Source organism: Mytilus californianus, unplaced genomic scaffold (genome assembly GCF_021869535.1).
Source record: "Mytilus californianus isolate M0D057914Y unplaced genomic scaffold, xbMytCali1.0.p SCAF_1, whole genome shotgun sequence".
NCBI lineage: Eukaryota > Metazoa > Mollusca > Bivalvia > Mytilida > Mytilidae > Mytilus > Mytilus californianus.
This window is the reverse complement of record NW_026262581.1, coordinates 39,123,863-39,393,282: the sequence shown is the minus strand read 5'-3', so window position 1 is coordinate 39,393,282 and position 269,420 is coordinate 39,123,863. Positions and strand designations below refer to the sequence as shown.

Below are 269,420 nucleotides of genomic sequence, written 5' to 3'. Positions count from 1 at the left end.
GATTGATATCGGAACGACGATTTATATTCGCGTTTTTTCGACCTAAATGTTGAGAAAATAAACTGCTAGTGAAAATAAGTTAGTAACAGTGTATCTTTGCAGGACTGTCATTCTGTCGAAAAGATTTTTTTCATGAATTCTTAAACAAATTGAATATCTGATGGTCGTTGATATAAGAATAAGAAGATGTGGTATGTTTGCCAATGAGACGACTCTCCACCACATACCACATGAAGTAGAACGTAGAAGTTTATCTATAGTTCAGCGTGTGACCTTTAACAATTAGCAAAATCCATACCGCATAGAAAGCTATAAAAGGCCACGAAATGACAAATGTAAAACAATTCAATCGAGAAAACTTATGGCCTGATTTACAAAACAATAAATGAAAAAAAAAATTATATACAACAACAAATAACAACGACTGAATTACATGCTCCTGACATGGTACAGGCACATACAGAATGTGACGGGTTTAACACGTGTGCAGGCGCCAAACCCCATCTAACCTAGAAAGTAGTGTAACAGTATAACATCAAAACCAACTAAAACAATCAGTCGAAAAGGGCTTAACTCATCAGATCGATACAAAGCACAAAAAATACAAAAAAAACAAAAGACGCAAAGTATGAATATGAGAGTACTCGCAGTTACTGACATCTATTTCTAAGCCAAAAATAACTAATATTCTGATGTAAAGACGTCATTAACAGTCAGAGAAACTTGTGCAATGCCAAAATATAGATATCTACAGATTGTAGGACCGTGAATGCACATATGTGTATAACAATAATATTTAGTTTTGTTTTAATTTACTAATGGCAAAATCAATAGGTATACCGATAAAAACAATATTCAAATTGACATGTATTACGATCGGTTTCATCGAGTGAAAAGCACGAAAGAAAGCACAGACCAAGTGAACGTTATCTATAAAAGTAACCAACAATTCTTTAAAAGCCAAAATAACTTAAAAGTGCCTTGACTGAATTTTGATTGAAATTACAAATATCTGCATGTATATTTCAATCGAATTCAACACAACTTATAGTGCTTAAATTTCTAAGCAATTAATGAGAAATTCAATATGACATGAGTTATTAATTGTGAAAAACATATAAAAAAGAGTATTTTTGTTTCAGCATTACATAAATGTGAACCAAATAATGGCTGCAGTGATACATGTAACAGAATCAATGGAACAGATACTTGTGCATGTCCTTCGGGATATGAATTAGATTATTCTGAGATAATCTGTCGAGGTATTTTTTTATTTTTTTTATTTCTATGTCATTGCCCGACAAGGACATTGCTCATTTTGCCTTTGATCTGTCAGTCCAAAGAGTAAATAGAAAACCACTTTTCACCTTTACTTTGACAACAAATTAAAGCTTTGTCCCATTGATTGATCATATCACTGACAGATATTGACCTAACTCAATGATATTGTATGGCACTAGAACCGCCTCGATGGTCTAGTGGTAGCTTGCCGTGGGTTCGATCCCTAATCATATCAAATCAAAGACCTGGAAATTGGCATTTGCTGCTTTACCGCTGAGCACACAGCATTAAGAAGTAAGAGTAAAGACATGTTAACCCGGAGCCAAAATAGAATGTCTTCCTGCGATGTCGTCATCATCATCATCGAACCCTGCACTAAAAGAACAGACCATGTTAAAAATAAACAGGCTATTAAATATCAATTGAGTATGGCTTCCATTGCGTTTGCATTTTTAGCAGTATCCCATAATCAACACTACACAGGTATACTAAATGTTAAACTTATGTTAGGATAATAATTTTAATTTTATTTCAGATATTGATGAATGCAGTAACAGCAGTTTAAACAACTGCAATGCACAAAACAATGTCAACTGTGAGAATCTAAATGGTTCCTATGTCTGTAACTGTATTAACTCATCTTACACATCTATAGAACAGTACAAATGTGTTGGTTAGTATTTAGAATATGGTAATAATTTTAGAAGTCGAGTATAAATTATGTCGATGAAACAACAACCCCGCCACATAATGGAAACTTATTTAAATGCGAATTGAAAAAAGCCCCTGCCGTTTGCTTCATAAGCATCAAGGAAAAGGAGAAGAACAGTTTTCAACTATTTTTGAATGAGTTATGCCCCATAAACATATAAATTCTATCTAAAATTGCAATGTCATTGATGTCAAGCCTATATTTCTTGTAATTATGTCGAAAACTAGCGCTAATCATTCTTTTATAGGTACTATGTCCCTTTGGGATGTGAATTCAAGGTGATATTGCAATTTAAGCGCTCTCAAGCACTTTTATCAGAATTTTATGAAGATTTTAATCATCAGTATCGAACAAATTTTTTTACAGGAGTAAATAGAAATTATTTTGAAAATTACATGGTATCTATGATATGGTAATGGTACGCGATCGCACACCTACATCTAGTAGAAATGTATCAAAACGTTTAGAAGAACAAAAACAAAGTATATTTGAGTTATTACCCTTGGACAGATAATATATGTGCACCACAACGGGACATTTGAATGATGTTCTTTTATTGTTATAAATGTATACTTTTGGTACAGCACGCGTGAAACGACTAGAACAAATGTATTTGCTGTTTTGATAAATTGGTATCTCGTAACATTTGAATGTACATATGTCTGCTGCACAAAAATACACCAATTAGATATGTAAAGAACTTAGTAAAACTATTAATTATCACTAAGTAGATATTTGTTTGATGATATTATCTTCGTTCGTTTTGTGATCTTTTTAGCTTCATCGAGTTATTGACGAAGGTAGAATTGTTAATGTTGTTGTTTGATAATTGCAGCTGGTATTTCCATATTTATTTAAAAACATTTAGGGGTTGTGCACCAGAAATCTAACTTTTAATTAAATAAGATTAACATCCCTCTTTTATTTTGTTATAACAGTTCAAATTATATAATTTTATCCATATTGAATTCATGCAGTGTTTTAAAACTTAAACCTAATGTAAAACAAACAATTTTGAGATCAGTAAAATTCTTCAAGTAGATGTTACGAAATAGATTTATCTAAAACATTTTGATGATCTATACATGTACATACATTATGTGTATTCATCATTGATTATTGTTCCCGACTAACATGTTTGTTAGGAGACTTATGAATTTCTTTTAAGATTCTCAATATCCTCTAATATTTAAGAAAGAAATTGTGATGAAACTCCAAATAATTACATCATAAAATAATTGTTGAGGTTCACGTTCTTGTCTATGTTTTCGATAAGACTGATTTTCGGGTTTTCTATAGCAAAGCAAAATGTCACACTGTTAACACTGAAATAGGAAGAATCGTGACAAAAGTACACTTTAAGTTGCACCAAATGCACATATGCTTTAAAGTTTTCGATATCAGAATATTTTTTTTGTGGTTTTCACATTGTAATACAGGGAGATAGTCGTTAATTAGATAGTTTGTCAACATACAAATGTTAAAGGGGCATTAGCTACGAGATATAAAAAAATCTAAAATATGATTTTTTTTTGTTCAATCTTTAATGAAAGTGAAAAGTGAAATAATAATTTGCTTTTAGCAGCCAGTTTGGTTCAATCTTGTCAAAATAAGCAAAGAAACATCGCTGATGAATTATTCACTTGCAAATGAATAATTCGACCACATTGAATCCGTATTCATGTGACCTTCAATTTAATCCCTTAGCTACAGTTGGGTTACGCATGAATTAAGCGTGTTCAGTTATAAAAAAGAAAAGAATGTCAACATTGAAAGTGAAACAAGGGCAAACCATTTGATTAACTGATTCGATCCACAAAAACTCATTCTAATACAGGTAAACACGATGATTAGAATATATTTGTAACCTTTAATATGAAATCAAACAGACCTAGAAAAATCCAATTGCACGAGTTCGCTGTCTATTTATATCAATATCTATGTTTAAATCGGGTTATATCACCGTCGACAGTCTTCGGAGGTCACCTCGATAGTTAATTAGATGGCGTCTAGACTAAAATACACACGAAATTCTGATACATATTATCGAGCCCATGCATTGTAAATTGTTTATTTTAGACTTTTTATAACTTGGAAATACGTTTTAGTATGTTATAATTCAAATATGTGAATTTGAGTAAAATCGGTGATCATGAATTTGACAGCTAATGCCCCTTTAACAATATTATAACACTCATTTATGACTTTCCAAGTTACAATCAAATCAAACATTTTTTTCACTTTTTGTTTTATTTTACCCGAATCAGGGATGTGTATTGTAAAAAAGTGTCAACAAAAATATGTTTATGGGGAGATTATGGGTAGAATGTCAGTATTGTTTACAATTTCATTATATATTCGTTACAAACAGTGAGTTTCATACGACCTAGATGAAAACATGTGCAAATCATGAAGTAATGATATTTTGTCAGTGCGCACATTTAGGATAGTGACGATTTGGTAAACTTCATTTTACATTTCATACAGAAATGTTGGGATAAAAGGCAGCGTTACAAACTTAATGACCATAGTTGACTGTTGCATCATTTGGGTCCAGACCCTAGAAACTTAAAAATAGGAGAATAATCGTTTTTAATTAAACAATTCTTAAATAATGCAGGTGGGTAAAGATGCGCAATTCATTTCAGGTAGGCGGTAATTGTAGCCTCTTCCTCAATTCTTCTGCCCATATCGTAAACTTGGATATGTATGATGACTCGGTTCGAAACTGAGACATTTTCACGTATGTGGTTAAATTTTCGGGGTAAAAATTCCTTTTTTTCACACAATAAGTTCTTTGAAAATTTAGTACTTTACATACATTTAATATCTCTATAGTTTTTACATCTTTATTCTATGGTTATCTGCTCTCCAAATCATCCCAAATGGATCGCGCATTAACTTGTCCAATATTACTACATAGAGATTTTTTCAACGCACTTCTTTTGAGTTCCTCCCTTTGAGGCGCATTAGGGATATTGACCCATATTGAAATCCTTAGTTCGGATTTTTCCAAATATTCTTGTGTAATCGTCTTCAGTATGACGTTCTGAAGAAATCTGTGTGATTTTGTCCATTTGTGAAAGAAAATAAGGTTGTTTCAGCACTGTAACGCATTGACCCTTATATCGCTATATTTAATAATCTTGAATTCAATGTGTAAGTATAATTAATTTCTTCCAATATACCTTCATAGGTCACAATATAGATGAAACATCCGAGAATAATCTTCAATAACAATATACAGACCATGTTGAAGCATTTAATAAATTTTCTAATGTCTTAAAGTGCATTTTAATTTAGAAGTAATGCAAAAAGGTAGATTTCTTCTCAAATCCTAAAAAATACTTAAAAATTGTTACCACTTGAAATCTGGTATTTTCAACCTTAGAAACCACTCTTAAATGCTGTTAACCACATTTTCATTATATAATTAAAAGCGCAATGAAGTTCAAATTTTAAAACATGTCCTTTCACATAGTTTAAAAAAAATGTTAAATGTATTTCAGTGAAAACCCTTTATTAGTGAGAAATACACATTTGGTTTTTAAGTAAACATTATGACATCACACGTATTATAATGTCATTTAATAACGACTGATTAAAATATTGCTAAGCACTGTTTGCAGTGTCACATAACGATTAGCTGCCTCAGGGTTTAACTCAATATGTGGAGCCGAAAAGATCAGTAACGAAACATTTTTATATATTATCACGACTATAGCAACAGTTTTCATTTAGGCATATTTTCAACATCTTGACTGTAGTTTCAATTGCATAAATACCATAAATATAAAACTAAGAGCTTGCTTAATAACATAAAATGCTTACCAGTAATTCCGAACTTTTTAAAACCTCTAATTTGCAGTCTTAGGGTAAACTGGAATGGTACGTCGGAAACTGAAATAAGACAAAAACAATTATCAGATTGTGTTATCATTTCATTTAAATAGAAACTGTATAATTGAGAGAGAAAAATTCAATATCTTGAAAGTATTTTAACCAAAAAAAAGGATATGCGTCCACCTTCATTTGAACCTTTTTTTATGAGGAGCAATCAGTAGTAGCTTCATAGCTGAATAATTGTAGCTCTGTGTTTCTAAAAGGTTGAACATTTTGTCTGTTTATTTGATTGTTTTAGTGACCGACTGCTAATTAATGGTCAAATTGTCTATTTATCGATGTATCAAATACTCGTATCAAGTGTGTTATTTCCCATGCATTATCAGCTATTCCTGTCGATTTTAATGATAATGGCATAAATATGTCTTTTGTGTGTCATGTTGACTTACAATTTAACAATATAAAATGTTTCCATAAGAAGTAAGTCCCTTCTTTAAGTCAATGACATGTGTGTCTCATGTAAACAAAGATTTTGATTGTGCCTTAAAGAAGTGCTCCAGTCCCGTGCCAGTAATACATTCAAAAAGCAAAAAATGTTGCTGATCTTTATAAATGATGTTATTCTAGAACCTACTGTGATAACTAGGTATTTATAAAAGACAACTAACCTTCATTTTCGTAATTTGCTCTGGTGTACAAGATGCAATCATTCATATGCAATCAGTCTGACAACTTCTAAAATAAAGTTCACAAATTGGGTAAAGATGCACAATTCATTTCAGGTAGGCGGTAATGGTAGCATATTTCACAATTCTTCTGCCCAAATCGTAAACTTGAATGTCTGATGGCGCGTTTCGAAGCTGAGACATTTTCACATGTGTGGCTAAATGTTCGGGGTACGAAGTGAAATTTAGCACACCCTGAAAAGTCTTTCGTAATGCGGCTTCTGGATGTAAAAATACATTTTTTTCACACAATAAATTCTTTGAAAATTTAGGTCTCTGCATACATTTAATAACTCCGTAGCTTTTACACCTTTATTCTATGGTCATCTGCTCTCCAAATCAGCACAAATGGTTAAGCTCAGTCACTTGTTAAAAATTGAAACATGACCAATATCACTGCACAGAGATGTTTTGTTAACGCACTACTTTTAGGTTCCTCACTTTCAGGGGCATAAGGGATATTTACCCAGGTCCTTATAATAATCTTTTATGGTAATATTCTATACAAAGCACACAAATGTCGTCTTTCACCTCAAAAGCTAACCAATCCTTTAAACAGACTTATCCAGAAGGGATATTGTTACGATACTGTTGTCAGGTCATTAAAGATGGCATTTTTTTTAGAATTAATATTGATTCTCTCATAGGGTCTTTGCATCGGAAATAAACACATTTATTCTAAAACCAGTTGTTGGCATGATACGGGTTATGTTCTTCTCTTATATTTTATGATGGTATGATTCCAAACCACTAACGGGAGGGATTGTGCTTGATTTTCATATGATGAAGACATAATCTTTCAATCAGTTGAATTGAGGTCTGGAGCTGCATGTCAGTAACTGCTAGTAGTCCTTTGGTAATTTATGTTATCATTGTCATTTTGCTTAGTTTCTTCTGTTACCTATTCTAACATCGGACTCGGACTTCTTTTAAAGTGAGTTTTACTGTGCGTATTACTGTGTGTTTGTTTATTCTACATTGGCTAGATGGGGAGGGTTGAGATCTCACAAAACATGTTTTACCTTGCAGCATTTTTGCGCCTGTCCCAAGTCAGGAACCTCTGGCCATTGTTAGTCTTGTATGTTTTTTTTTAATTTCGATTCATTTATATGTTTCGGAGTTTAGTGTGACGTCTATTTTCTATGAACTAGTACACATTTTTGTTTAGGGGCTAGCTGAAGCCCGTCTTCGGGTGCGATATTTTGGTGGCCTTGGGCTGTTTTGTGCTCTATGGTCGGGTTGTTGTCTCTTTGACACATTCCCCGTTTCAATTCTCAATTCCACTACTGAATTACTTTTAAGGTGATTCCAGATACATTTATTATTGTCCATACGAAACGAAACAGCTGTGAACGACAATTAACCTGTTTTTAGATTACAGTCTTTAATATTGTTTGAATTTTTCATATTTCAGCCTGTTACACTCTGAAACATGTATTAACAAAAATACCGAACTCCAAGGTAACTTCTAAAAGGGGGGAAGCCGTAAAACCTATCAAACTCAAAGATAATTTTATTTATGTATACTAAAAATGAAAATAACACTTTATGAATTTTGCGATTTTCTGGTTTCAAAGAAACGTTCGAACTCAAACAATTGAAAGGCAGGGATGTATGAATACGTAGAATGGTTATTAGGTATCTAAAAAGAATAGACAAATTCAGTAATTTCTTAATGTATCAACGGGAAATTGACGCACTGACTGCTGAGCTTGGGGAATTGGAAGTGAAATTTGGAGAAAATACTGTATTCTCATGTACATTTATTAGGATATGACAGGGTTAATGCAAAATCTTAAGGATGTCTTTTTTAGATATTGTCTGAAATTTCTTGATTATGTTCTCTCCTTTGCAAAATGATATGCCTTAAGAAAAAAATATAATAATCTCAAAACCTCAGAGGAAAATTCAGTAGTATTATTGTTTTGACTAGCAGTCCAACATTTGATATCGGTTATAGTTTTTGGATGGAATTTATTCAAAGATTTCAGAAATTTAATAGTTAATTCACCTGTAGTGGCGGAGTAAAGTTTTCCCTTTCTCAGTATCTCAGTTCCTTACTGTGATTTTTGTTGGATTCGTGTAGCCCATTCGTCTGTTTTCATTTTTATATTGCTAGTTGTATTTTGTGTTTTGGACATGGCGTTGTCTTTCCTTCTTTGGCCATGATTTTAGTTTTTTTACTTCCTGTTATTACTCTTTTGTAAAAAATGTGGCTCAATCGTGTCTTCTGTAATAGTTATGCCTCGTTGTTATATCAAAATAGGCATTTCCAAGTTTTCTAATGACCAGATATAAATACACCTTCCCGAGTTTTTATGAAATAAAATGGTCCAAAGATATACGTTAAGTTAAACTTATACTTTTACAGTATTAGAAAAAAAAGAATGATGTACCATTGTGTTATGTAAAATTGGACCATAATTACAGTAGAGATTGACCAAATATATTCAAAAAGTTAATTAATTTCTCAATTAAAACATCGTTGAGTTCAATTTAGAACACTCATTTTACATATAAGTTTCCCTTGTACGTTTAGGGTACAAGTTTTATAATTTTACCCTGCAAGGTTTGCCACCTACTGTATCCAAAATCCTTCAGATAGCTGTTTGAAGGATCGCTTAATCACATTAAATAAGTTTTGATTTTATTTCAGATATTGATGAATGTCTGTTGGCTATAGGTACTTGTCCGGCCAAGTCCAGATGCATAAATCAAGATCCAGGATACAACTGCCTATGTTTGTCTGGGTATATTTTGTCTCAGTCTATATGTGATGGTGAGTAATTGTTTTATTCAAATTCGATCATCTGAAATAATTTCATTTGTTATTATGTCACTGTTTAGTTTAAATTTCTGTTAACAAATTCTATCATTTGCAAACAGTGTCTTTACATTTTCTTTTTTTTACACAAACGTAGTTTCTGTGGTCATTTATGCAACGAATGCATTTTCATTTTGGTATTGGACAACCACTAAATACCTCTTCGAAATGTAAAACGGGCGTGATCAGAAGTCATACGAGCAAAAAACGGCTATTTTACGTTGGGTGGTGGTTACTGTACATGGAAGCGCTTCGGCATAATTATTCCATGGTTCATAGCTTAAGGTTGCTATACACAGTTAGGAAAAAAAACTTACAATTGACACTCATAATTTTAAACAGCTTCTTTACCTTGCTTTCTAACAAATAAGGCTTATTTTTTGTGTCATGTATGTGCATATGTATGGATCTTCCATAGATTTGATTTTATTAGTCATTATGGTGAAATATAATCCCATTTTGGTGTAAAAGAGGGACGAAAGATACCAGAGCGACAGTCAAACTCATAGATCGAAAACAAACTGACAACGCCATGGCCAAAAATAAAAAGACAAACAGACAAATAATAGTACAGATGACACAACATAGAAAACCAAAGACTAAGCAACACGAACCCCACCAAAAACTGGGGGTGATCTCGGGTGCTCCGGAAGGGTAAGCAGATCCTGCTCCACATGTGGCACCCGTCGTGTTGCTTATGTTATTACAAATCCGGTAAATAGTCTAATTCGGTAAGTCACATTCGTGAAAAGGGAGGGTATTGTAGTTACGACATAAGGAACATATCCGATATCATCTGTGAAACGGTTATTCCATAACGGTCAACCAACTCGTGATGGCGTCCGTAAAATTTACGAAGGGATGACTTCAACTTCACCATTTGGAACTCTTGGTTTAAAAGCCTCCTTGTGAGCAGCAATCCTCTATATGGAAATCATGATAGGAAACACAAGCCCGGGAATATCGTATCAGTTGGGAGATATATACTCCGTATGCAGGCGCTTATGGAATGTTGCTACATAGAAATGGAAAGTTCACAATTGGGAAGCTGAAATCATCTCTTTTGTCGTAAAGTTTTGTTTTCAATCGCAACAATCTGCTATTATTCTACACAAAACTTCTATTTGGACTCATGATAGATAAAGGTCAATGGTTTCAGAAAAAGTATTGTTCAAATGGATTGAAATTCTAATTTGGACCAAATTTTGGGACTTTACTGAATATGTCACAAAAGTCCCAACATTTGGTCCAAATTAGAACTTCAATCCATTTGAATAATACTTTTTCTGAAACCATTGACCTTTATCTATCATGAGTCCAAATAGAAGTCATATGCATTTTCCTCATTTTTCCATAAAATTAATTGGAAAATTCGATTGTTAAATATGTGTTGGAAAACACTACAATAATTTCTGGACCTATGGCCCATGCGGATGTGAAAATACGGACGGTTAAAAAGAAAATGGCCAATAAAACATACAAAAGAGAATTTTGATGTTCATATAAACACACTTTGAAGGCTAAATCATTCTTTCAGCTGTCTAAAACTCAATTTTATCGCACAATAACTTTCATATTTGAAAAGTTAACCGGGGTCAAAATGCGAAACCAATCTCCTAACTGTGAATTGCTATCTAAAACAGTCTATTACAAAAACGTACAGTCGTTTACGAAAATTTGATTGGAAATTCATCCAAAATCAAGTTCATAAACGGTATTTTTTTAAAATTTAAATATATTAACTGAGGTATGGATTTTGATCAACTTATCTTGTATATTCAATGACTCTAATATTTGATACTATATACCTCCCTATTTTGATAACACAGAACCACATATTATTTCGTATACGTACAAAAGGCCCAGTTACATTAGAAGTCAGTGTAGAAAATTATACTCCTTTAACTTGAGGCTGTGAATCATCTACTTTTAGATATGATCCCTATGGCCATGTTTTTACGGGAGACTTTAAGATCGTTCAAAACCGAGAGGTTAAAAACGTATTGAAACAAAGGGCCAGCATATCGTCCTCCATCTGAAGTAGATTGGAAACAGTGTTGTGAGGTCATAAAAGACGCTCTTTCGTCGTATTTTAAAAAATGGTGTAAACGGGGAAAATCAGATAAACAATCTCGTGATTCTTATTTGATTAATAGATAGTCGAATATTAAATTTTGAAAATAATATAGAAATGAATAAAAGGGTTCACAATACGCCTATTTCTAGAATAAGAAACAAACTTCAGGTACTCGCAAAGCGGTTTGTGTTAATACCGGCCAACAATGTGGTGATGGTATGACGTAAATACTACATGAAATAAGATCATAGATTTTTCTAAATTTAGGTCCGTGCGCTCCATAGAGAGTTATATAGTAAACAATCATATCATAACCACATATCAGCCTATAGCCAAGGCCTCTTATGTACATCTGAAGGTTTCTACTATGTATTGGTTACCTAAACCACACAAAAACACGACCTCTAGTAAGTGTTCTACAATTAGCCTTTCAGTGCTTTTAACTACTTCCTAATTTCTGCGGTGATGTTGTTTGCCGAGCCCGTAAATTATGATACGATTCGCTAATCTTTCGGTGCGTTTAACTAGTTTCTAATGTCTACGTTGGTGTTGTTTGCCGAGCCCGTAAATTAAGATACGATCCGGGTAAACTTATCGATCCTTTAAATAGACTTCTTCTAAAAGGTTACCAATTCACGCTGCAACTTGATCATTAAATATTGTTTTTTATCGGTATAAACATTGATTTTGTTTTGAGTGAATTGAAACCAAACTTTGTATTATTGTGATACACATATTTACATTCACGGTTCTACAATCTGTGGATAACTATAATTTGGCATTGGACAAAGTCGTGTATTTCTCTGACTATTAATGACTATTAATGACGTCTTTACACTAAATCCATTTCAGTAACTGCGAGTACTCTCAGATTTGTACTTTGTGTTAAGTTAACCCCTTTCCAACTGCTTTGTATAGTAAGTTCTTGTGTCGTACTGTCACTCTGCTACATGCTGTATGTGCATGTCCCAAGTCAGGAGCCTGTTATTCAGAGTATGTCGTTTATTTCTGTATACCATATTTGTTTTTCGTTTATTATTTTGTACAATAATCAGGCCGTTTGTTTTTCTCGTTTGAATTGTTTACACTTGTCATTTATAGCTTACTATGCGGTATCGGATTCGCTCATTATTCTATGTCATTTTGGCCTCTGGTAGAGGTCCTATTGATAATCATGTCACATCTTCTTCTTTTATTACATTTTTTTCCCTCAAATTGATTCTTTACTGCACATATTGCTGTTAACATTTAAACTTGGTGTACAGCATTCCTTCACGTATCCCTGTTAAATTTACCACTGAATATCCAGGGAGAAAATTCAGTAAAAATAACTAAAAATAACATTAGTATAAATATCTGAATGGATGAATTACTGTTACAAACAGTCTTTACTACTACAAAATTAGTATATTATTTATATTTATAATAATATCTATTTTGCAATATCTATAACTACACAAGTTTGTCAGTATTTTTACGGAAATTATTCGTTACTCCGGAATTATTTTTTTTTTATGATATTTCTAATGCATCAGAAACGAAATGCGGTCAGTGACCTCGCACGTTTGTTTCTCTCCTCGTGTTTGGATATATTGTTTTGTAATGTTTTGAAAATTTGGAATAATGATTCGAAAAGGTAAGTTGCTGTACTGATATATTTTTTTCTTTTACAACTTAATTATTTAATAAATTTGTAATTGATTTGACCCAAATAAATATCGTGTCGTGACCTTTACCTATCAAATGTTTTTAAACAATATATAACGTACATGTGTTACAGTACCAATATATTAAAGGAAAAAAACACACACGTGCCTACACATACTAATACATATGAAAACACACAGAAACATACATAGGTACTTATCTTACCTCCTATACATTTCTAGGAATATGATTTGTTAAAAGCAACCGCGTGGAGACCGTGTATATTTCATATGGGGTTAGTAGGCGTGGTTAATTTCAATACACGGTTAGTAGTGGTGTTACGTCCCTTTGTAAAAACAACACGGTGTTGAGGAAAAATATGAAAGGTTTCAACAGACGAAGAAAATAATGAACGATTGAAATGAATTCATAAAACACATTAAAAGCTTACAAGTTGTTATTGTTGGCATTTGTTTTTGTATAGACCAATGAAAGTAGGTTCTTAACATTGAAGACTTGATCAGTTTGATAGGCCACTAGTCTAACTACCACATGTTAAGATAGTCGGTAAGATAAATTCGTTACACAGTGTGCTAGTGACCTAATACGATATATATGGGGTCAGTAAATTCCATATGGGGATTCGAGCTTCGCTCTCACCCCATATGGAATTTACTGACCCCATTTATATCGTATTAGGTCACTAGCACACTATGTAACTAATAATACACTTCTGCAATTACAGCATCACATGCATTCAGCTACGTATAAAAAAATACTTTCTGTAGCTTTACCAATAGTACCAGCTCAATTTTATAAAATTACACCAATTTCTGCTCAGAGTATAGAGCACTTTTGTTAGTAAACTATATGATACATACATGTCATACTGTTTTCGTTTTGTGCTCATTTCTTTACATCATTGGTGAAATATTAAAGCATAATTTTTGTGAACAAATTTATTCACAAAACCTACACACACACACGTACACCCAAAGTACATACCATAACACATATAGATACGTATTTACATTGTACATTTATAATTAAAGTATCACATGAATTAACACTTTGACAGCATCTGTTTTTTTTAATAGCTTAATTCTATAAAATGACATCAATTTTTTCTCAAAATATTCAACACCTTTGTTAATAAGCAGCGTATCTCTATATTTGCCATACTATATAATTCTATTATATTTTTTACTTCATATTTGAACATTCTTAATGTGTCTACCATTTTAGCCTTTTTATTAGAAACATAATGTGCTTTATAAACTGAAAAGAACATTAAGCTAAGCAGATGATTAAGTGCATAGTATGCATCATCATGAATTTTGTATCCTATTAAATGAGAATGGAGAGTTATTACATGTCCGTCAATGCAGACTTTTTTAAGTAAATCTTTCATTGATTGTCAAAATGTTTTATGATATGAACACGTAATGAAAAAAATGATTATAGTTATTTAGTTCATTGCAGTATGAACAAAAATTGTTTTGTGAAATTTCCACTGGAAAAGCAGCTCCTCATTTTGCAAAATATAATGCATTAATTTCCACCTGAACATTTTTATTTTATTATCTTTAAGATACATAAAAGAGAATTTAATAGAGTCTTTGAATTCATTTTTTAGTCTTCCTATACTTAAGACTCTTTCCCATTTCAAAAATCCAGTTGGTATTTCTGTTTTTACAGGACTTAGTACTATTTTGTATATGTCTTTAATATTGATAGTTAGTCATTATTATCTCTAAGTTTAATTTCAGTTTGGTTAATATGGTCTTTTGTTTTGAATGATTCCTCTGATTTTAATTTGTCTACCCATTGTTTTGGTATGGATTTTTTTAGTTTTGAGAATTCAGAAACCCAATTGCTTTTATTTCTTAATTTTGAAGTAATTATTTCTTCTGATATATTTCCCCTGTTATCAATTATGTCATTTATATATAATATGTCACCATCAATCCAATTATCAAAGAACAAACATTTTCCTTGAAATTTTAGGAATCTATTGCCCCATATTACCTGTTTTCTGATTTCTAAATTATTATCGATTTGATCATGATGATTTTTTTCACAATTATTCACAGTTATCCATGTTTTTATCATCTCTTGATAGAAAAATGGTGTATCGTTCCATATTTTTTTATCTAGCAATTTTGTGTTATTCAGATTCATCTTGAAAATAAGTAGGTTTTTTCCAAATTTATTAAGGTACAATTTTGATAATACAGACCAGTTTGCATTTCCTGATTGTAGTATTTTTATAATCCATTTCAAATGTATTGATTTTATATAAACTCCATATCAATCATTTTTAACCCCCCTCAGAGAAGTTTACCTTTTTATTTTATCTTTTCCTCCATTCAAAATAAATTTATATAAGATTTTATTTTTGTTTGTAGATTATCTTAAGTTATGATACTGTTAGTAGCAGTGTAGGTTATATTTGGTAGCAGAAGAGCTTTGGCTCCATCATACGGTGTTTATATATCCCAACTCGTTCGTTATACTCGTGTGTGTAGTGATGTCATAGATGTTAACGAACGTTATCAATGTATCACAGGTAAATTATTAAGTCAGGGATTTCGTTACCATAAATTACTTAAAACATTTACTAAATTCTTTCATCGATACAAAGATTTGATTAGTAAATTTGGCTGTACCTGTAGAAAACTTTTACGGTAATATTCAAAGGCACTTGTCTCAGAATTTTTTCCCCTATATACCTTAATATAACACAAGAATATAACTTATATATCTAATCGGGTGTTGGTAGACGAAATAATTACGGTTGACATACTTGGGTAGGCGTGCTATGAATGATTCCGACAACAAAGGTAGGCGCGTTATACATCATTGTGTAGATGAATCAATTTAGATTTACGGCATAACAAGTTTTAGTGGGGTTGACAACCGAGAAATCGAAATATAACGGAATTTCGCGACCGGGTGACATTTTTCAAAAATGCGAGTTAAGTACCTTGTGTTATATAATGGTATATAGGAAAAAATATTTCTGAGACAAGTGCCTGTGGTAATATTGTCCTAAAAGCGCTGAAATCATTGTGATCCGTGTAAAGTTATCGAACCTTTGAACAAACTTATTAGTAAATGTTATCTTATTAATGTTGTAATAAGATCTTTGAATATTGTTTTTATTGGCACTAACATCGATTTTGTCATCAACAAATTAAAACACAACTAAATTTGTATTCTTTTCGAATTGTTTTTGGGATGTATATATACACATCCTCGTTTATTTTCTATTTAGAAATTGTTTTATCTATACATAACATCATACATATTTATTATAAGGTTAAATCCTAACTATGCTACTGCCTGTCGTTACTTTTGGCATTGCACAAGTCATGTCTTCTTTGACTGTCCATGGCGTTAAAACACAAAATATCTGCCTGGGATATGTTTTAATTGATTTTAGTCTCTGATGCATGATTTTTTATTATTAATTGTTTTTGGCTTTTAACTAGCTTTCAGTAACTGCGAGTACTCTCAAATCGTACTTTCGTGTTAATTTGACCTGTTGACACAATTTGTATGCATTTCTGTTATTCAATGTTTACTTATTTTGTGTTATATCTCGTTTTACTATTTATAATATGTACCACCTTTGATAAGTTTTTAGTATGACGAAAAAATTTTCACTTCTGTACTCGTACTATGAATAACAAATTTATTTTGTAAAAAATGATTCTGTACTAACAACAAAATTATTATATTTAAATATGCCTGTGTACCTTACTTTATTTAACGCCATTTTGTCCTAGGATAAGTTTTCTTTTTGACATTGAAACATCTTTTTTATTTATATTGTGTCATAGATCAAACTTATTCGTTCAGTGTATATTTACTTGTTTTTGTGTATTTTCTTTTTGATCGAGTTAAGCCATTTCAATTGATATTTTATTGTGTGTCTTTTTATGTTGTAATGTTATACCACTATTTCAGGTTAGGGTGAAGGTTGGCGCCTGTTAAAACGTTTAAACCCGATGCATTTTTATGCACCTGTCTTAAGTCAGGAGCATGTTGTTCAGTGGTTGTCGTTTGTTGGTGTGGTTCATAAGTGTTTCTCGTTTCTCGTTTTTTATATAGATTAGACCGTTGGTTTTCCTGTTTGAATTGTTTTACACTAGTCTTTTTGCGGCCCTTTATAGCTTGCTTGTTCGGTGTGAGCCAAGGCTCCGTGTTGAAGGCAGTACTTTGACCTATAATTGTTTACTTTTTACACATGATGATATGGATGGATAGTTGTCTTATTGGCACTCATACCACATCTTCTTATTTATATTAACTTTCGATTTGACAATCTTTCTACAAGTTTTGTTATTTTATCCAACACCTTTTCAATGTTTGACGTTCTTTTCTATCATACCCAAAATAGATACCAAGGCTTTTAATTGGTTTGTTAGTCCAATTTATATTTTCATATTTATCTTTTGAACTTTTTAATCTCCCTAAGCATACCCCTTCTGTTTTGTTTCTATTAAGTTTAAGTCATGAAAAGCTTCCAAATCCTTCAATTATACTAAGAGCCAAATTTATTTCTTTCCGTGACTGAAGAAACAGTGTTGTATCATCAGCTAATTGGCAAATTTTTAAATTACAATATTTTCCATCTAATTTTATCTTTATTCCTTTAAAATCTTTATTACTTCTTAGTCTTATTGCCATTAATTCTACTGTTATAAAAAAAAAGGAGAGCTTAAATCGTACACCCTTGTCGTATTCCACGATATATTTTGAAAGAACCTGAGACCCACCCATTATTTAAAATACATCCCTTAATGTCGTTCTTATTATATTTACTGCAGGTTATGTTGCTCGTGTTGTGTGGATGCAGTAGAATGTGCCCCCGTACTTATGGTGTATTCCCTTTTATTTTACAGTAAGGGTTTTGTGCTTGTGAGAGAGCTGTCTACATCTTCTGTTATATTAATGTTCTATTTCTTTATATTTATTTCTGTGTTTTAATTTATGGTTTTACTCAGAATTTTTATATCATTCTGTATTTGCCCTGTGTTTGTTATATGTCTGTTTTGTTTTACTAATGTCATTTTGTCTGGCTGTAAACCATATTTTTTATAAGAATTCTTCGACTGCTTTATCTATTGTTAATATATTCCGTAATTGTAATTCTTATTCAATTTTATGACTTTCGGCCTCGTTTAAGGTTCACATAACCCTTTAGATAATCATGATTTTATGAAAAAGAAAGAAAACTAAATATACCACGACTTCAAGGATATACACCTGCCTCATATAAGTTCAATCGCCATCAATCGAAATTCTCCTTATAAATTTAGCACTTTTTACAATTGTGTCTAGGGTGGCAATGCCGCTGGAGCCACATTATTAAACAAAAATGAACGTGGATATCCTCTAATATTCCCGTGCAATGCCGGAAAATGACTAACATGTTCTAGATAATCCTCTGATAATACTGGTAGGTCATCAGTGAACTGGAAATCTTGTTTGCTTTCCTTTTCCTGTGACAATACATGAAAAACTTAAAGCCTCATTTATTTGGTTACTTGAACAAAGCCGAAGTGTGGTAAACAATATGTAGGACAAACAGGACGGGAAATTTTAGACGAACACAGGAACATCTATATCACTTTGGAAAATCTAATAAATTAAAAAATATAATTTACCAACATTTAGGAAAACACAATGTAATTTATAAAATTCCAACCACTCGAAATGATCCAGAAACAACAAGGGCAATCGAATACACAATTTGAAGATTCCCATAAAATTATCGTATTGTCTTGGATTAAACGTCTGCAGACAACATATTCTCTCAGTCTAAATGACAATAACAGAGACAAGGAAACATATCTAAAACTTCTTCTGTTTATATTATGATATTTTGAATAAAAGACCACGTAATAATAGGTCGCATTGCAAACGTATTTATCGAAATCAATGAATTAAACATCGTATAAATAAGACGCTTGACGATCTCTTCTCTATGTTTAAAACAATGGTAGGCATCAATCATTATGTAAACTTGGTCAAATACCAATTTGTAAATTACATGTTATTTTCAAAGAGTGTTACACAACTCGTTTTCAACCAACTTTATGTATGTACGCGTTTAATTACAGCATTTTGTCACCATAGGCTATCCCCGCGATAACCCTTGAGGTCATCAACGGCATTTTCTGAAAATTAAATATATTAACAGAGGCATTGATAATATCAACTTATCAAGTATATTTAATGACTCTGCCATTCAAAACTTTATACCTCCCTATTTTTATAACACAGAACCACATATTATTTCGTTTATATACAAACAAAAAACAGTAGAAGTTTAATTTTTAATGATACGTCAGTTTAGAAAATAAAACTCCTTTAACATGAGACTGTGAATCGTCGAAATATAGATATGATCCCTATGGCTATGATGTTGCAGGATACCTCAATATTGTTCAAACCGAGAGGTTAAAAACTTATTGAAAAAGGACCAAACGATCGTCCTCCATCTAAAATAATTGGAAACAATGTTGTCAGGTTATAAAAGACGTACTTCATCGTATTGTAAAATTTGATGTTATCGGGAATAATTTGATAAAAAAACTTTTAATTCTTATTGAAACAAATCTATGAATGTTGTGAAAATAAGTTAGGAATAGATAAAAGGGTATATAATACGCCTATTTCTAGAATAAGGAAAAAGTAAAATTACAAAAAATACCGAACTCCAAGGAAAGTTCAAAACGGAAAGTCCCTTATCAAATGGCAAAACCAAAAGCTCGAACACATCAAACGAATGGAAAACAACAGCCATATTCCTGACTCGGTACATGCATTTCCTTATGTCGAAAATGGTGGATTAAAACTGTTTCTATAGCTAGCTTAATCTCTCACTTGTATGATAGTCGCATTGAGCTCCATATATTTATAAAAATGTTTGAGCAAAACAAACAGACATACTTCAAGTACTCGCAAAGCGGTTTGTGTTCGTACCGCCGACAAGGCAACTAACAGTGTGGTGGGGTATGACGTTAATACTACATGGAAATACTTTGGAATAGAATTGTAAATTCGTCTCCATTCAGGTCCGTGCACTTCACAGAGAGTCATATGATAAACAATCATATCATAACCAAATCTCAGCCTAATGACACTGATGTACATGTGAAGGTTCCTACTACATGTATGTATCGGTTACCTTAACTACAAAAAAAAAAAACCGTAAGATATTGTTTCCATCTCGGCCTCTAATAAGTGTTCTACAACTACTCTTTCGGTGCTTTTGCAAGTTCCTTAACTACTGTCAAAGAATTTATGATTAAAGGGGCATTAGATGTCAAATTCATGTTCCTCAATTTGACTCAAATTCTCATATTTGATTAATAACATATTAAAACGTATATCCAAATTACAAAAAGTTTAAAATAAACAATTAACAGTGCATGAACTCGATACTATTTCGTGTGTATTTTTGTCTAGACGTCATCTAATTAACCATCGAGATGACCTCCGAGCACTGCCGACGGTCATTTAACCCGATATCAATATAAATATAAATAAAGATAGACAGTGACAGTGACCACGTGTAATTGGACTTTTCTAGGTGTGTTTGATTTCATATTGTAGGTTAAAAGTATGTTTATCAATTTTACCTGTATGAATGATTTTGTTGTAGATCGAATCGGTCAATCAAATTGTTCATCCTTGTTTCACTTTCAATGTTGACATTCTTTTCCTTTTAATAGCTGAATACATGCGTAACCCATCTCCAGCGAAGGAGTTAAATTTGAGGTCACATGAATAAGGATTCAATGAGGTCGAATTATTCATTGCAAGTGAATAATTCACCAGCAAGGTTTCTTAATTTATTTTGACAAAAAATGAACCAAACTGGCTGCTAGAAGCGAATTGTTATTTCACTATTTTACTTTCATTAATGATTGAACAAAAAAAATCATATCTGATTTTTTAATATAATTTTATCTCGTAGCTAATGCCCCTTTAACATTTGTAATAAAACATATTAAAATCGTGGAGTTAACTATTTCTGGAGTGACGATTCATTGGATTTTTTAGATAAATTACGTGCTTTTGATGGTACTTTTCATTCGGCTGTCAGTTTTAACTTTTCAACTATTTACACTGCACTTCCACACAATTTCAACTTTTTACACTGCACTTCCACAAAATCTTATCACACAAACGTTTTCCTATTTAATAAAATGGTCGTTTGAAAAATCTGATTGCAAAGTAAAACCAGAAAGGTAAATATGCTAGATATTACATACTGAATATGTGATGAGATGATTGAAGTTGTACATTTTCTCCTGGACAACATTTATGTACATTTCGACAATAACGTTTATCGATAGGTTGTAGGTGTTCAAATCAATCCCTATTAATTAATCCACCAATTGCGCAACTTTTATAGCAGACTTGTTCTTGTAATGTTATGAATCACAGATTATGGCCAAACTCATTAAAGACCTGTCTAAATTGCATTTAATAGATAAATTCCACAATAACCTAGCGTTATCTTGATCAAGAATTTTCTAAATATACTGCCGAAATTTACCCAAAGGAGCTTACTTTAAATAAATCAAATATAAACGGTAAAAAGTGTCCTTTCCTAGATTCAGCTATTTCAGTTTTACACGGGAAACTATTCACTAAAATTTACGACAAAAGGGACGATTTTTTGTTCCCTATTGTTAATTTTCCTTTTTTGGACAATGATTTTCCTTTGGCACAATTTTACGGTGTTTATATATTACAACTTGTTCTCTATGCCGGTGGCTGGAATTCAATGAACTTAATCTATGTATTACTGGTAAATTATTAAGTCAAGGATATCATTACAACAAATTACTTAAACTTGTACTTAATTCTTCCATAGATACAAAGCTCTGGCTTAGAGTTTGGCTGTACCTTTAGACGACTTATTACAAACGGGATAGCACATCCTAATTTTTTCGGTAATGTTAGTTACCGAGCCCGTAAATTAAGATGCAATCTGGGTAAACTTATTGATCCTTTAAATAAACTTATTCTATAAAATTGTTAAAAGGTTACCAATTCAAAACTATATTTAGATCTTTAATATTGTTTTTATTGGTATAAATATTGACTTTGTTATCAGTAAATTAAAACCACACTCAATATTATTGTTAATACACATAAGTGCATTCACGGTTCTACAATCTGTCGATACCTGTATGTTGGCATTGGACAAGGTCATGTACTTCTCTGACGTTTAATGACGTCTTTTCACTAAATCCAAAGGATGATGGATGTGCACTGATTAATGTTCTAGTCTTAAACGCATGCTGTTTCATTAGTTGTTATTGGCTTTGAACTACCGTTCAGTAACTACGAGTACTATCAGATCAGTCTTTTGTGTTTTTGTCAGGGTGCCTATATGCTTTGTATCGATCTGATGAGTTACGCCCTTTTCAACAGATTTTAACCGGATTTCCAAAGGAAAATATCGGATATTAATTTGGTGATATACGGTGGGTGGGTTGGCAGGCGGCTGCCAAACAGTGTCCGTGCTATTACGTAATTTGTTTTGAAATTTAGATTTGTTGTTTCCTGTGACCAAATGAAGGTCAAGTTCGATTTTAGCGATTTAAGCTTTTATCGGTGTTGAGTTATAAACCTTTAAATAGAGAAAAGTGATTTTATACTCAATCCTGTTTGGGATCAAATAAACAAGTTTTTAATCAACCAATCATTTCAAGTGGCACGATGGTACTTTGATTACAAATTATTACCCACAAACATAGATTGACACAACTCAATCAAAATGTTACTGTTATTTTGAATTATGTTTAATAAACTTAATAGTCATACCACATTTTCTTATTTTTATAATTACGATTTATAATTTTAAAAACGAATAAAACAATGAAACTTTACCACTTTGCTTTATTAAGAAATGTTCACAATCGGGTCGATCGGTGAATAAACTTGAAAGATGTCGAGAAATTCTATGGTTTAAACAAAAAATGTTCGGACTACAATAATATTCTGAAATATTTTGCAGTTTACCCGACAATTTGTTATAGCTATATAAAAAATACCGAAACTTTGAAATGGAAGAATTAGAATGTATTATTAAAGTTCACTGAATATGAATCCATGCAGTATGTTTTCAGATCTTACAAATCGCGACAAACAAAATAACGGACCGTCGTGAAATATGCACGTATCATGACGTCATAACATTTTCAATTTTGTCTAAAGTATTGGGTACTGGACTGGTATTCTGCAGGTTTGATACTATTCCTATGATAATGATATTAAAGAAATTATCTTTTGATGTTATTGCTGAAAAAAAAATCATTTGTCTTCAATCAAAACAGAAAATTTTATGTCTAAGGATTTGATTTGTGCATGTTATAGCCAGAAACAAAACGCCATAGCATATTTTCAGCTATAATTTACACCTTTCAAATTTTTAGCTTTAAAAGACCTTTAACTGAAAATTGTTAAAAGTTAGCTAATTAATTACTGACCCTCATACATTAAACTGCATATTACGGACAAAATATGACTTGCTAATACAAAACTAGGACTTCTTGATTCTAACTTTATATCAAGCTTACTGCAAATTGCTCAGTACTGTTGATTTTTATATTTCAAGGTCCAAAAAGGCCTGTCTGTACCATTTTGTGTGTTCGGTCCAAATTACACACACTTTATTCAGTCAAAATTATAATTAATGAAGGATATATATACTTTTAATGAAAAAATGTAATAAATCTGTATAATATAACATTGTCTGTCATGTGAAAAGCTTTTGGCCAAAATAAATGAAGTTAGAACTAAGAATTGACTCAAACTAAGAAAACAAATGTTTTTCTGTGATATATTTACATAATAGCTTGTAAAATGACATGCATCAATATGATAAATAAAAAAAAAATATTCATTATTCTCAAATATTGCGTCTATATCTACCCAATGAAACTCCTTTTGAAGATTTCTGTGGTTAATTGCTTCAGATAAACTTACCCTTGGCAGAAAAGAAGAAATATGTATTTAGTAAAAATTAAAATAAATGCAGGATATTTCGCAAGTTAAACGGAATAAGTGAAACAGTGTTATATACCCCATAAACATGATGAGCTCAATCAAATGTTATCATAATTGAAGGACAGATTCCGTATACCATATATATATAAAAATAAGAAGATGTGTAATGATTGCCAATGAGACAACTCTCCACAAGAGACCAAATGACTGAGAAATTAACAACTATATGTCACTGTACGGCCTTCAACAATGAGTAAACCCCATACCGCATAGTCAGCTATAAAAGGCCCCGAAATGACAAATGTAAAACAAATTCAAACGAGAAAACTAACGGCCTGATTTATGTACAAAATAATGAACGAAAAACAAATATGATATACAGCATCAAACGACAACCACTGAATTACAGGCTCCTGACTTGGGATAGACACATACAAAATGTGGCGGGGTTAAACTAGATTAAATGAACCAACCCTCCCCCTTACCTGGGACAGTGATGTAACAGTACAACATAAGAACAAACTAAAAAAAAATCAGTTGAAAAGGGCTTAACTGATCAGATAGATACAAAGCAGACATACATCTAACAAAAACACAGAGTGGACGTGGCAGGGTACTTATACATCCCCACAACAAAAAGACACTAAGTACAGATCTGAGAGTATTCGCAGTTACTGACAGCTAGTTAAAAGCGAATAACAACTTATAAAAAATCATGCATCTAAGCATAAAATATCAATCAGTACACATCCAACATCCAATGGATTTCGTTTAAAGACGTTATTATAACGGTCAGAAAAAACATGACCTTGTGCAATGCCAAGAAACAGGTATCGACAGATTGTAGAATCATGAATGTGCATATGTATAGAAAAATAATATTTAGTTTGATTTAAATTTACGGATAACAAAATCAATAGTAATACCAATAAAAACAATATTCAAAGATTTAATTATAGTGCTGAATTGGTAACCTTTTAGAATAAGTTTATTTTAAGTAATCGATAAGTTTACGCGGATCGTATCTAAATTTCCGGGCTCGGTAAACAACATCTCCGTAAAAATTAGGATGTGCTATCCTGTTTGAAATAAGTTTTCTAAAGGTACATCAAAACTTCCAAACCAAATCTTTATATCTATGGAAGAATTTAGTAAAGATTTTAAGTAATATGTGGTAACGAAATCCCTGACTTAATAATTTACCAGTAATACATAAATTACGTTCATTGAAATCCAAAACGTCACAACAGACACGGGCATAGCGAACGAGTTGTGATATATAAACACCGTAAGATGGTGCCAAAGGAACATCACCTTCCAAAAAAGGAAAATTAACAATAGGGAACGAAAAATCGTCCCTTTTGTCGTAAATTTTAGTGTAGAGTATCCCGTGTAAAACTGAAATATCTCAATCTAGGAAAGGACAGTTATTACCGTTTATACCTGATGTATCTAAAGTAAGTTCTATGACTGTCAACTTTCAATTTCTTTCTCTCGTAAATGTAGCATCCTTCGTGGTTTCTATGTGAATTCTTAAAGGTTAATAACCTTAATAACCGGCATTCAAGAAAATAATAATGTGTTGAGTATTAAAAGGGTGTCTACATTATCGTAATTTCCTTTTTTAAGATCGTAAATGTAGATTTTTACAATTGATATTACAAAGTTCAATTTTAGGGCAAAATAAGTCTTCGTTGTCTTAAAAGAGGGACGAAAGATACCAGAGGGACAGTCAAACTCATAGATCGAAAACAAACTGACAACGTCATGGCCAAAAATAAAAAGACAATCAGACAAATAATAGTACAGATGACACAACATAGAAAACTAAAGACTAAGCAACACGAACCCCACCAAAAACTGGGGGTGATCTCAGGTGCTCCGGAAGGGTAAGCAGATCCTGCTCCACATGTGGCACCCGTCGAGTTGCTTATGTTATTACAAATCTGGTAAATAGTCTAATTCGGTAAGTCACATTCGTGAAAAGGGAAGGGTATTGTAGTTACGACATACAGAACATATCCGATATCATCTGTGAAACGGTTATTCCATAACGGTCAACCAACTCGTGATGGCGTCCGTAAAATTTACGAAGGGATGACTTCAACTTCACCATTTGGAACTCTTGGTTTAATAGCTTCCTTGTGAGCAGCAATCCTCTATCAAGGAAATCATGATAGGAAACACAAGCCCGGGAATATCGTATCAATTGGGAGATATATACTCCGTATGCAGGCGCTGCTGGGATGTTGCTACATAGAAATGGAAAACTCACAATTGGGAAGCTGAAATCATCTCTTTTGTCGTAAAGTTTTGTTTTCAACCGACCCTCATTGTCAATTTCTAGATGTAAGTCAAGATATGAGGCAGACTTAACTGTATCTGTAGTATCCTTTATCTCTAGTTCGATGGGATAGATTCGTTCAACATAGTCACCAAATTTTGTATTATTAAGTGAGAGAACATCAGCTATATAGCGGAACGTAGAGTTAAAGGATATTGCTAACTTCTTATCTCTCTTCCTAAGAAGCTCCTGTATAAAGTCAGCCTCATAATAATAAAGAAACAAGTCGGCAAGAAGAGGGGCACAATTGGTTCCCATTGGAATTCCGACAGTCTGTTGAAAAACACGTCCTCCAAACGTAACAAATATGTTGTCAAACAAGAAATCAAGCATCTTGATAATGTCAGTTTAAGAGAATTTTTTGTTTGAATCAGAGTGATTCTTTACAAAGTAGGATTTATCCCTCCCCAAGACAAGATACTTGTATCTACGTTCGCCATTCTTTTTAATGAAACAAAGTAATACCAACTCTTTCAATTTCTCTTTTAGTTTGGAATGGGGAATACTTGTGTAAAGTGTAGAAAAGTCAAATGTTTTAATACTATTGCAAGATGAGAGAGTCTTAGATTGTATGTACTCTAAAAGATCTTTGGAATTTTTTAGTATCCACATCTGATTCACACCACCTCTAGAATAGGCAGTTTCACAATAACTTTGGAGCCCGGCTTTGATTGCTGATAAAATAGATGTTAATATTTTAGAAAGAGGTTTCGTGGAGCACTTGGAAGACCCAGCAATATACCGTTGTTTGTAAGGACACTTATGTAGTTTAGGTATCCAATACAGTGATGGAAGATCCAGTTCTTCGTCTTTGGTTGAAATTCCAAAGGAACATAGAATAGACCTATGATTATCTAGGATTTCCTCTTTGGTAAGTGTCGTGAGGGTATATGTTGAGTTTCCAAGTGAATTGTCAATACCTAATTCATTTATCAAGCAGTTTATGTAATGATATTTACACACAAAAACGATGTTGTTTGGGGCTTTATCTGCGGGGACAACAACATATTTGTCATGGAGGTAGGACAAGTGTTTTGCAACACTAATATACACGAAGAATCAATATAATGAATAGTTTTTGTTATTATTTTTCAATGCAGATGTCAATGAATGTTTGCTGGGTACTGACAGCTGTCATCCTTCTTTGGCACAATGTACTAACACAGAAGGAGGTTATACTTGTTCTTGTTTAGTTGGTTACCAAGGAGATGGCATTATTTGCAGTGGTATGTATAATGTTGTTTTACGGAACTGAAAGTGATTTCTGTATTTAGAATTTTTAATCTCTTTGATTGGGTCAAACATAAATAGATTTTACGCTAAAATTGACATATTGAACAAAAATCATCTACATGTGGTCGATAAAATTTTTAAATAAACACTAATCATAGATACCACGCTTACAAATTGAGACTCCAGACGTGCGTCACGTCTTCATCAGATTCATTAGTGGCGCTAGAATCAAAACAGTCTGAAGGCTTAATCACATAACGAAGTAGTCACTGTTACGACAGTTCCGTGTTTTTAATGACTTAAAGATATTTAATAACTACAAGTGCTAGATCTACTGCTAGATCTACTGAAAATCAAATAAAATTGATTAAGGTGCATGGATGAATCAATTATTGATAGAAATACAAGTATGGAGGTTTATGTGAATAAAGCAACATACGAACAATAAAAACAAAAAAGGCCTATAGAGGTCATAAGTTAAGTGGAATGTAGTTTGCCGATGCTCAATTCTCGTAAATCGATTAGGAAGAAGTAAATCAAGGCAAAAAAAATACCAGAGGGAATCACACGAACACCAATCAGCACGAGACCGGGTGCGTCGCCAGGACAAGGGTCTTCTGCTATGCATGCATCATCCGCCATGCAAATGCACACTCAGTAAAAATGTCCAAATCGAGAATAGGACACAATCGGAAAATCACAGATCAGATGACCATACTGGAATCTTAAGATCTAAAACCACGAAAATATGTCTAGACACCTACACATCGTATCGATCAACTAATTCATAATGGTAAGAATTATGTTGTGTCGATATCAGTCGTTCCTCCTCATACATCTGTTGGATCAGCGTTTGTGTAAGAAGCACTATACGATACGGTCTTATTTAAACAAGTTTCTATACATTATGTCAAGATTTCCATCGTCCCGAGTCTAAACATTCATGTATAAATTCATTAGAGATTAAAAAAAAATTGAAAAAGTTTTAAAGCAGATAATATCAAAGAAACATTGAAGTCTCGCTTCACACTACTAATTAGCAAATTGATGATCATCCCAAACATATCAGACGCACTCATTGAAGAACACCATTATAATTATGACTTTTATCAATGGAAAAAGACAGAAGATACCAGAGGGACAATCAATAACCATGATCAAAAATGAAATCACGACGAAAAGACAAAAACGTCTACAACACACTACAAAGAAGACGAAACACTGAACAACAGGAACCTCTCAAATAACCATGAGGTAATTTTAGGTGTTTTGGAAGGTTATGGAGATTCTGCTACACTAGAGGCACGTGTTTTCATGGCCTGTAACATTTCAAGGATTATTCGAATATCGAGAGGTCAAGCTGGTGAGAAATAGGACAGAATTGTAACTACGACAATTGGAATATACCCGTAGTAATCGGTTATCAAGATACTCCATAACCGAACGGTCAAGCAAAAACATGATGGCGTCCGCAAATAAAGGCAACAGTAGTATGCCGCTCTTCAGTAGTCATAAATCGATAAAGCGAAAACAAATCCGGATTACAAACTAAAACCGAGGGAAACACATCAACTATAAAAGGAAAACAACGGAACAACAGAAACACTGAACTGCAACAAAAACAAACGCCAACATACATAGAAACGGACTATACTTTAAATAAATCTAACATAAACAGCAGTAGTTGTCCTTTTCTAGATTTAAACATTTCAATTTCTAAAGGGAAACTCCATACTAAAATTTACGACAAAAGAGACGACTTTTCATTCCGTATTGTTAATTTTCCTTTTTTAGACGGCGATGTTCCTTTGGCTCCATCATACGGTGTCTATATATCCCAACTCGTTCGTTATGCCCGTGTGTGTAGTGATGTCAAAGATTTTAACGAACGTAATCAATGCATCACTGGTAAATTATTAAGTCAGGGATTTCGTTACCATAAATTACTTAAAACATTTACTAAATTCTTTCATAGATACAAAGATTTGATTAGTAAATTTGGCTGTACCTGTAGAAAACTTATGAAAAACGATATTTCACATCCTAAATTTTACGGTAATATTGTACTAAAAGCGCGGAAATCACTATGTGGTCCTTGTAAACTCATCGAACCTTTTAACAAACTCATTAGTAAAGGTTATCTTATCAATGTTATAATTAGATCTTTGAATATTGTTTACATTGACACAAATATCGATTTTGTCACCAACAAATCAAAACAGAACTAAATTTGTATTCTTTTCAAATGTTTTTTTTGGGATGAATAAATACACATGCACGTTCATTTTCTGTATATATATATTACTTTATCTATATATAACATTATACATATTTATTAAAAGGTTAAATCCTAACTATCCTAGTTCCTGTCGATACTCTTATTTTGGCATTGCACAAGTTATGTCTTCTTTGACTGTCCATGACGTTAAAACACTAAATCGCTGGGGTGTGTTTTAGTTGTTTTTAGTCTCTGATGCATGATTTTTTATTATTAATTGTTTTTGGCTTTTAACTAGCTTTCAGTAACTGCGAGTACTCTCAAATTCATGTTAATTTGACCTGTTGATACAATTTGTAATGCATTTTTGTTATTTAAAGTTTACTTATTTTGTGTTATATCTCGTCTCACTATTTTTAATAGATACCACCTTTAATAAGTATTTAGTATGACGATAAATTTTCATTTCTGTTCTCGTACTATGAACAACAAATTTATTTATTTTGTAAAAAATATTTCCGTACTCCATGTACTCCTTACAACAAAATTATTTTTTATTTACCTGTATACGTTATTTTATTTAACGACATTTTGTCCAAGGTTATAGTTTTTCTGATATTGTTTTACATCTCACCCCCCTTTTTTATATTTTGTATTTACATTGTGTCATAGATCAAATTTATTCGTTCAGTGTATGTTTACTTGTTTTTGTTAATATGTCTTTTGATTGAGTTAAGCCATTTCAATTGATATTTTATAGTGTGTCTTTCTATGTTGTGATGTTACACTATTATTTCAGGTTAAGGTGAAGGTTGGCGCCTGTTAAAACGTTTAAACCCGCTGCATTTGTTTGCACCTGTCCTAAGTCAGGAACCTGTTGTTCAGTGGTTGTCGTTTGTTGATGTGGTTCATAAGTGTTTCTCGTTTCTCATCTTTTATATAGATTAGACCGTTGGTTTTCCCGTTTGAATTGTTTTACACTAGTAAATTTTGGGGCCCTTTATAGCTTGCTGTTCGGTGTGAGCCAATGCTCCGTGTTGAAGGCCGTACTTTGACCTATAATGGTTTACTTTTACAAATTGTGACTTGGATTGAGAATTGTCTTATTGGCACTCAAACCACATCTTCTTATATCTATTTGATAACAACTGCCATATTCCTGACTTGGTACAGGACATTTTAAGAAAACATGGTGGGTTGAACCTGGTTTTATGGCTAGCCAAACATCCCGCTTATATGGCAATGTTAAAAACACCACTAAAATGACAACACTACGCGAGAGGGATACAGTACAAACAAACGCAAGAACACTCAGCACAGAGAATTACATAAACAAACAATATAATAGTACATTACAACATGTAAACCGCAGAATAACAACGGACACCTCCCATAAATTCACGACAGCACAGGACACCACAAAACGTAAAACGGTTCTGAAGGATGACTTTTATCTTTCTAATTAAGAATCTGGTTCAATATATTTCTTGTAAGTAGCAACCCTATATTCAGGTAAATCATGATAGGAAACAAAAGATTTAGAATATCGTATCATCTGAGAGATGTTTAATGCATATGCAAGCGCTGCTTGAAAGTTGCTACATAGAAATGGAAAGTCCTCACAAGCTGATGATCTTTTTTGTCATAACGAATAGTTTAGTTCTCATCCGACCTGCATTGTCAATTACTATATGTCAGTCAAGATATGAAAAAAACTCATCAAAGATACCAGGCTTATAGTTTCGTACGCCAGACGCTCGTTTCGTCTTCACGAGACTCATCAGTGAGGCTGGAATCAAAAAAGCGCAAAAGGCTCAATCAAGTACGAAGTTGACTTAAGTACACTCACCTTTACTTGTGGTATCCGTTATTTCAAGTTCTTTCGGATTGATGCATTCAATTTAGTTACGAAACATAGTTAGATGACATCATAAATTGCTTTAAAAATGAAATAAAAACTTTATTTTTGTGCGACTGAAGCGGTTTTTTTTTCGGATTTCCCGTCACCAGAAACGCTCAAACTAAAACATGAAAGCGCAGTAAAAGAATACTGCTAGCATCTTCCATTCTTCTCGAGAAGCTGCTGTTTGAAATCTACCTCTTCTGAATAATAGAACAGGTCGACAAGAAAAGGAAAAAAGTTGGTTCCCTTGCAAATGCCGGTTGCCTGTTGAAAAAAACACGTCCCTCAATTATAACAAATATATCTAAATATATTTTAAGTCAAGCTTCTTGATGATGTCATTTCAGGGAACATATCTAAATAGAGAATTTTGTTACAAGATAGGAATTATCCTTTCCTAACCCGATATATTTGTACCTGCGTTGGTCATAATTTAGGAAACAAAGTTAGACTCAATCTGTTTAATGGTTTAGAATGTATTTTGTACATAAATTAGGCCGTTATTTTTCTCGTTTGAATTCTTTTACATTTGTCATTTCGGGGCCTTTCATAGATGACTATGCGGTATGGGCTCATTGTTGAAGGCCGTACGATAACCTATAGCTGTTAATTTCTGTGTCATTTGGTCTCTTGTGGAGAGTTGTCTCATTGGCAATCAAACGACATCTTCTTATTTTTATAGAATGAGTTTATTAACCCAAAATTAAAATTAAAATGACAATAATAACCTTGTTACCTTTCTGAATAATATTAAGGGAAAACTGTATGTGAAATACAACTTTTTATGTAATCCTTGTTGGTGCAATCATTTATTCCACTATTAATCTTTATTCTTCTTTTAAAATTTTATGATATTATGACCAATTAATGGTGTATATCCCTGCTGCGAAATTTTTTAAGTAAATATGCTACGTTCAATGAATTATGAAACGGCATTACAAACTAGCACTTTTCACTTCTGATTAAAAATTTACACAAGTAAAACCCTTTACACAGTATCTCCCCATTTCAAACCAAAAGAACAAATGTAAAGAATTGATCTTGCTTTGTTTCATAAAAAAAACAATAACTAACGTAGATACAAATATTTTGTTTTAGGGCGGAATAAATTGCACTTTGGAATAAACCTGTCTGATTCAAAGTATTCTCTGAAAGTAACATTATCAAGATGGTTGATTTCGATTTTTCAACAAACAATCGGCATTTCCATGGGAACCATATGTGCTCCTCTTCTTGCCGGCTTCCAATATTCAAGCTGCATACTGGAGTTTCTTATGAAGAATAAAAAAAAAGCTAGAATTATCCTTTAACTTCACGTTCCGCTATACAGATGATGTATCCTGACCGAATAGTCAAACGTTTGGGACTTTTGTGAAGACGCATGTGCCGTCGAAATTTAAATAAAGGATACAACATATACAGTTATGCTTTCTCATTTCTTGATATGCATTTACACATTGACAATGAGGGTCGATCTAGAAAAAATACTTTACGCCAAAAGAGATGATTTTAGCTTCCTAATTGTGGACTTTCCATTTCAATGTAGCACAATTCCAACAGCGCCTGCATATTGAATATATATCTCTCAGTTGATACGATATTCCAGATGCATTTCCTATCATGATGTCCTTGATTGATAGTTGCTGCTTACAAGGAAGTTATTAAACCAAGAGCTCCAAGTGTTTTTAAAGTTGAAGTCATCCTTTCGGAAAATTTACGGACACCATCACCAGTTGGTTGACCGTTATGGAATATTTGTTTCGCAGTTGACGACGATAATGTTCCGTTTGTCGTAAAAACAACTCTGTTCTTTTTTTTTCGCGAATGTGACCTACCGAATAAGACTTATCAGCGTGTTTGTGCTTACTTGAACTACATGACGGGTGCCACATGTTAAGCAGGATCTGGTCACCCATCCACAGCACCTGCGATCACCTCGGTTTTTGGTGGGGTTTGTGTTTCCCAGTTTTCTAGTTTTCTATGTTGTGTTTTGTTGACTGTTGATTTTGTTTTGTCGTTTTTTTTGTTTTTTTTTTGCCATGGCATAGTCAGGTCGTTTTTGACTTATGGGTTTGATTATCACTTTTGTATCTTCCGCCTCTTTTTACACAAGGTACATTTTGGAAAGACAAATTACTGATTTGTCATAAACTTTGGTTAGACAATTACCATGAAAAATTATTATATCAAAGTTTGATAAAAGACAAAAGTTATAATTAACATTTGATTTCGTAATTCTAACTTAAGTTTGTAAAATTTATTTGTAAATTTTAAGAATTTTTAGGGTTTCTGTTAACATAGAATATGTCGTCTAAACATCTGCAGGTTTTGTTAAATACATATTAGTGCTATTTCGATTGGTTCCTGTGACGTTTTGGCAAATTAATGCATGACAGTAACGAAATAAATCTGCAATAGAAGAGCACAGTTATCCCAAATCACGATACCAAACCTATGCTCCTATCGGGGTACCAATCTCATGACGGTATACTGTATCGTCAAAAAACTCAAATATTATCAAGCAGAGAACTACGGGTCTAATCATATTTTTACATGTACTATGAGCGATATTTTGTATGGTTTATTACTAAAAAAAGGAACTATAAGTACTGAAACAAAAAAAAATTATACCCAGATTTTTTCAGTGACTATGTTATCGAAAGGTTAAGTTTCCATGCGATAAGATTAAGTGGGAATGTGTTGTTTGCAAAGTATTGAACGCATAAATGTCAACAAAGACACATGGCCTTTAAATGATCCTGGTTTATGCAAGACAACTTAAATAAAGTTTGAAAAGATCAAAATATTTTATAACATAAATATAAGAAGATGTGTAATGATTGCCAATGAGACAGCTCTCCGCCAGATACCAAATGACGTAGAAGTTAACGACTATAAGGTACTGTTCGGCTAAGCAATGATCAAAACCCATACCGCAAAGTAAGATATCAAAGGGCCCGAAATGACAAATGTAAAACCATTCAAACGAGAAAACTAACGGTTTGATTTATGTACGAAACAATAAACGGAAAACAAATATGATATACAGCAACAAACAACAACCACGGAATTACAGGCTCCGGGCTTTGGGCGGGCACATACAGAAGTCGGCGGTATCAAACATGTTTGCTTTCGCCAAATCCTCCCTAACCTGGGACAGTGATTTAACAGTAAAACATAAGAACAAACTATCAAAATCAGTTAAAAAAGAGAGGCGAAAGGTACCAAAGGGACATTCAAACTCATAAGTCTAAAATAAACTGACAACACCATGGCTAAAAAAGAAAAAGACCAACAGACAAACAACAGTACACAAAACTCAACATAGAAAACTAAAGACTGAGCAACACGAACCCCACCAAAAACTGTGGGTGATCTCAGGTGTTCCGGAAGGTTAAGCAGATCCTGCTCCACATGTAGCACCCATCGTGTTGCTCATGTTAGTACAAACCCGGTGATAAGTCAAATTCGGTAGGTCACATTCGGGGAAAAAAGGGCTTAACTCATTAGATCGATACAAAGCACAACAAGAACCATAACAAAAACACTAAAGACAAACAGTACAGAAAAGTGAGTACTTGTAGTTATTTAAAGCTAGTTCAAAGGCACTAACAACTAATAAAACAATTATATATTTAAGACTATGACGCTATTAATATGATTTTTCTCTCTCAATATTTGATGATTTATTTAACGGGTGTTAGATCACTATTTATAAGAACCGAAATATATGCAGTTGAATACTTTTGAAAATTACGTCTTTTAATCTAAATCGTATTATTTCGACATCTGTTTACTAATTAAATGGATAAAATTTACAATTTAGGGAATTTAAAGTCTGTCGACTCAATCTTGTTTACATTGAAATAAAATTAGCAGCTGTTATTTGTAGAATGTAATTTGAATTAACTGAATTGACGAAATGTTCTTTTTCCTTTTGGAGAGATTTTAAGGGATATTAATACCGGTATGTTTGAGAATATCATTTTAAAATATGCGAAACTAAAGATTGGCATATTCATAAGATTTGTGCATACATCATGAAATACTGGTAGTGACTGTGACAATTTCTATCCAGTGACCTATTTGTACCAAAACCTTTGTAACTTAAAACTCGTTAATACCTGGAATACGCCATCAAATAGAATGCACATCAGTAAACATACTATTATAAATAAATGAGTGTATGATGGAATTTGTCAACATTCTTGTTTATATAAATACTTTTTTTTTAGATATTGATGAATGCTCATTAGGAACTAACAATTGTGATAAACAAATTGGACGTGGTGCATGTAATAATACAGTTGGATCATATACATGTGGATGTTATGCAGGCTTTTCTATGGCATCCAATGAACGCACTTGTAAAGGTAAACAAACCTGACATTTTTACGGTTCGACTATAAAATGAGAACAGTCGTGATAATTTTTATCAAGTCTGCGGCGAAAATTACTGATACGAGACATAGCGGTCCTATATTAAATCCTGTTAGTTTAAACATTTTGTTTGCTCGGATATGCAAAAAGGATGAGACAAAAATTAATCACACATATAAAGTCTTCTCCCATGAACAATTTATAACAATAGAAAATTTACAAAACATGCATGCAAACAATACAATACATTATATATATATGGGATATGTAAAAAAAAGATGTGTGATGATGTGAATGGTTGTACACAATATACATATATATGCACTTAAGTGTGCTATATTATACAATTAGAAACCTCTTTGACTCTTTAATACATGCATATACATTTTTTTAAATTCTTTCATTTTCATCATTAGTTGATGACGAATCACCGGAGGGTAAGATGATCTAATTTAGTGGAGTTCTCTGGTAACCAGTTTAGCTTATTAGATAGTTTGATTCTTATATAAGCATAATTAGGACATTCAAAATAGAAGTGAATCTTTACGCTTAGCACCATAGCGATCAGACTTGATCTGAAATGATATCGACTCTGTTAAGATCATAATTCAAAAAAGTAGCTAAGTTGAGTCAAAATGATGTTGAGTTTACGATTTCCAAATTCATAATGTTAATGTACTTAGGCTTTTGAATTCAGTTTAATATTTTTGAATTCGGTTTTATATTTACCTAAAGAGTCAATGTTGCGTGTAACCACATTAAGATTATTCCACAGTCGTTTGAAGGATTCTTGGGTCAATGAAAGTCTACGAAAAGGGTATATTATATCATTCCCATTGCGTAAGGGGTAAACATCTGTACTTTGGATTGTTGGTGGAATTAAATTGCAAAGATATGCTGGTGCATTATTATGATGAATATTATAGAATAATTGTAACTTCCTCCTTTCTCTTCGTTCAGTTAGAGTTTCCCAACCAATCTCATCAATAATAATCTACTACTAGTAAAAATAGGAAGACCTGTATATAATTCTGGCTGCCTCAAGTTGCAGCTGCTCTAATTTGTTACAATAACCGACACCAATATTATCCCAAATTTCACAGTCATATTCGAGTAACGGTCTTATAAAAGTCAAGTACAGCTTTTCTAAGTTATTTCTTCTTAATCTGTACTTTAATTTTCTAAGTACATTCAAATGTTTCGATATATTTTTTATGATACCTCCCACATGGGTGTTCTATTTAGCATCTCTACTAAATGTAACACCCAAATGTTTATAAAAATCTATAACTTTAATATTCTTGCCATTGAATATGAAACTCATTTCCGGAGATCCAATGTATGAAAACAAAATCATTTCTGTTTTTTTTTTCTGGGTTAAAGGACATCAGCCATTTCTTAGAACAATCGCTTAGCTCACTCAAGACGTGACGGATCACTGATTTTATTTGTGAAGTGTCACGACTAGAATAGCTGAGAGATGTGTCATCTGCAAATAATCTACATAAAGAGATAAAAAAATTTCAGCATTATCATTACTATAGATAATGAATAAGAGATATCCCTTAACAGAACCCTGTGGGACACCAGCTGAAATACTGCAAAGCTCTGACAAAGATTGTTTAATAACAACTCGCGGTTGTCTGTTGATAAGATAACTTTTAAACCAATTCAATAACTTCCCGTCCACACCGTATGACTTCATTTTATGTATCAATCCTTGATGCCAAACTTTATCAAAAGTTTCAGAAAAGTCACAGAAAACGAAACAGCTAATTTCTTTATGTTCTAGTGAATTTAAAATACAGTTGTAAATTTCTTAAAGCTGGCCATGGTGAACAGTTACACATTTTGGAAGAAACCCAGACTGGTATTCATATATTAACTTATTTCTTTGTAGGTGATTGAAGACATGTTTATAAACAACTCTCTCCAATATATTTATAAATATATATATATATATATAAACAAGTCTAAATTGAAAACAACGTTTCAAACCTATGATTGCGTTGGATAAAAACCGCAATTTTTATACGTGTGCATGCAAAACTAATTTTTTGTTAGAGGGGTCTAAATACAGCACATACAACATTTTCCAAAAGACCAAAAAGTGAAAAAGTATATTTTAACAAAACGCATTTGACTAACAGGTCGAACAACAAATGTTCTTAAACCCTGCTGACAGCCATTGGCGATTGCCAAATAAACGGATCACCGATGTAATAAATGGATCTTAATTATAAATTTAATACTAAACAGAAAAAATAAACTTGCGGAAAAGATGGTATACCGCAACAAAAGGTGCAAAGGTTTTTGTACACCATATCCGGATTTCGACAATTAATGTCTCTTCAGTGATGTTAGGAATCGAAACGGTATATGGAAAGCCATACAAGTTACCTCAATTAAGGATAGACTTTTGAATTTTGAGGAGTCAAAATAGGATGGACGGATCATATAAACCCGAAGGCAAATATAATACAAGCCCAAACGAAAAAATATAAACAAGTCTAAATATATATATATATATATATATATATACAAGTCTAAATTGAAAACAACGTTCAAACCTATGATTGCGTTGGATAAAAACCGCAATTTTTATACGTGTGCATGCAAAACAAATTTCTTGGTAGAGGGGTCTAAATACAGCACAAACAACATTTTTCCAAAAGACTGAAAAAGTGAAAAAGTATATTTTAACAAAACGCATTTGACTAGCAGGTCGAACAACTGATGTTCTTAAACCCTGCTGACTGCCATTGGCGATTGACAAATAAACGGATCACCAGATGTAAAAAATGGATCTTATTATTAATTTATTACCAAACAGAAAACAATAAACTTGCGGAAAAGATGGTATATCGCAAACATGAGGTGCAAAAATTTGTACACCATATCCGGATTTCGACAATTAATGTCTCTTCAGTGATGTTAGGAATCGAAACGGTATTTGGAAGGCCATATAATTTACCTCAATTTAGGATAGACTCTTGAATTTTGAAAGAGTCGAAATATATATATATATAAGTACGTCTGAACCAGTGACAACTCTACAACAGATTTATCCATCGGATCACCAGCAGTGATGGTGATACATGGCTGTGTACATTCTGTATATACAACTCGTCTAAACATCAGCCCAACAATGTTAGATCTGTAAATTTACTTTTGCAAATTTTTTGTTCTTCCCTCGCCGGGATTCGGACTCATGCTACTGAGATATCTTGACACCAAATCGCCTGTGCTGTATCCGACGCGCTAGACCACACGACCACCTAGGCTTCACAAAAATAAAGCTTTCAGTGGCCGGGTGTTACCTTTCGTCGTCAGTTTTTCATCTAGCGTCGTAATACAAAACATGATATATAAGGCATGAAGATGGAATTGTTACAGATCAGCTGAAATATCTATTATAAAGGATCCTACAAATTAATGCAAGATACAGTCACAGAAATAATTATATTTATAAGTACGTCTGAACCAGTGACAACTCTACAACAGATTTATCCATCGGATCACCAGCAGTGATGGTGATACATGGCTGTGTACATTCTGTATATACAACTCGTCTAAACATCAGCCCAACAATGTTAGATCTGTAAATTTACTTTCGCAAATTTTTTGTTCTTCCCTCGCCGGGATTCGAACTCATGCTACTGAGATATCGTGACACCAAATCGCCTGCACTGTATCCGACGCGCTAGACCACACGACCTCCTAGGCTTCACAAAAATAAAGCTTTCGGTGGCCGGGTGTTACCTTTCCTCGTCAGTTTTTAATCTAGCGTCGTAATACAGTACATGATATATAAGGCATGAAGATGGAATTGTTACAGATCAGCTGAAATATCTATTGTAAAGGATCCTACAAATTAATGCAAGATACAGTCACAGAAATAATTATATTTATAAGTACGTCTGAACCAGTGACAACTCTACAACAGATTTATCCATCGGAACACCAGAGTGATGGGGATACATGGCTGTGTACATTCTGTATATACAACTCGTCTAAACATCAGCCCAACAATGTTAGATCTGTAAATTTACTTTCGCAAATTTTTTGTTCTTCCCTCGCCAGGATTCGAACTCATGCTACTGAGATATCGTGACACCGAATCGCCTGCACTGTATCCGACGCGCTAGACCACACGACCACCTAGGCTTCACAAAAATAAAGCTTTCGGTGGCCGGGTGTTACCTTTCTTCGTCCGTTTTTAATCCAGCGTCGTAATACAGTACATGATATATAAGGCATGAAGATGGAATTGTTACAGATCAGCTGAAATATCTATTGTAAAGAATTATTTCTGTGACTGTATCTTGCATTAATTTGTAGGATCCTTTACAATAGATATTTCAGCTGATCTGTAACAATTCAATCTTCATGCCTTATATATCATGTACTGTATTACGACGCTAGATCAAATACGTACGTGTGCATGCAAAACAAATTTCTTGTTAGAGGGGTCTAAATACAGCACAAACAACATTTTCCAAAAGACCAAAAAGTGAAAAAGTATATTTTAACAAAACGCATTTGACTAACAGGTCGAACAACAAATGTTCTTAAATCCTGCTGACTGCCATTGGCGATTGCCAAATAAACGGATCACAAGATGTAATAAATGGATCTTAACTATAAATTTAATACCAAACAGAAAACAATAAACTCGCGGCAAAGATGGTATACCGCAAACAAGAAATTTGTTTTACATGCACACGTATAAAAATTGCGGTTTTTATACAACGCAATCATATGTTTGAACGTTCTTTTCAATTTAGACTTGTTTATATTTTTTCGTTTGGGCTTGTATTATATTTTCCTTCGGGTTAATATGATCCGTTCATCCTATTTCGACTCTTTAAAATTCAAGAGTCTATCCTAAATTGAGGTAAATTATATGGCCTTCCAATACCGTTTCGATCCCTAACATCACTGCAGAGACATTAATTGTCGAAATCCGGATATGGTGTACAAATTTTTGCACCTCATGTTAGCGGTATACCATCTTCTCCGCAAGTTTATTGTTTTCTGTTTGGTAGTAAATTAATAATTAAAGATCCATGTTACATCTCGTGATCAATTTATTTGGCAATCGTCAATGGCAGTCAGCAGGGTTTAAGAACATCAGTTGTTCGACCTGTTAGTCAAATGCGATTTGTTAAAATATACTTTTCACTTTTTTGGTCTTTTGGAAAATGTTGTTTGTGCGGTATTTAGACCCCTCTACCAAGAAATTTGTTTTACATGTACACGTATAAAAATTGCGGTTTTTATCCAACGCAATCATAGGTTTGAACGTTGTTCAATTAAGACTTGTTGATATTTTTTCGTTTGGGCTTGTATTATATTTTCCTTCGGGTTTATATGATCCGTTCATCCTTTTTCGACTCTTTAAACTTCAAGAGTCTATCCTAAATTGAGGTAAATTATATGGCCTTCCAAATACCGTTTCGATCCCTAACATCACTGAAGAGACATTAATTGTCGAAATCCGGATATGGTGTACAAATTTTTGCACCTCATGTTTGCGATATACCATCTTCTCCGCAAGTTAATTGTTTTCTGTTTGGTATTGAATTAATGATTAAGATCCATAATACATCTCGTGATCAATTTATTTGGCAATCGTCAATGGCAGTCATGCAGCAGGGTTCAAGAACATCAGTTGTTCGACCTGTGTGTCAAATGCAATTTGTTAAAATATACTTTTCACTTTTTTGGTCTTTTGGAAAATGTTGTTTGTGCTGTATTTAGACCCCTCTACCAAGAAATTAGTTTTACACATATGGCAAAAATAGGGGTAATATGCTAATTTGCATAGCGGCCATTTTGTCTTATCATGACGGCAGCCATTACAATAGGATTATATAAGCCCTTTTAATAAAAATGTCAATATGCAAATACCTATGTCGAATGAACAATTTCTTCGCATATAGGTGAATTGTACATGTTTTTAGGCTTCTGTCTGTGTACAAATGGACATTGTCTACTCTGAAATCTTTCGGCCTTTTTAGTTTAAAAATCGGAAGCGTAACCATTGTGTAATTGCTATATAAGATCAAATAAAATGACGGAAAATCGTAAAATAGCAAGATTCAAAACAGAAATACATATGCAGAAAGATATTGTTCATGATTTGTTCGCATATAGTGAAACACCTTTTAGGTTGAATTTTAAAGTTAAATAACTTTTAACTTACCTGCTTTCTTAAGTTTTCGGCCAAATTCTTTTAAAAACATGATGATTTCAACTTTCCCATTACGTAAAAAGTCATATTTTAAGCATTTTCCGTTATAATTACACAGCATTTTTTGTAAATATCCACCAAAGGAAGTTTTTAAAGATACATTAGTGTTAGATACATGACGGAAAAGGACTGGATTATCTGCAAATCTAAAATAAATTATATTTTCAATCTTAAGCTAAGGGAAGTAATTTGATCAAAAGGGACAAAGTCACGTGGTGCAAATAATTTGAATAAAGTACCTTTGATTTTGCCATATGATGCACACGTATGAAAATTGCGGTTTTTATCCAACGCAATCATAGGTTTGAACGTTGTTTTCAATTTAGACTTGTTTATATTTTTTTCGTTTGGGCTTGTATTATATTTTCCTTCGGCTTTATATGATCCGTTCATCTAATTCGACTCTTTAAAATTCAAGAGTCTATCCTAAATTGAGGTAAATAATATGGCCTTCCAAATACCGTTTCGATCCCTAACATCACTGAAGAGACATTAATTGTCGAAATACGGATATGGTGTACAAATTTTTGCATCCCATGTTTGCGGTATACCATCTTCTCCGCAAGTTTATTGTTTTCTGTTTGGTATTAAATTAATAATTAAGATCGATATTACATCTCGTGATCAATTTATTTGGCAATCGTCAATGGCAGTCAGCAGGTTTTAAGAACATCAGTTGTTCGACCTGTGTGTCAAATGCAATTTGTTAAAATATACTTTTCACTTTTTTGGTCTTTTGGAAAATGTTGTTTGTGCTGTATTGAGACCCCTCTACCAAGACATTAGTTTTACATGCACACGTATAAAAATTGCGGTTTTTATCCAACGCAATCATAGGTTTGAACGTTGTTTTCAATTTAGACTTGTTTATATTTTTTCGTTTGGGCTTGTATTATATTTTCCTTCGGCTTTATATGATCCGTTCATCCTATTTCGACTCTTTAAAATTCAAGAGTCTATCCTAAATTGAGGTAAATTATATGGCCTTCCAAATACCGTTTCGATCCCTAACATCACTGAGGAGACATTAATTGTCGAAATCCGGATATGGTGTACAAATTTTTGCACCTCATGTTTGCGATATACCATCTTCTCCGCAAGTTTATTGTTTTCTGTTTGGTATTAAATTAATGATTAAGATCCATGTTACATCTCGTGATCAATATATTTGGCAATCGTCAATGGCAGTCAGCAGGGTTTAAGAACATCAGTTGTTCGACCTGTTAGTCAAATGCGATTTGTTAAAATATACTTTTCACTTTTTTGGTCTTTTGAAAAATGTTGTTTGTGCTGTATTTAGACCCCTCTACCAAGAAATTTGTTTTACATCTACACGTATAAAAATTGCGGTTTTTATCCAACGCAATCATAGGTTTGAACGTTGTTTTCAATTTAGACTTGTTTATATTTTTTCTTTTGGGCTTGTATTATATTTTTCTTCGGGTTTATATGATCCGTTCATCCTATTTCGACTCTTTAAAATTCAAGAGTCTATCCTAAATTGAGGTAAATTATATGGCCTTCCAAATACCGTTTCGATCCCTAACATCACTGAAAAGACATTAATTGTCGAAATCCGGATATGGTGTACAAATTTTTGCACCCCATGTTTGCGGTATACCATCTTCTCCGCAAGTTTTTTGTTTTCTTTTTGGTATTAAATTAATGATTAAGATCCATGTTACATCTCGTGATCAATTTATTTGGCAATCGTCAATGGCAGTCAGCAGGGTTTAAGAACATCAGTTGTTCGACCTGTTATTCAAATGCGATTTGTTAAAATATACTTTTCACTTTTTTGGTCTTTTGGAAAATGTTGTTTGTGCGGTATTTAGACCCCTCTACCAAGAAATTAGTTTTACATGCACACGTATAAAAATTGCGGTTTTTATCCAACGCAATCATAGGTTTGAACGTTGTTTTCAATTAAGACTTGTTTATATTTTTTCGTTTGGGCTTGTATTATATTTTCCTTCGGCTTTATATGATCCGTTCATCCTATTTCGACTCTTTAAAATTCAAGAGTCTATCCTAAATTGAGGTAAATTATATGGCCTTCCAAATACCGTTTCGATCCCTAACATCACTGAAGAGACATTAATTGTCGAAATCCGGATATGGTGTACAAATTTTTGCACCCCATGTTTGCGGTATACCATCTTCTCCGCAAGTTTATTGTTTTCTGTTTGGTATTAAATTAATAATTAAGATCCATGTTACATCTCGTGATAAATTTATTTGGCAATCGTCAAAGGCAGTCAGCAGGGTTTAAGAACATCAGTTGTTCGACCTGTTAGTCAAATGCGATTTGTTAAAATATACTTTTCACTTTTTTGGTCGTTTGGAAAATGTTGTTTGTGCTGTATTTAGACCCCTCTACCAAGAAATTAGTTTTACATGCACACGTATAAAAATTGCGGTTTTTATCCAACGCAATCATAGGTTTGAACGTTGTTTTCAATTAAGACTTGTTTATATTTTTTCGTTTGGGCTTGTATTATATTTTCCTTCGGGTTAATATGTTCCGTTTATCCTATTTCGACTCTTTAAAATTCAAGAGTCTATCCTAAATTGAGGTAAATTATATGGCCTTCCAAATACCGTTTCGATCCCTAACATCACTGAAGAGACATTAATTGTCGAAATCCGGATATGGTGTACAACTTTTTGCACCCCATGTTTGCGGTATACCATCTTCTCCGCAAGTTTATTGTTTTCTGTTTGGTATTAAATTAATAATTAAGATCCATATTACATCTCGTGATCAATTTATTTGGCAATCGTCAATGGCAGTCAGCAGGGTTTAAGAACATCAGTTGTTCGACCTGTTAGTCAAATGCGATTTTTTAAAATATAATTTTCACTTTTTTGATCTTTTGGAAAATGTTGTTTGTGCTGTATTTAGACCCCTCTACCAAGAAATTAGTTTTACATGCACACGTATAAAAATTACGGTTTTTATCCAACGCAATCATAGGTTTGAACGTTGTTTTCAATTTAGACTTGTTTATATTTTTTCGTTTGGGCTTGTATTATATTTTCCTTCGGGTTTATATGATCCGTTTATCCTATTTCGACTCTTTAAAATTCAAGAGCCTATCCTAAATTGAGGTAAATTATATGGCCTTCCAAATACCGTTTCGATCCCTAACATCACTGAAAAGACATTAATTGTCGAAATCCGGATAGGGTGTACAACTTTTTGCACCCCATGTTTGCGGTATACCATCTTCTCCGCAAGTTTATTGTTTTCTGTTTGGTATTGAATTAATAATTAAGATCCATGTTACATCTCGTGATCAATTTATTTGGCAATCGTCAATGGCAGTCAGCAGGGTTTAAGAACATCAGTTGTTCGACCTGTTAGTCTAATGCGATTTGTTAAAATATACTTTTCACTTTTTTGGTCTTTTGGAAAATGTTGTTTGTGTTGTATTTAGACCCCTCTACCAAGAAATTTGTTTTACATGCACACGTATAAAAATTGCGGTTTTTATCCAACGCAATCATAGGTTTGAACGTTGTTTTCAATTTAGACTTGTTTATATTTTTTCGTTTGGGCTTGTATTATATTTTCCTTTGGGTTTATATGATCCGTTTATCCTATTTCGACTCTTTAAAATTCAGGAGTCTATCCTAAATTGAGGTAAATTATATGGCCTTCCAAATACCGTTTCGATCCCTAACATCACTGAAGAGACATTAATTGTCGAAATCCGGATATGGTGTACAACTTTTTGCACCTCATGTTTGCGATATACCATCTTCTCCGCAAGTTTATTGTTTTCTGTTTGGTATTGAATTAATAATTAAGATCCATGTTACATCTCGTGATCAATTTATTTGGCAATCGTCAATGGCAGTCAGCAGGGTTTAAGAACATCAGTTGTTCGACCTGTTAATCTAATGCGATTTGTTAAAATATACTTTTCATTTTTTTGGTCTTTTGGAAAATGTTGTTTGTGTTGTATTTAGACCCCTCTACCAAGAAATTTGTTTTACATGCACACGTATAAAAATTGCGGTTTTTATCCAACGCAAACATAGGTTTGAACGTTGTTTTCAATTTAGACTTGTTTATATTTTTTCGTTTGGGCTTGTTTTATATTTTCCTTTGGGTTTATATGATCCGTTTTTCCTATTTCGACTCTTTAAAATTCAAGAGTCTATCCTAAATTGAGGTAAACTATATGGCCTTCCAAATACCGTTTCGATCCCTAACATCACTGAAGAGACATTAATTGTCGAAATCCGGATATGGTGTACAACTTTTTGCACCCCATGTTTGCGGTATACCATCTTCTCCGCAATTTTATTGTTTTCTGTTTGGTATTGAATTAATAATTAAGATCCATGATTCATCTCGTGATCAATTTATTTGGCAATCGTCAATGGCAGTCAGCAGGGTTTAAGAACATCAGTTGTTCGACATGTTAGTCAAATGCGATTTGTTAAAATATACTTTTCACTTTTTTGGTCTTTTGGAAAATGTTGTTTGTGCTGTATTTAGACCCCTCTACCAAGAAATTTGTTTTACATGCACACGTATAAAAATTGCGGTTTGTATATATATATATATATATATACAACCAAGTCTAAATTGAAAACAACGTTCAAACCTATGATTGCGTTGGATAAAAATCAAAAAGACCAAAAAAGTGAAATAGTATATTTTAACAAAACGCATTTGACTAGCAGGTCGAACAACGGATGTTCTTAAACCCTGCTGACTGCCATGGCGATTGCCAAATAAACGGATCACAGATGTAACACAATGGATCTTAATTATATTAATTTAATACCAAACAGAAAACAATAAACTTGCAGAAAAGATGGTATACCGCAAACATGAGGTGCAAAAATTTGTACACCATATCCGGATTTCGACAATTAATGTCTCTTCAGTGATGTTAGGAATCGAAACGGTATTTGGAAAGCCATATAATCTACCTCAATTTGGGATTGACTCTTGAACTTTGAAGTGTTGAAATTGGATGAACGGATCATATAAACCCGAAGGCAAATATAATACAAGCCCAAACGAAAAAATATAAACAAGTCTAAATTGAAAACAACGTTCAAACCTATGATTGCGTTGGATAAAAACCGCAATTTTTATACGTGTGCATGCAAAACAAATTTCTTTGTAGAGGGGTCTAAATACAGCACAAACAACATTTTCCAAAAGACTGAAAAAGTGAAAAAGTATATTTTAACAAAACGCATTTGACTAGCAGGTCGAACAACGGATGTTCTTAAACCCTGCTGACTGCCATGGCGATTGCCAAATAAACGGATCACAGATGTAACACAATGGATCTTAATTATATTAATTTAATACCAAACAGAAAACAATAAACTTGCAGAAAAGATGGTATACCGCAAACATGAGGTGCAAAAATTTGTACACCATATCCGGATTTCGACAATTAATGTCTCTTCAGTGATGTTAGGAATCGAAACGGTATTTGGAAAGCCATATAATTTACCTCAATTTGGGATTGACTCTTGAATTTTGAAGAGTCGAAATAGGATGAACGGATCATATAAACCCGAAGGCAAATATAATACCAGCCCAAACGAAAAAATATAAACAAGTCTAAATTGAAAACAACGTTCAAACCTATGATTGCGTTGGATAAAAACCGCAATTTTTATACGTGTGCATGCAAAACAAATTTCTTTGTAGAGGGGTCTAAATACAGCACAAACAACATTTTCCAAAAGACCAAAAAAGTGAAAAAGTATATTTTAACAAAACGCATTTGACTAGCAGGTCGAACAACGGATGTTCTTAAACCCTGCTGACTGCCATGGCGATTGCCAAATAAACGGATCACAGATGTAACACAATGGATCTTAATTATATTAATTTAATACCAAACAGAAAACAATAAACTTGCAGAAAAGATGGTATACCGCAAACATTGGTACACCATATCCGGATTTCGACAATTAATGTCTCTTCAGTGATGTTAAGAATCGAAACGGTATTTGGAAAGCCATATAATTTACCTCAATTTGGGATTGACTCTTGAATTTTGAAGAGTCGAAATAGGATGAACGGATCATATAAACCCGAAGGCAAATATAATACAAGCCCAAACGAAAAAATATAAACAAGTCTAAATTGAAAACAACGTTCAAACCTATGATTGCGTTGGATAAAAACCGCAATTTTTGTACGTGTGCATGCAAAACAAATTTCTTTGTAGAGGGGTCTAAATACAGCACAAACAACATTTTCCAAAGACCAAAAAAGTGAAAAAGTATATTTTAACAAAACGCATTTGACTAGCAGGTCGAACAACGGATGTTCTTAAACCCTGCTGACTGCCATGCCGATTGCCAAATAAACGGATCACAGATGTAACACAATGGATCTTAATTATATTAATTTAATACCAAACAGAAAACAATAAACTTGCAGAAAAGATGGTATACCGCAAACATGAGGTGCAAAAATTTGTACACCATATCCGGATTTCGACAATTAATGTCTCTTCAGTGATGTTAGGAATCGAAACGGTATTTGGAAAGCCATATAATCTACCTCAATTTGGGATTGACTCTTGAACTTTGAAGTGTTGAAATTGGATGAACGGATCATATAAACCCGAAGGCAAATATAATACAAGCCCAAACGAAAAAATATAAACAAGTCTAAATTGAAAACAACGTTCAAACCTATAATTGCGTTGGATAAAAACCGCAATTTTTATACGTGTGCATGCAAAACAAATTTCTTTGTAGAGGGGTCTAAATACAGCACAAACAACATTTTCCAAAAGACCAAAAAAGTGAAAAAGTATATTTTAACAAAACGCATTTGACTAGCAGGTCGAACAACGGATGTTCTTAAACCCTGCTGACTGCCATGCCGATTGCCAAATAAACGGATCACAGATGTAACAAAATGGATCTTAATTATATTAATTTAATACCAAACAGAAAACAATAAACTTGCAGAAAAGATGGTATACCGTAAACATGAGGTGCAAAAATTTGTACACCATATCCGGATATATATATATATATATATACATGTATATAAACAAGTCTAAATTGAAAACAACGTTCAAACCTAAGATTGCGTTGGATAAAAACCACAATTTTTATACTAGCAGGTCGATCAACGGATGTTCGTAAACCCTGCTGACTGCCATTGGCGATTTCCAAATAAAATGATCACCAGATGTAACAAAATCGATCTTAAATATTAATTTAATATCAAACAGAAAACAATAAACTTGCGGAAAAGATGGTATACAGCAAACAAAAGGTGCAAAAATTAGTACACCATATCCCGATTTCGACAATTAATGTTTCTTCAGTGATGTTAGGAATCGAAACGGTGTTTGGAAGGCCATATAATTTACCTTAATTTAGGATAGACTCTTAAATTTTGAAGATATATATATATATATAACTCGTTTAATAACAGCCCAATAATGTTAGATCTGTAAATTTGCGGAAGCAAATTTTTTGTTCTTCTCTGGCCGGGTTTCGAATTCATGCTACTGAGATATCGTGGCACCAAATATGTATACAGAATTATGTATACAGAATGTATTTTCAGCCTTGTATCACCATCACTGGTGATCCGATGGGTAAAATCTGTTGTAGAGTCTTCACTGTATCAGACGTACTTATATATATACATAATTACTCTAAATAACAGCACAACAATGTTAAATCTGCAAATTTACTTCTTCCCTCGCCGGGATTCGAACTCATGCTATTGGGATATCGTGACAACTCCGCCTGCACTGTGTCAAGCGCTCTAGAACACTCGGCCACCTAGACTGAACTAAAAATTCAGCTTTCAGTGGCCTAGTGTTACCTTTCCTCGTCAGTAGAATCTAGAGTTATAACACAGTACATGATATATTAGGCATGAAGATGGAATTGATTGCAGATTAGCTAAATTATCTGTCGTAAAGGATCGTAAGATGCAGTCTCAGAAATAAATATATACATCCTGTTCGTTGGCAGCGTTGTTTTCGGCGTCGCTGTCGTTAAACTTTTGGCATCAATAATTTGTCTAACCTTAATGGAATATTAAGAATCTTTGAGAACAGCTTTTTTATGATCAAAAGTTTATTTTACTAATAACTTAGTTTTTTGCATTTAATGTTTACATACAGGTTTGGGTTAAAAATTTTAAGAACTCTCCTTTCTCAAGCTTAAAAAAATTGATGAAATTTTGACAGAATCTTACTTATAATTGAAAAACAAAATATTCAAAATATTTATATTTATCATCTCCGTACCTTACTGTTAGCAGGATTAGTTTTTGCAGTTGACATTTACATACAGTCTGTGTTACCACTTTTTTCAGCTATAACTTTGTTAAACCTTGATTTTAACTATACTCAAATTGGCTATCACTAATGATTTAAAAACAACAACAACAATTAAGTTAGCATGTTACGAAACTTCGACAGAATATTCTTATGATCAAGAAATAACATCTGAAAAAAATGTTTATCTTTAATTTTATGAATTGGACTGATAAATTTGACTTAGCTTTTGCAGACAACGTTTCAGTTAAACATTGACAGCTTCAATCATGACAATAGCAGGAGAGACACAGACTTTTGTGGAAACCTTAACGAATTGTTTTGTTTTGTGCCGACACAACCCCACCCCTCCTGAAGATTCTATCAGAGTCATTTCTCCTGGGAGGTTTAATTTTTTGCTGATTACCAGTTCCTGCATCTGGTACACAACTCCCATTTGAAGTCTTAAATTTAGGGCAACGCATGACTGGTTTTTCTGATCATCAATGTTATATTTGTATGTTTGTTTTTAAATATAATTTACACACAATATTTAGGATTAGATGAAGTCAATAAAAATCATTTAAGATACCAGGCTTATAATTTCGTACGCCAGACGCCGCCCGTTCCATATACAAAAGACTCATCAGTGACTTACGAATAAATAAAGGTTAAAAGGTCAAATAAAGTACGAAGTTATATTCAATTTATGTCTCTTGGTCGACAGTTTTTTTTTACCTGATGAAGACGGTAATGCCACTGAATATATATATACATATGTCAAATGCGTTTTGTTAAAATATACTTTTTCACTTTTTAGGTCTTTTGGAAAATGTTGTTTGTGCTGTATTTAGACCCCTCTACAAAGAAATTTGTTTTGCATGCACACGTATAAAAATTGCGGTTTTTATCCAACGCAATCATTGGTTTGAACGTTGTTTTCAATTAGGACTTGCATATACAAAGGTCGACACTCTTAAAAGATATCTTACAATAACCAAAAAATGTAATTAAATTATTCAATTCAAGTTATTGAATTTGTCAAAACTATTGATCATGGGTAGTAATTATAAGTAATGACTAATAAAAACTAGTTATTCTTTTCTTGGTGATTCATAGAAATTTTAAGTACTCTATTTCAGTCATTTTGATAAAATCAATATTCATAATTTCTAGTAATTCATTAATAATTTTACAAGTAATATTTAAAGTTATCCGGTGCAGAGATTGACACGATGACTGACAAAAGTAATCGATTAATACGATTACTTTGATTTTTGTATATAATCGATTTAAATCGATTTCTTTATCAAAAGTAATGACATTACTTTCCAATTACTGTCAATTACATTATACAAATATTTGTTTAAATATCAAAGAAAGTTCAGCACAATTATGTTGCTCAATGTATTTGTTGTGAAAATTTAGAACTTTACAAAAACATCCATTTAAACTTTGTTTCCATATGTAATGTTGACAGTTGTTTTCTAGATGGAAGCTTTTACCGAAGATCCGAAATATTTAAAAATTTGGGATGCAGCAAGTAGTGATAAAATTCTTACAATGATTTGCCCCATTGCATTTATCATATCTTTTATTTAAGGTTATTTGCTCCATATTTTGTTCATTTTTTCTGTCATGCTAACTTAATTGTTGTTGTTTTTAAATCATTAGTGATAGCCAATTTGAGTATAGTTAATTACAGTGTTTTTGGTGTCTCCTGTAAAATTTAAAAAACAGGTAGTTTTATTATGTAAATCTCAAAACTATAATATCATGCTTGAATTTATCTTTTTGTTTATTGAAAATTATGCTTAAATGCAGTTTGAAAAAATTAGCCTTTTACTTCAATGCAGTACAGAAATTACCTTCAGACTATTCTCATATAATTAAACTATTTTTCTTCTTTTATTTAGATAAAAGGTTTTAAGGTATTAGCAAGTATTGAAATTCATTTGTTACAAACGCTGGAAATACAGTTAAACTTTATCACCTTGCACATAAGGTACATTGAGACGATAACAGATCTTAATAATTATCTGTAGTATAAACTGAAGAATACATGCAGCTTTTTATTTTCATTCAAACTATGTTCTATTTCATCAAAATAATTTACAAAAGTATCCAAAAGTTTTCAAGATGTAATCGATGATTACATCATATTTTGTAACTCACCTAGCCCACAGGGCCAAGTGAGCTTTTCTCATCACTTCGCGTCCGTCGTTGGTCGTCCGTCGTCGTCGTTGAACGTTAACTTTTACAAACATCTTCTCCTCTGAAACTACAGGGCCAAATTTAACCAAACTTTGCCGCAATCATCATTGGGGTATCTAGTTACAAAATGTGTCAGTTGACCCCGCCTGCCAACAAAGATGGCTAACATGGCTAAAAATAGAACATAGGGATAAAATGCAAGTTTTGTGTATTGTTTTGAAACCCGTTATGAATAGAAAAAATCGGACAGGGGCAGACATGTTCAAAATGTTGAGCCCTACCTTTTGTCTATTACGTCAAAACTGTCAGACGACTTCTTATAGGAATTATTGACTTAAATGACAAATGTAACCATTTTTTTCATTTTTGTCTATTAAGATATATAAATAAAGAGAAAGTTTAAACAGCAAATATGATCAGCAAGACAAGATCTACAAATAAGACAAACATTGCTGAAATCGTCAGTCGACTCCTCATAAAAGTTATTGTCCTTTAATGACGATGTTTAATCCTTTTTTGTGATTTTGTCTTATATAATAAAAACTACGTATATAGATAGAATCTTTAAATAACAAAAATGATCAAATTAGTCAAATGGTCAAAATCGCTAGTGTATTCATCATTGGACTTCTTGCTCTTTTATGAAGATTTTTACCAAATTCTTGTGTTTTTTGCGTATTATCTTCAAATCCGTAGAAAATAGTGTAAAGATTGTTGTCAGTCTTAATTACAACTATATAGTCTTTAGATATTCAATCTCTGCAAAAAACCTTTGCCAGTATTTTCTTACTTAATAATAACTAAAATATCTTCAGGTATGTTTTTAACGGTTTTCTGTAAATGTGTTTGTATGTCAAAGTATTTACCTAAAGGTGTCCGTAACGCTGAGTTCAAATTCAAATCATAATCATGTTTACAATGGGAAACCCCTTTTTTATATGCCAAATCACACAATTACGTTGCTTGCAAGAAAATATGTCGCCAAAGTTCAAGGTTAATCATGTAAATCACTGTCAATACGTACATAAATATTGGATTATATAGAACGCAAGCACGATTTCATCCGTCTTGACACCAATATTGTAATATAAAGCATGTAAATAGCAGTAACTTAAGAAATTTAGTATTAATAACAAGCTAGAAAACAAAGATGTTATTCGAATGCCACTAGTTGGCGGAATTTCGTAACGCAAAATCGGCAACTGTCAAATTTGTCGGGAACGACGTTACGTTCACACAAAGATATTTAACATTCACAACACTGCCCTCTGTCAAAATAGAATTTCGTCTCGAGTTTTAAATAATTAATGCGAAATATTACATCATTACATTCAATAAAACAATTTCTTAACAAGCACCTGCTGTCTAATAGAATATTAAAATAAAGAAAATTTATTTTTGTCAATTTTGACTGCTATACTTGACACGAATAATCTTATTTATCACGTATATCAAAAATTACACTTAAATTGTATAAATCGAATATGACAAAGATACGAATAAATATTGTCAAAATTGTAGTTTCATGTCAATAAAATGTTTAAAATTTAATGTCTTAATTATTGATTCAGATTTTTGGTTCTTCTCTTTCGGTCATTTTCTTCTGTGTCCTCTTCAGGTCTTTTCTTCCTTTTCCTTCAATCCATCATGGTGTCCTATGTTCTGTGTTTTTCATGTTCAAGATCTTTCTTCGTATCTCTTCAAATTTCCATGATGTCCTCTTCCGGTGCTTTCTTTTTTTTTTCTCCAATCTTTCATAATGTCGCTTGTTCTATGATGTGTATTTTCAAGTACTTTCTTCAATTTTTGTTCTACTTCTGTTTTAGGTGCTACAATTTCATACCTATTTATCAACAAGTTTCTTACGTACCAATCTTCCAGTATTTCAGGCATCTTATGAATATTGGTCTTATTCATCTGACTACCGTACTTTACTTCATCACTGATCTGTTTTTTTCTGAACCGTTGATCCATGACGCAGGACTTTTGAGTTTTCCCTTATTGCCATGATCAAGCGAAATATCTAACTCTGTTTTACCATTTTCCCCCTCTCCAACAATGACTATTCCTGCATTGGCTGGTATGGGCTCCTTGAAATATAGTTCTTCGCTCATCACTGTCACCCCAGCTCCATTGTCACTAACTGCCTTGGTTTCAACCTCCCTATTGTCCAAAGGAACAGTAATGGTAGCTGCCCTAACCCGATCAATGATAATATTTTCCTCTATTTCATGACTCGGTTTGGCACTACCACTTACTTCACATGGTGCACTCTTCTGTATTTCCTCTGATTCCTCAAACAATAAATTTATGCTCAGGTCCTGATTAAATATATCAAATTCATCATCATCATTCATGTAGTTCATTGTCAATAAACTAGTATCCTTATTTCCACTAGTGTTGCCAATAATCAATTTATTTATTTTTACAGGGGCTGTTACTTGGCCAGCAGTCTCAACCCTTATTAGTTTAAAGGATTATGTTGTGTACTTTCTTTAGCATCATTTATCCGTGGTAAACCCTCTGTTTTCTGTGCTACTTTGCATTTGTCTTGGTTTTCGACAGTCTTTTATATAGTGACCTTCTTCATTGCAGTTGAAACAGGTAGTTGTTCTTGTTTTGGTTCTGTTATCTGTATACGGCTTTTTGACTGTGGTTAATATGGTATTTGGTCATCTCTTTTTGAATAATTTTCTCCAAAGAATCTGAAATGCCTCTTTCAAACTGTGTCAATCTTTCCTACGTGACAAATCACTTCCCTCCTACTTTCCTGACCTCTATGTCCCTGGATCCATAATCATCAGTGTCACTGTAATCTGTTGTACCAAGCTGGCGGATGTTTCTGTCTCTTGAACTTCTCTTATAGGTCTCATATAAGGTAACTTGGTGAATTACCTCTGTGATACTGTTAATCCTTTTTGTAAGTAGTTCAATTGCTATACTCTGATCCGGCAGGCCTCTTAACAGATACTCCACACTCTGTTTGTTGTGTCAATTGAAGGGAAAGACTTCTTGACCAACATCTCGACCCTTGACGCATATTCTTGTCTCGTCTCTCTGTTATTCTTCCTCAAAGTACAGAGCTCTTGTCTGTAGTTTTCAGGATACTCATGGTCTCCGAATCTGTTTGACATGGCTGCACAAAGTACTGAAAATGTTCTCTTTGTCTCTGGTGTAAGGAATGAGGCATAGACCATTGCTTTATCTTTGAGAGCTGTAACCAATTCTATGGCTTTGGTTGATAAACTACAATTGTTCATTTCTGCAATCAGCTCAATTACATCACATATGGATATACACTTGGCTCGAACTGATCTGTTGACTTGGTAATTGTGTTGAACAGATTTTGATGAGAGTTAGTTTGACTTGAACTGGTGCTAGGTAAATGTATACTGTTTTGTTGGACTGTTCTCTTTAAATCCAAACTTTCGTTTTTAAGGGTATCTAATTGTCTTCTTAATTGTGTGAGCTCATCACAATCACAATTTGTTGATCTTGAAATTAAAGCGCTATCACTTCTACTTTGGTTTGGAACAAGAAATGGATTAGAGTTATTCTCAATTCCTTGACTTATAGCAGGTAAGTTTACAGAATGATCCATGGTACGAGGATTTTGATCAGTCAAATGAGTTATATCCCTTTCTCCTTCAACAATTGAAGTAGGAAATATATTTAGATACTTATTTATTGTCTCCCCTTGATTACAGTCAGGGACAAACTTTGCATTAAAATAATCATGAGAGTTTCTAGGGTCCCCTGAAAAATGGGCCTCAAAATTCCCAGATGATATAGCATGGTTGGGAATTGTTTAACTACTTGGTTGGTTTAATCCAGATCCCCTTCCCCTTCCCAAAGACATTGATCCCGTAGACATACTAGGTTGTCTGTTTCTCAAATTATACATCTTACTTTTGACTGCTTAATGAAATCAAGAGTTTCAATTTACTAATCAACTTGGATTAAAGTTTATCCTTGTTAATCTTTTACTTTTTTAGAATTATTCAACTTCGGTTACTTTTTATCCTTGTTGAAATTGATAAAGAATTTCCTATGCCTTACTTTGTGAAATAGACTATATGATAAATTACAAATTTGAAATAGACTATAGACGTTTACCTTTGACCTTATTGAAAAATTACTACAACTTAGATTTATATTTATCCTTGTTGTAAAAAACTAAGCTTGTGAAATGGACTATTTAGTGGTGGTATGCCGTAAATACTACACGGACGTTCTTAAGAATGAAATTTTAAATTCATCTACATTCAAGTCCATGCGCCCCACAGAGAGTCATATAGTTAACAAACATAGCATAACCACATCACAGCTTAAGGCTTCTTCTGAACATTTGAAGGTCCATACTATATATTGGTTACGTTACCTAAACTACACAAAAAACCAGTAAAATATCGTTTCATCTCGGCCTTTAGTAAGTGTTCTACAACTAATAGTTCAGTGCTTTTAACAAGTTCCTTACTATCAAAGAGCTTATCATATACTATTGTAATAAAATATATGAAAATAGTGGAATTAACTATTTTTAGAGTGTAAAAAATTCTTTGGATGTTTTAGATAAATTACGTGCTTTTAATGGTCCTTTTGATTCTGTTGACAGTTTTGACTTTTCTACTCTTTACACTACACTTCCACACAATCTTATCAAACAAAAATTTGACTATTTAATTAAAAGGTCGTTTGGTAAATCTGAAAGCAAATATATTGCTGCAACTCATTTAAAGCTTTCTTCTCTAATGAGAAAGGAAAATATGCTAGATATACTTACTGGAGGTGTGATGAGATGATTGAAGCTGTTAATTTTCTCCTTGATAATATTTATGTACGTTTCGGCACCAAAGTTTATCGACAGGTTGTAGGTATTCCTATGGACACTTATTGCGCCCCTTTAATAGCAGACTTGTTTTTGTACTGTTATGCATCACAGTTTATGACCAAACTAAATAAAGACCCGTCTAAATTGCATTAAATTGATAAATTCAACAACACTTACCGTTATCTTGATGATATTTTTTCGTTAAATAATCAAGAATTTTCTCAATATACTGCCGAAATTTACCCAAAGGAACTTACTTTAAATAAATCAAATTTAAACGGTAACAACTGTCCTTTCCTAGATTTAGATATTTCGGTTTTACACGGGAAACTCCACACTAAAATTTACGACAAAAGGGACGATTTTTCGTTCCCTATTGTTAATTTTCCCTTTTTGGATGGTGATGTTCCTTTGGCACCATCTTACGGTGTTTATATTTCACAACTCGTTCGCTATGCTCGTGTCTGTTGTGACGTTTTTGATTTTAACGAACGTAATCTATGTATTACTGGTAAATTATTAAGCCAGGGATTTCGTTACCACAAATTACTTAAAACCTTTACTAAATTCTTCCACAGATATAAAGATTTGGTTTTGAAATTTGGTTGTACCTGTAGAAAACGTATTTCAAAAGGGGATTGCACATCCTCATTTTTACAGCAATATTGTTTACCGTGCCCGGAAATTTAGAAACGATCCTGGTAAACTTATCGAACCTTTAAATAAACTTATTCTAAAAGGTTACCAATTCAACACTGTAATTAGATCATTAAATATTGTTTTTATTGGTACTAATATTGATTTTGTTATCAGTAAATTAAAAGCAAACTAAATATTATTGTTATATACATATACACATTCATGGATCTACAATCTGTCGATACCTGTATCTTGGCATTGCACAAGGTCATGTTTTTTCTCTGACTGTTTATGACGTCTTCACACTAAATCCATTGGATGTTGTATGTGTACGGATTGATAATTTAGTCTTAGATGCATGATTTTTTTTATTAGTTGTTAGTGGCTTTGAACTAGCTGTCAGTAACTGCGAGTACTCTCAGATCTGTACTTAGTGTCTTTTTGTTGTTTGGATGTACAAGTACCCGGCCACGTCCACTTGTATTTGTAGTATTTGTATTTTTATCCATCTGATGAGTTAAGCCTCTTTCAACTGATTTTTATAGTTCGTTCTTTTGTTGTACTGTTACACCACTGTCTCAGGTTAGGGGGAGGGTTGGGATCCCGCTAACATGTTTAACCCCGCCACATTCTGTATGTATGTGCCTGTCCCAAATCAGGAGCCTGTAATTCAGTGGTTGTCGTTTGTTCATGTGTTACATATTATTTTTCGTTCATTTTTTGGTACATAAATTAGGCCGTTAGTTTTCTCGTTTGAATTGTTTTACATTGTCATTTGGGGCCTTTTATAGCTGACTGTGCGGTATGAGCTTTGCTCATTGTTGAAGGCCGTATTGTGACCTATAGTTGTTAATTTCTGTGTCATTTGGTCTCTTGTGGAGAGTTGTCTCGTTGGCAATCATACCACATCTTCTTTTTTATATTTAATTTAAAACTTAGAAATAGACTATAATTTTTCAACTTTGACCCTATTGAAAAATTATTATAACTACAACTTAGATTTATATTTATCCTTGTTGTAAAAAATAAGATTGTGAAATAGACTATTTGATTTACAACTTCGAAATAGACTATAATTTTTAACTTTGACCCTATTGAAAACTTGGATTCAGATTTATCCTTGTTGAAAATAGACTCCTAAATTTAAAACTCAACTTGGAACAAATTTTATCCTTGTTGAATATGGTATTCAATATTAATATAGCTCAACTTGGATTTTATTTTATCCTTGATGAAAATTTGACTTAAATATTTCTATTTTAACTTTCAACTTAGATTAGAATTAATCTTTGTTGATGGATACCCCTATACTATTTTATTTCAACTTGGATTTATATTTATCCTTGTTAATATATATTCAAATTTAATATATATTTTCTTTTCAACTTGGATTAAAATTTATCCTTGTTGACATATATTTGGATTTAATAAATATGTTTCTTCAACTTAGATTAGAATTTATCCTTGTTGAATTTAGAATTACTTAAGTATATACTATTAGCTTAATTAATCTCACCAAGTGTACTTTTCTTTTCTTTCACCTTTTGTCAAAGAGTCCTTTTTTACTATGTTTAGTTTAGTTTTTTTTTTTTTATATGTGTGTAAACAAATATGGACAGTACCAATTTTAAAATATTTTTACTTATTACTTGCGGGCCTAATAAAATATTCACGTAGATTCTTAAAATTTTCTTTAAAAAGAAAACTAAGTCCGCTGCCACCAGTGTAAAGATTGTTCTCAATCTTAATTACAACTATATACTAGTAGTCTTTAGATATTCAATCTCTGTAAATTACCTTTGCCAGTATTTTCTGACTAAATAATAACTAAACCATCTTCACGAAATTGAAATTATATTATCATTAAATCACTGCAATAAATAGAAGTACAATAAATATGTTTTTAACGGTTTTCTGTAAATGTGTTTGTATGTCAAATTATTTTCCTAAAGGTATCCGTAAAGCTGAGTTCAAATTCTAATCATAATAATGTTTACAATGGGAAATCCCCTTTTAATATGCCAAATCACACAATAACGTTGCGTGCAAGAAAATATGTCGCTAAAGGTCAAGGTTAATAATGTAAATCACTGTCAATACGTACATAAATATTGGATTATATAGAACGCAAGCACGGTTTCATTCGTCTTGACACCGATATTGCATTATAAAGCATGTAAATAGCAGTAACTAAAGAAATGTAGTATTAATAACAAGTTAGAAAACAGAGATGTTATTCGAATGCCACAAGTTGGCGGAATTTCGTAACGCAAAATCGGCAACTGTCAAATTTGCCGCGAACGACGTTACATTAACACAAAGATATTTAACATACACAACAGATGGATAGAAACTTTATATAGCAAATATTATCAGCTAGACAAGATCTACAAATAGAATAATTTTTGCAGAAATCGTTAGTAGACTCTTTACAGGAGTAATTGCCCTTGAATGACATTTTTGTTTGTATTTTGGCAAAAACTAAAGAAGTCAGACAGAAACTGAAAAAATATTAGCAATATAAGATCAACAAAAAAGAGATTTTTGTCATGAATTCCATTCTGGTTTACATTTTAAGAGAGTGTCCGTTTTTGAAGATGCACATAGATCTAGTTGACCTCGTTAGAGCCTTTAGTTTGTTTGCGTCTTTTCAGATTTATTTGTGTGTTTGTTTCAATTGTGTTGTATGTATGTAATGTATGTTAACTACAGGTTTGGCTGCTGGATCCCAATTGGTGTGTCAAATTTACAAATTATGTCTCTCTGGGTTGCTCAACCAATTTTGTTAATATAACGGAACTATAAACATCTGAAATACAAGTGGGAGGTTTAGCTAGATATAAAACTAGATTTAATCCACCATTTTCTTCGGGAAATGCCTGTACCAACTCAGGAATATGACAGTTGTTTTCCATGTTCCGTTGGTTGATATAATCTTGCGTTTGATGTCGACAAGTTTCAAGTTTTATGGACTTTTTTAATTTGCCTTGGAGTACGTTATCTTTGTTAATATTTTTTTCAAAGTGATATCCCAAGAACATGCATATTATTCAAAGCTTGTGCAATTTACTTCAACGTACATGTTATTAATAAAAAAAGTCATTGTCTTAAAAATTTCTCTTGACTGTTGTTTTATTCCCTGTGAACTAGCATTAAAAACCGACTCAGAGTGTTGGTCTTATATAAACCAGGATTCAGATTCATATCACATAGACATGTTCTCCTCCTGATATGCATGTAATAATTGACACTGGACATAACACCAATCCATCCATCTATCTATTCATGAATCAGAGACCAACAATTAATTCTTGCTGATACAAAAACTCTAAAAGAACTTCTGGATAATTTTAAATCTCGATCTTTCTATGAAATTAATTCTATCTAAACTTTAGATTTTTCTACCCAGTATACCAGCATTCTAAATGTGAAATTGAAAAATTGTCTAAAAGAAATAATCCACAATGCTTTTCAATATAAAAATGGTAGCATACGCTATACATTTATTGCTTAGGGATACCATACGGCATATTTTGTTAATAGTGAACAAAAAGGTAAAACACGCTACACAGAGGAACAAGTGATCAGTATGCTGGAGTTTCTTATTGACAACATATTTGTTGAATTTGGAGGTAGACTTTTTCAACAAATTGTCGGCATTCCTATGGGAACGAACTGTGTGCCTCTCCTTGCCGACCTCTTCTTATTTTCATATGAATCGCAGTTCCTTCAGACACTTGTCAAAAACAAGAAGATCAAAGAAGCCAGACTATTTAATTTCACATTCAGATATATTGATGATGTTCTTTCCATTAACAATCCAAACTTTTCTGATTGGGTTCCATTAATGTATTCGCCAGAATTAGAAACAGAGAAACAACAGACATCGCTTCCTCCGCCTCATTTTTAGAGTTATACCTCGAATTTGACATAAGCGCTCATTTCAGTACCAGAATCTATGACAAACGCGAAGATTTTTTATTTTGAAATTATAAATTTCCCCCACCTTAGCATCAATATACCAACTTCACCTGTATATGGGATATATATTTTCCAACTCATTCGGTATTCAAGAGCTTGAAGCTTCTACTAGGACTTTATTACATGTCACCAGCGTCTGGGCAGAAAGTTAATGAATCAGGATTATGTCAAAGAACGTCTCGTCCTTTTTCTTAAAAAGTTCATCGGAAGATACCAAGACCTTGTTGATAAATATTCCGTATCAACTTCACAAATAATACATGATGGTTTTGAAGTATAGATTCTAGGTACTGATGTTGTTTATCATTTTAATAACGTGTTATAGTGTTCTTCATATTTGTCTTTGTATATTTTAAACCTTTACTGTTTAGTCCATTTTTGGTAATATACTTTTGGCGTGGCTCGGTATTTATACATCCCGCCATTGTGTTATTGTGCTTTGGTCATTTTTGTATTCTTGTCTTTCATTTTTGGTTATGTACTTTATCTATAGAGTGTCTATATGCCATTTTGTTTCTCTTTGTTGAAATAGGTATTTGTTTTTATAGTGACTAGGTTTATAACACAATGTTGAGTGCTGTACCCCAATTGTTGACATTTTTACCTATTATGTCTGTTTGTTTTGCTCACACATTGTCAATATAATGGAATTCTCTACGACTGTCGTACAAGTGAGAGGTTTAGCTAGCTATAAAACCAGATTTAATCCACCATTTTCTGCATAAAGAAATGCCTGTACCAAGTCAGGAATATGACAGTTGTTTTCCATTTGATAAAGGACTTTCAGTTTTGAATTTTCCCTGGAGTTCGATATATTTGTTATTTTACTTTTTACACTGAAAACAAATTTTGATTATTCATTTTCACTAAATTTTTAGTTAAATCATGGTGCTCCATAAATAAGAAAAGACTGAATATACATGTAAATTTAAGTGAGCTACTTAACATCTTCATTAGATTAATCCATGTTGAGGTTAAGAAATACAAGGTATTGCCATTTTTTTTTATTTGCTATATATTTCCCATAAATTACCAGATGTTAAACTTTGCAATTTTTGGGGTAATTATGCGTGATGGGTACCTGGTTTTTCCAGCTGACTCTATTACATAGTACAACCATCTCAAGATTTACTTCAATGTCACTGTTTGCTAGATCTATTATTTGCAGAACTATATTCTTGCATGCAGCAGGGGCATCATCTTTGTGTAGGTTTATTTTATTATTTCCTGTTTAATCATATCATATTTACATGTTATTGTCTCGAATATTTATGTTTTGTTTTCCATTTTGCGTAAAGCATCTTCAATAAATCATTCTAATGCAATTTTAATGTAACAATGTTGTTCAATGGCTAAGAGTTCTCATCAAATCCACAGTATGACTATGATCAAATGTTGCAGGGCATTAATTCACCATATATCATGTATTAAAAATCTTAGATGTTTTCTTCTTTAGATATCGATGAATGTCTCCGTAGTCACAATTGTCAGGATGGATGTGAAAACTTACCTGGTACCTATAAATGTACTTGTCAGAATGGTTACCATTTAGCCTCAGATCAGAAGTCTTGTAAAGGTAAAATTTATCAATAGTATCTTATCTTTTGTTGCTTTTTAACATTAGTTCCACAGGTTCGTGCAATATGCAGCAAAATATTCTCTGCTACACATCAAAGATACACTGCATATTATTCTGAAATAGTGTCCAAAACACCTCATATCCAGAAATCAACGCCACTTTGCTTATTTGAATATTATACTAAAGAAATCGGATACGGGTCACGGAAATTATATTGAAATGATAGGGAATTTGGAAAAAATGTCTGTTTTAACTTTGATTTAAGTGATAGACGGGTTTGCCGGGGCAGAAAATAAATATACACAACAATATACACCGTTTAAACGAAATATAATGACTGGCGTTGCAAAAATCAAGGTTCCTGAGCTATTTTAAAAATCGAAGCGAGAGGCTTTTAACATTGCAGTATAAAATACAGGCTAAAATGGCTTAAACGTCAAATTTGCAAACTTCGTGTTGAAAATTGGCTAACAAGGTCATTAGAAATACAGGTTGCCAGGGTGAAACTTGAAACTTGAATGTCCAAAGAATAAGCAAGTCCAAACCTTGTATGTGTAGTGATTGAACTCTAGGTTCCCACGTTAAGTTAAAATGCCAAGAAGAATAAACTCACGAAAACACGAAAAATTCACTAAATTCGCGTTCATTGTTTTGATTTTGACCGCCTGACAACTTTACGGAAATATCAGAGTGATTATAAACAAGGACTCTGTGACAGGCAACTTATAATATCCGTGTTTTAAAGATTTTAATGATATCAAGCCAGTCCAGTTCAAACTATTATCACGTGGTACAATTCTCATTTACATATTATGAATATTAATTAGCAAAAGTACTACTAATTTCTGGCTATGTTTCTCTGAAGGCCAGATGTCACGAGAGAATGACATAGATGTTACGTTTCTAGTGTTATGGTAATTGCATTGTCATTAACACCTAATGGTTCTTATTCTAAAGCTTGTTACGTCGACCCAATTGTTTTCAAGAGAAATCAGTATCAAATATTGTGTTTAACATTCCTTCACACAGTATCTTGTTTTGCACCTTTATACATATTTTAATCGCAAAAGTTATGGTAACCATTTTTGTATATGAGAAAAGTTTATCAATTTGAACGCAAAATTATTTCATACCACATGATTATCTGGGCTTTGGTTATGGGTTATACATAAACCACGCAGATTGTCCTACATAGGACTTATGAATGGAACGAAATTGACGATATTACTTCACACTATGTTGTTTACCTTCAAATTAAAGTTTCATCAAACTGATTTTAGAAAAAAAAACATGGCCTTCTAGTACGTTCTGTTTTAAGTTAAATCTTGAAAGATTCAATGTGATGTAATAAAGAAACTTCTAAAAGATTCTGCAACTATTTACATTATTACAATTACATTCATTATTAAAATCTGTAAACAAAATCAGTGAAGCGTGACCACACTATGTATTGATGTACATAAAATTTGTCGAACACGATAATTAAATTATTAACATATCAATATTGCAATAACAGTACAAATTTCATTTTAATATAAATTAATATAAAAACTACCTTTCAAACAGTTGATTTTCATGGTTTCTAATGAATGTAATCTCAGAAAAGGTAAACTGATTAAATCTGAGGGTATCATGAGCTCAGTAGTCAGTGCTTCGGTATTGGAATGATTTATTACATATTCTTTATAAATTATCCGGTGATAAGTTTCAGAATTATTATACAGAAAGTAAGTTTTAAACTCCCTCATGTAAAGTTGATGGTTGATTTGCCTAATCTTTTTTCTGTGTCTTTTGGTCATGTGGCTTCTCATTATTAAAATATTTAAATATTCTTTGCTTTACATTTTTTTAACATGAGTGTTCCTTTTTAATGCTTATCTAGTTTTTTTTTTGTTTTTTTTTTTTACTTCTATCACTGGACCGATACCGCTGCTGGTTAAATGCTAGGTCCAAAATTGTTCATCAGCCCAGTAACAAGTGCTTCGGTAGTTAGATGATGTCTTTCCTAAACTCATTTCGAAATTATTTAGAAAGTTCCACCTTTCTTAAGCAAAGTTGACCTCATGTGGATGCATTCTTTATTTTAAATGTGTAGTGAACAAACAGTGAACTAACAGTGTTATAATTTTTATAAATAGATGTTGAGGCGGATTGAGGCGACGAGGATTTTAAAATAGGATTTAAAGTTGATGTTGGTCTGACAAAACGGGATAACTCAAACCTTAATAGGTTAAACTTTGTTTTACGACTATTTGCTGCAGGTAACTTATTGAAATATGTAGACAAAGTTAAAAAAAAAGTGCAAGCCTATATAAAATTAAAATAACTATAAAGGAAGAAAATTAACCGATTGTATAGTCATTTGTATTGTTGAAGCAGAAAATATTATTTACTCCATTTTGCTATTCCTTTTCGAATTATTAGGAATGCCTACATATGCATGAAGCTCCTCGAGTTTTCAAGTATGTATAATCTTAGGCTTTCAATTTTTTGGCGTTAAGCGTTCCTGATGACAGCTGTTTTCCTAATGATCAGCTACGTTTGTGTAGCTTTATTGATATATATAGCTAAGTACGTTACTGCTGTTCAATTTGGGTACTTAGTATATAATTATGAACTTAGTAATGTATGCATTATAATTTCATATATTTTAATGTTTGTTTTTTTTTGTATTTTTTACATGTTAAATAAGTATTACGGTTGACAAATGTTGTCTTAAAAATTAAGTTCCAAAGAGTGTTTTTAGTGCGTTTGTATTGAATTTCCTCATACAAGATTTTTTTTGTTTTAGATTTATGGGACAAACGTCCCTTCTATAGAATTCGTCCCAGGTTACTGTGGATTCATTTATTTTCGTCGGTACCAATAATCGTGGCTTCAGGAACAATCGTACTTTCGTAGAAACTTGATTTCGTGGTTTTGCCGAAGTCTGCATACAAGCCTATAGAAAATTTGTACTACCTTGAACATTTGAATTCGTTGTTCACCTTTATCCACGAAATCCACGAAAATTGGTATCCCACGAGTAATAATGAATCCACAGTATTGGGTTGTTTATCTTTTTTTTTACTGCAGTTCCAAAGGCTGCTTTATCTATTTTCATATTGTGATAAATAACAGGAATTTAAGGGGTTAGACTTGGGTATGTAAGACAACTCTTACAAATGTATTTGGAGTCATTATGCGTTTTAACCTAGCAGTAATTGGCACAGTGACTAAGCTCTTTTTATGTTGTTTAGAATGCAGCAACATGTAAGAAAAATTAAGGGATTACATTTTGTTTAAATGATTCAAAAATCAAAAGCTGAATAGGTTTAAATGAAAGTTCATACAGGAAAGGATTCCAAAAAATACTAAGAACTGAGGAGTTTGGGAATTACTGATGACTTCATTTAGATAAATATTGCAACATTATAGGTACTTTGCTAATTTGCATAGCGGTCATATTGCTTTATCATGACGACAGCCATTACAATAGAATTATACATTCCCCTAAAATAAAAATGTCAATTCCTAAGTCGAATCAGCAATTTGTCCGCATATAGGTGAAATGTCAATGTTTTTTGCCTTCTGTTTGTGTACAATTGAACATTGTCTACTTTGAAAACTTTCTGCCTTTTCAGTTTAAAAATAGGAAGTGTAACCGTAGTATAATTGCTATATAAATAACGAAAAATCGAAAAAAGCAAGATTCAAAATAGAAATAAGGATACAAGAAGAGATTGTTCATTATTTGTCTGCATATTGGGACACACCTTGTATGTTGAATTTTCAGGTTAAATAACTTTTATCTTACCTGCCTTCTTAAGTTTTCGGCCAAATTGTTTTAAAAACATGATGATTTCATCCTTCCCATTTCGTAAATAGTCAAATTTTAAGAATTTTCTTTAGAATTACACAACATATTTGTAAATATCCGCCAAAGGAAGTTTTCAAAGACACGTTAGGTTTAGATCCAAGACGGAAAAAGACTGAATTATCCGCAAATTTGAAATAATTTATATTTTCAATCTACAACTAAGGGAAGTAATTTAATCAAAAGGGCCAAAGTCACGTGGTACAAATCAAATGAATAAAGTACCTAGGATTTTGCCATATGCTAAGTAACAGGCTGTACTTAACTGTACGTCTTTGTTTTTCAAAGACACACGAAGATGTGATCTGAACATCCATTCTGTTACAAGCTAATGCTAACATATAACCTAGATTAGCACAAAGATAGTAGATAGTGACAGACTGTGTTTTATTGGATACATTGCATTTAGTATCAGTTGACTAATTACAGGGCAATTGTGTAGTCTTGGGGAAGGAAACCAACGTTACGTATTATAACTTTGATATGTCATTTCGTCTCAAGGGAATTCGTCCCGTACTGAATATTACTGATTTTCTGTATAATCTTTTCCTTAGACTACAGTTACAATATGGACAACACAATTTTCTCTCAAGCAAACAAAAATAAAACATGGACTTTAAAAGATTTCATAGAAAAAAAAAATACGAATTTTGTCAAAAAAAACTTCATTTTTTTATATTTGTAAGACAACTTGTTTGAAGATTTTTTTAAATTTCAAACGGTCAAATTCCATATAAGTTTATGATTTTTAAGATTCATAAACAATAATTGTTTATAGCAATTTTTTGCAGGATTAAATATAACATTTTTGCTGGCAAAGTTTGAAAAATTAAATGTGTTATCATAGGTTTATATCAGCAATGTCTTGGGTGAGTTCGTAAATCAGCGCTGATCTTTTGTCCAGGAGAAAAGTCTCTCTAATATGTTATTAATATTGAACATTGCATTGAAAGGACTCTCACATTGACATTTCTTGTTGAATTGTTATGAAGTTTATATCAAAGGCTTATATCAGTAAGGTCTTGGAAGAGTGCCGACCAACTATTTTACATGATTTCTTCCCCTTTTGTTAGTGATCTCATGCTATATGTTTTGTTTGTCATTGAACTTGGACAGATAAAAAATGCAAATATACATCGGGTGCAAGGAAACTTCAAAATGATAAAAGACTTTTAACCCCCCAAAAAAACTTATAAAACCCAATATAATTTATGTTTCACCAAGTGTTATGAGTGTAACACAGGCTTTGTGTTTTTCTTCATGCATGCAAGTGTTCTCTGTAGTAACTTTTTATTTATTCAATAACTCAAAAGGAATTATTTGTTTTAAGTAATAAGACCATTGAATAAATTCACATAAAGAATTGTGACTAACTGATAGATGTACAATTGTATGTTTTAGTGGATATTGCTTGTAATCCTAGCACCAATTGTCAATACCAGTGTGCTAAAATAGATGGAATAGATACTTGTACCTGTCAGGCAGGATACCAGTTGATGAATGACAATATTAACTGTTCAGGTATGTATTTAGTTTATTCAATTTCTATGAATATATAATGTTTTGTGCTGATGATTTGGCACTGCCTTGTGCTGTTTGGTCCTGATTCTGTGGTGGTTGATTTGTTTACCTCGCTAGGTATATTACAACGATTTTTTATTGCAGAAAATAGTGCAGATTTTCAAAACAATTTTTTCTTATTCTGAGAAAATTCGTCCTGGTTCTGTGCACCTATGTCCTTGTTCTGAGCTGTCATTTTGTAGTAAAAAGTGGCAAATATTTAAGGTCAACGGTGCAGAACATTTATGTAGTTGACAGAAAAGACACCAAGCATATATTTGGATGGGTGAAATATTTCAGATGTTTGTTTAAATAACGGCCTGATTAATGTACAATACAATAAACAAAAAAAATATGATTGACAGCAACAAACGACAACGTACGAAAAACTGCAAAAATCAGCTGAAAAGGGCTATGCCGTGTTATCGTTAATAATAGAAAGCATCCTAAGCTTCTGATTATTACAGAATAAAAAAAACTTACATTCATGTATTTTGGTCTCTGCGTGTTACACATCTTCTTTTAAGCTTTTCTCGTCACTTGTCGTCCGTTGTCGTCCGTCGTCCGTAATTTTTACAAAAATCTTCTCCTCTGAAACTACTGGGTCAAATTTAACCAAACTCAAGGCCACAATCATCATTGGAGTATCTGGTTGAGTTGAAAAAAATATGTCCGATGACCCTGCCTGCCAATTAGACAGGGCAGAAATGTTCAGAATGTTGAGATCTACCTACTGTCTATTTACATCAAAACTTTCAGACGTCTTCTTATCACAGATATTGCCCTTAAATGATCCTTAAATGACGAATTTTACTCTCATATTTTAAAATTTTGCCTATTATCCGTAAACTGCAATAGATAGAGTAAACCTAAGTAACAAAAATGATAAGCTAGACAAGAACAGTCAACATGACCTAAATCGTTAGTTGACTCCTTCTTGGACGTCTTGCCCTTTAATGAAGATTTTTACAATTTTTATGCGTCTTTGCTTATGATTTTGAAAACTATTATAGATAAAGACACTTTATAAACAAAAATAACCAGTAAGACAAGATCAACAAATTAGTCAAATGTAGAAATCGTTAGTAGACTCTTTAAAGGAGTAACTGTCCTTAAATAACGATTGTTATAGGAGACAATTCCCCTTAAATGACCATTTTTTTTACTCTTTTTGTGTTTTGTGCAAAACTAAAGAAAAAAAGTACATAAAAAATCCCCAATTCCAAGGTAAATTCAAAAAGGGCAAGTCCATAAAAATTGAATAAAATCAAACATTATCAACCACCCGAATGAGTGAAAAACAATTGTCATATTCATGACTTGGTACAGGCATTTTCCGAAGAAAATGGTGAGTCAAACATGGTTTAAAATAAAGAAGATAGAGAGAAACTATAGAAACAGAAAAAAATCATCAATAAAATATCAACAAAAAAAGAGATTCTTGTCATGAAGTCTATTCTAGGCTACAATGTTGGAGAGTGTCAATTGTTGAAGATGCACATAGACCAAAGTGAGCGGCACAGGCTAGCCTCTAGTTGTATCAATCATTCAATCTTTTTGTCTAATCTTGATCTTATATATGACTCGAAAATTTAAAATGTAAAATGTTTTGCTTGAAAAATGGTGAGCTAAATAATGACTATACATGGGAAAGTGAAGTTAAATGGGGTGGAGGTGGAGTATAAAATTTAAAAATAAATATCATCCTATGCAAAAAATGCATATTCGGATACACAAATTACAAGCAATGGTTTAACACAAAGTTTGAGGTAATAAATTAGGTGCAGCCTAGCATCCTGGATATCGTTTCTATGACACTTTTGTAAGGTAGTCTTAGGTTCTTTAAATGTCTACTTATTCATCCAAATGAACTTCTATACTGATTCTGTGCAAAAGAAAAACGTGTCCTTCGCAGCTAAAATCGGAATTTTTCCATACTGTTTTTGTTAATAAATGAACGACAACAATATCGTTTAGAGGGAAATAGATGATGCGGGTTGTGGTGAAAGTTGTTAAGTTTGGAAAGGTCTTAAAATTCTACATTTTTGATAGAAAATTATTTTATACAGTTGATTTTGAACAAGTTTGATTACGTCAGATTATGATTTAACCCTGAAAAAGTTTTCCAAGAGGAAAGAGGAACAGTTTTCTGATACTCAAATTACAATCAATACATTTAAACAAACATTGAAGCAAAAGAAATAGTTCAGGCTTTAGTATCTTTGATCTCGGTTTTCCGGCAAGAAGACTTATTTTGTGGTGGACTCTAGTTAGGTCTTTCCACTTACTACCGCAAGACGTTAGTCACAAGTAAATTCAGTAAAGTCGGTATAACTTTATTTATGGTGAGCACTAATAATGAAGAATTTTTCGCCTAATGGACATTCCAGCACATAGTTATAAAATTGGTGCAATATTTGTCAAATGGGATTTCTACATTAACTCGTTTCTCTCGAGTCTTGTAGTTGACAAGTTTGCGTTGATCGTGATTATCGCATCTTCACTGTGTAGCATCACCACCGGATATAGGTACCTCCGAAGCGGTAGAAAAAACAAATTTGAAGTCAGGTATGGTCAAATTCATCTTATTTTCATTATATTCTATGTTTTGCTGACAAGTAAAGTTTTGTGATAGTGATTCCTAATAATGTAGCTACTATATAGGATTATGATCCTTAATTGGCTCTCTCTCTCTTCAAATCGTCAGAATCGGATAGGGTGATACCTGTTCAACGAAGCATGTGACGAGTTCAAACTTGATAAAAACACATTTATCTTTCAACTATTCATTTGATGTTTTCGTAGAACAAGGGTAAATCACATTTAAGCTTGAACAACACTGTATTTCGAAATAAACTATTTTTACACCGAGAAATTCATGCAAATAAAGCAAATAAACTGTACGGCGAATAGCTGCGAATTGTTGTTTACTGTACGGGGATTAGAATATGTACTTTTTGCTATCATTGTTTCTTTGCTTCGGGGGTACCTATACCATTTGGTGGTGCTACACAGTGATCTCGATAGCGTAATCTTCTTGAAGTATATGGTATAACAATGGATTCTTTATATATAAGCATATCTATGCAGTCTCTGTTTTAAATACTTAACCTACGTCATTTTTGAAATTTTAGAAATATACAAGCGTTGTTCGGTTTTAAATTGTATAACTGTAAAGATTGTTTCTGTTAAATCAGAATAAATTGATATGATTCATTTCACTTCATCATAATCATATTGATGAAGCATATCTGTTATCCGAAATATTTATAGATACTTATATTAAATATTTCCTTTTTTTTTAATATTGGTGTTGTTTTGTACACTTTTTAGGCTATATTCAATTTATTTATTGTGTACAGGTATCGTTACTTGTAACGATCTAGTGCCCTCGTAAGAAAGATCGCTATTAATATCTAGACGTTATTTAAGGAATGACTGTAATATTTTTTCTGTCTATGAAGAAATAACATAAAAATGTGGTTATTTCGAAAATTTTTTACAATGATTCCTTATAATTTAATTTTAAATTCCTTTTTTAAGGAGTAAATCATGAAAAAACGTCGATGACGTCACGATCACATGACAAAATCATGTCTATGAGCTGATAGACAAAAAACTTTCAGCCAATCAAAAGACGTATATGTATATATATAGTCAACAAGCAATGACATTCACAAGGAAAGTGGCATGTTTGCTCTAAACACATGACCTGCATCTATCTGTGTAACTCATCGCGTCATTTTTGTGAACTAGGAAGCCACATTTCAGATATTTTTTTTTTATTTAGGTATCCTGAGTTTGATTTCAGTGTATGTGATGATGTTCACTTAGCTTGTTAGATCTGCAGCTTTATTTATCAGTATTTTCCATTTTAGCTCTCTCTTGATGATGCAATATATTTCATTAAAACTATAAATTATTCGCTGTAATTTCCGAACAAGTTAAATTTGTGACTTGTAAATTTACAGGAAACATAATTTTTTGTTAGGTTTTTATTATTCCCTCCCCCCTTTTTGTTGATATAGCCCATCACCTGGTTTCCCTCTCGAAATCAGAGAACAATTTACAGAACAACAAACATCACGTTTTATTGCATGTCTATTATTCCACTTAGTGTTTACGTGCTCAATGATTCTATGTTGATTGTTTATTAAGGTCACATTCGGTAAATTTCGGCACATAACAAGAAAGTTAATTAGCAGGGTAAGTTTTCACTGAATGAAATATTTTTGTCGATAATATGATTTGAATTCGTAATAAATGTAAAAACAAATCATGCATGGAGGACTTAGTTTAGTATACTAGTATATAAATGCATCATTATTATTTCGAGAAACTCGTTTCATATGTACTTAAAAATGGTACTTTTCATCAACTTGCATCGTTCTAAGCTCACCTACCTAGCTCGAAGCCCGGCCATTAGAGCAATTGATATAAATTGGCGTTTGTTGTCGTCGTCGTCGACCTAAACTTTAAGAAAAATCTGTCTCTGAAACTAAAGGGCAATATGATGCTTGAAAAAAAAAAACTGTTTCAGAAAAGAACTTGTCCTGCACATATTCCAAAAATATTTAGGGTAAAGTTCTTTGCTTTGAAATAAGGGAAATGATCAGCAACTTCCGGTTTCAACAAGTCACTGCAGGTGTTCTAGTCTAAACAAACCCACTTCCGGTTTTATATGATATCCTGTATTACACTGATTCGAAAAATATATGGTTTATATCTATTTGAAAAAAGGGAGATAATTGGCTTATTCCGGAATACAAAATGCCAGTGCAGGTGTCATATTATAGATTACATTACACTGATTCGAAATATGTATGATTTCTATTTATACTTTTGCTTGAAATGAAGGATATAATGTGCTACGTCCGGCTCATATGTTAGGTAACTTCATACTGCATCTAAAAATATATATACTTTCTATGAATTTAAACATATATGGTTTCTATGTACTTGTAAACGGAACTAGTGCAAAATGGCTACTTCCGGTTTACATAATGGCACTTCCAGTTGCCCTTTTCAAGGCCATATATCGCCCAACCTAATATAAACTGTTGTTACAGAGATATGTCCCCCTTTTTTGTAATTTTGATAGTAAAATGCAAATGTTGAAATTTAAATGGCAATATTTAAAAAGTAAACTATCCAAAACATTCAAAGTCAATGAACCATGACTGAAGGTGTAGGGCTAAATAACCTCCATGGAATTGAGAAATGCCACTGCTTATAAAACTGCATACCATATACCATAGACTTATCATAAGTGATTCCCTTTAAACTAACGTAAACACAAATTGAAGGTACAAGTACAAATAAAGCTAAACTGTTTTTGCGTACCTGTTATTTGTACAATAGTTGGCTAATTGCAGGATAAAAATAAATAATCGGGTTGAGTTTCGATTTCGGGTCCGGCTCATAGTAAAGATGTCTTAATTCTCATGTATTGGTCTTTTATTACGAAATTGTGTTACTTTATGATCAATGATCACATGTTCTTTTAATATTTGAAGAAATTAAAATTATTATTTCAGACTCCGCTTGGATATGAAGTTGTGAGCACATGCACTCCGTTTAGGAGCAGACGAGTCTTTTACTAGGGTTTTATATTATGTCATCATTGTAATGAATTTCTATCTGGTATTCATTAAAAGAATTCGTTAGTGTTCATTGTATTTGACAGCCGACTGTATGTGAATGAACTGTGTGGTATACGTAGATGCCCTTCTATTAACTCAAAGCCCAATATATCAAATAGCGGAAACTTGACTAAATACAACTAAATAAATATGAAATTTGAATAAAATAAAATTGTATTGTTATACACATTCACATAACTGGTATGAATATGTTGAGAAATTTTTTTATCAACCCTAGAGATAAGTTTTTATTTAAGAATCTCATTTCTTATTCCACATTATCCCATGAAAATACACAAAGCTGGGTAATTTCCGTGTTTATTCAGTGACTAATTCACAGAGATTCACAGCCAACTGCTGTAAATCGAGTAATTTGTCATAACAGCAAAGAAAAGTGCAATAAAGATGATTTAGAAAAAAAAAAATGAAAAAAATATACAAAGCTTTTATCATAATTAAGTAAAGTCCGTCCATTTTGGTACACTGATATCTGTAAACCACAAATTGGATCAGGGTGAATGAGAAGAAGGACTAGTGTTGGTATATATACATACACCTTAAAATGAAAATTAACTCTTTTAAATTTCGTGCATTCGAAGTGCTTTTCTGGATTTACCTTAATCAGGAATGGTGAAGCCCAAACAATTGAAAGCAACGGTTCATTAAACTCGTACATTGTAGAAATGTCAAAAGCTGTATGAATAAAAAAAGAATCTAAAAAGAATAGCAAAATACAGTTTTGTAAAGTTATTTTGAAATTTTGTGTCTTACAAAATTAACCTTTAAAGACTAAAGTATTTTTATTGTATATTATTCATGCAGGTATATAGAACCTCTTATTCAGGCCCGGTATCAGAAAACATACAAGAAAGTCGTACATATCTTAAACAAAATTATGCCTACGCCTAACATATATAATTGATATGATCATAATTATAAATTAACTGTTACCAAAACTTTGAATATTTCGAAATACTAAGGATTTTCTACCTCAGGAATAGGTTAAACTTAGCTGTATTTGGCAAAACCTCTCGGAATTGTGGGTCCTCGTTGCTCTTCAACTTCGTACTCTTTTTGGATTTTTATATCCCCTCCGCGGAGGCGGGGGGCATTGAGTTTTACCCTTGTCCGTTTGTACGTACGTCCTTCCATACGTCCCAAAATTTCCGTTCTCCAACTTTAGTTTCCCTCCCCCAAATGTTATGAAACTTATACACAATGCTTATTACCACCAATCACAGATCAAATTAGAATTTGGGTGGCGTCACTTTTGCTGCTCTTGAGTTATGTCCCTTTATAAATGGAAAAATAGGCAAACATGCAGTTTCCGCATTATAATTTTATTTTGCCAGAACCAAATGTTCTCAAACTTATACACAATGCTTATTACTACCAGACACAGATCAAGTTCGATTATGGTAGCGTCACTTTTACCGTTCTCGAGTAATGTCCCTTTGTAAATGCAAACATTGCTTTTGAAGACGAATCGCGCGTCTGGCGTACAACATTTTAATCCTGGTATCTATGATGACTTAATTAAGCATGCATCGATTAAGAAGTTTTAATTTTTCTCTTATTTTGGACTGAAATCAATGAAACCTGTATATTATGACTGATTTATAGTAAAAATATAGTTTTTGGTCAAATTATCTTGTAAGTTTTCAGGTTTTCTTCGGTTTCTTATTGTATAATTTTTACTTCTGAAATTGATATTTACTTATGTAGAATTCCAAAATCTCATTTAAAATAGAATTGTCAACCAGTTTAGCAAGTTGTCTAGCTAAGAGATAAATTACACTTTTGATCCATGTTATTACATATAGGTATGTTTGTTTACCAAGAACACCCTTTTTCAAACTTGCAGAAAAAAGGGGGGACAAAATGCTCAATTATATTTATGTTTGGATTACTGTATTTATATGTAATGAATAATCTCTGATAAAATTAAGACGTTTAGGAAAGAATATTGTTATTTAAGTAGATGTTAACAAATTAGAACTGGTTATAATGAAAAGTGTCTCATATTGGTTACTTTTATTATCTAAATGCAGTTTTCTTTGTATAACACATATGATACTCAAGTCCCATTTGACCTTGAATAAATTGAAATAGTGTTTGGGCGAATGCGTTATGTGTTTTTCTTTGCTAGAAATAGATCAAAGAATGAAATAAAGTAAAGAAGTCAATATAGCATGTTTGGGATGTTATAGTTATAAAAACACGAATTTGGCCCCTGTCTGAAAGAAACTTCAAGACATTTGTACATATTCGAAAAAAAATAGTTCTTAGCTGCTGTAACTTTGTCAATAGGTAAAATATTTGAGCAATTACGGTATGATATGCAACCTTAAGGACTTGGTGAAAGTTTTTTTTAATGAAAAGAAACATATATAAAATTAAACCAGGAGGGCGTATTTGCTCTGTTGTTCAGATCAGAAGTACATGTTTTTAACTACCAAACTTCCGGGAACCAGCACAAGCACAAGTCAGGATAAGGTATAGGTTTGATATGAAAAGACTGTCTCTTTATTTGAACTTAAGACAAAATAGCTATGGATGCTTGAAATTGCAGAATTTAAAATAGAACGCAATGGGACTATGACTTAGTGTTTTTATTCCTACAGCGTTAAATCTTGAAACATTAATTTAAAAGAGTTTAATGTCTAATGTCACAGTTAATAGGACGATAGTGAATACCAAATATTATTTACATAGAACTGGGTTTATAAAATGGTTGGAAAATTACTTTTATTGTTTGCCTTTCAAAGAATAAATAGGAAAAAGTAAAATAACAAAAATACCGAACTCCGAGGAAAATTCTAAACAAAAAGTCCCTAAGCAAATGGCAAAATCAAAAGCTCAAACACATCAAACGAATGGATAACAACTGTCATATTCCTGACTTGGTACAGGCATTTTCTTATGTAGAAAATGGTGGATTAAACCTGGTATTATAGCTAGCTAAACCTCTCACTTGTATGACATTCGCATAAAATTCCATTACATTGACAACGATGTGTGAACAAAACAAACAGACATATTAGGTAAAAATGTCAAAAATAGGGGTACAGCAGTCAACATTGTGTTATAATCTTAATGACTACAAAAACAAGCAATTATGTCAACAAAGACAAACAAAAAGGCATATAGACAAAGCACATCAGCAAAAACGAAAGACAAGAATACAAAAATTTACCATAGCACAACAACACAATGACGGGATGTACAAGTACCGAGCCACGTCAAATGGATACTGCCAAAAATAGGCTAAACAGTAAAAGTAATGAATTACAAAGACAAATAAAAGAATACTATACCACGTTACTAAGATGATAAACAACGTCAGTACCTAGAATCTTTACTTCAAGACCATCGTGTATTATTTGTGAAGTTGATACGGAATATTTATCAACAAGGTCTTGGTATCTTCCAATGAACTTTTTTAGAAAAAGGACGAAACGTTCTTTGACATACCCTTGGTTCATCAACTTTCTGCTCAGACACTGGTGACGTTTTACAAAGTTTGAGTAGCAGCTGCAAGCTGTTGAATACCGAATGAGTTGGGAAATGTATATTCCATATGCAGGTGAAGTTGGTATATTGCTACTAAGGTGGAGGAAATTGATAATTTCAAAATTAAAATCGTCTCGTTTGTCATAGATTGTGGTACTGAGATGACCGCTTATGTCAAATTCGAGGTATAAGTCTAAAATGAGGCAGAGGAAGCCGTGTCTGTTGTTTCTTTAATTTCTAGTTCTGAAGGATATATTAATGGAACCCAATCAGAAAAGTTTGGATTGTTAATGGAAAGAACATCATCAACATATCTAAATGTGAAATTAAATGATTTGGCTTCTTTGATCTTTTTGCTTTTGACAAGTGTCTGAAGGAGCTCCGACTCATATGAAAATAAAAAGAGGTCGGCAAGTAGAGGCGCACAGTTCGTTCCCATAGGAATGCAGACAATTTGTTGAAAAAGTCTACCTCCAAATTCAAGAAATATGTTGTCAATAAGAAACACCAGCATACTGATCACTTGCTCCTCTGTTTAGCATGTTTTACCTTTTTGTTCACTATTAACAAAATATGCCGTTTGGTATCCCAAAGTAATAAATTTATAGCGTATGCTATCATTTTTTGTTGAAAAGCATTGTGGATTATTTCTTTTAGACGATTTTTCAATTTCACATGGGGAATGGTGGTATACAGGGTTGAAAAATCAAAAGTTTTGATAGAACTAATTTCATAGAAAGATCGAGATTTAAAATTATCCAGAAGTTCTTTAGAGTTTTTAGAATCCATATATGGTTAATACCACTACGCGAGTAAACAGTTTCACAGTATTTCTGAAGACCCTCTTTCACTGCGGACAGAATCTTTGTCAATATAATGGACAATTCTTTTGTCGAACATGCAGATGAGCCGGCAATGTACCGTTGTTTGTACGGAATTTTGTGAAGCTTAGGTATCCAATACAAACAATGTAAGTCCTCCGATTTGCTGTTCAATGTAATGTTCATTGAAACCATGAAGGACTTATGATTCGCCAAAATCTCATCCTTGTCAATTGATATGTTTTTGTATGTGGGATTTCCTATGTGCTCATTTATTCCTAATTCTTTTACAAGACACTCGTAGTAGTATGATTTACATACAAAGGCAATATTATTTGAAGCTTCGTCCGCATGAACAATAACATACTTATCGTGAAAAGATGATAGATATTTCACAGTCTCTTTGTCTCTGAAAACGGACTTCGGTCGATCATTCACACAGTTTTTCAACTTGTGAATGCGACGTTTTATCAGAGACCTGATTGTTTTGACCCATTCTGACAAAGTGTCCAGTTCAACTTCTTCTCGGTTAGCCCATGCTCTAGCGTAGTTCTCAATGGAATCCATAATTATTTTGAAGTTATGGTTCCAATTGATGTGTTGGGGTTCTCTAAACTTAGGACCATGAGCTATCACATTTCGGAGATGTTCATGTTGAATTATGTTTAGATCCCCAGTAATAACATGGCCAGAGGGGCTGTAAATATAAGGCGGGTGGGAACAGTCACATTTCATAGGGTTTTTTAAGTATTGTTCTAAATCAAGGTCCTGCAATGCTTGCTTATAGTTAAATACTTTAGGTGCAATGGTTTTGGTGTAACTGTAGGATACAATAGGAACAGACTGATTTTGAAAATAAAGTGGAATTTTAGATGTTACCTCCTTGTGATGTAGAACGTTGCTTATGTTGATTGCATCAATTCCTTTATTGGTAAACTGAACAGGAAGTAATTTCCTCTTTTCCTCATGTAAAGGTTCCGATCTTACTGGTTTAAAAAGACGGAAAAGAGGTACATCACAAATTATACTGACCAGTCTGTATATTGGAGAAAATGTATTTATGCATCCTTTGCCAAGTGCATAATCTCTCAAACATTTTAGAAAATTAACAGGCAGTGAAAAAATAATAGTTCTAATTTAATGTAACCCTAGCGGATGATGAAGATGGGAAAGAAGGTCATCAAAGCCCCGAGAGGGCGATCTAGATTTGGAAGACTTTTTAACATTAGGCCGATGGTAATGTGTTTGCCCATGACTGCGTTTGTGTCTTAAAGTAGTATTAAATAAGCTTATTACATTTACATCACTGCAGGCTCGACTTGACAAATTTCCTACTCCTTTGATGTTATCATTGCAACCATATGGCATTGCAGTACCTAGTTCCCTTATCCAGAAATTTTCTCTATCTTTTCGGAAAGGAGTACTTAGTATAGGGCTATTGGTGTGGTGATAAATTTTCTCGATGATGCATACTTTCATAGATAAAGAAGGGTCATGGTCCGGTTGATTAAAATGGTTATAAAGAACCCTGAATTGCGGATCTTTATTATCAGACCGGTGTTGATTCATCCTTTTACGCAAAGTTTGTCGAGTTTCACCAATAAAAAATCAAATGCTACAGTGTTCCGTGTAGCAGAAGAGGACCTTGGTAACCCGGGCGACGTCCTAGCCGGTTTGTTCTTTGTATTCATCATGCATTAAGCTACCAAGTTAATGATGCCCTCGGGGAATAATCCACCAGCAGTAAAGATTCCTCTAGGAAGAAACTTGACATCGACTTGGTTGTAGTAAAAATTAAAATAACAAAAATACCAAACTCTGAGGAAAATTCTAAACGGAAAGCAAATGGCAAAATCAAAAGCTCAAACACATCAAACGAATGCAACTATCATATTCCTGACTTGGTACAGGCATTTTCTTATGTAGAAAATGGTGGATTAAACCTGGTTTTATAGCCAGCTAAACCTCTCACTTGTATGAGTCTCATAAAATTCCATTATATTAACAACGATGTGTGAACAAAACAAACAGACATAATAGGTAAAAATGTCAAAAATAGGGGTACAGCAGTCAACATTGTGTTATAATCTTAATGACTACAAAAAAAAGCAAATATGTCAACAAAGACAAACAAAAAGGCATATAGACAAAGCACATTAGCAAAAACGAAAGACAAGATTACAAAAATTTACCATAGCACAACAATACAATGACGGGATGTACAAGTACCGAGCCACGTCAAATGAATCACTACAAAAACAAGCAAATATGTCAACAAAGACAAACAAAAAGGTATAAAGACAAAGCACATTAGCAAAAACGAAATACAAGAATACAAAAATTTACCATAGCACAATAACACAATGACGGGATGTACAAGTATCGAGCCACGTCAAACGGATACTGCCAAAAATAGGCTAAACAGTAAAAGTAATGAATTACAAAGACAAATAAAAGAATACTATAACAACTACTGTAATAGAATATTTAGGTTTATTGATAGATATATTGATATATTAAGAATTATAGAATACACTGAATGTTCATACGCTGAAACAACAACTGCAAATCGTTAACGTTTAACTTCATAAACTTCAAGGTAACTAGATAAAATTTGAACAATACGAATATAACTGAAACAATGAGTACAATTTCAAATTAACATGCTTAACAACGTAAAATGAAGAATACTCTCAAATGTGACAAAATATCTAATACGGCTGTTGTATAAATGATCAATTGTATACAGGTAATAAAAGATGCATATAAAGTTGCATGTAGCGGCCAGTTAGTCATTCGTTATTCGATATTCAATATCCAACCGGCTGCTAACAGTCGGTTCGATATTCAAATTATTCTAGTTTAAAGCAATACAAATTTTAAATTCGATAACATTAAAAGCATTATAGTCATAGTTAAAAGGATTAATAAGAGATGTGTATGAAATCGTTTTGTGACCTCTTCAAGTTACTAAATATAAACCCTCAAATATAATCCCTTATGTAAATTGCATATTTCTCTTTACTAAAGATCTTATTTATGTATTTTTATATGTCGTGTGTGTTACATGTATACATTTTCGTGCTCAGCCAATAAAAAAAATATATACTATTATTATACCTTTTTTACAAAAAGAATATTTAATGGCTCGTTGCAGTTAGAAGTGATATACTTTAATGCCTGCTGGGAATGTAAATTACAACAACTTGAACACTAATGTCTTGGTGAGCATATTTTTCTTACAATTCTGAAGTGATAAACACATATGTAAAATTTGATAACATTCAAACCCAATCAGTGTACTTTACTTACAGATTATATTTTGAGCTGAGGAAAATTTGTGCATACTTACGTCTGCGCAAAAATATATTCTTTACTTCCGTTTGCGGTGATCGGAATTTATGATATATTTAGATAAAGGAGCTAAATATGCAAATATTTTGTATTTCAGATAAAGATGAATGTTCAGCGGATAATTCTACTTGTGATGTCATATACGGAGTATGTAATAACACAGTAGGATCTTATATATGCTCCTGTTCTGATGGTTTTGTGCTCGGTCCTGGAAATACATGCACAGGTATGTTTTAAGGCTTATATATTTTATGTTTTACCGGTGCGGATGTCATTGGTAAAAGGTTATGGCTTATCGGGATACTTAACATAATGATTCTGAATTGTGAAGTTTAAGTCCTCTCCAAGAAAAATTTACTGAAGTTATCATAACTAGTGTATGCCTGAAACGAACGGTGACTTATAACTGGACATAACTTTAGTAATTGCTACTTGCTTGTTGGAGTAGGAATTTCTCACCTCTCGTGAGCACTGAATGTCATCTTCGTTTTGGGGGTTGATGTTGCTATAAACGATTAAATTGCTTCCTTGGTATCTTCGTATTTTCTTACTTTTCCTACACGGCATTTGTATACCCCCCGGAAACAAAGTTTGGGGGATATATAGGAATCACCATGTCCGTCTGTTCCGCATTTTGTCCGCGCATAACTTTTGTACCATTGAAATTTGTTTGATTACACTTGGTATGTAGATACATCATGTCACTCTGACCTTGACTAAGACGTTTGACCCCGTATGGAAGCAAAACCTTGTCCAATTCGTGTCCTGCTCATAACTTTTGTACCGTAAAACTTATAGGTTAACCAAACTTGGTATGCAGTTGCATGATCTGTAAGGGTGTGCAATATACCAAAGTCATGTCACACTTTGAACCTTTGAACCCTATGGTAGTAAAACCTTGTCTGATTTGTGTGCTGTGCAATATTTGTGTACCGTAGAATTTTGATCGACCAAATTTTGTATGCTGATGCATCATTGGATGGGGATATCATTTATCAAAGTCAAATGCATTTTCGGGGGTACAAGTCCCGCTATGTGGACAGCTCTTCTTAATTTTGTGTAATACCTGAACTCAGATAGAACAGCTAGGATTATTGTTTTCTTCTATTTTAATTGCTCATTCAATAGACAATGTCTTTCTATTTCATGTTCATACTACCTTCTCTTACGACCATCATGAATGGGCGTATACTGGTCGACGGCTATCTGTCCTTCCGTGCATCTGTCAGACCACGTGTCTCTATATAAGTCAAATATATGTTAACGTATCCTTATCAAAGATTTACTCAATTTCATATTTTATGAAGACTAGGTACCTTTTGATTTTGATGAATAGTTCGATTTATTGAACTTAGTATATAAAAAAAAATTACAATTTTAATCTCTTACGATAAAGTTAGTATGCTTTCACAAATCATATGAAATATAGAAACTAAGTATATAACATTAAGTCTTATGTAGACAATCGATGTGTCGAATTTGAAACTTTTCAGATTGGTCATTCCAGAGCTGTGGGATTTTAATCTCAAAACGCAAGAACATATATCGTATGGTAAAAAGTCGTTTCCTTTCACAGAATAAAATGAAATGTTTCTATTATGTCAGAAATTATGAAAGGAACCCCCCTTTCTATTCTTAAGCTTGGTGAAGTTATTTGACATTATCTGCAAATGTTTTTTTAAGATTTTACGTATGTCTGAAAATAACTCGTGTATAGTTAAACGACTTCTCGGGAAAATTTAACATAATGCCAGGTTTAAAAAAAAAAACTTATTTTGGATTTAAATAATTTCCAGATTGGTTGTTCCAAAGTTAATGGAATTTGATCGTCAAAAGCAAGTCAATTTTCGTATATCTATTGATAAGTATGCTAACAGGTATCCTTGCGGATTTTTTTTAACACTTTTTGTATTCACTATAAAATTGAGAATGTGTCAAAGAGACACATGTACAAGAATTGTGGACACTTTTGAGGGAGATAACTCGAATTAAGAAATAATTCTTTTGAACTGGGTTTCTAATCTCCTGGACTCATCTGGTGTCCAGTTCGCAAGATAAGACAACTCTATGTATGATCATATTATATGTGTCAATTGATTAATCAGTGGGAACCCTTTAACATGTTAACTTTCAGCAAGGATTTGTATAGTTTTAAATCCTTGCTATCAGCAAGACACTTGGTTTTAAAGGGAAAGAAAAATTATATTTAGATATGCAATTACTTGGGCTGTAGTAGAAAGAATTCACGACTAACTATGTCAAAAACAGTTCATAGTTTAATTTTCATTTGGCATAATGACAAATCTTTCTTTCAAGAGAATCTTCTTTGCCCTTCTTGATTATAGTAAAAAAAATCTGAAAAAAAGGTATTTACTATCTGTTTTATACGCCTCTGAAACAGTAAACGATTGACTTTACAATGTTATGAGGTCATAAGTAAAGGTAATTTTTCACAGTCCTGAGTTACAAGTAAATGGCACAAAGTACCACGCCTGACCGTCACACAATTGATAGGACAAAAATTCACAATTAAATAGTAAAACTGTTTACTATCGTTGAATATATTAGAGAAACTTAAATTATTGAAGTACATTCTTTTTATCACATAAATTCTTTATACAGCTTGGGATATTGTTCGTTAGAATTGATAAATGAAGACTTAGAATCATGTGCAAAACAGTGTAGGCGAGACCATTGATTGGCGCGCTAAAATATCCCATTGACTGGGTCAGATTAGGTGTACGTTCGTCTGTAACGCCCACAACTCACGACGTATTTATTATAAACATTTAAACTGTGGGGTTGCCAAAGGGTTTCAGTATATATACGAACTACAGTGTACAGTATATTATAACCATATTTTATTTGCGATCATAAAATGTACGAAGTCGTCCATTACTATGTAAATTGGGTCGATTAAAAAAAAAGCTGAAAATGTTTCTGTTGCCAAGGGTTTTTCACAAGTATAGTAGTTAGCAGAAAAGTTCACCAAACTATACATTTTACCTATTCAAAAACGTAAATGCAAATTCCACAAGGCTTGATTCAAATAGCCTTTTTATTGTCTAATAACTTGCAAGTACGAAAAAGACAGGACAGAAGTATATTTTGTCTATATGTTTTGTGTACGCACACTTTTTAAAGTTGATCATGCATTCGTTCTAAAATAAAATTTTGACCAGAAAAAAGTTAAAAGATGACATAATTGGACATGCAACCGCAATTGTTAAATCGCTTTGACGTCCGAAATAAAAGATAATAATCAACACATGCATTGTAACTTTTAAAGCCAGTTAAATCCTTTTTTTTTTTGCTGAAAGAACGTGCGATATCATAAAAACTGATTATCAAAACATAACGAAAACACAAGTAAAGAACGTTTACACTGAAATGCAGTCAAGTTTAGCGATTGATAATTCATTGATAACATTCTGGCGTATCACAAACAAACAACTTGTAACGTCTCATTTCATTGGCCGAAAGATTTAAATACAACAACAATTGTTGTGTGCACGTGAATTGACACAGGTGACCGACAATGGAATGTACTACGTTACTACGAACGTAAAAAACAATGATTTTTGGACGAAATAATTAAATAAGTATTTTGTGAATTTCAAATAGTGGGGTCGAAATATTATACTAATAATTTGTGTTAAGTAATAGTCTTTATGCATGCAGCACTTGTACCGAACTATGAAAAATATAAGGATAAAATAAAATACATTATTAAATTTACTTAGAATTTCGGGATTTTTTGTTCAAAATCAAGTAAACTAAATCAGAAAAAAAATCACACTATCCTAAAACTTATGAAAGAATATGAATAATGAACATGACAGTTTATAACACAAACCCATTTACTATAAAAATCGAGCAATATCTTTAGTATGTAATTTGGTTATTTTTGTAGTTAAGTACGGTTTCATTTCAAGTACAACGTTAATTCATCAAGTCCATTGAATAAAAGATAAGGCAGGGTGAGCAACTTGACAAAAAAAAGGCAGGATGACGATTTATGTAAAAAATCAGGATAAACGAATAAATATAGTCAGGACCTAACAGACTGAAAAATAGAAAGACAGGACAGAGATAACGACTAAAAAAAAATGCAGGACAAAATATTTCATCCAAGTCCTTCACCCCCAATCAAAATAAAATGGTAGCTCCCTTAATCCAGGACCAATTGAGAGGAGACAGTTGAATTAAATATTTCGACGTGACTGTTAAGATTAAAGTTTAAAATTTTACATGCACATGTATAAAAGCTAGAATTGCCATGGGGTTATTAAGAACACAATCATGTTCGGGAATACGAAGATGGAAGTTTTTAACGACCTTGACCGGCTACGTGAATACTGATCAGTCCATTCAGCTTTTTAGTACGCGTGTTCTATTTTCGCAGGTGTGAGGTCGAAGGTTTGAATTGACCAATGAAAACGATCGTTCCTTAACGAGTTAATCTAATAAAGTTTGTTTGACTGATTATGTTGCACGACCTTTCGCTAAGCTTGGCCGCAGTTCAGTGTAAGTATTCAATATAAATCAAAACACAAAGGTTATTCCTGATTAGTTTTTCGAATTATTTTATTTAGGCGTTGAGACCCTTTGGTGACCTCACAGTTTAAATGTCTATAATAAATACGTCGTGAGTTTTGGGCGTTACAGACGAACGTTCACCTAATCTGACCCAGTCAATGGGGTATTTTAGCGCGCCAATCAATGGTCTCGACTACACTGTTATGCACATGATTCTATCAAATTTTATTCATGCAAAGGATATATTTCTTGGTACCATATTAAAAGCCAGTCAAGTAATAACAAATTTCGCAGCCTATTTTCTAAATTTTCTAAATAATCACTAGATCATTATGAATTCTTTTAGCGTGAATTAATTTTGATTACAAAGTTGTTTATACTTATGATTATTAATGTTCAAGAAAACACAAAATATTACTATGAAATAAGTTTTTTCACATTGTAAATCAGAGACAAACTATCTCTAACCTGCCTTTTTTTCTAGTACCATCTTCGTGTCCGGGGCTTTTATGTCCTACATTTGAAATGTATCATCTTAATTCAACAAATAGATATATTGGCTTATAAATAAGAAGATGTGGTATGATGAAAACTTTGCGTCAATTGAAAGAACAAAATACGAGGATGTTAACAACTATAGGACTCTGTACGTCATTCAACAATGAGTAAAACCCAGTTATATATGTTATAAAAAGTTATGTTATAAAATGCCCCGGTATGAAAAAAATGAGAAAGCATTTAAAAGAGAAAATTAATGGCCTGATTTATGTTCTAATATAGTTAAAAAAAGACTAAAATCGCAACTAGTTAAAATAGAGGTGGGTTTTTTTCTAATCTTAAAAAATCTATTTTTCGATTTTGAGACGCTTTAAAGAAGATTTGGGTAAAAAAGACTAAACCTGTGAATTTTAGAAAGTCGATTTGATCAGTTTTGACAATTTTAAGGCTACGATAATTTTAAAGAGGTACATTAAAAGGCAATCTCACGTTTTTTCTTCTTTTTTACTAGTGTGAAATACATACAGGTTGGTATAATTCGTATTTTTCGAAATATTTGCCTACTTCGTGTCAATTTTCGCTGTATCTGTATTACCTTTAGATAATGATGTTTATTCTTAACATAAACCCATATTGAAAAGAAAACTTGGGATGGGAGTAATATGCAAAAACAAGACACAATACAATTTCAACTCAACAATGAACGAATCATTCCAATATTTCAACATTCAAGATTTTAGTTAAATCTCTCATGCAAACTACAAGACATGCTAGACGGGGCTATATATGTTCATGTATAAACATCCCTGAGTACAGAAGTTTACGGAGTTATACGTTAAGTCAGAGACATATAAATACATATTAGTATATAGGTCTCTGGTTAAGTGTACATTAAACTTTTAGTACTGTCAAATGATATTCAAAATCAGCATGAATGTCGGTCTACATCTTTCATTAATTGAATAGCTGGCAGATGATAAAACAGCGGGTGGTTGTTGTTTAAATTCACACCTTAATATGGTTAGGATAAGAACACAATAAACGATACTTGTACATATCTTTTTCCTTCCAATAATTTAAATATGTACTATACATGTATAATAAGTGTTTACGAATAAGAAGAACAATTAAAATGTTACTTTTCCCGAACCCTACAAAACTTTAATAGCAATACACAAATGCTTTGCATTTTTAATTAATTCATCATCCAACTTTTAGTACAGAATTTCAAATTCACATTGTTTCCGTTGTCATTAGGTGTGGACTGCAAATAAGCTCTTTGTAATTCATTAGCATTTTCTAATCATACAAAATGTGTCTAAGTTCTATCTATATATTTAAATTATCCGGATAATGTTTAAAATTTCAACAATTTTTAATCAGGACTAAAATTCAATTTAACATTTTCGTCATCATGAATTTATTTTAAACAATAATTGAAAAATGATTAATATTATTACTTTTTTTTTTTTAAGTTTCGACGCTATCTTATATCAAACATTTTCCGTCTTTCCCAATATGGTACGTATAGATATCGGTTTCAGTTCTTTGCAATATACGTATACACGAACTGACGTTTGATAACGAAATAATCACCATATTCAAACTGCCAGGGACACCATCAAATGTAAACTTAAAATATTTTTTTTTGCACCTTCAGAAAGAAGAATTATACAAAAATAACATGGGACATGGCGAAATAATGTCACTACAATAATGAATTTTATAGGAATTTTTTACTACCACTCGTCATCATTGAATTTGGTTAAGTTATGTAGGAAAAACGTATCTGTTCATGGGAAATTTTCAAATCATTAGGGACACCACTTTAAAATAACATAAAATATTTTTTTTTACATCAAAATAAAGATAAATCTAATAACTTTTTCACCTGCCATGGCAATAGTTTATGATTGTACAAATAAAATGTTGACAAATCATTTTAAAGCAACTGTCATGTTTTTTCCATATACAACAATGTTAAATTTTATCAGTCCAAAAGTGCTCCCTTGTTGGTCACTGATAACGTTACTCCCGCTGAGCTGTCCCTGATTCTTGTGTATGAACAACCCGACCAAAGAGCAGAAAACAGGCCAAGGTCACAATGGGTCTTCAACACAGCGAGAAAATCCCGCACCCGGAGACGGGCTCCAGCTGGTTCCTAAACAAAAATATGTACTTGTTCAGTGAAAATGGACGTCACACTAAACTCCGAATCATATAAATGAACCAAAATTAAAAAAAACATACAAGACTAACAAACATGTATACATCATTTGTATAACTAGTATTACACCCCAGTTTTATTGTTATACTTCATAGTTTCTATTTCTGAAACATGTGTAAATTGAATAAATCTATTGTTACGAATAACAATGGATTTTGACCACAGGGTGTGACGAGCGGGGTTTCTGGAAACCCCTGCTTCTAAGAAACATCCCGCAAACAAAGTCCATTGTTATTCGTAACAATAGAAATTGATTATTTTTTAAATGGCATGAACATAAGAAATTACTTATAGTGTTTACTACAAATTGTTTCATGATATTAAAAAAACACATTTTAGGAAATTCCAATAAGCATCTATATGGAATACAAAAATAATCCTTTAAATATTCTTTTGCTTGAAGGTAATTTTTTTTTATCACAGTCATATGTCTCTATTCTAAAGCATTGATCTTTAAAAAAAATGCCAAATGGGGATTCTTACTCCCGGACACCCCTGCCCCCCCCCCCCCCGGGTTACCCAGTGGCCGATCTGGGGTTGGGGTTCCGCGGGTTAGACCCGACTTTTATTTAAAAGATCAATGCATTTGAATGGTTGGACCCCCCTTTTTCTCTTGAGTTGGGAACCCCCGGGATCAGCCCCTGATTGCCCCCAAAAATGGAGTTCCTCTATATTATATTTTAAATATTATATGTTGAGCGTGTCTGGTAGTCGGGGTTTTTAATGCAGACACACCTATCCCTTAGTATGTTCGAATATGAATGTTTGTTTATTCTCGAGAAGAGTAGGGGGAGGGGCTTTTGTTTTTGATAAAATCGTAAGATATAAAATACAGTTATGATTACCTTTATTAAACTGATACAGGTAAGTACTCTGAGTTATAATATTGCCTTTATCTTTAGTCTCTTCTACCAAATCCAACGCTTGCCACAAAATGTCGTCCGTCTTATACCCGTCCATATTGACAACTGTATACCAGGAGCATGATGTATTTTTTGTTTGTAATAAGAATACACGAAACAGTCAACCTTGACCTGCTGATCCATATCAGCACAGGATTTAACGGGAATATGCAAAAAACAATTTGACATTTGTAAAATATATTCACTTGTCAAAGTTTGGACGAAGATAACCAAAGAAAGGTTACTAGTGGGGGTTCATGTAATAAAAAAAATATTTTCATAAATCATGGTTTGATATTGTCAATAAATATGCTATCGTTTTCTTTTTTTCATTTAATAATCAATGTTAACAAATATCGGGTTTATAATGGGTGTAAGTTAGTTATACACCTCGGGATACGGCGTGTCTGGATAAGAAACCCCTCCGGCCTCCGGCCGACGGGATTTCTTATCCAGACACACCTATCCCTCGGTGTATAACTATTACATACAAAGTACACTAAATGTATATAGAGGTAGTCCCATAACAGTGTGGACAACCGTAATGATTATGTTTTTAATGATACCGAATCATTTACCTTTAACTTGTTTGTCATCGGCTATCGATAACAATGATTTTACGCTCACTCAGTGTGTCAGAGGCCTTCCAGTTGGGATTTAAATAATCACTTTTTTCACATTTCGATACATAAAATAAAACATTTTTGCAACAAAATTTTAAAAGGAATTTGTTTCTTTTTATCATCACACCCAACAGTTTCACTTGAAATAACAATAAATGTCCAGATCTAAAATCATTAAATTAAAGAAAAATATAGTAAATGTAAAACATTTCGATTTTTGATGTACCATAAATGTAAACACAAATGAAGAAAAGGTATGAAGATGAATTCTTTTTTCGGCAATGTGTTTAAAAATTGTGTTGTATGTCATGCAGTTATAAACAATTGTAAACACAGTAGTCCATCATGCATTGCAACTCATTCAGTGGATTGGTCGGTCAATTGCCAGAAAAACATACATTATTTGTAAACAAACACTGATACATGTATTGGCGGAAGCATTTGAATGCTAAATATTGCATATCCGTATAAGGAAAACAGATACAGATCCAGTATTTATTTGGAGTAGGATATGAATGTCTATGCATTAACCATGTATGAAGCTCAATACCCCCCCCCCCCCCCCCACACACACACACACACACACTTAAATCCGCATCTGGAATTGTCCCGACCTGTGAACTGCAGCAGTTGAATCACAACAATTGTACTTACATTTTTTTTAATCCATCCATGCATTAAATAATGTGTTCATAATATCTTGGTATTAGAATAATTAACCAAAAGCCTCCTACTAAACAGATTAACTGTAAAACATAGGTTGTAACACTGTTACAGAGTTTTGTTTGTCTAATAAACTACAAATTATCAGGTGCTACAGCTCATCAGCTCTCCGTTTGTTATTTTAATCTGAGCATTCAACTTATGTATATGTAAGAGAATGATAATCCCTTTCTTCATGATTAAGTACGAGCGTTAGCGAGTACTTATCATGAAGTAAGGGATAATCATTCTCTTACAAACTTAGAATATTGTAAAGTGCTCAAGGCTCAAATGATCTCTTGATTGGTTGTATACAAGAATTAGTTTCATTGTCATTGCAATGTTTATAATTGATGCATGACTTCCTTTTTCGGCATTTCATTTATGGATTAGTTTTAGTGATGTAAGGACTTTCTTATAATTTGGGAAATATTAAAAAAAAAAAAGGCGTTATAGACATTAGGTGACACAACAGTACAACGAAAAATTAGGAATTGAATATGTTTCCTGATTGTGAGTATGACTGTAAATCATGTAAAATTTTAGTGAGGAATTATCCTTTTTTTTATTTACAGTTTAAATCAATAAATACTTTTGAGTTACAACTGATTTTATTTCACAGCCAATATTTTGGTCCGTCTTTTTAAATCAAATACTATTTCATTCAGTCAGGGCAATGTTCAAATAAATGCCATTAAAAGTTTTTAATACATTCAAAACTTAAATTAAATTCCTGTTTTTTTATTTTATCGGAATATTGGAAATAACTATTCTTCGCAACCGCTGGTCCAGTAATCAGAATTTGGGAAAACTAAGGATTTAGGTAATTTTTTATTTAATTTTTTTTTCTTTTTTTTTTTAATTGCTTTGATATTATTCAATTTTTTAGTAATTTTAAGTTATTAATATTTTCATAATAACATTAAAGGTACCAATTTTAGTGCACCAGTAAACTTCAACTTATTTTGATTTTTTTGTTTGTTTCACAATTCAACTTTTAGTCAGTTTCAATCACTGTGTGATAAATCCTTTCAATCTGATAAATGTGCTTCGGGGCAGCTGTAACTCATTTATAGAATTCTTTGTTTTGAACTGTAAATAGACCTAAATAATAGGATAATCCCTTACTAAGAACATGATTTAATTCATTCTTCACAATAAAGAGACATCAAATTCTACAATTTCATTGGTCGAGAGCACTTTGCTATATTCTAAGCTTTGTTAAACGTAGACACAAAAGAAGAAAAAGTGAGTTGTAGGTCACTGAAAAACACGCGTGTTCTCGATCAAGTACGTAGTAGCCAATCATGCATTGCAACCCATTCAATGGATTGGTCAATTCTCCGAGAGCTAAGTCAATAAATATTGCTTATTATGCAATCAAACAAATTATATTAGCGGGAACGTTAGTATGCCAATGAATGATAGTGTACCCGTCCTGATTAAATGTATTTATGTTTCGGAGGGATACATGCTTTTTAAGCGGTCCTCAGTCATTCAGGAAAAAAAGGTGAAAAAACTAATTCATATCAATTTAGAATTAGGGATAAAAAGAAATACGACACAAACGAATTAAATTAAAATAAAATAAAACGCACTCTCAGATCAAATGAGTGGTATGTTCAGTGGTTGTCGTTTGTTGGTGTGGTTCATAAGTGTTTCTCGTTTCTCGTCTTTTATATAGATTAGAACGTTGGTTTTCCTGTTTGAATTGTTTTACACTAGTCTTTTTGGGGCCCTTTATAGCTTGCTGTTCGGTGTGAGCCAAGGCTTCGTGTTGAAGGCCGTACTTTGACCTATAATTGTTTACTTTTTGACTTGAATGGATAGTTGTCTCATTGGCACTCATACCACATCTTCTTATTTATAAGTAATCATGGATTCAGGAATACGGTTCTGCAACCAAGCATAGGTTTTCATCAAGTAAAGCGGTTAGCAGAAAGATTCCAGTTTCGCATTCATCAAACTTTAATGTATTATTCTGAATAATCTAGTCCGAATGCTGAGTCAGTCAGTAGAACGGTGGACCAACTAATTAAATCTAACTTTTCAGTAAATAAATTTATTCAACATTTAATTATATTTAGTGATTTAATTTAAAGATTACTATTTCATAAAGAAAATGCAAATTGTATTAAGCTAGGTGTGTCCAAATACATGTAGCGTCCTATATTTTGCAAGTACGAAAAAGACCGTACGAAAATATATTAACCATTTTTTTTAATTGTACCACGATTTAAAGTTATCATGCATTCGTTCTAAAAATGAATACTTTTTGACAAGATAAAAGTTAAAAGATACGAAGAGCCAGTACAAATTTAAGCAAGCGACAAGTCCGAAAAAGGTTATTGCTTACACATTCTTTACTTCTTTTGAAGCTAGTGAAATTTTATTTTAATGTTTAAAGAACGTGCGGTATGATAAATAATTTGATTATCTATTGTCGGTGAAGAATGTCAAAATATTCAATGTTAATCAATACGCCTGTAGTACTTTTTTTCGAGTTGCTTGTTTTCAGGCGTTGAGAAACCTTTGGTGACCCCGTACGTTTAAATGTCCCTTGTAAAAACAACGTATTAAGTAGGCGTTACAGACAAACGGTTACCTGATCTGATCCAGTCAATTGGAGAATTGAGCGCGCAAACGAATGGTCTCGTCTACACTGTTATGAATTTGATTCTATATACTATGGTATTCTTTTGTATTCCTTATGTAAGCAAGATTCAAAGACAAAATAACTAGATAATCTCATTTCGTCGTCTTTACTGTTCTGGTGTTCTGCTCATTTTCCTCCAACTAAAACATGCAAAACTTGTCACCACATATTCAATAATAATAATAGTGAAAAAATAAAAATTACATTATGTCGGCATATTATTAGATATAAGGAATGTTAAATATTTTAAAAGCATGTTGACATTTAAGAAGACGAAAATTGTAAAATCGCTTCAATGTTGGAAAAAAGTCATTGTCAAAAGTCATTTAAATTTGATTTTTATGTTGAAAGAACGTGCATAATCATAAATAGTTTGTATGTGAAAACTTTAATAACACGTCAGTAAAGAATGTTCGAGTATTTAATGTTAATCAAAACACAAGATTTACATCTGTAGTATTTTCCGAATGCTTTGTTTAAGCGTAGAGAAGTATATACCGAACACATATGAAATGTTTTTTGTTTATACATTATTTTCTAGTTTTAGAAAAAAAAGTGTAACAAAAATACCAAACTCCAAAGCAAATTCAAAAAGGGCAAGGCCATAAAATATGATAGAGTTTTATCTTGAGACGGATAGAAAATAGGGAAGATACTTCATTTATATTAAAATAATATATTATCGAATCCGAAACACCTTATTTGTGGCCATTCACTTAGGATAGATCAAGCAAACGGTCGTCCTGATCCGTTACACCAATTTATTTTAGTGGGTGTAACGGATAAGGACGAACATTTACTTGATATAACCTAAGTAAATGGCCACAAATATGTTTTTCCATTCCTTTTCAGTCGCACGAAACGCTGATGCTGAACTCAAAGAACGGGAAGCTATTTATATCTATATATATGAAAAACTTAAAGGTCCAAAATGTAAATTAAAACACAGAAGATTTCATTAAATTCCCAAGTTTTAGAAACGATCATACGTTCTGCTTTTCAGGTTTTTCACGTAGCTATCATTTGAAGTGACCGACTTCCAACGTCCATGACGTTTAAAAAGTCTGTCTGAAACACCAAACCTCGCTGCGGGTGCTGCACCACCAGATCGTAGACTATGTAATCCTTACGATTTTATGTCAGGAACAAATGGAGAAAAGGCACCAATGGACATTTTCCTCATCCTAGTATAGCTTAAAGGCTAATTGTTGAAAGAAAAACGAATTTTCCTTTCACCTGCGACAAATTCCTGAATAAATACAAATTTGAATCAGATTAAATGCCACTCTATAAACAACTGTCATACAAGTGGGAGCTAGGTTTGGCTAGCTATAAAACCAGGTTTAATCCACCATTTTCTTCGAAAAATGCCTGTACCAAGTCAGGAGTATGGCAGTTGTTTTTTACCAATGGTACGTTTTAAAAAAAGATTATCTACACAAAATAACTTGTTATACATATCCTGTAGTATTTCTCGAGTGATATGCTCTTTCTTCCTGATTTTTGAGCCTAATTTTCTTTTAGCGCTTTCAAGAATACATTTCATTAATTGAGAATTGGTAAGAGAATATGCACCAATAATCAAGTGCGCCTACTTTATACTTTAATATTTAGGAATTATGGCATAATAACTGTCAAAATCATTTGGTAACTCTGCGATATCGTCACTTAACACCTGGAAAAACATATTTGATAACAAAAATGTGGTTCCTTTGCAAGTTTAACATTAACGCGTTTAAGATTTTTCCCCCAGAAAATAAGCTGCTCTTTACTTTGAACCGACATTTCAATATCTTATTTACAAGGAAAAAGCTGACATATATATAGCGTCAATACTAACGTATTTAGTATAAGCAACATTACCTATAACATAAGACATAATTATAACCTGACCAATAACGAAAGCTACAGTTCTCACATAAACTTTACATAAATTGTCTAAAGACAGTTCAACATGTATAATGGAATGCTCAAGAATGCTGTATCAATAAAATAACCTAAGTATTTTAATGTTTTACAATAAGTCCACATCGATTTTTCAACTTTATGTACAAAACCACTGTCAATACGGTCTAGTTTAACTTGTGTGGCAATAAAAGTACACGCGTTAATATCAGAATGGGTACCAAAATCTGTCATCTAAATACATAAGAATTTGTTTACCTTTGCACTTCCATTTTTTAATCAGTTTAATAAGTTTGTCAATACTTCAACAACAGTCTCACGTGCGTAGTCTGATCTACAATGTGCAATAGCCCAACTTTCTTGATTAAGGTCGTCTAAACCTTCAGAATTAAGTGTATGTTGCACTTTGTTACCCTTATATTTCCTGTGGTATTCATTTTCAACTTTGAGTTTTTTAACCTTCGAAGTGACAGTCAACGTAGACCCTTGAACCTCATTTTTTAAATCAATGAACTCTTAGCGGAGACGGTCCGCCCAACAGTCTGACGCCCCTTTAGTCCTACGGTTTAATAGTCCGACAGTTCGATAATCCGACGGTTCGATAATCCGACAGTTCGATAATCCGACGGTTCGATAATCCGACAGTTCGAACGGGTGCCACATTATTCTACAAGTCGAGGGAAAAATATTCCTATATTTGTCCATCCGTCATACTTTTATTCTGTCCTTTAAAACCATCTAAAGTTCTCTCGGCTATTTCTCTTCTCATTCGCCACTATGATCTAGCTTAAAATATACAATGTACCAACAATATGCATGTGTGTCTATGTGCTCAACTAATCATAAAGTTCTGCAATGGTTAAAACTATTTGTACCGTAAAAGATAAGGACTGGGGTCAATTTTCATCGTATGTTGTGCAGTGCCCCCCCCCCCCCCCCCCCCCCTTTTTACCCCTAACAAATAATAAAAGAAAGATATAGCGGAAACGCAGCATACTTCTTACACCAGAAAAAGAAAAAAACAGAAAGAAGTCATATTCGGAAATACAGCAAGCACAATATCAAACTGTTGCTAATTACTAGTATACTATCGAGCATCAATGAAGAGACATGTGTTGTCCTAGTGTGCATTTGGTACCGTTTATGTTTTTATTGTGTCTCATCGAACAAGTTTATTTGTTAATTGTTAACAGTTTATTTTGCATAGTATCGATCTGAAGAGTTGAGCCTTTTTTCAACTGATTTTAATCGTTTGTTCTTATGTCGTGCTGTTATACCACTGTCACAGGTTAGGGTGGGGTTGGGGTTAGGGGGGGGGGGGGGGGGGGGTCCAATGTCAGGAGCCTATCGTTTAGTGGTTGTCGCTTGTTGCTGTATTTGATATTTGTTTTTCTTTATTGGTTTGTATATAATTCAGGCCGTTGGTTTTTTTTCGTCTGAAATGTTTTACACTGGTCATTTTTGGGTCTTTTATAGCTTGCTATGCGGTGTGTAAGCCAAGGCTCCACGTTGAAGGCCGTACTGTAACCTATAATTGCTTACTTAAACGACATTTGGTCTTTGATGGAAAGTTGTCTCATTGGCAATCATACCACATCTTCTTATTTTTATTTTTTTATACCAAACGTTAAACTAGATAATCAGCAAACAAACAAAAGAGAGAGTAAGGACGAACAGAAACATTCAGAGACAAATACAAAGAAGTAAAAAAACCCGCAATATTAATTTAATAATACAAATGACCGAACTTTTATACCTCTAAATCTACATAGAGATCAGATGCGCTTTTTAGGATTAAAATCTCTTTTGAAAGTGTCAAATATTATTGGAGGCAATGATAAAACTAAGTTATTAGAAGAGATCGGTAATTTCTTGGAAATTACCAGATACAATTTAACCTATCTAGTATATTTGAACCAAACAAATATGCCAGATAAGAGAGTTAAATGAAATACACAGGTTAAAAACAATGAAAGTATTATTTTCTGGACCTACAAAAAGTGACAGATTACTAGTTTAAAGGATTCTGGAATACCCAGGTGTCGCATTAGACAGGTCCCACTGCATATGCGTTCCATACCGATCAACCTAATGGTGGAGGCAGTAAAGTAGACCAATTCTTCTGTCTCTATATAGCATATATTTCCTGATCTTCATTTGCTTTTTACTATTTTGACCATAGCTGCATAATTGCATAATTTTGATTTAGTATTTAATATTAATTAGTTGTATCTGCACCGATAAAGATATATGAAGAGTACACTAATCAATTAATCACATAATTAGTGATGCAACACTGCATCATGAACCGGTAGTTTGGTAACTACTGTTAGATCTGAATGCAATTGTTACAAGTATTAATATAAAGAAAATTTACAAGATGCATGCATATGAAATTACAGAGGTATAAACAATAAATGTAAAAGTTAAAATATTAACTATACATACCTTTGAATTTCAAATCCAAAGACCATTCAGGATATACAATTAACACATTGATCAAAGGTCATATAGATCTTTGACATAACTTTTATAAATATCAGACAGCGCTCATTTTCAAACTTATTGGATACTGCTGGGAAAAAAAATGATATAGATTAAAAACCTTTGATATAAATTTCATAAGAATCTTACAAAAAATGTAGGTGTGAGAATGTTTACAATGAAATTCTATATAATTAATATTTCCAAGGGTAAGCATGATAGTTTGATCGGCACTGAATTTTGTACGACATATTGCTGATATAAGTGTAGTGACATTAACCATACAAATACATTTTTAATGCACCCATTTGACACACGGCTAAATTATATATCATTCGAAAGCTCATCCACTGTACTTTCTGTTTTGCACGGTTGTAAAAATATTCGTACGGTGCAATTACCGTCAAATCAAAATCAAAGGTCAAGGACGGAAAAGTTAATTTTTTCCAAGTTGTCAGTATTATTGCATATTCTGTCTTCTCCATAATCAAAATATGTATGCAAACAAGGAAATATTTTAGAAGAGAGATTGACGGTTACTTATCAATCACACATTTGAATATTTAAAGAGAGTTTTAATAGACAGTTCCTTTTTCCTGAAATTCCAGAAAACCAAAATATTTGTTTTTGAATCACCTAAATCCAACTAAAATCCTTGAATAAGTGCTAAAGAAGTTTTTGATATCATCAATTTACTACGATAATGCTTACTTCTAATCATACAGCAGATCATAACAACTCATGCAGTTGTCCAAAATACAGCCATCTGCAAACACACAGCTTATAGCACTTCTTCCGTTAAAACATTGTATGTTGTCAAATTGAGGTTGAAGAAAAACAGCTCTTAAGAATGTCAAAACATTTAAAGGAAATAATACACGTGGTCATCATGCTTTTTGGTTGTCATTTTTGGGGCGAAACTTTGATGTTTCAATATGGATTGTAACTGGCAGCCTGAAATAAAAAATCTTTCAACTTTTCCTATTATTTGATTTGAAATTTCATAATAATCATTGATATAATAAAAAACATTTTATTTTTTATAAAGTCAATCATATTTTACAGTTATGGGTTTTATGCTTTTGAGAGAGCTGTCTACTGTTAGTTTTTATTATTTTATTTGTTCTATTTCTTTAAATTTAAGTTTACATCCACTATATTTAAACTTTGGTGGATAGTTGTCTCATTGGCAATCATACCACATCTCCTTATTTTTACATGAAGAGAAATTAAAAATATATACACAAATAAATAAAAAAATCAATTAATGAAAAGTGAAATTTCAAAGAATTCACTTATACAATTTAGAAGACGTGTCTTCTTGGCTGCTTCAACTGCATTATGCATTGTTCATTGTTTGGTTAAATGCATAAATTCATCAACGACAAAAAGGGTGTTCAAACTATAATATACTAGACATTGTAATGATCTTTGTGCCTGTCCGAAGTAAGAAACCTCATAGGAATACGTAATTTACAAGTAACTGATTTGTTATATGTTGCAGTTAAATTAACCTTCTTACCTGTCTTCAATTCTCTGCTGATTATTTTAGAAATGAAGGAAAATTAAGAAAACGCTTCGAACACACCAAATTGAAAAAGATTATTTTATGTAAAACATTCTCGCAATTCCCAATAATTCTTGTTATAATTAAACTTCCTAAATAGCAAAAATATTAGTAGTATAAGGACGAAAATTCCTGTAAACCACCATGCAATCAAATCAATCAGCTTCAAGAAAATTTTGTAAAAGGAGACGTACTCCGATAAAACATATTACGATTAATGTTGTTAATTACTCAAACTGCATGCAACAAATAAATAAGCATGAATACATTTTTTGCTGAAAGACAAAGATATATTTAGACGACTACGAGCTAAACACTTGGAAGTGGTTTTGCATTAAAGTTCTATGGTAGATGTCTAAATTATACTCTCATCAAAGTTATTCGAAAAACAGAGTGATGTGTTAGTAATAAACGTTTTTAAAATTGTGGTTGAATTTATCATGATTTCGAATTATTTCGGTTATCACCGTAATCAAATTAACTTATTTTCGCGGATATTTTTTTGTATTGCGTTAAGTCCTCATAAGTTTACTTTGCAGCGATTCTTTGGCGATTTTGCTTCCTTTGTTTTCGTATAAGCGAAGGCCGGAGTTTATTGTTTTCGCTTTATTTATCTACTAACCAAAGTTGCATACATAAATCATATGCCAAAACTAGTATTTTTATAGTATTTTCTTCTAAAACAATCAAGTTAAAAAGAAATCCCATAAAACTTTATCCAGAGCATGAGTAAAATCGCTATTTTTTACATTATAATGCTTTATATGCTATAATTTGTTCTCAAGGTCTCATTACTGCAGTTAGTGTCTTTAAAGTAAAACGACATTAAGGGGACAATCTCAAACCATGAATCGAAGAAACTAAGACAACACCATGACCAAAATTAAAAAGTCAAAAAGACAAACGAGGTCCATAAAACAAACACCGAAATGTAAAAACGAACACTACCTAAAACCGGGACTGATCTTATGTGGTCAGTCAGAAAGAAAATGCATATCTTTAATATATCTAATAACACAACTACTAATAATGTCGTTACATACACAACTACATGCACTTGTGTTTTAAAAGCTTATGGTGAAAACAGCATTCATTCGATTATTGAACCTATGTATTCAAATATTTAGAGCAAAAAAACAGCTGCATTAGTTCTAGTTCGTTGTTATTAGGCAAAAGACAGCAATGTGATTCCAAGCGCTCTTAACTTATTTCAATATTGCCACAGATTTAGGAGCAAAGTCATGTTTGCATTTCAACATTACTTCAAAAGGTGAATAAGTTCGACTTCGAAAAATACATATTTAACTGTAATTAGCTGATATATTTCTATTGTAACTTTAAATACCCCTTCTTTAATTATGGAAAATTATTGTCTTCTCTGATGTCGACAATAATCGATGTGCTATCTAAACATAGAAATACCAAATGACCGCTATTTGCAGATGATATTATTTTGGGCAACTGCAAAACCTCAATTCAATGCTGTTAGCAGAACAACATAAATTAATTGCATTCTAAAATTATGAAAAGCAATTTCCTTGATCTAAAAACTATTCATTTATTTGATATAAATATCGATCCCCCAAGATATGTTTTGCTTTTAGAGCATTTTTTAAGAATTGCAATTTTCAGTAAACATTGCACAACTTACCTCTTAATTTTGGGTTGATTTTTGGAATTATTGTATCCTGCTCCCTAAGGTTTATATGATATTTTGGAAAATTTTATCATACAACAACCAGAAAACAATTTGTTTAATTATAGCAAAAATTGGAAATTTGTATTCTTGACCTTGTTTTTACGGAAACTGCATCTTACGATTATATTACGACCGAGCAAAACAGAAAGTACAGATAATAATCTTTCCAATGATATATAATTATAGAGTTTTCGGAAGGACGGAGTATCGAATACCAAAATCATAAACCGGTTAATCTGAACTTTAATTGTTTTGATATTAATGTATATTAATGAAATCATAAAATAACAATAGAAATATTTTAACATGATGGTCGTACTGATATCAATTATCCAGTACATGTGTGACTTAGTTAACAATGAATACATTCCAATGTTGCCTTAATTCATTAGCACGAAGACACATTACATTGTCTAGTATCAGCTATGAACAAAATCTTAAAATAAACATTATGTGTAAAGGTGTGTAAAAAAATCTACACTGAGCAGTTGTACGCTGATCAAATTTTACAATTTAGTTGTTCATTTCATTTTAACTTAATTTCGAGTGAACGGCGTAAAAGTAAAAATGCATATCATCCACATCCAATGTTTCATCATATTTCATACGAATTGCTGATTCAAAAATTGTGAAATGCAAACTTAGTGTATACTGGTCGTTCCAGTACCACGAAGATATGAACTATACAGAATTTTTAAGGAAAAAGTGGGACGATAAATTTAATACATTATATTATTTAACCATACACCGTGATAAAGTAGTGCAGAGATTTCTTTGATTGGTTTTGGATTGATTGTTGTTTGCCTAATGTCTAGTGGAAAATAGTTCAGTCATGTTCAGTAGGCAGGTCCTGCAATAGAGGTCGACCGTCATGGAGGATAGGACATTTGGAATGCTACAGGTAAATGAGGGTATATCTATTAAAAGCAGAAATTAAGCCTTGCAATAGGCCATTCAAGGACCCCTCAAAGAATTGCTACAAGGGTTATTAACGTGCGAAGAGCGCGACATTTTCTTTACACGAGGCATCGGATTTAATGTCCCCATTATGACCAGACGTGACTGCTAATTCATACATCCCACACAGACAAAAGGATGCACCACTTTTGCCAATGTTATACATTTTACTGTAGGTCGGAAGAAGACCAAAAGTGACCATATATCTTTACCCCAGTAACCCTTAGGGTACATTTTCTTTGAACATAAACCGGTTGAAAGATTATCCGAGTAACTGGTTAGGCAATTGTGTTCAATTTGACAACACTATATACATGTATGATACAGCCGTGTGTTATGCGGGTGCATTAAAGTCTTTAACTAATAGTAGTTTTTTGTATCTCCAGATACCGTATTGTACGGGGAATCTGTAACATGAAAAATAAAATTATTACGCTCTTTTTTAATGGTAGAAATGGTACTTTATAAATGTAGTTAACATATAAGATATTATGATTTGACGCAACCGAAAAATATTTAAGTAATTTTAGTATAACTATTTCAGCATTTTAGTAGACAAAAATTTACCACATTTTCATCAAAAGCAAAATTATTTCGAGTTAATATCACAAGACTTTTATACTGATTCAAGCAATAAGACACAGCTCATGTGTGTGCAAAATTTCGTGTGTGTAATGTAAGTAATGTAATGAATTGTGAAGAAATTATCAGTTTAAAACACAAATAAGGTCAACATTTTTGCTTTGATTGAACACGGATTATCTCGTGCCATTATTCTATTTCTTGCTCACACTATTATTTCATAAACTATAGGACAGTTGCAACTCTATACATATCTCATTCTTGCCTGTTGTAAGGTTGATTTATTTGTTTTAAATGGTTAGTTAAGTTTGTAGATGGTGGTTTTGTTCGGAAGAATAAGTTTAGTGTCGGTTTTTCATCACTTTAAACTTTTTGTTGTTGTAATTTTAGTATAAGAATCAAATCGGTCGGTCTCGTTTCATTTTGTTGCAGTTCAGTGTTTCTGTTGTTCCGTTGTTTTCCTCTTATAGTTGATGTGTTTCCCTCGGATTTAGTTTGTTACCCGGATTTGTTTTCGCTTAATCGAACAGCGGTATACTACTGTTGCCTATATTATTCAGACCCGGGATATGGCATATGAGAGGATAAGCAAAAATAGACTTATCGGTTCTATGGAAGCCCGGAAAGATCGTCTACGTAAGGGTCTTGCATGATGTTTTTGATCTAAATCGCCTTCGTAGTGATGATTACAAAATAATGTACCACATTCGTGCTATAAATTATACACCAGCAAGCACAACTGCAATTATTTCAAAGCTGTATTGGTATGGGTATGCCCGAGCAAACCACTGCAGCCACTGAAATACATATGCCAAGCATGCATGTTCCATCTATCCACAAAGGTTAAAATTGGGAAATTTCTGTTAAAAGAATATATGTATTAACAATGGTGTCTAAATTCAAGTTGCATAATAAAATATTTACTGAGAAAAGATATTTATCAAGCAATTAAAGGTCACCATATGTCCTTCAACAATGAGCAAAACCCATTCCATATAGTCAGCTATTAAAGGCCCTACCTTGACAAATTGATAAACAATTGAAACCAAAAAATAACGGTCTGATTTATGACAAAACAATGAACGAAAAACAGATGTAACAGATATAACAGACAGCAACCAACAACAATCACTAATTTACGTGCTTCTGATTTTAGACAGGCACATATATAATGTGGCGGGGTTAAAAGTTGTGAGCGCTCAATCCTCCCCTTACCTGAAATAATGATTTAACAACACAACATAAGAACACGCTGTAAAAATCATCATGAACTTGTGCAATGCCAAAATATAAGAACATAATATCGACATGGTTTAGGACCATAAGTTATCATAAATGCAAGCTCAATACGTATTAAGTTACGTTTTAATTAATAAAAAACAAAATCAATGTTAGTGCCAATAAAATGATATTCAAATATTCTTCCACGGTGTTAAACTGATATCCTTTAAGGATTAGTTTTATTCAAATGATCTATACGTTTACATAGGTCGTATTTAAATGTTACATTACCGTAACAAATAGGATGTGGTATCCTGTTTTTGTATAAGAATTATACAGGTACAGTCGAACTTCCAAACCAAACCTTTGTGTCTATGAATGCATATAGTAAAAGATTGAAGTAATTTATGGTAACGAAATCCATGACTCAATAATTTATCAGTTATACATAGATTACGTTCATTGAAATCTGAAACGTCACTACAGACATGGGCATATCAAACAAGTTGGGATAATATACACTAAAGGAAAGGACCAAAGAAACATTATGTCCATGTAAGGAAAATGAGATATGTTTAATCTTGTCAATACCCATCTGGTTGCAGTAAGAAACACTGACGATGATGACGATCACGATCAATTAGCATTTATTTGTTTGTAAATTCCTTATAAATTATTGGTAGCGACCAAATAGAAAGGTGGCAGTCCATCATAATAGTCTATAGTGTATATATGTAATATATAAATTGAAATTGTGGGCAAACATGTTGTTTTTTTTCTATCTAGCGGTGATAGATGTAAGTTTTAAAAGGGGGAAATAAGAGTGCATTGGCTGAAATGTCTGGCCTGATTTAATGATCATGATAGAATTATGTTATAAGTCTTAGAGAAAAATGTTATACAACATGTATAATATAAAATTATAGTTATCAATGATCTATGTATATGAGGTCATGGTCAGATGAACTCTGCCGCAAAGACATGTTCACCTTACTATCATTCAATACAACAAAGACAGTTGACCCACTGTTTATAGTATCCGAGATACTGACTTAACCACGAATACTTAACCTTGTTCACTGATCCATGAAATGAGGTCTAGGTCAGGTGAACCCTGTTTGAAGGACATGTATACCTTGCAAGGATACCATATACTAATCACCAAATATAGTTATTCCATAACTCATTAAAAGTGAGACATTCACATGACGAAAATTTTTTTAACAGTTTTATAGCAGTCACTGAACTATGAAAATGAGGTCAAGGACAATGATCATATGAGAGACGGAAACTTCGTGACACAACGCATCTATATACAAGTTTTGAAGCATCCTGGTCCTCTACCCCTGAAATATAAAGCTATACAAACACTAAGTAGTTAACGCCGTTGCCGCAGCCACCGTCAGATTATGTTCTCTATTTCTCGCATTCTGCGACTTGCGTGACAGTCGCGACAGAAAACCTGTCATGTGGTCTTTGACCTAGACGTGGTTGGCTGGCTTTCAAACTAACTGCAGACACCTACTACTACTGCAACTAGCTTCAACCATTTTTCTATGTTGTCTACAAGTGTTTTTAAAATACATTGCTGCTGTACATAACCCTCTTCTTGTAGATATTCATTAACTACATGTCAATTTTAAAACCAATTCTGCTCAGTAAGTCATACAACTGTGAAGACCTTGACCATTTTTTTACAGTATACCACAATGAATCCCTGTGAATGTAACTGCCTTGAGATTATTTGCCCGAAAGCTTTCATACTTGGTCTTAACTTCTACGTCATTGATCTCTAGTTGAGAGTTGTCTCATTGGCAATCAAACCACATTTTGGTAGCTATGATTGTTTTCATTAATTTATATGTAGTGGACCATATTATAGCGTCATTTTCAAATAATTCTTGTGTGAGTTATGGGACTTCGCCAATTTTTGACTATTGAAACACAATGGCAACTTATGAACACTACTCATCTGAGACCGTTTGGAGGAATACTTTCACATTTTGTAGGATGTGTTATAAGAGTTATTAAGGGTCATTTTGATATAGAGTCATTGGACTTTGAATATTTTTTACAGTTATACTACAATAGCATTTAGTGAACGCATCTATTCTGAGACCATCTGACAGAAATTCAGCGTTTTCACATCTTTTGACCATACTCTTCTAAAAGCATATTTCAAAACCTTTTTCATATTACAACTGGGGACATTGTAATACGACATAGAATATTGTTATTGTTTTGTTTATTGTGATGTTTTGTTATCGTTTAAATAAAATTATCATAGATACAAGGATTTATAGTATGTACGCCAGACGCGCGTTTTGTCTATAAAAGACTCCTTAGTGACGCTCGAATCAAAAAAGTTTAAGACCAAATAAAGTAGGAAATTGAAGAGCATTGGGGAAGGAAGGTTTTGTCAAATACAACCAAGGTAATCAGTTTTTCGAGTACTGAAAAAGTAAAATTGAAAAAATACCAACTTCCAATGAAAATTCAAAACGGAAAGTCCTTTATCAAATGGCAAAAAAAGCTCAAACACATCAAACGAATAGAAAACAACTGTCATATTCCTGACTTGGTACATGCATTTCCTTATGTAGAAAATGGTGGATTAAACCTGGTTTTAAAGCTAGCTAAACCTCTCACTTGTATGACATGATTTACATATATTATATTGTATGTTATCTTCACTCCTTTGGTTGTCGAGATCGAGAATAAAACAGGGCAGGGTTGAGTTAAAATAAAAGTTAAGCCCCGTCATGTCCCGGTGCTCTTTTGGCAAATCTTAATGTGTGTTATTTGTCATTATGCTATCTTGTCATCCTATATAGTTTTGATTCCTTTCGTCCTTAAATTTCCAGGCATTATTTCTATTTTTAAAGTTTTCATAAATATATATAAAAATAAGCGATTGCGCCTTTATTGATTTTTGCAAACTTTTTTTCTGTGTTACACATATCAGAAAAACTTCATCACACTCTATGATATCCCTAATTCACTAACATTAGTATATGGGCTTACCGTAGAGATCGATCTTGAAATCTTGTCTTTGCTGTCTCCCTTTTTAGCTCACCATATTTAACCAAACTTAGCCACAATCATTATTGGGGTATCTACTTTAAAAAATGTGTTCGATGACCCCGCCTGCCAACCAAGATGGCCAACATGGCTAAAAATAGAACATAGGGGTAAAATGCAAGTTTTGCCCATTATTTTGAAAATCGGTATAAATAGTGAAAATCCGAAAGGGACAAAAATGTTCAGAATGTTGATCATTTAAGTCTAAACTGTCAGACGACGTCTTAAAGGAACTATTGCCCTTAAATGATGAGTTTTACCATTTTTTTTCTATTTTGCCTATTATTTTGAAAATTGTAATAGATAGACAGAAACTTTAAAAAAGTAAAAATGATCAGCAAGACAAGATCTACAAATAAGTCAACATGGTCGAAATCTTCAGTCGACTCCTTATTAGAGTTATTGCCTTATAATGATGATTTTTTGCCAATTTTTTGCGTTTGTGCCTCATATCTCAAAAACTATATCAGATAGATAGAAACTTTAAAAAGCACTTATGATCAGCAAGACAAGATCCTCAAATAAGCCATAATCAGTCGACTCGTTACTAGTATTGGAGTTATTGTCTTTTACTGATAATTTTTAACATTTTTTTGCAATGTTCGCCCATTATCTTGAAAACTATAATAGATAAAAAAAACTTTAAACAGGAATAATTATCAGGAGGATAATTTCTACAAATATGTCAACATGACTGAAATTATCAGTTAACTCTTTATAGAGTTATTCCCCTTTAATGATGGTTTTTACTAAAAAAATGACCATTGTTGAAGATGCAGGTGAGCGACACAGGCTCTTTAGATCCTCTAGTTAGTTCACCTGGCGTAAAAGGCCATTTGAGCTTTTGCCATCACTTTGTCAGTTGTCGAACGGCCCTTGGGAAATCATCTCAGCTACTTTTGAAAATATTTTAGCTAATTTTGAAAATATTTCTCCGTCGAATTCCCTGAATCCTGATCTGTTGTAAAGCGTTTAGTTTTGCGCGAACTATGGATGCTTCCGAAACAGTGGTTGACAGGAAATTCGACATGAGCTGTCCCATCAACTGTAGTGTAACTTATGAAATGCGAGTTGTAAGTTGATAGAACTTAGGGGAATAAAAAATTGTCATTTAAAAGACTGACCAGTGATAAAAAAAATGCAATGAATGGCCATTGCTCAGATTATAAAAAATGATATGAGCTGAGTAATCCCCCAAGTTGTAAGAATTTTTAAAAGGGGGTATATGGGAGCCTTCAAGTCGCATGTGAGAAAAAATATATATATAGATATATATATACAAAATAAGATGCACAATAACATAACGGTAAAGTTCGAATGTATCTAGAAAAAAAACCAGAAACTCGTCACATGGACTGTATATTAGAAAAACTATAAAGTTCACATCTGTTAATTTTCACGTTTGCTGCAGGATCTAGATTGAAATACACATTTCTCAGCAAAAATCGGATGATACGAATTCAGTAAATTATAGTTATTATAGCAACACTTCACACGGCTGAATATTCTAAGAAAGAGGTTAATCCGAATCCGATAATAGACATTTTCATATTACCGACTTTTGACTCCGGATTGTATAATTTTTCGACAGGTTACCTAATCTGTGGTTAGACAGCCTGGTACTCGGTCAACTAAGAGCAACCAAAAGAAGTCAAATCAAACATATAATCTGTGCAATTTGGGGGGAAAGTTTACTGTTTTCCGACTATTTTGTCTAATAATGAAAAACATAATACAGTTAATATCCCCCAAAAAGTGTACCGATTGAAAGCTTGATTTTACCTTTTTACGTTGCTCTTGCTTGACCGAGTACCAGGATGTCCTACCAAAGGGAAGGTAACTTGTCGAAAAAATATAAACTCCTGAGTCAAAAGTCGGTAATATGAAAATAGTCTATGATCACTATAGATTAGGCTAAAGTTTAAATACATTGTTTCTTCTGCTAAACGATATTGTATAAAGATATGTCCAAGTGTATCGCGAAAAAACAGCAACTCTTCGAATGGCTGAATACTTCATAACAAGTAAAGTTTTATTAATATAAAAGTTCAATTATGGTCACAAGTTCACAGTTAAAGTACATTTGTTGTTTGGAAAAAGAACATACATTCAATTTCGATTATGTCCACATATCTATAATGACTCAGATATTACTGGACAATGTCAAAGACTTTTGTGCTTTCCGAATCGTGTCCTTGGAAATCTGAATATAACGGCAATTACTGTCCAATTTCCACCGACCAAGTGTTTGATAAGATGGTCTTGAATATTAACAGATCCTGCCGAAGTACAAGCACCAATTCTAAAGGAATGACCATTGTATAAGCTAGAGTTGTACCGACACTAATCTAGTACATGTTTTAGACTTCTGATGAAAAGTCCCTGTCTTAAACGCTACCATTCTCTTTGACAAACAATGGATCTGAAAAACAAAGAGATGATTATCTACCCATCCTGATTGCAATATACTTTTTGATAGCAGAGAAGGGACAAATAGTATGATCAGATTTGTGAAGCTGTATACTGACAACTTTGTAAAAAGGATCTGTCTTAGAGGTTTTAAGGTGTAGAATAGCATACGAATCAAGAATCTCAACATCTGTTACACTTAAATTTACAGTAGAATCAAAATGTTTTGAAACTGTAAATTCGCCACATCTTAGAAATTCGAAAAAAAAAGGCTACTGTACAAGCCGTTTCTAGCATACAATCAGTAAAGGTAGAGAAAACACCTGTTTTAAGAGAATTGCAAATTCTCCCAAGTACCTGAAAAGTAATAGGAAGGCGTGGTTTTGGATTATACTCTTCTTGCATACGTTTGACAGCGTGCATTATCATATTGAGTCTATGGAGTGTCGATTCATTTGTTTTGTCAAACGGATGCAAGTAGCAAGTCATATTTCAATCAATCAAACCAAGTTACATAAATACCTACAAAACGCTATACTTGAACATGATTCGTGATTGACATCATGCAATATCACTCAGACCGATGCTAGCGGTCGTCTAAACTTGGAGAAGTTTTTTCCATGTTGAAGTAGCGCCTATGACGTTTAGATAAAGGACGGCAATAAAAGGATGTATTGATATTGTTTCATGATTTGAAATATCATATCCCCTCTAACATTTACTCATTTGTTTGTAATCGATATCGGTTCCGTAATATATTTTTTTAGGATAAGACGTTGTTAAGTTTGAATGACTTTGTTATGTTTCGCAAAACACCACCATCTAATAAAATTGTGCCTGTACTCCGATGATTTCTATCTTATTTCTTCAGTGATTCTCGTTGCAATTGTAAACATTCAACATTAAGCTTGTTTATATAAACATGATATTCGGATAACATAGAAAGAAGAAGAAGAAAAAAAAACTAATACTTGTCTGAAATTGAAAACTGACTAAAACCCGTCCATTCCTATTCTCTCAATAACATAATAGTTTTGAATAAGATGTACATATACATTAAAATCGACAAATATCCTTTAGGGACATATGAAACTTACTTAAGCATTTGGAACCGAAACATAAGAAATTAAGGCCGAGGAGCCGATAACCGAAAAGCATCAAAAACGTTAAGTATAGGGAGACTACAGTGATAATTAAAAGCCAAGTAACTTAGTACTACTAAGAGCCTTCTGTATGCATGGCATAGAACGTGATGCTGCTGAGTGACAATAACTAAATACGACCTGATACAAATTCGGTTTCATATCGTACATGGTATACAGAATCTGAAATTCTACGAGCACCTGCTAAATCATGTGATCACAGTAAAAATGTAAATGATAAAACAAATTGATATAATTAATTAGAAACAAAATTCACGTTCAAAACAAATCAATGCATTTCATGGAACTCTACGAACTCTTATTAAAATAACTAATTGTTTGTTTATTCTGCCTTTGGCTCCATTTTCTATAAATGAAGAAAATATACGTAGTTCCTAATACAAAAAAAATAATTTTGAAACTGTTAACATGTGAATATGTGTAACAATTAATCATGTTCCGCAATTCAGATGAATGACAATGTATAGAGTGAAAATAAACGTGTAGTAATTTTGGATTTGTGTATGAATACACTGTAAACTTATAAGCTGTTCACTTGTATGGATAATATATGAAATCGATTATTAACCAGCGTATGCGAAATTATTTACATAATAGTTATTGAAAACCGCGATCATTATCGTGATATATGGACTGCCCAAAGGACAGTTGTATTGACTAAGGCAGCGATAATGACTGAGCCTGTTTCTTCGCGTATCTTGTAGATTCCCAGAAAACACCGCTGATAAAGGAGTATTAGAATTGTCCCTGTTAGTGTTGTTAGAATTCATAGAATTCCTTAGTCTCATCACAATTTCTGTTAAATTCCTTTATGTGGAAGTTCATTAGGTAAATGGCTGGTCACATTTTGTAAATTTGGCCAGCCTTCCTGGTCTTCATTCGACTATTTGTCAGATTCGGAAACTGATTTAAGATTATCCAAATAAATTTGTTTTAACACTGTTTTACTTAATTTTGAAGTAATATTAATTCCAATATTTGTAAGTTCTTCCTTGAATGTTTTACTGACCAAGACGAATAGTCACTTTCTTGTCTGTTGCTGCAAATGAATATGGAGAATATCGACTTGATGACTTTCTTTTTCTCCGAGAATCCATTGTGTATAGTAATCCGTAATACAAGTTGCTTTCTTTCAAAAAAAGAAAAGCAATACGTGAACCAAAGACCGCTGACTGGTCACAAAAAAATTGTTGCTGAATTTGTGTTTGCTTTTGAATTGAAATAATTGACTGTGAATAGAATAAGATAATGATGATGTTAAATAACCTTTATAAATAATGTGTAATTGTGTGTAGATTCTTGCACAAGTCAGTTGAAAGCAATGTTGGATAGTTGTGAATAGAAAAGTGTATATATGACAATTTTAATTATATTCTATTAAAAATAAATTCAGTCTCAGTTTAAACTTAATAATGAATATTCTCTTGGTCTGGTAGTATCTATGAATGAAATTAGATATTTTTGACAGAAAAATCCTGTTGTTTAATTATCTTTCTGCTTTCCGACCACTGTGTTTCCGACCTAAGATAAATATTTATAACAGAAATATCGTTTCTTAATTTTCTTCATGCTTTCCGACATTTTCCCATTCAATAATTGCGTTATCATTATACTTGATATTTGATAAACATTCGCATTATTAAAAACACATGTTTTGTCAAAAGGCAAATAGGTTCTAACATATAAATTATTTTTTGACTGCAACCTAGTCTTTATTGTTTTACTATCCAATCTACAAATGAACTTTGATTGTTGAAATATACAATGTCACGTGGTAGCCTATCCATAGAGGGACCGTAACAAAGACATAGATAACTACCTGTATAAATGATCGACTAAGGGTTATATGAAATCGAATATTTTTGGTTAGACAAGACTTCTAACAAAATGAATGACACAAGAAGACCGAGCGTTATCTATCAAATTAATTTTCAAATAGTAATTATGTTTACGGCTATGATCTGACCTCTAAGCTATAAATTCCTGACGAGACACAGAACCAAAACAAACACCCGAAAGTCGTTATAGATCGACATCTCAACCGAGCAATAAAATGCAGCTGTCGAAACAATAGACCAGTTTCACATAAGCGACTTATCAACGCTGATCTCGAAATCCTATGCCCGTTTGAGTTTAAATCCCGCGATAATTAACGATATCATACGTGACAGGGGGCTACATCAAATGGACTCTGATATTTAGCAACACAATAATAAATCAACTAATAATACACATCTCTCTCTCATGGTGTATGCTTGAGATTATTTAAGTTTAAGATATTAATAATCGTTTATTTGATTAACAAATTTAAAGTAAAAAGATGTGGTATGATTTCAAACGAGACAACTATCCACATGACCCAAATGACAGATGAAAGCAACTATATATCACCATACAGCTCTCGACAATGAAAACATTCATACCGAATAGTAAGCTCTAAAAGATCCCAACACAAACAATTCAAACCTGAAAATAAGTCATCTTGTTGCTACCAGTTGTGTTTTAATATTAGTAAAATGGTTTTTAAAAAAGTATTAATCTTGTAATTGGTTTCTTTTGCTTACTGCGCTATGTACATTGCAGTATATCAGTTTGGTTTTTCTTGAAAAGAGAAAAGTATTTGATAAAAAGAAAATACATTTAATTTCAGTTCTGTTCCAGTATCAATTCGCAGTTTTTCTGAAATATTATTTTGCATCTTTGGCTTGTGAAATGCATGTAAAGTGGTTACGGCCTACATATAGGTTTAGTATCATAGACTCGAACTTTTAATTTTCTTTTAAAAAAAAAAGGTTACTATTATGGTGACTTTTACGTGAAATTTTATGGGTACAAGGACACGTTACCGGCATTACTAAATAATCGAAATTTCCACTTATAGTAGTATGGAAGTGTAAACCAAAATTGATAGAATTTGTCCTTATATCCTTTGTCAAAGATGCATTTTTGCGCCTGTCCAAGTCAGGAGCCTCTGGCCTTTGTTAGTCTTGTATCATTTTTAATTTTAGTTTCCTGTGTATAATTTGGAGTTTAGTATGACGTCCATTATTACTGAACTAGTATACATATTTGTTTAGGGGCCAGCTAAAAGGACGCCTCCGGGTGCGGGAGTTTCTCGCTGCATTGAAGACCCATTGGTGGCCATCGGCTGTTGTCTGCTCTGTGGTCGGGTTGTTGTCTCTTTGACACATTCCCCATTTCCATTCTCAATTTTATAGTATATATTGTGATATGTTAAAAATATGAAAAACACAATGATAGGTCACCGAGTTTTGTTTTTAAGCTACAGGCTATAAAAATATGAAACCTTTTGTATGGACTATACAGAGAAAAATTTTAAGGTATCATTATATGAATATTTGAAGGTAAAATGAATGATAGAATATCAATATAAAATGTGGAAAGATATAGCTCTTATAAAATGCTTTCAGAATACCAACAGAAAAAATTGACATGTAGTAGACAGGGCCTCGGCTCCGTGTTGAAGACCGTACTGTGACCTATAATTTTTAACTTCTTATACATTGTGACTTGGATTGAGAGTTGTCTCTTTGGCACTCATACCACATCCTCTTATTTGAATGTACATTTGTTTCAAATATTTCTGCGTCAGTGATATTCTAAACGGCCATGATAATGAAGAGAGATATAAAAGCAGTTTTAAAATACGTATCAGAAAAACAGGTTTATCTTTAATTTCAAACATCAGACTATAATACAATGCATTCAATACCTTTTTAATATCTAAGCTATGTTCATGATCGAATTCATCTATGCAGAGGTTCAGTCCCAGCAACCAGAGTAATTTTCTACATATTTTCAACTTTATCATTTTTCATTCCATTAAAATTAATTGAATATCCTATATTTACCACACTTTGCCATACAAAAAGATCAAATTGCTGAATGACCCCCCTCCTTAATTATTAAAATATTCCCAGTGGCATTAAGGTCCGTACTGGCCATGATAAATAAGTATAAATTAAGTACCAGGGTTAACATTCTGTATAAGGAGATGACCATTTGATTTTTAGGGGGGGGGGGGGGGGGGGTTAGAAAATTATATTCTAGTAGGAGTTAAAAATAAATAAGTATGACCAGGCAGGATGGAAAGAATAATCTGCAGGATGCAGGAAATAATTGTGTACAAAAGTTGAATAAATCAATCAAATAGTCGCCCTTTATCAGTAACTGTATGTATAGATAAGGGTACGTTTTTATCAATTGTCACCTGGTGAGATTGTACAAGGTAAAACGAGGATTCCACATGGCTAAGGTGTTAATTGACTTCTTAATTTATGGCCTAATACTATGTAGATGAAGTGAGTCCCGTTTATTTATCTAATTTATTCTTCCCGTTAAGTGTACGACCTAAGCGTGAATTTGTGACAATTAAAGGTACAATTAAAGCCAGGCGGCATATCAGATCGTATATTACCGCAACCAATAACACAGCAGTAGTCCGTTTTAAAATCTTTAAATGTGTCATTGTTAATAAAGTTATCTCGTCAATATAATTTTTATATTTTGATTCAAATGATGCTCATGTTGCTTTGACATGTAAACGCAAACATTTAATCAGATGATTTTTTTCCCAAGTCTGCATGGTCACTGCTTATAACCGTTAGCCCCCAGTTGATGAACTCTCGGAAATTATCGCGTGATTTCATAGTTTGGCTAATTAGATTAGACATGCGCAGTTAAATGTGAAACTGGTGTATTATAAACCAAATTATATGCTATATATACAAATAATTTAAAATTAAAATAATCAGCTGGTCAAAGTTTATCACTTTCCATAATTTTCAAAAAAATCGGACAATCTATTCTGGAGTTATTGTCCCTGAAATATCATTCTTTAGTAAATATAAAAGTGTTTGGTTTATAGCTCAAACTAATGCAGTTGAAGCAAATCTGACATTGGTAGAATTAATCAGCAGGTCAAGGTCTATCTTCTGTGGAATTTTCAGAAAATCGGACAACCCATTTTGGAATCATTTCCCCTGAAATGTCTTTTTTTATTTTTTATTTCGCAGTTTTTTTGTTATTATCTTAAAACCTATAACAGAATAACAGAAATTTTAAGCAGTAAAAATGTCCAAAACAATAAGATCTACAAATAAGACAACTTGGCTGAAATCTTCAAATGACCCCTTATAGATATATTTCTTTTTAATGATGATTTTAGCCTTTTTACATTTTTTTAGGAAACTATTATCTATACTACTAAAATAACGAGGTCCAATTTGTTAGCCGGAATGACGTAAAAACGACGAATCAAAGAATTCAACTTTATGTACAACTATTATAGGACAATGGTGTTGTTTAAAAATTACTCCATTCCAGGCCCTTTTGTATTCCACATAATTAGTATCGTTTTCATAACAGTGTGGACGAGACCATTTTTTGGCGCGCTCAAGTCTCCCCATTGACTGGGTTAAATTAGGTAAACGTTCGTCACTATATATATAACGCCCACTTATCACGTCGTATTTATCATAGACATTTAAACTGTGGGGTCACCAAAGGTTCTCAACGCCTTTACATAAAAGCATTATACAAACAGAAAAGTCTTTTAATTAATTAGATATACATATAGATATATACATAAATAGAGGCAATTGAGTAGTGTAGTACTAGAATATCCAAAGCAAACTAATCATATGAGTTCTTTGTATGACTGAATGATTCAAACGATTATCCATGTGAAAAATATCCAGTTAATTTTTTTTTTTTTTTTTTCATCGTCCGGAACTCTTTTCACAAACAAATCCTATACATTGAATAAATGGTAGGTTACTCTTAAATGTTCACAACGTGGGAGTATGTTTTCTCTTCTAAGATATTTTGTGAATAAACCCTATCGACTTAAAGTTTTTACAATGAAAATCCAAATGTGTAAATGTATTTTTCGATTATTTAATGATATTAGTTCTGAACATTTATTATTATCTAAAATGAAACTGTTGTGTGTGTGCTGATATAAAGAATATTTCAAACAAATTTCTTTAAAGTTTTGTGAAAAGAGTTTCACTTTATGTATCGAAATGTGTAACAAGTGTTTATTTAAATCCCCACTGGAGGGCCTCTGACAGACTGAGTGAGCGTAAAATCATTATTATCGATAGCCGATGACAAACAAGGTAAAGGTAAATGATTCAGTACTATTAACAACAAAAGTACTACGGTTGTCCACACTGTTACGGGAATACCTCTAATAATACCAATAATTAACAAGTTCCGTGTCGAATCCGATACCGATACCAATAATAGATCTATGTCTTTCTGTTACCTTCTGTAAATCACTCATCTATCAGGAGAACCTGGAATTCTTCCAGTACTTATTTTATATCTATGTTACACTATAGTACACTATTTTAGCCAGTCTGTTTTCTTCCACCTCAATACCACTATTAATTTGGTTAATTAGTTAAAAAACAAATTTTGTTTATAGTAAGTTTATTCTGGTAAGAATACAAGCCGGGACGGGTTCAAACAGAAAGATTTTGAAAGCAGCGAAAACTGTACCTTTATCGGGTGTGTTCTAGTAGTTAATAAAAAGAATCTTTCCAGGTAAAAATCTTCAACATTATATGATCTACTAGTAAGTCAACATGGTCGAATCGTCAGTTGACTTCTTACAGGAGTTGTTGTCTATGAAAGACATATTTTACTATTTTTTATGTTTTTGCAAAAACTATAATAGACAGAGAGAAATTGTAATGAGCAAAAGTGTTCCGCAAAATAAGATCTACAAATCTGTGGCGAAGTCAATTAAGTTAACTAATACTTGTCAATTAGAATTTATTGCTTAATTTACAAGTATTCAAAGAGCGATTAAAAGTTCAAATAAATGTTTTTCACTGAGACACTGGCCGAGATCTGACGAATTCTGGTGTGATCGAATTGTGTCTTGAAGTCCATTGAGAGATCTTATATAGTCTAGTGGTCCATACAAACGGTCCATAGCTGTAGGCCGGTTACGTAGTAGTCTGGTTGTGGAGTAATACTAGTCTGTGGTTAATTGTCAAACTATGCAATTAACCCCTGACGGATACATGTTATTTCACAGTAGACATGGTCATTTATTGGCTGCAGGGTATATGTCAATAATATTCGCACAGATTGTTATTAAGTGTCTAAAGGTTACATGTAATCGTCTCGGTTTTGCTGTATTTAGTTACTTCCTGATGATTAACGTATAGAACACAATTGTGTTACATAATGCCTTCCATCCAAAATAGAACGAAAGTTCAATAAAATACGGTATTTTTCTTCCTGTAGGTTATTCTAATAGTTTATTGTAAGGTTTCCGGTAACCATCACCACATATCTAAAGTTTATAAAGTTCTATAAGTCCAATATCATGATATAATAAGTTCATCACATTCATCAAGTCTAATAGCTGGATATATTTACACATAGTTCATTCGAATCATCAGTTCAATATTTCGGTTTACATAGTTCATGTTTTATTTCCATCACCATCATAGTAAGTTGTTCCTCAATACTGGGTAGGAACGCAAATGTTTATACAATTCTATTTACACAGTTCATAGGATCACTTTAAAATTATTTACACGGTTCGTCTTCTGCTAGTGGATTCGGTCGTCTACGTTGTATGGTTTACAATCCAGTCCTTTTACGAAGTAGTCGACGTATCTAGCTCTGGGTACATCTTTCTCAAGAGACTGGTCGCATCGGTCTTCGATCTTGCATCGTCTTTGAGTAATGGTGCAGAGGGAATCTTCTCTCTGGAATCAGGTACTTCTGTCCCAACCATTTGCGTTGTCACCATTTGGTACCCATCGTTCGTGGCATTAGAACCCGAACTCACACCTTTCTTTTTGGCTAACCAAGATTTGTTTCTAAAAAACTTACAGTACAAAAATATAGCTATTCCAATGAATATCGCACCCAAACCCAGGGATAGACCTACTCCCCAATTCCGAAATTCAAAATCGTTTTCAATTCCCCTTAAATTTCTAAGTTTTTCAATCAAAGCGTTCATAGGAATTTGTTTAATCGCCTTTAGTTCTCTTGGTAGTTCAAGCTTTGTAAAATTTGGCAAAGCAGCATGAAAGGGTTCCCATAAACTTGTATTCAGTACTTGAAAGGTATTTAAGAATATTTCGAACGTTTTTTCTGTTAAAAATGTACTTTACATTTGATAAGTAGGTAATAAGGTCAAATGATCACTCATAGCGGTACAAGTTCGCTTTAAATTAATTATAGTGGTAGGAGGATTAATTATCTGATCCGTCAACATGTTTGTATTGTCATCACATCTAATAGTGATTCTAAATTCATTAATGGTTGTAACTGCCCACATACTATCGGTCAAATAAGTTGCCATAGGCAAAATTGTGTTTGGTCGTACTTTCACTGTACATCTTGTTTTCCAATTTTCTATATTGACAAATAAGGCTATGATACATAATTTACTTAAATTAACTGGATAAACTGGACTTTTAATTTCACAAAAATTAACTAAAGGATTGGAACACTTGTCAATTTCATTGGTATTTAGCAGCATATATTTAGTTTTTTCTTGGTTTGCAGCAATAACTTCTGCTTCTAATTCATACTGAGCAACCATATTGCTCGAGTCAGATTGTTTATCAGTTATCGTAGTAGGTACAGGTAAGTTGTGAATCTTATAAATGTCATAAGTGTCTCTTATATCTAGTAATGGTAACGTAATGATAATGATTATTTTGTTTTCGTCCAAAATGTACTACAGGTCAAAATTTATAAAAATTCCAAATATCTTTAACTTCGTCACCAGGTATTTTTAATGTCGCCGGTAGTCGTCGTTTTATGTCAGTCAATAGTACTCGTAAATTACATAATACCTATTAAAGCCCTCACTAAATTGTGTACATGTTCCTTAGATACCAATTTTGTTTCGTTAGCCCCAATATCAGTAGGTTTCTGATTATTTTTTATTTTAACCCTATTCACAGACATGTTATCTTCCATGTCGCAAATTTCAGATGTTACAGACGAAAAATCAGTGCTAGACATGTTATCATCAATGTCAGAGACGTCATAATCGGAAGGCGAATTTTCTACTTCTTCTTTTATGACTTGATCATCACTTTCTATTTGACTATTATTGACAGTATCTTGTTCTGAGAAAATTTTCTTCCCCCTTAATTTTTTAGATAATTCCATCAATGGTATATCATCTTCTTCATCAGAACTTTCCCTTTCTTTTTTATATCTTTTTGCAATTTGATTTAACGGAGTGTCTGAATCTATGCTTTCATCATCAGAGGAGTCTTCTGATTGTGACTCAATGGGAACTACATACGCAGCTTTACGTAATGCCTTACCTTGATTGTTGTTAGGAATTTCCAAATCTTACTTAGCCAAACGAATTTGTTCAGCATGAGCCTTTGTGGTTGTCCCATCTAACTGATTTTTTAAAATAAAACTAACAGGTGAAGTTTGTTCTATAATCCTATAGAACGGAGTCCATTTTTTTGAAAGTTTGCTTGCCCTTCTATGATTTTTATAAAAAACTGGGTTTCCTACCTCAAACTTTATATCTTTGCTATGTTTGTTTGCGTTCTTAGCTTGTTTCTGCTTAGATTTTTTCATGGTTTTATGAACAAACATAAATGATTTATGTTGTTGTTGCAAGGCAATTTTATGATATTCCTCCCCATTGTATTTTCTCCTAGGCTGTAAAATGTTATCTAAAGGTAAAACTGGATCCCTGTTATATAATGCATAAAAAGGTGAAAGTTGGGTGGACACATTGATATTGAATCTAATTGCTGCTAAAGCTTGGTTCAAGTATAAATCCCAAGTTGTGGAATGATCTTCTATTAATTTTGACAAAACATCATGTAATGTTCTATGAAATCTTTCTATTTTAGCATTACCCTGAGGATGATAGAATGAAGTTTTAATATGATTTATATTAAGTTCCTTACAAACTTCCTCCATAGCCTTAGAACAGTTTTCCCCTCCGTTATCACTTGTTAGAATTTGAATCCCAGAATGCCTTGAAGTAATTTCTTCAATCAAAAGATGTGCAACATTGTCAGTGCTTTTTGTTGCGACACTAAAAGCTTCTGGCCACCCTGAGTATAAATCGATAAATCCTATAATGTACCTGTTACCTGACATGGTAGTTGGATACGGTCCACTCAAATCTACCCCTACATGACAAAAAGGATAAGGCGGAATTTTTGTTTCCTGAATTGGCGCTCTAACCTTTTGTAAATTGCGTGATTGACAAGGTACACAAGTAGTGACATAATTATACAATTCCTTAAACATGTTTGGCCAAAAATATTTTTGACGAATGGAATCAAATGTTTTGTCAATGCCCATGTGCCCATTCTTATCATGATATTGTTCTACAACTGCTTGTTTTATATGAGAAGGTATGTACAACCTTATAATAGGATCATTATCTACATTTGAAATGTAATAAAGTATGTCATCTATTATGATGTACTTGTTTTACACTGCCTCGGGTACCTTATCGCTTACAAGTTGTTCCTTTAACTCACGTAATGTTTTGTCTTTCAATTGTTCAATTGACATATCAAATTCTTCAAACTGAAAATTTTCTTTTTCTGGAATATCTTCAACTAATTTATCATTATTTGCATAATCAGAAAAATGAAATCTATTTGAATTAATCACATTAATTTCGTAAGTATTGTCACTAATATCCGGATAAGGATCTGGATTTTCGTTTCGTTTTTCATCTGCAGGTAATCTAGACATAAAATCTGCACACACGTTTTGGGGCCCTGGAATATACTGAATAGTACAGTTATAACCCGTTATGTTCAATGCCCACAGTTGAATTTTCTTATTTTGCATTGGTGATTCCAGAATGTATTTCAAAGGCTTGTGATCTGTTTTTATCACAAATTCAGCATTATACAAATAATGATTCAATTTTTGTAAGGCATAATGAATCGCAAAGGCTTCTTTTTCAATGGTTGACCAACGTGTTTGCGTATCACTCAATTTATGAGATAGGAAGTAAATTGGTCTTTCAACTTCATTTTCACCCTCTATTGGGCTGGCTTGTAATTGCGTTAAACAAGCACCTACACAATTATCACTAGCGTCCGTGTAAAGCACATATGGTTTATTCAAATCTGGATATGCCAATAATGGAACTTTCACTAATTCACCCCTTAATTTTTCAAAAGCAACTTGACAAGTGTTGGTCCAATCAAAAACCTTGTTTTTCCAAGTTAAGGCAACTATAGGCTCCGCAATTTTTGAAAATGAAGGTACAAATCTGCGATAATAACTCAAACAACCTATTAATCCTCTAACTTCCCTGACATTCGAGGGAGCTTTCATGCCTTGAATGGCCTTAACCTTTTCAGGATCTGGTTTTAGTCCATCTTTACTTATTATAAAGCCTAAGTAATTAGTTTCATCTTGCAAAAAATTACATTTTTTCAATTTTAATTTTAGTTTGTGTTGTCTTAATCTATCAAAAACTTGTTGTATGTGGCCTAAATGTTCTTCCACTGTTTCGGAAAATATCAAAATGTCATCTATGTAAGCAGTTGAAAAATGTTCTAACCCTTGTAGTACCTCTGTAAATAATTCACTAAATAAACTGGGCCCTGAGGCGAGACCAAATGGCAATACATTGAACTCAAATAATCCCTTGTGACATACAAAAGCAGTCTTTTCCTTATCCGACTCTTTGACCTTTACCTGATAATATCCTGACTTTAAATCAAGCGATGTCATTACTTTGGCTTTACCTACTGAAGCAAGCAAGTCATCAATCAGGGGCAACGGAAAGGAATAAATTTTACTGGCTGCGTTCAGGTTGCGATATTCCACGCACATCCTTGATGTTTTATCCTTTTTAGAAACGATAATAATAGGCGCAGCCCAAGCCGACCTAGATTTCCTAATAATATTAGCCTCTAATAATTCCTCAATAGCCTTATCTATTATTTTTCTCTGATTGAGAGGGGCCCTATAAGGTTTTAATCTGATAGGTGGATGATCCCCGGTATCAATAGTCATTTGCACTGTATCAGTGCACCCCAAATCTTTGTCTGAAGTTGCAAAAATATCTTCATTATCCCTTATCATTCTAAGTATATCCTTTTTAAATTCTTGTGGTACACTTATTTCAGACTCATCTAACTTTTTGAGTTCCGAAGTTCCTTGTGATTGATTAACATTGACTAAATTTATTTCTTCTAAATGAGAAGCCTTACCTACTACACAACCTCTTCTTAACCTAATTGATTTGTTTGTGTTATTTACAATCATCAAAGGAAACTTCCTATTTTTATTAAAATTAACCACCGTATTACTTATCATTAAGCCTGGTTCTGTACTAACATACCCTGAAGCTACAGGTGAGATTTCTAACAATTTAGTACTTCCAAAACTTGGATTGTTCTTAAGGCCTACGGGACAAACATTAATTGTTTGTGGTTTTAATACGGCATTTACGGTTAATCTTACAATTGAAGCCACATTAATATCTTCTTCTAATGGAACATAATTTTTTTGAATTCTTAAACATCCTAAATCAAAATTTTGTGACTCCATTTTGTACTAACCAATCTTTTCCTAAAATAACATTTCTGTTCATGTCTCTAACAACATAAAATAATTGAGTAACTTTTGTACTACCTATTTTAAATGTAAGGTTTGCACAACCTTCTACATGTAAAGACCCCCCCATTTACGGACTGTAAATTAGCCGTTTTCTTTAGTAATTTTGGTTTATCCCTCAAAGTTTCAAAAATTCTTTTGTGTATCAAAGAAACACTAGCGCCTGAATCTACGAGAGCTCTATATCTTTGATTTTGAATTTTAATTAAAGTTGAATTTGGAGCTCCTGCAACATTTATAGAATAAGTAGGTAATTTCTTTTCAATTTTACTCTTATCACCGGCTTCAACGTGACAAGAGCGCTTTAGTTTTCCTGATATACACACCAGTTTTCTACCATGTTAACAGTCCTAGGTTTTCTATTTGGGCAATTTGGCCTAATATGTCCCCGTTGATTACACTGATAACAAATTATCTCATTATTTCTTCCCGAATTCCCTTGATATTGTTGCGTTTCAACTGCATTTACTTGTCTATATGTTCCCCTAGAACGACAATCTCGTGCTATATGTCCTACCTTACCACAAGAATAACAATTAAATTCCCTGTTTCTACCCGAATTTCCGTGATCTGTTTGCATTTCTACGGCATTAATTTGTCTCAAATTTCCCCCAGAACGACAATCACGTGATACATGACCTACTTGACCACAAGAATAACAACGTTTTGCATCACGATAATGATCAATTTCCATTGGTTCATGAGAGTTCAAAGGTTCAGTCCGTCCTGGTCTAGTTAATGTCATTGGTCTTATCGTTTTATACCTTGGTTCGTCTACCCTTTCCGTTCTTAAAGTAAATCTTTTTTCTTAAGAATGAGCTAAACCATCTATAAAAATGCCTACGAGTTCCCTTTCTATAGCTTCATTATGTCCATCTAAATCTGAATATGCCTCATTTGCCAAATTCAATAAATTTTCTGCATAAATTTGAACAGACTCGTCCCCTTTTTGTTTTAATTGTCTCAAAAGAGTTGACTCATGTTGAGGGTCCGTAATTTCTCCAAACCTTGAAGTTAATTCTTTTTTTAATTGTTCCCAAGTGGTATCCCGATGGTCTCTTAAATACCTTTGTATGTAATCTGAACAAGCCCCTTTACATGTTTGAAAAGCTATTTCCTTAATTCGATCCCTATCATTAAAAAATAAAGCATATTTTTCAATTGATTTAATCCAGGCTTTAAAATCTTTCGTATTACCTTCAAAAGGCGTTATTCCTTGAACTACGTTTTGAGAACAAATGGCTGATTTTAACCCTTTTAGTTCGGCGGCTACATCGCCTTGAATAGTAACTACTTCCCTTAAACCATGAAGTTCGTTCGCGACACCGTTGAAAGCTAATTCTACTTTTTGTGCTGACATAGAAGTATCTTGGTTATCCATTAAAAAAGAATGAAAGCTATGGTAATTGCAACTTACGTGGTTCCTTTCTATCGTATAGTGGTTAGAAGTCCTGGTTGATCCTTGGTCTGAACGGCACCAATTTGACTTATGTGGCGAAGTCAATTAAGTTAACTAATACTTGTCAATTAGAATTTATTGCTTAATTTACAAGTATTCAAAGAGCGATTAAAAGTTCAAATAAATGTTTTTCACTGAGACACTGGCCGAGATCTGACGAATTCTGGTGTGATCGAATTGTGTCTTGAAGTCCATTGAGAGATCTTATATAGTCTAGTGGTCCATACAAACGGTCCATAGCTGTAGGCCGGTTACGTAGTAGTCTGGTTGTAGAGTAATACTAGTCTGTGGTTAATTGTCAAACTATGCAATTAACCCCTGACGGATACATGTTATTTCACAGTAGACATGGTCATTTATTGGCTGCAGGGTATATGTCAATAATATTCGTACAGATTGTTATTAAGTGTCTAAAGGTTACATGTAATCGTCTCGGTTTTGCCGTATTTAGTTACTTCCTGATGATTAACGTATAGAACACAATTGTGTTACAAATCCACTTGGTTGAAATTGTCAATTGACCGCTAATCAGAGAATTGCCCTTGACAGTTGGTTTAACCTATCATTATATAACTGATCGCAATGAAGGGAAAAAAATATCAAAATTACATATTTTTTACCAGGTGAGCGATTCAGGTTCTTGGGAGCTTTTTGTTTAACAATATCTCACTGTGGATCTTACTGCCTTCCAATGGTTATGTTGCAAGCATCTAACTTGATCAATAAGCAATGGTAATTTACATGTAGAACGTAACCAAGAGTTAATGGGTATTTCACAAGTGCAATCTCTCATTGAAATAGCGACATTAACGGTAGTAAATTAATAATCGAAGTGTTATTGTTTGAAATTTTAAATGGGATGACATATTAAATTGGGTAATCCTTGAATATTTGTGAATATAACCCCTAATAAAATAAACCTTCTGAAAGCATCGGAATACGCTAATTACCTATTTCCTTTTATCAGCTGTCACTTCTTTGTTTTACATATATAGTGGAGCGTCGGAGATGACAATTTTAGAAATTTAAATTACCTACATACCTCAAGGCATTATAAAAGCTCATTGGAAAGCTGGAATCGTGTACTTTTTGAAAATATGTGTCATATATATGAAAGCTGATGCCATCATGCCTTAAATCAAGGTCAAAGGTCATCACTAAAAAAATCCTATTTTCATCTAGAGAAATCAATAATCCACTCAATAAATTATACAATTAGTATTATGTATCAATGCTTAAGTTCCGACTTAGATGTGTTTAATATTTGCACATTACGTCAGAATAGCGTATTATTTAACTTTTTCGAAGGTAACACGTTTGAAGGAAATTTCAAAGCCTAATAAATAACTGCAACCGAATGATCTTGATTTTCGACCTCGATAAATAGCATTTCTGGACAAGATATACATACATTTGACAATAATAGGTACTAATAGAGTATCCGAAATACATTGTTGATAAAAATCCAACAACATTTGCAGGTTAGATTTCGTCTCAATATTCCAGGATTCGACATGTCACTGAGTTTTCTTGAAAACAATTCCCACTGTTAGTCTCAATACACGATAATTTTTTCCGATGATACAAGAAGCATGAGTTATTGAAGTCGGGGAAATTTGGACTGCCACTGGAATATGAGGGTATATTGGATAGGGACAAGACTCTTTTACCAAGAAATTTTACAACTAAAATTTATCGTAAGTTATACTGAAATGTTCATGACTTACGAGTATTTTTTCTCGTAATATTGTTTAAGAAATGAGTCGCTGCTCCTTGTTAACGCATGCTGCCTGCACATGTTTTCCCCTTACTCGAACAAACAAGGTCTTGTAGAGAGTCTGATGTCATTTGGCCTTTAAAGAAAACTGGCTCTTACTTGTCATTTTGCTCAATTTTCCAACCAAACTCACATGGCGTGTCATTATTTGGGTTGGCAACGATTGCCTACACCCAAACTTTGCTTGGTCATATTTCACGTACTAGTAAAAACTTACTCACATGGCGCAAGCTTTATTACACTTTTATCTTTATATATAGCCAACTGTTGTCTTAGCAAATTTAAATTGTGGTGCGATTTATTGAACTTGTATTCCCGTGTGCTAATGCTACAAGATTACTGAAGTGGCTTGCTTTCGTCCTAAGGAGGTTTCATACCGACTTTTTAGCGATTTTACAAAAACTTGAAGTGGAATAAAATCCACTCAAGGCATGAATGATCGGCAGAAATTCGGTAACAACTGGGTCAAAAGACGAAACAGTGGCGTGAACTGGGATAAATCGTCTGTTATCTAAGCTGTCAATTGAACCAGTTTGAGCACATACTTCTTAATTTTGTAATTTTTAGCATCAGGTAGAAATGGACAGCCAGAACAAGAAAACCAGTATCACCTGATTTGATAACAATTCTATCCTTACCGTCTTTTCCACAAAACATAGCATCAGCATGAAAAGCAAGGGAAACCATTGTGGTATCTGCCTCTTCATGGTTACAACGTGAAGTCGGGCAGCTGATATCATCACTGTCTGACGGCTTTTAAATAATTTTCGATTTTGCTTTGATGTTATTTGCGGCTTTAAAGGCATCGCCAATAGAACTGACTCTTGCAAATTAAATGTTCGATTTACCATGTCCTTGTTTAGAAAAGAACACTATGGCATCCATGTAGTGCTTCTTAATTTAAGCATTGAGTTTAGAGTAACTGCAGTAGGTCTTACTAATGTTATTTGGTAAGAAAGATTATAATGCAACGTCGTTTGAAGCGTTCATTTTGATTGGATCATTTTTTATGGCATCAATTCACAATTGATGTTATAAAAACGTACGCACAAACGCAGACGACGTATGGCAGATTTTAAATGTATGATTTGACGTTGTTTTCTGTCAGTTTCATTAGAATGGAGATAACAATATTGTATACAATACAGTTATCTCCTAACTGGTACATGATCAACATTGATAAAATAACAAGAGTCTTTTTGTCTTTGTCTATTTTAACTACTCTTTGTGCAATTTGGTCTTTATGCCAAGCATGTGGTGAAACGTGCAGCATGATAAACTGCGTTATTAAGCAAATTCTCAGGCTTTATTTGGTATATGAGGTCGCCTGCTCTAACAGAACCATCATTTAGATTTGCTAATCTTCCAGCATTGTATGTAATGTTTTCACTTTCTATGAGACATTTTCTTGCAAATTATACACTTTAATGTATCGAGAAGCCGGGTCAACATTACTTTCAACCAACAAAGAATTGGATAAATCTGGCTTCATATCTGGTGCTTCCTTTTTAGCCGTGCTACTGATTTTAGATTCTGTTTACTTGTGTAGCTTTTAAAACAATACCTGTGATACCTAAATATGGCTGAATCGGTTTACGTATCATTACATTGATAGTTCATTGAAATGAATAAATAAATCGTCACGTCTCACTGCTGCAGCATTTAGCATACTTTTTTCTAGATTCTGTAGCTTTTCTTAAAATTCCAGCAAATACAAAATTGCAGATTATTTACTTGTCAACTCTAACTCCAGAGCACCTTTTCTTTGCATCGGACGGCGCCAGTTTTAACGAATTAGTAGTGTAATTGTCCATTACTTGAATATACAACAGATCGAACACACCTGAAAACCAAACGCAACATACAATGAGTGTCACTTTCACGGTTTAATTCAACAAACACGACTAAACAATAATACCCATCAACAACATAAATATCTCGCACAGCTTCAGAAATTCAAAAGTAAACAAGAAATACGAGAGATAAAAAGTACAAATGACCGTCGCAAAATTGCCTAAGACAGATTGTCACGCTGGCACGTTCCTCAGAGGAATCAGTCCGTAGCGATTCCCTCAAGGGACATCGCGGATTAATCCAAAAATAGTTCGTTTACATCGTGTGTGATAGATTCCTCTAAGGCATCATTAAATAAACGTAATATTTAAAGGTATCACATATTCCACTAATGCAGTTATCATACAATACTACATGTCAGAATCCTCTAAGACATCACTGTATAAAGTTATCATACAAGACTATATATATATATGACAGATTCCAATAAGGCATCATTGTATCAAGGAATAGTGTATGACAGACCCCCTCCCCCAATGCATCGCTGTATAAAGGTATCATACTATATTACATCACAGATTCCTATAAGGGATCATTGTACTCAGGAATCATGTCTGACAGATTCTCCTAAGGCATTGTTGTATAAAGGCATAGTGCATAAAGTTATTATACAATATCAATGACAGATTCCCAAAAGGTATCATTATGTAAAGATAGTCCCCAAAGGCATCATTATGTAAAGATATCATATGTGACCTGTTCCTCTATCTATCTTTACATAATGATGCCTTTGGGAAATCTGTCAATAATATTGTATTCCTCTAAGGCATCATTAAATAAACGTAATATATAAAGGTATCACATATTCCACTAATGCAGTTATCATACAATACTACATGTCAGAATCCTCTAAGACATCACTGTATAAAGTTATCATACAAGACTATATATATATGACAGATTCCAATAAGGCATCATTGTATCAAGGAATAGTGTATGACAGACCCCCCCCCCCCCCCTTCCCCCCTCCCCCAATGCATCGCTGTATAAAGGTATCGTACTATATTACATCACAGATTCCTATAAGGGATCATTGTACTCAGGAATCATGTCTGACAGATTCTCCTAAGGCATTGTTGTATAAAGGCATAGTGCATAAAGTTATTATACAATATTAATGACAGATTCCCAAAAGGTATCATTATGTAAAGATAGTCCCCAAAGGCATCATTATGTAAAGATATCATGTGTGACCTGTTCCTCTATCTATCTTTACGTAATGATGCCTTTGGGAAATCTGTCATTAATATTGTATAATAACTTTATGCACTATGCCTTTATACAACAATGGAATTTGTCATATGATAACTTTATACAGTGATTTCTTAGAGGAGTCTGACATTTAGTATATGATAGCTGCATTAGTGGAATATGTCATACCTTAGACATGATACCTTTATATATTACTTTTATTTAATGATGCCTTAGAGGAATCTATCACACACGATGTATTGTTGGCTTATAACTATAAACCAGAACAGTGTCGGTTCTACGTGACACATATCCGGAATTGAAATTCTGATAAAATGCAGATGTTTAACCAATTATATTGCTTATTACTAATTTTCTTCAAAAAGTAAATCAAGTCAATTGAAGTATTATACGACGGCTTTACGATTGTACCTTTAAATTACACAATTATTGCACGGTCAAATAATGCTAGGTGAAAACAGTGATTTGTTTGTGTTTTTATCCACAATTTTCAGAAGCTCTGTGCTTTAAATATAGCACTTATTTAAAATGTCCTTAGAATCTATGAAGTTCAAGAGTAACCATATTAACCAATTTAGTTCACAAATCATGTTTAGAAAAGGGCTAATTATGAGATTATTCTATCGAAACAGCAGTGGGGTCTTCGATGACAGTTGGATAACGTCAGTTTAGGCCGTTTTTAACGTCATTGGCACCACATTTGACATTTACTACACATATTTTTTTGAAGTTGAGTAATCGATAGACATTTTGAGACATAAATATTCCATGTGGTATTTAGGTAATTTAAACTCGTGAACTAAGCGTCTTTTTTAACATTCGCCGCTCAACTAATGTGATCTCAACGACATATGTTTGTTCGTTACGTATCCTTCCGAATTCTGACTAAACCGATGGCTTTCGATGAAACTTTTTATCATACTAATCCGTAGAATTTTTTAATAGTGTGCCAAAATGAAGTTCATATCAATTTTTTTCAAAAAAACATAATAAAAAGTATGGGATCGGGGCTTTTTTTCAAGCTACAGATTGTGCAAAACTGTCAGATTTTGTATTGATTATGCATGAAAAACCGAATTTTGTGTGATAGACAAAACTAAACGATAGAATTTTAAGATAAAATATGGAAAGATAGCTCATATAATGTGCTTTCTGAATATAATAATCAAAATAGGGTCACGGGCCTCGTTTTCTTGCTACAAAACAAATCAGGTAAATTCCTAACAAATTCCTTTATACAAGTTACATTATCTGAGTTACCTCCCCTTATATGGCAAAGTTTGAAAAAAATATCAAATCAAACAAAAGGATTCTGTATTTGTAAAAAACAGTTATCAAAATAAGAGTAAACACACAGTTTTCTTCATTTAGATGAACATTATTACAAATGTATTACAGTTTTCTCTCAAAACTTGCACATTTTATTAAAGATCTGGACCGATTGTTTTCTGCTATTTAACAATCCAATATGGCGGAATACACCCGATCTACCTTAAAGGCTTCAAAACTTTAATTTAATTGACCTTGACCTTATTTCATGAAATTGTTGATCAACATTAGCTAACATGATTGGTAAGATCTGATTTGCAGTTGATTTATGTCATTCAAACATGAATTGGAAATGTACTTTTGTACGTATCAATGACTTCCAATACATCATTCAGCATTATCAATGACGGTGAGACTTTTTGCATTATTTGCTAGTGTAATTTCAGATCGCGATGGCAAATGGTCTGACTGGGAATCATGGTCTGCATGTACACTCACTTGTGGAGCAGGATTGCAAACAAGAACACGTGCTTGTAGTAACCCATCACAAGCAGGATCTGGAGAAAATTGTTTAGGAGATGGTTCAGGAACACAGACGTGCAATAATGTTCTATGTCCAGGTTAGTTGTAAGCATGTAGTGTTATACGTAGGATCAGCTTAAGGTGCTACTCGGATCTTATCTATATAAGACACTAACAAGCAAATGCATATCGAAACAAACATTAGATTGTCATTTTTTTTTCTTCTTTTCAGTAAACCCATGCTGACTACTGTTTATTGTTTATAATGATGAAATTAAAGGTCGAAATGCGTGTGTGCCGAGGACATAGTGGTGACTACACGGCATTGGACACTTTACTATTTAAAAAAATAAAGCAGCCACCAAATCTCAAGCCATATAACTATTATTTAATAAAATTATATTTTTGTCCATCACCGTTGATCGTAATTCGGATTATTCTGTTATAGCCTATCGCGTGAGAAAAGCTCTGTGTATCAATATAATAATATATAATACAAAGCACAAATTACATAATAGCAATTACAGTTACTTGTAACAACAATATAATCATGACATTTACATAAAAATAAAATAAAATATTGAACACACAATACAATAAATGTCCTCAAGTGCCCTTTCCCTCAGTTCCATAGACTGTTTAATAAAAGAGCCTATATATTTCACCTGCTGGCTAGTAGTTGGATTTAGAATGTATTTCATATTATTATCAGAAAATCTTTGTATTGGGTTTTTAAATCGTTCAAAAAGACAAGTCTTAAATCATTATTTATTTTACATAAAAAAAAGAAATGGGATTCATCATCTAGAACTTTGCACGTATTACAAAATCTTTGAGGGCGAAGACTAGTTTTATGTCTCCCAGTTTCAGTAGCGAGGAAATTATCACTTATTCTAAATTTGCATATAAGTTTTCTTGTATCGAAATAATGGTATGTCAAATAGAAATGCTTGTTTATATTCAGTTTCTATATGTTTAAACAAAAGGAGTTTACTATTTTGATCAAGAGATGATATCTTAGTGTCATATATTTCTTTATATCTTTGCTCAATTTCGTTCTTTACTAAAATTCTAACAGGCTCTTTATTTGTTTTAGATTCATTTTAGGTTTGCTAATATTATTGTCGGACCTTATATGATTTACACATGAGTACCACGAGTATATACCTTGATCACGAAGTGACTTTGAAACAGAATAACACTCCTTAAGTAAATTAGATTAGTTTTCACTCAAAAGTCGGTCTTCATGTGGCAAAAAAACAATGAAGGGGGAATCTTCCTAATTCAGATATAGAGGCAATGTCAACCTTACAATGTTAGAGTAGATCTATTTCTTTACTTCATCCCCGAGCGGGGCTGGAACCTGTACTTTTCACTTCTAACTTCTACGACAACACCGCCTTGCATTGCGAATACGCCTTATCCCCTCCTAACTATAGCTGATAAAAATCAGCTTTCGTTTCGGGAGGTGTTACCTTCTCGTAGGTATTAAACAAGGACATCTAGACACAATACACGAAGTATATTAAAGTGTACAGAAATGTTCATCTGTTCAGTATAATTACAGGATGCTATTCTTTTTTTCGAAGCATACAATCACTATGAATTTGTAATGAGATATGTCTGCCTATGTGTAGTGACAACTGTAAATTATACCTTTTCCATCGGATTTCTTATGATTAAGAAATACCAGGCGTTAGAATATTCATAAAGTGCATAGAAAATCAATCTCACAATGTAAGAGTAGATATGATTCTTTACTTCCTCCCCGAGCGTGGCTGGAACCTGTACTTTTCAATTCTAACTTCTACGACAACACAAGAAACACGCAAAATGTATTGTGTCTAGATGTCCTTGTTTGATACATACGAGAAGGTAACACCTCCCGAAACGATAACTGATTTTTATCAGCTATAGTTAGATAAATGCTAGGCGGTGTTGTCGTAAAAGTTAGAAGTGAAAAAGTACAGGTTCCAGTCCCGCTCGGAGAGGAAGTAAAGAATCAGACATTGTTAGGTTGATTTTCTAGGCACTTTATAAAGGAGAGGCGAAAGATACCAAAGGGACATTCAAACTCATAAGACGAAAATAAACTGACAACGCCATGGCTAAAAAAGAAAAAGACAAACACAAACAATAGTACACAAAACACAACATAGAAAACTAAAGATAGAGCAACACGAACCCCCACCAAAAACTTGGGGTGATATCAGGTGCTCCGGAAGGGTAAGCAGATCCTGCTCCACATGTGTCACCCGTCGTGTTGCTCATGTTAGTACAAACCCGGTAATAAGTCCAATTCGGTAGGTCACATTCGGGAAAAGGGGACAGGATTGTAGTTACGACATTAAGAACATATTCGCTATCATCTGTGAAACGAATATATATATAACGGTCAACCAACTCGTGATGGCGTCCGTAAAATTTACGAAGGAATGATTTCACCTTCACCACTTGGAACACACACACACACACACACACACACACACACACACACACACACACACACACATATATATATATATATATATATATACGTCTAAACATGTGACAACTTTATGACAGACATTCTCCATAACACGTGGTTATAAAGGGCTAACACCATATATATATAATTCGTCTCAAATTTAGCCCAACAATGTTAGATCATCAAATTTTTGTTCTTCCCTCAGCGGGATTCGAACCCTTGCGTCTGTGACATCATGACATCATATCCAGGTGAAATCGGATACATGACATTTCACCTGGATAGATGCACACGCCTGATGGAGCTAGTTTGTCTAGCGAAATATTGCGTATATATATTTAAGATCTAATAGAACTTTTTTAATGTATCAATTAGCGTGTGTAAGTTATATTCTTAGACACATTTATATATATATTATATACATTACATAATTACTCTAAATATCAGCACAACAATGTTAAATCTGCAAATATATATATAATGAGTGCCTATAAATAGCAACACATAACATACAAATCTATTTGAGTGTGGATTAATCAGAACAAAGATTAATACAATTACACAAATGAAATTATAAATTGCCTAACAATGTTATTTTAACACACTATTTAGTATGTAAACATTAAAATGTTAAAAATATTTACAATGCGATAATAAATAAACGCAATATTTCGCTAGAGAAACTAGCTTCATCGAGCGTGTATCTATCCAGGTGAAATCGGATGCAGATAAGAAACTTTTGCAGCTCATTGTACATGAATTTTGCTGCCTTGTAAATAATTCAAAATTTGGATGAAGTTCAAGATTATTTATTTAATTACGAAATTTGTGGTTGAAGTTTGCAACGTCCATTGGCCAATATTACAGAAATATAAAGAACGATGCTGTATAATTTATTATTCTTTATCTTTCCTGTATCTTTTCTCGTCTTTTTCATTAAGCCCATCAGGTTCTAAAGTATGGAGATGGTGGATCCAAAAGTTTTCTCTTCTCCTTTTCGTCGTGGTGTCCCACTCAGTGTTCACTTCTATGATTTGGAAAGTAACATTATCAAAAGGATGTTTCTTTGAGCGAATATGTCTTGTGAGGGGACAGTTTTTTGTTGGTTTTGTACCATGATCGATGGTTATTTAGCCGAATATTAAATTTGTCCATTGTTTCTCCAACGTACTGAATGCCACAGGTGTTACATCTGAATACATAAATTGATTTCTCCGTTTTACATGTTGGAATTTGTGTAGACGGTATAACTTTGTTTTGTAAAGGAGCTGATGACAGAACTGCTACATGTAGTATTGGCAGCTTTACAACATAAGCAATTACTTCTCCCGCATTGTTTGTAGCAACCGGGAGGTTGAGTAGGTTGCTTTGTCAATACAGCTGTCACTAATTTGTCACGGATGTTTTTAGGTCTTTTGAAGGCCATGACTGGTGGAGAGGAAAATACTTTTTTTCAAATTGGAGTCATTCTCTATAATTTTCCAATGCTTTCGAACAATGGATGACACATTTTTAAAATTAGGATGGTAAGTGAGTACAAGAGGTGTTCTGTTGTCTCCTTTATTCTTATCCTTGTACTCCAGAAGTTCTTGGCGGCTAGTTCTGTTTGCTTTTTCGAAATCTATATCAATGCTGTTGTTATTGTATCCTCGAACAGCTAGATGTTTACGTAGTTGTCCAAGTCTAGCATTTTGCTTATTTTCAGTTGAGCATATTATCTTGATTCGCAATGCTTGACTGAAAGGGATACCACGGGAGTAGTGTTTAGGATGGCAACTTTTTTGGAGAGAAAAATTGATGTTTGTCTGTTTTCTTCGTATGGAGATCCGTTATAATGGTTCCGCTGTGGATGTAACTCGTAGTATCAAGGAAGTTTTTTTTCTCCATTGATGTTTCGTGTGTAAATTTAATTAAATGGTAGAAAGAGTTACAGTGTTCTAGAAATTATTCAGATGGTCTTGTGAATCTGTCCATTTAAAATCAATATCGTCAATAAATCGAAACCATGATAATGGCTGGTATGGAGCACTAGCCATGAGGCGTTTTTCAAGTTGGCCCATAAATATGTTGGCATATGACGGGGCCATTTTGTGCCCATACTAGTGCCGTTTATCTGTACATAGTGTTTTGTCATTGAAAGACAAGTTGTTGTTCATATATATATATATATATATATATATATATATATATGGGTGTTTTTAATATAACCTGTTTGATTAGACTCTGAAGAGCTTGTAATAAATGACACATCATCACTGCAACCGATCGATAATATAAGATATATAAATCTGCGTGTCGTGTGCAGAATGTCGTCCCTCCTCTGAAATTTATCACCTTACCTATTTTACAATAATTTGTAAAGATAAAAACTGAACCCTCAATTGTTTTAAGCAAATGGATACGTATATAGTTAAATTTAATTTTCTCATTATCTCATAAATACTTTTCCAAAATTTTTCTAAAAATCCACAAGAAATAAAATAAAAGTGGTTATAATATTCTTCTTCGTTACATACATAAAAAAGACCGTCGTGCATCTGTTTCTGTTTGAATAATAAGTTGTTTTGTTTGTTTTGTTGGTGATATGAATTGTAAAAGATTCCATCTATATATTATTTGCGTATTCTCTTTTAAATAATGAGACATGAAACAATACGTTGCTTAATTCCAAGGTTTTAATTTTTAAATACGCATCCATTCGCTAACATCAACAAAAACAGATTTGAGGCAGATTCAAGACATTATTGATTATGACGAAACATAAAAGATTGAGGGGGAAATAGTTTTTGATGATTTTACCAAAGCTTTTGATTTATTGGAATGGGATTTTAGGTTTATCATTTTGAAACATTTTTGATTTAACACATCATTTGTAAACTGAGTAAAAACAGTATATACTGGGTTATAACCTTGTGTTATTAATAATGAATTGATTTCAGAAATTTTTCAAAACTCGAGAGGAATACGGTATCCCTTATCGGCTTTCTTTTTTGTTTCATCTGTGGAAATCGTGGATTTAAGACTTCGAAATAACAGAATTGCAGAGATATTAAGAGGTTGATAGTTAAATTAGATGGGGAAAATCATAGCATTAAAATTTCTCGATTAGCTGACGATACGACTGTATTTCTCAGTAATAAGGAAAAAAAACAAAAGCCAAAATGAACGAAATAGAAATGTTTGGGTCATTTTCTGGATGCATTTTGAAAAAACAAAAACAGAGGGTAAGTGGATAGGAAAAACTGAAAACAGTAAAGATAAGGTAGCCGGGATTTATTGGACAAACAAAAGCATTTAGAATATATTTTGGTCATAACAGAGAAGAAGTATAAAATGGAACTTAAAGATGAAAATTGAGAAAATGGATAATTTTTTTTTCATTTGTGGGGGGTAACGTTATTTAACTTTATTTGGGAAAATGCTTATTATAACAACATTAGTTTTAGCAATGTTGACATTTTTGGCAAGTGCATGTACAGTTCTTGAGAAATAAAGAAAAGATATAGAAAGTAAATGCTATAAATACATCTGGGATGGTAAACCAGTTAAGGTTAAAAGAAATTCTATGATTAAGTCGTATGAAGAGGGGAATTACAAGTGATTGATAAACAAAGTTATGTTATGTCTCTTTAAGCATCTTTGATTAGTAAACTCATTAGTAATGGCATTTCGAATTGGAATTTGATTCCTTTAAAATATTTCAGTGTGGTTTGTATAATTTGGTTAATTTTAAGATAAATTTTTATGGGAAGAAAATTCTAGAATATATCAAATACATGTACATCCCTGGATTTTACAAAGAAGTAATTAAATGTTTGGTTATATCAGGTAGTGGACAGACAAAAATGCCTATCAACTTCACAAGAATAAGAAAATAGGTAATGTGTGGAAATAAACTAGAAGGACAGCCTAGGTGCTGTGTGCAAAACTTATTAGGTCACGTGGTAATATTTCAGCTTCCGTTTGGCAATTTTAAATAAAAAGAGCGATTTGTTCATAATTTGATATCAAATGTACTCTATTGCATTCATGGAATATATAGCAAGTTTTCACTTACAAAGATTGACTGATGATTGAAAATCACTTAAACAGAAAAAAATATTAATTTATTTTTTACTTCTTTTTGGGAAATTGTATCTTTAAAGATTATGTTCCGTGATGACGAGAATTTTTTATTCGATGTCTGTAAAAATACCAGGCACAATTTTTTGTTAATATTTCGTTTGTTCGGTAAAAAAACATTGAAATTTATAAAAAGAATATTGTTCATACAGCCTAAACATAAAAGGTATCCTTCTCAGTTGCATAGTACATGTAAGACGCTAAAAAACGACGATTTTCAAATAAGATGTCAAAATTTATTTGTCAAATCCGTGAGTAAATACGTAAACATTAGGCAAAAAAACACTGTTTTGTGTATTTTAACTATATTCAAGATAAAATGAAAAATGTTCACCAGAAAAACAATGTAAAATAGTTTTTTATATTTTTTTACTGACCAATGAAGAAAGAATCCAATATTTATAAGTTTGTATTAATCAATTTGTTGCCTTCAATAAAAGCTGAAAATCCTAAAAATGTCCATGTCGTACGAAATAAAACCCCAGGAATTAGCAGTTAAAAAAAGAGATGACAATGTATATTCCGGCAAATAATGACAATTACCAAATTCGTTTATCATGTGTACATGGCGTTCATTATCACTGAACTAGTATATATATTTGTTTAGGGGCCAGCTGAAGGACGCTTCCGGGTGCGGGAATTTCTCGCTGCATTGAAGACCTGTTGGTGACCTTCTGCTGTTGTCTGTTCTATGGTCGAGTTGTTGTCTCTTTGACACATTCCCCATTTCCATTCTCAATTTTATGTGTATATATTGTATATATTGTATAATTATTACTTATACTGCTTATCTTTATAACGTCATTCAACAAATTTCGAATGTCCAGGTGATGTTCACACCACGAAGTGCTTGAAGAGGAGGGACGACAGCCTAGGTGCCATGTAAAAACGTTTGAGGTCACGTGGTACGATTTCAGCTCCCGTTTTGCCATTTTAGTAAAAGATCTGTATCTGTATGTTACACAGTGCAGGATCCGATCGCGGATATATGTGCACTGGAAGGAGAGTTAGTTGGTTATTCCAACTGTTGAAGGGCAGCCGTGAAACCCTCAACTGTCTTTGAGCATGCGGTATTCTATTCCAGATGGTTCCACTTTACCATTGTTTTCGGGAAAAAAGAGTTCTTACGGACGGATATCTGTTTTACAATCTATCAATTTAAAAGATCTACTATTTCTGGTTTCTTGTCTACTAGTATCTTCAATGTTCGAGTATTGGTAATCATTAAAGATTTTGGCCTTACCTTGGCGTTTTTTTTTTATTTCTTTAAGAAACCCGGTAATTTGTCGGTTCAATAGCCGGCACCAATCCCTCAACCATTTTGTAGAAACCGATCATCCTCTGATGATTTCTTCGTTCCTGGAGAGGTGGTAGTAGTTTCAGCTTGGAAAGCATATTTGTTACACATCCTGTTTTTCTGGATTCGCAATCGTGCATGATGAAACGTGCTCCTCTTTTCTGTATGCATTCAATCTTCTCTATTTCCCTGATGGTAAATGGGTAACAAATGACAGCACCATGTTCAAGTATCGATCTTACCATGGCTAGGTAAGCTAATTTTTTGCACTCTTGGGGGCATTGCCTTGCTTGTAATTTTCCTTATATGGTTGATCCACTTTAGGTCATTAGATATATTTAGACCTAGGTACGGGTTTGTTTGAACTTGCTCTAAAACATGGTTGTCTAGTTGATAGAATTGAGTTGATTTTTGTTTGAAGATAATCATGTAACATTTTATATCATTCCCTATTTTGATAACTTCCAGAACCTTTAGATCTTCTTGGTGAATATGATGGTCCTTCGAGGTTTTAATTTCTCGATAAAGTAGGCAGTCGTCCGCAAATAGACAAACTTGGGATTTTACATTCTGGTAGGTTGTTTATGTGGCTAAGAGCAGCAGTCCTAGTACTGTGCCATGTGGAATGCCAGAGTCTACGTGGGCATATCCTGAGTGCTCACTTTCAAAAACAACCCGCATAGATCTTTTTTGTAGGAATGACGCTAACCATGCATTCAGATTTCCATCTATTCCATAGCTGTTTAGTTTTGCCAGGAGTTTATCGTGTGGCACGGTACCAAATGCCTTTGAAAAGTCGAGTATGGCGATATCAAGTTGGATGCTGTTGTCAAAACTCTTTTAGTATCTCTGGTATCTTTCGCCTCTCTTTTAGTAGTCTTCTGTTGTGACTAAGCGCTGTGCAGGAGTAACCTGATCTGAAACCGTGATTAAAATTTTTCAGTATTTTGTGCTTTTCCAGGTGTTTTAGAATGGGTTTGCAGATTATGTGTTCCAACAGCTTGCATGATACGCTGGTCAGTGAGACTGGCCTGTAATTTTCTGCTGTGTGGACATCTCCCTTTTTAAACACTGGGGCTATGTTTGTACTTAATCAATCTTCAGGTAGGATGCTGCTATTTATTGAATGTTGAAAGATGGCGGTTCCAGTTCTTCTGCACATTTTTTTAGAACGGTGTTTGGAATTCCGTCTGGCCCCATGGCTTTTGATGGATTTATATTTTTATTTTTAAGTTATGTCCAATTTTGAAATATTTGAAGTTGTTCTTTTTTTCAGCTCTGGTATTTGTGAATTTGGACCTAATTTTGCGAATACGGATTTGAACTGGTTGTTAAAATTTCTGCTTTTTCTTTGATGGCGATTTTAAGGCCTCCATTTGACTTGAGCAGTGCTGTACCAATGTTGTCTTGTTTCTTTGCTTTCACGTAGTTCCAGAATGGTTTAGAACTATTTTTTCGGATCCTGCACTTATGATGTCATTTATCTAATTCCATCCTGCACTTCTGAATTGGCGTTTGCAGTCTTTTTGTAAATGTTTATATACTTTGTAGATTTCAGTTTGCTTTGCATGTTTGTGTAGTCTTGCTTTTCTTTTGAGCATTTTACGTATATTATCTGTTTAACCATGGAACTGAATGCTTTTCCTGATAATTTTAGATGACACAACGAGGTCGATTGATGCTTGTACTTCATTCTTTAAGGTTTTCCAGGTTTTGTCTATTGGCATTTCATTTATATGATTACAGATGTCCTTTGTTATTATATTTATGTCGGTTTTTATCTGATCCCAGTTTGCTTTTCCAAAGATGTATCGTTTGTGTGTGTGTTACTTACAGTAGTATGGTTTTATCAAGGAATAATCTGTAATGACGATGTCATGGCCTGAAATTCCTTTTGCATTGCCAGTTGATTTAATAAGGGACGGGTTGTTTGTGAATACCAAAACCAGCAGGTTTCCCTTTCTTGTTGGTTTGTTATGGATTTGGACAAGGCCGTATACTATAGATAGGTTCATTAGTGCCTGTTGTATTTCTTTGTCTGATGCTCCTGTTTTTAGTTCCATGTTGGTCCAATCAATGTCTGGGCAGTTGAAATCACCATCGATAATGATGTGTTTAGGTTTTCCTATTGTTAGCTTTTCTAGAGATAGTTTCAGGTTCATTATGTATTTTATATTTCTATGAGGCATGTAGTATGATGCAATGTAAAGGTCTTTGCTGTTTTCGACTTGATTTTGGACCATTCTATTTTGCCGTCTGTGACGGGTTCTATGAATTCAGTTGAAATAACATAATCGAGTATTCCTAAAAATACTCCGCCCCCAAGACTGCCTGTGTCGTTTCTGTAGATTTTATAGTTTTCTGGGAAAACTTTAGATGATTTTATGGCGTCTTTCTTCATTCGCTTCCCTGGTTTAATTCCTTTTAGCTAAGATTCGGTACCAACTATGATGTCTGGTTTGATGTAGTAAGTGGAAGCAGATGGTTCAGCTTTTTTGTATACCGTCATTATACGTAGAAATTTAAATGCATTTGAATTAGTGGCGTTTGTTGTACTATTTGTAAGGTTGCAGCTCTTTTTATCGTTTCTACTGTATCTACTCATTTCAATGGATTTTGGGCTACTAGTGTGCAATGGACTGAAAACTGATGAATTGAGATCACTATCTATTTAAAAGTTGGTTCTTGAGAGTGGTGAGAACATTTTGTTATATAAAGTTCAAAACTGTGGTAGGTAAACGAGTCCAGATGTATGGACACTGCACGTTTGATCTATGAAGTAATTCATAGTCCTTAAAACAGAGTCCAATACATGATTTGCGATGCCAAACATTGCAGTCATCACATCATACACCTTCGCATGACCATGTGACAGGTCTGTCACACAAGCCGCAAAGATTTATGGTGATATTTCGGTGTTGAGGACCAGGATTTTGTTGGATATCTCTAATAAAAGAACTAGATTTAGAATGCATTTGAGTTTTGGGTTGTTTATAGATCCGTTATGATATTTTAATTTTCCCTGATGATGAGAATATCCAAGATTGGATGTTTACATGTCATGATTTCTTTCGGACAAACTTTTTCGGTCAGTAGTTTCTTGCGTGTCAAATGTTGCGCGTACGGTTTCTACCGTTTCTTTTAGCTCTTCTAACATTTCTTTTCCATGGTGTAACATTTCTAGATTTCAATAAATCTGCGAATTGATACCCTTTTCTTTGGGTGGTTCTTGATTGTGATCCTGAACGAGATCTGAAGTTCGATCGATGTTAGCAGGTTGCACATTTTTACATATATATATATATATATATATGTGTGTGTGTAAACAAGTCTATAAATACGACCATCCAGCAAATTTAATAGGAATCGCATAGTATAGAATAGGCGATTCTCAGTGTTTTCCAACCAAAGAGATCAAATCGAGTGTAAATGAAACCACAAACAAAATGTTTAGGATGTAATTTTTGTTTTTGGATTGGGCATGATATAGTTTTTAAAATCAGGACAAAATTTAAGCAACCCTTGTCCGAATCATTTATTTAATTTTCCATATCTATATCTTTCAGCAACATCTGATGAACAGCTTTATGGTGTAACTGTTTACCTTGAAGGTTTAACAAGAGATCAGGTACTGACAATTGATCCATGCTATTCACTAGTTCCTAGTTCCATAAAACATAATGTGACTTTTAAAAAAGCTATAACTTATTGGTTGGATTTAATAAATTGGCACCAAATATCCAAAATCATTCAGATATTTTAGATGAGTCAGAATCCTCTATCTGGTTACGCCATTATGTTTGTTGTAAAACAATTTTTTTCCAACAAATATATGTTCTTTATTCTTCAGATTGCCTGTTACAATTATACTTCACTGTCCAAGCTCAAGTGAAGTATCCCTGTGATATGCTTTCTGAGTATCTAGGTAAATACTCAGAATATATCAATCTTTTTAAATTTATGAAAAATATATTTTGAGTTACCTTTTTGATCTCAGTCATAACCTTTCGTAGTTCATTTATAAACAGATCATTTAAAAATTTCTTTTTTTTTTCTGAAACATAGTATGACTTGTAAATACAAAAACCTAAAACTGTAACTTGAACAAAAAATAGTTAAAACCATAAAACCCATGATCCGATATTTTGTATCCTAATACTATATGTTTTACTGATATCTTGTGGTAAAGAATTAAGATATCAAACTAAAATGATAAGGATGAAAAATAAATTTTATTTGTATATGCCCATTACCGTCGAGTATCCATCCGTCTGAAATTGCAGTATTTTCACATTTGAACCAGGATAAAAAAAAAGTGTGGGAGTTGCATTATACTAAGGACAGTTGTACAGATATCAACATCAAATGTATTTGATACATACAACAAAGTAAAGCTAGAAACTCCAGGTAATGGAAAAGGCCCTATTTATGAGGTTTTCAAAATTAATAACAAGACTTAGAATTTTGCATTTCAATTCTTAATAAATCAATTTTGCAATAATGAAAATAAACAATTGATAGTGTGTGTGTACAAACCGAAACATGAAGTGGAAATATTTTTTTTCAATAATTTGACTATTCATGGCTGTTTTTTGTTGGGTTTTTTCCTGGCGCCACCCATAGCCCATGCATATATTTATATAAAAATACAGTATATGATTTTCCTACCTTTCAACCAACATGACCGACATTGTTAATAATAGAACATAGGGGTAAATTGCAAGTTTTGTTTGTTATCTTGAAAACCGCTATAGAAAAAGAAAATCTGACGGGGTTGAAATGTTTAAAATCTTGAAATCTACCTACTGTCCATTTGCATCAATACTGTCAGACAACTTCTTATAGGAGTTATTGCCATTAAATGCTGAATTTTACCATTTATTTTGTATTTTGCCTATTACTTAAAAACTTTAATAGAAAGAGAGAAACTTAAAATAACAAACATGATCAACAAGACATGATTTAGAAATAAGTAGGCAATGAACGAAATCGTCAGACGGCTTCTTATAGGAGTAATTGCCCTTAAATGACAATTTTCATGAATGTTTCTTTAAAATGCACAAAGGATGAGCAAGACAAGATCTCCAAGTAAGGCAACATGTTCGAATGGTCAAATCGCCCTTAAATGATGATTTTTCTTCACCATTTCTATGCATGTTTGCCTATTGTCTTGAAAACTATAATAGAGAAACCTTTCAATACGAAAAATATTCAGCAAGACAAGTTCTACATATAGGTAAAATAGTAAAAATTGTCAGTTCAATCCTCATTTGAGTTATTGCCCAGAAATCACGATTTTATCGTATTGCGTTATAGGCAAAAAAAACTATAGACGATAGAGAGAAATTAGAAGCAGTAAAAATGATCAGCACGACGTGATAAACAAAAAAGTCGAGAAAGCCAAGATAGTAAGGTCACGTCTTATAGGAATTGCTGCCATTGAATGATGATTTTCATTCTTTTTGTGTGTTTAGCAAAAACATCGAGAGAAACTAAACAGAAAAAAATAAATAGCAATACGAGATTAACAAAAAAGGGAGCTTTTAGTTATGAAATATATTCCAGTCTACAATGTAGGGGAGTGGATCTAGATCTAGGGGAACGACAAAGGCTCTTTAGAGTTTCTATTCAAATATCATCCAACATCTTACATAAATAAGAATTGTGCAACATTAGTCTAACTCCTCCAAAGTCCTGGTTTTCCAAATCTATGTGCATTTCCTACTTTTGGTTTTAATCCAATTTCGATAAACAAAAAAGTCCGGAGATTTCATCAAATTTGTTTTCCTCTTCAAATATTAGTCCAGAAAAAATCAGATTACTTTTCAAGGATCTACAGCGAAGATCAAATACTGACTTCGTATTTGATTTAGCCTTCCAACTGTTGTAATTCGAGCGCCACTGATGAGTTTTATATGAAGACGAAACTTGTCATTACTTTTTAGATGTCAACTCAGGCCTTATATGTACCCAAACGATATTGTTTTACATGATGTCGTATACCAAAATGTTGATGAGGGTAACTTATCTTTTTGTCTTGGCCTTGGTCCATATCTAAATTTCTTTATTTATCCGAATGAAAAATCAAGGTTTGATAAAATTGTGATTGTATTTCAAGTATATATAATTGCATCTGTGATTTGACTGTATTCAATAACTTTTTTTGTTTTATATTTTTTCCGAATTGTTAACGTAGTACTTGTTATTATTTTCTGATTTCTTTCTTTTTTTCAGTTCCTTGCAGTATGCAGCTTTTTCAAAATTGTTTATTTTCGAAATAAGGGTCATCCTAAAAAATACATTAAATATATGTATGGTATTGCTTAATGTATATAAAAGATGATTCAAAACTTAAACATCATTTAAACACGGTAAATCAATCATATTGATAACAAAAAATATTTTCGTGTTTAATTATAAACGAACTGCCGCGTCCCACGTGACATCGCATTTATTGCTACATTTATGTATAAAATAAAACACATATTATAAGGTAAGAAATGATAAACTTTCATTGATCCCTTTTTTTAATTACTATAAAGACCGCGCCGAAATCTGTCGGGATTCGTCTTTTCACAATCGAAAGAACTAATAATTAAGTGTGTCTGGCCTCCAAAATGTGTCTGTATAAATGGTATGTGTTGTTATGTTTTGGTTTTGTTTCATTTTTCTTTTTTCAGTTTTCGTATTGAAATATTTAAAACATGCTGATCACATAAAAAAAATGACGTTCATTGCGTCAAAATTTGGTGAAAAATGTATTTGACGTTAAAACTTATACATGGACATTCTATTCAGACTTTGTATTTATTTCATGTTGGGTTCGGTTTTAGAATAAGATACTTAGTATGAAAGTTTGGGTGTTAGATTTTTCCGCTTGATGAGAACTAACTATATATCAGCTGCAAAACTCAAAGATGTTTATGTGTGCTTTTTTGTGTGTGCTTTAATGATACCCAGAACGTTTTTTGTCGAACAAAAGTAAGAAGTGGACATTTCATTCAGACCTGGCATCTTCATGCCCGTTTCTTTAATTTTCAAAATTTCTCTATGAAATTTGTTTACCGGTTTTGTCAAACATAGAACTTTGTAATCATATATAGAAAACAACTTACCTTTAGTATTTAACCACTTTCTTTGACTTTTTTTAATTCTGTTAAATATCTGACATATTTGTTGGATCTTTAGAATTGGATAGAAAACATTGAAACTTCAACGGAAAGCTTCCATTACTATATGACGTTGATCCATACTATATTATGACGTGAACCTTCTTGGAGTGCTTTTGTGCTTTTGTGTTACTCGTTTATGCGCTTTTTCCGAAATTTTGACAAATTTGACGAAAAATGTTACATCTGACAGGACGTTTTTTTTTTATTGCAGAAGACAATTAAATGCAATGAAATGCACATCAAACCTTAAAATATTATAAAAATAATGCAACAATAGTATTCTTTATTCCTAACGCTTTATTTTGATATATATAATTATATAATATAAGGATCGAGAAAATAATTATAATTCATTGCTTATGTTGGGTTATATCTAATTTCCAGCTCTGTCACAGTAACGTGCTTGTAGTCATATGCGTTCTGGTGTATACAGTGAAGAAATGAAAATTGGTTTAGGTATTTCTTTTATGAAGGTGCGATACCGATACATTGTTAAAATCATACCAGTTATAGTATTTTTATAAATATTACAGGATTATGGTTATGCTATAGCGAAAACATTTTGTAATTTTTCATATCAAAATTTTTTAATGTATTACAGCTGAATAGTGTGGAAACTCCATTTAAACAACTGGTTGCAGACATTGTCAACACTTACTGTAATTACAATGCATCAAATGTCCAACAGTGTTGTCAGATAAGTACCAGTTATTCGTAAGTTTTTCTGGGTTACTAGTACCATGCTTTAAATTTTTTGTATGACCAACCAATTTCTAGTGCCATTATTGATTCCAAGAAAGAGTTAAGGATTTTGAATTAAATTATTATGGGTGATATAGGCAGTTATGGTGTGTCAAACGTTGCAATATTCACAAGAACTAACATATGTGTTTATAAAAACAAAATGTATATTTAAAAAGTCAAAATATGGGTTCATGAAATAAAATATATATGCATAAAAAATATATATAGACGGGTGATTTTCTCCCTCCCACACACATCTCTGGTACCAGACCCGAGTTTAAACTAAAATTGGGACTTTGGGAGCCTCGGTTGGTCAAAGTGGCCCCCGGTTTTGATCTGGAGATCAGTCTGCAGATATCTCTTCGGTTCGTCTGTTTCCGATGAGGAGCCCGGTGATTGTCTCCGAGTACCTTGGCTTCCCCCACCATGATAACAGCCTTCCGGGTGTCCTAACACTCATATGGTGTTGGGTCCGTTGTGGTGGGTTGTGTATAAGTAAGTGGCGCATCTCCATTAATCATCATAGGGAGTGTACACGGATTCCACTGTACCCTCGCAGCCCTCGAGGGGTGCTCCACATAACGGAGGAATTAACGTACATACATACAGGGCATCCCATGATGCAAATTATTGAACGTAACATATATCTTATTTTATGAACACATATTTTGATGTTTTAAATAGGCCCCCTACATATTTTGTTTTTATGAATACATATTTAGTTTTTATGAACAATTATTTGTTTTTATTAAAGTATATTTATTTTTTATAAACATATATTTTATTTTATGAACACATATTTTGACTTTTTAAATTTGATAAATGAAATGTACACATTATGACCTTTCATTTGATATACGACAACCTTACCTTAGAAGACAATTTATTTTTTGCACTCAATGACCCCACCAAACTTGGGGACATAAATTTGATATTTGAAATGTACGCTTTATGGACTTTCATTTGATATGCGACAACCTTACCATCTGTGAAATTTTAATATTTGCACTTAATGATCCCACCCTCCTCTTTAGGCAGGAAAAGAGGGTTTAAATTTTTCATTTTTGAACAAACCTCATTTGGATGTTTAATTTCATATGTCACATGACCCCATTTAACAAAGTCCAAAACATGATGCAATATCAATTTTATAAATAGAACTTACAAAGTCAATGTGAAATATGAAAATTTCAAACTGCTTATTTTTCTTTGTTTTTATGCCCCCACCTACGATAGTAGAGGGGTATTATATTTTTCGGTCTGTGCGTCCATTCGTTCGTCCGTCCGTCCGTTCGTCCGTCTGTCCCGCTTCAGGTTAAAGTTTTTGGTCAAGGTAGTTTTTGATGAAGTTGAAGTCCAATCAACTTGAAACTTAGTACACATGTTCCCTATGATATGATCTTTCTAATTTTAATGCCAAATTACAGTTTTTACCCCAGATTCACGGTCCACTGAACATAGAAAATGATAGTGCGAGTGGGGCATTCGTGTACTATGGACACATTCTTGTTTATCATATGTTTTTGGTATTTAGTCAAACATATAACCATGTTAAACTCTTTAATTTCTGAAAATTTCAGGTGGCTAGCTGATGTTGATTCAGAAATGTTTGCCCCCCCCCCCCCCCCTCACAAAATTTCAAACTGCAATATCTCTAAAACATATATCTCAAATCTTCTAAGTGAAAAATGTTCTGCAGATTACGTACAACACTGTAACAAAAACATTGGACAGAATAATCAAATATATGATGCAATACCAAACTTGAGAACCAGAGGTCGTAGAGACATGGGACTACCACCATTCAACTCAAGACCACTTAACCTTTCAAATGTCACAAGGTCAAGGTCAAAGAACACTTTGAAGGTCAAGTAAAATTTCATCATGACCTTGACATTGACCTCAAATTGAAGGTCTTAAAATATTGATCATTTTTTTGCAATTTATAGTAGCTTGATATCTGTTTACCTTTTCAAAGATATATACACAATACTATACTTTTAAGAATCATCTCGTCGTAACTTTTGAACGGATTGTCGGACAGTTTTGAGCCTAATGTATAAACTGTAGAGCTCTTCGAGAGGAACATTTTATACACTATATGTATGCAGCGATCTCTTATAGTATTCTTAATATGTAAGCTTGAAATTTCAGCGTGAAAACTTTTTTGCACTCGGTGACCTTTGACTAGGAGTGCAAATAAAGGTCACATGAACTAAAGATTACTGGTGAAGGTCCCAAGTCTCCACGACTTCCAGTTCTCGAAATATAATTTTTCAAAAATTGTGTATAATATTTCAAGGGAAATAACTCATATAAGGGTCGATAACAAAATAAATGTTTATGTTATTAGCATTGCCATCTGTTCCTGTATATGTTGCCATTTTCAAATAGATTCTATCTGTAATAATTTTTAAGAAAAATGCAATTAAAAGAAATTGTTTCAATGGGATATAACTCTCAAATTGGATGATGAAATCCTACGCAGCCTCATCTGGTAATACTGCATGGTGAGATCTACCTATTGTCCAAATAAGGTCATGATATCTTCAAAAACAACGAGGGGGGGGCATGTCGAAAAAAATAAATAAAAGGGAGATAACTTCTAAAGGTGATGATGAAATCCTACACAGCCTCATCTGGTAATACTTCATGATGAGGTCTATCGATGGTCCAAATTTGATAACTTCAATAGAAACGGGGGGAGGACATGTCAAAAAAATGTTGGAAGAAAAAAAAAACATTAGAAATACAGTGAGGTCTTTCCTCACGTAAAGGAAAGACCTTAATTATATTTTGTAGAAATCTAATATCTATATCCTGGCATGAACTACCCGACAAGCTCACTGTTAAATACAAAAAACAATTTTTAAACAATCACGGGGCACATGAAGATGTATATTAGATAACTACGCAGGAAATATAAATAAGTTAAAAAGTTCGGATGGACTGCAAAATAATTTCAATAAATCAGCTGGTCGAAAGCAAGAAGATGAAGTAGCACACTGCATCGGTACTATAAAACGAAAAACGACAAAAATTTCGGAAAAAAAATGAATTCCTTAAAAAAATGTAAACAACATTTTTTTTATAAATCACATGCGTCCGAAGCGCTTTTCTATATGTCAATTGATTAAAGATAAATCCAGAAAAGAGCTATGGATGCCCCAAACTAATAAATTGTTATTTTCATTTTAGATGGAAATTTATACGATTATATGTTATACATGTCAATAACGAAAAAGCTGTAAACTTTACAAGTGTTATATTTCAAAGTTATAGTTCATGTTATCTTTCAATATAATGTTTTTATTGGTATACACCATAGTACCTTGAAGATTTTATTGTACGCGTGTGCATGCACTGAGTAATGCGTGCAAACATGATTTGGCTGATATGGGTCTGTTTTAAACTTTACTTACATATCATAGAAGGGTAATCATTTATCAGCAAAAAATTAAACATTTTGGCAATTAAACCAGAAAAGACAAGATAATACAGAGATTCATATTGCCATACGAAAGCAGTGATATGGTATCAATTTGATGACAGAAAGATAGACGCAATTAAGGTTTCATTCCAAATCCACAACTACAAAACATCTTTAGATACAACTTGAGGGCATTATCCCGAATGGGTGTATCTAATTTACACCAAGATATTATTGTCAATGCAGAATGATAGTTTTCAATAATTTAGCAGGGGGTCTTTCAGCGATTTGATCATATATTATTGAAAAGCATGATAAATGCAGGGTATCCAATTTCATTTAACGACATCTTGGTGTAAAGACACTAACATAGGCAGATAATCTATCAATACAATTTAAAATTGTAATGGTATCTATATATGAATTATATATAGATCCATGATATGTCTGCATCGGATTGAAATCATCACTTTGTATTTAACAGTCAAGTACTAATTAGAAAGCTTTCGAGACAAGCAAAGGTAACACTACCCAGAGAAACTTCATCTTTTGAGGATTGGATCTGGTGTAGTGGTTAGAACCTTGCTTTACATGCTAGGCGCATGATCGTCGAAGGATGTAAAATAAATGCTCTAAAGAGCCCGTGTCGCTCACCTGCTTCTTCAACAATGGCCACTTTTTAGTAAAAATCATCATTAAAGAGTAACTCTATTAAGAATAAACTGACAAATTCAGTCATATGGACATATTTGTAGATCTTATCCTGCTGATATTTTTTTCCTTTTTAATGTTTCTATTTGTCTATTACAGATTTTAAGATATAAGGCAAAAACGAAAAATTGGTAAAAATCGTCATTAAAGTGCAATAACTCTAATAAGAAGTCGACTGAAGATTTCGGCCATTTGACTTATTTGTAGATCCTGTCGTGCTGGTCACTTTTGCTTTATAATGTTATATCTATCTATTATAGTTTTTGTCTCGCCTGCGACGAAACTCGCAGACGGGGAGACATAGGTATTGCTTATCTGTCGACGTCGGCGTCAACAATTATTAAATTTTCTGCTTAAGTTAGTTTGATAGGAACTACTTGTGATAGATCAATGATATTTTCTATAAAGTTGCATTACTATCAGTTCATATCAGTTTGATGGCTATTTCGAGGTCCAGCGACTTTTAATTGATTAGCAATTTTCAATGTTAAGTTTTCTGCTTAAGTTAGTTTGATAGGAACTACTTGTGATATATCAATGATATTTCTATAAAGTTGCATTACTAGCAGTTCATATCAGTTTGATGGCTATCTCGAGGTCCAGCGACTTTTAATTAATAAGCAATTTTCAATGTTAAGTTTTCTGCTAAAGTTAGTTTGATAAGAACTACTTGTGATCGATCAATGATATTTTCTATAAAGTTGCATTACTATCAGTACATATCAGTTTTACGACTATTTTGAGGCCCTGCCCCCTAGGTCATGGTCCAGTGACTTTGAATTAATAAGCAATTTTCAAGTTTTCTGCTTAAGTCAGTTTGATAGGAACTTCTTATGATAGATCAATGTTTCTTCTGAAGTCATGTTTCTACTTAAGTCAGTTTGATAAGAACTACGTGTGGTAGATCAATGATATTTTCTATAAAGTTGCATTACTATCAGTTCATATCAGTTGGACGATCTTTCGCCTCTCTTTTACAACCACTGGGTCGATGTCTCTGCTGGTGGACATTTTCTCCCCGAGGACATCACCCGCCCAGTAGCATAATATGCATGAATTTACGAAGATCAAACAGAATACTGGCTCGGACGTCGCCCCGTATAAAAAGGTCCGAAAAAGACGTCACCATGGACACGGTGTCATCTGATATGGCAGGTGTCCCCTCATCACCAGACATGACAAATATCCCTAACATGACACATTCAGATAATCATACTAATGACAACAGCAATAATCTACGTTCGCAGCCGTGTTCAGTTCTTCTACAAGACATTTTGGATTTTAATGACTCTGAAAAACACTGTCTCATTTCGAAATGTAAAACCAAAAACTGCAAAACATGTAAAATTTTAATAACAGATGCTCAAATCACTAGCAATTTAACTAAACAGTCTTATTTTACCAGAAGCTACGATGATCTGAATTGTAAATCAACAAATGTCGTCTACGGATTAGAGTGTAACCTTTGCGGATTGGTATATGTCAGTGAAACGAAAGGAAGGCCAAATAAACGTATGTGCGGCCATAGATCACACATCAACAACAATACAAGCGACATTAATATTGTTTACCAGCATTTTAAACAGTCTGATCATTCAATCCTTTCTATGCAAGTTCGCATCATCGACAAAATATACCACAGGACTAAAAATCCTCATCTTGCAACACCTCTCCGTAAGCAAGAAAGACTACTGGATTCGACAATTGGGAACTGCGACACCATATGGCTGCAATGGCAAAGTTGATATTATAGGTATTTTATCTAGTCCTTCCTGTAGCTCGGTGAATGTGATGAACATTTTCAACTCTACTCCTCGACGTAAACGCAGTCATGGTCATTATACATCACCTACTATCCATGATGTCTCTATTAATGACCTGATGCCGTTTATACAAAAGCCGTTAGGTATTCATCATATTCGCACGAAGCTTTATTAATTACCCCTTTCTAAACTTCATTCTCTGTACAACTTATGTTTGAAACCAACTGTTAAAAACCCTCATTCAAACATATACAAACTTACAGCTATCATTTCGGATATTGCAAGTCACAGACTTTTCAAACCAGTTCGCATTAGAAAAGATGAAAAGGAAAAAAGATCCTTTCTTTAACTTTCCTTTGCCAACAAAGGTCTCGATGCCATCAACTTGGGCAATATCCTTCATCATAAATCAGTTCACTCCAAAATACCTTCCTATGTTAAAGATCAGTCTGTACCTATCATTTCTTATACCTATACCAAACCATAGAAGTATTATATTGATCAATATAATACTTCCATGACCAAACCAATTGCAACTAAAATTTTCAATTACAAACACGTGTTCTAAACATCCTGATAGCACCTGTGTTAATTCCGCATTCATATATAATCCGGCTGGCCACGTTATTACTGGTGGCCTAAACATTGTCACTAACACTTCTCTTCGAAATGTGTTATCCAAAGGCCCGAAATATCGTGAGGCTAAATCCATCAATTGGAAACACAACTTCAAAATACTGATGGATTCAGTCGAGGATTGTATTTATAGTTATCAAAGTTACCAGGCTTATAATTTGATACGCCAGACGCGCGTTTCGTCTACATTAGACTCATCAGTGACGCTCAGATCAAAACAGTTAGAAAGCCAAGACAAGTGCAAAGTTGAAGAGCATTGAGGACCAAAAATTCCAAAAAGTTGTGCCAAATAAGGCTAAGGTAATCCATGCCTGGAACAAGAAAATCCTTAGTATTTCGAATAATTCATGCTTTTGCAACACCAACGTAAATTTATAAAAATGACCATATAATTGATATTCATGTCAACACCGAAGTGCTGACTACTGGGCTGGTGCCAGGCAATGGGTTAAACGAGAGAAAGAAGACGTAGATACTCCTTCCGAATGGATTAAGGCTGTGAGGTCGTTGATACAAATCAGAATTAAGAAAATGAATGGGTCTATGAATATCCATGCTACATCAATCTTTAAAGACCCAAATGTTGCAAAACACTTGTCCTACCTCCATGACAAATATGTTGTTGTCCCTGCAGATAAAGCCCCAAACAACATATTTTTTGTGTGTAAATCACATTACATAAACTGCTTGATAAATGATTTAGGTATTGACAATTCACTTGGAAACTCAACATATACCCCCACGACATTGACCAAAGAGGAGATCATACTTAGATAATCATAGGTCTGTTCTATGTTCCTTTGGAATTTCAACCAAAGATGAAGAACTGGATCTTCCATCACTGTATTGGATACCTAAACTACATGTCCTTACAAACAACGTTATATTGCTGGGTCTTCCAAGTGCTCCACGAAACCTCTTTCTAAATTATTAACATAAATTTTATCAGCAATCAAGTTGGGCTTCAAAGTTATTGTAAAATTACCTATTCTAGAGGTGGCGTGAATCAGATGTGGATACAAAATAAATCCAAAGATCTTTTAGAGTACATACAATCTAAGACTCTTTTATCTTGCAATAGTATTAAAACATTTGACTTGTATACACTTTACACTTGTATTCCCCATTCCAAACTAAAAGACAAATTGAAAGAGTTGGTCCTGCTTTGTTTTATAAAAGAGAATTGCCAACATAGATACAAGTATCTTGACTAAGGGAGGGATAAATCCTACTTTGTAAATATTCACTCTGATTCAAACAAAAAATTCTCTGAAACTGACATTATCAAGATACTTAATTTTTTGATTGACAACATATTTGCTACGTTTGGATGATGTGTTTTTCAACAAACAATCGGCATTCCCATGGGAACCAACTGTGCCCCTCTTCTTGCCGACTTGTTCCTTTATTCATATGAGGCTGACTTCATACAAGAACTTCTTAGGAAGAAAGAAAAGAAGTTAGCAGTATCCTTTAACATTACTTTCCGCTATAAAGATGATGTTCCCTCACTAAATAATTCAAAATTTGGTGAATATGTTGAACGCATCTATCCCATCGACCTTGAGATAAAGGATACAACAGATACAATTAAGTCTGCCTAATATCTTGACTTACATCTGGAAATTGACAATGAGAGTCGGTTGAAAACAAAACTTTACGACAAAAGAGACGATTTCAGCTTCCCAATTGTGAACTTTCCATTTCTATGTAGCAACATTCCAGCAACGCCTGCATACCGAGTATATATATCTCCCAGTTGATACGATATTCCAGGGCTTGTATTTTTCTATTATGATTTCCTTGATAGAGGGTTGCTGCTCACAAGGAAGCTATTAAATCAAGAGTTCCAAGTGATGAAGTTGAAATCATCCCTACGTAAATTTTACGGACGCCATCACGAGTTGGTTGACCGTTATGGAATATCCGTTTAAACAGATGATAGCGGATATGTTCCAAATGTCCAGAACTACAATCCCGTCCCCTTTTCCCCGAATGTGACCTACCGAATTAAACTGATTACCGGGTTTGTACTAACATGAGCAACACGACGGGTGCCACATGTGGAGCAGGATCTGCTTACCCTTCCGGAGCACCTGAGATTACCCCCAGTTTTTGGTGGGGTTCGTGTTGCTCAGTTTTTCTATGGTGTGTTTTGTGTAGTATTGTTTGTCTGTTGGTCTTTTTTCTTTTTTTAGCCTTTTCTTTCTTCTCGTTGGTGATCAGGGTAACAAGACTAACGGGAGGAGTACTTGTAAATATTTAAATAAATAAGTATAATTTACCTGTGTTTACCTGTAAAATGAATGCGCGCAAATGTAATCAAAGCTGCGCGCAAATGTAATGCACAGGTGGGAATAGGTGCAAAACTTGTACAAACAAAGGATTATAACATTGTTTAATTAAATTTAATTGATAAGTGTTGATTGAGAACAGGTAAATTGGTTATTTTCGTATGTATAAATTCTGATTTTTACTTGATATATGAAAGAAATAAAAACAAATGAAAGTACAATACATAAGCACTAAAACAAAATCACATATTGTAGCAAATAAATTACAAAGTCACTGTACTTAAGTCTATTAAAGTTCATAAATCTTTTCGACGTGAAGAAGGTGGGATGCTGCATCACCAAACTGTATGGTCGTTATTTCCTGGTTACGATGTCTAACCTTAAAATCTTCTAATCTGTTGTTGATTTCAACGTACTTTCTCTTTTGGGCCACTCTCTTCCCACCGACTGTGTACTGGATCATGTTCAGGTCGTTGAAAGCTTCCTCGTGTTTAAGTAGTTTGATTTAAAGGTGTTTGGATGTGGGTAATGGACAAGTTTCTTCAGCTTGCTGTGCCATCCATCTAGATAAGTAGTAGTCCTCGGTCCTTGTGTTGTGTAGTGGTTCCATAAGTGTCTGTTCTGTTCTACCCAGTATGTTGTTACATAGTCTGTAAAGGAAGTGTATTTATTGTTTGTATCGACCTGATTTATGTTTGTAAGAGCATTCAACCATACATCTTCGACCTCAGCAGTAGGTATCAGTGGAAGGACAGCGGAACGGCGTACTAGTTGATGAATGTAGTTGTCTTCCTTGTATGGAACCTGCAGACCTGTTTCAAGTGCTTTTCTCCACATGCTTTGGGTGAAGTGGAAAACAGCCTTTTGCGTTGATGCCAGGAAATACGGAATATGCTTCATTTCATTTCTGATGGCGGCTTCATAGTCCAGGAAGATAGTGGTAGGCTGTAGTTGTAGTTGGTGTTGGTGTTGGTGGCATACATCTTTGAGTAAAGTAAGGAACCTTGTGTATACGAGTTGGCTCTTGGCTGGAAGTAAACTGTATACTGGCGGATACATTGCGCCGTCAACCACTGCATGAAATGTGTATACTTGGTAGAATAAGCTTGGACAGGAGTAAATGTACCATCACCATATATAATATTTGCAGCTGCTAAGTGTGTTGTATTCTTTTGGGTTTGTTCTAAGCCTGGAAATTAAACCCATTGTGGACAAGGTTTTGGTTCCCAAATCTGTTTGTAACGAACTTTACTTGTAGTTTTTTGGGTTTTTTTGGGGTTTTTTTTTATTGGTAGGTTTAACTCGCCCCTTAACAAGGAAAATGTATAACAAAATTAGAGTTTTTAAGGCCTTGGCTTATCTCGCCCTTTACTTATATGAATTCATCTTTAAATTGATCTTTCTAGCTATCTATGTTTTTAACTCGTTGTTCTGAGTAGAGAAATTTCTTATTATCTCTGATATTCAACCAATGGTCGTGTCTTCTCTTGACATCTTTATAGAAAGCTTCATTGTCTTGTTTTGTTATCTGCCCTTGTTTCAAGTCGTCAAAATTTGCTAGTAGTATCGTTGATTCTCCTTCCACTTCAGGTGACTTTTAATTAACCTTGAATGTTATAAAAACATATTATTTATAAAAACATCTATTGTTATTTGCATGTGGGAATAGAAGGAATAGTGATTTTTAAAAGTGGGAATAACTGGAAGACACCAACAAATGTAATACTGTATTATATGATAAATTCTATGGCGACATGTTTACATAAACCACTTGTTTCACCATCTTCATATTTGGAAATAAGCTCCATGAATAATTATACTTTGTGACAAAACTCTTTTAGAGATCAAACAATCAAAGTCATTATCTTTATGTTTCAATGGCATGAAACAATTTTACTTCGCCGCCTTTACATACGCATAAACCTAAAGAAGAAAAAATATCCCAACCCTTGTTTCCTAAAAACGATGGTCATTTAGACCCTAGGATCTTGCTTTATAAATTCATTTTGTATATAAATCACAAGTACTTCAATGAAAATGATTTCATCAAAATGTTCAATTTCAACCAATAATCGGTATTTGTATATGAACCAGCAGTGCACGTCCTACCGACTTGTTTTTTCCTTTATGTTTTTTTAAAAGAAGCTATCAAAGTTTCAAGTCTTTGGATTTAGTAGACCAGGCGAGCATTTTCGTACATAGATTAACATACTCATCAGTGGCGTTCGAATCAAAATAGTGTTCTTTTGAGTCAACCTTCAAGAAGATCGATGAGAAACTATATTAATATATCTTTAAATTTTAAGGTACGATCTATAAACGATTTCTTTTCACTAAATAATAACATCTCATTTAACTTGTAAACACGATTCTGTAAATACTGTTAGGTATGCTACATATCTTGACTTACATTTCAAACTCGACTTAATAGATCAGTTGAGAACTAAACTTAAAGACAAAAGAGACGACTGTACTTTTCCAAAGGCAAACGTTCGATTTTTACGTAGCAACAACCTAGCAGCATCTACACATTGACATTATATCAGTTAATTTAATATTCTAGGACTTGCGTGCTTTAGGATTTACCTGATACAGGTTTTGACACTTACAAGACAATTATTGAACCAAGTGTTCACAGTTACGAGAGACTTGTGTCCAAGATGACTACGGATATGTTACAATCCTGTCCCTATTTCTATTTTATATAGAAAAAAATAACTAGACGTGGTGTGATTGCTAATGATACGACTATCCACCAGAGTTCAAATGAATTGAATATAAGCAAATATAGGTTACCGTACGGCCTTCAATAATGAGGGGGAACATATACCGTATAGTTAGCTGTAAAAGGCACGGACATGCAAAATGTGAAACAATTCAAAAGAGAAAACTAACTGCTGATTCATATATCAAATTATAACATAAATATATATATATATATCAATCATTCATACATACATTTAAATGGCAACAATTAATAAAGTTTTCATATTCTTACCATAAAAAAACAATTTAAGTTTATACAAAAGGATATTTTAGATGAGACAATCTTACATATACGATCAACATGTTCTTCCCAGCTTAAATTTTCATTAATGTCAATTCCAAGTTATTTGAATGAATGGACATTCTCAATACAGGTCTCGTTTATGGTAATACATTATTCTGATAGTTAGGTAAGGTTTTTGTTTTTAACTTAATATCATACACTTTGTTTTTATGCATTAATTGTCATACTGTTATTGTTACACCAAGATTGTACAGCATTTAAATCATTTTGCAATTTGCTGTTAATTTTTTCAATTTTCTAATCATGAAAATGCAATGTTGAATCATCGGCATATAAATCATGTTGGATTGTTTAACATGAAGTGGTAAATCATTGATATAAATTAAAAATAATAGTTGACCTAGAATAGAACTTCGAGGCACTCCATTTTTTACAAACGTGTTATTAGATTTAATATTTATGTCACATTGACGGAGGTCGGGTGACATATTGTTATTGTTCCATTCTTTTTTTAATTATATCTTTATTATTATTCCACACTTTTTTGTCCAGACTATTTCCCGGAATTGTATGGACCAATGATGATGGAACTTTACCATAATGTGAATGCCCATGTGTAGATGTGCAATCGGGGGTTGGCATTTCCAAGATGGCTGCCGTTGTCATGGAAACAGAAAGAATGTGAAAAATCGGAAAGTCTTCTAAATTGAATGAAACTTTGTGGAAAGCTGCTTGGCATGTGAAGACATGCAATACATCTTTGGAACTTTCAAAACGGCCGCCGTTGCCATAGAAACAGTTCAAATGAGAAAATTTTGAAAATGCCTTAAACTTTTTGAAACTTCACAGAATGATGTGTTGTGATGCATATAATATTATTTTCATTCAATGTATCCTTATTTCAAAATGGCTGCCGTTTAGTGGCAATTGGCAGACCAGGGTGACATCCGCTATTGCTCGCAAAGGCAATTCTAGTTGCGTATTGATCTTGTTGTCTTTCAGACAAATATGATATTATTCAATTTATCATATATTCACCGATATGATAAAATTTTATCTTTTCTAAAAGTATGGCTTTTTCCCCATTTCCATTCTTAATTTTATCTTGGTTAATAAGATCAAAGGCCTTACTGAACTCCAAAAACACAGTACCAACTATTTCTCCGTTATCTAAATATTTTAACCGTTCATCAATTAGTTTAGTAAGGGCGGTTTGACATGAATGACCTCGTTTCATTCGGAACTAGACAACGTTAGGAGTAGGACATCTAAAAAGTTAGGAGTAGGACATCTAAAAAGTATATGCATTAACTATGAATGAAGATCTATCTGAGCATACAACTTATGATTAATATAAAAACGTAGACACAAAAGAAGAAAAAGTGAGTTGAAGGTCACTGAAAAATACGCGTGTTCTTGATAAAGTACGTAGTAGTCCATCATGCATTGCAACCCATTCAATGGATTGGTCAATTCTGTTAGTCAATGAATATTGCTTATCATGCAATCAAACAATTATATTAGAGGGAACATTAGTATGCCAATGAATGATAGTGTACCCGTCCTGATTAAATGTATTTATGTTTCGGGGGATACATACTTTTTTTAAGCGGTCCTCAATAATTCAGGAAAAAAATGGTGAAAAAACTAATTCATATCAATTTAGAATTAAGGAGCTACCATTTGATTTTTAGGGGGGGGGGGGGGGGGGGGGGGCTAGGATGAAATTTGAAAAAAAAGGCAGGAAAGGAGTTTTGAGTTAAAAAAAAAAAAGGCAGGATGAGCAACTTGGCAAAAAAAATGGCAGGATGACAATTTATGTAAAAAAAAGTCAGGATAAACTAATAAAAAAAAAGGCAGGACCGAATAGAATGAAAAATAAAAAGGCAGGACAGATATTACAACTAAACCAAAAAAAATGCAGGACAAAATTTTTCACCCTAGCCAGGAATACGGTTCTGCAACAAAGCATGGGTTTTCATCAAATAAAGTGGTTAGCAGAAAGATTCCATTTTGCCATTCATCAAACTATAATGTATTATTCTGAATAATCAAGTCCGAATGCTGGGTCAATCAGTAGAACGTTGGACCAACTAATTTGAATTCTAGCTTTCCAGTAAATAAATTCATTCAACAATTAATTATATTTAGATATTTAATTTAAAGATTACTATTTCATAAAGTAAATGCAAATTGTATTAAGGTAGGTCTAAATACATGTAGCTTTTTACTGTCCTATATTTTGCAAGTACAATAAAGACCGTACGAAAATATATTTTTTTTTTTTTTTTTAATTGTACCATTAAAGTTATCATTTATTCGTTCGAAAAATGAATACTTTTAGAAAAGTTAAAAGATACGAAGAGCCAGTACAAATTTTAGAAAGCGACAATTGGAAAATCGCTTTTTAGTTAGAAAAAGGTTATTGCTTACACATTCATTACTACTTTTGAAGCTAGTGAAATTTTATTTTAATGTTTAAAGAACGTGCGGTATGATACATAATTTGATTATCGATTGTCGGTGAAGAATGTCAAAATATTCAATGTTAATCAATACGTCTGTAGTATTTTTTTTTAGTTACTTGTTTTCAGGCGTTGAGAAACCTTTGGTGACCCCGTACGTTTAAATGTCCCTTGTGTAAACAACGTATTTTAAAAGTAGGCGTAACAGACAAACGGTTACCTGATCTGATCCAGTTAATTGGAGAATTGAGCGCGCCAACGAATGGTCTCGTCTACACTGTTATGAATTAGATTCTAGCGTTTTGATAATATTCCTTTTTTGCATATAATATTAACGACGTTTTAGTTCTCCACTTTTTAAAGTTTACCCAGTCTTTTTTTAATGATACATATTTATGTATTGAATGGAATTTTTAATTTCTTCATTGAATCATTCTGCTTGTTTAAATGATTTGACTCTTTTAATTTTCATTGTTGCTTGTCAATAACTTTGTCGACAGCAAGATCAATATCATCTTCCATTTAACTATATGAAATGGGATTTGAAGTAAGTCTGCACAAAAGGCATCTTCATTACAATGTTTGAAACACCTGTATTTTATTTCGATATGATTTCCCTTCTTCACCTTTATATTGATTTTTCTATTTAAGGATACAGAGTAGTTTTCGCTTAAAGCATACGAGGGAACATGACAAGGCGTAATATACTCAGGATTAGTAGTGTACATACATGTATGATCAATAAGAGTCTCTGATCTTTCACAAATACGTGTTGCAGTGTTAACTAGTTGTTGCAGATTAAAATGGTTTATGAAATTCATCCATTTTTTATTTTCAATTTTTATCAAATCGATATTAAAGTCTCCCATTAAAATAATCTCTTTAATTATCTGAAAGAGCTGTATCAAATTCCTCCTCAAAAAGATCTACCAATGACTGAGGGGATTTGGTGGTCTATCAACAACAAATTAAGAAAGGTTTTAATTTTGGTAATTCTATTTCTAACGAGAAAGTTTCTAAAGTATTTACCGATAAATTGGGTCGATTTTTAACTGAAATAGAATCTTTGACATAAATTAATAGACCACCACCATCACGTGGTTTTTGTTTTGCTTTCTATGTAGTGTTTTGTTGACATTGTCTATTATGCATTTTTTTTTTATATTTAGGATGGTGTTTTCCATCTTTCTTCAATTGTTTTAGATTGTCTCTTGCTATTTTCTAAATTTTTTTGGCGAATTCACAGTCACTAATATGTAATTGAGGAAATATTCCCATTTCTTTTAATTGTTAAATATAAAAATAAGGAGATGTGGTATGATTGCCAATCAGACAACTATCCACCAAAGTTCAAATGAAGTGGATGTAAGCAATTATAGGCAACCGTACGGCCTTCAACAATGAGAAAAACCCATATTGTATAGTCGGCTGTAAAAGGCCCTGACATGAAATATGAAACAATTCAATTGAGAAAACTAACGGCCTAATTTATAACAAAAAAATTTACGAAAACCAAATATGACAGACATGAACCAACGACAACTGATTATTGCTATAAATAGTTCATTGAAAAAGCTTTGCTGCTTACAAGCGTGCTATTGAACTAAGGGTGCCAAGAAGAGCTGAGCTGTCACGAGCTGATTAACCGTTACGGAAATCTGTGTCACAAATGACCACGGATGTGTTCTAATTGTCATGACCACAATCACGTCCTTTTTTCCATGATAAGGAAAACACCAGATGCGACTAATTATCGAATTGTTTATTACCATGAGCAACATGACGGGTGCCAGATGTGGAACACTTCTTGCCGTTCTGCCATACTTAATAGCATCCCGTTTTTGTCTCGCTGCGACGAAAGTCGCGGAAAGCGAGACATAGGGATTGCTTTTCCGGCGACGGCGACAGCTTCTGCGACGACGGCGTCAACAATTGTTAAGTTTTCTGCTTAATTTAGTTTGATGGGAACTACTTGTAACAGATCATTGATATTTAGAATAAAGTTACATTAGTATCCGTACGTATGAGTTTGGCGACTATTTTGAGGCCCTTCCCCCTAGGACATGGTCTAGTGACTTTGAATTAATTAGCAATTTTCAGTGTTAAGTTTTCTGCTTAAGTTAGTTTGATAAGTTAGTTTGATAGGATCTACTTGTGATAGATCAATGATATTTTGTATGAAGTTGCATTGCTATCAGTACATATCAGTTTGACCACTATTTTGAGGCCCTGTTCCCTAGAACACGGTCTAGTGACTTTGAATTAATAAGCAATTTTCAATGTTAAGTTTTCTGCTTAAGTTAGTTTGATAGGATCTACTTATGATAGATCAATGATATTTTGTATGAAGTTGCATTACTACAAAATGTACCAGTGCATATCAGTTTGACCACTATTTTGAGGCCCTGCCTCCTAGGACACGGTCTAGTGACATTGAATTAATTAGCAATTTTAAATGTTAATTTTTTCTGTTTAAGTCAGTTTGACAAGAACTTCTTGTGATAGATCAATGATATTTTGTATAAAGTTGCATTACTATCAGTACATATCAGTTTGACCACTATTTTGAGGCCGTGCCCCCTAGGACATGGTCCAGTTACTTTGAATTAATTAGCAATTTTCAATGTTAAGTTTTTCTGCTTCATCAGTTATATTGATAGGAACTACTTACAATAAACAACGATATTTTCTATAAAGTTACATTACTGTCTGTACATCTCAGTTTGTCGACCATTTTCAGGCCCTGCCCATTAGATCATGGTCCAGTGTTTTAAATTAATAAGCAATGTTGCTGTCCATCAGATTGTCTTTTTCTAAATTTTATGCCAATAGGCGAGACAGATATCTGTGTCAACTGTTCATTTGGTAGGGTTCAGTCTTGGTTTTTCTTGTAGTTTTTTGTTGACTTGCTTGTCTTGATATTTTTTGTTTTTTGCCGTTGCTTTGTCTATTTTTTCTTGACTCATGAGTATTGGAAGACCCTTTGATAACGTCAGCTTCTTTTTTAAACAGTAGCTACAGAGTGCGAGTTGGTATATACTTCCTGGTTTTCAAATTAATAAAGTGTATCTGAAATATGCGTATCAAATTTTACTACTTACCAAAGGGTCTAGTGAGATATTATCATAACTTGGTCGCCGCGACAAGCCTTTTTGTGCTGAGGCGGCGTAAAGCAGCCACCAATCAATTTTAACTTTTACAAAACTCTTCTCCACTGAAACTTCTGGTAGAATTGGAACCAAACTTGGCCACAATCATCATTACTTATTAGATAGTTCCATTCGATATTCAAGCTATCATAAAATTATTACTCCACAAATCCGCATTGATGCCTCTTATTCTCAATCTACGGCACAGAGTTCATATCCGTTCCATACGTGCTTCGCAATACTTCACTTGGTATTGAGTGTAGTGTACGTAGTATGGAATGGAACGGATATGATCTTGTGCCGGAGATTGTCTCATTCTGTATGTGAACGAAAGGTGATGTTAAAGTGAGGTTGTTGCTATGGTGACATATGACATTTGCTACGTCATTTTAAATAATAAAAGCCAGATCGTAGGCGGAACGCAATAATCAGTTGTAAGCCACACAATGCAGTCTTACGTGAACAAGGAGGAGATAAGAATGTAGCTTTATTGGAAGACAGCTAGATACAGCAGGAGTTTTACTCCTCCACATAGAAAATACAAGTATTCTCAAATACGGAAAGGAAGGTTTTAGATGGTGCGGGTTTCTTCCAAACCGTTCAGGATTTCGTAAAAGAATTTTTGACTTTGAAATAATGAAATTGTGATGAAAAAATATAAACAACTACATTGGACAGAAGCGAGTAATAATTCTGGCGCAGACGTGTCTATTTTTTGTTGAGAGGGAAAATCTCAGAGCGGGTTGATTTTAAACATGCGCAAACCGGAGTTATTAATACGCGTTAACTATCTCATGTCCGACCCGGAGCAGGTTTCATAGTGTGAACAAGCTAATGAAATCGGGAATATTCCCGGACATTGTGGGTATTCAATACCCAATCAACACTTATTGCTTCATGTTGATGTCATTTATGTTACTGCGAAGCACTCCGTACCTTTAAGAATAGGTAAACTGGTTAGTGTTGTAGTTTTAAAATATGTCCGATGATTCTGATTACCAAATACCGTAACTAGGCCAACATGGCGAAAAAAGAGCATAGCGGTAACTGCAAGTTTTGTCTATTATGTAATAAACCGCCACAGATAGAGACCATCTAACTGGGGATAAAGTTCAGAATGTTGAGATCTAATTCCTGTCCTTTTACACTGTCAGACGACTCTTTATAAGAGTTATTGTCCTTAAATTACGATGTTTACATTTTTTTGTTGTAATTTTGGCTTTTTATTTTGAAAACTATAATAGATAAAGAGAAACTTTTATCAATAGGACAAGATATTCAAATGTGTCAACACTTCCGAATGTATAAGTTGACTTCTTTTATGAGTTATTGCCCTTAAATTACGATCTTACGGGATCACTTTAATGCCAATGGGACTGCAGTGTCACATAATATATTCATACCACCATGATATTGATTCGTTTGTTCATTTTTATTTCATTTTCCTTCCATTTAGGTCTAATCCAAGTAATCCTTTGACATTTACTACCAGCAATAACATAGTATTCGGTAGTGGAACTCCACTGGAGATCAATAATCTTCTTGCAGTGATGATAGTTATTAAATACGAATCTAACAATGCCTTGTGTACAGCAGCGTTAGCTTCTGTTGGACGAAGAAGACGATCTGTTATACTTAGTGAGCTAGAGCTAGCACTACCTCAAGATATATTTAAACAAATCATCGCAAACCCAGACTTGTAAGTATATTATCGATGCCTTTACATTGTAGGAAATAAAATTGATATTGATGCACTATTACATGATACAATGTAACGTTGGAAATATTTGAATACGCAAATAACAAGGTCCTGATGTAATTATATGTCCCTGTTCCTAGTAAATACATTTGATGCTCACATAATTTCGTAATAATGGAATCTTGTGTTTTTTAACAAAAAAGAAGTTAGAATTTTGTATTGAAATATTCAATTTTCAAAATCGCTTTACTAGAAAAGTTGTTACACAGTTAAAATTGATTGAGAATAAATAAAAGGAAATATGTGGTGTTCGTTAATAAGACAACATCACATCGACACAAAACAGAAATCATCCAGCGGTCAAACTTCGGCCTTCAACAGTAGAAAATTTATTATACAATTTGTCAAGGACTTACTCGCTCCTAATCTTGTGCGAATAAATTTAACTATCAAAGAGCAGACATAAATAATTAAAACCTTAAAAGACAAAGTCATTAATATGTAGCAGCAGACATCCATTAATGAGGTTCATGACTAAGAAGATGCTCACGAATATGTGGTAGGGTTAAACTAGTTAAACTTGGGCATGTTAGATTGACGAATTGGTTTCTAATTAATTGCCTGAAAAAAATGAAATCAACAATTTCATGCGTCCGAAGGGCTTTCTGGATTTACCTTCATCAAGAACGCTTGGAGCCGAATATTTGAAAGACAAGGAGGTCTAATAACCGAAACAAAAAATGAATAGCTATATTATCATGAAGGACCTATAAAATTATAGCCAAATCCATCTAAGGTCAACTTTGCTAGAGGGAGTTGAAACTTTAGTAACAATTTCTAAATTCATAAACGGATAATTTAAGAATGGTTTGTACTGAGCTGATGATACCCTCGGGGACTGATAGTCCACAAGCAGCGGTATCGACCCAGTGCTGTAAAAAATGAAAACAACACTTTATGAATTTCATACATCCTAAGCATATAGTAAATATCGTTTTTTGATTGCGTGCTTGTTTTGAAGGGAGAAGAGACATTTCAGGTTAATTAGACCCTGTAAATTCATCGAATATAAACATTTTTGAGACAATTACAAAATTAATCTCAAGTTTTAAGCAGCTGTAGAAAGGCTCTAGGAAAAGGTGAATGATGACGAAATATTTTTAAAGTCTTCGAAGTGGCGTTATAAACACGAGTTTTCAGATTTTTGTAAAATTGGTTATATTCACATAAAGAAGAAGCGTCGCCAAAAATAGCAGTTTGTCGATGAATGAATAAACACAAACTACAATTGCTGTGTAAATATCTTTTTGGTGTGACAATTGGCGACGATTGAGCTATATATATTCTATTTCTTACCATGTACTTTCCAAAATTGAAATAATAAAGATACTGCGTAATTAAGTTATTTTACTAAATTAACTGTCATTTTATGATGGTAAACCCATGTCAATGGTATATATAAACCGAAACTGCAATGTTTAATGAAAGTAAATAGATTCAAATTTGATTCTGAAAATCAGGAATAGATTGAAATATATTTGATTTGTATTTTTAAATAATGTTGTATTGAAAACATCCCTCCAGACAATCTTAGCGCAATAATCTATATAAACATGAAATTGAGAATGGAAATGGGGAATGTGTCAAATAGACAACAACCCGACCAAAGAGCAGAAAACAACCCAAAGGCCACCAATGGGTCTTCAACACAGCGAGAAAATCCCGCACCCGGAGGCGGGCTTCAGCTGGCCCCTAAACAAAAATGTGTACTAGTTCAGTGAAAATGGACGTCACACTAAACTCCGAAACATATAGATGAACTATAGTTAAAATAAACCACACAAGACTAACAAAGGCCAGAGGCTCCTGACTTCGGACAGGCGCAAAAATGCGGCGGGATTAAACATGTTTTGTGAGATCTCAACCCTCCCCGTATACCTCTAGCAAATGTAGAATAAACAAACAAACAGCAATACGCACAGTAAAACTCAGTTTAAAAGAAGTCCGAGTCCGATGTCAGAATAGGTAACAGAAGATACAGAAGGTAACAGCAAAATGACAATGATACATAAATTAACAAAGGACTATTAGCAGTTACTGACATGCCAGCTCCAGACCTCAATTAAACTGATTGAAAGATTATGTCTTCCTCATATGAAAATCAAGCACAATCCCTCCCGTTATCATACTATCATAACATATATGAGAAGAACATAACCCGTATCATGCCAACAACTGGTTTTAGAATAAATGTGTTTATTTCCGATGCAAAGACCCTATAAGTGAATCAATATTAATTCCAAAATATGCCATCTTTAATGACCTGACAACAGTATCGTAACTATATCCCTTCTGAATAAGTCTGTTTAAAGGTTTGGTTAGCTTTTGAGGTGAATGACGACATTTTTGTGCTTTGTATAGAATATAACCATAAAAGATTGGATGTGAAATACCTGAACGTATAAGATGTCTGCATGTTGATTTATATTTACGAATGATGTCCTTGTACCGATGATAAAATGTAGTAAATGTTTTGACTAGTTTGTGATATCGAAAACCCTGGTGTAATAATTTTTCAGTAATACAGAGATTTTTTTCGTTAAAATCAAATACGTTGTTACATACACGAGCGAATCGAACAAGTTGAGATATATAAACACCAGAAGAAGGTGACAAGAGAACGTCACCATCTAAAAATGGATAGTTAACAATAGGAAATGAACAATCATCTCTTTTATCGTAAATTTTGGTATTAAGCTTCCCGTTAAAGATATAGATATCAAGATCCAGGAAAGGGCAGTGTTTATTGTTAGTATTAGCTTTATTTAAAGTCATTTCAGCAGGATAAATCTCTTTAGTGTACATACTGAAGTCGTCATTATTGAGAGCCAAAATATCATCCAAATATCTAAAAGTGTTATTAAATTTTTGTATCAGATGTTGTTTCGATAGGTCTTTGCTTATTTTAGTCATAAATTGTAACTCATAACAATACAGAAACAGGTCCGCAACAAGTGGTGCACAGTTAGTCCCCATTGGAATTCCGATAACTTGACGATATACGGAATCTCTATAGCGAACAAAAATGTTTTCTAGTAAAAAATCAAGTGCAGTTATCGTATCAAAGCAGGTCCCATTGACATAGGTCTTTTGCTTGTTGTTACTAAAAAATGACCTAAAAGAGTTTGAACATATATATTCGCATTCTGACTTTTTAAATTACCATTTAATTAGACGTGTGAATTTTTTCTTTATGAGATTATGAGGCAAAGTGGTTTATAGGGTAGAAAAATCAAAACTTTGAACAGATTCGAAATCACCAATATAAGCATGCAATTTATCAAGTACTCCCAACGAATTTTTGACACTCCAAAAGTAATTAATTCCACTATTTTTAAAGGCCTTATTTGAACAATTTATTACCAGGTTTTTGATTGTACCAAGTATACCAGTTAGTAGAATATACAGTTTAGTAGTGAAACAATGGCTTGAAGACGAAATAAATCTATATTTGTAAGGTGTTTTATGCAGCTTCGGAAGCTAGTACATAGTTGGAACTTTCATTGTAGTTGGTTCTGCTTGTAAAGAGGTAGCTACAAGTTTATGTTTGTTACAGATGTCATTTCCCGAAAATGGAGTCAGTTTTAATGTTGGTGAATTCGTGATTTCCTTTTGCAGACCTCAATGTAAAATTTACGTCAAACAATAATGATATTATTGGCAGCCTTATCAGCCGGGACAAAAATAAATTCCTTGGCGAGTTCTTTTAGCTTACAGTATGTTTGATACAAGAAAAAGGGCTATTATGGTTGTTGTTAGGAGTAAAAATTTTAATGTTCTTTAAAATGTTTAATACGAATATCAACTATGTTCATTACTGAATTAAAAAAAGAATCTAAGGATTTTTTGTCAGCTTTTTCTCGTTTTATCCATTTCGTGCAGTAAGTACGGAGTGAGTCGTGGATGATGTTACGGCACTCATTCCAATTAATAATTGACGGGGGACGATATTTAGGTCTTTTACTAAAGAAACTTGTAAGATTTCAACTCTTGGTCCTGGACGATGTTAAGGTCTCCTGTTATAACATGGGAACTGGGACCATAAATGTATTTGGAATTACTGCAATTTCATGACGTAGGTGTATAGTCACCGATATTAACATCTTTACCACCTCGCTATAATTAAACACATATTTCCGTGTAGATTTTTTGTAAACATAACAAATTAGAGGGAGCTCAGTATTATCAAAATAACCAGGAATTTGTTCTTTTACGAAATGATCATTAAAATACCGGCAATATTTACAAAATCAAAACCTTTATTGGCATATTTGATTTTAATGAAATGTGTTTTGTGGTCTTCAGGGCGATCAATTTTGGGGAAACAGTTTAGAATAACAATATGCAATTATAATTTGGACAATTTCATACTTGGGACTGCAATATGGAATTGTGTTGCAATCCTCCGAAATTTGATGTAATTTATTAACAGGTAAAGTACAAAGTTTGGTTAACAGATAATGTCTGCTGTTGTTTTTTGAAATAGTAATTAGGTCCGAAATATTTGTATTGTTAGAACGAAATTTCCTCTGATTGTGATTTATTCTACGTCCATGAGAACGATTTTTACGAACAGTTTTATAAACTATATCCAAAATGTTAACAGAATCGGTTCTTGATACATTACCAATTCCCATGATATTATCATTAAGACCGAGAGGATAGACTGTCTGTAATTTTTTAATCCAATTTAATTCAATTATTTTCCGTGAACGTACAAATTTTGAATGAGATTCCCCAGGTTGCTTATTTACTACTTCTAAAGGTTGAACTGTTAAATACTTAAAAGAATGGGTGTGCTTCTTAAGGTGTTGATAAATGATACTTTTAAATTGATGGGGTCTTTTTAAACGATAAAGATGTTCTTGCGTGCGTTTAGATAAATAGCGTCCGGTTTCACCTACGTACTGAATACCGCATCCCGGTTTGTTTCATGTAAGTAAATAGAAGAGGGACGAAAGATACCAGAGGGACAGTCAAACTCATAGATCGAAAACAAACTGACAACGCCATGGAAAAAAATAAAAAGACAAACAGACAAATAATAGTACAGATGACACAACATAGAAAACTAAAGACTAAGCAACACGAACCCCACCAAAAACTGGTGGTGATATCAGGTGCTCCGGAAGGGTAAGCAGATCCTGCTCCACATGTGGCACCCGTCGTGTTGCTCATGTTATTACAAAGCCAGTAAATAATCTAATTCGGTAGGTCACATTCGTGAAAAGGGAACGGGGGTTGTAGTTACGACATAGATAATTCTGTTAGTTTTTCAATTAATATCAGTTTCAAAATTTAAGGAAAATGTGCGACCATTAACCGTGGACCTAACCGTATTGTCATTGGAAAGACGGGGATATGTAAGTTATTTCTTGGCATGACACTTATCGATAGAAGGGTACATGTAACCACGATTTGTATTATTGAAAATGTTAGCGATTGTGGTATTTTTATATAAGCGATTTTGAAGATTGAGACGTGTAGATACCCTTTGAACGAGTTTGGTATTGAGTATTTTTCCATTTCTGAGTTTCATTTTTGTTGTCCGTATTTCCAATAGAAAGGAGCAAAGACTGGCGTCCAGAATATGAACCAGCACACAGAAATTGAATCAAGTAAAAAGATGAAATGATAAAACTGTTCGGCTCAAGACGTCAAGCGCCATCCGTCATCAAGTACCCGACAAAATACGTAACCTACAAAACTAGGGAACAAAAACAAAAGACAGGGTATATCAGAGTAGCGCCTGACGTCCGATTTAATAGAAGAATGGGGCTTAATAGTGAAATATGAGTTTTAGATAAATATTCCTGAAGTAATTAACTTGGAGAAGTTCTCACTCGGACACACACTCCATTATCTAGTATATTATAAGAGCATGGTATATTTCTTAAATATTACCTAACTTTTACTGATTTTAAAAGAGAAATGCACGCGGGGAAAATTTAGACCACGGGTAAGTGCTGTTCTTTTGAGAAGCATAAGTTTTGCAATGTTGCAAATAAGGATTAAGGACTTGTTTGGCCCCAGATCATTCCTTTTCCTTTTCAATCAAAAATTGAAAACAGTCTTGACAATTCATTTGAAAAATGATTTGCTTCTCTGATTTTTATAAACCATGTGACCATGTCCCTTGTCGACAGACCGTGCTAGGGACTTGTACGTCCTATTATGGAGAAGGGCAAAACTAAGTTTTCCAACCAAATTAAAGAATAATAACTTTTCTACTTAAAAATTGATTATAACATATATTCTAGGATGCTTGAAATTCGAGGGAATAAAAGTATAACGTGAAAATGATAGAATTGACACCTCCGAAAAAGAGAGGCGAAAGATACCAAAGGGACATTCAAACTCATAAGTCGAAAATAAACTGACAACTGTACACAAAACACAAAATAGAAAACTGAGCAACACTAACCCCACCAAAAGACAGTTTGAAGAGGTTAAATAAAATCCTTTGCACAACGTAAAAGATGAATTCCGCGTAGGACACGACGTTCATTCTAAATACGTCGCGACCAAAGGGTTAAACAATCAAGATTTGATAAATAACATAAATAATGATACAAATATCTCAAAATTACGAGCGATTTCGGATCTTAATGCCTAAATGTAAATGTACTAACAACTCCAGCCTGGTATTAGAATTTTTTAATAACTCTCGAAATCTATTTCCTGCAATGTAAAAAAAAGTAGTCATACATGTATACAAAATGTAGCAACATTTACGAAAACTTTATGTGGTATGCCATATATAACAGGTGTGAATGGAGACAACGCCTGGTAAACATGCGCGTCGATTAGACATCAATTTAATCACACACATTGTTTTACGCAGGATTACCAATTTCGTGAATCTTAACATAAGAAATAATGATTAAAGGATAACTAACTTAAGATGTCCAATGTCGAAAATATTTATAGCGATCGAATTTACAACACATCAAATCAAAAATATACGCGTAGTGAATCATCAGATATATTCGGTCACGAGGCTTAACTCAAGCTAGTGAACAATTATTGTAGCGAACAATTAGGAGGTATAACTAAAAAACTGATGACACAGAGATATGTCTCAATCTCCATGGAAATGTGATGGGCCAATGCTTATACGTGTAAACTAAGCAAAAGTTTCAAAGTCAATAGACCATGACTGAGGGGGCGGAGTCAAATAATCTCCATGGAAATGAGATGTGCCAATGCTTATACAACTGCATTCCAAATATCATTGACCTACCACTAGTGTTTCCCCATAAACTGACCTAATCACAAACTAATACATGTAAACTAAGCAAAAGTTTCAAAGTCAATAGACCATGACTAAGGGGGCGGAGTCAAATAATCTCCATGGAAATGAGATGTGCCAATGCTTATACAACTGCATTCCAAATATCATTGACCTACCACTAGTGTTTCCCCATAAACTGACCTAATCACAAACTAATACATGTAAACTAAGCAAAAGTTTCAAAGTCAATAGACCATGACTAGGGGGCAGGGTCAAATAATCTCCATGGAAATGAGATGTGCCAGTGCTAATACAACTGCATACCAAATATCATTGACATACCACTAGTGGTTTCTCATAAACTGACCTAATCACAAACCAATACATTGTTGCCGCCGCCGAAGCCGCCGACGCCGGAAACAGCATACCGTCAAGGCGAGACAAAAATCATAATATCAAATAAGTCCCCAAAAATACCGAACTTTAAGGCAAACTTAAAAAGAGGAAGTCTATAAAAGCTGACAAAATCGAAAGTTATCAATCAACGGAACAATTGAAAAACAACTGCCATTTTCCGAAGGAAATGGTGGGTTAAACGTGGTTTTATAGCTAGCTCAACCCTCCACTTCTATGCCAGTTGTTTATAGTTCCGTTATATAGACAAATTGGGTGAGCAACACAAACAGACATACTAGGTTAATGTGACTATAATTGGGATCCAGCTGTCAAAACTTTGTAGACATACATCACAGACATACATTACAACTGACTAAAAAATTTAAACAAACAAACACATTAATCTAAAAAAAGACGCCTACAAAAAAGGTGTATTTGACAATGGCGTCAACAACAAAAGTTTTTGTCGTTGATAGTACATACCTTATATATAGTATACACTTTCTCGATAAAGTAAAAATTAAGTAAATATAAATACAAACACATTTTATTTTAATAAGCGAGCAATTACACTGAGAGAGCTAGAGATCATACGGAAGTTGTTCACCTGCTATTATGGAATTGTTTGAGAATTTTTTCTCCGTTTTTCTTATCTTGGGAACATAGTAACTTTCAGCATCATTGACCATCTGAGCGTCAGATAAATAAAAGGCATTTTTAAAATGTCATGCAGAAGCTATAGTATGCTTGGATCAAATTACTAAAAACTTAACACTGTTGTTTAATCAACCATTTTCTACATAAGGAAATGCCTGTACCAAGTCAGAAATATGACAGTTGTTTTCCGTACGTTCGGTATAGAGCTTTTGATTTTGCCATTTGATAAGGGACTTTCCGTTTTGAATTTTCCTTGGTGTTCGGTATTTTTGTTATTTTACTTTTTGTTAGGATTGGATGGGATGTGTGAATGTACTCTTTTGATATTGAAAATGGTTTGTCATTACAGAGAAATGGGACTTTTAACAGTCATGATTGACACAATAGCTATAGGCCGAAGAGTATCATCATGCGTGTTTTTCTAAGAAGTCAATTTTAATTACTTCTGATTAAAGTCATATGATACTTCAAATAAAAAAAGATGAATATGCTTTAGATACTTCAATGGCTAAGTTTTACTATAGAACACGTGTACAAAGAAAATCTTTTAAGAGAAGATCCTTTATTTTATCAAAATCTTCAAAAATTTACTGCTCTTGAATTATTGTCTTTCCGTTCCCTAATTCGCCGACAGCTGTTCCGTATGCAGTAACCTTGTACATGACACATTTCATAAGAAATCCGACAATCACAGCGCAAGTTTTACACTCCTACCTAGGAGTCTACTCCCGTATTCGGAAGAAGAAGAAGAAGTGCGAAGGGAAAATTCGCCTAAGAAATAAAAAGTAAACACTCGCGGAAGAAGTTTAGTATTAACCGAATCAGAAAGAAATCTTTAAAATACACCTGATAAATTAACAACTGTTATGACAAAGTTTAATAAACAAATGGGAACATATGGAAAATATATAAAAAAAAAAAACCAACTAAACATCGCCCCATCGTCTCACTTATTTCTCACGTGCTCCATGTAGCTGTGTTGATTGTTTATCAAGGTCACGATTCGGTATACTTCTGCAACAAAACTTGAAAGTTAATTAGTAGCTTAACTTTCCCAATCAACAGTCTCCGATTATACGTTATGGATTTGAGGCAATTTTTCTATTTTTGCAAACATTGATTGTTCAGTTTTATATGCGGGCCGATGAAATTTGATAACAACTATACATAACAAATGTAATCCATACAATTTTCATTCGTTCATTATTCTCTTTCCTGTAATTTAATTGTGAAACCTTTTTACGGCGCAATGATTAGTGTCTTCAAAATTACGGCAATATCATTTAACTGTTTTAGGGTCAAATAGGGAAATTTTATAGTTTTGTTATCTTCAAATTAAATTATGAAGACAGGAATGTATGAAAAAATTAAAGATGTATGCGTCTTATCTAATGTCAAATGATATCTTTTTATGTATATTGTTTCCAGACAAGCTACTATAACACAGTCTTTGGTGAACACAATTGATACACTGTTAGGTGTAAGCCTAAATATTACAGTCTCAGCAGTAACGCTTGTCACAACGACTACTACAGCTTCTTCCTCAACTCAGGTATTTATTTAACGACCATGAACCGTCTTGTGAAATTCTTGTTACCTAAATAACTCATTGTGCCCATGTGTCAAATATTTTGCGATGTAGTGACTACAGAATGATGCAACTTGTGTGTGATTTCCTTATAAAAAAATCATCATGGATACCAGGCTTATTATTTTTCAAACCAGACACACGTTTCGTCTACAAAAGACTCATCAGTGACGCTCGAATAAAAAAACCCGTTAAAAGCAAGATCAAGTACGAAGTTGAAGAGCATTGAGGACTCAAATAAGACTTCTGAAGTGTGTAGTTCATAAAATTTTCTTTGTAGTTCCTAATGACAAGTTTTAAAGTCAATGACCAGCACATGTGCATATCTGACATAGGGAATATGAACCACTGCTTTAGTTCATCACTGCAAAAATATATTTATTTAGTTTTTCTTTAAGTCATATGATACTTCAAATTAAAAAAAAGTTGAATATGTTTTATATACTTTAACTATAAAATACGTGTACACGAACTTTCTATTCAAAGAAAATGCTTTATCTTAGTCAAAATCTTCGGAAATTGCTACTGCCATTGAATTATTGTCTTCCCGTACTCCAATTCGCCGATATCTTGTCCGTATGCAGTGACCTTAACCACGCGACCTCTCGTTATTACTTTGGCAACCACACAGCGGAAGTGCGAGAAAAAACCCTGATAAGCAAAATGTAAAAAGTAATGAGAAAATAAATTAATACACTAAATCATTTCACAACTGTTATACCAAAGTTTGATTAAGAAATGGAAATGCAACGAAAATTTAAAAAAAAAACCTACTAAACATCGATTTATTGCATGTCTATTATGTTGATTGTTATTAAGGTCACCATCTGTGAACATCGACAATAAACCCCGAAAGTAAATAAGCACGCAAAGTTTTCACTAAACGAAATATTGGTTTAAGTTATGGATTCGTAATCAATGTAAAACATCTTACATAAAGGACTTAGTTAAGTATATATACATGCATGGGTTCATTAATTTCCTTAAAAAATTTCAAGAAACTCGTTTCATGTGACTTTAAAACATCAGTTTGTCAGGGCTTAGGTTATACTGTCATTATAAACGATATTTATTTTGCATCAGGCAAAAATATCTTAATTAATATTATTTCAATTTAAAAATCAGTTTGAAAGGTCGGTAGTAAGAACAAAAAATCAATAACAAAAAATACAAAAGACTAAAATCTCCGATAATAAGAATACTTACAGTAGCTGAAAGCTAGTTCAAAACTCAATTACAATTGATAAACAAACCATGTGCAAAGCCCAATTACAATTGATAGATAAACAATGTTTTCTCAGACTAAAATTCACCTCCAACTTATTAAATATAAAGACGTCATAAAAGCCCCTCAGACGCTCCAAATTACAACAAAAGTGTTATTTCAATCTTCTAGCACTTGTTCTATAATGCTGCTGATATACTTCGGTACTGGCATGGTTTACAACATAATTTTCTTAAATTTTCCGTTGATAAATTTAGAAATTATTTATAAATTTAGGTTGTAAATCCGGCCCTCTGACAAAGTTGACCACGGGTGAATTTAGCTATTTTAAGGTATTCATGTTGTTATACATCCTTGGCTTTCAAATATTTGGATTTTGAACGTTCGTGATGAAGCTAGGTCAAGAAAAGGGCTTCGAATTGCAACACATTTGTAAAGTGATTTTTTTTATTTCATTAGCAGTTTTTAGAAAAAAAAACCATTACCTTGTGCAATGCCAAAATAAGTATGGACAGGGTGTAGGGTCATAAGTAATGATACATGGATAGCAATTTTAATGTTCAGTTATGTATTTAACTATGCAAAATAATATCAATGCTAGTACCAATACTCCAAAATACTACTATAATGGTAAATTAATAACCTTTAAGATATTTCTTTCAAAGAAACAATTTGTTTATATTGACTGTATTTTAATTCCATGCTCTTTAAACTGCGTCATTGTAAAAATTAGGATGTGGTATCCCATTTGTTATAAGATTTCACAGATACAGCCAAACATCCAAACCGAATCTTATGAAAGAATTTAGTAAAGTGTTTAAGTAATTTGTGGTAAAGAAATCCCTGACTTAATTATATATCAGTTATTGAAATCTAAAATTTCGCTTCAGACACGAACCGAGCGAACGAGTTGGGAAAAATACACATCGTAAGAAGCGACCAAGGAATCCTCACCGTCCAAAAATTAAAAAAATAACGAATAGGGAACTAATATCCGTTTATATTGCGGTATATATTAGTATTTAGTATCGAGTATTAAACAGAAACAATTGTTGCTGTTAATATTAAATTTATTGAAAGTAATCTTCTTGGAGTTCGTTTCCGCAGTTATAATTAAGCCTTCGTGATCACTTAAAGCAAAACTATCATAAGTATGATTAGATTTTTCTGTTGAATGGAATTTAGATAGATCTTAACTGAGTTTGACCATTAACTTTGATTCATTACAATACAGTAACAAGTCTTCTATTGACGGGGCGTTATTAATGCCCATAGTAATATACCAACAAGCTATCAAAAAGCTTAATTTCCGAAACTTACAAAGATGCTGTCCATAAATAACAGATTTTTAGTATTATACGTTTCATTACAAAAGAAAGCTTTATATGAGTGACAGCAAATACATTTGCAATTAATTTAAAAAAAAAAACATTTGGCTAAATAAGAAATCTTCTGTTCGATAAGGTTTTGTGGAAGAGTAGGAAAGTCATCACTTTCAACCGAATCAAAAGAAACATTTATAGCATGTAATGTATCCAAAACATTCGGAGTTTTTTACATTGCAAAACTAATTAATTCCATATTTGTCATATACTGTATAACAATTATCTTTAATACCACTCAGGGAACTAGTTAAAAGTACACTTGGCTAGTGCTAAAATGCAACGATATTTGATGTGAAGTTCGGGTAGCCAATACACAGTAGGGACCTTCAAACGTTCAGAGGAGGCAATAAGCTGATTAAAAAAGCGATTCCATTTTCATTTGAAAAAAAGCAATATGAACTAGGTTTAAACTCTTAGGAGCAGATGTGTGTGCCATTGGTTGATTAAAGAAGAAACTCTGGTAGCATTCCCTAGTTTGAAATTAAGATTTTACATTAACAGTAGAAATCTTTAGGAATCTGCTATTCCTATCATCCAAGTTTCGAAAGTATATCACAGCTTTTGTCTTCGCCTGTAAACGTAAAATGTCTTCTTCTGTATATTTAAAATCTTAATTTCAAACTAGGGAATGCTACCATAATTTCTACGTAGAGGAGTGAGGTCATTACATGTGTTTGGTTTTAACTTCCATGTTAAATTTTAGAGTGTGGTACATATACAGAATTTGGTGACAAGTCGTGCGAGCATTTCTTAGTTTGATATTTTGTTTTACATCGTAGGGAATTGTAAAGAGCAATGACACAGAGCCTTGGGTGATAGGAGTGGCAGTAGTTGGAGCTTTACTTAGTTTAATACTTATTATCCTAGGTTTAGCTCTCTTATTCAGACTGTAAGTAAATAACTTATGTCAAAATTTGCTACTAAAGCGTCTAACACAGCAGCTGAAGTCTATATTGCAATTTGTTGCCATTTAGAAAACTTTCTATCAGGGAAAAGTAAGAAGTTAAATGTCAATAATTTTGAAAGGGATCAATTGAAATTGATTATCATATAAAAGCCCTACGTATAACTAAGGACTATGGACTATGGTAATACTGGATATCCTAAAATATTCATATGCAGTTAATAAACGGTTAATAAGGGGTTAGCTAGATACATTGTTGAAAGATTTCAACTCATCGATAGGAATCATGCACATGAATATTTTATTCCATAATGTGTATTTTTCAATGCATCATGATGAATGCAAATAAACAGAAATAAAAAAAAAAAAACAACGCCGTAACACACGCCTAAAGGAAATGGAGTTGGGGATGTGCACCTTTTCACCGTTATATTGAACTATAAACTTGCGTTTTTCCTAACAGGATACTATCGGATTACTATAATAGCTTTCAGAGGCGTTGACCTTATATTAATTAAAACCTTCTGGTCAAAGTGAGAAAAAATATTTGGAAGTTGGATACAAGTTCCCCGACTACCGGTATGTGATTTGCAAGAATAAATTAGCAATAGTCTAATGAATTAAATTGAATATGACTGTGCTGTGTTTTCTGAACAAAATGTGTTAGTCTTCAAAGGAAGATGTGTTTCGTCTGCCATCTCATATTTTTAAGCAGAACTGGAACAGTCCATGCATTTGGTTTTGTATGATGACCCATAAAAATCCCTATGATCAAAAGTTAGAATAGCAAGTGCACAACTTCATGTGCTGTAGAAGATGCTTTTCAAATTTGTTGGAATTTCGTTCATCAGTTTTAAAGTGTGACACAGACTACTCGGCAACAGAATTGATCCTTATGTTGATACAGCTTCGTTGTTTGTAAACATGACAAATGCTGTATTCATAAGCGCAAAATACCAGTAGGACAACGTTGTAACAAATAATTACTTTTATGTTTAGATTGGTATTCCTCATACCGGCGATCTTTTAAAAAATTAATTAAAATCATTTTCTGGGACTGTTCAATTTCTTCTTCCTTTTTGCCTGTCAGGCAGGCATTAATGTAACAATAACATCATTGTATTTTGCTGAATTTTTCGAAAAGAAATAGATTAGATATATCAAGTTACAGCGACTTTGTTCGACCAAACAATCTGGCTTAAGGATGGTCGCTTATCTTGTTTTTGACTATTTGTCTGATATTTAGTAGGATGCCCAGTGTAAAAAAAAGTTAGTTAACGAGTTTAAGTTAACGGAATAATACAAGGCTAAATTTATTTGCAAATTATAGGAACATCGTTATATTTTACAATCATGATTTTAGTCGTTAGTTCCCTTGGTCACGATTTTCTAAATTTCGTGTTTTTACAGGGTACCCTTAGATATAATATTGTACAGGGAATCTTTAACATGAAAAATAAAATTATTGGCCAACATGTTCTTGGATTAATTTGCACTTCTCATGAGTGCAAATTGGAACCACACTTTTTTTAACGGTAGACTCATCAAATTTGGCAATAATGTACCTCTGGGGATAGATAAAACAATACAAAAAAAATTTTGGTGTGACTCGCCTAGTTCGGCAACTGGAGTGAAAACAGTGACAAAATCCTGTAGGATATTATTTTCTCCCATAGGATTTTTAAAAATCCTACAGGATTTTATGAAATCCTATAGGATAAAGTCATAATCCCGTAGGATATTTTTAATGGGATAAAATTAATATCCTACGGGATTTAAAATCCTGTAGGATTTTCAAAAAAAGTGTTAAATCCGATGGGATTTTTTTTAACCTATAGGATTATCATGATCGACTTTTTCTCAGAAACAAATGTCCCTTAGGATTATTTTTTCTCCTTAGGGATTTATTTTGTCCTGTGGGATGTTTTCTCTCCCATAGGATAATTTATTCCTACCGGATTTTTTTTCTCTCCCTTAGGATAAATTTTGTCCTGTATGATACTTTGTTCTCCCTAGGATAAACTTTGTCCTATATGATTATTTTTTTCTCCCATAGGATTAAAATTTTGATACGTTTTGTCAGTTTTTTTGGTATTTTACAAACGTTTACAATACTGTTATGATTGTCAATGCAAATAATTTGTGTGGTTCAGAGTAAGGAGCATCACAAATCAATTGGAAAGATATTAAAACAATAAAAACTGTTTAGCTTGTACTGTTGGATTGCAGTCTCATATATATCACAGCGATTCCGAAATGATTTACTTTTATCAAATCATTATTTTTTCATTCTAATTGGCGAATCGTACTAAACAAAATGAATGACATTATCATATAAAGTTGTCGTTAATGCAATATATCCAATGGCTATTTTCGGTAATTTCCGTTTCATGCATGGATTTTTTTTTTCATTGATATTTGCTGAACGTTTAGTGGCAAATATTCCATGCATGTTATTGACGACCTTAAAATCTTATAAGGACCAGACCATACGAAAACAGTTTAGTAAATCTCCAACAATTAAAAATTTAAACAGATTGTAACACAACGTCTAATCAAACAGACCTAGATGCATAGGGTCCTTGAGAATATTCAGATAAATGTTCATTTTGGTTTTGATTATGTTCTTTGCCTGCACTACGTGACATGCAAATGCAAAAAGTAATAAATGTTCTCTGTCCAGTCCGATTGATTAATAAATATTGTTTTGTTTGTTTGTCTTAATTCAAAACTGTGCTTGTTAACTTCAATGAATAAAATCGTATTGAAAAGGCCAAAATGTAAATATATTTAGAATCTAGTAATGTAGGTTTGAGTGGCTCGCTCAAAACTGGTAAAGATGAGATATTTCGGCAAGATTGACAATCGTTCTTAAATTGAAATACAATGTATTACATGAAAATAAACACTAAGAAATCACCCCTTGAAAATCTATTCTTACATGTCTTATTGCCATAATTAATTGAAATAATCTTATATGATAGACCGTGAACAGTAGATCTAAGAACGAAAGAAAAATCTAAAAAAGAAATAGATATTACTGTTTATCCATGTAGTGGTTTTCAAAGAGAAAACTGAAAAAAGGCCGTTAAAGTTTCCATAATTATCGAAACATATATATGGAAATATAACTTTATAGCATTGTGCAATATCTTTCCTTCGTATTCTGTTTACAAGGAATTATTTATGAAATTGTTTGATAATTGTTGTTTGTTTTACGTCCTGTGGCAAATATTTCATGTATGTTCATAACGAGAACACATTAATTATAAATACAATAGGTAGGCCCTTCATAGCAAAAATAAAAGGTCGACTGTGAGGATGGACATGTAACTTGGAATGCCACTGAAAAATATGGGTATATTGGATAAAAACAGAAATTTTGCCTTGCAACAGCTGGCCACACACGGATCCCTCAAACAATTGCTGCAAGAGTACCTTATTTACAGAAATCGTTTGTGCATGAAATCTACTCTGAAGTCGACCATCGATATTCAAGTGAAGTTTTCAATACTTTTTGCTAGCTTAAGTAAAAGTGAGAGTTCTTTGAGATTGGATTATTTATTGCACTTTAGTTTTTTGGTATGATATTCTATTTTTCTGACAGCTTCGGATTTCTCGTGGTAGTGTTTTTGCCTCTAGTGCGGGAGGTCGTGGGTTCGAACCCCGGCCGGGTCAATCCAAAGACGTCAAAATTTGTACTTGCTGTTCCTCCGCTAAGCAAGTGGCATTAATGAATAAAAACAAAGACTGTTATGCCCGGGTGGCTATCATGTCTTACTGCGGAACTGTTACCTTGTGAACAAGCACGTTAAAAATCTATCTCAGCGTATCGGTCTAGAACAGGGGTCATATGCATATAACATTTACATGTTCTCGCCCAGGACATGCATGCATTTAATTTGCCGCTGGACATAAAGCCATCATCCACGTTCATCATCTACTCTACCGTTAATATATAGTGAAGTATTTTTCTTGTACTGATTTTTATTTCATGTACCTGTTTTGATTTCCACTGATTGAGATTAAAAAATGGGATGGTTAAACTTGTCATCCACACAAAATATATCTGTGCCTGTTGGAATATCTTCAATGATAGGTAATATTAAATTAGCTCCTTACTTTATTTATACATGGGGCGGTTTTTAGCTTGATATTTTGTATAGGGAAATCTCTGTTATAAAATACTGCATGTTGACTCTAAATGTCTTGATTGTCTGTGTCGTTGGGTTGTTGTCTCATCAATATTTACCCTTATCCCCTTTTATTCGAACTCAAAGTGTTGACTTGATTATAGAAATATTTTCCTATCTTGACCTTTACCCGCTCGACAGTAAACCTTGCTGAAAAGTTACGTCCGTTTGGAATAAGATTGATCTTTGGCAAGGAAAACAGTCACTAGAATAAAGTTGAACCATGATTAAAACCTTACGGTAAGCTATTACCACCCCAACCTACCCCTTTTTTCACCGGTAGATGAATGCCCCAATCCCCCAAAAAATGAAAATGAGTTTTCAGGCTATAACGGCCTCTTTACGTAAATGCTTTATGGTGTTTTTTTTTTAAATAAATGCCTACTGCAGCTAAAATTTCCCGGTTCTGGACAGAATAAAAATAAGGAGATGTGGTTCGATTGACAATGAGACAACTATTACACTATTACTATCCACCAAAGTTCAGATTTAGCTGATGTAAGCATGCAAAGTCTGGATTTGTACTCTAATACCGTCAGATTATCGATATTTATACCGGAGATAATCAAACAAAGGCACTTTAAATGTTTGAAATTATGATATTTCACTTGCCTGTTTTTTCCCGATCCTATTTTGGACCGTCTGCTTCTAAGCGGTACATGTGTTATTAGTCATGCACAATTAACTTTCGCAATATAAGTTGTCTACGCTGAGTTAATTTAGCGGTACGTCTAAAAACCGCTCAGGACCTCCTGAGTGCAAGTTCAGGACATCAAAAATGCACCCAGGACATGTAATAGATGTTGTAGTGAGCGTTAAGGATATGCATTCGATAGGTAATTTAATTTTTGATCTTATATTTTGATAAAATAATTCAATATTTGAGAAGATATTTATTTTAAGTTCTTATCGGCACGCGCCGTTATTTGGAATATGTCATGCACGACCGATGATCATTTTCAATACCAATTATCGTGTTGAATAGGTCGTTTGATCTTTAATAATTAGGAGTGTCACTGTGATTAGTGATGGTAATAAACACATACAAGTAAACTTCATTATCACTGAACTAGTATATATATTTGTTTAGGGGCCAGCTGAAGGACGCCTCCGGGTGCGGGAATTTCTCGCTGCATTGAAGACCTGGTGGTGACCTTCTGCTGTTGTCTGTTCTATGGTCGGGTTGTTGTCTCTTTGACACATTCCTCATTTCCATTCTCAATTTTATTGGTAAACCATTTAAAAGGGTTCCTCTGAAAAGTAATAAACATATATTGTTTTTGCAAAAATGTTAAATAAACTTTTCGTTTTGTTTGTAATAATTGAAGCCAATTGAGAAATCTTCACAAAGTCGGAAAATTTTCCATTCAATTTATTTTCATTTGAAAATGTTTAAAAAATATAGATCGAATTCATTATAAAATGTGGCGGCCTTGAAGATCAAAACCCCGTTTTAACAGCGTTTGTCTACTTTTGCCTATTGCCGAACATTCTAAAACATAACGAAACTCGTCGCCAATTTCACCGGAATTACATAAAGTGCAAATAAAATGTTCTCTGATTATTTTTCCATCTACCAGTTTCAATAGAAATGTTTGTGTTCAAAGTTCTAAATCTACAATGTATTCAAAACACTGTTCTAATAACATGGTAGTCATAAGCACTGAGGATAATCCAATCAGTTGTTGTATCACACTCCGTGCGTGCAGTGTAATACGAGAAGTATGTCTTCATGCAAGATATATATAACAGGCCAAGATCATAAAAGAAACTGTATTTAAATGCATTGAAAGGGAGTTTTTATTTTTTTTTTCTGCATAATCGTAAGAATGCACAACGCATAAAGTAAATTTAATAACATGAAACAATTCCTAAACAACTTAGAAATATCGTATAACATGTATAATTCAACACTGTTCTAATAACCGGCGGGGGACATTTTAGCGCATTGATAGGACATTTTAGCGAAAAAAATCGGACGTTTTAGCGCCAAAGTATAACCCATTTTAGCGCAAGATTTTGAACCCATTTTAGCGAAAATTAAAATTATCAATGCCCATTTTAGCGCAATATGTTTAACCCATTTTATAATCAATACATTTTTTTTAATAGAATTAAGAAAGAACACTATGAAAAATATCATGTCCATAAAATAAGCACTAAAAGTCTAAAAGGTTAAATAAAATGTTAAAAGTCACTTCTAGCCGGTAATTTTTATCCTAGAGAACGTACGTGATGGGCTGTGGATATGCCCCCTATACAATAATGTTCATAAAATTGCAGTAGGAACTGTTCTTTCTCGTTATATTGTCTAGATTTTAGTGCATTCGTCTTTAATACTTTGTATGTTTATATATGTTATTGTTTGCAATTTGATGATAGTATCAAGAAAAACGTAAATAGCTGGTGACAACTATAAAATTGCTCATTATAATGGGCATGGAACGACTCTGGACCATTATTTGTTCGCTATGAATTACATGGAACTGTTCATGGTTTTAGTAGGGTAAATATTATTCAACCAGGTAAGTTTTCGCTAAAATGGGCTATCGAAAATACAGGTGAACGGATTAATCCTGCGCTAAAATGGGCTCTAATGTCTGCGCTAAAATGCCCCCTAGTAGTTTAAAAATGTTCGCTAAAATGTCCTGCGCCCCTAATAACATGATATTCATAAGCAATAAGGATAATCCAATCAATTTTGTTGATTGGATCATTCACAGCTAAGTAGTTGTGTAATCAGTGACATGTGCCCTCATTATTTTATAAAAATATGAAATACCTCTCGAAGTTCGTTTTCAAATTCTACCAAAATTTACCCCTCATATAAACAGTGTGCAACGTATACATACGTTCGTCTTGTGAGCAAATACGATAACTATAAAGAGTCCCGAGTGCACAGCAGTGTTTAGACGTATCCGGTTAATTAGTTCGAGGTACAATAAGTTAGCAAAAGATATTCTTTATAAAATGAGATCAACCAAGGTGTGTTATATAATTTTTTTGCGTTGAATAACAGCGGAAACAGCACGAAAATGTTTGTTAACTTATCTAATTATTTTTCATTTCATTTTTATGCCTTGTTGTACACATTCATAGGATATTTTTTTCTCTCAAACAATGATTAAAATACCCAAAGGCATATATACATATATGTGTGTCTGAAATACCGTGAGCTATAAATATTTATTTTGCTAATAATCATTTAAACGCACAAAAAGGCGTAAGCCAGGCCGACCGTGCCAGACTCTAATGTAGTCAAGGTCGTTAAATAGGGTTACCCCTTTATAGAAGTATAATTTTATCATATGACTCCACCAATATAACTCTTATATGAAATACAAAATATAATATCTAGTTTGAAAAGGGACTGAATGAGCCTTAAACGTGAAACATCGTTAATCACGTCGTCAGATATCTTGAAAAGGGATTTCTTGACAAGTCAAGATATATATCGAAGTCAAAATACAGTATTTAAGGTGCATCTTCTTATTTTTTTCTTTAATATTTACAAAATCTATAGAAATAATGAATTATAACAACCCGATATTTCTCAACCATATAATAATGCGAGTTTTAAATGCAAAAACGTGTATCAGAGTAGAAATATTTCTTTTAAACGGAAAATAAAATTGTCTATACATGATTTACGTGACTGTATGATGCGGGAAAAGACACACATATTTGATATTAGTAGGATAAAAGTCCCAAATATGTTAGAAAATATTATCCAATTGTACACGTTGGGAAAAAGTCCGTGAAAAAGGTTTAAATATTTTTTTAACATCTTCATATTCTTATTTATATTTAATCTCAATTACCAGATTAAACTTTTTAAACCTACTTAAACATTGCAGGTGTACGCTTAACACCATGTGTATATACCCAGAAAGGTGTCTTCTGGCTATTCCTACATGGGAGATTATGGGAAGAACAAATGATAGATGTTGTTATTTATTGCAAAATATGTTGTTTTGGTCATTAGTGTCTTATAAGTTCACAGGTAACTTTACCTGTGGAAATTAATTAAAAATAATTATTTATATGAAATTTATGGAAAAAAATGGGGTTTATTTTGTTGTTTGAAAACATGTATCAAGAATTATAATCAAGTGTTTCTAATATGGAATTTCTTGAAAATTATTTAAAAGAAAAGGTAATAAAAGCAATCAGTAGTCTTGAAAATAAAATCATTTAAAAGAAAAAGTAGTAAAAGCATTTAAAAGTCTGGAAAAAACTATTTAAAAGAAAAGGTAGTTAAAGGGAAAGTCCGCGATTTTTTACTTATCATCTAGATATGTTCATCTTAACATAAAAAACACATTCACAAAGTTTTTAATTTATATTCCTTCTAATAAAGGAGAAAATCAAGTATTTGTAACTTTTTTGGATGACCTTCGTGAGTGGGTTGTGACGTTTTAACCCGATTTGTTGAATCCTGGGAAAAAATAAAATCTGTTAAAGGCTTAATTGCTTATCAAAATTTTACGTAATTAAAAGCGCACAGATGATCGTTGGTCGTAGTTAATAACCACAATATAAGAATGAAAGAAAATGAATATGCGTTAACCGTTTTGTATTGATTGAATAAAACTTCCTATGTGAAATTATCTAAATATAAATATTTCCGAATTAATTTCATAAAATTGTTGTTGAGATTGTTTCATAAAATATCTATTGACCATTTTTACTGATATTGAACTGAAATATTTTACGTTTTTATTTACCGTTATAACTTTGATAACCATTTCAATGCAAAATATATGTGAACAGAACGTGTATATTATTTTGTAAAGTCATTGTTTATTTCTCGATTTGAGGAGAATTCGTTTGAACTTTACCTTGCAGCAATTTAGCCTCAGGCGTACACAGGTGTGTATGTTGTCATTTTGAATGGATTAACAGAAAGAGTATAGCGTGTTTAATACACCAAGATGAAATATCCGATGACAATAGAGAAACAATTATTAAATTGTATAAATTAATTGAAAATAAACATTCAATTTTTTTCAATTCCGGAAGTGTATACAATATTACAGTGGAACAATTTTCGATTACGTTCTATGCAATTTGCATAAAATTAAAATAGACTATGAAGTTAAGAGAATAGTACTTTTAATCTTAAAAATTAAATGTTTCATTTCCCAATTAATAATAATTGCACATGTGTTAATTTACTTTACCGGAATTCTTTAACTTGTATTTAAATCTGGCGATGTTAAAATGCTAACAATCGTAAAACTATCTTTATTTTTAAGTTTTTAATTGAAAAAAAAATACAACAGTACAACATGCGTGATTTTTTAAATTTTCTTTTTAACATTTCATTCTTTCATAATCAAATTAATCTGCCAATCACTTAAACGAATTATTTGTAAAAAATATCGTTTATTTCATTAATGGATATACATACATTATAAATCTAAGCTAATACATTATTTTGCTTGAGGATTTTTTATAACAAGTTTTTTTTTATATTCTATGATAATTTTGTGCAATGCTGAACAGGATAGCCGTCATTAATCCAAATTAGTTATACAGTAGTTGAGTAGACTTGTAAGTTTCCTGACGTATAAGCGCCATTGAGGATGAGCGCCAGAGGTTCTTTCTAACAGACAAAGCAGACTAGTAGCGTTTCGTTAGTTTGTTTTTTGGGGCAGTAGAGGCCAACCACTGGTACAGATAAAAAGAATCACCATACAAGCTTATGCTGTCAACACTATCAGAAAAGAGTTCCCATCGTCGGATGGGGTATATGAAGGCCAAGAATGTACAAGTGACATGTCTGACTCTGAACAGTTAGTAAACCGACTCTACATTCAGATCCGTACGCTCCACAGAGAGTCAAATTGTAAACAAGCATATCACTGCCACTACCCAGCTTAAGGCCTCTTCCGAACATTTGAAAGTCCCTACTATGTACTGGTTACCTAAATTGCACAAAAAACCATTTAAATTCCGTTTCATCTCCGCATCTAGTAAGTGTTCTACTACTTATCTATCAGTGCTTTTAACTACCTCCCTTACTACTATCAAAGAACTTGTTATTAACTTTTGTAATAAAGCTTATGAAAATAATGGTATTAATTATTTTTGGAGTGTTAAAAATTCTTAGAGGTTTTAGATAAAATACATGCTTTTGATGGTCCTTTTAATTCTGTTGACAGTTATTATTTTTCTACTCTCTATACTACACTTCCACACAATCTTATCAAGAAAAAGTTTTCATATTTAATTAAATGGTCTTTTGAAAAATCTCATTACAAATTTATTTGCTGTAACTCGTTTAAAGCCTTTTTCTGTAACGAAAAAGGAAAGTATGCTAGATACACTTACTGGAAATGTGAAGATATGATTGAAGCTTTAAATTTTTTCTCCTGGACAACATATATGTACGTTTCGGCGATAGAATGTATCGACAGGTAGTAGGTATTCCTATGGGCACTAACTGCGCCCCTTTAATAGCAGATTTATTCCTGTATTGCTATGAATCTCAGTTTATGACCAAACTCAGTAGAGACACGTCATTGTTACATTTGGTTGATACATTCAACAATACCTTCCGTTATCTAGATGATATTTTTTCGTTAAATAATCCAGAGTTCTCTAAATATACTACCGAAATTTACCCAATAGAACTTACTTTAACTAAATCTAACATAAACAGCAGTAGTTGTCCTTTTCTGGATTTGGACATTTCAATCTCTGAAGGAAAACTCCATACGAAAATTTACGACAAAAGAGACGATTTTTCATTCCCTATTGTTAATTTTCCTTTTTTAGACGGCGATGTTCCTTTGGCTCCATCATACGGTGGATATATATCCCAACTCGTTCGTTATGCTCGTGTGTGTAGTGATGTCATAGATTTTAACGAACGTAATCAATGCATCACTGGTAAATTATTAAGGGCATACGATACAGTTTTGATCCCGTAATGAAATTTTGATGAAAATTTGCATGTAGGCTATTTTTTACCTGATTAAATCAAATATGCAATAAAAAATATACCATCATGTGCTACTTTTTGAGTAAATTGAGGTTGAAATTTCAGATATTTCCTCAAAATTCGGATTTGTGGACGTATTTTTCCTATCGACAGAAATACATAACTTTTTTGTTTTAAAAGATAAACACATGCTGTTTTTTGTTAAATTATTTGTAATTTCTGTTTTATATAAATGTTCTATAAATTTGTACTTTTTATTTTTACAAATAACTCATATTTATCAAATGTTCATGAATGTAGAAAAAAAAACGTCATTTTTTGCTGTATATTTATCAAATTTAAAATAATTGCACTATTGACTTTTTCATGAAAATTGGTACACATAATCTTAATACGTAATCAAACCAAATGTCATTTTAAAAAAGAAGGGTCCATGAACTTGTTTTCAAGTTAAATCAGTTTGAATGATAAAAATCAGTCGAAAACTGCATCTTTTCCCGATAAGTCACAGTTTGACGTCGCGAAAATAACAATTTACGTTAGCAACGTCATTACTCCCCCTGTAACTGTATCGTATGCCCTTAAATCAAGGATTTCGTTACCATAAATTACGTAAAACTTTTGCGAAGTTCTTTCATAGATACAAAGATTTGATTAGTAAATTTGGCTGTACTTGTAGAAAACTGATTAAAAACGGTATTTCACATCCTAAATTTTACGGTAATGTTGTACTTAAAGCGCGGAAATCACTATGTGATCCGACTAGACTCAAGCTGGCAGCCACTTTTAGCAGCCAATCAAGATAGCAGCCACTTTTTTCCAACAGCCAATTTTGATGATATGTCTAAAAACCAAAAAACTGTATAAGACTCAAACGTTCCAAATATCTCAAAATCTTAGTTAAATATAATTTAACAGCGGAATTTGACAATTTCACGGCTTGTTGTCATTCTCAAAGGATTTCAGTCCGTTCTAAATACCAATAATGATAGCAGTCACTTTTTTGTTGGCAGTTGTAAGGAATCGTGTTATATATATAATTCAAACCAATTTGGAATGAATAAACAAGATGCAATGCACGATAGAAAAGTTACATACATGCTTTCCATAAATTCGGCATCCTCAAATATCAAGTATTTTCGCTGAAATCATTTTTAATATTTATTTTTGTACATATGAAATGAAAACATTTTGATATACTTGTAATGGTTATCTATATTTTAATGTGAACAAGTATTTTCACAAAACTCCTGCATGGACTATTTTGTACGGCATGCATCATTACCAACTCATTGAATTAAAACTGAAACTTTCCTTGTCAAATGTGCCAGTACAAATAATTGATATATAACTAAAACTGTGGTTAAACGGGCCCGGATCCCAGAAAAATATTTAAGCAAGGAATAACCTAGGTCAACACCTTTAAAATGAGCTAGGTCTGGTTCGGAACTTTGCCGTAGGGAGTTGCCGAGGAGTACCGAAAGCATGTGTAGTTAATACGAAAAGTACCTATAGGGACAACTTTGAACCCCTGTGGTGGCCAGACGTATTTTTTTCTATAACAACAACTTTGAAAATCTACAAATACCGAATGGGCCTAACTCCCAAAAAAGCCTTCCAGTGGGGCCTTCCCTAAGTTATTACCTTTCATTTGAGCCATGTACGGTAGCGAACTTTGCCGTACAAAGCTGGCGAGGCTTACCGAAAGAGTGTAAGGTGGAGACGTATTTTTTTCTATAACAACAACTTTGAAAATCTACAAATACCGAATGGGCCTAACTCCCAAAAAAACCTTCCAGTGGGCCCTTTCCTAAGTTATTACCTTTCATTTGAGCCATGTACGGTAGCGAACTTTGCCGTACGAAGATGGCGAGGCTTACCGAAAGAGTAAGGTGGAGACGTATTTTTTTCTATAACAACAACTTTGAAAATCTACAAATACCGAATGGGCCTAACTCACAAAAAAAACCTTCCAGTGGGGCCTTTCCTAAGTTATTACCTTTCATTTGAGCCATGTCCGGTAGCGAACTTTGCCGTACGAAGCTGGCGAGGCTTACCGAAAGAGTGTAAGGTAGAGACGTATTTTTTTCTATAACAACAACTTTGAAAATCTACAAATACCGAATGGGCCTAACTCCCAAAAAAACCTTCCAGTGGGCCCTTTCCTAAGTTATTACCATTCATTTGAGCCATGTCCGGTAGAGAAATTTGCCGTACGAAGCCTGGCGAGGCTTACCGAAAGAGTGTAAGGTGAAGACGTATTTTTTTCTATAACAACAACTTTGAAGATCTACAAATACCGAATGGGCCTAACTCCCAAAAAAACCTTCCAGTGGGGCCTTTCCTAAGTTATTACCTTTCATTTGAGCCATGTCCGGTAGCGAACTTTGCCGTACGAAGCTGGCGAGGTTTACCGAAAGAGTGTAAGGTGGAGACGTATTTTTTTCTATAACAACAACTTTGAAAATCTACAAATACCGAATGGGCCTAACTCCCAAAAAAACCTTCCAGTGGGGCCTTCCCTAAGTTATTACCTTTCATTTGAGCCATGTCCGGTAGCGAACTTTGCCGTACGAAGCTGGCGAGGTTTACCGAAAGAGTGTAAGGTGGAGACGTATTTTTTCTATAACAACAACTTTGAAAATCTACAAATACCGAATGGGCCTAACTCCCAAAAAAATCTTCCAGTGGGCCCTTTCCTAAGTTATTACCTTTCATTTGAGCCATGTAAGGTAGCGAACTTTGCCGTACGAAGCTGGCGAGGTTTACCGAAAGAGTGTAAGGTGGAGACGTATTTTTTCTATAACAACAACTTTGAAAATCTACAAATACCGAATGGGCCTAACTCCCAAAAAAATCTTCCAGTGAGCCCTTTCCTAAGTTATTACCTTTCATTTGAGCCATGTAAGGTAGCGAACTTTGCCGTACGAAGCTGGCGAGGCTTACCGAAAGAGTAAGGTGGAGACGTATTTTTTTCTATAACAACAACTTTGAAAATCTACAAATACCGAATGGGCCTAACTCACAAAAAAAACCTTCCAGTGGGGCCTTTCCTAAGTTATTACCTTTCATTTGAGCCATGTCCGGTAGCAAACTTTGCCGTACGAAGCTGGCGAGGCTTACCGAAAGAGTGTAAGGTGGAGACGTATTTTTTTCTATAACAACAACTTTGAAAATCTACAAATACCGAATGGACCTAACTCCCAAAAAAACCTTCCAGTGGGCCCTTTCCTAAGTTATTACCTTTCATTTGAGCCATGTCCGGTAGCGAAATTTGCCGTACGAAGCCTGGCGAGGCTTACCGAAAGAGTGTAAGGTGAAGACGTATTTTTTTCTATAACAACAACTTTGAAGATCTACAAATACCGAATGGGCCTAACTCCCAAAAAAACCTTCCAGTGGGGCCTTTCCTAAGTTATTACCTTTCATTTGAGCCATGTCCGGTAGCGAACTTTACCGTACGAAGCTGGCGAGGCTTACCGAAAGAGTAAGGTGGAGACGTATTTTTTTCTATAACAACAACTTTGAAAATCTACAAATACCGAATGGGCCTAACTCACAAAAAAAACCTTCCAGTGGGGCCTTTCCTAAGTTATTACCTTTCATTTGAGCCATGTCCGGTAGCGAACTTTGCCGTACGAAGCTGGCGAGGCTTACCGAAAGAGTGGAAGGTGGAGACGTATTTTTTTCTATAACAACAACTTTGAAAATCTACAAATACCGAATGGGCCTAACTCCCAAAAAATCCTTCCAGTGGGCCCTTTCCTAAGTTACTGCCTTTCATTTGAGCCATGTCCGGTAGCGAAATTTGCCGTACGAAGCCTGGCGAGGCTTACCGAAAGAGTATAAGGTGAAGACGTATTTTTTTCTATAACAACAACTTATAAGATCTACAAATACCGAATGGGCCTAACTCCCAAAAAAACCTTCCAGTGGGGCCTTTCCTAAGTTATTACCTTTCATTTGAGCCATGTCCGGTAGCGAACTTTGCCGTACGAAGCTGGCGAGGTTTACCGAAAGAGTGTAAGGTGGAGACGTATTTTTTTCTATAACAACTTTGAAAATCTACAAATACCGAATGGGCCTAACTTTCAAAAAAACCTTCCAGTGGGGCCTTCCCTAAGTTATTACCTTTCATTTGAGCGATGTCCGGTAGCGAACTTTGCCGTACGAAGCTGGCGAGGCTTACCGAAAGAGTGTAAGGTGGAGACGTATTTTTTTCTATAACAACAACTTTGAAAATCTACAAATACCGAATGGGCCTAACTCCCAAAAAAACCTTCCAGTGGGCCCTTTCCTAAGTTATTACCTTTCATTTGAGCCATGTACGGTAGCGAACTTTGCCGTACGAAGCTGGCGAAGCTTACCGAAAGAGTAAGGTGGAGACGTATTTTTTTCTATAACAACAACTTTGAAAATCTACAAATACCGAATGGGCCTAACTCACAAAAAAAACCTTCCAGTGGGGCCTTTCCTAAGTTATTACCTTTCATTTGAGCCATGTCCGGTAGCGAACTTTGCCGTACGAAGCTGGCGAGGCTTACCGAAACAGTGTAAGTTGGAGACGTATTTTTTTCTATAACAACAACTTTGAAAATCTACAAATACCGAATGGGCCTAACTCCAAAAAAAACCTTCCAGTGGGTTCTTTTCTAAGTTATTACCTTTCATTTGAGCCATGTCCGGTAGCGAAATTTGCCGTACGAAGCCTGGCGAGGATTACCGAAAGAGTGTAAGGTGAAGACGTATTTTTTTCTATAACAACAACTTTGAAGATCTACAAATACCGAATGGGCCTAACTCCCAAAAAAACATTCCAGTGGGGCCTTTCTTAAGTTATTATCTTTCATTTGAGCCATGTCCGGTAGCGAACTTTGCCGTACGAAGCTGGCGAGGCTTACCGAAAGAGTGTAAGGTGGAGACGTATTTTTTCTATAACAACAACTTTGAAAATCTAAAAATACCGAATGGCCCTTACTCCCAAAAAAAACCTTCCAGTGGGCCCTTTCCTAAGTTATTACCTTTCATTTGAGCCATGTCCGGTAGCAAACTTTGCCGTACGAAGCTGGCGAGGTTTACCGAAAGAGTCTAAGGTGGAGACGTATTTTTTTCTATAACAACAACTTTGAAAATCTACAAATACCGAATGGGCCTAACTCCCAAAAAAACCTTCCAGTGGGGCCTTCCCTAAGTTATTACCTTTCATTTGAGCCATGTCCGGTAGCAAACTTTGCCGTACGAAGCTGGCGAGGCTTACCGAAAAAGTGTAAGGTGGAGACGTATTTTTTTCTATAACAACAACTTTGAAAATCTACAAATACCGAATGGGCCTAACTCCCAAAAAAACTTTCCAGTGGGCCCTTTCCTAAGTTATTACCTTTCATTTGAGCCATGTCCGGTAGCGAACTTTGCCGTACGAAGCTGGCGAGGCTTACCGAAAGAGTAAGGTGGAGACGTATTTTTTTCTATAACAACAACTTTGAAAATCTACAAATACCGAATGGGCCTAACTCCCAAAAAAACCTTCCAGTGGGGCCTTCCCTAAGTTATTACCTTTCATTTGAGCCATGTCCGGTAGCGAACTTTGCCTTACGAAGCTGGCGAGGCTTACCGAAAGAGTGTAAGGTGAAGACGTATTTTTTTCTATAACAACAACTTTGAAGATCTACAAATACCGAATGGGCCTAACTCCCAAAAAAACCTTCCAGTGGGGCCTTTCCTAAGTTATTACCTTTCATTTGAGCCATGTCCGGTAGCGAACTTTACCGTACGAAGCTGGCGAGGCTTACCGAAAGAGTAAGGTGGAGACGTATTTTTTTCTATAACAACAACTTTGAAAATCTACAAATACCGAATGGGCCTAACTCACAAAAAAAACCTTCCAGTGGGGCCTTTCCTAAGTTATTACCTTTCATTTGAGCCATGTCCGGTAGCGAACTTTGCCGTACGAAGCTGGCGAGGCTTACCGAAAGAGTGTAAGGTGGAGACGTATTTTTTTCTATAACAACAACTTTGAAAATCTACAAATACCGAATGGGCCTAACTCCCAAAAAAACCTTCCAGTGGGCCCTTTCCTAAGTTATTGCCTTTCATTTGAGCCATGTCCGGTAGCGAAATTTGCCGTACGAAGCCTGGCGAGGCTTACCGAAAGAGTGTAAGGTGAAGACGTATTTTTTTCTATAACAACAACTCTGAAGATCTACAAATACCGAATGGGCCTAACTCCCAAAAAAACCTTCCAGTGGGGCCTTTCCTAAGTTATTACCTTTCATTTGAGCCATGTCCGGTAGCGAACTTTGCCGTACGAAGCTGGCGAGGTTTACCGAAAGAGTGTAAGGTGGAGACGTATTTTTTTCTATAACAACTTTGAAAATCTACAAATACCGAATGGGCCTAACTCCCAAAAAAACCTTCCAGTGGGGCCTTCCCTAAGTTATTACCTTTCATTTGAGCCATGTCCGGTAGCGAACTTTGCCGTACGAAGCTGGCGAGGCTTACCGAAAGAGTGTAAGGTGGAGACGTATTTTTTTCTATAACAACAACTTTGAAAATCTACAAATACCGAATGGGCCTAACTCCCAAAAAAACCTTCCAGTGGGCCCTTTCCTAAGTTATTACCTTTCATTTGAGCCATGTACGGTAGCAAACTTTGCCGTACGAAGCTGGCGAGGCTTACCGAAAGAGTAAGGTGGAGACGTATTTTTTTCTATAACAACAACTTTGAAAATCTACAAATACCGAATGGGCCTAACTCACAAAAAAAACCTTCCAGTGGGGCCTTTCCTAAGTTATTACCTTTCATTTGAGCCATGTCCGGTAGCGAACTTTGCCGTACGAAGCTGGCGAGGCTTACCGAAACAGTGTAAGTTGGAGACGTATTTTTTTCTATAACAACAACTTTGAAAATCTACAAATACCGAATGGGCCTAACTCCAAAAAAAACCTTCCAGTGGGTTCTTTTCTAAGTTATTACCTTTCTTTTGAGCCATGTCCGGTAGCGAAATTTGCCGTACGAAGCCTGGCGAGGATTACCGAAAGAGTGTAAGGTGAAGACGTATTTTTTTCTATAACAACAACTTTGAAGATCTACAAATACCGAATGGGCCTAACTCTCAAAAAAACATTCCAGTGGGGCCTTTCTTAAGTTATTATCTTTCATTTGAGCCATGTCCGGTAGCGAACTTTGCCGTACGAAGCTGGCGAGGCTTACCGAAAGAGTGTAAGGTGGAGACGTATTTTTTCTATAACAACAACTTTGAAAATCTAAAAATACCGAATGGCCCTTACTCCCAAAAAAACCTTCCAGTGGGCCCTTTCCTAAGTTATTACCTTTCATTTGAGCCATGTCCGGTAGCGAACTTTGCCGTACGAAGCTGGCGAGGCTTACCGAAAGAGTGTAAGGTGGAGACGTATTGTTTTCTATAACAACAACTTTGAAAATCTACAAATACCGAATGGGCCTAACTCCAAAAAAAAACCTTCCAGTGGGCCCTTTTCTAAGTTATTACCTTTCATTTGAGCCATGTCCGGTAGCGAACTTTGCCGTACGAAGCCTGGCGAGGCTTACCGAAAGAGTGTAAGGTGAAGACGTATTTTTTCTATAACAACAACTTTGAAGATCTACAAATACCGAATGGGCCTAACTCCCAAAAAAACCTTCCAGTGGGGCCTTCCCTAAGTTATTACCTTTCATTTGAGCCATGTCCGGTAGCGAACTCTGCCGTACGAAGCTGGCGAGGCTTACCGAAAAAGTGTAAGGTGGAGACGTATTTTTTTCTATAACAACAACTTTGAAAATCTACAAATACCGAATGGGCCTAACTCCCAAAAAAACCTTCCAGTGGGGCCTTTCCTAAGTTATTACCTTTCATTTGAACCATGTCCGGTAGCGAACTTTGCCTTACGAATCTGGCGAGGCTTACCGAAAGAGTGTAAGGTGGAGACGTATTTTTTTCTATAACAGCAACTTTGAAGATTTACAAATACCGAATGGGCCTAACTCCCAAAATAACCTTCCAGTGGGCCCTTTCCTAAGTTATTACCTTTCATTTGAGCCATGTCCGGTAGCGAAATTTGCCGTACGAAGCCTGGCGAGGCTTACCGAAAGAGTGTAAGGTGAAGACGTATTTTTTCTATAACAACAACTTTGAAGATCTACAAATACCGAATGGGACTAACTCCCAAAAAAACCTTCCAGTGGGGCCTTTCCTAAGTTATTACCTTTCATTTGAGCCATGTCCGGTAGCGAAATTTGCCGTACGAAGCTGGCGAGGCTTACCGAAAGAGTGTAAGGTGGAGACGTATTTTTTCTATAACAACAACTTTGAAAATCTACAAATACCGAATGGGCCTAACTCCCAAAAAAAACCTTCCAGTGGGCCCTTTCCTAAGTTATTACCTTTCATTTGAGCCATGTCCGGTAGCGAACTTTACCGTACGAAGCTGGCGAGGTTTACCGAAAGAGTGTAAGGTGGAGACGTATTTTTTTCTATAACAACAACTTTGAAAATCTACAAATACCGAATGGGCCTAACTCCCAAAAAAAACCTTCCAGTGGGGCCTTCCTTAAGTTATAACCTTTCATTTGAGCCATGTCCGGTAGCAAACTTTGCCTTATGAAGCTGGCGAGGCTTACCGAAAGAGTGTAAGGTGGAGACGTATTTTTTTCTATAACAACAACTTTGAAAATCTACAAATACCGAATGGGCCTAACTCCCAAAATAACCTTCCAGTGGGCCCTTTGCTAAGTTATTACCTTTCATTTGAGCCATGTCCGGTAGCGAAATTTGCCGTACGAAGCCTGGCGAGGCTTACCGAAAGAGTGTAAGGTGAAGACGTATTTTTTCTATAACAACAACTTTGAAGATCTACAAATACCGAATGGGCCTAACTCCCAAAAAAACCTTCCAGTGGGGCCTTTCCTAAGTTATTACCTTTCATTTGAGCCATGTCCGGTAGGGAAATTTGCCGTACGAAGCTGGCGAGGCTTACCGAAAGAGTGTAAGGTGGAGACGTATTTTTTCTATAACAACAACTTTGAAAATCTACAAATACCGAATGGGCCTAACTCCCAAAAAAACCTTCCAGTGGGCCCTTTCCTAAGTTATTACCTTTCATTTGAGCCATGTCCGGTAGCGAACTTTACCGTACGAAGCTGGCGAGGTTTACCGAAAGAGTGTAAGGTGGAGACGTATTTTTTTCTATAACAACAACTTTGAAAATCTACAAATACCGAATGGGCCTTACTCCCGAAAAAACCTTCCAGTGGGGCGTTCCCTAAGTTATTAACTTTCATTTGAGCCATGTCCGGTAGCGAACTTTGCCGTACGAAGATGGCGAGGCTTACCGAAAGAGTGTAAAGTGGAGACGTATTTTTTTCTATAACAACAACTTTGAAAATCTACAAATACCGAATGGGCCTAACTCCCAAAAAAACCTTCTAGTGGGGCCTTTCCTAAGTTATTACCTTTCATTTGAGCCATGTACGGTAGCGAACTTTGCCGTACGAAGCTGGCGAGGCTTACCGAAAGAGAAAGGTGGAGACGTATTTTTTTCTATAACAACAACTTTGAAAATCTACAATTATCGAATGGGCCTAACTCACAAAAAAACCCTTCCAGTGGGGCCTTTCTTAAGTTATTACCTTTCATTTGAGCCATGTCCGGTAGCAAACTTTGCCTTACGAAGCTGGCGAGGCTTACCGAAAGAGTGTAAGGTGGAGACGTATTTTTTTCTATAACAACAACTTTGAAAATCTACAAATACCGAATGGGCCTAACTCCCAAAATAACCTTCCAGTGGGCCCTTTCCTAAGTTATTACCTTTCATTTGAGCCATGTCCGGTAGCGAACTTTACCGTACGAAGCTGGCGAGGTTTACCGAAAGAGTGTAAGGTGGAGACGTATTTTTTTCTATAACAACAACTTTGAAAATCTACAAATACCGAATGGGCCTAACTCCCAAAAAAAACCTTCCAGTGGGGCCTTCCTTAAGTTATAACCTTTCATTTGAGCCATGTCCGGTAGCAAACTTTGCCTTACGAAGCTGGCGAGGCTTACCGAAAGAGTGTAAGGTGGAGACGTATTTTTTTCTATAACAACAACTTTGAAAATCTACAAATACCGAATGGGCCTAACTCCCAAAATAACCTTCCAGTGGGCCCTTTCCTAAGTTATTACCTTTCATTTGAGCCATGTCCGGTAGCGAAATTTGCCGTACGAAGCCTGGCGAGGCTTACCGAAAGAGTGTAAGGTGAAGACGTAATTTTTCTATAACAACAACTTTGAAGATCTACAAATACCGAATGGGCCTAACTCCCAAAAAAAACCTTCCAGTGGGGCCTTTCCTAAGTTATTACCTTTCATTTGAGCCATGTCCGGTAGCGAAATTTGCCGTACGAAGCTGGCGAGGCTTACCGAAAGAGTGTAAGGTGGAGACGTATTTTTTCTATAACAACAACTTTGAAAATCTACAAATACCGAATGGGCCTAACTCCCAAAAAAACCTTCCAGTGGGCCCTTTCCTAAGTTATTACCTTTCATTTTAGCCATGTCCGGTAGCGAACTTTACCGTACGAAGCTGGCGAGGTTTACCGAAAGAGTGTAAGGTGGAGACGTATTTTTTTCTATAACAACAACTTTGAAAATCTACAAATACCGAATGGGCCTAACTCCCGAAAAAATGTTCCAGTGGGGCCTTCCCTAAGTTATTACCTTTCATTTGAGCCATGTCCGGTAGCGAACTTTGCCGTACGAAGATGGCGAGGCTTACCGAAAGACTGTAAGGTGGAGACGTATTTTTTTCTATAACAACAACTTTGAAAATCTACAAATACCGAATGGGCCTAACTCCCAAAAAAACCTTCTAGTGGGGCCTTTCCTAAGTTATTACCTTTCATTTGAGCCATGTACGGTAGCGAACTTTGCCGTTCGAAGCTGGCGAGGCTTACCGAAAGAGAAAGGTGGAGACGTATTTTTTTCTATAACAACAACTTTGAAAATCTACAAATACCGAATGGGCCTAACTCACAAAAAAAACCTTCCAGTGGGGCCTTTCTTAAGTTATTACCTTTCATTTGAGCCATGTCCGGTAGCAAACTTTGCCTTACGAAGCTGGCGAGGCTTACCGAAAGAGTGTAAGGTGGAGACGTATTTTTTTCTATAACAACAACTTTGAAAATCTACAAATACCGAATGGGCCTAACTCCCAAAATAACCTTCCAGTGGGCCCTTTCCTAAGTTATTACCTTTCATTTGAGCCATGTCCGGTAGCGAACTTTACCGTACGAAGCTGGCGAGGTTTACCGAAAGAGTGTAAGGTGGAGACGTATTTTTTTCTATAACAACAACTTTGAAAATCTACAAATACCGAATGGGCCTAACTCCCAAAAAAAACCTTCCAGTGGGGCCTTCCTTAAGTTATAACCTTTCATTTGAGCCATGTCCGGTAGCAAACTTTGCCTTACGAAGCTGGCGAGGCTTACCGAAAGAGTGTAAGGTGGAGACGTATTTTTTTCTATAACAACAACTTTGAAAATCTACAAATACCGAATGGGCCTAACTCCCAAAATAACCTTCCAGTGGGCCCTTTCCTAAGTTATTACCTTTCATTTGAGCCATGTCCGGTAGCGAAATTTGCCGTACGAAGCCTGGCGAGGCTTACCGAAAGAGTGTAAGGTGAAGACGTAATTTTTCTATAACAACAACTTTGAAGATCTACAAATACCGAATGGGCCTAACTCCCAAAAAAAACCTTCCAGTGGGGCCTTTCCTAAGTTATTACCTTTCATTTGAGCCATGTCCGGTAGCGAAATTTGCCGTACGAAGCTGGCGAGGCTTACCGAAAGAGTGTAAGGTGGAGACGTATTTTTTCTATAACAACAACTTTGAAAATCTACAAATACCGAATGGGCCTAACTCCCAAAAAAACCTTCCAGTGGGCCCTTTCCTAAGTTATTACCTTTCATTTTAGCCATGTCCGGTAGCGAACTTTACCGTACGAAGCTGGCGAGGTTTACCGAAAGAGTGTAAGGTGGAGACGTATTTTTTTCTATAACAACAACTTTGAAAATCTACAAATACCGAATGGGCCTAACTCCCGAAAAAATGTTCCAGTGGGGCCTTCCCTAAGTTATTACCTTTCATTTGAGCCATGTCCGGTAGCGAACTTTGCCGTACGAAGATGGCGAGGCTTACCGAAAGACTGTAAGGTGGAGACGTATTTTTTTCTATAACAACAACTTTGAAAATCTACAAATACCGAATGGGCCTAACTCCCAAAAAAACCTTCTAGTGGGGCCTTTCCTAAGTTATTACCTTTCATTTGAGCCATGTACGGTAGCGAACTTTGCCGTTCGAAGCTGGCGAGGCTTACCGAAAGAGAAAGGTGGAGACGTATTTTTTTCTATAACAACAACTTTGAAAATCTACAAATACCGAATGGGCCTAACTCACAAAAAAAACCTTCCAGTGGGGCCTTTCCTAAGTTATTACCTTTCATTTGAGCCATGTCCGGTAGCAAATTTTGCCTTACGAAGCTGGCGAGGCTTACCGAAAGAGTGTAAGGTGGAGACGTATTTTTTTCTATAACAACAACTTTGAAAATCTACAAATACCGAATGGGCCTAACTCCCAAAATAACCTTCCAGTGGGCCCTTTCCTAAGTTATTACCTTTCATTTGAGCCATGTCCGGTAGCAAAATTTGCCGTACGAAGCCTGGCGAGGCTTACCGAAAGAGTGTAAGGTGAAGACGTATTTTTTCTATAACAACAACTTTGAAGATCTACAAATACCGAATGGGCCTAACTCCCAGAAAAACCTTCCAGTGAGGCCTTTCCTAAGTTATTACCTTTCATTTGAGCCATGTCTGGTAGCGAAATTTGCCATACGAAGCTGGCGAGGCTTACCGAAAGAGTGTAAGGTGGAGACGTATTTTTTCTATAACAACAACTTTGAAAATCTACAAATACCGAATGGGCCTAACTCCCAAAAAAACCTTCCAGTGGGCCCTTTCCTAAGTTATTACCTTTCATTTGAGCCATGTCCGGTAGCAAACTTTACCGTACGAAGCTGGCGAGGTTTACCGAAAGAGTGTAAGGTGGAGACGTATTTTTTTCTATAACAACAACTTTGAAAATCTACAAATACCGAATGGGCCTAACTCCCAAAAAAACCTTCCAGTGGGCCCTTTCCTAAGTTATTACCTTTCATTTGAGCCATGTCCGGTAGCGAACTTTGCCGTACAAAGCTGGCGAGGTTTACCGAAAGAGTGTAAGGTTGAGACGTAATTTTTTCTATAACAACAACTTTGAAAATCTACAAATACCGAATGGGCCTAACTCCCAAAAAAACCTTCCAGTGGGCCCTTTCCTAAGTTATTACCTTTCATTTGAGCCATGTACGGTAGAGAAATTTGCCGTACGAAGCTGGCGAGGCTTACCGAAAGAGTAAGATGGAGACGTATTTTTTTCTATAACAACAACTTTGAAAATCTACAAATACCGAATGGGCTTAACTCCCAAAAAAACCTTCCAGTGGGGCCTTTCCTAAGTTATTACCTTTCATTTGAGCCATGTCCGGTAGCGAACTTTGCCGTATGAAGCTGGCGAGGCTTACCGAAAGAGTGTGGGGTGGAGACGTATTTTTTTCTATAACAACAACTTTGAAAATCTACAAATACCGAATGGGCCTTACTCCCAAAAAAACCTTCCAGTGGGCTCTTTCCTAAGTTATTACCTTTCATTTGAGCCATGTCCGGTAGCGAACTTTGCCGTACGAAGCCTGGCGAGGCTTACCGAAAGAGTGTAAGGTGAAGACGTATTTTTTCTATAACAACAACTTTGAAAATCTACAAATACCGAATGGGCCTAACTCCCCAAAAAACCTTCCAGTGGGCCCTTTACTAAGTTATTACCTTTCATTTGAGCCATGTCCGGTAGCGAACTTTGCCGTACGAAGCTGGCGAGGTTTACCGAAAGAGTGTAAGGTGGAGACGTATTTTTTTCTATAACAACAACTTTGAAAATCTACAAATACCGAATGGGCCTAACTCCCAAAAAAACCTTCCAGTGGGCCCTTTCCTAAGTTATTACCTTTCATTTTAGCCATGTACGGTAGCGAACTTTGCCGTACGAAGCTGGCGAGGCTTACCGAAAGAGTAAGGTGGAGACGTATTTTTTTCTATAACAACAACTTTGAAAATCTACAAATACCGAATGGGCCTAACTCCCAAAAAAACCTTCCAGAGGGCCCTTTCCTAAGTTATTACCTTTCATTTGAGCCATGTCCGGTAGCGAACTTTGCCGTACGAAGCTGGCGAGGCTTACCGAAAGAGTGTAAGGTGGAGACGTATTTTTTTCTGTAACAACAACTTTGAAAATCTACAAATACCGAATGGGCCTAACTCCCAAAAAAACCTTCCAGTGGGCCCTTTCCTAAGTTATTACCTTTCATTTGAGCCATGTCCGGTAGCGAACTTTGCCGTACGAAGCTGGCGAGGTTTACCGAAAGAGTGTAAGGTGGAGACGTATTTTTTTCTATAACAACAACTTTGAAAATCTACAAATACCGAATGGGCCTAACTCCCAAAAAAACCTTCCAGTGGGCCCTTTCCTAAGTTATTACCTTTCATTTGAGCCATGTCCGGTAGCGAACTTTGCCGTACGAAGCTGGCGAGGCTTACCGAAAGAGTGTAAGGTGGAGACGTATTTTTTTCTGTAACAACAACTTTGAAAATCTACAAATACCGAATGGGCCTAACTCCCAAAAAAACCTTCCAGTGGGCCCTTTCCTAAGTTATTACCGTTCATTTGAGCCATGTCCAGTAGCGAACTTTGCCGTACGAGGCCTGGCGAGGCTTACCGAAAGAGTGTAAGGTGAAGACGTATTTTTTTCTATAACAACAACTTTGAAGATCTACAAATACCAAATGGGCCTTAGTCCCAAAAAAACCTTCCAGTGGGGCCTTTCCTAAGTTATTACCTTTCATTTGAGCCATGTCCGGTAGCGAACTTTGCCGTACGAAGCTGGCGAGGTTTACCGAAAGAGTGTAAGGTGGAGACGTATTTTTTTCTATAACAACAACTTTGAAAATTTACAAATACCGAATGGGCCTAACTCCCAAAAAAACCTTCCAGTGGGCCCTTTCCTAAGTTATTACCTTTCATTTGAGCCATGTCCGGTAGCGAACTTTGCCGTACGAAGCTGGCGAGGTTTACCGAAAGAGTGTAAGGTGGAGACGTATTTTTTTCTATAACAACAACTTTGAAAATCTACAAATACCGAATGGGCCTAACTCCCAAAAAAACCTTCCAGTGGGCCCTTTCCTAAGTTATTACCTTTCATTTGAGCCATGTCCGGTAGCGAACTTTGCCGTACGAAGCCTGGCGAGGCTTACCGAAAGAGTGTAAGGTGAAGACGTATTTTTTTCTATAACAACAACTTTGAAGATCTACAAATACCGAATGGGCCTAACTCCCAAAAAAACCTTCTAGTGGGGCCTTTCCTAAGTTATTACCTTTCATTTGAGCCATGTCCGGTAGCGAACTTTGCCGTACGAAGCTGGCGAGGTTTACCGAAGAGTGTAAGGTGGAGACGTAATTTTTCTATAACAACAACTTTGAAAATCTACAAATACCGAATGGGCCTAACTCCCAAAAAAACCTTCCAGTTGGATCTTTCCTAAGTTATTACCTTTCATTTTAGCCATGTCCGGTAGCAAACTTTGCCGTACGAAGCTGCCGAGGCTTACCGAAAGAGTGTAAGGTGGAGACGTATTTTTTTCTATAACAACAACTTTGAAAATTTACAAATACCGAATGGGCCTAACTCCCAAAAAAACCTTCCAGTGGGCCCTTTCCTAAGTTATTACCTTTCATTTGAGCCATGTCCGGTAGCGAACTTTGCCGTACGAAGCTGGCGAGGTTTACCGAAAGAGTGTAAGGTGGAGACGTATTTTTTTCTATAACAACAACTTTGAAAATCTACAAATACCGAATGGGCCTAACTCCCAAAAAAACCTTCCAGTGGGGCCTTCCCTAAGTTATTACCTTTCATTTGAGCCATGTCCGGTAGCGAACTTTGCCGTACGAAGCTGGCGAGGTTTACCGAAGAGTGTAAGGTGGAGACGTAATTTTTTCTATAACAACAACTTTGAAAATCTACAAATACCGAATGGGCCTAACTCCCAAAAAAACCTTCCAGTTGGATCTTCCCTAAGTTATTACCTTTCATTTTAGCCATGTCCGGTAGCGAACTTTGCCGTACGAAGCTGCCGAGGCTTACCGAAAGAGTGTAAGGTGGAGACGTATTTTTTCTATAACAACAACTTTGAAAATCTACAAATACCGAATGGGCCTAACTCCCAAAAAAACCTTCCAGTGGGCCCTTTCCTAAGTTATTACCTTTCATTTGAGCCATGTACGGTAGCAAACTTTGCCGTACGAAGCTGGCGAGGCTTACCGAAAGAGTAAGGTGGAGACGTATTTTTTTCTATAACAACAACTTTGAAAATCTACAAATACCGAATGGGCCTAACTCCCAAAAAAACCTTCCAGTGGGCCCTTTCCTAAGTTATTACCTTTCATTTGAGCCATGTCCGGTAGCGAACTTTGCCGTACGAAGCTGGCGAGGCTTACCGAAAGAGTGTAAGGTGGAGACGTATTTTTTTCTGTAACAACAACTTTGAAAATCTACAAATACCGAATGGGCCTAACTCCCCAAAAAACCTTCCAGTGGGCCCTTTCCTAAGTTATTACCGTTCATTTGAGCCATGTCCAGTAGCGAACTTTGCCGTACGAGGCCTGGCGAGGCTTACCGAAAGAGTGTAAGGTGAAGACGTATTTTTTTCTATAACAACAACTTTGAAGATCTACTAATACCAAATGGGCCTTAGTCCCAAAAAAACCTTCCAGTGGGGCCTTTCCTAAGTTATTACCTTTCATTTGAGCCATGTCCGGTAGCGAACTTTGCCGTACGAAGCTGGCGAGGTTTACCGAAAGAGTGTAAGGTGGAGACGTATTTTTTTCTATAACAACAACTTTGAAAATCTACAAATACCGAATGGGCCTAACTCCCAAAAAAACCTTCCAGTGGGCCCTTTCCTAAGTTATTACCTTTCATTTGAGCCATGTCCGGTAGCGAACTTTGCCGTACGAAGCTGGCGAGGTTTACCGAAAGAGTGTAAGGTGGAGACGTATTTTTTTCTATAACAACAACTTTGAAAATCTACAAATACCGAATGGGCCTAACTCCCAAAAAAACCTTCCAGTGGGCCCTTTCCTAAGTTATTACCTTTCATTTGAGCCATGTCCGGTAGCGAACTTTGCCGTACGAAGCTGGCGAGGCTTACCGAAAGAGTAAGGTGGAGACGTATTTTTTTCTATAACAACGACTTTGAAAATCTACAAATACCGAATGGGCCTAACTCCCCAAAAAATCTTCCAGTGGGGCCTTTCCTAAGTTATTACCTTTCATTTGAGCCATGTCCGGTAGCGCACTTTGCCGTACGAAGCTGGCGAGGCTTACCGAAAGAGTGTAAGGTGGAGACGTATTTTTTTCTATAACAACAACTTTGAAGATCTACAAATACCGAATGGGCCTAACTCCCAAAAAAACCTTCCAGTGGGGCCTTTCCTAAGTTATTACCTTTCATTTGAGCCATGTCCGGTAGCGAACTTTACCGTACGAAGCTGGCGAGGCTTACCGAAAGAGTGTAAGGTGGAGACGTATTTTTTTCTATAACAACAACTTTGAAAATCTACAAATACCGAATGGGCCTAACTCCCAAAAAAACCTTCCAGTGGGGCCTTCCTGACTTATTACCTTTCATTTGAGCCATGTACGGTAGCGAACTTTGCCGTACGAAGCTGGCGAGGCTTACCGAAAGAGTAAGGTGGAGACGTATTTTTTTCTATAACAACGACTTTGAAAATCTACAAATACCGAATGGGCCTAACTCCCAAAAAAACCTTCCAGTGGGGCCTTTCCTAAGTTATTACGTTTCATTTGAGCCATGTCCGGTAGCGAACTTTGCCGTACGAAGCTGGCGAGGCTTACCGAAAGAGTGTAAGGTGGAGACGTATTTTTTTCTATAACAACAACTTTGAAAATCTACAAATACCGAATGGGCCTAACTCACAAAAAAACCTTCCAGTGGGCTTTTTCCAAAGTTATTACCTTTCATTTGAGCCATGTCCGGTAGCGAACTTTGCCGTACGAAGCTGGCGAGGCTTACCGAAAGAGTGTAAGGTGGAGACGTATTTTTTTCTGTAACAACAACTTTGAAAATCTACAAATACCGAATGGGCCTAACTCACAAAAAAACCTTCTAGTGGGCTTTTTCCTAAGTTATTACCTTTCATTTGAGCCATGTCCGATAGCGAATTTTGCCGTACGAAGCCTGGCGAGGCTTACCGAAAGAGTGTAAGGTGAAGACGTATTTTTTTCTATAACAACAACTTTGAAGATCTACAAATACCGAATGGGCCTAACTTTCAAAAAAACCTTCCAATGGGGCCTTTCCTAAGTTATTACCTTTCATTTGAGCCATGTCCGGTAGCGAACTTTGCCGTACGAAGCTGGCGAGGCTTACCGAAAGAGTGTAAGGTGGAGACGTATTTTTTCTATAACAACAACTTTGAAAACTACAATTACCGAATGGGCCTAATTCTCAAAAAAACCTTCCAGTGGGCCCTTTCCTAAGTTATTACCTTTCATTTGAGCCATGTCCGGTAGCGAACTTTGCCGTACGAAGCTGGCGAGGTTTACCGAAAGAGTGTAAGGTGGAGACGTATTTTTTTCTATAACAACAACTTTGAAAATCTACAAATACCGAATGGGCCTAACTCACAAAAAAACCTTCCAGTGGGCTTTTTCCAAAGTTATTACCTTTCATTTGAGCCATGTCCGGTAGCGAACTTTGCCGTACGAAGCTGGCGAGGCTTACCGAAAGAGTGTAAGGTGGAGACGTATTTTTTTCTGTAACAACAACTTTGAAAATCTACAAATACCGAATGGGCCTAACTCCCAAAAAAACCTTCCAGTGGGCCCTTTCCTAAGTTATTACCGTTCATTTGAGCCATGTCAAGTAGCGAAATTTTCCGTACGAAGCCTGGCGAGGCTTACCGAAAGAGTGTAAGGTGAAGACGTTTTTTTTTCTATAACAACAACTTTGAAGATCTACAAATACCGAATGGGCCTTACTCCCAAAAAAACCTTCCAGTGGGGCCTTTCCTAAGTTATTAACTTTCATTTGAGCCATGTCCGGTAGCGAACTTTGCCGTACGAAGCTGGCGAGGTTTACCGAAAGAGTGTAAGGTGGAGACGTATTTTTTTCTATAACAACAACTTTGAAAATTTACAAATACCGAATGGGCCTAACTCCCAAAAAAACCTTCCAGTGGGCCCTTTCCTAAGTTATTACCTTTCATTTGAGCCATGTCCGGTAGCGAACTTTGCCGTACGAAGCTGGCGAGGTTTACCGAAAGAGTGTAAGGTGGAGACGTATTTTTTTCTATAACAACAACTTTGAAAATCTACAAATACCGAATGGGCCTAACTCCCAAAAAAACCTTCCAGTGGGCCCTTTCCTAAGTTATTACCTTTCATTTGAGCCATGTCCGGTAGCGAACTTTGCCGTACGAAGCCTGGCGAGGCTTACCGAAAGAGTGTAAGGTGAAGACGTATTTTTTTCTATAACAACAACTTTGAAGATCTACAAATACCGAATGGGCCTAACTCCCAAAAAAACCTTCTAGTGGGGCCTTCCCTAAGTTATTACCTTTCATTTGAGCCATGTCCGGTAGCGAACTTTGCCGTACGAAGCTGGCGAGGTTTACCGAAGAGTGTAAGGTGGAGACGTAATTTTTTCTATAACAACTTTGAAAATCTACAAATACCGAATGGGCCTAACTCCCAAAAAAACCTTCCAGTTTGATCTTCCCTAAGTTATTACCTTTCATTTTAGCCATGTCCGGTAGCGAACTTTGCCGTACGAAGCTGCCGAGGCTTACCGAAAGAGTGTAAGGTGGAGACGTATTTTTTTCAATAACAACAACTTTGAAAATCTACAAATACCGAATGGGCCTAACTCCCAAAAAAACCTTCCAGTGGGCCCTTTCCTAACTTATTACCTTTCATTTGAGCCATGTACGGTAGCGAACTTTGCCGTACGAAGCTGGCGAGGCTTACCGAAAGAGTAAGGTGGAGACGTATTTTTTTCTATAACAACGATTTTGAAAATCTACAAATACCGAATGGGCCTAACTCCCCAAAAAACCTTCCAGTGGGGCCTTTCCTAAGTTATTACCTTTCATTTGAGCCATGTCCGGTAGCGAACTTTGCCGTACGAAGCTGGCGAGGCTTACCGAAAGAGTGTAAGGTGGAGACGTATTTTTTTCTATAACAACAATTTTGAAAATCTACAAATACCGAATGGGCCTAACTCCCAAAAAAACCTTCCAGTGGGCCCTTTCCTAAGTTATTACCTTTCATTTGAGCCGTGTCCGGTAGCGAACTTTGCCGTGCGAAGCCTGGCGAGGCTTACCAAAAGAGTGTAAGGTGAAGACGTATTTTTTTCTATAACAACAACTTTGAAGATCTACAAATACCGAATGGGCCTAACTCCCAAAAAAACCTTCCAGTGGGGCCTTTCCTAAGTTATTACCTTTCATTTGAGCCATGTCCGGTAGCGAACTTTACCGTACGAAGCTGGCGAGGCTTACCGAAAGAGTGTAAGGTGGAGACGTATTTTTTTTCTATAACAACAACTTTGAAAATCTACAAATACCGAATGGGCCTAACTCCCAAAAAAACCTTCCAGTGGGGCCTTTCTGACTTATTACCTTTCATTTGAGCCATGTACGGTAGCGAACTTTGCCGTACGAAGCTGGCGAGGCTTACCGAAAGAGTAAGGTGAAGACGTATTTTTTTCTATAACGACTTTGAAAATCTACAAATACCGAATGGGCCTAACTCCCCAAAAAACCTTCCAGTGGGGCCTTTCCTAAGTTATTACGTTTCATTTGAGCCATGTCCAGTAGCGAACTTTGCCGTACGAAGCTGGCGAGGCTTACCGAAAGAGTGTAAGGTGGAGACGTATTTTTTTCTATAACAACAACTTTCAAAATCTACAAATACCGAATGGGCCTAACTCACAAAAAAACCTTCTAGTGGGCTTTTTCCTAAGTTATTACCTTTCATTTGAGCCATGTCCGATAGCGAATTTTGCCGTACGAAGCCTGGCGAGGCTTACCGAAAGAGTGTAAGGTGAAGACGTATTTTTTTCTATAACAACAACTTTGAAGATCTACAAATACCGAATGGGCCTAACTTTCAAAAAAACCTTCCAATGGGGCCTTTCCTAAGTTATTACCTTTCATTTGAGCCATGTCCGGTAGCGAACTTTGCCGTACGAAGCTGGCGAGGCTTACCGAAAGAGTGTAAGGTGGAGACGTATTTTTTCTATAACAACAACTTTGAAAACTACAATTACCGAATGGGCCTAATTCTCAAAAAAACCTTCCAGTGGGCCCTTTCCTAAGTTATTACCTTTCATTTGAGCCATGTCCGGTAGCGAACTTTGCCGTACGAAGCTGGCGAGGTTTACCGAAAGAGTGTAAGGTGGAGACGTATTTTTTTCTATAACAACAACTTTGAAAATCTACAAATACCGAATGGGACTAACTCCCAAAAAAACCTTCCAGTGGGGCCTTCCCTAAGTTATTACCTTTCATTTGAGCCATGTCCGGTAGCAAACTTTGCCGTACGAAGCTGGCGAGGCTTACCGAAAGAGTTTAAGGTGGAGACGTATTTTTTTCTATAACAACAACTTTGAAAATCTACAAATACCGAATGGGCCTAACTCCTAAAAAAACCTTCCAGTGGGCCCTTTCCTAAGTTATTACCTTTCATTTGAGCCATGTACGGTAGCGAACTTTGCCGTACGAAGCTGGCGAGGCTTACGGAAAGAGTAAGGTGGAGACGTATTTTTTTCTATAACAACAACTTTGAAAATCTACAAATACCGAATGGGCCTTACTCCCAAAAAACCTTCCAGTGGGGCCTTTCCTAAGTTATTACCTTTCATTTGAGCCATGTCCGGTAGCGAACTTTGCCGTACGAAGCCTGGCGAGGCTTACCGAAAGAGTGTAAGGTGAAGACGTATTTTTTTCTATAACAACAACTTTGAAGATCTACAAATACCGAATGGGCCTAACTCCCAAAAAAAAACCTTCCAGTGGGGCCTTTCCTAAGTTATTACCTTTCATTTGAGCCATGTCCGGTAGCGAACTTTGCCGTACGAAGCTGGCGAGGTTTACCGAAAGAGTGTAAGGTGGAGACGTATTTTTTTCTATAACAACAACTTTGAAAATCTACAAATACCGAATGGGACTAACTCCCAAAAAAACCTTCCAGTGGGGCCTTCCCTAAGTTATTACCTTTCATTTGAGCCATGTCCGGTAGCAAACTTTGCCGTACGAAGCTGGCGAGGCTTACCGAAAGAGTTTAAGGTGGAGACGTATTTTTTTCTATAACAACAACTTTGAAAATCTACAAATACCGAATGGGCCTAACTCCCAAAAAAACCTTCCAGTGGGCCCTTTCCTAAGTTATTACCTTTCATTTGAGCCATGTCCGGTAGCGAAATTTGTCGTACGAAGCTGGCGAGGCTTACGGAAAGAGTAAGGTGGAGACGTATTTTTTTCTATAACAACAACTTTGAAAATCTACAAATACCGAATGGGCCTTACTCCCAAAAAACCTTCCAGTGGGGCCTTTCCTAAGTTATTACCTTTCATTTGAGCCATGTCCGGTAGCGAACTTTGCCGTACGAAGCCTGGCGAGGCTTACCGAAAGAGTGTAAGGTGAAGACGTATTTTTTCTATAACAACAACTTTGAAGATCTACAAATACCGAATGGGCCTAACTCCCAAAAAAAAACCTTCCAGTGGGGCCTTTCCTAAGTTATTACCTTTCATTTGAGCCATGTCCGGTAGCGAACTTTGCCGTACAAGCCTGGCGAGGCTTACCGAAAGAGTGTAAGGTGGAGACGTATTTTTTCTATAACAACAACTTTGAAAATCTACATATACCGAATGGGCCTAACTCCCAAAAAAACCTTCCAGTGGGCCCTTTCCTAAGTTATTACCTTTCATTTGAGCCATGTACGGTAGCTAACTTTGCCGTACGAAGCTGGCGAGGCTTACCGAAAGAGTAAGGTGGAGACGTATTTTTTTCTATAACAACGACTTTGAAAATCTACAAATACCGAATGGGCCTAACTCCCAAAAAAACCTTCCAGTGGGGCCTTTCCTAAGTTATTACCTTTCATTTGAGCCATGTCCGGTAGCAAACTTTGCCGTACGAAGCTGGCGAGGCTTACCGAAAGAGTGTAAGGTGGAGACGTATTTTTTTCTATAACAACAACTTTGAAAATCTACAAATACCGAATGGGCCTAACTCACAAAAAAACCTTCCAGTGGGCTTTTTCCTAAGTTATTACCTTTCATTTGAGCCATGTCCGATAGCGAACTTTGCCGTACGAAGCCTGGCGAGGCTTACCGAAAGAGTGTAAGGTGAAGACGTATTTTTTTTTTCTATAACAACAACTTTGAAGATCTACAAATACCGAATGGGCCTAACTTTCAAAAAAACCTTCCAGTGGGGCCTTTCCTAAGTTATTACCTTTCATTTGAGCCATGTCCGGTAGCGAACTTTGCCGTACGAAGCTGGCGAGGCTTACCGAAAGAGTAAGGTGGAGACGTATTTTTTTCTATAACAACAACTTTGAAAATCTACAAATACCGAATGGGCTTAACTCCCAAAAAAACCTTCCATTTGGCCCTTTCCTAAGTTATTACTTTTCATTTGAGCCATGTCCGGTAGCGAACTTTGCCGTACGAAGCTGGCGAGGCTTACCGAAAGAATGAAGGGTGGGCACGTTCTTTTTTTTTCTTAACAGCAACTTTGAACCCTAACAAGTCCTGAATGGGTTTAACTCCCCAAGAACATGTCAGAAAGGGGGGCTTTTACCAAGTTATTACCTTTCATTTGAGGCATCCCCGGTGGTATGCTCTCTTTTACTCGATCATTTGGTAGCGATGGAGGTTCTGGTCTGTTATACGGTTAACCAATGATTTTTGGCATTGTACACATTTACGTAAGACACTGTTCACACATTGTCGAATTGCTAGTATCCAGTATGATTGTCTGTCCGACTCCTTCATGTAGATTTCTTAGAGGTGCGTCCCTAATAACAAAATCTGTAAGTTTGTAGTTCTTGGGTATTAAATAGGACACTTTTCTTAAAGAGATGAATTTTGTATTCTGCTTTTAAATCGTATGATTCCTCTTTCATCCAGATATAAACGTTATTGTTGCATAAGCGGTAGTGATTTAACTTTCGGAATCAATGAAATATGTTCTAGCTCTTTCACGAACCTGCCTTGTTGTGTATCTTTGATCCATAAGTTCATAGCTAATGAAATTTCCTATTTTGTTAAAATTCTTTTGAGCTTCCTGTCACCTTGTGAACTTCTAAGTCGATCTGGTCGTTTTCCTAACAGTTATTTACGTATTTCAAGACGTATCCAGTCACAGTTATAATTTTATGTAGATCAGAATACCTTGACACATCTATGATCTGTGAAATTCGCTGCGTTCAGTATTATCGTCAATTTTGTGTCTCTCTGTTCCTGTTAGATTGGATATATTAGTGCTTATCTCCATATGTCCTGTCCAAGTAGGCCATTTACGCTTGTCCGTTATCCACTGGTGTCCATAAATCCATAATGTCGAATCTTCAAATTGCGATGCAGTTATTCTATGTGTTTGTAGGTCAGCTGGGTTCATATTTACATTCGTGAGTTTCAGTTATATCTTTAATTTCACTTACACGATCGGTACGAGTAGTCCTAACGAATCACAAATAGCGGAAGACTGTCGCAAAAGTACACGTTTTGTCAATTGTGTGTCCTTGTTTAATTGTTTAACGGTTTTTATGAGGTAAGCCAATGTAGAACTTTTTTACTATCGCTCGAAAATACTGCTTTTTAATTCCTAAGATTTCGATTACATCTTATGAGAGTCGTGTTCCGATCACTGCAGCCATTAATTCTAATTCGGTAACGTTATCAATTTCAAAGGCGCAACACGGTTTTATGCGATAACAAGTGTCGACACTGTCCATTTACTCAAGTAAACAGAAGCTCCATATGCTTTTTGATTTGCATAAAAAAATGTGTAGACTAGATTCGCTAGTTTCCTCGTCATGGTTTGCAAAATAGTATCTCTGTAATTTAGGTTTCGAAGTTATCTATAAGATGTCATTCTCTACATCGTCCATGGGTTTTCAATTTCTTTCGGTAATGTCTCGTCCCATGCATATCCTTTTCCCCAAATTTCTTGAATAAGTATTTTTATTCTAATAGTGATCGGTACGAGTAGTCCTAACGAATCACAAATAGCGGAAGACTGTCGCAAAAGTACATTTTTTGTCAGTTGTGTGTCCTTGTTTAATTGTTTCGTTTCGGCAATACTGAGTGTATCTTATACTGTATTCCAGTGCATACTTAATATTTTCGTCTCCTTGTATGTGTCAAGTACTTTTCAGATGAGGCAAAATCTCTGAGTTTGTCGCCGTTTGACATCCATGACTGTAAGTTAAAGCTTCCCTTTTCATGTAATTTTCTCGATTCATTGAAGTAGAATCATTTTCATAACAGCGTGGACAATTGCAATACTTATGTTGGTAATGCAACTGAATCATTTTCTTTTAACTGGTTTGTCATCGGCTATCGATAGCAGTGATCTAACGCTCACTCAGTCTGTCAGAGGCCTTCAATTGGGGATATAAATGGAATAAAAGAGTAAAGTACAAACAGGTGCACGAGAGGGAAAAAAAAGTTTAAGTATTCCACATTTAAATCAGCACACAAGATTTAGTCCTCTAGTTATTTGTATAATTTGATTTAGGCGTTTACAACCTTTGGCGACCTACAGTTTAAATGTGTATAACACGTACGATATGACAACTGGGCGTTACAGTCGAACGTTAAGCTAGTCAGACCCAGTCAATTGATAACCCTGAGCGCGCCAAGAAATAGTCATGTCCACGCTGTTATGAAAATGATTCTATTTAACTGCTGCTTATTCGGAGTACATGCTGGTAAGTTCATTATCAACATATAAGTCTTCTTGTAGAGTTGTGTAGTGGCGATAAGAGATATATATAAATACAGCCTTTCTAGTCAACAATTAAATAACATATAGTTTCGACTTCCGCCCATGCCGACGTCATTGACGTTCCGACGTAGACAAACAAAAGTACATTAACATATGAACGTAATCCACGACATTCTCCGGGCGCGCAAAAGAAAATAAACACAATTTATAAAAAAATCAATTTTCCTGTTACCAATTACTTGCTTTTAGAAATGAAATAATTCTCAACATTGTCCATGTGTAGTTGCGATTGAAAGTGAAATTAACTTTTAACTGTCAATATCAGATTTCACTAAAATTTAATTTTAACTTTCACAAAATACAAACTGGTGAATTCTTTCATTCGCTCGCACTGATGCTTCTCTTTTTGATAAAGTACGACATATGTTTTCGTGAGATTTAACGTGATCGTTAGAATCGTTTGTTCGTACAAAGTCAGTGTTTAGATTCACTTCAATTAGATAGAGTTAAACAATGGGTCGCGTTGTGTGTCCTGTGCTAGTTCTCACTGCGGCAGATCTGACATGCTAGTTTCAATGGGCTTCTTGGTAACATGTCTTCATGAATATGCACGACATCACCAGTGTTTATTGCTCTTTCGTTGATTCCCGTAGTCCGATGGGATTCTCGTATGACGTGAGATATTCCCTTTTCCAACGGTTCCAAAAAATTGTCCAGTATGTTACTCTGTAGTTGTGCACGTTTCAAGATATCCGATTTTCTACTGCAAATATTTGCTATATCTTGATTGTCTGTTTGTGGATACGGGGTTGCAGTTATTTTCCTCCCATATAGCAGGTGTGATGGTGTCAAAGGCTCTTCGTCTGCGATGTTTGAAGAAACATATGTCAGGGGTCGGTCATTGATAATCGCTTCAATTTCTGTGATGATAGTTTTGAAGTGTCTCCATAGTGACGAATAACCTACCAAGTGTCCTTCTCAAACACGTTTTTGTCAAACCAATAAGACGCTCCCAAAAGCGTCCATACGAAGGTGCGCGTCGTGGTATGAACTTCCATGTAGTTCCATTTTTTGCAAGCCGCTTGTCCTTCAAAGTTGATGAATTTGTGAATTTCTCTATTGTGTTGGTTGCTGCTGTCAATATAAGATTTCACTAAAATTTAATTTTAACTTTCACAAAATACAAACTGGTGAATTCTTTTATTCGCCCGCACTGATGCTTCTCTTTTTGATAAAGTACGACATGTGTTTTCGTGAGATTTAACGTGATCGTTAGAATCGTTTGTTCGTACAAAGTCAGTGTTTAGATTCACTTCAATTGGATAGAGTTAAACAATGGGTCGCGTTGTGTGTCCTGTGCTAGTTCTCACTGCGGCAGATCTGACGTGCTAGTTTCAATGTGCTTCTTGGTAACATGTCTTCATGAATATGCACGACATCACCAGTGTTTATTGCTCTTTCGTTGTTTCCTGTAGTCCGATGGAATTCTCGTATGACGTGAGATATTCCCTTTTCCAACGGTTCCAAAAAATTGTCCAGTATGTTACTCTGTAGTTGTGCACGTTTCAAGATATCCGATTTTCCACTGCAAATATTTGCTATATCTTGATTGTCTGTTTGTGGATACGGGGTTGCAGTTATTTTCCTCCCATATAGCAGGTGTGATGGTGTCGAAGGCTCTTCGTCTGCGATGTTTGAAGAAACATATGTCAAGGGTCGGTCATTGATAATCGCTTCAATTTCTGTGATGATAGTTTTGAAGTGTCTCCATAGTGACGTATAACCTACCAAGTGTCCTTCTCAAACACGTTTTTGTCAAACCAATAAGACGCTCCCAAAAGCGTCCATACGAAGGTGCGCGTCGTGGTATGAACTTCCATGTAGTTCAATCTGACGTGCTAGTTTCAATGTGCTTCTTGGTAACATGTCGTCATGAATATGCACGACATCACCAGTGTTTATTGCTCTTTCGTTGTTTCCTGTAGTCCGATGGAATTCTCGTATGACGTGAGATATTCCCTTTTCCAACGGTTCCAAAAAATTGACCAGTATGTTACTCTGTAGTTGTGCACGTTGCAAGATATCCGATTTTCCACTGCAAATATTTGCTATATCTTGATTGTCTGTTTGTGGATACGGGGTTGCAGTTATTTTCCTCCCATATAGCAAGTGTGATGGTGTCAAAGGCTCTTCGTCTGCGATGTTTGAAGAAACATATGTCAGGGGTCGGTCATTGATAATCGCTTCAATTTCTGTGATGATAGTTTTGAAGTGTCTCCATAGTGACGTATAACCTACCAAGTGTCCTTCTCAAACACGTTTTTGTCAAACCAATAAGACGCTCCCAAAAGCGTCCATACGAAGGTGCGCGTCGTGGTATGAACTTCCATGTAGTTCCATTTTTTGCAAGCCGCTTGTCCTTCAAAGTTGATGAATTTGTGAATTTCTCTATTGTGTTGGCTGCTGCTAGGTATGTAGACGCATTATCCAGATCATTGTACGAGGAAGAGATTTACGGCTAGTCAATCTTCTAAATGACTGTTTAATGATTCCTCTGTTAGGTCAGGTACTACTTCAAGATGACTGTTGCGTGTTGAAGCACTCGTAAACAAGCAGATAAATACTTTCCTCTCATTTCAATGTCTGTCATTAACGTACAGGGGTCCTGCAAAGTCCACTCTAGTGTCTGTAAAAGGCTGAGCTTCTGTCAATCTGATATTCGGCAATGGCCGCGGATAAGGTACTATGTATGGTTTTCCGCTGACTTTTAGGCAAGTTATGCATTTGTGTAGAACCTTCTTCACGTACTGGCGAATGCATGGAATCCAGTAGGTTTTTTCACATCTGAGTTACTGTAGCTAATACTCCAGAATGCTTCAATCTTTCATGTACACCCAGAACAACAACTCGAGTAAGTGGGTGGTCTCTAATTAATAAATAAGGGAATCTAGCAGTCTTTGTCAATGGTGCGTTGTGAATCCTTCCCCCGCAACGAATAGTTCCAGTTGTATCAAGAAATAGTCTTAACTGTTTCACGATCGACAATCTTTTGCTGTACAATGACTTAAAGTTTGCAATTTCCTCCGAGTATTGTCTCTGCTGACAGTTCATTATTCATAGTTCCATGGCATGTTGTACATGTTTGTAATTCACTAGTTGTAAGCTGGTTGGGTTTTCTCTGTGATTTTGGAATTTGGATAGTTTGAATAAAGTGCTGTACCGAGTAATGTCAATAATAATGTCAATTCCAGCTTCATTTAGACTGTTACTTTCTTCTTTTGTTGTTGGGTCGTCGTTGTTTTCATGTTCTTCGAAGGATGATTATACGGTACTATCTGTGAGTGTTGACATCCATGTCGGCCATTCTTCCTCATCGGTTAGCAATTCATGTCCGTTAAACCAGAGTGCGTTCTGTAAAAAACTGTTCCGCAGTCAATCCTCGAGTCAGTAAATCTGCTGGATTCTCTTTAGTTGGACAATATCTCCATTCATCCTGTGCAGTCAAATTTCTGATCCCATCAATTCTGTTTTGAACAAATCGTTTAACTGTCTTGACGTATTCAACCAGTGTAGAACAATTTGACTGTCTGACCAAAATACCACTTTGTTGATAGGTAGAGTAGTTCTGATGTGGCTAGCGAGGCGAGCGCCAATAAATGCGGCCATGAGTTCTAATTGTGGAAGAGTCACCTTCTTTAGTGGTGCTACACGATTCTTTGCCATTACTACTGCTGAATGTCTTCCATTACAAATATATGATAATGTTCAATATGCGTCCATACTTGCATTTACGAAAATATGTAATTCATTGTAGTCCATAATAACAAACCAGCTTGTGAAATAGTGCCTTTCAATTTCTGCAGTTGTTGTTATCTTTAAATCTTTGACAAGTTTTATACATAGATGTTGTAGTTCTGCCGAGTGTATAGGTTTGTCTCAGTCTATTTTCTGTCTCCATAAATCTTGCATTAATGTTTTAGCACTCACAGTTATGGGGTTTAAAAGTACTAACGGATCGTAAATCCTTGATGACTGGCCTCAAATCTCCCGCTTTGTGATATTCCCGATTTCCTAGTTCAATTTTACTTCCGGAAAAGAAAGTTTGTCTGTAATTGTATCCCAACATAGTCCAAGTATTTTCGTTTTGGTGTCTTTGTCAAGTACATTTTCAGATTGTGCAAGTTCTCGTAGATGGCTACAATTTGATGTCCAAGAGCGTAGATCAAACCCATTAACGATCTTGCTTCACAGAAATATGTAAGAGCATTCTTCTCATTTTCAAGGCTTGACAAAACATTATCAACATACAAATCATTCTCCATGGTGGATGCAGTTTCCGTTTTGTATTTATCTAAGTGTTTCAGTAATGCTGCATTTAAGATAAATGGAGAAATGTGGCGCCAAATAATACAGATTTAAACCTGTAAGTAGTCAGCTTGCTTGTTTGATCGTTCGGATCGCTCAACCATAGAAAGCGTGTTACATCTCTGTCACTGTTGTTTAGGCCAATATGTAGAAAGGCTTTCTCAATATCTGTGCTTACTCCAATTTTGTTGAGTCGGGAATCTCATCAGAATTTTGTTAGATCATTAAGTACTGGTGGTATTGGCATTAAACAGTCGTTTAAGCTTGCATGGTATGGTGATTGTCTGCAGCTCCAATCGTATACTATTCTAATGGGTGTGGTAGCTGAGTCTTTTTTAACAGCATGGTGAGGAACGTAATGAGTTTTGACTGGATTTGTGTCTTCATTTACCTTTTCTATGAATCCTCTTTTCTCTTGCTCTTGAATAATATCCCCATATCTATGTATTATCTATGGTTCTCAAAAAAAGTCTTCTGGTTGTGCTCTCTGTTCTCGATTTAGAGATATAAAAATTTGATGGCAAGTCAGGGTGGTCCTGTTTCCATGGCAATTTGGCGTGGTACTGTCCATTTTCAATTCTCAGTGAAGTCTGCTGATATGTATGTAGGTACTTTAAATCTTCATCTGTTTCACCTGGATTTATCCCAAGTGGTTATAGCTTCCAGAAGTTTTCAAAACTTTTCTCCTCCATATGATGACTTGAAATAATATTCAAAAGGACGGGAGAAATTGGTGAAGTCCTGTTATCCTTAACTGGTCCTGACAATGAATTACCAATTTTCGAGCCTACTGCTGTAGGTCCATCATCTCGTATCACCTTATCCTCTACTATCTTCCGTCACAAAAAACGCAAGTATGTGTCCCTTTTGTCTGTTTATGGTCATAATGAGGTTGTTGTCTCGACTGTGCTCTGGCGAAAAAGGTAGCGGTCATGTGATTATTTCCGTAATCTGTAGTCTGGCCTACTTCTAGAATTTCGATTTCTTTTACAATCGATTTGCATAATTCAATCATAGAAATGTTGTCGCTGTCATGTTCTCGTGCGATATTTTTGCGAATTTCAGCTGGGAGTTTTCCAAGTACTACCGGAATTAACAGGGCTCCGTACATCTCATGCGTCAGACTTAATAATTGTAGTTCCCGGACATATGCTTCAAGTTTTTAAACTGTTGCTAGGCTCTGCATTTCCATTAATGCTTTCATGTAGGAATAAATTATCTTGTGGGGTGATCCAAAACGCTCTTTGAGCAAATTTACGGCTGTGGTGTAATTGGCATTTGTAAGTGCAAAACCTTCAATAATTTAGGAGGGATGACCATGGAGTTGGGCCTTCAAGTAACTAAATTTCTGTATCTCTGTCAAATTACTGTTAAAATGAATATTTGATTCATACGAATCCCAAAAGGTTTGCCATTGTTAAATTTCTCCGTCAAACTGCGGTAAATTTAGTTTAGTTAATCTGTCGTTTTGACTACTATTTGATACCGAAGAAAAGCCTTAGTTGTACAAATTATTTGTAGAATGCAAATCACGATGTGTATTTTGCACGGAGCGGAAATTATCAAAGTGGGTTTGCTGTACATTAATTTCAGTTTTATTGCTGTGTATAACATTGTCGTTGGTAAGCGATGAATTTGTGGGGTAAGATGACGTAAAACTGTTTACGTTTGGATCTAAAGGCGTTGATGCGACATTTTGAGAAAGTGAATCAGTATGTGATATTTTTCTAATTTTCCGAAGCTTGGACTCGAAATTAAACATATACTCATCAGACTCTTGAATTTCTACCGCTACATCCTCCTCCGACGTCAAATCCAGTATCTTTTCATTCAAATCTACTATAGTCCTTTGTTTCTGTTTAATTGCATCCGATTTTACATCGTCTTATCTAAGTCCGAATTCTTTTCAATTTCATCAAGTTTCTTTAATAAATTTGTAACTTGCCCTCTGTGTCCTGCCCGTACTGCTTTTAACTTTGATTCCAATGTTTCCGACAGTCACGGCACCAAATAGTAGTGGCGATAGGAGATATATAGAAATACAGCCGTTCTAGTCAACAATTTTATAACATATACATGTAGTTTCGACTTCCGCCCACGCCGAAGTCATTGTTCCGACGAAGACAAACAAAAATACATTAACATAGGAACGTAATTCGCGCTATCTTCACGACAAGTTGTAGCTTCTTTGCTCGGATTCATCGATGTATATTTTAGGAATGTCGCGTTTAAAATGAACGGCGAACACGTCGCTCCAAAAAGTACAACTTTAAATCTGTACATTGTCAAGTCACGTGTTGATTCAGTTGAATCGGACAACCAAAAGAATCGTGTAGCGTCTCGGTCTTCATTGTCAAGTTTGTCTTGTAAAAATGCCTTTTCTATGTCTGTTGTGATTCCATATTTTTCTTATCTAAATCTAAGAATGTTTGATAATTTATTCAAAACAGGTGGTGTTGAAGATAGGCAGTCATTAAGGCTGGGTAAATCTAGATTTCCATGGCAAATGCAGTCATATAAAATTCTAATTGGGGTCGTGTTTGATTCCTTCTTAACAGGATCGTGCGGTATGTAGTGGATTCGTTCATTTTTTTTGCGATCGATTTCTGTAGAGGGTACATTTTCTATGAAGTCTTTCATTGCCTGTTCTTTGATTATCTTTTTGTATAAATGTAACATATCCGGGTCTTTAACTAACCCAGCTGTAACATTCTTGGTCCTCATTCTTGATTTATATTCATTTGTAGGTAACTCTGGGTGATCTGGTCTCCATGGAAGTTTGGAAGTTTTAAAAGTCATGCTTATTTTTGGTACTCAAGCATTAGGTTTTGTACATTTTTTATATTTTCAACAGAATCCATCTCTTAACAGTTCGACTCAATCTCCCCAAATTTCTGTAAAGCGCACTCCTTCGGTTTGTCCGCCACTAAATCATTCATCACCGTAGAGGTCCATTATCTAGTATTAATACCTGTGTTCAGCGGTCCTGACAGCATATAGGCTATTTTGGATTTAACCGCTGTTGGTCCGTCACCTCGGATAATTTCATCTTCTACTAAAGACCAGTAGTAATCTGCTCCGAGTAGTGAAATGTTGAACTTTTCATCGTGTGTGACGGTGTGGCCAAGTTGTAATCCTCGTAAATAGGAAAAGCTGTTGATATTTACACGTTTCTTCATATGTATCGGTTGGGCAATTTATGGAACAATTATTACTTCCATTGGAATTCTTTCTTTTCTTTCGGTCTTAATCGATATTGTCGCTTTCTCCAGGTTGCGTACGTAATCTTCTTTCCCGACAAATGCTGAAATTTGATTGCTTACTATACCATTCGGTATGATATGGAGTTTTTCGTAAACTTCTTGAGAAATAAATGAGTTTTGTGTGCCTTCCATGAGTAGAATGTTAGTCAAAGCACTTTCGTCATGGTATCACTCGGGCGCTTCGGCAGTTTTTGGTAGAATTTCGGTAGGTGCTGTAACGGCAGAATGAATAGCGATGCTCTTTGTATCTGTAGTACTTAGAAAATCTCCATTAGCAGGTTTTGTTAGGCTTTATTAGGCTTTATCTTCATTCGAAATGGAATTTCTATTTTGTAAATTATTACGGCAAATGCTACTATGATGTGTCTAACTCATCAGCAACTATATTGTGACTTACATTCCAAAACCTTATGATTACCGAAACTGTTAAAGCAAACTCTTTTTTTCCTGGACAATTTTTGTGCGGCCGTTTATATCAGTGATATTTACATTCATTTGGGTAATACGTGGTTTGACAAAACAAACACGGCCTTTTAGTCTGAAATGTACATTTGTCGTTACTATCTTTAGACCATGTTGACCTCCATCTTGTATTTGTAGTTTCTGTTTCCAATGATCGATGCGCTTGAGATAATGTCGGTTTCAATATGATTGGCATTAGCGGCCTCTTGTATACAAATTATTTACTTTATTGCTTTACGTAAACTTGAGATATCCCAATCATCATCACCGTGGTCTCGAGTAATGTTTTGTCTGACTAAATTTGGAAATTTGTTGAGTATTAGTTGTATTAAATGGCTTCGAGACGATTCTTGATATTGACCGATTCCTTCTAGTTTACGTATATAACTTTCCATCGTGTCCTTTAATTCTGGGCGTTGGTGCAGGCAAATTTATTAAGTTTTGCATGTATGCGTATACAATTTTGTGTTGTTGGCCACAATCTCGTCTAGAATTTGTATTGCTTGGTTATAATTTGTACTAGTAATTTGCATTCCCGATATACACTGGCTAGTTTCTTCGTAAAGTTGCGATTTCAGATAATTAAATCTTTGTTCGTCACTCAATGAAGGATTTTCATGTACGGCAGAATTATATGTATCCCAAAAAGTTGACCATTCTAGTTTATTTCCGCCAAAAGTGGGTAGGTTGATTTTAGGCAATTTGTTCTGAGTTGAAATTTATCGGATTTTAATGTTCTTGCACGCTGGGGTTAGTGCATATGAAGTTTGGTGCTTGAGGGTTTAATGCGGATTGATTTTTTGACAGACTTACTTCTTTGAGATGTACTTCTCAATTATCGTGATACCAATTTGGATCTCTAACTCGTATATGTCAACTTCTTCAATTTCTTCGTCGATGTCTTAATCTTGTTCAATAATTTCCGTAGTCTTCTCATTAAGATCGGACAATGTCTTTTGCTTTGTTTTGATTAGCTCCATGATGGATTTCAGGTTAACAACATCTTGTTGCGGTTCTTCTGTCTGGTCTCCTTTTTACAGAAGCTTTATTACTGCTCGTCGATGTGCTGCTCGTACTGTTTTGAGTTGCGAACCATCTCTATTTGTTTTATTTATCTTTTAACTTTGTTGTACATTGTTGTACTTGTGAAAGAAAATATTGCCTTGCTAGTTGAGATGCTGTATGATTCTAAGATGCGTAGATACTATAAGTTATATGGTTCGCTACTGACCCCCTACGGTTCCATAAAGGGTTAGTAATTTTATTCACCCTCTATGGTCCGTAGGGGGTAAGTAGTGAACCGTATAACGAATTTATCGCACGCGAGACTTTTTCTGCAGCGTTTTGTAGAAAAATAAACAATGAAATACAACAACTTCAATAGATGACGTCACCATTAACAGTAGACGTCATGAACCCACTATAAAATTTACTAACCCCCTACGGATCTAAAGGGGGTCACCACGTGACGGTGTTGAACCAATCACAACGTCATAAATTACCCGCGGTGCAATAAGTAACAATAGCGCTACGTTATATTACAATAGTGCGGGAAAGTATGGTAAACAATTACATAACATAATGTTCTAAAGTCTTTTGGCCCATTTTCACGACACCCAGAAGGTTCTAATCCCCGAAAAAGAATTTCATTTGGCCCTGCTCTGATTTATTACCTTTTATTTCCTTTTGAAGATTGCCGAAAAAATGAACGGTGGACACGTGAAAAATAAATTTAACACCAACTTTGAACCACATCAATTTCCCAGAAGGTTCTAACCCCCAAAGAATATATTTCCGTGGGCCTTGCTCTGATTTATTACCTTTCAGTTGTGCCATGTACGGTGACTAAATTTGCCGTACAGAGCTGGTCATGCTTGCAGAGACAATGCGAGAAAATGTACACTAACTTAGAAATTACTAGGGATTGGAGGGGTTCAAAGTTTATGTTTCTTTTTTTTTCTTTTTTAATAGTTGAAATGTCCATCGTACATTCGTCTCACTATTTTCAGTCTTTGTATACAGTGTCCTACTGGTAAGATTAACATACAGCTAGTAGAATTGAAAGCTTGTCCAAGCCCCTTTTATTCACAATAATACCTGGGTGGGAAAGTGCACCAGAAACTCACAACAATATAACCAATGTTTCATTTTGCAGCACAGCAGTGGTGGTAGGAATCGCTATCCTCCCATTTCCCTTCTGCAAAGTTTTTGACCACAGGTGGTTTGATTGAAAACTATTATCCATTTCTTCAACACATATGAAGACCTGGGTTGGAAAATGCACATGATGACTTCACTGGTCGTTCAAAGTATGACTTAACTATCAATTATGGGTATAGGCACATTTTTCAGTTTTTATGTACAGTTCCCTACGGCAAAATTCGCCACCGGACATGGCTCAAATGAAAGGTAAGAGCTTGGGGAAGGCCCCACTGAAATGTATTTTGGAGAGTTAGGCCCATTCGGGAATTGTTGGGTTTCAAAGTTGCTGTTAGCCTCGCTAGCTCCGTACGGCAAAGTTTGCAACCGGACATGACTCAAATAAAAGGTGATAACTTGGAGAAGGCCCTACTAAAATTTTTTTTTTTTTTAAGTTAGGCCTTTTTTGGAATTGTTAGGGTTCAAAGTTGTTGTTTTAGAAAAAAATACGTCTCCACCTTATACTCTTTCGGTAAGCCTCGCCAGCTCTTTCCGGCAAAGTTTGCCACCGGACATGACTCAAATAAAAGGTGATAACTTGGGGAACGCCCTACTAAAATATTTTTTTTTAAGTTAGGCCTATTTGGGAATTGTTAGGGTTCAAAGTTGTTGTTATAGAAAAAAATACATCTCCACCGTACACTCTTTCGGTAAGCCTCGCCAGCTTCGTACGGCAAAGTTCGCTACCGGACATGGCTCAAATGAAAAGTAATAACTTAGGGAAGGCCCCACTAGAAGGTTTTTTTCGGAGTTAGGCCCATTCGGTATTTGTAGATTTTCAAAGTTGTTGTTATAGAAAAAAATACGTCTCCACCTTACACTCTTTCGGTAAGCCTCGCCAGCTTCATACGGCAAAGTTCGCTACCGGACATGGAAGGCCCCACTAGAAGGTTTTTTGGGAGTTAGGCCCATTCGGTATTTGTAGATTTTCAAAGTTGTTGTTATAGAAAAAAATACGTCTCCACCTTATACTCTTTCGGTAAGCCTCGCCAGCTTCGTACGGCAAAGTTCGCTACCGGACATGGCTCAAATGAAAAGCAATAACTTAGGGAAGGGCCCACTGGAAGGTTTTTATGGGATTTAGGCCCATTCGGTATTTGAAGATTTTCAAAGTTGTTGTTATAGAAAAAAATACGTCTCCACCTTACACTCTTTCGGTAAGCCTCGCCAGCTTCGTACGGCAAAGTTCGCTACCGTTCATGGCTCAAATGAAAGGTAATAACTTAGGGAAGGCCCCACTAGAATGTTTTTTTTGGGAGTTAGGCTCATTCGGAATTTGTAGATTTTCAAAGTTGTTGTTATAGAAAAAAATACGTCTACACCTTACACTCTTTCGGTAAGCCTCGCCAGCTTCGTACTGCAAATTTCGCTACCGGACATAGCTCAAATGAAAAGTAATAACTTAGGGAAGGGCCCACTGGAAGGTTTTTATGGGAGTTAGGCCCATTCGGTATTTGTAGATTTTCAAAGTTGTTGTTATAGAAAAAAATACGTCTCCACCTTACACTCTTTCGGTAAGCCTCGCCAGCTTCGTACGGCATAGTTCGCTACCGGACATGGCTCAAATGAAAAGTAATAACTTAGGAAAGGGCCCACTGGAAGGTTTTTTTCGGAGTTAGGCCCATTCGGTATTTGTAGATTTTCAAAGTTGTTGTTATAGAAAAAAATACGTCTCAACCTTACACTCTTTCGGTAAGCCTGGCTAGCTTCGTACGGCAAAGTTCGCTACCGGACATGGCTCAATTGAAAAGTAATAACTTAGGGAAGGGCCCACTGGAAGGTTTTTTTGGGAGTTAGGCCCATTCGGTATTTGTAGATTTTCAAAGTTGTTGTTATAGAAAAAAATACGTCTCCACCTTACACTCTTTCGGTAAGCCTCGCCAGCTTCGTACGGCAAAGTTCGCTACTTGACATGGCTCAAATGAAAACTAATAACTTAGGGAAGGGCCCACTGGAAGGTTTTTATGGGAGTTAGGCCCATTCGGTATTTGTAGATTTTCAAAGATGTTGTTATAGAAAAAAATACGTCTCCACCTTACACTCTTTCGGTAAGCCTCGCCAGCTTCGTACGGCAAAGTTCGCTACCGGACATGGCTCAAATGAAAAGTAATAATTTAGGGAAGGGCCCACTGGAAGGTTTTTTTGGGAGTTAGGCCCATTCGGTATTTGTAGATTTTCAAAGTTGTTGTTATAGAAAAAAATACGTCTCCACCTTACACTCTTTCGGTAAGCCTCGCCAGCTTCGTACGGCAAAGTTCGCTACCGGACATGGCTCAAATGAAAAGTAATAACTTAGGGAAGGGCCCACTGGAAGGTTTTTTTGGGAGTTAGGCCCATTCGGCTTGATCCAAATAGCCTTTTTATTGTCTAATAACTTGCAAGTACGAAAAAGACAGGACAGAAGTATATTTTGTCTATATGTTTTGTGTACGCACACTATTTAAAGTTGATCATACATTCGTTCTAAAATAAAATTTTGACCAGATAAAAGTTAAAAGATGGCATAATTGGACAACCGCAATTGTTAAATCGCTTTGACGTCCGAAAAAAAAGATAATAATCAACACATGCATTGTAACTTTTAAAGCCAGTAAAACCCCTTTTTTTTTTTGCTGAAGTTCTAGAACGTGCGATATCATAAAAATTGATTATCAAAACATAACGAAAACACAAGTAAAGAACGTTTAAGTATTCAATATAAATCAAAACACAAAGGTTATTCCTGATTAGTTTTTCGAATTATTTTATTTGGGCGTTGAGACCCTTTGGTGACCCCACAGTTTAAATGTCTATAATAAATACGTCGTGAGTTGTGGGCGTTACAGACGAACGTTCACATAATCTGACCCAGGCAATGGGATATTTTAGCGCGCCAATCAATGGTCTCGGCTACACTGTTTTGCACATGATTCTATATTTCATTTTATCTGAAAGTTGAAAGAGAATTCATTCACTTAATGGTTCTAAATATTCAATGCGGAAAAATTCTTCTGCCATTACCTCCTTCCTTCCCTCCACCCACAACCCATCCCCGAAATGGTCATCACTTATATGCAAATGCTGACTACTGTTGTATGGTTAACACATTTGATTGAGGCAATCTAAAGTTTGAGAACAGAAACGACAGCTTTAGCTTTTTTTCATTTATAAAAGGGCATAACTCAAGAACGGTAACAGTGACGCTACCCAATTTATAACTTGATCTGTGTTTTGTGGTGATAAGCATTTCGTGTTAGTTTTAAAACATTTGGTTAGGGCATACTAAAGTTAGAGAACGGAAACCAATTATTGGGACTTTCTGGACGGACGAGAGCGACGGGTCAGACGGACATGGGTAACATTTAACGCTACGTCAGGGCAGAACGGGTAACATTTAACGCTACGTCAGGGCAGAACAACAGGTCAGTAAAACAGTGACATGCCTTTCCGAAAGTTACAACATTTGTCAGCTTTTGTATATGCCGTATTCATATTGTATACATCAGGTATGTAAAAGATGTAATAGGACTGTGTTCAAGCCTTATATTGTGTATACATCTTAAATGGTGTCAAGCGAATTGTATTTTTATCAAATGCATAGTTAGATATTTGAACCTAATACTTTATTTTCTTTAAAAAGACGGCAAATAAATATTTTGAAATTAGCAAGTTGCCATACAGTTGAAAAAAAGTTGCCATACAGTAAATTTGTCAACATGAGCAAGTTGCCGTACCCTAGACTTTATTTTTTATGGTCTATATTCTTTAAAAACGTTCATTTTGACAACAAATTTCAGTAAATATGATGCCACACTATAATAATCTAAAAAAGTGTCTGGAAAAATAATGAAAAACAGTTGAATATCTTGCCAATGGGGCGACAGATGACGATCGACCTCGAAATTTTCAGGTACTAAGTGGCAAGTTCTTGAGTATAACACAAAATCTTGTCTTAATTTTGTACTTATCGGCCTAATAATTTAAAGAATTATATATCAGAAAAACATTTCTTAAGCGGTACCCTCGTCAAATCAGTAGAAATGCTTTAAATTGAATGAATTCTTACCTTGTTTAACTTTTTTTTCCCATTTCTCTCCGCTTCGTTAGTACCCAATTTCCGGTGACGATGATACACAGTGTTTACATCTGCATGTTTGCCAATCGTCAAAAGCTTGTATTTGCGTGAAGAATTTTGTTTTCAAAAGAAGGGTCCAGAATCATGACAAAACTGTATTTATTTCACAAAAAATAAGGTCATGTTTATAAAATTTTAAAACTTATTATCAGCAAAAATAGTGGATAATATTATTATCAGAACATCATTCATTAACAGGTGGAATTATAATTTCAAACACGCACACAATAAACAACGTCGAACACAAATATATGTGGTTCAATAAATGTTACCTGTGCACGCCGGGTACCTCAATAAAGAAGCCATGCATGAACCTGTATTATATAATTGTGTATTTTTAGTCGACAGGGTGTCACTCGAGTACACAAGGACGCGTATCTAATATAATATACGTCATTGGGATAACCAACTGAATGTGTCGCTCTGACACGACATCTATCAATAATTCTGACATACCTATTATCAATTCGGGAGGAAGCCAAAATATATATATATATATATATATATATATATAATAAGATAACGTAAATAAAATTTAAAAAGAAAAAAAAACTATACATTTTTTACCAAACATACCAGATAGGGTCACACATTTAACTGTAAAGTGTCTTTATAAGTGACTGTTCCGAATTGATCACGTATCAATTTGATAAAGTTAAAAGATTAGTTAAAAAACACTTTTAATAAAAAATTGAGATGTCCAATTTTTCGATGTTTACATTTCTATAACCTGGGAATATTATACTATATCAACATATTTTGTCTTAGCTAAAACCTCTTCCTAACATTGCTCCTTGTCAATAGCCGTTAAATATCATAATTAAAAAAATGTTATTTATCGTATAACTTTATTAATTTGAAAAATTATCTCGTCTAAATACGGAACTATTCTTTATTAGATCAATGCACTTTATATAAAAGAGGCATACTAAAGAATCTTTTGTAAATCAGTGGTTGTTACAAGAATACTGCATTTTTCTTTCTTATAATTGAAACTTTTCTTCCTCATCAAATCTATATTTTTTTTTAATCAACGAGATCTTATCATATAAGGATTTGATAACTATAGCTATCAGACCTGCTAGGTTATTTTGTTATTAAAAAAAGTATAATTACCACCAAATCTCCCTCGAAACAAGATTGTTCAAAATGGTCTTCACACATCAACTTGTGCTTGCTATAGATGCAACTATTTGCTGTTAGTTTAAGGTTGTACAAACATGTCTGATACAATTCTTTCTTTTTTTGTGGGTTTGGGAAAACTATTTAGACTTTTGTCATAACCTTGTCGGACAGAACAGCCGTACGCTTGACAAGACATTTTCACACTGAATGATCGTCTACGGTAATACCCGATTGATGATGGGAGTTTTTAACGCACGGTCGGTAAATCCCTGATTCATTTTGGTCTTTGTGGTTTTTAGAATGAACATGCCGACAAGATGGCGATATGTTGAGAACTGATAGTGAATTTAAAAAATCGATTTTGATCTCTTTTCATAGAGAATAAAAGTTTTTTATTTATGAACATGTGGTTTTTTATGCTTAAAGAACAAAATATCAATTTTTCATTTTTTTGCGGAGTTTCCCTTTAAAGCATTTAATAGTAACCAACACTTTCATCAACTTTTTCCAAGAAAGGGAAAATACAGTGAGATGACAGACTTAATGGTGTGAGCCAAGGCTCCGTGTTTGAAGGCCGTACTTTGACCTATAATTGTTTACTTTTTACACATTGTGACTTGGATGGAAAGTTGTCTCATTGGCACTCATACCACATCTTCTTATTTCTATTTATGACGTCTTTACTGTCATGAAATCCATAGGATGTTGGATGTGTACTGATTGATATTTTAGTCTTAGATGCATGATTTGTTTATTAGTTGTTAATGGCTTTGAACTAGCTGTCAGTAACTGCGAGTACTCTCAGATCTGTCATTTTGTTGTGGGGATGTATAAGTACCCGTCCACGTCCACTCTGTGTTTTTGTTAGATGTATTTCTATTTGTATCCATCTGATGAGTTAAGCTTTTTCAACTGATTTTTATAGTTTGTTCTTATGTTGTACTGTTACACTGAAAACAAGGTTACAGAATGATGAACTTACGCCAGTCCAGTATGGAGATGCTGCTTCTCATCTAAGATGTGACAAGTGAAATGAATACAAAGACCGTAATTTTTTACAGGAACTTATTTTTACCAAAACTTATTTTGTTTGACTAAAATATCTTAAAAAAAAGAACGACTCTGCATTGCAATGTGTAGAAATACCGCATTAAAGTCTTCTTAGTGCAATAATAACAAAGTTTTTACGCTAAGGTCACTTGAACGGTGTTTTAGGAGCACAATTAACATGGATAAAAGAAGATATAAGCATATAAACAATGAATATGAAATTTAGTATCAATGGATATTTTGATTTTGAAGTTAAATGACTTTTTAATCAGCGCGTGCCAACCGGCACGTGACACACGATAAAGTACAAATTCCAAATCATCGTGTTCAATGAATCTTATCTAGGACTATTATACTCAGAAAACGCCATGGCTAAAAAAGAAAAAGACAACAGACCAACAATAGTACACAAAGCACAACATAGAAAAAAGACTATGCAACACGAACCCCACCAAAAACTAGGGGTGCTCTCAGGTGCTCCGGAAGGGCAAGCAGATCCTGCTTCACATGTATAATACATCTCATTCGATTCAAAATTGAAATAAATTCTCAAATATTTAGACTGAATATGGAAATGATTTAAATGTTATGGGTCATACAGCAACCGACGTCTTATATGACATGCACGAACTATATATTTTGCTAATTTGTTAATTCGACAGTCAATATATAGAGAGCAGTCAAAGATGAAATGGAGCTCAGTTCTGTTTTTAACTGTTAAAAATATCATAGTCTTTTATGTAGAGTTATACGTTTGAATACCTTCTAGTCTAAATAGGGCTAAGTATGACCGCTCAAGTTTACTCAACGTAATTATCATTTTCTAAGACAGTTTTATATTATATGTTCATAGTGTTAAAACTTTTGTATCTTTGCAAATAGGCATGCATGATGAGTGGAGCCCTTTTCAACTGATTTTTATAGTTTGTTCTTAGATTGTACTGTTACACCACTAACCCAGGTTAGGGGAGGGTTTGCGAGACATCAAACTAGTTTAAATTACATATATTTCATTTCGTTGGGTTTTTCCCGTTTGCTATTTGTAGTAATTATATATAGATGGGAACTAGTATAACTAGTTCTGATACCAGTTCTGCAACAGTACGAACTATTTATAAAGTTTGATGTTAGGTTCATAAGGCACGAGAAAAGTTTTGGCGGTTTCTACGGGTGGGGGTATATGGTACTATATAAAGTTTGTCATTTAAATGTATTAGTATCGAAGGTGCTCGCAGTTACGTCGAATCGAAGTTAGTCACATTGGTATATATACAGTTGCTGCTATGTTTATTACATGTATTTATATGTTGTTTGAATAAAAGAAATCTGTACAATAAAGTGAAATAAAATATTGCATCGCAAGAGAAAATGATATGTTACGGCGAACAACTAATCCTATTTCTGTGTTTGTCTTGTTTATAGCCTATTGAATTTAGAGTAGAAATACTTTCAATTCGGACGAGCAGGGCGAGGGAGAATTTAAAAATACTGCTGTTTTAGGGGATCACCTTTGATTTATAAACTATATATATAATATATTAATAAACTTTAAAGATCATGGATATTTTTACAATTTCGTTTGTCCGTATTTTACCAATAAATGGATTCAGTTTTTTTTCGCAGTTTAAATTAACATTATTAAGAAAAGTATAAAGTGAAAAGTTTGTCAAAACTTTTGTGGAATTTGTGAAGCTTTTTATGATCAATAGATTTTTTTTTTTTTTTTTCGTTTGACCTTATCCATAGTTTTATTTTATAAACCAAATACAAAACACGTGAAAAAAAAACAACTAGAACATGCTGAAATAACATATACATGCTCAAACTGTATGTATACACGTGCGTAATAAACTGTTCCTGGTTGAATGATCGAATTTCAATCGATTACACAGGTGGCAATCAATATTGAATGTGGCACGTGTCGATAAAACATTAAATAAATTTGTAATTTTTAAGGATGTAATTATCAGTGTATATAAATTGCGAATCCAGTTAGTTCATTTTCACTGTTGTATGCGAGTATGTCTATTGTAGAATAAACATGATGGGAAAAACTGCGTTTGTTTACCTTTTGAAAATACAAAATAATTGATTTGAATGTATGTTTTAACACAATTTCATTAGAATATAATTTTTTAATGTATAATAACAGGATTAAAGTCCAAAAAAGTGTAATTAAAGCAGCAGAATCCATAATATGAATTTTTGTATGCGATTCATTTTAACTATAGATGCGATGAATCATGTCTGATGTTGAATTTTTGAAGTTGCGATGAATTTTCATTGTTGTTTTATATGTTAATTCGACATGCAACAACTGAAAATAGTGTTTAAATGACTTTAATATTGATGATATTTACAATTTGAAATGCAAGCTAGTCGTAGATGCCTACTTGAATATACACGGGTATAACCACGTTCATATCATGCATATTCAAATATTGTTGGTGAGTTTGCTATTAGCTTGTCATGGATCCGAAAATTTACTGGAGCAGAATATTCATGAATATAACGTATTTCTACGGCGAATTTTCATATAAAAGTTTTAGAATTCGCTTAAAAAAAGCTTTGAAAATTTGTCACGCCGTGTTATACATATTTCTACCATATTGATAGGCTTTTGCACAACGAACAGTACAAGAATGTACAACGAATGGTACTAAAGAAAATAAACTACAAAGAGAATGAATCGTACAGTGCCAAAATTCTGAGGTCAGTTTTTCAAATAAATGTCTTCAAAAATAATTAAAAGAACGGGTTTCTCATTCGCATTATGTATTTTTAACAATAACAAATCACAAAATACACGGTCGCATTAGTGTAAGAGCCAACCAACTATGCTCTATTTGTAGTTTAATCAAGTTTGAGTTACACAGAGTGTTTGTTTCGCGATGTTTACAAGTAATTCACAGACCTGTCTGTTTAAAATAGTCACATGGTGTTCATGTAATATAAATAATATACAATGCTGCCAGGAGAGTAAACTTTGTTTTAGTAAACATTAAATACTTATCTGAACATTGCGTCAATTAGTCTTTGGTGAAAATATAAGAACGGTCTATCTACCTACATCGCGAAGAGTAGCGATTAACGTCCGGAATCAACTGTACGGCGGTTATACCCCGTGGTATTGATATAAGAAGATGTGGTACGAGTGGCAATGAGATAACTCCCAAACCAAGTCACAATTTGTAAAAGTAAAACATTAGAACCATTTAAACATGTAACAATACACTGTTTGCAATATTTCCTTGTATTCTTACAATTGGGTATTTTCTTATTTGTAACACGGACTTATTTTAAACATAAAAATTAAGGTGACTCGACTGTTGCTTGAACTTTCTTTACTGTATTAGACGTATACACAATGTCATGATACATATCAATTATCCAGTCATCCAAGCGACAATTGTTTGTGCAAGATGAAAACGTTTCCACTCATTCAATTGTGAAATGAAGATCGTTTTGTGAATGCTCTTTGTTATCTAAAATGGATCCATTAGAGCTTTTTTCCCAATGCTTGTAGTTTAAAGGTTTGGTTGGCTTACTCGCTTTTTTTGTATAAATGTTTGCTCAATCTTAATTACAATGCTTAAGCAAACATTTAAGCAAGCAAGCCAACCACACCTTTAAAGTACATGCATTAGGAAAATATCTCTAATAACATTTAATTTATTAGTATGCGATGTAGATTTAGACCGAAACAGAAACTTTCCTTTTTCGGTGACGTGGATTGGCCTAACTGTCCAAGATATATGCATTCAATGATGGCGTGTCATTGGAAAGGATAAATTTTTTCCTGCATATAGATCTGGATCTGGACAAATTATTAGAGAAAATAGAATTGACTATATTAGCTGTAAATGCCATTTTTAAGGAATTTATTGATATATTACCTCAGATTTTCACTCACTAAATAGATATAAGAAGATGTGGTATGAGTGTATCAATCCTTCTGACTTCATAAATTTTGTTAGAGATTCGGCTGAATTAAGACTTTATATAATGAGAATTAATTAATTTCCTTCTGTGAAAATGCATCGCATGTACAATAGAAATGAATCGCCCTACAGTGAAAATGAAAGTCCAGTATCACTATTCGACAGTAAACATGAATCGGATAACGAAAACAGCATAGTGGAATTTGATTCAATATCAACAAGCTGAATAACAAAACCTGTTTTAAGTTATACAACATTGATAATTATGTTAAAAGGTACATTTTTCTGCAAATGAAACTTAACTGCTACTTTTAAATCTCTTGCACGCTCTGTTCGTGAACTATTCTTAATATTTATGTATTTGTGTATCAATTTTGTACATGGATGGCTGTAGGCGCGATGAAAATCCGTCCGCATCTCATACCTATATCTGATTCATGAATTTATTCACGAAGTTATAAAAACAGTACAAATTATATATTATTTCCTATTTTATTCATAAATCATGAATTTGTCGTCTGTTTATTTATCATTCTACATCAGAAATTCATCACGGATCCATTGAAAATGACATTTCAGGATTCGCACATTACATACACTGATTATGAAATGTTTAATAATTTATTTTACAATAGTCTACTTCTATATTTCATGTCCTTTGTGCCAATTATATCATATCATCTGGTCCCTTGTATTTGCGTCACATTTTATATAATTTTCATCAAAATCTTTCGACAATTTCGATCACAAAGATAAAACTTTAAAACGTTTAAAAATATTTTCACAAGTCAAACAGGTGCTTTCTTTATCATGTTCTACGCATGCGGGAACTTATTCTTAAAAATTTAATAGACACTAAAACGTAAAATACGAAATCATTTAGTATAAAATTAAACGAGAGACACAAATATATTTCTTACTGAGCAACTTAATTAAAAAATTGATAATTTCCCGCCTTTTTGTTAAACACCAATCTGTATATGCATCTGGATTCATTCTAAATTTGTTATCCTCTTTGTCACTTCCTGATTTCATTTCGTTTAAAAATCGAAAGTAAACGTAATCTATAAATTTAAATATACTGTCATTTTACTGAATCGTTCCAAGTTTATAAAAATTAAACGTAATCTATAAATTTAAATATACTGTCATTTTACTGAATTCCAAATATCGATTTAATCAGGATAATGATTATGCAGTGATATAGTTGTTACAATTTCATTAAGAGAGGAACTTTTTAACTTCAAATGTAGGGAGGGGATCATGATTTTTTTGTCTGATTGAGATTTTTTTAGTTTTTTAATGCTATCGATCAAATTATTTTTCAAAATTTATCACTATAAGTTATGGGGAAAATCTGGATTCAGAATTTTTTTTTTCACCTCCTGGCCACAATATTTTTTGCATTAAATTGGGGATCAGAATATATTCTTTAGGAAGAAAACACAACCCAATCCCGTCATTTTGAAGTAAATAGTCGTTCCTTTATGCTGCGATTCCTGGTTTAACTTTTGTTGATCAGGAATGTCCCCTGAAAATAACTAAGGTGAAGTGAAATTGTAAACTAGATTTCCGGATCCTTGTTCTTATCTTCATATTTAAGCATCACATCATGCAATAACTGCCTACATTTGTAGCAATCATAAGGCCCTCAAATATCCTCGAAGGACTTGGGCATATGTATAGCTAGTAACATACGTCCTTGGTCCTTTACTGTTGTCCCAAATAATGTTGATTTCCATCTCGAATAAAGTGACTTAAGCCCTCAAACTCCTAGATGAAACAATAGGTACTTGGGGACAGGACAATATTTTTTGGCCCTCCCCTTTTTTCCAAAATCCGTTTATTTTTTCGTTTTCTATTAATTTCAATTATTTTTTTTCATTTTTCTGTATTATAAGATCATGAATACACTACAAATAACTTGTATTTGCTATTTACTATCAATTCCAAGTTTAATATCCACAGTGGTCTATATATATATATATATATATATCTGTGACTAAGATATGTCCTAAGACAGCTTTGTGAAACTGGTGCCTGGTATTGCATGTCTGTATTTAAAGTACAATCATTTAAAGTCTTAGGTAAGGACATCTTAGCCAAGATAATCCTAAGATAGCTTCGATGTGCATGCTGAGACATCTCTTAAGTCGGTCCTAACTTTATCCTAATATCTGTCCTAAGAAATTCTTAGGACCGATCTTAGGACAGTTTCGATAATCAGGCCCTTGGTCTTTAATAATATTTAACATAATTATAAGCGCGCCGATGATTAATTTTGATATAATAATCGTCTACTGTCGAGCAGTGAGCCAGGATCCCAAGCTATTAGAAAATAAAATTAACAGTCAGACATGCTACTTTTTACATTCATGATATATAATTGTCTATATTTACCGTTTCCGTTTCAATTTATTTTTGTTTACAGCACAAAAATTAAATCTTTCATATTTTATAATATTTGCCTTTTCCGACGGATACGGTGAACAAATTAAAGTAAATAACAAACTGTAAAGACAATATATAGATGTACGCTTATTGGCCTTTTACTATCTACGCTTGGACTAGGTATATGCGATGTGTGTATTATTCTCTGGCAATACTCGTGGAAGGCTTGTAACAAGGTATAAGGTAATTAACAGATCGGAAATTAGCCGGGCCTCTAGGGCACACGTGTCAGGTGAGACTGTCAATTCGAATGGACCATAAGATAGAAGGTCGAGTTTAATACACAAAGTTAAAATACATATTAAAGGAGGTGACAAATACAAATAGATCGCCGTGGAATATTAAATTATATTTAGGGTTAGGTCCGTTGTTTACAAAATAATGATTTTGAACATGTATTTTATATACATGTAGGATGGATAAATCCGATGTTATAAAAAGGATAAATAATGTTTAAATTTATAAATCTAAAGAAGAAGTTATTAAAACCAAAATGATTTTTCTATTTAATTAGTTTAAAGAAGAAATAATCTTGGGAACACCAATAATCAAGTGTTATAATAAGAGTTTGGCTGTTTACACGAGAGAAAAATAATTTAATTAAAATATAAAATTTTGAGCACCATTATTAACGTGAACTTCTATACGTAAGACCTCATGGGACGGCATTTTATCATCTACAGGTAATATATATGCATGTATGTAGCTCTGTAACACCCGGAAATGGCAAGGTAAATCACTACCTATGTATACAGAATGTACCATGTCAAAGAAACTCTCCCGAATTTAAAGCATGACCATTCATGATTTAAGAGGGGTCCTATATAGGTGAGGGGAATTCTGACTAGATTTTTTTTCTCAACTTGTATCACTTAACTGGAAAAATTTGTTTATTACATCTATGAAATTCATAAAATACTCCCTAATATCGGCTACAGTTCTTAGTGGTATTAATTTTTTTAAATTTCAATGATTTAATATACTAGTCAACAAAAGAAACGATACACAAGTTTGAAATACAATTTATCGTAAAATATAATAAATTGGAAAAACTGTAAAATTATCCAATGAAAAACATTCATTTACAAAGCAAATGCATATGATTAAAAGAATCTGACCAAATTGGATTGTTAGAAAATACCGAGTTATTGAACACAGGGGTCAAATTTATTTTGCGGAAAATGTTGGCAAAAGTCGGCAAGTAATTTCGAAGACGAGAATTAAGTATTCAAATATCTGCAAAGGCATTCAAAATTTAGAGCAGACCATGTTTAGTTTAAAAGTTTTAAGTTCTAATATCGATTTTTTAATTTTTGGGTGAAAATACGACTTTTGAAATAACAAAAATTCCCAAATTTTTTTTTCGCGTTTTTTCCTTAAATCAATGGTTTTGATAAGAAAATAGCACTCTGTAAAAATTAGACCAATAGGGCAATTATTTACCTCGGTACAGTGTATCTAAATTCATTATATATGGAAAATGCATTGCCTTGTATCGTTTCTTTTGTAAAAAACACCGAAATCAATTTGATAGTCAATACGTTTCCTTCAAAAATTACATATCCTCATTGACATTCGGTCTGAAAATAAAATGTGAATTTTGAATACAGAACATGTAGAATGGTGAATGTTATAAAACCCTTATTATCATGAATAGATACTGAACACCAATATAAATATAAACCAGTATATACGTGAGACTTCATTGGAGAGTACCTTACCATATACAGGTAATATACATGTAAATCCGCTGTAATAAATGTAAAAGTAAATCACTACCTATACAGAATGTACCAATCACGTGTGTAAAGCATCACCAGTAATCTTTTAAGAGGTGTCCTAGGTGGGATAAATGTTTTAAATTCGTACTCAACTTTAATCACTAAAATAGATATTTCGTTTTTTAAATTACATCCAGGAACTATTTTTATTGGTAAATTTACGTTTTTATCTGTAACTTTCGATAGAAGTGTGTTTTTTTAATTCCCCTTTGGAACAATGCTTGTTGTTTTTAGAAAAGTTGCAATCATAAATTGTCTCTACGATTAAACAATACATACGGGACAGACGAACGAACGAACGAACGAACGGACGGACGAAAGAACGGACGCACAGAACGGAAAACATAATGCCCCTCTACTATCGTAGGCGTAGAAAAATAATGACAGAAATAGACTGGAAATATATTTATGGTGTGTACAATGCTAATGCGGCTATGCACATTTTCTAAGAAGTTGAATAACTACTACTAACCACAGCGTACATGTACATGTTTTAAATGACTCCTTCCACTATTTCAACGAAGAATGACAATAATATATGAAATGCTATAGTTGGTGAGACTTTATTCCTTTAAGATGTGTGTATTTATCATCTTTATATTTATAAACCAAATCATTTGTGTATTTACCCTTACAACATTTGAGAAAATTTCGTATACCCGTTCCTATTATGTACAGAAATATGCTCAATGTATGCAATTTATAGGACTATTTTCTCTCTTATTTTCAACATATATTTTAAATTGTGACTATCTATAATAGTTCCGTAACTTTCTATCTGTATAAACCAATGACCAACAAGTACATACATTTTTGTGAAATTATCAGCAATATAATTTCAAAAAAAAAGAAAAGATTTTAGTCACGAATAACATTCTAGTCTAACGTGTTAGTGTATCCGTTGTCGAAGTTGCACATAGGCCTAGGTGAACAACACACTCTCTTTAGAACATCTAGTTTTTAATTTCACAAAATTTGGGTTATTATCAAATTCTGTTGAAGGATTTATTGTTGTTAGTTAATGTAAATGTTCAGTTGCAAATACTACATGCATATTGAGGACAAAATCGAAGAAATATAGTAGCTGGCAAAACTATTCAGGCATCTCCACCTAAAATAAATCTTCATGGAATGCTACCTATACTTAATTTAAAAAACCCACTTATATACGATTTTCAAAGGTTTTTGTTTATGTAATTGTAGAATGAGCCTGTATTGCACATGTTTTACTGTACTACTTTTTAAGCAATTATACATGTACATTAAATTTGAAAAATGCTAAAAAACTATTGCACATTGTATTCATAAGAAATTTTGTTAAAAAATATTGAGATCATCATTATATGAATATAGAAACGACAAAATTTGTCTGTCTGTCTGTCTGTCTGTCTGTCTGTCAATGAACTCCTATTTGGATAGATCTGTTGGACGCATATTTCCGACTTGTGCTTACTTTCAATAAAGAGCTGGTGGTATTCTTAGCCTCAACACCATGTGTTGTTTGAATTTGCTTCTGATTTTTTTCACAGATTTAGTTTTGGTTTAGATGGTGTCACAGTCTTATCTCAGTATAACAACAGGGTTGAGTACAGGTGCCCTGATGAGTTCAAAATGGGTCCTCTACGCAGAGAGAGAATCCCGCAAATGGAGGCGGGCCTCTATTGGTCACTAAACAATAATGTATACTAGTTTAGCGAAATGGTTGCTACACTTAACACCAAAACATGCTTTTGAACTTATATTAAAAAAACAAAAGCACACGAGATTAACACAGGATAAAGGTTTCTGCTTTGGGACAGGCCACAAAATGTAATTTATGACTTTTGATATCTCAACCTGCCCCTATACCGTTAGCAAATGAGGAAGAAACAACCACACTGCATAAAACAGGGGAAAACTCAATTTAAAAGAAGTCAGAGTCCGATGTTAGAATAGGTAACAGAAGAAACTACGCAAATGGCAATAATGAACATAAAATAACAAAGAACCAGTAGCAGTAACTGACATGCAATATCCAGGCTTGAAGTACAATAATGAGGAATTTGTGTCATTGGTAGTAAAATTTACATTTCTTGAACAATGAAATATGGGGATATTTGGTCATATCAAATAATATCTTTACTTAGTACCAGAACATATAAAAATTATTCTCCTTTTTTGGTGGTTTGTTCCCAAACAGATTTTTTCTCCCATAGATTTCTTTCTCCCATAGGATCTTTTCCTCTCTTATGATTTGCTTTTATCTCCCATAGTATTTTTATTCTCCCTTAGAATTTTTTTTTATCCCTTAGGATATATTTTTTACCCTTAGGATTTTTTTTTATCCACAGGATATTTTTTCTGTAATGAAATCCCTTAGGATTTTTATTAATCATATCGGATATTTTTTATCTCACAGGATTATTTTATTAGACAAATATCCTATAGGATAAAAAATATCCTGTAGGAAATGCTTTTATTTCTCCTAAGGGATTTTTTTAGTCCTAAGGGAGCAAATATATCCTGTAGGATATATTTATTCTCCTAAGGGATTATAAATCTCATAGGATTTAAATATCCTGTAGGATATTAAAAATATCCTATTAAAAATATCCTATGGGATTATGACTTTATCCTATAGGATTTCTCAAAATCCTGTAGGAATTTAAAAAATCCTATGGGAGAAAAAAAATCCTACAGGATTTTGTCACTGTTTTCACTCCAGTTGCCGAACCAGGCGAGCCACACCTAAAAAAAATTGTATCGTTTTACCTATCACCAGAGGTACATACATTATTGCCAAATTTGATGATTCTACCGTTAAAAAAAAAATGTGGTTCCAATTTGCACTCATGAGTGCAAATTAATCCAAGAACATGTTTTGCGCTCTTTGTTGGTGGTTGAAATAGTACTTAGAATATAGTTTCTATATTAAATATATCATATAACGAAAGCGGAAATTATTTGAATAATATTAGTAGAAGTATTTCGGCACTAAAGTGTTTTACTAAAGTAAGACTGAAATTTTACTAGATCTGTTCCACATTTTCATCGAAATCAAAATTATTACATAACTTGTATCATCACAAGATTTTTTTATTCTGATTAAACCAATTAGACGCGGTTCACGTGTATGATTAATTTCATGTGTGTAACATAAGTCGTCGTGAAGAACAATTAAAAAAACAAATTAAGTCAACATTTTCGCATTGATTCAACACGAATTATCTCGTGCCGTTAATCATTTAGTTGCTTACACTATTATGTCATTAATTAAGACAGTTGTCACTCAATACATTTCTCTTTTTTGCCTGTTGTAAGGTTGGTTTATTTAAAATGGTCAGGTAAGTTTGTTGATAGTTGTTTTGTTCGGAGGAATATGTTTTGTGTCGAATTTTCAAAATTTTAAACTTTTTATTGAATCGATTTTTATTATAATTGTATTATAAGAATCAAATCGGTCAGTCTCGTTTCAGACCCAGAATATAAATGATTTACAGAAAAACTCTTCCAACCAATGAGAGGTTCTAGCTAGCTATTAAACCAGGCTTTACCCACCATTTTCTTCGGAAAATGCCTGTACCAAGTCAGGAATAGGACAGTTCTTTTCCGTTCGTGACTTAGGTTGATAAAATCTAACGTTTGGTTTTATCAGTTTTTATCGACTTCCCCTTTTTGAATTTACCTCGGAGTTCGGTATTTTTGTTATACTTTTTTCCTAATGATATTCTGTAACTTCATGTCAATTTTATAGCCAATTCCATGTAGTAACTCATTTAAATGTGTAGGATGGAGTGATTTTGTTTTTATAGTTTGACACACTATAACAAAGTCGTTTTAAGAATTAGATAATAATTTATTATGTTCATACAATTTTAAGAATGTTTCAAAAGTTCAAATGTTGAATTGTTCGAAAGTTCATAAATCGTCACACGGACACGTAAATCATATAGTGGTATAATTTTTTCGGCCCTGACTAAAATGAATTAGGATGGTAAGTGAATTCCTGCCTACCCACGAGGGGGGGAAAACTGATGGAATCTGTCCTTTCTATTTTTCCCTAATTACCTAACCTGGCCCAAAGGGCAAAGTGAGCTTTTCTCATCACTTGGCGTCCGTCGTCCGTCGTCCGTCGTCTGTTGTCCGTCGTCCGTCGTCCGTTGTCCGTAGTCCGTCGTCTGTCGTCCGTTGTCGTCTGTAAACTTTTACAAAAATCTTCTCCTCTGAAACTACTGGGCCAAATTTTACCAAACTTGGCAACAATCATCATTGGGGTATCTAGTATAGAAGATGTGTCCCTTCTTACCTACCAAGATGGCCGACATGGCTAAAAATAGAACACAGGGGTAAAATGCAAGTTTTGTCTATTATTTTGAAAACCGTTATAAAAAGAGAAAATCTGACAACAGCAGAAATGTTCAAAATGTTGATCTCTACCAATTGTCCATATACGTCAAAACTGTCAGACAACGTCTTATAGGAGTAATTGCCCTTAAATTACAAATTTTACCTTTTTTTTTTTTGCCTTTTATCTTGAAAGCTATAATAGTTTGAGAGAAACTTTAATGTGCAAAAATGATCAGCAAGACAAGTTCTATGAATAAGTCAATACGGTCAAAATCGTCATTGGACTCCTTATTAGAGTTATTGCCCTTTGATGATGATTTTTACCAATCTTTTGCGTTTTTGCCTTTTATCTTAAAAATTATAAAAGATAGATAGAAACTTAAATAAGCAAAAATGATCAGCAAGACAAGATATGCAATTAAGACAATTATGGAGGATATCGTTTCACGTCTCCTTATTGGAGTTATTGCCCTTTAATGACTTTTTTTACCATTTTTTTTGCGCTTTGCCTTATATGATAAAAGTCAAAATAGATAAGTAGACACTTTAAATCACAAAAATGATCAGCAAGGCAAGATTTACTAACAAGTCAAATTTTGCCGATATAGTTAGTAGACTGTCACTCTTTACAGGAGTGATTGCCCTTGAAAAAGGATTTTTTTACCCTCTTTTGTGTTTTGAGCAATAACTTAAGAACATAGAGAGAAACTAAACAGACTAAATGATCAGCAATACAAGATCAACAAAACAGAGATTTTTGTCATGAATTCTATTCTCGTCTACAATGTTGGAGAGTGTCCTTTGTTGAATATGCACATAGACCAAGGTGAGAGACACAGGCTCTTTAGAGCCTCTAGTTTTTATATACGATCAATCTTCCTGGTCAGACTGTGCTAGGTTATCAATTTGCTGCAGGATACATGTATCAGCGTAATTGAAGTCAAAACGGATTGTATAACGTAATGTATAGTCGATTAATGAAATACACATTTGTCTGTATGTAATGAATACTGTTACAAATTGTCCAAATTGTGTTACAATTATTCCTCCCTTTGTAACAAGAACGAAACTCCAGTTTTGGATTTATTGTGCATCACATTTCCATCTTCCTCCATATATACAGTTATAAGTACTAATTTTATATCTGTAGTTTCTTGTCAAAATTCTTCCGCCACCATCATAACAGTTCATATATTTCTAAAGGTTCGTAATTCAATTTTATATACACAGTATATTTCAAGCTGTTCTTCCGCAAAGTAGTTCGCTGTGCAACGTGATGGTTCAACAATATAGTCTTACTGCTAAGTTTTCGATGCATCTAGCTCTGGTTACATGTTTCTCAATAGATTCGTAGTATTAGTCTTATGTCTTCTTCGCCCTTGATCAATGATGCAGAGGAAAAACATCTATATGGAATCAGTCACATCTGTCCCAACCATTGGAGTTGACACTATTGGGTACCCATCGTTTGTGGCATTAGAACAAAAACTTACACCCTTCTTTCTGGCTAACCAAGATTTTTTTTTAATGAAATAACACTACAAAAAAATGGCTCTCAGTGAAGTTTGCACGTAGCCCAATTGCTATGCCTATCCCCCAATTTGGAAATTCTATCTCTTTACGATCTCCCTTAATTTTTCTTTAATTTATCAATTAAAGTATCGATGGTTTGATTAATCACCTTTAGTTCACTGGGTTATTCAAGCCAGGCAAAATTTAATAAAACAATTTCTATGTATGAATCAATACGTTCTCTTAAATATCAAATTATCTGGTTAGAACAAAAAGGAAAACAAATGTCGTATACAACTTCTACAATTTTTAGAATCCTACATAATAAAAACAAGATATATGTATTTATACAAGACTTAAGATATACATTTTTTTTTTAAATTTACAATTGAAAAAGATAATTCAAACATTTAATGTAACCCTACACCTACATGATACCTAAAAAAATACTAAAATTTATATGTGTTACTTTGCTACCAATTGTGATACTTGTACTTCTTAAACTTACTTAATCTTAACACTATTATCAAAAATATTATCAAAAACTTCAGATTTCATTAATTGAAATTTAAATACGATATCTCACAATTTGTTTATGACTCTATATTTCACATTTGGCAACAACATATTGTTGCGAACAAAACAAATACCTTTCCCGTTTATCTTTTAAATCATTTCTATTAATTGTAAATCGTATTTCTCATAAAAAAAATCCCCTTAATCTTTTAAATTATTTCTATTAATGGTATATTGTCTTCCTTATCAGAATATTCCCTTCCTTTTCTATATATTTTATTTGCCTTAAATCTTAAGCAACCTATTGCCTTTCTTTTAATACATTCCAGTATGTATATGTTGAAATTTTATTTATTCTATTTCGTTTAAAACTTAATAGTTGTTAAGACTCATTTCCTAACTCCTAAATTAATTATTTTCTTCTTATTATTTTAATCTCTGTTGATAAACCTCACAAGCGTTTATGACAATATTTCAATTTTATTTTAATGCTTGTTTTCATTTTATATCAATTATTCATTTCACTTATACTTTGTTATTATACATGAAGTTCAAATATGTCTCTCATTTGTTATAAAGACCAATCTACCACAAAAATACTTAAAATCTTTAGGGCCAAACATTTCAATTTTTATCATGTATGTGCTAATTTCTGAAGATACTTCTCTCTTATTCGTTTAACATTATGTAATAAAGGTGTAATTTAACACCATACAACAACCTGCACCATTTTCTTTACTTAACATCACTTATGTTAATCATCAGAAGAAGGGGTTGGATTCTAAAAATATAGACTATTTATTTTCTCTAAACAAATGTGATTAAACACTAACCAACTGCGTATATCAAAAAATCAATGGCTATAACATCGCAAACATATGTAACCACAATGTACCCTTAACTTCAATTACAAAAGGTTCTAATTCAACCTTCATATAAACCGGTGCTTAACTATTTTACATAAGATTTTTATGTTTAAGAATTATTGAATGTATCTGTAGAAAACAACTCAAATTATGATCTAAAATCACCATTATGGGGGGGGGGGGGGGGGGGGGGGGTGGGTGGGGGGGGGGGGTGGGGGCGGGGGAAGTTATATCATCTGATATTTTAGTTTTTACCATATTTACTCTTAAAAGAAACACTAGCTACTTCAACACTTAACGAATGATTTTATTTTTGAATATAATTATCTAACCTTGTATCATAACTTAGCCTATCTATCAAATAGCAATATATAAAAATAACAACAAAAATAACCTTCAATTCCAAAAAAAATAAAAATTGACCTATACCTTAAAAAACGAATAAAAAACTTCGTGTGAACCACATCTTGTGAACCAACGGCTGATTTTAAGCCTTTTAAATTTACAACGTCCCTTAACCCTTGCAATTCGTGTGACACCCCTTTGAAAAGCCATTTCTACTTCTTGCACTGACATAGAAATATCTTGATTGTCCATAAAGAAAAAAAAAGCTTCTTACGTTTTATATTCCTTTGCGTTGTTTTAGCTTGAATCCAAGTCGATCGTGGTCAAACGGCATCAAATTTACGACATATAACGAAGTCGTAAAAAAATAAAATTTATTATGTAATTACAAAGTTAAGAATGTTTCTAAAGTTCAAATGTTCAAAAGTTTTACAAATTGAGAATGCTTCAAAAGTTCAAATGTTCGAAAGTTCACAAACGTCACATGGACACGTAAATCGTATAATGTACAATTTCGGGTCGTGAATGAATTCCAGCCTATCCACGAGGGAGAGACCTGATGGAATCTGTCATTTCTGTTTTCCCTAGTTTTTATATACTATCAATCTTCCTGGTCAGACTGTGCAAGGTTATTAATTTGCTGCAGGATACATGTATCACCGTAATTGAAGTCAAAACGTATGCTTTACTACATTCCTCACCATCCTGTGAAGAAAGATTCTGAGACTACCCTCATTCGTATTGTGTACGGTTGCAGTTGTAAACCACAGCAAGATTTACCCCGCTTAAATGATTGCTTAATGTCAACGCCACTCAATCTAAATGACATAACCAAAATAAGTATGTGATTCAGAATAGGGACATATCGTATGTGTACAGATATTGAAAAGGCCTTTTATTATCTGTACTGATACCACATTAAATGTTGTGGAATCTCAGTAAATTACGTCATGATTACAAAATACGTTTTAGGTAACTGGTACGTAAATCGGCAATCTCAACGATTTTTATGAAATTTTGTAAGCAATTTGAGCATTTGGAACTGCATATGAATGTTGAAAAAAATATACAAGTAATGTTTATACTGGTATAGAGTAAATTGAATATTTTGAAGAAAGAAATACAAATGTATAGGATGCACGTAAATTTCGAAACAATATTGAAAATTTTGACTTTAAATTGCCTGTTCTCAAAAATGTGTCCTACGTATTTTCTTTAAAATTGAAATGTTATTGTCACTGAAATTTCCTTTTTATTGATACGAAAGTTACAGCGGGTCATCGGATTCGTTTTTGCTGTATAAATCAATCGAGTGTCTCTGTAACATCAAAAAACGTCGAAATATAAGATTTCTAGCCACAACGTCACGATTATTTTTGCCTTTTCGGCACATTTTCACGCTGTTCATACTCAAAATCGAAATCGATGACGCTCATATAAATAAGCAAATGAATATTTTGGAATCTTGTCCGTTATTGTCTGTATTTGAAACAACGCTCCGGTAAAATCAACACCTGTTACGATAAACGGTGATGCTTACATTAATCTAGTCTTTTAAGTTTAGTCGACGTGGAGCATCTGGCACTCTGTATGGTCTTCCGGTTACTTTACGGCATGTAACACATTTACGAAAAACTTTTTTCACTTGTTGACGTATTCTCGGTATCCAATAATTTTAGTGAATCTCGGTGAATGTGGCTAATACTCCTGAATGTTTCAAATTATTGTAATTTTCCGATATTAGCAATTCCGAAAACGAATGATTTCTTTGTCATCTATCTATAGTCGTAATTGCCGAATAAGGGTGTTGGGTGTGTTCGATTGTGATTTCAAGGTCCTAAACTCTTTATCATATGATATCCTCTGAGCACTGATTAATTATCTTTCTGTTGCGTCTTTCGGTTTCTCGCATGTGATGAATTTGCTCTGTATTCTTTTTTAACGTGATTAACGGCAATTCGCTATGATACGACAAATGCGTAATAACTTTGCCAACGTGCTGTATCTCATAATATCCAGTATGCGATGAATTCCGTGTGTATTGTTTACTTCGATTGTATTTTTATGTTCTCTTCTTGGTCTGTATTCGTTAAAAGAATGCATGTATTAGGTTTCCATTGTGGCCCCAAGAAGTTGAGCAATTGAACCATTCCAGTCCATACTACCACAGTTTAGAATTTGCTAGTTGTGAAGCGCTAATACCTCTTGTCAGAAGATCTACAGGGTTGTCATTCGTCGGACAATATCTCCATTCTGGATTCTGTGTTAATGATTTAATTTCTGCCGTTGAATTGTGAAGGAATTTTTCAGGTGTTGTTAACCAGTGTAGCGCTATTTTACTGTCCGACCAGAAGGTGACTTTGTCTATTGATAAAGCTGATTTACGGGTGCTGCAATCCTAGCTTCTATCACAGCCTCCATTAATTCAATTGTGGTAATGTCAATGTTTTTAAAGGTGCTGCACGACTCTTAGTTGACTGCTATCCGTTTGTCATATAAACAGCTGATCCATAGGTTCTTTGGCTAGCATCAACGAAAACATGTAACTCTTTTTGTTCATTTGTACACTCAGTTCAAAACTGTCACGGTAACTCAGTGTTTGTTGAAAGTTCCAGGTCTCTAGCTAATTCCATCCACTGTTGTAAATTTAATGGGAGTGGCTCATCCTACTCAAATTTGTTTTCCCAGAGGTCCTGCATTAAAATTTTTAGCCCAAACAAACACTAACAAGACAATGACAAAAGTATTCCCAAGGGATCGTTGATTCGAGATGACTGCTTGAGTATCTCACTTTTCGTAATATTTGGTTCAGGACTTTATATCTGTTACGTATACCTTATGAAAAGAAACTGTATCTTTTTCAGTGTTCCATATCATTCCCAGGTTTTTCACCGTACTGTTCTTTTCGGCATAATTTTCCCGTTTAGAAATTTCTGTTAGATCACTACAGTTTGAGCTCCACGATCGCAAATCGAATCCTTCCTTTGATATGACATCTCTGACATCCTAAAAGTACGTCATGGCTTCGTCATTAGTTTCAACACTTGACAAAATGTTGTCTACATATAAGTCCCTTTTCATCGTTTCTGTTATACTATTTGTATGTCCATGCTTAAGCAGAGTGGTGTTTAAATAAATGGTGGAACAAGTTGTGTCAAACAATATCGATTTAAACCTATAAGTTGTAAGATTGCAATCTGGGTCGGTGGGGCCAGCCTGCCAAAAGAAACCGATAGCGTCACGATCTTATCAAGTTCTATCTGTAAAAAAACTTGTTTTCAATATCTCTACTGATACCACCATATTTTCCTATTCTGAATCGCATTAGTCTTTTGGTTAAGTCATTTAGATTGGATGGCGTTGGCATTAAGCAATCATTTAAGTTGGGTAAATCTTGCTGTGATTTACAACTGCAATCGTACACAATACGAATAGGGGTAGTCTCAGAATCTTTCTTCACAGGATGGGGAGGAATGTAGTAAATCATACGTTTGTTATCATCATATTCCTTCTCTCGGACCATCTCTATAAATCCTCCCTTTTTATTTATTATTTCACTGTATTTATATAGCAAATGTAGCTCCCGGTTCAGGCGTCTTATTTTCTCTGTCTTACTTTTAGCAACGACCATATTTTAAGGCAGATCAGGATGGTCACGTTTCTATGGCAGCTTTGCCGTGTACTTTCCGTTCTCGTAGTCAAAAGCTGTGTTCTGGTATGTCTGTAAATAGTTGGTGTTCTGCTTGTTTTCACGTGTATTGATTCCTATTGATTCAGTGTCCAGAAACTTTTCAATCTCCTTTTCCTCAAAATAATGTGTTGTAATTAAGTTTAAAAGAATTATCGATGTTGAACGCTGGCTGATGTTTCTACTCATTGTTCCTGATAACAAATATCCGATCTTTGACTGGACAGTAATGGGTCCTTTTCCTTTAAAAAGTTGGTCCTCGATAATTTCCCAGTAGTAGTCAGCGCTTATTAGTAAGTCGATTTCAAAACGTTCTCAACAATGTTTAAGTTCTATTAAGTGTGGCGAGCTCCTTGTAGTATGCAAAATCTTGTTTCTGAATCGGGACGACAATCTATGGAACAATGTTGTGTTGATACGTACCTTTACTTCTGAGTCTGTCTGTAGTTGTATTGTAGGAGTGTCTAAGTTTCGAAGATTCTGTTATAAATCTCCGAACGCAGAAAGAGGAATGCTGACTTTTCGTGTCGGTATCTCCAATTTATCCACTTTTATGTTAGTTATGAAAGAATGCTGTGCTCCCTCGTCAAACAAGATGTTATATTCTACTACCTGGTTTACGAAATAGCTGTTTAAGTGACTTTTTGTGATAAAATACATTACACTAGTATATACCTTATCGCTTTTTGGGAATCTGCGACACTTGACGATAATCTGCGACACTTGAAGTATTGTCGTCATACAACAATCACTTTTCGTTTGTGGCGTCAGACATTTTCTATTGTGACGTCGAAATTTTACGGGAACCTTTATGATGTCCAGTAATGGCGGACAAATAGCGATGAGGTGTATCGTCTGTTGTTTCAACCATGTTGACAGCTGCCTGTTGTATTTTCGACTCATGTGTGTAATGACCTCTTTTTCTTTACATTCCGCTACACTTTTTGCATCGTTTTTTAGATTTACACATGGTCACTCGGTGTGACCCTACACAGTTAAAACATAACTGTTTCTGTTTGACAATTTGGTTTCTAGTGTTTGCGTCACTCGACATTCACTTTAGTGCACTCTGTCGGAAGGTGCCCACATGAACAAAAAATACATGTACGTGTACTTACCTTCTTACTTGTGTCTGTAAATTTGACCTTGTTGTATGATCGTGATTTTGGTTGCGAAGCCGTGAAATATGCAGTTGCATACAATCTGTCTGATTCCGTGACTCCTATTTCTGATGTGAGTATGTCGATCTCTCTAGTTATCGATTTGCGCAAATTATCTCACCGTGTTCTTGTGTAATAGATTTCCTTATTTCAATCGGTAGCTTGTCCAAAACAACTGGGACCAAAAGCGACCCATACCTCTCTGGTGTTTGACCAGGTGATTCTTATCTTCGCACATAGGATTCTAGTTTGTCTCCGTAAGACCTCAAGCCAAAGAGAATATCTCCATCAAAATAGGCCAAGTATAACTTAGGGAGCCTATGATTATTACTTTTTTGACGATCTTGATCCTGACGGGAATTGATACATGACATTTTATGACGGACGGGTATGTACTGCAGGGGTGTGAATTGAATACTGGTCGTTCAACGAGTCTATTGACCAAGTGTGCATATCAACTCTGCTCTCGGGTGTTAAACTATATGAGTTTGCATTAAGTCTACTTGTCGAATGATCATCATTATCATGTAAAGTTTTTGTGTTTGTTTCTAATTACTTGGTAAAGAGGTAGGGCCAATTTCCCCTGAATTTTTTTCACAGAAGGGCCAATTTCAAAAAGTGCTGAAAGAATAAAATTTACGATAAAAACATGAAATAAAAATGTTTTTTGGTCAATATCTCGATTTTTATGTGTTATGTTATGTCTGGAAAATAGTTAATTTAACCTCCAAAAAAGGATGAAAGTCAAATATGCGGAATTTACCGTGTTTTTAGGATGGAAAAACAGGGAATCCCCCTAGAAGGACACTTCAAACCAAAACAAAGTTATGTTTTTTGTTGTTGTTGTAATTAATACAACTTTTCCCCTCAAAAATGAATTTGGTTTAGTGTGTCCTTAATACCTAAAAAACAACTTTTTTGATAAAAAGTGGAACATCACTAAATTTTACCTATATAGCTGCTTAATATCGACTTTGTTTACAAGAGTCGCCGTGGCTCCATCGGTAGCGCTTAAAACTGTAAATAATGGATTGTTTTTAAGATGGGGTTCAAATCTCACGCTAATTTTTCTCATTTTTTATGTTGAAATATTAAAATGTTATGTTTCTATCACATTTTTTCGGATGTTTGTTTAATTCAAAGAGTCACACTTAAATAGGTGCTTGTACATAACCAATAACACGAGAATTGATTATATAGCAATGAAGCCCAAATGTTGTGTGTGTTATACACATAACAAAAAAAAGGTCATAGCAGAAAAATTTCAAAACAACAAAAATATTTTTTCTAAATCTTGAACAAAAACGTTTTTGAAAATGGTATGATATGTAACAAATGCAGACAGTAATTTTATCGCCAATCCACCAACTGTGTAGATACTAGTACTGGGCCTGGCATTGTTACATTGTACCACTGTCCCTACACCGGAACCTAAGTCATCAGGAAATGAAACAACACCACAGAAAAAATCATTTACACTACCAATCGTGACTGTAGGTAAAACATCAAGAAAGTGTTGAATCTGTATCATAACATAGGGTCGATCCATTTGGTACAATGCCATGCAGAAAATACCAGATTACATGTGTTTGTTACGCAAGCCGTTCTAGTAACAACAGATGTAAGCTGTTGTCCGGTTCATATAGACAGTAAACCTTAAAAGCTGGAACAGTGTATAGATATGGATACATCGAGATTGAGGAAAACAACATCCCAGTTAAATGCGTCCGATATTTTTTGGCTTCTTGGCATTAAAACAGAGACCGATCTTGAATTAGATTAGCTGATTTATATCAGATAATTAGATTAATAAATGTTTCTTGTATTTATATTTAACCCCCTTTTTAGGCGCAACTTAGGGGCATTCAGTTTTTCGGTCTGTGCGTCCGTTCGTTCGTTTGTCTGTTCGTCCGTCCCTTCGTTCGTCCGTCTGTCCCGTTTCAGGTTAAAGTTTTTGGTCAAGGTAATTTTTTATGATTTGGAAGTCCAACCAACTTGAAACTTAGTACACATGATCCCTATGATATGATCTTTCTCGTTTTAATGCTAAATTACAGTTTTTATCCCAATTTCATAGTTTACTGAACATAGAAAATGATAGTACGAGTAGGGCATCCGTGTACTATGGACACATTCTTATTTAATATTTTGTTAGTTTTAAGTTAAACAAAGTTGTGAAATACATGTACGCTGCAAATCACATACCAACATTAACACGCTAACTGATGTTTTTTTTAAATACAAAACTAATTTAGAATATCTATTAGTTGATAATTCATATTTTAATGCTCCTCAGGGGCATTTACAAACAAAATCAATCATTGATTTTGATAAAAAAAAAAAAACAATAGTCTTGGCCTTGATTATTGTAGGATTACCTGTTCAAGGTATGAAAATAGATGATGTGACGTGTTTTCATAAACTATAATTAGTATCTATCGGGCTATTTAAAAACATGATTTACCTAGCTAATCAAATGAAAAAAACTCACGGGAAAATGGCCCTACCTCTTTGCGAATTTGTCTAAGCTTAGAATCTAGTTCATACATATACTCATCATCGTCAGTGGTGTCCTGATCCAGATTATCCTCCGATGTTTGATCCAAGATCCTGCTATTTGAGTTGATCAATGTTTCTGCGTGACGACATCATCAAGAGCTGTCACTTCGCCAAATTCTGTATTGGTGTTAGATATAAACTCGCCGAATTTTAACAGTAACTTCGTGACGTCTCTTTTGTGTCCAGCACGAACTGACTTCAGCTTTGAATCCATATCCATTAAATGTTGTGGAATCTCAGTAAAGTACGTTATGATTACAAAATATGTTTAATCGTCGTAGTAGTTATGAAACCTATACAATAGCGTCATACATAACATCGTTATGGCAACAACGTTATCATAGTTAAATGTTAGTACTTCGCGTATTTTCCGACACCCTACTAATTCGGAATTTTCTGGTTTTATCCATGTGGTGCCATTGGACATTTTCCCCTCTAACCCCTAGTTTTCTTTTGAAAATTTTATTACACATAGTTTAAAAGCAGTTTTTGAAAATCATAAAATCCTTGATATTTTTTCATAGATTTTGAAAAAAAAGGTGCCGATGTTAAATGTATGAAAAAGCCAGAGAGAATCATTTCCCGTCAAATTTGCAATGGCTTATGTCTAAAAACAAGAACACGGACCTTGCATTTTTTCTACTTTTTTAGTTCTAGTGTTCTGAGCTATTATACACAAACTACTAGTATTGTTAAAATTATTGACACTGGCGAAGGCTATTTGTTCAGCCGAATTATTTGTCAACACGATTTTATAACATCACCTTCATATATTACCATCTTATATTAGTACCGTTGCGCAAATATTTAGACTTTTTAAAATATATATATAGTTGTAACTACACATAGGCAGACATATCTCATTATAAATTCATAGTGATTGTATGCTTCTATAAAAAAAAATAGAATAGCATCCTGTAATTATACTAATCAGATGAGTAGATGATCATTCCTGTACACTTAAATATACTTCGTGTATTTTGTTAGATGTCCTTGTTTAATACCTACGAGAAGGTAACACCTCCCGAAACGAAAACTGATTTTTATCAGCTATAGTTAGAGAAGGGGATAAGGAGTCTGCGCAATGCTAGGCGGTGTTGTCGTAGAAGTGAGAAGTGAAAATTACAGGTTCCAGCCCAGCTCGGGGAGGAAGTAAAGAATCAGATCTACTCTAACATTGTTAGGTCGATTTTCTAGGCACTTTATAAATATTCTAAGGCCTGGTATTTCTTAATCATAAGAAATCCGATGGACAAGGTATAATTTACAGTTGTCACTACACATAGGCAGACATATCTCATTATTAATTCATAGTGATTGTATGCTTATTTATAAAATAGAATAGCATCATGTAATTCTACTGAACGGACGAGTAGATGATCATTCCTGTACACTTAAATATACTTCGTGTATAGTGTTAGATGTCCTTGTTTAATACCTATGAGAAGGTAACACTCCCAAAACAAAAGCTGATTTTTATCAGCTATAGTTACAGGAGGGGATAAGGAGTCTGCGCAATGCTAGGCGGTGTTGTCGTGGAAGTGAGAAGTGAAAACTACAGGTTCCAGCCCCGCTGGGGGAGGAAGTAAAGAATCAGATCTACTCTAACATCATGAACATTGTTAGGTCGATTTTCTAGGCACTTTATATATATATATATATATATATATATATATATATATATATATATATATATATATATATATATATATATATATAGATAGATTCTACGACTGCATCACGTGTGATATGATATATATCCACTCGAGACAGTTAAATTTTTAAATTTAAAAGGCGAGGCTCGCCGAGCGTTTTAAATATTTAAAATTTAACTGTCGAGAGTGGATAAATATCGTATTGCACGATATTTGGTGGTGGAATCTGTTTCTCTAATGATTTATAGACGATATATAATTTTAATCCTACATTTCGAATGATCTGCAAAAAGATGTGTGCTCTCTTTATGACGTTATCAGGCAAGGTAGCCTACTTTTCATGACGTCACAATAGGAAATTCAAAGGAAAGCAAGAAAGTTTGACGTCATAATCAAATTTTGACCAATGAAGAACTGAGATCAAACGAACCACACGTTGAAGTTCGAGGTCGATATGCTTCCCTGGGTCGATATAACATTGACCTCAACCAAAGGTTACAATTGTTATATTATTAATCAACAACTATTGCATGAACAATGTAAAATTTGGGATTTCTAGAATGTATTTTTAGTAACATGCTGTATGCCCTGTGCAATATGCTGTTTTTGACCTACGAAAAGCTAAACACAACAGTATTGGCGTGAAACTGTGTAAATACAAATGTACATGTGATCAAGTTATAACGTATCTCAAATCCTTAAAAATACTCGATTAATGATGTTATGTGTCTTCCCGATTGTCCAACTTTTTAAAATTACAGGAAAAAAAGTAATGAAAATCGGGAAGATATTGTTGGACATTTGGGAACTTTAAATGTTAGGCAATCGGGAATTGTTTTGATAGATATTTTTTTGTGTAAGTGTGTATCAGATAATTACAGGTAATAAATATAACTATAATCAATATAACTTATAAAATTTTATAAAATAATTTAACAAAAAAGAACAAGCGGGGCGCATTGCATTTGTCCAATTTTTGAAAAATGCAGTTTTTCATTTGCACCACATGGTTATATATTTCTTTTGCGCCAAAAAGTAGATACTTATTTTGCGCCATTTTCAGGTAATATAGATAAAGACTAAAAATCCAACGGAAGTTATATCCAAAAAACAAGGCCGGTATACATTACTGAAAGTCACATGGGTATGAAATTGTAATTGTTGACCTATTTGAGGCCACATTATTTATCTGAGAAAAACAGAGCAAATACTTCGTACGTATGACAGATAGACGGATACTTTATTCTCTAAAATTTAAGTACAAGTTTACGGAAAAACATTTTGGATGATATATTGGCTCTCAATAATGACGACTTCAGTATGTTTACTAAAGAAATTTATCCTGTTGAACTTACTTTAAATAAAGCTAATACTAAAAATGACCACTGTCCTTTCCTCGATCTTGATATCTATATCATTAACGGGAAGCTTAATACAAAAAATTATGATAAAAGAGATGATTTTTCATTTCCTATCGTTAATTATCCATTTTTAGATGGTGACGTTCCCTTGTCACCATCTTATGGTGTTTATATATCTCAACTTGTACGATTCGCTCGTGTATGTAACAACGTATTAGATTTTAGCGAGAGAAATTTATGTATTACTGAACAATTATTACACCAGGGTTCTCGATATCATAAACTAGTCAAAACATTTACTAAATTTTATCATCGGTATAAGGACATCATTCGTAAATATAACTCAACATGCAGACATCTTATACGTTCGGGTATTTCACATCCAATCTTTTATGGTAATATTCTTTACAAAGCACAAAAATGTCAGTATTCACCTCAAAAGCTAACAAAACCTTTAAACAGACTTATCAAGAAGGGATATAGTTACGATACTGTTGTCAGGTCATTAAAGATTGAATATTTTGGCTTTAATATTGATTCACTTATAGGGTCTTTGCATCGGAATTAAACATATTTATTCTAAAACCAGTTGTTGGCATGACACGGGTTATGTTCTTCTCATATATTTTATGATGGTATAATACTAAACCCCTAACAGGAGGGATTGTGCCTGATATTCATATGATGAAGACATAATCTTTCAATCAGTTTAATTGAGGTCGGGAGCTGGCATGTCAGTAACTGCTAGTAGTCTGTTGTTATTTATGTATTATTGTCATTTTGTTTATTTTCTTTTGTTTCCTATTCTGACATCGGTCTCGGACTTCTCTTAAACTGAGTTTTACTGTGCGTACTGTTGTGCGTTTGTTTTTTCTACATTGGCTAGAGGTATAGGGGGAGGGTTGAGATCTCAAAAAACACGTTTAACCCCGCCGCATTTTTGCGCCTGTCCCAAGTCAGGAGCCTCTGGCCTTTGTTAGTCTTGTATCATTTTTAATTTTAGTTTCTTGTGTATAATTTGGAGTTTAGTATGACGTCCATTTTCACTGAACTAGTATACATATTTGTTTAGGGGCCAGCTGAAGGACGCCTCCGGGTGCGGGAGTTTCTCGCTGCATTGAAGACCCATTGGTGGCCTTCGGCTGTTGTCTGCTCTATGGTCGGGTTGTTGTCTCTTTGACACATTCCCCATTTCCATTCTCAATTTTAATATCAATAAAAGATAAAGGTAAACAAATGCAGTGTTCTAATGTAAAATGAAGTAAAAAATTATGGTGCAATACATGTTCAGATTATCCAGTGTATTATAGAAGAATTGAGACTGAGTTTGAACAAATATCAGGCCGTTGGTTTTTTAAAATATTTTACATTTTTTCATGTCAGTCCGTGTTATAACTTACTTTATGGTCTGGGTTTATTTTAAATTTGATCATTGTTGAAGGCCACATGGTGACCTATAGTTGCTTACAACTACATCAGTTGGTCTCTGTCTGATTGGAAATCATACCACATCTTTATATTTCATATTATCTAGATGCAGAGATTCACTATGGCAACAAATAGGGACACACGTAGTTTTATGATGCAAACAAAACCTGTAGAAATTGTGTTTTAACTTTATTGTTATTTTTCTCGGAACTACTCGTGCTCGATATCCTACTTCCTCCTCCAAATAGTGACATGGGTTAACTATAATGATGGAAGAACGGAAGAGATTATTAATATAAACTCAATAGTAAAAATATATTACTATTATTTAAAGTATTTACCTGTATTAATGGCGCATATTAAATATTTTATTTTCGCGCTAATGAAATATAGTTGATAAATGCAAGCAAAAGGTGTTGATATTGTGTTTTAACTTTATTGTTATTTTTCTCGAAACTTATCCTGCTCGATATCCTCCTACTTCTCCCAAGGGTGAATTGGGGGTAACATATAATGATTGAACGGACGAAATTTAACTCGAAAGTAAAAAATATATTACTTTGTAACTGTATTGTTGGCGCAAATGAAATAATGTTTGTGGCGCAAATGAAAGCTTTTTTTTGTCGAAAATGAAATGCCAGATTTGGGCAAAAGCAAAGCACCGACAAAAGGTAACAAAAATGCCCCAAGCGATCTATAAAGGCGAGTGACATTTTTCTTTAAGTCTCTTGGTTAAGGACTTTAATACACACACCTAACAAACGGCTGTATTATATCACTGGAACGCTAATTATCTGCATAGGTACCTGGGGACAGGACAACTTTTTTTTTGCCCCTCCCTTTTTTCCAAAATCCGTTATTTATTTGTTTTCTATACATTTCAATTATTTTCGCGTTTTTCTGTATAATATGAACATAAATATATTAGAAATTACTTGTATTTGCTATTTACTATCAATTCCAAGTTTACTATCCACAGTGGTCACTGATATAATTTGCTCTTTACTATCAATTCCAAGTTTACTAACCACAGCGGTCATATCAGTGACCGCTGTGGATAGTAAACTTTGAAATAACCACAGCGGTCACTGATATATTGATATATATCAAAATTATGAAAGCAAAATGATGTATTACTACTTGAATACGTGCGGAGCTTTACTACCAATAAAATAAAAAAATCCATCTGAGGTCAACTTTGTTTTAGGGAGTTGAGACCTTAGTCTCTTTATAATTTCCAAGTTAATCAGCAGAGAATTAAAGTTACGTAGGATAAAGAAAGAAAGTCAATTTAACTGCAACATTTCAATAATCAGTTACTTAATTATTCCTTTAAGGTTTCTTACTTCGGACAGGCGCAAAGATCATTAAAATGTCTAATATATGATCGTTTTAACACCCTTTTCTGTCATCGATGAATTAATGCATTTAAAAAATGGAAAACAACACGTTTTATAATTTCATGCGTCCGAAGCGTTTTTCTGGATTAACCTTCATCAGGAACGCTCAAAGCCAAACATTTGAAATCCGAGGGATGTATAAGTACCGAAACAGTTGAAGAGCTATATGACAAAAATACCTAAAACAAATAGCCAAATCCATCTAAGGTCAACTTTGCCTGAGGGAGTTGAAATCTTAGTTTCTTTATAATTTCAAAATTTATAAACGGGCAATTTTAGAAAAGTTTGGTATAAATCATGTCAGTACCAAAGTACTAACTACTGAGCTGATGATACCCTCGGGGACTGATAGTCCACCAGCAGAGGTATCGACCCAGTGATGTAAAAAATGGAAAACAACACGTTTTATAATTTCATGCGTCCGAAGCGCTTTTCTGGATTAACCTTCATCAGGAACGCTCAAAGCCAAACATTTGAAATCCGAGGGATGTATAAGTACCGAAACAGTTGAAGAGCTATATGACAAAAATACCTAAAACAAATAGCCAAATCCATCTAAGGTCAACTTTGCCTGAGGGAGTTGAAATCTTAGTTTCTTTATAATTTCAAAATTTATAAACGGGCAATTTTAGAAAAGTTTGGTATAAATCATGTCAGTACCAAAGTACTAACTACTGAGCTGATGATACCCTCTGGGACTGATAGTCCACCAGCATTTAACCGAACAGTCTTTTAAAATTGAAATAATTATTTGAAACAGAGGATTTTTCATATCTGTACATAAATTTCTATTACATTGTAATTATAATTTGAATCATGATTTCAATCTATAAGTCATAAGTGCTGTGTTATTTCTCTCTCTTTTTTTAGGGAGGGGAGGGGGGCGGGGGGTCACTACAACCTGGCGCAAAGTTCTTGTCTATGAACAATCCATATTTGTGGATTTTTTATCATGAAATAATAGTATTTTCCAATGCGCTTTAAATCATTTCATTTGAATGAAACTACTGGTAAAAATGTTGTTCTCGGTATCAGTCAAATTAAGACAAGTCCTGATTAAAACCAAAATAACTGACAGAATCATGACCACCTCTTAAATGCTTTTGTACAGATTCGGTGATATTAAAGTTTTAAGATCAACTATGTTTTGTAACTTTTTATAACTAGCCCAGATGCATATATGTATCACAACTGATTGAGCTATGACGTCTGGATCATATGATAGGTACATGTCGGTTGGAAGAGAAGCACAGTTGGTCCGCATTGGAATTTCAAGGCTTTTTAGTGTTTATTGAAAACCACGTATTTCAAACTTTTAAAAAAATCGAGAAACATGTCAATTTCACAGCTCTGACTTCTTGTCTGAATTAGGATTTCTTTTGTTAAGTATTATTTGTTCGTTCCAATAAAAAAAAAATGTGTCTACATAGGTAATTTTTATGAAATAAAGTTGGGCTAATTAGTTTTTAATTTTGATTGAGGAATGCGTGTGTAAAGGATAGAGAAGTCAAATGTTTTGAACCATTTACACTGTATACTCTATACTGTGAAAACACGTTATATATTGTATCTCTCTTTATATTGTCTTTTTTACTGGTAAAAAAATTTGGTGATGTATGCAGTTGCCTCATTGCCTCATTGCCTAAATGGAAGCCACGCCACAGACATCGATAGGTAAAAATGAATGGATGGTTATTCATTTGTTCAATTTAGGAAAATATTCTTCTATACGGCAAGTTTGTTCCAAATACTCAAAATTTCCATCTTAAGATATTCTTTGTATCATACCAGTACTAGAGTTCTATGCTACTGGTGACTGTTGCTCTCGGGGAACGATAAGACAAAAGTACCAACCTAGTGAGTATGTCATCGATTCCAGAGACCAAATGAAGTAGCGGTAAACAACGATAGGTCACCGTGTTTGCAGCACATTTCTAAGATTTGAAATTTTTGTTTGAGCTCTTTTTTTAAGCATAACGTGTAAATCCTTTATGTGAAAAATTTATGTATTTACATTGTATTGTAGGAAAATGAAAACGAAAGTGGCACCATTAGAGGAAGGCAACAGAGAAGAAGAGGATATTAATGAATAAACCATAAAATGTCTACATGGTTTATTTCAAGAACTAAATACTACTCTTTTTGTAAATCATTATCTAATCTCAAAAGCTATACTTTTAGGACATTAAGATTGCTATCAGTTTACCAGATAATTTAAGATTTATTTAAGATTGATGATTGAAGTATTCATATGTTTTGTAACAATTAATTGGTTTGGTCCGTCCACATCCAGAGGCACACAGTTTATAAATTTACATAAAGTCTTGCATTTTATAGAAGCAAAAGCAACTAATGTATAATACACGCAGAAATGCATACGAAAATGAATTTCACAATAATAAAATCAAATAAACTTAATCATGAGTTTAATAGGTTTGATATAACCAACCGTATTCAAACAATGGGACGAGGAAGTTAACAACTACACTTTGTCTGTCATGGAAATGGTTTTTTTTTTAGAATGGAGGGGATCTAGTAACATGCAAGATATTTAGACAATCAACTACACTCTCCATCCAAGTCAAAATTTATAAAAGTAAACCAATATAGGTCAAAGTACGGTCTTCAACACGGAGCCTTGGCTCACACCGAACAGCAAGCTATAAAGGGCCCCAAAAATTACTAGTGTTAAACCATTCAAACGGGAAAACCAACGGTCTAATCTATATAAAAAGCTTTGTTTATTTTCTATGTGAATGTAAAAGACTTTATTCAAACAAAATTATACATATATAATGGACAGATCCCCAAAACAAATCTTATGTTATGTATGCGGGAAATACAAAATTACAACTGCCTATCCGCAGCGTAAAAAGTTCGAAACTGTTCCTCTCTGATGAGTTTTTTCCTCCTTATTTTTTTTTTATAGTAATCAAAAAATTTTGTATATTGGACGAAATTCTATTAGAAAGAAAAGTTCATTCATATAGCAGAAAGTAATACTATGTAAAGCTTTGCATGAAACATACATTTTAGTCTTAGATTCTTTTATTAGTTGTTATTGGCTTTGAACTAGCTGTCAGTAACTTCGAGTACTCTCGGATCTGTACTTTGTGTCTTATTTGTTGTTAGGGATGTATAAATACCCTGCCACGTTCGGTCTGTGTTATTGTTAGATGTTTTTCTGCTTTTTATCGATCTGATGAGTAAAGCCCTTTTTAAATGATTTTTGACGAAAGTCGCAGAATGCGAGACATAGGGATTAGAATCCGGCGGTGGCGGCTATTTGTTTAAAGCTTTGTATTTCAGAAGCTAGAAGACCTGGATGCTTCAACCCTTGTATGCAGATACCTTATATTACGAACTTTCCGTCTGTCATATGTCCTTGGCCTCATTTTCATGGTTCAGTGACTGTTTGAAAAAAAATATAGGTTTTTTTTAAGTGAAATACTCAATTATTATGAGTAAGAGGATAACAATATTTAATATATGGGCTCCTTGCAAGGTCTACATGTCCGGCAGGTAGGGTTCACCTGACCTCGACCTCAATCCATGGATCAGTGATCAAGTTAAAGTTACGTGGTCAAGTCCGTATCTCAGAAACTATATGCAGTAGGTCAACTATATTTGGTGAATAGAATGATTGTAAGGTGTACATGTCAGATTGGCAGGTTTCATCTGACCTTGACATCAATTTAACGGTTCACTGGACAATGTTGTTTTTGCGATTTGGTCTATTTCTTGGATACTATAAGCAATAGGGTCACTATATTTGTTATATGGAATGATTGTAAGGTTTACATGACATCTGACCTTGACTTCGTTTTCATGGATCATTGATAATGTTAAGTTTTTTAAGTGATACTTGTAGTAAAACCTTTATATTACAGACTTCCAACATAAATTCAATCATAAGTAAAGCAGGCGAGACATTTCAGTGTGTGCACTCTTGTTATAGTTTGTTCCTATGTTGTGCTGTAACACCACTGTCCCGGGTAAGGGCTCACAAATATGTTAAACCCCGTCACATTCTTTATGTGCCTGTCCTAAGTCAGGAGCCTGTAGTTCAGTGGTTGTTGTTGAGTCATGTCTGTCATATTTGTTTTTCATAAATTGTTTTGATTTAAATTAGGCCATTAGTTTTCTCAATTGAATTGTTTCATATTTTTCATGTCGGGGCCCTTTATAGCCGACTTTGCGATATGGGTTTTTATCATTGTTGAAGGCCCTACGGTTGCCTATAATTGCTTACATCTACTTCATTAGAACTTTGGTGGATAGTTGTCTCATTGGCAATCATACCACATCTCTTTTATTTCTATATATTAATAATAGACAGATCATTGAATGGCACTTTGCTCCTCCCACTTGTAAGGTTAAAATGATAAGAACTAATAAGTAAGATAAGCAAAGATACTTCTTTTACCTACACACTCGAGTATGTGCGCTGTAAAAGTTAGTGGATTAGATTGCATTATAAAAGAAATTAAAAACCAATTGTTCAGAGAACAATTGAAGGTCTTTCCACCCAAATTAACTTAAGATAAGAAAATTGTGATAAAAAAACAATAAGTCCGGGCTTAAATGATAGCTTATCACACACTGATTTTGAAAATACAATGTTTGAGGAACTTTTTTCATCAATTAAGGGAGATAATAAGCCACTTCCGGTTAAATCAAAGTTACTTCCTGTGTCAAATATTAGCTTACTTTACTCTGATTTTTAAAAAATATTTAAAATAAGGGAGATAAATTGCTACTTCCGGTTTTAAAAAGGTCACTTCTGGTTGACATTTTCAAGGTTATATATAGATATAAGAAGATGTGGTATGAGTGCCAATGAGACAACTCTCCATCCAAGTCAAAATTTATAAAAGTAAACCATTATAGGTCACAGTACGGTCTTCAACACGGAGCCTTGGCTCACACCGAAAAGTAAGCTATAAAGGGCCCCAAAAATTACTAGTGTAAAACCATTCAAACGGGAAAAACCAACGGTCTAATCTATATAAAAAACGAGAAACGAGAAACACTTATGAACCACATCAACAAACGACAACTACTGAACATCAGATTCCTGACTTAGGACAGGTGCAAACAAATGCAGCGGGTTTAAACGTTTTAATGGTACCAAACCTTCTCCCTTTTCTGAAACAATAGTATAACATCACAACATAGAAAAACACACTATAAAATATCAATTTGAAGGCTTAACTCATTCAAAAAACGTAAATTAACACACACAATGAACGAATAAATTTGACCTGTGACACCTGAATGCAAATACACAGTTAATAAAAAATAACAAGGGATAAATATTTAAAGTCAAAAGTAAATAAACAGGTTTAAACAAAGTTAACGTATGATATCACTGTGAAATTTCAAACAATTTATAGAAAATCATCACTTTTGAAGAAACCTGCGTC

General features: G+C 34.1%; 1 protein-coding gene across 1 annotated transcript; it reads left to right on the top strand.

The window, feature by feature from the left end:
* Positions 1-27,598: 27,598 nt before the first annotated feature.
* Positions 27,599-266,901, top strand: LOC127702350 (signal peptide, CUB and EGF-like domain-containing protein 2). Its single transcript, XM_052206494.1, has 12 exons — positions 27,599-27,719; positions 36,083-36,220; positions 63,887-64,006; positions 69,267-69,386; positions 82,853-82,981; positions 132,621-132,794; positions 144,149-144,210; positions 148,356-148,468; positions 167,413-167,655; positions 177,431-177,554; positions 180,980-181,089; positions 266,021-266,901. Exons 2-12 carry the CDS (start codon positions 36,193-36,195, stop codon positions 266,085-266,087), a joined length of 1,290 nt encoding a protein of 429 aa, XP_052062454.1. The 5' UTR covers positions 27,599-27,719; positions 36,083-36,192; the 3' UTR covers positions 266,088-266,901.
* The last annotated feature ends 2,519 nt before the right edge of the window (positions 266,902-269,420 follow it).

Coding starts and splice junctions, on each gene's coding strand:
- LOC127702350 (XM_052206494.1), top strand. CDS start 36,193: ATGGCATCCAATGAACGCACTTGTAAAG. Junction 69,387..82,852: donor TGACAATATTAACTGTTCAG/GTATGTATTTAG, acceptor TTTGTATTTCAG/ATAAAGATGAATGTTCAGCG. Junction 144,211..148,355: donor AAGGTTTAACAAGAGATCAG/GTACTGACAATT, acceptor AATGTATTACAG/CTGAATAGTGTGGAAACTCC.